This window comes from Lynx canadensis, chromosome D2 (assembly GCF_007474595.2).
Source record: "Lynx canadensis isolate LIC74 chromosome D2, mLynCan4.pri.v2, whole genome shotgun sequence".
Lineage (NCBI taxonomy): Eukaryota > Metazoa > Chordata > Mammalia > Carnivora > Felidae > Lynx > Lynx canadensis.
In genome coordinates this window covers 51,818,756-52,062,548 of record NC_044313.2, presented here as the reverse complement: position 1 = coordinate 52,062,548, position 243,793 = coordinate 51,818,756, and the positions used below count along the sequence as shown (strand labels likewise).

General features: G+C 43.7%; 6 protein-coding genes and 1 long non-coding RNA gene across 20 annotated transcripts; 3 read left to right on the top strand and 4 right to left on the bottom strand.

Annotated features, from left to right (window-relative positions):
* Nucleotides 1–17,596: 17,596 nt before the first annotated feature.
* Nucleotides 17,597–28,838, bottom strand: LOC115527719 (dual specificity protein phosphatase 13-like). The gene is given in 7 exon segments (XM_030335513.1): nt 17,597–18,042; nt 18,764–18,984; nt 21,376–21,401; nt 21,403–21,550; nt 25,134–25,228; nt 26,233–26,436; nt 28,694–28,838. Coding segments are annotated over 7 exon segments (984 nt in total). The 5' UTR covers nt 28,781–28,838; the 3' UTR covers nt 17,597–17,839.
* Nucleotides 28,839–30,488: 1,650 nt separating this feature from the next.
* Nucleotides 30,489–31,643, bottom strand: LOC115526919 (dual specificity protein phosphatase 13-like). Its single transcript, XM_030334225.1, has 2 exons — nt 31,495–31,643; nt 30,489–30,723 (listed from the first exon to the last, which is right to left on the bottom strand). Exons 1-2 carry the CDS (start codon nt 31,641–31,643, stop codon nt 30,489–30,491), a joined length of 384 nt encoding a protein of 127 aa, XP_030190085.1.
* A 2,899-nt stretch (nt 31,644–34,542) lies between these two features.
* Nucleotides 34,543–112,897, top strand: SAMD8 (sterile alpha motif domain containing 8). Of its 9 annotated transcripts, XM_030335097.2 has the most exons (9): nt 37,973–38,735; nt 39,364–39,542; nt 45,860–45,901; nt 54,788–54,957; nt 62,015–62,607; nt 75,389–75,484; nt 77,701–77,818; nt 82,057–82,207; nt 82,383–86,986. In XM_030335097.2, exons 5-9 carry the CDS (start codon nt 62,030–62,032, stop codon nt 82,685–82,687), a joined length of 1,248 nt encoding a protein of 415 aa, XP_030190957.1. In that variant the 5' UTR covers nt 37,973–38,735; nt 39,364–39,542; nt 45,860–45,901; nt 54,788–54,957; nt 62,015–62,029; the 3' UTR covers nt 82,688–86,986. The 9 variants fall into 9 exon arrangements, 6 of the variants coding, with proteins under 6 accessions (XP_030190954.1, XP_030190958.1, XP_030190955.1 ...); XR_004344252.1 differs by lacking the exons at nt 37,973–38,735; nt 39,364–39,542; nt 45,860–45,901; nt 54,788–54,957 and adding exons at nt 34,553–34,752; nt 89,484–89,638; nt 111,373–112,897 and having other exon boundaries at nt 82,383–84,763; XR_004344251.1 differs by lacking the exons at nt 37,973–38,735; nt 39,364–39,542; nt 45,860–45,901; nt 54,788–54,957 and adding exons at nt 34,553–34,752; nt 89,484–89,859; nt 111,373–112,897 and having other exon boundaries at nt 82,383–84,763.
* A 1,976-nt stretch (nt 112,898–114,873) lies between these two features.
* Nucleotides 114,874–127,159, top strand: VDAC2 (voltage dependent anion channel 2). 3 transcript variants are annotated; one of them, XM_032595143.1, is made up of 11 exons: nt 114,874–114,990; nt 115,123–115,212; nt 115,407–115,464; nt 116,568–116,636; nt 117,467–117,516; nt 120,526–120,678; nt 120,772–120,824; nt 121,428–121,655; nt 122,758–122,908; nt 125,186–125,243; nt 126,400–127,159. In XM_032595143.1, the coding sequence occupies exons 3-11, from the start codon at nt 115,434–115,436 to the stop codon at nt 126,489–126,491; spliced, it is 885 nt and encodes a 294-aa protein (XP_032451034.1). In that variant the 5' UTR covers nt 114,874–114,990; nt 115,123–115,212; nt 115,407–115,433; the 3' UTR covers nt 126,492–127,159. The 3 variants fall into 3 exon arrangements, with proteins under 3 accessions (XP_032451034.1, XP_030190960.1, XP_030190959.1); XM_030335100.1 differs by lacking the exon at nt 114,874–114,990 and having other exon boundaries at nt 115,082–115,212; nt 115,410–115,464; XM_030335099.1 differs by lacking the exon at nt 114,874–114,990 and having other exon boundaries at nt 115,082–115,212.
* A 2,581-nt stretch (nt 127,160–129,740) lies between these two features.
* On the bottom strand, nt 129,741–133,056 carry COMTD1 (catechol-O-methyltransferase domain containing 1). 4 transcript variants are annotated; one of them, XM_032595252.1, is made up of 9 exons: nt 132,562–133,056; nt 132,377–132,433; nt 131,604–131,971; nt 131,320–131,447; nt 130,957–131,062; nt 130,750–130,868; nt 130,592–130,646; nt 130,198–130,331; nt 129,841–129,993 (listed from the first exon to the last, which is right to left on the bottom strand). In XM_032595252.1, exons 3-9 carry the CDS (start codon nt 131,695–131,697, stop codon nt 129,841–129,843), a joined length of 789 nt encoding a protein of 262 aa, XP_032451143.1. In that variant the 5' UTR covers nt 131,698–131,971; nt 132,377–132,433; nt 132,562–133,056. The 4 variants fall into 4 exon arrangements, with proteins under 4 accessions (XP_030190535.1, XP_032451143.1, XP_032451142.1 ...); XM_032595251.1 differs by having other exon boundaries at nt 132,377–133,056; XM_032595250.1 differs by having other exon boundaries at nt 131,604–132,680; nt 132,785–133,056.
* Nucleotides 133,057–133,200: 144 nt separating this feature from the next.
* Nucleotides 133,201–141,916, top strand: LOC116738384. Its single transcript, XR_004344263.1, has 3 exons — nt 133,201–133,311; nt 134,160–134,244; nt 141,776–141,916. It is a non-coding gene; the product is annotated as an uncharacterized LOC116738384 (long non-coding RNA).
* Nucleotides 141,917–187,825: 45,909 nt separating this feature from the next.
* LOC115527200 (nascent polypeptide-associated complex subunit alpha-like) lies at nt 187,826–188,596 on the bottom strand. Its single transcript, XM_032595264.1, is given in 3 exon segments — nt 187,826–187,997; nt 187,999–188,089; nt 188,091–188,596. Coding segments are annotated over 3 exon segments (627 nt in total). The 5' UTR covers nt 188,567–188,596; the 3' UTR covers nt 187,826–187,937.
* Nucleotides 188,597–243,793: the final 55,197 nt, after the last annotated feature.

Sequence of the window (243,793 nt, the reverse complement as noted above, 5' to 3'; positions counted from 1 at the left end):
TCGTGAGTTCGAGCCCCATGCAGAGTGTAGTGGTTAAATAAATAAAACTTTAAAAAGTGGAAGAGAGAAGCAGCAGAGGAAGTTGACGTGATGCAGTGTGAGATAGACTCAACTCCTCTTATTGGTTTGGAAGATGGGGGGCGCCTGGGTGGCGCAGTCGGTTAAGCGTCCGACTTCAGCCAGGTCACGATCTCGCGGTCCGTGAGTTCGAGCCCCGCGTCGGGCTCTGGGCTGATGGCTCGGAGCCTGGAGCCTGTTTCCGATTCTGTGTCTCCCTCTTTCTCTGCCCCTCCCCCGTTCATGCTCTGTCTCTCTCTGTCCCAAAAATAAATAAACGTTGGAAGATGGAAGGAGGGGCCACAGCCAGGTTGGGAAAGGCAAGGAAACAGATTCTCCCCTAGAACCTGCAGAAAGAATGCTGTCCTGCCAATACCTTGATTTTAGCCCAGTGAGACTCATGTCAGAATTCTACCCTACAGAACTGTAAGATCATAAATGTGTTATTTTAAGCCACTAAGTTTGAGATAATTTGTTACAGCAGCAGTAGGAAACTAATATGTGATATTTGATTAATACATGACTTTTCTGAGTCCAAAACATCCAGAGGGATCGTAGTGCTCTGTGGACACCTGAGTTTATGTGGATGCTGAATCCAGCTAGAGTCCAGGGGTGAGGACCCCCACCCAGAGGGCAGAGGGCATGTTTCCATAGCAGATGTGTGTATTCTGATGACCATAAGTCCTCTGCTCTCCCAGAGGTCTCTCTCTTCTTTCATATTAAAAAAAACAAAACAGGGATGCTTGGGTGGCTCAGTTGGTTAAGCGTCTGACTTCTGCTCAGGTCATCATCTTACAGCTCATGAGTTCAAGCCCCGCGTCGGGCTCTTTGCTGACAGCTCAGAGCCTAGAGCCTGCTTTGGATTCTGTGTCTTCATCTCTCTCTCTGCCCCTCCCCTGTTTGTGCTCTTTCTCTCTGTCTCAAAAACAAATAAACATTAAAAAAATTAAAAAAAAAAAAAAAAAGCAGGGGCTCCTGGCTGGCTCAGTTAGTAGAGCATGCAACTCGATCTTGGGATTGTGAGTTCGAGCCCCACATTGGATGTAGAAATTACACAAAAATAAAAGCTTAAAAACAAAAACAAAAACAACAAAACAAAGCAAACAACCCACCCAATGCCATTCTGTGTGGCAGAAGGGACCATGGCACAGAACAGGAGACAACTCCAAATTCAATGTCTGGCCTCCTATTATTAAAAGGTTGTTGGCTGGGCCCCTTCCCCAGGGATTTCTCCCTGAGGACTTCTGTCCACAAACTTCTGTCCCTGTCCCTGACCTGTTCGTAAGGCTCCTCTCTATGTGCTACCACAGGTTTCCTTTTTTTCCATTCTTGGTCTCTCACCTTCCTCTCTAGAACTGACTCTTTTAGGGGAGCTCCAGATCCCTCTTCCCTTATGATCACACAGAGCAGGTGCTCCCTCTCAGTCTCAGTTTCCCAAGCAGGCTAAGCCTGGGGCCTCCCGCTGTCATCAAAAAGCCCCCTATAAGGCATTTTCCTAGATATGTCATCAGTCCAAAAGGGGAATTTTTTGACTCCTCTAGATAATAACATCCATAGACCCCAGAAACAGGAGGCCCTGCCCTAAGCTTGGTTCTTAGAGGTCCCTGCATATCGCAAACCTACAGTGGTTGGGCCACTGCTACCTACATGTTAGAATGGCTAAAAACAAATAAACAAAAACCCAACAATACCAAACTCTGGTAAGAATGTTGGGGGGTGCTGGAACTGTTCTGTATCTTGGTCATGGTGATGGTTACACACATCCATAAAAGCAAGAGGAGTGAATTTTGCTATATATAAATTTAGAAACAAAAAGGATACACGGGTACCTCTTTCACTTGGGATCTGGCTTTTGACACTGGAAGAACGTGACCCGAAGCTGTATCCACTTTTGTGACAAACACCATTCTTGCTCTGTGTCCTCAAAACAAAAGGTAACTGAGTCTGAATTCCATGCAGGTTGGTGGGTTGTGTTGCTGCTAACCTTGGAGTACAGGGAAGATTCGAGGTGTGGAAGTGCTGAGGTGAGACAGAAGATGTCTTATTCAGCTTACCCAGTTGTCCACTCTACAAAAAGCTGAGCGCCCTTGGTGTCTCTGTGTTCTGCCTCAGGGTTTTGGGTAGGATCCAGAATTCGTGTGATATTCACAACTGTTCCACAACAGCTGAAGAATAAGTATGTTGGTGTATTGATTCATAATATTCTTTCACATATACATAGGTAGGTCCAGATATAATGAGTGTGAAGCATAATGCCAATTCTTTACATTGGCTAATAGAATTGTCAATGATTTTATTTTTATAACAATAGTCTTCAAGAACCTTCAAAGAAGCCAGTTAATATTTTCAGGTTCATATAGATAATTTTGATTTAAAACCTTGATATTCAATAATTACATATCCCCTTTTATTTTTTAAAGTTTATTTATTTTGAGAGAGAGAGAGAGAGAGCACACGTGGGGGAAGAGCAGAGAGAGAGAGAATGAGAATCCCAAGCAGGATCCACACTGTCAGCATCAAGCCTGACGTGGGGTTCAAACCCAAGAATTGTGAGAACATGACCTGAGCTGAAGTTGGACACTTAACCAACTGAGCCCCCCAGGCGCCCCACCCCCCACTACCTTTTATTTTTAATAGAAACTTTGAATGCTTTAGAAATATAACTCTTCTGAAAATATGCATGGAAATCATTTTAGTTTTTTTATTGTTTTCATTTAATTTACATTTTGATTAAAATAATATTTACCTGTGTTCACTTTGAATTCGAGTACATTTTATTTTTGATCCTTCAGATCAACACTGTCCAACAGAAAGATAATGCAAGCCATGTATGCAATTCAACATTTTCTAGTAGCCACATTAAAGAGTAAAAAGAAACAGGTGAAATTAATTTTAATAAAATAATTTAGTTAACTGACTCTACCCCAAATATTATCATTTCAGCATGTAACCGATATGAAAAATTATTGAGATATTTGACATTCTTTTCTTCCAGATGAAGTCTTTGAAATCTGTGAGTACTTTACACTTAACAGCACACCTCAACTCGGACTAGCCACGTTTAAAGTGGTCAATAGCCCCACGGTGCTGATAGCTTGCATACTGGACAGCCTGGGTCTAGGTCACTGAGGATGAGACAAGTGAGTGTCGGGATGGGAATATAGAATGGGGACTTGCATTTGTCCTTCTGCCCAGGCCTGGCCTGCCTCATGACCATAGACCATCCCTCCTCCCAGCCTGAGTTGTCCCCAGTCCCTGAAACCTGTTGTGTAGGTGCCTTAGGAGTTTCTGTGCCCCCACCCCACCCCCCAGGAATTTGCTGGCAGCTGGCTGTGCCATGTCTGTTGTGAAGCTGTCACTCTTGACTCTGATAGCCAAGCAACGTGAGGACATTGTGTTTGGAGAGAAGGTCTAAGGGCCAAGGATGTTTCTCTGAAATCGATACCTCTGTTTATCTCTCTGGCTATCAAAATACTGGGAGTGCCTGCTGCCAGCCTCCTGCTGGGGGGCTCTGGAGCCCTTAGGACTGAGGGCATGGGCAGTGGGGCAGTGGCCCCCTGCACTCCTCCCTTTCCCAGGAGGTTAAATGCCACTTGAGCCCTGTTCAAGTCTGTCAGTGATCTTGGCAAATGGGTAAATTGTGTCTCTATTAGCACCTCTGTCTTCATGCCAGAACTAGTTTATTTTACAGATAGATGGCTGTTTCCTCTTCACGGCCTGTTAGTGCATCAAAGTGACATTGATGAGCCTTGACAGTGTGTGATTATTTGTGTGTGGGAGGCAGGAAAGCAGAGGAGTGAAGGGCATGTGCTTTTGAAACATAAGGACTTGGGTTCAAATCCTGTCGCTGCCACTTGGCCCTGAGCTAGTGCAAGTCCCTTAACTTCTCTGAGCCTGTCCATTGGAAATAATAACAGGATCTTACCTATAGGGTTATTTTGCAGATTAAATAAGATAATGCATGTGAAGCTCTTGGCTTGGAAGAAGCAACCAATACATGCTAGTCATTGCTATTCTTTTTCTCATTCTCCTTTGACTCTGGTTAATTGTGTTAGTGCTCACTGGATGGATTAAGAAGTCCCTATAAAGATTTAAATTAACAAACTATTTGTTAGGAACCAAAATCTCCCTGTGGATTTAACAGACATTTACTGAGGTAACACCCTATTCTGTGTCCAGGTTTTGTTCTGGAAGCAGGTGGCAGAACAGGGAGGCTGGAAATCAGGCCCTGTCTTGGGTGAACTCACTGTCCAATAGGGAAGCAGAGCTCCCAGTGAACACTAGCAGCTCAGCAAGTGAGGGCTGTGATGGGGTGCACAAGGGCCAAGGGTCAGAAGAGCCGAGAGACTCAGTAAAAATGCTCAGAGAAGGCCAACTTTAGCACTGGGAGAAGAAGGCTGGATGGAAGTGTCATATGATGATATGTTGGTCATCCATGAACCCAGTAGGCACTCAGTCAATACTTGTTGCCATGAGAGTGATATTACCTCAAACTGTCATGGACATTCTTGTTCAATGATAGGCATTAGCTAACCTATAATAGTTTAGTCATGACAGGTACCTTGAGCTAATCCTACCAGCCAGAGTGAGTTCAACTTTTTAAAAAAATGTTTTAATTTAAATCCAACTTAGTTAACATATAGTGTAGTAATGGTTTCAGGAGTAGAACCCAGTGATTCATCACTTACATACACAAGCCAGTGCTCATCCCAACAAGTGCCCTCCTTAATGCCCATCACCCATTTATCCCATCCCCCCATCCAACTCTTCCAGCAACCCTCAGTTTGTTCTCTGTATTTAAGAATCTCATACTTTGCTTCTCTCTCCGTTTTTATTTTTCCTTCCCTTCCCCTATGTTCATCTGTTTTGTTTCTTAAAGTCCACATATGAGTGAAATCATGATATCTGTCTTTCTCTGACTGACGTATTTCACTTAGCATGATACAATCTAGTTCCATCCATGTTGTTGCAAATGGCAAGAGTTTATTCTTTTTGATCACTGAGTAATATTCCATTGTGTGTGTGTGTGTGTGTGTGTGTGTGTGTGTGTGTGTATTATATATATACCACATCTTCTTTATCCGTTCATCAGTCAGTGGACATTTGGCCTCTTTCCATAATTTGGCTATTGTCTATAGTGCTGCTATAAACATTGGGGTGCATTGCCTCTTCAAATCATCATTTTTTTATCCTATGGATAAATACCTAGTAGTGCAATTGCTGGGTTGTAGGGTAGTTCTATTTTTAATTTTTTTAGGAACCTTCATACTGTTTTCCAGAGTTGCTGCACCAGTTTGCATTCCCACCAGAAAGTGTTCCCCTTTCTCTGCATCCTCTCCAACATCTGTTGTTTCCTGAGTTGTTAATTTTAGCCATTCTAACAGGTGTGAGGTGATATCTCATTGTGGTTTTGATTTGTATTTCCCCTATGATGAGTGATGTTGAGCATCTTTTCATGAATCTGTTAGCCATCTGGATGTCTTCTATGGAAAAGTGTCTGTTCATGTCTTTTGCCCACTTCTTCACTGGATTATTTGATTTTGAGGTATTGAGTTTGATAAGTTCTTTATAGATTTTGGATACTAACCCTTTATCTGATATGTCATTGCAAATATCTTCTCCCATTTTGTAGGCTGCCCTTTCATTTTCTTGATTGTTTCCTTCACTGTGCATAAGGTTTTTATCTTGATGAGGTCCCAATAGTTCATTTTTGCTTTTGTTTCCCTTGCCTCCGGAGACATATCAAGTAAGAAGTTGCTGCAGCTGAGGTCAGAGAGGTTGTTTCCTGTTTTCTCTTATAGGATTTTAATGGTTTCTTACATTTAGGTCTTACATCCATTTTGAATTTTTGTGTATGGTATAAGAAAGTGATTCAGGTTCATTCTTCTGCATGTCATTGTCCAATTTTTGGAATGTGCTCAATATTAGGAAGGGATTGACTTTGACACATTGCACCTGATCAGTCAGGGTCAAGCAAAGGACAGAATTCACCAGAGATGGTTTACATGAAAAGATGTTAGGGGCATCTCAGTGGCTCATTCAGTTAAGTGTCTGGCTTTGGCCCACGTCATGATCTCACGGTCTGTTGGTTCAAACCACACACTGGGCTCTCTGCTGTCAACTTCGGATTCTCTATCCTCTTCTCTGTCTGCCCCTTCCCCACTTATGTGTACACACTCTCTCTCTCTCAAAAATAATAAAAAATAAAAAATAAGTTAAAAAAAGAAAATATGTTAATGAAGGGATTACATACAGAGTATGAGCAGAGTTAAGGGAACAAATAAGTAATGCTGAAGCACCTAAGAGGTAGCAACAGTGGAAAGCCATAGAATACAGATGTGTTCAACCCAGCAGATGAGGACAACACTCTCAGGGATGGCAGAACAATGAGGTGGAAGAAACGTGGGTTCCTACATGATCTCTTGAAGCCAAGTCCCCTTGCCTATCTGGACTGCCCATCTATCTCTGTACAGCAATGTGAGAGAGAAATAAACATTTGTCCATTTAAGCCATTGTATTTTTAAGTGTCTGTTATAGTAACCTAATCTAATGCATTCAAAGGCCAGTGTGGTTGCAATACAGAGAGTGAGGGAGAGAACATTAGCAGATGAGAACCTATAACCACAGGGCCTTGTAGCCTTGGGAAGGAGTTTGGATTTTATTCTATGGAGGATGCTTACATGATCTAATTTGGATTTTTAACATTTTTAAGTTTATTTATTTGAGAGAGAGCATGGCGCACATACACGAGAGGGGGAGGAGCAGAGAGGAAGAGATAGAATCCCAAGCAGGCTCAGTACTGTTAGTGAAGAACCCAATACAGGGCTTGATCCCACGAACTGTGTGAGACCATGATCTGAGCCAAAGTCAAGAGTCAGATGCTTAACTGACTGAACCACCCAGCACCCCCTTCACATTTGTAAGAACATTTCCACTGGTATGTGGAGAATGGAATGTGGTAAACAAAAGATGAGTCAGTGAGGGGATTATTCTGGTTGTTCAGGAAAGAGATGCTAGTGGCTTCGTCAAGGATAGTAGTGGCAGTTTGTGAGAAGTGGCTTCGATTCTGAGTATGTTTTGGTGGTAGATGATAAAGAATCACCTGATAACTTTGACTTGAGGGGTTTGCATGTTCAGGAATAAAATGAACAACATAACAATAGAACTATATTGTTATTGTTTTAATAAAGTCTTTCTGACCCTGATGATATAACTTTTCCCTGCACAAGGTGCTGATGGATTGAGTTAGGAAGAAATTCATGTTTATTAAGCAACTTACTACTTGGTATCTGTGCTCACGGTCTCAGATTGCCCCTGAGGCCAGTCTTGGGGAGAGAGTACAGCCCAGACCCAAAGAGGCCCTCATCACTGCGATCAGTTTGGCTTGCAGTGGGTTGAAAATTCACTCAGTCTGTATATCCCCATATAACACCTACTATGTATGAGGCAGTATTCTAGAAACTGAGGGAAAAGTCACAGCAAGACATATTATGTCACTCCCCTTATGTTGTTGCTCTTCTTTTCACTGAGATGTATAAAGAAAGTGAGGCATCTTTGTTTTCCTTTAGCTCATCTATCTTCCCCACAATCCTGCTGGGAATTCAGGACACTTAATTTGCTAAATAATAATACCACTATCTCTTCCCAGTTAAAAGCTCAAGCTCTCAGAATTCTGCCTTCCCAAGATGGATTATGGATGTACCTCCTGGTTTACTGCAAGAGGCAAGGTGGGGAGGAGGTATTGATGTTATGGGGTCCCTTGAGCCTGGCTGCTGCTGCTCTTGGACAAAATGATTTCCCTCCAGATGCCTAAGTGGGGAAAGAGTAAAGTGCCCCACTTTTCACTTTGTCTTTGGGACACTGTCCTAGACAATGGAGGTCACCATCTGTAGACCTCTCTGCCAGCTCTCCTTCCTCCTTCCTCAACCATCCATTTGCTTTTCCTTTCTTACCAGAACATCCTCTGGGCCTCCTCCTTTCCCATTTCTCTGGGGCCATAAGGGAAGAATGACTTCCAGGTAGGTGTGACTGATGTACAAGTAAATTTTTAGTGTAAGTATGTTCTCTGTAATATTTAGGACATGTTTATACTAAAAAATCATTTGTTGCTTACCTGAAATTCAAATCTAATTTCTCCAGTAAATCTACTTCTAGGGAACTAAGTTATGGCAAAGAGCAATGAAAAAACACCGCTGTACAATATTTTCAAAGTACTCTATTATGCCCCAAATAAGGCTTACCCCCTGCTGGCCTCTTGGCTGGACAGACTTAGAGGAGCTTCAGAAAGGTTTTCCTCTACCTCCTCCCTAGCAAAGGCTGTTCCAGTTCCTTAGAGGAACTCATCATGTGTGTGTATGGCATGTGTGTATGAGATGGAGGGTGGAGGGATGGTGAAGGAAACCACCTTTGGCTTCCTGCCCTTCACCCCTCAATCTCACCAGGCAGCCCTCCTTGGGATGTGGGTAGCCCTATTCTGCTAGCAAAGTGATTGCTTACCTAGAATTTTTATGAGGACATTTTTATTGAGCTGTAATTGAAAAGAAAAAAATTCCAAGACATTCCAGATTTTTCTCATAAGCCTCCTTCAGAAATGTGTGTGTGTGCATGCATGTGTGTGCATGTGTGTGTGTGGTGTGTGAGTGAGTGTGTGTGTGTGTGTGTGTGTGTGTGTGTGTGTGACATTTAATTTTTCTCTCTTCTTCTCTAAATTATGGACCAGAATGAAGATGAGCTGGGAGTCTGGAGAGCCTGTAAAACTCTTTTCATTAAGCAAATATTCTACTGTTTGGAGAATTGGGGTTTTATGTAAGAGGGCTGCATTTGTCATTACAGTCTAATATCCTAATGTAAGTTTACAACCCTACTTAAGAAACCTGTAATAGAATGCAGAGCCTGTTATGTATGTAAAACTGCTCGGTAAAAGTTTATAAATCATACAGATTTATTTTAAAGAATGCGAAACTAAATCCAGATGATGGCCTTTTAGAAACAGACTGGTTTTGAATACCACATTGTGCCCCACTGCTGTCCTGAGAAGCTGCAGGAAAAGACTACATCTGTCCTGGGGTCTCTGTGACCAGCCCTCTCACCCTCCCCATTCAGGAAAGATAGAGATCCAGATCTTCTTTCCCAACACCCTGGTTGTTTCAGCAGGAAGGAAAGAAACTCAAGCTTTTGTTGAGCAACTAATATGTGCTAAGTGCTGGGCTCCTTCTCTGTCTTCATCCTCACAACAGACCTATGCAATGCTATTATCCTCTCCATTTTTACTCTTGGGGAATGTAAGGTTCAGAGGGGTCAGCTATCTGTTCAGGCTCACACAGGTTGTTAAAGGATGGAGTCTGAGTGAAAACCTAAGTCCACGTATATCCAAGGCTCCTGTTCTTCCCATCTGTTCTTCCCATTATTCCACTCCTACCCCAGGCAGCTCCACATGGTGGTGGTCATGGTGTATGTTATAGTCTCCTTGGCTAGACACATATTGCCACTTCTCAGGAGGGACAAAGCTGGATTGGGGGTGAGAGAGGGCAGGCCGGGCACCTCTGTGCAGTGGCCATTTCTGGAACAGTCCTGAATTCACTGACCCACTGTCCTGCCAGATGGACTCATTCTTGTCAGACCATGGCTGTGGTCTTATTGAAGTTCATGAAATGAATAGATGAGGTTCTTTGGGGCCAAAAGGTAGACTCAGAATCAAGTGACCTCAGAGATTCATTGGAAGAACACACTTGAAAACAAGGATCTCCTGGAGAATGGGAATGTCTCCCAGGATATACCGTGACTCTGGTGCCCAGGTTAACATGGGGTCTCCTCAAGTTTAGGCTGCTCCTCACCCCGTGGCTCTGGCTTTCTTTAGACTTGGCTCTTCTCTGCTTGGCTTCTGCCTTCTGACTCCGTCTGCTCCTCTACCATCTGACTTCCTCTCTTCCTCTGCCATCTGACTCCCTCTGTTTCTCTACTTCGAGACTTCCGCTGCCTTACAGCTCCTGCTTCCCGACTTCTCTCGGGGTACCTCTCCACTCATCCTGCTACCGTCTCCCACTCAAATTCTCCAAAAGAGAGGACCTTATTGGGTCAGCAGTCTTGTCTGGGAAAGAGCACCCATCAGTGGCAGCCTCTCATATCAGACCACCCCACAGGCCTCTCACTACCTGTGGTCAGGAGACTTAACAGTTAAGGCCTGATTTGGCTGCAGGTAACAGAGACTTGAAAAATAGTGGCCTAAACAGGATAAGCCTTTCTTTCTTTAGTAAAGGAAGTGTGGAGGCAGAGGCAGTCAGGACGAGCAGGGAACCCAGCCAGTGCTATTCACATTTAAGGCAGCACTGTGGAGAGGAGAAATCCAAGGACACTCTCCTTCACCTGTTAAGAGACGTATAGAAGTTCCACACAATAATTCCACTTATATCTTATTGGCCAGAATGTAGTCATTTGGCCACCTTACCAGCAAGGGAAGTTGGGAGAGGTTCTATGTTAGCTGGTACATTTCCAGCCAGTAATAACTGAGGTTCTTTACCAAAAGGGGAGGATATTAGAAGCAAGTAGAAGTCTGTGCCCAGGTGCCCATCCTGATGTAACTACCTATAGCTAGGACAGCAGAGCCTTATTGTAGAGAGTATATGATGCCAGGAATACCTGAGAAGGACTACGTGCCAGTATTGGCATTGATGGGGCCCTTGCAGGCTGGTACAGGGTGCATATCTTTATTTGTGTGGTTTGTGGTCTAAACGGAACTAGAAGCATCCCCTCATTTCTTCTCCCAAGTTTCCCCTTAGTTGTCCTGTCTGCAAGTTCACCATTCAAGTAAAACAATGGCTTCCCCCAACATCCCTTTTAAAGCCTGCACATGATCCTGGGAAAATCAACCTGTACTCAATTATTTATGTATTTTTTTCATGTCTGCCTAAGCAGCAACCCTCATCCCCGGTCACTGCCAAAGTCAGGATAGCCCTAGGAGGCAACAGCACTAAGCCAGAATCCTGGAAAGCTTGATAGCTAGTCTTTTGGGGTCCCACTTGTAGGTCCCAAGAGTCCCATTTTAGGCCCAGAGGATATAGGTAGCAAAGCCCAAATACCTGTAAAGGGATGTGAAAAGGGAAGGGTGTGGAGAGAGGCACACATATGGGCTTATGAAGGTTCTGAAGTGGCAGCTGAGGTGCAGGAAATCTACAGAGTAGGGGAAATTCTAACGCCCTCAAGGAGAGAGACCAGGCGACCAGATATCAAATGGCTCAGGAAGCATGGATAAGGGAAGTTAATGCAGAAGTCTGGGGGAAATGAGCTGGGAAGAACAGAGTGATCTGAGGAAAGTGAGAACTGATAGCTGGTTCCTCTTGCCTGCCAGAGAGGGCAGTACCTGTGGAGGTGGGGGTGGGGTATTATTTTCCTTGAGTTTTCCTCAAACCAGGTTTCCCCAAGACCCAATGGCTGCAGAGTCCATACTGTGGCTGCCCCCCCTTACCCTCCGTGGGGTTGGAAATGGAGGAGGCAGCTGTCTAGATGAGGCTGAGAGGTAGAGGCCAGTTAGATCCACAGGGATCCCTGTTAGCCTGGAAATCCTGGGCTCCTCAGCAGGAGTCTGTTGGCCTGGTAGGTAGGGTGAGTGGAGCTTAGGACAGAGCTTGGGAGGAGAGGGTGCCACCCGTGCCCATCTCAAGGCCTTTGCCACCAGTATTCCCCTTGAGCCCCTAACTATCTTCCAATCTTGAGCGGGGCTCTGAGCAGATGTAAGACAGAACTCTCTTGTCCTCTGTCTTCCCCTGTAGATATGGGAGCTCATCTTCATGAACTCTGCAGCAGTGGAATGGAATAATGTGGCTGTTCTGTCCCTCCTTCATTCACCCCATTCCTCCAGAGGCTAATTTGGTGTTCAAAAGCCAGGGCTTTTGGTCATAGGTTCTGCTGCTGTGCCGGTTATGTGTTCATGCATAATCAACTATCCCAAAACTTAGTGACTTAAAACAAGAGCATTTTCTTATATCTCATGATTTTATGGGTCCTTAATTCGGGCAGGCTTGGATAGACTACTCTTCTGTTCCATGTGACATTGATGGAGGCCACTCAGTGGTATATAATAGCTGACAGACATGCTGGTCTGGAGAGTCCAAGATGGATTCATTTAAATATCTAGTGCCTTGAAAGGGAGGCTGGAAGGCTAGACTCAACTGAGACTGTTGACCTGTTTGACTACACATGGACTCTCTAGCATGGTGGTCTTAGAGCAGTATGACTTCTTGTATAGTGATTCAGGGCTCCTAGGGTGTTCTCAGAGACCCAGGCAGAGATTATAAGGCATCTTATGACCCAGCTTCAGAAGTCCCAGAATGCTACTTCTCAAAATTCTATTGGCAGGCGAGTCACTAAGGCCAACCCAGAATAAAAGTTCAGGAAGTATAGTATGACCACTGTCAGCTGAGTGACCTTGAGAAAGGTTACTTAAACCCTTTGAGCCTCAGTTTTCACATCTATAAGATAGGAATACTGTAATAGTATCTACCTCTTATGGCCTATGAGAATTAAATAATTATATGTCTAATCAACAACTGCTGTCTAAAAGCCGGCTTATGATCACCAGCATCTGCAGTTTCCTCTTCTTGGGCACCCTGCTAGACTACATTTCTCAGCCTTCCTTGTAGCTGGATGTGACCATGTGACTGAGTTCTGCTCATGGAACTAGAGGGGACAAGATATATCTGGCCTCTACATCCTCCATGCTTGCTCCCCCTACCCTCCATGCCCCCATCAGCCTGTGTTGCAAGGAAGAAATAAAGTTTTGCTTGTCAGAGCCATTAGCCTACCCTGACTAGTGCAATGATACATACTAAGCTCTCAATTAAAATTAGGGGTCCTCCTGGGGCACCTGGTGACTCAGTAGGTTAAGCATCCTACTCTTGATTTCAGCTCAGGTCATGATCTCATGGTTCATGAGATAGAGCCCCACGTCCAGCTCTGCGCTGATAGCCCAGAGCCTGCTGGAGATTCTCTCTCTCCTTATCTCTCTGCCCCTTGCCCACTCACTCGTGTGTGCTTGTGCATGCACTCTCTCTCTCTCAAAATAAATAAATAAACATTGAAAAAAAATAAAGTTAGGGACTCACAGGCCTAACCTCTATACACCTGTGTTCTCATCTGTACAATGGGGGTGATGTTAGGAACCTACCCCATAGGGTGGTGAGGATTGGATGAAATAATATATAGTTTGACTTAATGGCTTAGCTCCTCTTTGATCACAATGAAACGTCATCATTACCTTTCTCTTGAAACAAAATTATGTGAGTTTGCAGTATTTTAGGTCAGAAGCCAATAAAAATGATACCATTTTAATTCAGAATACGTCCTAAAATCCATTTGATATGGGTTTCAGAACCTAAATATATAGAATAGGATGTTTCTAAGTTTAAAAGTTAATTTATTTTTGATGTTTTAAATTAGGAAATATTTTAAGAATACAAAAGAAAAGATGTAATAAGCACCTACATTCCCACAACTCAATATGGTCAAATCTTAACATTTTGTTATATTTGATATGTGTTTTTTTTTTCATAAAGAAATAAAACCCTATGGATGAAACTGGGAAAATAAATGATGTCTCATTTATTTAGCATAGTGCTTGACATATGCAAAGCAGTCCGTAACAGTCAGCAAGTTTTTTTTAACTTTTTATTTTGAAATAATTTTACATGTATACAGTTATAAAGATAATGGAGACGTTTCTTGTATACCCACCACCCAGCTTCCTCTGTTAACCTCTTACATAACCATGACATATTTATCAAAAAGATTAAAATTGTCGTAACACTATTAACTGCAAACTTTTCCCAGATTCTACCAGTTTTCTTACTTATGTCCTTTTGTTCCAAAATACTATGTGGCATTTAGGTTAGCTAATTTTTATTTTTCATTTAAGTTTATTTATTTATTTATTTTGAGAGAGTGTATGTGTGCACGAGTGGGAGAGGGGCAGAGAGAGAAGGAGAGAGAGAGAATCCCAAGCAAGCTTTGCACTGTGAGTGCAGAGCCCAACGCGGGGCTCGATCCCACAATCTGTGAGATCACAACCTGAGCCAAGATCAAGAGCTTAACCAGCTAAGCCACCCAGGCGTCCCTGTTAGCTAATTTTTAATCGTTCATTCAACACTGAGAGCACTGCCAACTTTTAGTCCAACATGCTGTACTGTGTAGCAGATGATGCCAGGGGCCCATGTACTATGTGCTGTGGCTCTCATTTTGGGGAGCTATCATTTTGGGGAGCATTCCACCTGTTGCACAAAGCACTTTCTATATTCCCCATGTGATCCTTACAATAATCCTATATGTTGGCTATTATTACTCTTACATCACAGGTGAGGAAAATGAGGTATGGAGAGATTAACTGAGGTCAGACACCTCAGGTAAAGGGCAAAGTAGGATTTGAACCCAGCTCCAAAGTCATGCTGTTATCAAGACCCCCACTGCCCTAGAGAAGAAGGGGAGCAGATGCATCATCATAGACTTCCCAGGGCAAGTGTGGCAGGCAGGAAGTCTTCCTGATGGAGGTGCCAGTCTGGAGCTCTGCCTCTGTTTCCTCAGATGCTCTGGGGAATGTTTGGCCTTCCTACCACATGCCTCATCAGGGCTTCCCTCCCTCTTTTCCCTGCAGCCCCATTTTCTGAGCCCAAGCCTCAGAGCTCTAAGATGACCTGCTGTAACTCAAGCCCCAGGGTGTGGTTCTGTCCTAGATTCTGGGCACCCCAGCCTAGTTAGCAGGGACAGGCTGCCCACACTCATAGACCCGGATGTTGATTTAGAGACTGACTTCTGGAACCACTATTTTGGGTCCCGCTGACAGTGCATTAGCAAGAAATAGCAACAAGGGCTGAGTTGTCAGGCAGAGGGGGGATCCACGGGAATTGGGGGTGGGCAGGCTGGTCTACTGAGCAGGGACTAGCTTTGTCTACTCTGGAGAATTATAGGCCCCACCAACCTGAGAATGAATCGAGAACAGTTTTCCATCCCCAGATTGGAGAGGTGCCCTGCCTGGTTGGGCACAGCAGCAGCAGCCCTTCTGCAATCCTCCAGCTGGGATGTATGTTTACCCTTTGGAAAAGGCTCAGAGAGCACCTGAGGTAGCCAACCACCAGCGATTAATGGGACCAAGTGCTGTAGGGAGGAGAGCAGGGAGCTGGCAGGGCAGTTCCTGCCCTTTGAGGCCAGAGCCCAGAGGTCCCACATCCCTGCAGCAACATTCCAACCGCGTTTCATCTTCTCTGAGCCTTGGGTTGTTCAATTTTAAAATGGGGGTGTTAATCCCTATGTCTCAGACAAGGCAGCATAGGTTTGCTCAGTGTTATGATTTGCAGGAGGAGGAGCAGGGGCTAAAACACAGCCTGTGCTCAGCTCACTCAGACGGGCACCCTGACCTGGAGCTACGTCTGCTTGGGAGAAAGGGACACCTTTTCCTCAACCAAGCCCAGGAGCAATTATGCCTGAAAGGTTGGTTTGCTCCCAAGGGGGGACCTTGTCTGATTTGTACAGAGGAAAAGCACTTGCCATCTGGAAATAGGCAAGATGGCAGAGAAGGGCAAGGACCCCTCTGCCCAGAAGGCAGAGCTGGCCCCAGAGAGTGTTGGTAGGGAGTGAGGAGGCAGGGTCAAGGTGACCAAAGAAGAACAAGATGTGCTGGGAAGAAGGCGTCAGGGTGCCCAAGTGGTGAGCATGCGGGCGAGCTGGGGGAAGCAAAGGTACCCTCTGGAGGCAGGCCTGCTCCTGGGGCTGGCTGGGACCCACTCCCCCTGGTGACCTCCATAGAGGAGACCTGGTGCCAGCAGTGCCAACCTGTAGTTGTGGTCCACACAAGCACAGAGCTATGCCTGAGGGCAGGGTCATAACCAGGGTGTGGGAGCCATGGGAGCTTTGAGACCATGGGAAGAAGCCTGGTCAGAAACAGCCAGTTGGAAGAGAATGATAAGGCACCAGTAAATTATGATTCAGAGTGACAGGTGATGTCATAGAAGGTGGGTGGACATTTTGGTGGTTCGAAGAGGAGCACTTCTCTCAGGTTTGGAGGGTCCAGGAGGGCTTCCCAAAAGTAACTGCTAAACTGAGACCTTATAGAGACCCCAGTGAAAGTGGGGGAGGGTGGTACACTCAGGTGGTACAACCTGAAGCATGTTTCAAAGTGCCAGAAGTAAGAGAATGTGGTGCATTCTGGAAACTGCAAGTGGATCTACCATTTCTTAACTACACAGTGTGTATAGAAACAGAATTACAAGAGATAAGGCTAGAGATACAAGAAGTTTCTCAGATAATGAAGCATCTTTACACTTTGTCAAGGTGTTTGTACTTAGGGGGTTGTAAGCAGAGTGGCGATGTGATCAGATTTCCATTTTAGTAAGATTGTGTATGGAGATTGGAGGGGCAGGGCTTGAGGCAGAGAGACCAATAGTAGGCTGCTGCAAGGATCCAGTGAGAGGTGAGGGTGGCTTGAACTTGGGTCCTCACAACAAAGATGAAGCTAAGTGAGCGGGTCCCAAAGGTATTGAGGAAGTAGAATCAATAGGCTAATTGTAGGAGGGGACATGATACCCATCACTGACTTGAGCAATGGTGGCTGTCAGAACTCTTCATGAAAATGAAGAACTAGGAAGAGTTCAGCTGGTGGGGTGAGGCTGCGGAAAAGCTCAGCTGAGTTTGAAATTCAAGTGCAGTATTCACATAGAGGTGGGCAGTGGGATACAGAGGTTTGAAGCTCAGGAGAGCAAACCGGGCTGCCTCAGAGGAGTCATCAGCCTAGAGATGTGAACTGAGGCTGGAGTAGGGGCAAAGGGTCCCCCCCCAGCAGAGTGAGAACTGTGAGGAAGAGAAGAGGCAGTGGCCAGAACCATGAGAAACCTTGAGGCTTAAGGGTCAGCTGGAAGAGACAAGGGCTAAAATAGGAGCAGCCTGAGAGGTGGGAGGAGAGCAGCCCATGACACTTTGCTCCAGTTGAGGAACCTGGGGCTTTTCATATTGTGCTATTAGGGCACAAAACGAAGAATCTTGGAACTAAATGTTTTGCTGCTTCATAAAACCATTCTTCACCCAGGACTCTTGGGCTGTCTCTTCCCTAGACCCTCTTCTCTCAGTTGGTGCTTGTTTTAGTCTGTCCTTTTGAAAGTACGCATAAGTGAAAAGATTCAAGAGATGTTATTTGTACAGCAAGTTTTGATGATCGCTTTTTGATGGGGTGGGCATGGAGGAGGATGGTGACGGACTGAACCTTGGTCTTTATTCAGACAACCTTGCTCTTGGGTGATGATATGAGGAGGACAAGATGAGGAAAAGGCCAGCTAATTCTCAGCGCTGGTACTCCCAGTCCTCCCTTTTGTACCCAAGGCAGATACTACTAATTGATCCTCATGTGCCCTCTTTCTTCACAAAGACTCAACATGGACTCAGACTCTCTCTGTAGGCTGCCAACATGCTGACTCAGAGCTGGCAAGCCTTCTGGACTCTCGCGGCCATCCTGAAAGTAAGCCACCACCCCCACAAACCACCAGAAGATCTCCTGTCTTTATTATGATGAACATTTATTATAGAGACAGACTGAACTCTCTTTTGTATAAAGAATCTTTGGATTGGGTCAGGGAAATCCACCTGCTAAAGGTCACCACTCAATTCTCCCTGCTTCTGCCTCAGCTAAGCCCCCACTTGCTATTTATACCTCAAGGTCACTGGAAACAGCAGAGGCTGCTGTCCCCAGGGCCAGGCTGGTTGGATTGGGCCATGCTGGCCAGAAGGTCAGGGCTTCTGGCTGCTCACCAAGTCAGAGCCGCCCCGTCTCCCGCCCCAGTCGGTTGTCCAGAACCTGGAGCTGCTGGAGGAAGCCCGAGTTGGGGCAGATATCACGGTGGGCCTGCACCGTCTGGATGGCCTCCACCAGCGTCATGTTCTCGCAGATCATGAGGAAGGCCAGGACAACTGTAGCAGAGCGGCTCACCCCCATAGCACAGTGTACCAGCACACGGCCTGTTGGAAAGACCCAACCTAGCGTCAGCTACCTGCCCTCACACTGACCACCCACCCCAGCAGGAATTGGAGATGCTTCTGGCCATCCTTCAGCCCACCTATCACAGCACCCTGGAATACTGACAATGTTCTTACAGTCAGATGGGGCAGCTGAGGCCCAGAGAGGGAAAGGGACTGGCTTAAGGTCACGGAGCAAGTTAGTGGCCCAGCTAAGGTTAACAGCTGGGATTCCCTTCTCCAGGTCCAAGGTGCTTCTTCTGGCATCCTTTCCAACTCTGCCATCCTGTTGTAAAGGGTGGGAGAGGGGACAGTATTCCTGGAGTCCCCTGGATTTGTGGTTGATTAGAGGGAGTGTCCCTTACCCCCTTAGTTCTGCTCTCTCCTCTATCCCTGCAGCCCTATGCCAAGGCCTCATCTTAGAGGGGTCTGTTTAGCCTTTGCTAGGTTGTGTACCTTCTGCCCAACGCCAGACCTCTTACTGAGGGATGGTTACCCTGAACCACATCAGGCCTTAGCTATGTCTGTGATTGTTGGTCCCCTGAAGGGGACACTCGCTAAATGGTAGTAGCTATTTGCTCCATGGGGTGGGAGGGTTGTTGAAAATGTTTGTAACTCTGGACACCCCACCCACCAGTGCTACTGGGAAAAGTGCCCCAGATCCCACCCCCTCACCACCATCCCTACCCCTACCTCCACCCCAGTGTCTTCCCCAGCAGTTCACCTTTAGGAACACTGAGGGCAGTCCGGATGTATCGAGCAACAGGCAGAAAGTAGACACTGAGGTCGAAGAAGGGGTTGTCATCAGCCTCAATGCCATAGTACTCCAAGGGCATTCCGCGGTAAAACTTGGCACCTGTGTCCACTTGAAACTTGCCTGCAGCAACATTCACGACATGGGTGATGCCCAGCTGGGTCAGCTTGTTCTTGTCCCGGGCTGCATACCTGCAGGGAGGGCATGGGGACGTTGAGAGGTGGGGCAGGTCTCATTGGGTCACCTCTGGCTGGGCTGGAACTTGTCCCCTTCCCTCCTCTGCCACCCCTCCTCCAAGTGTGAGACTGGAAACAGTGAACAGGCCCAGATGATCAAGACTCCGTTTCATGCAGCCCAACTTTTCTAGAGGGCAGTTTGGCCACATGCATCAGAAGCCTTAAAATATGCATATATATTGGGACACCTGGGTGCCTCAGTCGGTTGGGCGGCCGACTACGGCTCAGGTCATGATCTCGCGGTCTGTGAGTTAGAGCCCTGCATCAGGCTCTGTCCTGAGCGCTCAGAGTCTGGAGCCTGCTTCCGATTCTGTGTCTCCCTCTCTCTCTGCCCCTTCCCTGCTTGCTCTCAGTCTCTCTCTCTCTCTCTCTCTCTCTCTCTCTCTCAAAAATAATAAACAACAAAAAAAGTAAAAAATATATGCATAATATATACATCCTTTGCCTCAGCAAGTCCCCTTCTAGGAACTTGAAAAAAAACCCAAAATGTGCCCACAGACATATATAAATTGGACCTAATGATATTCAAGATAGTGAAAAATTGGAAAAAATCACTATCTTGTAATAGGAGACTGAGTATGGTATATCTAAATGAAATACTATGCAACTACTAAAATGTTGTAGATTGTTGCAGGTAAACAAGGAAAGGTGTTTGTGCTATATTGAGCACCTGTGAAAAATGCAGGCTACATTGGGGCGCCTGGATGGCTCAGTCAGTTAAGCGTCTGACCCTTGGTTTCAGCTCAGGTCATGATCTCACAGTTTGGTGAGTTCTGGCCCTACATTGGGCTCTTCCCTGGCAGCTCAGAGCTTGCTTAGGATTCTCTCTCTCTCCCTGTCTCTCTGCTCTTCCCTCACTAGCACTGTCTCTGTCTTTCTCAAATAAATAAATAAACTTAAAAAGAATGCAGGATACAGAACTTTGTTTAAAAATGTTTTCAAAGGATGTGTGGTTCCATTCAAAAAGCTTTAAAAAAAAATCTTTCTACATAAAGTAGATTACAAAATGGGACTAGAAAGAGGTATCATTTCTGTAAAAAAAAAAAATGTGACAAAGCGTTTATGTCTGATATTTTTATTTTTAATGTTATTTATTTTTGAGAGAGAGAGAGACAGAGCACAAGCGGAGGAGGGGCAGAGAGAGAGGAAGACACAGAATCTGAAGCAGGCTCCAGGCTCTGAGCGCTCAGCACAGAGCCCGATGCGGGGCTTGAAATCACAGACTGCAAGATCATGACCTGAGCAAGTAGGATGCTTAACCGACTGAGCCACCTACATGCCCCATGTGTGTGTATTTTTAAAAAGTCAACAAGGATTTTATAACTGGTTATCTGGTGCGGGGAAAGCATATTTGCCATATTATTATAAGATATTGAACCATATTTTCTAATATTAGGGAAAATGTCTGAAATCCACAATATATTCATCCATAGATTCCAAATTTTAGGAAAACTTTTGGGGAAATGACTCACAATTCTACTTTCTTATACATATACACCCTATAGAAACTTGGTGTGTGTATTCCCAGGAACCATGTACTAGACTGTTCCTAGGATCACTGTTCATAATAGCCAAAAAGTGAAAACAACTCAAATGCCCACGTACAATAGAATGGATAAACTATGGGATAGTCATACAAACAAATAGTATGCAGCAATGCAAAATGACTGAGCTTCAGCTGCATATAATGCAAGTGAATTTTACAACACTGAGCAAAGGATGCCAGGCACAAAGGATCCACAATAGGATTCCATTCATATGACTTAAAAGACAAACAAAACTAACTACATTGTCAGGTATATAGGTGTTAAAACCATAAAGAAAAAGCAAGGAAATAATTATTTCAATACTTAGTAGTTATCTACAAGGAAAGGGATTATGATGAGTGGGACTTCTAGGGCATAAGTAATGTCCTATTTCTTGTCCTGGATGGCAAAACAGTTCATATGTGCTCTACACACTTTTCTTTTTTTCTTTTTCTTTTCTTTCTCTCTCTTTTTTTTTTTTTTAATTTTAGAGGGGGAGAGAGAGAGTGCATGTGTGTGAGTGGGGGGGGGGGCAGAAGGAGAGAGAGAGCAGAGCCAGATATAGGGCTCAATCCGAAGACTCTGAGATCGTGATCTGAGCTGAAATCAAGAGTTGGACACTCAACTGAATGACCCCCTCTATGCACTTTTCTTATGTGTATTCTGTTTCCACAGCTAAAATTAATAGTAATACAGAAGGAAAGGAACATGTGGAAAGAAATAGTGGGAGGCAAAGAGGGTGCCACCTCTGCTCTTGGAGGACTCTCGGAGAGGCTCTCCTTCTGTACCCCTCTACCTCACCACCGTGGGTAGTACTTACGCATCTCCTAGGAAGAGGTTGGGCCAGAACCTCATCAATGTGGCTCAGCATGGCAGCCCGACGGACCCACAGCAAGCGCTGTAGGGAGGCCAGTGTGGGTGGCTGGTAGGGGGACAGCCGGACTGCCCCATGGATCTTGGGCCTCCGGAGGTCCTGCTTCTGCAGCGAGTTCATTCTGAAACACAGTGGACACTGTGGTGGTTGGGGGCAGGATCCCTACCTGTGGGTCAAGCTGATGGAAAGGCCCAGGCATGGTGCAGTGCCCAGGTGCCACTGGATGCTGCAAAAGGGCCTCAGTTATTTTGGATGAGGTTATTAACCAGCTCAGGTGGGGCTGAGGCCTAGACCCTTTCCCCAGGGAACAAGGGAATCAATCCCTTGTCACCCCCTGTGAAGCTGAGAAGCTCTCTCCCTGCACTTCCCAGAGGTCCCTGATGGTGGAAGCTTTGGCCAAGGGGCCCTCGGAGTTCCCTGTTTGTAACAACTAGTCAGTGAAGACCCTGTCCCTTAAGTCACAGGTACTTGGGACTTTATAGGGATGAGGACTTCAGATGACTGTGGCTCTCAGAGGGCACCTACGAAGGCCCCCACAACCTGGCAGCTCATCTCAAGCTCCCTCCTCTGCTACTTCCCCAGGTCCCCATTCCCTCCCAGTTTCAGGTGCTTGAAGGGCAGAGCCCATCTCAGGAATAAGGGGGCCTGGGCCATGAACTGACATTTGTTGGTATTTCTGTGCTAAGTAAACTGATGCTCTTATAGGCCTGAGGCCTCACTTGGGTTAGTTCCCTATTTTACATAGGAGGAAGCTGAAGGTCAGAGAGAATTTTTAAGTGATGCCCAAAGCCATATGGGTGATAAGTAGCAAGGCTGGGTTTTCTATCCAGTTGTGTTCCTTCCGTTCTGTCTCTAAGCCTTCCACTTGCCATCGTTGGGGACTCCAGAGAATGGTCACTACTAATCCGTCTGTCTCTACATGAGAGCCTAGTGTTGGGGTCACACATCTGCCTATAGGCCCTGGGATTTTCCTCCTTACCCCCATGACTCAGGCCAGTGCTGAAGATCAGGCCTCACCCAGGGAGGGTGAGTTGTGTCAGGAGTCATCTGGCTGAGGGTATCCGGGACCCTGCAGAGCTGGGTTATCTGTGGCACCAGAACCTGGGTCTGGTGCTGTGCTGGGAGGAGTGCCTATCTTGGCTAATTGTCCCTGGGCCCCTTCACCAGTACTAGGGAAGGGTACAAACTGGAAGAACATCTTTTCTCTTTGGTAGGCAGTTCCAGGACCAGGAAGAGAAATGGGCACCCAGGATGCCATTGCTTGGCCAAGCTCACCCAGCGGTAGCCGGTGGTCAGGGTGGAAGTGAAGACCCAGCTTTCCCCCTTCATCCCCCACTGGACCTCTCAGGGCAGGCTGAATGTCCTGCCACCTACCTAGTGCATGGTCGGGGCCAGGAATGGGGGAGTGGGTACAGGGACAGGATCAGCACATGAGCGGAACTGGGCTAGGCAGGTTCCGCCCAGAACACAAACGCTGTGAAGCGGCTAGAATTCCAGGTCCTTCCCTTGGAGCCTGTGGGGGTGGGGGTCTGAGAGCAGACCTAGGCTGCTATAAGACTGAAGCACAGTCCTTTCAAACCCTCTCTGCTTGCATTCTCTTTGGGATGAAAGGCTTTTGGCCCTGAGCTTCCCATGTCCAATGGAAGCTACCTGAAGTGGGTGGAAAGAGAACTTTGGAGGGAGGGAGACAGCATGGCCATAACTCATTTGGTGGCCTCCAGCAAGTCTTTGCTCCTGTCTGCCGATGGTCTGTCTAATGTTTAAGATCCTGGCCTTGCCCTGACTTTAGGATTCCCTGGGGGGTGTGACCTGAGAATGAGAGCAGTGGCTGGGTTTGCGGTAGCTACAGGGTAGGGAGTGGCATAGTGTGTTGAGGTGGAGGAAAGCCCCAGGCCCCAGGGTTGTCCAACAGCCACACTGGTCTGCCGCAGCAGCTCCAGCTGCAGGAGCTGGAGCTCTGGGAAGCCTGGCAGACCCACGCTGGCCTCTGAGCTTGGCGTGGGGTACTTCCGCCACCCTGTGGCATTGGGTGCATCGCAGTCCAGCTGTGCCAGGGAGTAGGCAGCCAGGCTCTGGCTGACAAGAGCTGGTCCCAAGGGGGCTCCTGGGAAGAGGAGGAACTAGCAGGGGATCAGGAAATTGGGGGCTGTTAGACCACAGCCCATGTTTCAATCTCCTAGGGGCCTTAGACCCAAGTCTGAAGAATGGGGGCCTTTTCCTTGGACTTTGGGGTACTCCTTGTCTGGTCCCACCTAGGTTCTCATACCTGATGCTCACAGATGTACCCCACATTTGTCTACTCTGTCCTACTGGGGTCCAGCCCCTGCGCAAGAACTCATCCTTCAAGCTCCAGGCACATCCAAGGAAGGGAAGTCAGTGGCTACAGCAGCTCCTCTGGTTTCTGCTGCCCCCGGACCTGGACTGACTCCTCCTCCCACATCTCCTTGGCCACCACAGAGTGAAGCATGCGCCCAACATTTAGTAGGGACAGGTCAGGCCTGGCTCTTCTCCTCATTCACTCTGGCCCTCATTCTGCCTCCTTCTTGTGTCTTCTCCCTAAGCTGAATACCTGCCTCTGTGGGCAGTGGTTTCTCTGCTCTTGTGCTGCCACTGTTGACAAGTTTAGGTATTTGTTTTCTGTCTTTGTGTGTGTCCCTCCTCCTGTCTATGCTGCTCTCCCCAGCCTCTCGTAGGAGCTCATGCTCCTCCACAGCCCCTGACACACCACTCTGCCTGCTGGCAGGCCAAGGCACAGGCCTCCTCCGGGCGGGGGGCAGCTCTTGCCATCCACCTCCTCAGCTGAAGCTCCAGACGTCCCCCTGGCCTTCCCTCCTCCCCAGGCTCTCTGCTTCCCCCTCCTCCTCCCCAAGCAGACCAGATGGGACTGTGGCCACAGGAGAGTTGAGGCCAGAGATCTCAGGGCAAGACGAGTGAGGAGTCTGGTAAAGGAAGCCTCGGGGAGGGTGGCAGGCGGGCAGCCAACATGAGCTGCCAGTGGGGCTCTGCACTCAGCACGCAGGCCCTGGAGGAGGACAGATCTGGGCAGTTCTCAGGTCAGGTGTTTGTATGGTCTTCTTCGAGCCAGTTTTTTTCATGGGGCTGCTGTGAGAATTTCATGAAATACGAAATGTAAGGCACCTCCCACAGGGTCTGCCTTATGGTAATGCCTCAGAATGGTGCATCTTACTATTATTATCATTACTACTATTATTACTCTTACCCTTTCAAGCCTCAGCCATATCCTGGGTAGAGAGTAACCTCCCCCAGGACAGTGAGGCTTAGTCTCTGTTTCTTTGTGTCTCTTAAGGTTTTTTTTTCTCCGTCCAGCAATAATTGTTATTATATTCACCACCTACTAAGGATAGACTGTGTACCAGACAGAGCTAAATGCTTACATTTTCTCATTGGATCATCACGGTACCCTTATAAAGCAGATAACGTTATCATCCCCATTTTACAGATGAGGAAACTGAGGCTCAGAGAGATTAAGTGATGTGTTCAAGGTCACGCGGCCAGTAAGCATGGGATCCAGGATTTGAGCCCACATCTTTCTGACTATTCTGCTCTTGTCTGTGCCTGTATCTCTAGCCCACTCTGTCCTCCAGTCTAACCCAGTCCCTCCACAACACACATAGACACAGGTGCCCTGACCCTCATGACTCAGCATGCTCTGTGGCCCCCCTGAAATAGGGGCACTCACCCACCTGTGGGGATATCTGGCCCAGGCTGTGGTCTTCTCTGACGGCCACTTTGTGCTGCCGGCTTCCAGCTGCCTGTCTCCGCACACTTGATGCTGTTTCTATTTTTTGATTTGAGTTTAATTATAAAGCATGATGTGCTGCTCCCCTCTTCTGGCCTCCCCCTGACACTCCCAACTCACCCACTGGGTCCCTGGCATGGTCAGTGCCAAGCCCAGCCAGGCATCTGGCCTTGCTGGGAGTGGAGGCAGCTCGCAGGGGTCTGCTATGGTGTGTATGCATATGTGGAGCAGGGAGAAAGAAGATCCAATAAGCCATTTTAAAAGCTCCCTTGGCCTTCGAGGGTGGTATGAAGGATGGGAAGAAAGTTAGAGCTAGAAGGATCTTCCATGGAGGAGGACAGAAAAGAGACTAGCCAAAACCAGACACAAACTGGCAGTGATGTCAACATCAGAACCCAGGTCCAGGGGTGCTTAGTTGGGAGCTGAGGATTATAGGACTGGCCCAGGATTAAGATCTAGAAGACCCAGGCTGAGGGAAGTGTGGGTACACTTAACAAAGCTGTAAGTGGGGTTCAGAGCAGGCCTTTAGACCTGCGTTGGCCTGCCATCAGAGGCTGTGTGTCCAGAAGCCACTCTGCCCTCTGCCAGGCTCCTCTTTCCTCCAGAAAGTATTCCTAACCCAGGTCTCCTGTCCCTTGAGGTCAGCAAGATGGTGTTTTGGGGTCCTTCCAAGGCCACTGTGGTCAGTTAAGGACCTTGGATTTAGGCCTGTTAGAATCCTTCCTGCTCTCCAGATACCTTCTCATATAGACTTCAGGGCTCCTCCACACACACTCCCAGATGACAGACACACACAGAGACATATGCACACCTGCGGCCACACCTACAGGGTGACTCTGAAGTCTGAACTCCAGGTGAGCTAGGGCTCAGCCCCTGCTGGGGTCCCCTGAGCCCTGGGAGAGCTGGTGGAGGCAGCTATGGCTAAGGGCAATCATGAACACTTAGAGTCCCCTCCCGCTCTCCTCCCATCCTCCCACCCCAGGAAACTTGGAGCCCCTGCCTAAGGAGCCTCAGGATTGGCTGAGAAGGCAGACCATTCCCACCTGCAGGGACTGAAGATAGTGGCTGGCAGGGAGTGCAGGCAGCGGGAGGAAGCAGATGGAGTAGCAGGCTCTAGGGCAGACTCCACACTGGGTTCTTACCATCTTCTTGGAATCCACCTGGGCCAGAGCCTCCAGCAGCACCAACAGGACCAGTGCCAGGGCAGCAAAGTGGCACAGCCCTGCGGCTGGGAGTAATGACCAGCTCTGGGGAAGAGATGAGCTCCATGTTACAGGCAGGCAACCCAAGTCCCAGAATGGCTGGGACTTGTCAGGGCAGAGGCAAGAACTGCCATCTAAACCTGCCTCTGCCTTGAGTCCTCTATGTAAGGTCAAGTGGGTACAGGTGCTGGGAGAAATAAGGCAGGTCCTGGGGCCTAGGCTCATGGAGAGAAATGACCTCTCCCCAAGGCCCCCTCATCTTTCGGAGTCCCTAGGTCTGCTGTGTATGGCCATATAGGCTGCACACTGCACAACTCCTGGGGACTCCAGTAGCACAGGCTGTCTGGTGGGTGGCACCTCAAGGAAGTGTGCAGTGCTGCAGCCCAACTGATTTCCCCCAAGCCGCCTGATGGAGAGATACTGAAGTTGGAGGTCAGGGCATTTAAGGGTTCCAAGCCAAGGAAGTGGGGCAGTTGGGCATAACCAGAGATCTGCTTTCCACCAGTTTCCTGAAACCTGTTTAGAGGAGACAGCAGGATGGGAACATGCCATTCTTGTCTCCCTCTTGGCTCCGCATACCCACAGAGCTCCGCACAGTGGTTTCCCACCCAGCTCAGCCCTAGGCCTAATCCCAACCACGGCTATAACCCTAATTTTCTTCCATTACACTCACCCCCAAACTCTAAACCTATCTCTCCGTCCTGCTCTGATCCCCATCCCCAAGATGCTCATCCTTCTGAAAGTATCAGGAAGGGGTCAGTGTTGCTACATGGCTCCCTGGCAGTGGTGCCAGTTACCAATTCAGAAACAAGAACAGCTTTTAGTGGGGGGCAGGGCAGAGGGAAATTCAGTCCACATCCTGGGAAGCTCTTGGTAGGAAAAAGCTACCACTTTTCCAACTCCCAAGAGAGCCCAGGCCCATCACCCACCCCTAGCTGGCAACCCCTCTGAGCCAGTGGGCACTGAGGCACAGAGCCCAAGTCAGGGTTGAGGAGAGATGAGGGAAGGCACAGCATGGGTAGGAGGCTTAGCTCCCTGGCTGATGGCCCTCAAGGGGGATGTGAATGTGAGGCAGGTGGGCTACTGGGGACAGACAAAACAGACCCAGCCTCAGCATGGTGAGAGAAGAAGGGCAGGTGACACCGCAGCTCCCTCACAATGCTGGTGCCAGCACAGCCACTCCACCACAGGAAGAGACGTCCCTGTGGCCTCCCAGCTGAGCTGGAGGAAAACAGGGCTGATGCCAAAGAAATTGAAGTAGCACCTCGGTGACCGTTTGTGGGCCAGGAGCCTGAGAAGCAGTGTTGCTGTTGGGAGCAGCCAACTCCTTCTACTAGGCAGCTGGGGATACAGGAGGCCCCCATCAGGAGTGGGGAGACCTGGGGGAGGAAGTGTTGAGGATCTGTTCCTCTTCTGTAACTTAAGGACCATCTGCTAATGCTCTGAATGCACTGCACATGGGGCCGCAGGACGGAGGGTAAACGGAAGTAGAAAGGAGCTGGATAGACCTTTAATGTCCTACAGGGGTCCTCAGAACCTGAGAGGGAATGAAGTTAGGGAGGCTGCTTCTGTGGATCTCTGAGATCAGACTGATTGGGGGAGGACAGGTAGGGAGTGGGGTACTGGGTCTGAGGCAAGGAATGGAATGGCATGATGGCAGGAGAACTTTATATCAAGCTGGGCTCAGGTAAGGAGGCCATGGCTGGTGGCAGGAGTACCTGTACTCCTTCTCCATTGTGAGAAGGGTGAGGCAGGGCTGATGTGAAAATTAGCTAAGCCTGGAGTGACAGCTGTAGCCCCACTTTCCCCCCAGAGCTGGAGCTGGGGTCTGGACCTGGGAAGGAGGTATGCAGAGGTGTGGGAATGTCCAGACAGCCCACAGGTGTCAGGACTGGCGGTGTTGCTGCCTTAGTGGGGTTCAGGTGAGCCCCCACTGGCTTTTGGCCAAGGAAACAGGGCAGCCCACATCAGAACCAGGTAAGAAGGCCTCACCTCTTCCATTATATACTTTCCACCTCTTTCCTTCCTAACATTTCCATCCTCTCAGGGGTCTGAAGAACATGAGTAGGCTTCAGGAGAAAGGCTCCTTCTGGAAGGTTGCCTTAGCCAGGCCCCTTCAACCCTCCCTCTGGCTACACATAGTCCTGACAACCCACTTCTGAACTGGTCCCATTCCATGTCCCCCACCAACCCTCACAGGCCTTCCCTTTCCTGGTTCCCCATCCAGCCCTGACCTGACCTCTCACTTCTTAACTGCACCCAGTCTTGCCCCTCACCTCCTCATTCCCTGCCCAGCCCTCACCTGGCCCCTCAGCTCCGGCCTGCACCCCGCAGCTGCTGGTCCAGCTGGCAGAGCTGGTGGAGGAAGCCTCGGTTGGGAAAGACCCATCGGTGTTGCCTCACGGTGATCACTGCCTCGCGCAGGGACAGCTGCTGGTGTAGCATGAGGTAGGCCAGCACCAGTGTGGCAGAGCGGCTCACCCCTACCACACAGTGCACCAGGACCTTGGCTGAGGAAGACATCCCGGTGAAAGACCCTTTCCCACCAGCTGGCCCACTCAAGGGCAGGGGTAGGGACCCAAGTTCCTTTCCCCGCTCTGCCTTGGGTGTACTATGTAACCCTGGGCAAACCATTCAGCCTTTAGGGTTCCCAGTTTCCTGATCAGTCAAATGGGTATATCGACACCCTTTGCCTCCCCTTGGGATAGGGTTCAAACTCCTTAACACACGGCTTACAAGACCCTCCGTGAGCTGGCCCCTGCTAACCTTACAGCTTCATCTCAGGCTGTCTCACCCCAACCTTCAGATCTAAGAACACTGGGTAACTTTCAGTTCCTTAAAGCTATTATGGTCTCTGGCCTCCAGCCCTAGAACATGCTATTCCAACTACCTATAGCTTCTCTAACTCATGGTCTGACTAATGTTTAGTACTCATCTGTCAGGTTTCAGCTAAGACATGATTTCCTTGTACAGGCTTTCCTGACCACTCATGGTATCACTTGAATCACAGAGCAGCTCATCCTTTTTGCATGTGGCCCAGTGAATACTGCTGTAGAGGGAAGTCTCCTCACCTCCTGGTCCTCTGGACTGAGCACCCTTGCCCTGTCCCTGGTCTCCCACGTCTCTTCACATTTACCCATTCAAAGGAATAGTACCCACAATACTCCACATTCTGACCATCTTTCCACAAAACATATAATGGCAAGTTCCATTAGAGCAGGGATCCTGCCTCGTCTAAGTGTGGATTTAGTACCTAGCTCAGTGCCTGGCACAGAAAAAACAATAAATAGCTGGTAAATGAATGCTTGTAAAACGAATGTCAAAGTGCTCTGGATGTTAAAGAGTGCTGTGAGCCATAGTCTTGTCTTTCCTGTCACATAGATGAGAAACTGAAGTCCAGAGAGGGACACTGGCTTGCCCAGGGTCAGGTAAGAAGGGGCATGGCCCTTACCCAGGATGAACACAGAGTGCGGGCTCCAGCTTCCCTAGCCTCCTTTGTTCTACCCTGGGTATTAGAAGTTTGTTGGTTTTTTAGGGGCATATGGGTGGCTTAGTCAGTTAAGTGTCTGACTTCAGCTCAGGTCATGATCTCACAGTTTGTGGATTTGAACCCCGCATTGGGCTCTGTGCTGACAGCTCAGAGCCTGGAGCCTGCCTTGGGTTCTGTGTCTCCTTCTCTCTATGCCCCTCCCCCACTCATGCTCTGTCTCTGTCTCTCATAAATGAATAAACGTTAAAAAAAAATTTTTTTTTAAAGTTTGCTTTCTTTTCCATTTGAAAATACTTTAGAAACCAGACATCTAGTTACTAAATGGCAATTTCTCAAAGCTGAATGATGCAGAGAAAGAACTGTTCTGCTATTTGTGAAACTTGGCTTTCAGTCCCAGGACTGCTCCTAACTCGTGACATGACCTTGTATTCTAGGCCTCAGTTTCCCTCACTATGAAGCAATGAAGTTGGATAAATTGTAGTAGCACTGAGCAGAAGATTTTTAAAAACCTGAAGGCTTTTGAAAAACTAGAAATGGGAGGGCACCGATATTTGAGGGGAAACTTGATATCTCGCCCCCCAATGACTGAGCAGGTTGGAATATGAGTTCAGACCCAACTCCTACCCCCGGGTGTGCTGAGGGCACGGTGGATGAAGTCAGCTGCTGAGGAGAAGTAGGCACTGATGTCGAAATTGGGGAGGTCGTGGGCTGGCACGCCCAGGTAGCTCACACTGCTGCCGTAGAAGTCAGGGCTGCCCTGACAGTAGAGTCCGCCGTGGGCTGCATTCAGCACATGGGTGATGCCCAGCTTCCATAGCTCAAAGCGGTTATTTGCCGTGGCCCTAGGAAGGGGAGGAATGGGGCTGGTTGCTGGCTAAGCCATGGGGTCCAGAAGAGAGGTTTGGTCTGGCCCCCTGCTTCAGAGGGACAGAGCTATCAATATCCAAAGGGAGCCAAGAAGGAACCCAGTAAACTTGAGCCCCACCCTCAGAGCTTTCTGGTGGAAGGGTTGTTGGTGGTATAGGGAGTTATCTTCAGACCCTCTTTGCTACCTGAGGTGATCTACTCCTGCCTTAGCCAAGACAGGAAGGAAAGAATTGCTTCAGTTCTGGAATCCAGCTGCCCCTCCTTTCCTGCCCCATGCCCTCCCACGGACATCTGGCCTCTTGTGGCCACCACCTCGTACCTGTTTCTAATTTGCAAATGTTTAATGACACCTTCCCTGATTCACCTTCCTCACCCACTCTGTGTCCAGAGGAGGCTGGACTCAGGAAGGGGAGCTCTCTGTCCATCCCATGTCATACCAGAAAGCACCATTCCCCAGGTCTCTATCCCTGAGACTCGCCAATTGTCCAGGATATATCAGAAGATTTCAGAATCCTCTGGGAGCGCCAATCATCCAGGCAGGCAAAAGCTTCCTCCCCCTGGTGGTCACATCTGATCACTGCACTCACCCCAGCACACCGGAGTCCTAGAGTCAGTCCCTGGCCTGAGATGTGCAGAACAGAACTATTTCTCCTTGTGCCACCTAACCCCTCATCTCTGATAAAGAGCCCAAGAACTGTCTCTCCTTGTCCCCTTCCCCACACCCTTTCCGACGAGCTATCACTCACGCATCTCCTATGTAAAGGTTGGGCCAAACTTCGTCCACGTGGCTGCAAGAAACTTTCCCTGCCCTCAGGAGCTCCTCCAGTTCCAGAACGCTGGGGCAAGGCGTGGCTTCGGCATCTCCCCTCAGCACTGGGACTGAGGCTTCAGCCATGGGCCAGCCCACCCAGCCCTCTGTCTCCGCGGTCACTCCTCTTCTGCCTCTCCAGTGTCATTTCTCCTTCCTGGAGATTGGCAGGGACAGGTGGGACAGAAGCAAGTGACTCAGCAAGTCGTGGGGCCTCCAGAGAGAACAGGACATTTTTCCCCCCAAGTTACTCCCCTAACCCCAAACTCCATGACAACATAGAATCCATCATATCTCTGCAAGTTATTTTACTTCTCCACCTGGGTTTCTTCATCTGTAAAGTAAGGATAATTGCAATTACTTCAAAGAATTGTGAGGATTAAATGAAACAAAGGATATTCTGTATCTAACACATCGTAATGCCTAACATTTGTTGAACTAAGAGGCTTTGGGCCCTAAGGAAGGCTATTTAGTTCTGAGGACTGAGTTAAAATAGAGATCCAGGGTGGAGAGGGGTGATTGATTCCAAGGATGAGTCATAAAAAAAGCTCCGCAGGTCTGGGTGGGCTACCAATTGGGTGGGAACCATATGGCTGCTGAGTGAGCCTCTGGATTATGCAGCCCAGGGAAAGTTTCGAGGGTTGTGGAGTCATAGAAATGTGGAGAGGAGGTAAGGAGGACTTCATCTCAAGGATGCCATGGGGTTTGTGGGGGAAGGTTTGAACAATGGTTCTGTACTGAAGATGGCTTTCTCAAAAGAGAAAGCTGAAATGGGCTGTGTATATCAAAGTGGGGAGAAGGGAAGTGAATGTTGCCCTAGACTTCTGAAGAGCCAAAAGGACTGTCATCAGAAACATTTTGGGGGCACCTGGGTGGCTCAGTCGGTTGAGCGTCCGACTCCGGCTCAGGGCGCGATCTCGTGGTCTGTGAGTTCGAGCCCTGCGTCAGGCTCTGTGCTGACATCTCAGAGCCTGGAGCCTGCTTCAGATTCCGTGTCTCCCTCTCTCTCTGCCCTCCCCTGCTCATACTCTGTCTCTCTGTCAAAAATAAATAAACATTAAAAAAAAATTAGAAACATTTTGGGGATGGGAGGGAGATTCCCCTGCTTACAAGGGCGTTTGTCCCCACAACAGAAACTAAGAAAGCTCTATATCTGCCCTCCTGTCAGAGGCAGTTATGGGCAAAAGAGGTAAGAGGACTTGCCCGCTCTCAGGTGAGTTCGTGAAGGCTCTGATGGGTTGGGAGGAATATGATTTGCTGTGGTGATGGGGTTTTGAGGTGGTGGGAGTTTAGAGCTGACGGCCAAGAAAGAATCCTTGAAGACATCTTTGGTGCAAAAAGGTGATTTTATTAAAGCCTGGGGACAGGACCCTGGGCAGAAAGAGCTATGAAGAGTGACTGGTTATATACAATGGAGTTGGGGGAGGTAAAGTCCAGAGGAAGTTTCTTAAAGAGATTTCCATACGCTAAGACTCACAGATTACTGAAGGCCTAGCTATTGTCAAACTAAAGTTGTTTTTCCCTCTAGCAAAGCATTATCTTTAAGACAGTAGGGAGTTCCTGGAGATAAAACTATTGATAAGATTGCCTTTTTCTTGTAATTTGTAAAATGATGGAGAGTCTCAGTTTAACCATTTGTTTTCTTTTTTTTTTTTTTAATTTTTTTTTTCAACGTTTATTTATTTTTGGGACAGAGAGAGACACAGCACGAACGGGGGAGGGGCAGAGAGAGAGGGAGACACAGAATCGGAAACAGGCTCCAGGCTCTGAGCCATCAGCCCAGAGCCCGACGCGGGGCTCGAACTCCCGGACCGCGAGATCGTGACCTGGCTGAAGTCGGACGCTTAACCAAATGCGCCACCCAGGCGCCCCTGTTTTCTTTTTTTTTTAAATGTTTATTTATTTTTGAGAGAGAGAAACAGAGAGTAAGTGGGGGAGGGGCAGAAAGAGAGGGAGACACACAATCCGAAGCAGGCTCCAGGCTCTGAGCTGTCAGCAGAGAGCCCGTGGTGGGGCTCAAACCTACGAACCATGAGATCATGACCTGAGTTGAAGTCAGAAACTCAAGTGACTGAGCCACCTAGGTGCCCCTTGACCATTTGTTTACTGTCCTTTATTTTGTTCTCAGACAGCCTGAAAGTGCCTGAGGAATGTCACATATATCCCACGGGGGTGGGGGTGGGGGATGTTGTTAGCTTGTGCTTTGCCCTCAGCTTGCCTTATGCTTCCTCATCAGTGGGAAGGCTCCCAACTGCCTCTGGCCTTGAATCCAGCCTGAGGGTAAAGGCTACAGCAGGGCATCCCACCGGAGCAGTAGGCACTCTTGTCCCCTCCCCCCCCCCAACCTGTCTCCATCCCATCAGAGCCTCCGAAGTCTGCCCTGCACTTGATGGGGAAGCAAGATCAAGGAGGGTTTGGAGCTCAGGTCACAGGTGGCTTTGGAGTTGGTTTCTGCCAATTCTAGGCCAGGTTAGGTACTTTCGGGTAATGGAATAAGAAGAGTACAGAATCTTGTTAGATTTAAGAATACTGGCTTCGGCATGTATTAACTGCAGTACCTCAGGTAGGTTTCTTGGCAGTTCTGTGTTATAACACCCTGAGAGTTGGCACAAGGATTAAGTGAGATATTTATATAACATTTGGCATAAGCGCTGTCAGAAAGTAAAGGCAATAAATGGTAACAATGATCCCTGGATATTGGCTCTTGCAGAGGAGCTGGCTCCCTCCAAAGGAATTAGGTAATTTCTTGTTCCCAAACCCCACTTACTAATCCCATAGGCCCCACCCCAACTTCACCAGCCCTTTATTTTCTCCCCCTTTGGCGTTGGGCCTGACGCATGCGCTCTCAGACTTCCTTGCTGCGGTTTTCCTTCCCCCAGCCCAGCTTGAGTCCCGCGAACCTTCCGGTTTGGGCCCCACCCCCGCCCGTAGGCTCCGCCTCCCTCCGGTACGGCCCCTCCTCCCGAAGCAGTTCCGGTTCGGATTCAAGTGGCTCCCGGCGCGGCAGAGACAGGCCGAAGCGATGCCTGCGCGCAGCCGCCACCGCCCTCGTCTCCACTCGGGCTCTCCTCCCCGGGCTCCGCCCCCGCCGCTCGAGGAGCTTCACTCCGGCGAGGCCCGGAGGGCCCGGGATTCCGACAGCGGCTCGGACGCCGACTCGGAGTTGGGTCGGGGGAGACCGACCCGGACTGCAGAGGTGAGCGGCAGCTGAGCCTGACGAGAGGGGGGTTTGGGGTCGCCTGCAGCCGAGGGTGAGTTGGGAGTCAGGGGCGGAGCCGGGGCTCCCAAGGACTGGGGTCTGGAGGGGCCACAGGAGACGGTTGAGGGAGCCTGGAGAGTCGGCTCTAGAATGGAATCTGTGGGAAATGGAGGCTGTTGAGCCGAGAGCCTGAGGTGAGGTGGGAGAGTGGGAGACTGAGGGAGAGATGGCTTTGAAGAGACAAGGGCTTGGAAGGTTTTGAGAGCCGAATAGAGAGGGAAGCAGATCGAAGGGGTCCCGCGTGAATGCGGGACTGGAGAAAGAGATGCTCCAGGATTTGGCAGTGGGGGCGAGGCACCGTAGGAGCCAGGAACACGGTCAGTGTTGCTGCCTGGCGAGCGACGGAACCCGGGTGTGAATGATGAGGTAGCTGACCAGACTCGGGGGTGGGGGGGTGGGGGGTGATAATTAGGGGAAGGATTTAGGTTTGATTGGAAAAGGGAGGGGCTGTCCGCTAGGAAGTCGTCTGACCTAAAGGGCCTTAAAAAGAGAAACGGGGTCAAGAAAGAAAAAGAGCCCTGGGGGATCTAATTTAGGGTTTGGCATTTTCACAGGTGTCTTTGAAAACGTCGAAGATCACTAGGGTAATGTGCTTGGATAATGGGGCTTTCTCATTTGTGAATAGGGGATCGTTTTAATCATCTGGGGCGGTGTTGAACATTGATTTGCCGTAAAGACTGGGGGGAAGTAGTAAAAAGGAAGTGATGTTTGGAAAAGATAGTGAAGGGGGTGATTCTGAACATAAAGGTATCATTTTGGGTTTTTTACTAACAGTAATAGCGTGTTTTTGTCTTTGTATTTTTTCTTCAAGTTTACTTTAAATACCAGACAAGTTTAGATCTTTAAAAAAGAAGAGACTTAATACGTTACCATTAAATTAAAAAAAAAAACAAACCTCAAAACAAGAATTTGGACGCTTAGGTTTTACAGAGACTCAGTATTGACTGGTTCCGCTTTGACAATTTGAGTTGACACATTATTTTGACCACAGGGTAAAAATATGATCAATGCAGGTTAAAAGGGTTATAAAACTGCAGTTCACCCTTGCCCACCAGGAGGTTGGAAGCATGCAGTCATAATCCCCTATAACTCTAGACTCTACAAAAACTTAGCTAATAGCCTGTTGACCAGGAGCCTTACTGATAACATAAACGATTAACACATTTTGTATGTTATGTGTGTTATATACTGTATCCTTATAGTAAAGTAAGCTAGAGAAAAGAAAATGTTAAAATCATAAGGAAGAGAAAATAAATACATTTACAGTACCGTATTTATCGGGAAGCAAGTGTGCATATAAGTGGACCTGTGCAATTCAAACCCATGTTGTTCAAGGGCCAGCTGTCTACGTGAAATCACTGCAGCCCAGGAGTACCAGCTCTTTCTCTCACCCCTAACTCCAGGATTGGAGTCACCTCTTGAAAATCGGAGAAGTTCTTTTGATACATTTGCAGGACCAGTATTAATGCAATTTTGTATATATTGTATAAATAATATTTTTAGGAGAGTAATCTAGAAGAATGAATAAGAAATAGAGGATGCTTGTAGTTGTCAGTAAACAGAACTGGGATAGGTGGGTACACAAATGCTTTTTATAGAAGACAGTACCAAAACAATAATTGTGCCAGAAAAATAATGATTGCAATACTTATGTTCACTTTAGTATAAGTAAGTTAATTTCCTTTTGTAATTGTTAAATTATAACATGGCTTCAAGAAGTCTTTGACTTCAGCTATGTTTCATATGTTGTTTTACTTTTGCAACTTTTTATTTGACTGTATGTTTTGCACATTTGGCCATTTCAAAACAAACTTTTGATCAAGTGTTTCTTCTCTAAACAGGTATCTACTATTTAATCTTCATGCAGTGAAAATGTACTTTATTGCAAAAACTTTTCAATTAGCTTATGTATATAGACTGTCATCTTCAAATGCTTAGTGGACTAGTAATTATTTCTTCAAAGGAGAGATGAATTCTTTGCTTTAACTGTTGTCAAAAGATTAACTCCCTTTTAACTTAATACAAAAGATATTTAGTTGGAAGTTACGGAGTATTACTATTGCTTATATCTCTGTTTACCCTCACCAGACAGATTTCTCTAAAGACCTTGCCTTTATACTTAGCTCTAAATAAAAGTCTTGGCATTTAAAAATTTACTGAATGGAACTGAAATAGAACTCTCTATTAAGGTTACATCTTAATATTACTATAACGTTAAAGAAACTATTAAATGGAATTGTATAATTTTTAATGTTTATTTATCTTTGGGGGGGGGGAGGGGCAGAGAGGGAGGGGAAACAAAGAATCCAAAGTAGGCTCCAGGCTCTGAACTGTCAGCACAGAGCCCGATGTGGGGCTCCAACTCACAAACTGTGAGATCAGGACCCCTGCCAAAGTCAGACTAACTGCCTGAGCCACCCAGGCACCCCTGGAGTTGTATAATTAACATATTAAATGCCTAATGGTTACTTTTGTTTACCTTTGACAGTTCTCACTGTCCCTTAGTTGTAAAGAAAATCAGTTTTGTGGTAGAGCATTTTCCCTAAAACAAGAAGAAGCCATCATGACCACAGTGGCAGAACTTGCAGATATACTTAGATAAATCCATTTTTGTTTATTTTTTAAAACTTATTTTATTTTTACTATTTATTTGTTTATCACAGATAAATCAGTTTTGATTTCAGTAGTACTCTCTGCATTCTGTAAAAACTCTCACATTGCACAACTACTTGTAAAAATGTATTTTGCTAACCACTAAATCCTCAATGCGTTTTTAAAACTTTGCCATAGTTGATTTGGAAACATTTTCATGGCTTTTCTGAGAATTGAAATTTAAACACTGTTTTTGAGAAATTGTTGAATCACAGATGTTCTAATGAATATTATTATTTTGTCTTATAAGAATGACCATATTAGGGGCGCCTGGGTGGCGCAGTCGGTTAAGCGTCCGACTTCAGCCAGGTCACGATCTCGCGGTCCGTGAGTTCGAGCCCCGCATCGGGCTCTGGGCTGATGGCTCAGGGCCTGGAGCCTGTTTCCGATTCTGTGTCTCCCTCTCTCTCTGCCCCTCCCCTGTTCATGCTCTGGCTCTCTCTGTCCCAAAAATAAATAAATGTTGAAAAAAAAAAAAATTAAAAAAAAAAAAAAAAGAATGACCATATTAAGTGGATATTCTTTGAAAATTCTTACCTTCTGGCCTGATGTAATATATGGTGTTACGTAGTGTGAATCTAACACAGCCATTAATCATGACAGTAATTCTTACTTTAGGTTTTACTGTCCTCTTACCTTTGAGAAATCCAGAAGTTAACAAAAATTGGAGAGCATGGACCAGGCACGCTTGGAGAACAATTCAGTGTTTACATGCTGCCTCTGTCACTGGTTGGTAATTTGTCACATGAGTATTGGATATGAATTTGTGACAGACTTGTGTGAATATTCCTCGGCTTTCCCTCCCCCCCCCCATATACACAGCACTGTCATCACTGGATCTTAAGCTTAACCTTCTAGTTGAGTCTAGACTTCATGTCTCCATATTGAAGTGTTCTGTTACTTCCCTACACATTGGGTCTTCCTGATAATAAAATCACTTCAGTACAGAATGTAACATAATATGAGTTTATCTTTGCTCTTGCTTAGGAATGTAGAAACTAGGAAAACTTGGTTACAATAGTTTCATCACAGTCTTTCACCATAAAATAGTTTTTATCATGTGTACCTCAAAAGAGTGTTGTGGAGTCAGTGACCTATATTTATATTTGTCTTAAATTTTTATTGTGGGCTTAGGTGAGTAATTGTCGCAGTGGACAAGAGAGGTAGTATCTAATATCTTGATCCTTTGTTCTCTTAAAATTCTTGACAGGTAAGACATTCTATCTAGTAGGAGGTGAGAACCACGAATTCTGCTAATTTCAAATCTTGTAAGTTACGCCGTATCACTGAGTTATTGAAAATGTCTGCAAATTGGTTTTACTTTGGAACTTCGAGACTAAATTAAATCAATGTCAGTTTTATCAGTGTAATATTGTCATGAAAGTCAAAGATTGCCAAAACTACACATTAAATTTTGAGTCCAAATTCAGTATATTTTCACAATATTGTGATGGGTTTTGAAATCTTGAGCCAGTTTCTCATTTTCCATCATGTTGATTTGATTTGGAGGTGTAGCATATTTAGAAATAAAGATTTTACCAATCAATATATCAAACTACTAGTCTTTCCAAATATCATTTTAGTGATTAGAATAAGAATTAGAATTTATATACTTCTTTGCTGGTATATTTCTTTGTACTGGCATGTAGCCAGATCAAGAACCCCTCATCAAATTTACTACTAAATTATCATCATTGTGTAAAACATTTTACTGCAACTGAGGGTTTAAACTGAGCAATATTGTCTAATTAGATTCTTACTCATTGAGCTGTGATGGTTCTGGATGTGGTATAGAATTAGATGCATCCTGCCAGTGGGAGTCTTAGTTTAAAGGCAAGTTGGAGCCAGAAAAAGTGTGGGTTCTTTGGTGTACATGACAATTTTTTTTTTTAATAGCATATGAGATTGCATGATCTGGACAGCAAAAAACGTCCCTGAACTGAAGTGCAGCCAAAAGAATGATGATGTAACTAAGAAGGCAATTTAATTTCTTCAAATGTGCTGCATCAAACTCTACTGCTCAGAAGTAGGACATAACAAAATAGTAAAGAATCACTGCTGGAGTTTCAAAAATGGTTGGTAGAAATTGGTTCAGGGTCTTTGTAACTTTTGAAATTATACCAGATTTCATAGATGTTTTGGAAACAATGCTCTGTGCTTAAGAAGGTAAACGGGGCATCTGGATGGCTCAGGCGGTTAAGTATCCGATTCTTGATCTCAAGCATGATCTCACTGTGAGTTTGAGCCCCACATGGGGCTCTCTGCTGTCAGCACAAAGCCTGCTTCAGATCCTTTGTCCCCCTCTCTCTCTGCCCCTCCTCCACTCATGCTCTTTCTAAACAATAAATAAACAAACATTTAGAAAAAGAAAGAAAATTTGATGAAAGAATTTAAAAATAGGATTAAAAAATAAAAATGGGATTAGAAAAAAGGCTGCATAGTTCTAAATACTACAAACTGCGGAGCTAAATGCCCAAAGTAAACTTCGTTCTTCTACATTATAGTTTAGTCTTCTTACTTTCATAAAAGTTAATTTTATGCTCTGGCTTATGGATCTGCAAACTGATAGAATTTGTCTGTATTAAATGTATAATAAGTAAGCTTTATTAGGTAAAATTGGATTTAATGTTATTTTAGCTTGAGTTCAACTATAATGTTTAATTGTTTTAAGGAGAATATATTTACTATATAATTTTTAAAAATCTCTTCCCCTCTTTTGTAAAACAATTTTTTAATGATTTGTTTATTTTTGAGAGAGAGCATGCACAAGCTGGGGAGGAGCGTGGGCAGAGAGAGGGAGACACAAAAACCGAAGCAAGCTTCAGATTCCATGCTGTCAGCACAGAGCCTGACACAGGGCTCAAACGCACGAACTGGGAGATTGATGACCTGAGCTGATGAAGTCCAACGTTTAACCAACTGAGCCACCCAGTCACCCTTCTTCCCCCTCTTTTTTGTCTTGGGATATGGTCACTTGGAAATTATAATTTAAAAAAATTTTATTGTATGCCAAATCAGTAATAACTTTCAAAAACAGCACATTTTGTGTTCATGAATCAAGTTTAATCAGTTCTAAATTCCTTTAGAGGCATTCGAATGTATGGTTTTTGAAGACAATATATGGTTTTTAAATAAGACAATTACTTCAGGTTATACCCTAGTATTTTAGATTACACATGATCGAGTGAAACTACAAGAAAAATCCAGCATATTTAAATTACTATCATCATATGAACCTCAACATTCGTTCTGAAAACACACAGAAAGTAAAGTTTTTGGGGCACCTGGGTAGCTCAGTCAGTTAAGCATCAGACTCTTGGTCTCAGCTTAGGTCTTGACATTAGGGTCGTGAGTTTGAGCCCTGCATTGGGTTCTGTGCTGGGCACGAAGCCCACTTAAAAAAAAAAAAGTAAAGTTTTCATTTTGTTCATATATCCTTTGTATTCTAAAGATTGCATAATGATAACTTGAAAGTCATTTTGGTCTCTTATGTGTTTGTATAATTAAGACCACCAGGATGGTTTGTCTATTTCCAGTTATTGGTACCTCTCACTTTTTTTTTTTAAGTTTATTTATTTTTTTAGAGAGAGAAAAGGAGAGAGAGAATCCCAAGTAGGAGATTCTCAGGGATTCTCCATGCCGACAGCAGAGAGCCTGACTTGGGGCTCAATCTCACAAACTTTAAGATCATGACCTGAGCCGACATCAAGTGTCAGAAGCTTAACCAACTGAGCCACCCAGGCGCCCTGTGCCTGTCACTTTAGCAAAATTTCCCAAGTTAATTGTTAAGGTATAGAAGTACTTTTTTTTTTTTTTTAAGATTTTATTTTTAAGTAACCTCTACAGCCAGCATGGGACTTGAACCTACATTCCTGGGATGAAGATTCTCATGCTCCACCAACCAACCAGGCACCCCTAGAAGTACTTTTAGATGTCAACAATAATCAATTATCAACCTATAACATATTTTTTAAAATATTCATATGCTCCTGTTGAAATATTTTTATTTAGTTAAACTTGATATTAAGGAAGTCTTTATATGAGAAACTCAGGTTGAGTTGAAGTCTACACCGATTAATTGGAATCAATACTATTGTTATTTTACTTTTCAGTTTGTTCTTTGATTACATTGTTGTTTCCCTGAAAGGTAATTCCATCTTGAGCAAAACCTTAATAAGATTTTACAGCTGTTTTCAAATATTCATAATTATTTCATATTAACCCAAAGGTTGAGTTAAGAGTGGGTTTGGGGGTACCTGGGTGGCTCAGTCAGTTAAATGTCTGATTCTTGATTTCAGCTCAGGTCACCATCTCACAGTTTGTGAGATCCAGTCTCATGTCAAGCTGAGCTCTGCACTGAGCATGGAGTCTGGTTTGGATACTCTCTCTCCCTGCCTTTCCCCTGCTCGCTTGCTCTCTCTCTCTCAAAATAAATAAATATACATTAAAAAAAAAAAAAAAAGAGTGGGTTTAACTATTAGTTGATAGGTGACTATCCTAATGATTTAATTTCAGGCCTAGCGCAATACTGGCAGAAAGAGGAGTTAGGATGGCAGTATTAGCTTATATTTACTGAGCAGTTTGTATTGGCCAAGCATTATTACAAAAGCATTACATGTTTTAGTCCATGTAATCTTAATAAGCCTGTGGAGTAAGAGCTAATATTCTCTCCATTTTGCAGATAAAAATAATGAGGCCCAAGGAGGTTAAGTAACTAATGCAGGGTCACATAGCTGTGAGTTGTAAATCCCTGATTTGAATCTAGGCAGTTTGATTCCAGAGCCAGCATTCTTAACTGCTATGCATTCTGGGTTATTTGTTGAATTCTGTTGCAGAATAGCTTTCTGAAATTTATTTAACTCTCAAGCCTTTGTTTCTTAAGCTGTCAGTTGAGGAATTGTACTAAATCTTCCATTCAAGTCATTTCCAATTCTACCATTTTAAGAATTCTGTCATCCTGATTTACAAAACATTGTATGTTTAATATTTCTGATTAGGTTCTGTTCTTAATCTCTTGATCTCTTAAAGTACAAAGGTTAAGTCATTTTCCAAAGTCACACTGGTAATGGGTGATGGTGCTGGATCTGCAATTAGATATTTTTTTGGACCTCTTGGGCTTGTTAGTTGCCTCACTGTTTCTTTTATTTAGTGTATATATGCATACGTAGATTAATAATTGAGTTTAATTGATTTTCTTAATTTTCTATTCATATCTTATTTGTGTGATATGCTTCAAACAGGGAGAGATAATATTGTTTTCATTTTCTTTAAAGAGTCTTTTCTCTTTGGTTATCAACTATTATATGCTTATTGTATAAAATTTAGAAATTTTAGAAATGTTTAATGTAGATAGTGAAGGAGTCCACTGGAGGAGAACTCTTAATAGTTTGACATTTTACTTATTTAAAGATACATACATATGATGCATCTGCTATTTTTTAGGACATTTTGCTCCTTTAAATTTTTTTTTAACTTTTATTTTGAAATAATTAAAGATTCAAAGTATGTTGTGTAGATAGTACAGAGAGACCCCACATACCTTTAACTGGTTATATCTTACATATTTATAGTACAATATCAAGGCCAGGAAATTGACATTGGTTCAAAAGATGTGTGTAGTCGTGTGTTACTTTAGCATGAGTAGATTTGTATAACCATTGCACTGATTAAGATATAGAGGGGCACCTGGCTGGCTCAGAAGAGTATGCAACTCTTAATATCTGGGTCGTGAGTTCAAGCCCCACATTGGGCATAGTAGCGATTACTTAAATAAATAAATTTTAAAAGTTAAAAAAAAATTTTTTTTAAATATAGAATTATTCCATCACTATAAGGATCTCCCTTGGGTTACCCTCCACCCTCAATACGTACTCTTTCCTGTGTTCCACCTGTATAATTTTGATATTTTGAGGATATTACAGAGGGAATCATACTGTATATGACCATTTGAGATTGGATTTTTTCCAAATAGCACAATGCCCTTGAGATCCATCTACTTATTGTATGTATCCATAGTTTATTAATTTTTATTGCTAAATAGTATTCCATGGTATAGATGTACCACAGTTAAACTGTTCACATATTATGGGATATTTTGTTTTTATACACCTTTCAGCTATTAAAAGTAATAAAGCTGGGGATATTTGTATACAGGTTTTTGTGTGAACCTTAGTTTTCATTTTTCTTGGATAAATGCCCAGAAGTACAGTTGCTCGGTTGTATGGTAAGCGTATGCTCAGATTTTAAAGAAATTGGCCAAACTATCATCCAGCATGGCTGTACAATTTTACTTTCCCCCAGCAGTGTGTGAGAGGTCCAGTTTCTCTGCATCCTTGACAGCATTCCATATTGTAACAATTTATACCTCATCATGGTCTTAATTTGCATTTCCCTAGCAGCTGGTGATGTTGAACATTTTTTCATGTGCTTTTTTGCCATTCATACATCTTTTTTGATGACATGCCTGTTCATGTCTTTCACCGATTTTAATTAGATTTTTAGTTTCTTATTGTTGAATTTTAGGAATTCTTTGTATGTTCTAGATTTGAGTTCATCCAGGGAGTAATAGTGAAAAGTATGTCTACTCCATCTTCCCACAAGCAGAAGTCCACATATGCTCTTTTTAAAAATGTACTTGTCAGGGGCGCTTGGGTGGCTCAGTCAGTTAAGCGTCCGACTTCAGCTCAGGTCACGATCTAGCGGTCCGCGAGTTCCAGCCCCGCGTCGGGCTCTGGGCTGATGGCTCAGAGCCTGGAGCCCGCTTCCGATTCTGTGTCTCCCTCTCTCTCTGCCCCTCCCCCGTTCGTGCTGTGTCTCTCTCTGTCTCAAAAATAAATAAACGTTAAAAAAAATTTTAAAAATAAGTAAATAAAAATGTACTTGTCAGAGGGGCGCCTGGGTGGCTCAGTTAGTTAAGCGTCCGACTTTGGCTCAGGTGGTGGATTCGAGTCCTGTGTCTGACTCTGCACTGCTGGTGCAGAGCTTGCTTGGAATTCTTTCTCTCTCTCTCTCTTTCTCTTTCTCTCTCTCTCTCTCTCTCTCTCTCTCTGTCTTTGCCCTTTCCCCGCTTGCACTCTGTCTCTTTCAAAATAAACTTAAAAAAAAAGTATTTATCAGAAAGAATGCTGTTACCGCCATTTTTCCATCTGCTGTCGTATTTCCTTCATCTCTTGCCTCTATTTTTAAAATTTTCTTTCAATTTTTTTAATGTTTATTTATTTCTGAGAGAGACACACAGTGTGAGTGGAGGAGGGGCAGAGTGAGAGTGAGACACAGAATCTGAAGCAGGCTCCAGGCTCAGAGCTGTCAGCACAGAGCCCGACACAGGGCTCAAACCCATCAACTGTGAAGCCTCTATTTTTAGAAGCTATTTCCTTCATTTAGTCTGTTAAATACTTTTATGCTAGCTTCATCCCTCACAGTCTGTTTTACACTTTCTGACAGCTATTCTCCTTAAAGCACACTTATTATGTCATCCTCTTATTCAGAAATCTCTAGTGGTTCCCCATTGTCTATAGAATACCCTTAACTTGGTGGGGCACCTGGGTGGCTCAGTCAGTTAAAGCCTCTGACTTTCGCTCAGGTCATGATCTCACGGTTTGTTGAGTTCAAGCCCCACACTCTCTGCTGTCCGTGGAGCCCGCTTCAGATTCTCTGTCCCCCTTTCTTTCTGCCTCTCTCTTTCTTTTTCTTTCTCTCTCTCTCAAAAGTAAATAAACATTAAATAATTTTTTAAAAGAATATCATTAACTTGACAAAGGTTTCCATGATCTAGCCCCAATTTATATTTTCAGCTTAATATCCCAGTAGTCCTTTGTGCCCTGTGAACACTAATAGCTCTCCGTTGTTTTCTGTCTTCATACCTTTGCTCATACAATTTTCCTCTATTACTGTACTTTTTTTTAACTTTTTTTTTTTTTTAACGTTTATTTTTGAGAGACTGAGAGAGACAGAGCACAAGCAAGGGAAGGGCAGAGAGAAAGGGAGACACAGAATCTGAAGCAGGCTCCAGGCTCTGAGCTGTCAGCACAGAGCCCAACGCGGGGCTTGAACCCACGAACCATGAGATCATGACCTCAGCTGAAGTCAGACGCTTAACCGACTGAGCCACTCAGCTGCCCCTTTGTTAGTGTACTTTTATTTTTCCGTCTCTGTTCACAGCTTCACCCTTCCTTAAAGGCTCAGCTCAGATGTCACTTCCAAGAACTCTTCTGATCTCACCAACTGGAAATAACCTCTCTTTCCCTTAACTTCCTAATTTTTTAAACAAGTTTCATAAGTAACCACTTTATTAGTGTTGTTTTAAGGATTAAGTGAGCTAATGTATATAAATAGCAGCTGTAATTTGTTTTACCTTTTTTTCATAATGACTTTCTTTAATATCCCTTTCTAGACTAAAAATCATTGAGGCCAGGATCTGTTTCATATTTATTAGGTAAGTGCTACATTGCCTAGTGAGATACTCTTCACGTAGTATGTGCACAGTAAATATTTAATAGGTGAACAAATATAACATGAGGGCATTTTAATACTGTCTATATCCCCAGTGCCTTATTACCTGACATCTGGATATAGCAGACAGTAAATGTTTGAGCCTGTACGGTGCAAATTTGTGATTCAAAAAGCTTCCATCATTAAGCAGTCTCATTGATGTAATCTTTATGTAATGTAACTGAAAACCTTTGATAAATTCCTCTGCTGATAACTAGAAAATATTTAATGTTTATGAGATTCAATCCCTACAGAAGTACAAGAACCCTCAGCTTATGTGAGGTGGTGTGGTGTAGTGAGAAAGAACATGGACTTTGAAATGAGATTGCCTGGGTTGGAAACCTGTCTGTACTAGTTACTAGTACAAGTTTATCTTGGGCAAGTTATTTAACCCATCTGTTTCAGTTATCTCATCTGTAAACTGAGGAAGATGATAATGCCTACTTTATGTGGTTGTGAGAATTATATGAACATACAAGTAAAACACTTAGAGCACTTTCTGGCCCTTCATAAATGTCTTAAGGTGGTAGCTAATCTAATTATTGCCTGTTGTTACTTCCTAAAAATGTACTGAACTCAGTTCAGAAATCAAAGAGTGTGTGAGTTAGGACATACATTCTTTTAAAGAACAACACTCTGCAGAGATGGAATATCTTGTACCTGCACATCCTGCCCACTGTATTCCTCTTCCAGTAGGTGTTGATTGGGTAACTGATAATCCTGTTCACCTCATTGTACTAATCATACAAAAGTCAAAGAAACAAGTCTTCCAGGGACTTTTTACTGAAAAAGGATTATGAGTTCATATCAAGGAACAGTACATACTTTTGTCTTCTTCCTTTGAAGAATATGATAACTGAGTTTTTTTGGTTCTGGTTGAATATGCTTCCCTATTTTGTGCAGTTAATTCTTCTGAGGTGATATACCATTAATTTTGTCTTCATGGACAAATTAAAATGGCTATTTAACATTTCCTATATTACTTTGAATCTTGAGTCTGTTTTTATCAATTTAGCAGTCCTCTAAACTTTTTCCAAAATTACTGTCATTCAAATTTTTTTAAAACAAGTGAATGCTACAATCTACTTTTGTATAATACTTGAAGAATGCATACAGTGTGATTCGATTCATATAAAAGAGAAAAACAAGCAAAACTAAACTATATTGTTTATCAATATATGCTTAGGTACTGAAACTATAAAGAAAAACAAGGGATTATCACAAAGATAGGTTTGTAGTTCCCCTGGGGGAAAGAACAGAGTTATTCATTGGGATACTGGGCTGGTGACATGGTGGTTATAAAATAAGGGAAATTAATAGTTGCCTGAAATGAAAAGATTTTTTGAAATCCAGCTATTTGTTTGTATTATTAATATGTGTATGTACCTGATTTTGGTCCCTAAATAGTTAGCCTAGATTTCCCAACAAATAATGAGGAAAATGTATTATTTCTATCTGTAAAAGGGTCTCTTAACAAAAGTTGAAAGTTTTATAATGAAGAAGCTGTATTACAAATCACCTACAAATCATCTGGATCTTATTTCTAGTATGTATTTTTTTATTCTGAAGATATTTTGGTCTTGAGAGTGATTAGCTAGTCTCATTTGACATCTTCAGTTTTTGGGGGTTTTATTAAGTTTTATTTTGAGAGAGAGAATCCCAAGCAGGCTCCACATTATCAGCACAGCTTGATGCGGGGCTTGAACCCACCAACTGCCAGATCATGATGTGATCTGAATGAATTTGGACACTTAACCAGTTGAGCCACCCAGGCGCCCCTTGGGATTTTAAATTCAAGCCCTACGTTGGGTGTAGAGATTACTTAAAAATAAAATCCTAGGGGCTCCTGGGTGGCCAGTCTGTTGAATGACTGACCTCAGCTCAAGTCATAATCTCACAGTCCGTGGGTTCAAGCCCTACATCAGGCTCTGTGCTGACAGCTCGGAGCCTGGAGCCTGCTTTGGATTCTGTGTCTCCCTCTCTCTGCCCCTTCCCTGATATCACTCTGTCTCTCTCTCTCTCAAAAATAAATAAACATAAAAAAGGAGGAGAAATAATATATACTCTTAAAAATAAATATAAAAATTAAAATAAAATCTTAAAAAAATAATGAATAAAATAAAACATAAAACAGGTCCAGTCAGACAGAGTCCCCAAAGCAACTAGGCAAAGATGAAGCAGGAATTATTATTACAATTATTGCTATTAATATTATTATTATTAAATCACATGTGAAATCATCCTGGACAGTGTCTGATCTATAATAGATGTTCATAAATATTAGTTTCCTTCTATTAGCTCTTTCTTTGCCTCCTGATTTTATAGATAAGGCATTGAGATGCCAAGAAGTTTAGATTGTTTTAAATCACCTAAAAGGTTAATTAATGTTGTTGAAATTGAGCTCCAAGAATTTTGACAACCAATTCACTGCTCTTCACCATATCATGCTACTTTTCTTTTAAGTTAAAGGACAGGTTGAAAATAAAGCTCTTAAATCCTACCAGGGATTTATAGACTTAATATTTATTATAGATTTTTTTTTTTTAGCTTTCTTACTATGTTTTGAAGACTTTTTTCCTTATAATTATCAGAAATATATAAATTGTGGGGGCACCTGGGTAGCGCATTCAGTTAAGTGTCCGACTTCAACTCAGGTCATGATCTCATGGTCTGGGAGTTCGAGTCCTGCGTCAAGCCCTGTGCTGACAGCTCAGAGCCTAGAGCCTGCTTCAGATTCTGTGTCTCCCTCTCTCTCTGCCCCTCCCCCACTCATGCTCTATCAAAAACATGAATAAACATTAAAAAAATTTTTTTAATATATAGATTGTGGGTAAATTTATTTAAGTTTATTTATTTTTGAGAGAGAGAGAAAGTGTGCACATGTGTGAGCACATGTGGAGGAGGGGCATAGAGAATTCCAAGCAGTCTCCACACTGTCAAGCAGATTGCAACACAGCTCTGAACCCACGGAACATAAGATCATGCCTGAGCCAAAATCAAGAGTCAGATGCTCAACCGACTGAGCCACCCAGGCACCCCAGATTGTGGGTACATTTGATCAGTTATTTAAAATAATAAAAAGTTTCTGTTTCCTGGGTGCTAGGGTATTATAAACAGACTCTGAAGGATTATTTTTAGTATAAACTAAATGCAGTTTTTCTTAATATGTATCAGTAGTCAACCCTAGAGTGTGATATGTCTTTACCTGCAGTTCTGTGTATAGGTATAGTTTATTCAGTTGTATCATGTAGATTTTTATATAGGAGAAACAGCTGCTCAACACAGAATCAACATATAATGGATGAAATAAGATATGTGTGAAGGAACTTGAAAGATTAAATGTTAGCCAAGCCAGAAGTAGAAGAACAAGCAGAGTTAGATTGGATGGTCTGGTGTAGTGCTTCAGAATCACTTGGGGAGCTTTTAAAAAATGCAGATGTCAAGCTTCTCAGATTCTGATCCAGTAAGAAAGTTAAAAAAAAAAAGCATGGGAAGTAGAACAGGCATGTTTTTTTTTTTTTGTTTTTGTTTTTGTTTTCAGATTATTCTAATGTGTAGCCAGGTTGAAAACCATTGTTTATATTGATTCCATGGAGCATAGGCAAAGGAGGAGTCAAAGGTTTTTTATATCTACTCTGTGTGGAAAAGAGAGATAAACTGAGAGGTGTAAACAACTTTTTCTAGACAGATACTCTGTGAGGCACAGACATTATACATTAAGTCTCATAAAAATGTTGCTTAAAATCATCTGCTTTTCTGTGCTCTGATTACTTACTCTATAAGTAACATTCTGCTTATTAAGTCAGCCTTCTAGATACTTCAGAGTTGTGAACAAATCTGCCTGGGACAAGATTCTTGAGTATTCTTTCTAGACACTTATGTGCCTAGTATTGGCATTCTAGCTTATCTATCAGTACCTTATATAAGTTCGCTTGTAGTCTCACTCAATTTGATCAACTCTGGGGTAATGACAAAAGATCGAGTTTTCAATCATTGAGGCTGATTACCAGATCCTGATTCCTATGGGTTTATCAAATTAGTGACCAGGGGTTGTCTCTTGGCAGTTAGACATTCTAAATTTGTTGATGTAAAACTGAAGCCCTGAAGAATTTGTAATAAAATTTTATTATTAAAAATGTGCATAAAGGGAAAATGTAAAATCTTTTTAAGACTATACTCTTAAGAATGAAATAGCCAGTATAAAACAAGGCATTTTGTTTTTAATAATCCTGTTTGGAAGGGCATTGGGGCAGTTATTTTGATGGCTACTTTGTTTTTGCACATTTATTTAATAATGCTTGTTGAGAACCTATTATGTGCTCATCATACAGGTCTTTGTAATATTCTTAGTAATCCCTACTATAGTCTCTAAAAATAAAAATAATCTAACGTAAAAAATCTCTTAAGCTCTCCTGCTGCCCTAGGTGCTAGATAACTTTTTTTACTAGATATATTCATGTTTTACTTTTTCTTCCCCTTTCTTTAATTTGTCGTGCTATTTGCCTCCTTTATTTTCTCCCCTGTGGGCTTCACAGTAGGCAGTCTGGTGCACCCAAGCCCACAGCCTCCTCACTTATCCTGTACTCCCAGGAGACCTATGGCTGGCTAGAAGCCGTGGGGCACCTGTCTACTTTCTTATTCTTAATAGATAGAGTTGAACCTATTTAATAGATGAAATGACCAGATCAGAGCCTTTGTTGTGTTTAAATTATCAATGGGACATTTTACTGCTTCATCTTTTTCCATTGGCACAGTGTGCTTGGTTAAAAAAAAAATATGTTGTACAGCTTATTGAAATAAAACAAGTCATTCATTCCAAAGATAATGCAAGAGTATGTGCATTTAATGGGGGGGAAAAACAGATGAAACCGTATCCTGCTTAATTAATTTCCCAGGAAGTTGAAATAGCATAAATTTATTTGCCTTACCTAGAATTGAACTAGAATGTGGACCTTGTGAGCAAGCTTGAAGCCTTTAACCTTAGGTACTTCACTTGCTTTGAAAGATGACAGTTTGGAGTACCTGGGTGGCTCAGTTGGTTGAGTGTCCCAACTCTTGATTTCGGCTCAGGTCATGATCTCATGGTTGGTGGGATCAGGCCCCATGTCAGGCCTCTGTGCTAAGAGTGCAGAGCCTGCTTGGGATTCTCTCTTTCTTTCTGTTTCTGCCCCTCCCCTGCTCCCACATGCCTGCCCTTTCTCAAAATAAATAAGTAAACATTTAAAGAAGGAAAGAAAAGAAAGTTAACAACTGGGAAGATTGAATGGCCTGGCCTGTACTGACATATTCAGGCGAGTTCAATTACAAGAGATAGAAACTACTCTAGGCTCTGGGCTGGGCTGCTAGGAATGACTTCTATAACAAGATTTGAACTTGTGTGCCAAAAAAGTGCTACCTTTGCCACAGTCATCAAAGGTATTAGAAGGCCGGCGTGGAACGATTTTAAGAATGTACCATTTCAGAGCACCTGGGTGGCTCAGTCAGTTAAGCATCCGACTTCAGCTCAGGTCATGGTCTTGTGGTCCGTGATTTCAAGTTCCACATCGGGCTCCGTACTGACAGCTCAGAGCCTGGAGCCCGCTTCAGACTCTGTGTCTCCCTCTGTCTCTTGCCCCTCCCCGCTCATGCTCTGTCTCTCTCTCACAAAGAAATAAAAACATTAAAAAAATTAAAAAGAATATACCATTTCAACAACAAAACCAACTTGATTCAAAAATAGGCAAAGGACTTGAACAAACATTTCCCTAAAGAAAATATACAAATGTCCAGTAAGCACATGAAAAGATTCTCAACATCACTAATCATTATGGAAATCAAATAAAAACTACTTTATACTTTACATCCACTAGGATGACTATTGTTAAAAAAAAAAAACATAAAATAACAAGTGTTGGCAAGAGTATGGAAAAATTGGAACACTTGTACATTGCTGGTGGAAATGTAAAATAGTATAGCTACTTTGAAAAATGGTATGTGGGCTCTTGGGTGGCTCAGTTGGTTAAGCAGCTGGCTTTGACTCGGTCATGATCTCACAGTTTGTGAGTTTGAGTCCTGCTTTGGGTGAGCCCTGCTTCTCTCTCCCCCCACAGTACTCTCTCAGTCCCTCATGAGATTTTCTTTTTCTCTCTTTCTTTCTCTGCCCCTTCTCACTTGCGCCATCTCTCTCTCTCTCTCTAAAAAAAAAAAAAAAGAAAGAAAGAAAAAGAAAAATGGTGTGGTGATTCCTGAAAATAAAAAAAATTACCAAAGACTCAGCTACTTCTGAGTTTATACACCAAAGAAGCGAAAATAGGACTTGAACAGTTATTGTACAGCCGTGTTTATAGGAGCATTATTCACAATAGCCAAAAGTTGAAAGCAACTCATGTCTGTTGATGGATGAATGGGTAAACAAAATGTGATATATGTATATAATGAAATATTTTTTAAATGTTTTTTTTTTAATTTTTTTTCAACGTTTATTTATTTTTGGGACAGAGAGAGACAGAGCATGAACGGGGGAGGGGCAGAGAAAGAGGGAGACACAGAATCGGAAACAGGCTCCAGGCTCTGAGCCATCAGCCCAGAGCCTGACGTGGGGCTCGAACTCATGGACCGTGAGATCGTGACCTGGCTGAAGTCGGACGCTTAACCGACTGCGCCACCCAGGTGCCCCGAATGTTTGTTTATTTTTGAGATAGGCAGAGAGAGAGAATTCCAAGCAGGTTCTATGCTGTCAGCAGAGAGCCCGATGTGGGGCTCAAACTCATGAACCATGATGTGATCTGAAATCAAGGTTCAGGTTCAACCCACTGAGCCACCCAGGCGCCCCCATGCAACAAAATATTATTCAGCCTTAAAAAGGAAGGAAATTCTGATAACATGCTACAACATGGACTAACTTTGAAGACATTATGCTAAGGAAAATAAGCCAGACACAGAAAGACAAATATTGTCTCACTTATATGAGGTACCTAGTGTCCAATTTATAGAGACAGAAAGTAGAATGTTGGTTGTGGGGTGAGGAAGTAGGGGATAATGGGGGGGGTTATTGTTTAATGGATACAAAGTTTTCAATTGGGATGAAGAAAAAGTTCTGAAAGTGGATGGTGGTGATGGTTGCACATCCATGTGAATGTACTTAATACTACTGTTCTGTACACTTAAAAAATTGTTAAAATAGTAAGTTTTATGTATGGTTTAACAAACATAAAACAAAGAACGTATCATCGTGTCTGATGCAGACATTAGAAAGGCAGCATTGCTGTTCCACAATTGCAACTTCTTCCTTATACTCAACACTTAGTGACTGAAAACTGGAGAATTTTGCGTGCATGCACACACACACACACACACATACAACACACACCCAACATTTACATAGTCTGTCTTGTGGACAGCCAGAACTTCAGGAAAATGGCCCCTACTTCACTTACTGTTTTCCGTATCTCTTGTCAGAGAATCCACTTGACCGAACCTAATTCACATTTAGAACTCTAGTTGCAAGGGATCCTGGGGAATAATTTTTTAGCTTTCAACCTCTGTAGTAGCAGAAAACAACTAGAGGGAGATTGGAAAAGATGCCAATTCATCAGTGCCAAATTCATCGTATCTGTCACAGACACTGAGTCAGTGTGATTCACGAAGGTAATGCTCCTTTCAGTTCAGTCATTTTCAGTGGGGGCCAGATTGTTCTGCAACTGGTCATACAGAGGTAGGGTGGAGCACACAAATAGTTTCAACAAGGAGGAGTAGGGAAAGAGTTCATTGATAATCATTATCTGCTTTTGCAGTTCTAGACTGGTTGTACTTTGTCAAGCCTAACATACAGTACTTGCAGTTTTAATAGAGAAGAACACAACTGAGTTATTTATATTATTGTGAAGAGATTTGGGTCATTCTAATGGGATGCATTAAAGGCTTGTTGATTGAGGAATAGCTATGCTACTGTTAAGAAATACCAAACTAAAGTTCTTATGATAAGGTTTTTTCATTTTATTAAGTATGGAGATAAAGTCATCTTTACAGTATATAGGCAATATACTGTAAGCTCTTTTGCTCTCAGGCTGGTGAAATCTCTAATTAGTATGAACTAAATTTGGAAAGAAAAGAAATATGCTTGTAAATAAAAGAGTTGATGTGCCGAAAATTGCATTTTTTATAGTTTTCAAAAATTTCTAACTGGAGTCCATCCATAAGATACTTTTGTTCCCCTTTGTACAGAACAGTCAGCTCCTTTTGTTTATCTGTTATCTAGGACTTGGAACTCTGACTAATGCCTGTTGATAATGAGATTCTGCAGGAGTTGAATATTCTCTCAGTGCCTTTGATAATTAAATTCTTAATTGTTCATGATTTCAGAGTAAACCTCTTTAGAATTTTATCTCAAATGGGGATGTTTCCTTTATACATACCAATTAATGTTTTAGACAAGTACAAGCTTTTCATGCAGTGTTTTTTAATTGTGAATTAAGCTTTAATGACGTTAGTGGGGAAACACTTGAGTTTTTTTTGATAGTTACTTGACTCCTAGAAATCTTAAGTAAGGCACTACAGTACTATTTGTAATAGTAATAATATTGTGAACAATTGCCAACAATGGAGAGATGGACAAACTATTGTATAACCATTAATGGACTGTCCTTTTCAAAGGATAATTTAATAATATTAGACAAGATTCATGTAATAATGTTAAGGAAAAATGAGACAGAATTATCTGTGGTATGATTTCTTTTCGTAGAAAATTCTGTGAGAGTTATAACAAATTACAAGCAGTAGTCTCAAAGGTAATTTTAAAATTTTATTTCTTCAATGAATATATATTACTTTTATGTATTTTCTGTCTTTTTAGTATAGAAATACATTGCTGTAAAAGATTCAAACAATGCAGAAATTTACAGACTAAAAACTATAAAGGTCCTTCAGTCTCCTACCTAGACAAATGAAATCCAGTTTATCAGTTTATTCTTTTATGGATTTTGCTTTTGGTGTCATATCTAAGAAATCTTGACCTAACCTAAGGTAAGAAAGATTTTCTCTTGTGTTTTCTTCTAGATGATTTATAGTTTTAGACTTCACATTTGGTCTGTGATGCATTTGGGGTTAATTTTTATATGTGGTGAGAGATATCGATTGATTTTTTTGCATATGGATATCCATTTGTTCCAATACTATTTGATGAAGACTATCCTTTCTTCATTAAATTGCCTTTACATGTTTGTAGAAAAACAGGTATCTATCGATCTGTCTATCTATCTAGGTCTATTTCCAGATTCCCTGTTCTGTTCCATTGCTTTATTTATCATCATGCCACTACCACTTTGTCTTGATTTGGGGTAGATGATAGAATTCTAAAATGGTCTCCAGTGACTGTTGTATAATAATAGAAGGGACCTGTAAATATGATGGGCGATCACTCCTGTGATTTTGTTGTGTTAATGTGGCACAGTTGACTAAGAAACTAAGATTATTCTTAGTGGACCTGACTTAATCAGGCAAGTCCTTGAGAAGGAATGTGCTTTTCCAGGAGAGATTCTAGGTACAAGGGGAGTTCAACACAGGTGAAGCTGCTGCTTTTCAGAATAAGAAGAGGCAAGAACTGAGGGTGGTCACTAAGTTTATAGTAATTAGCTACATAGCGGTAGAAAATAATTGCTGTATGATAAGTCTTGAAATCAGCTAATTTGTTCTTTTTCAGAGTTGTTTTTGGTTATTTTGGATCTTCTACATTTCCATATGAGCTTTTGTGAGTTAAGTTTATCAACATCTACAAAAAAGCCTGCCAGGATTTTGATTAGAATTGCACTGAATCTGTAGTTCAAATTTGGGGGAGAATTGACATCTTAACAATATTGAATCTTCTGACCCACCCATCTCTCATTGTTTATTTAGATCTTTAATTTCTCTTACAGTGTTTTATAGGTTTTAGTGTACAGGTCTTTTCCGGGTTTGGTCAGATTTATCCTTGAGTATTTGATATTTTTTGATGCTATTGTAAATGGTAGTGTTTTATAAATTTCTATTTTTTTAAGTTTATTTAATTATTTTGAGAGAGAGAGCATGAACAAGGGAGGGTCAGAGAGAGTGAGAGAGGGGATTCAAAGCAGGCTCCACACTGTCAGCACAGAGCCAGTGTTCTGGAACTCAGGAACCACCAGGTCATGACCTGAGCTGAAACCAAGAGTCAGATGCTTAACCAACTGAGCCTCCCCGGTGCCCCTATAAATTTCAGTTTTTGAATTTTTATTATTAGTATATAGAAATACAATTGATTTTTGTATATTGATCTTATATCTAGCAATCTTGCTAAACTAACTTACTAGTTGTGGTAGGTTTTTGTGTGTACGTATAGATTCCACTGAATTTCCTAAATAATTATATTGCTTGCAAATTCTGCAGATTGTGAGTTTTATTTCTTACTATCTAATCTGTATAGCTTTATTCCCTTTTCTTGCCTTATTCTACTGGCCAGAATGTCCAATGTATATAAATTGGTGAGAATGGATAGTTTTGGCTTGTTCCTGATATTATAAGAAAGTGTATAGACTTCTGTCATTAAGTATGATATTAGCTACAGGTTTTTCAAAAAGCCCTTTATAAAGTTGATGACGCTTCTGTTTTTGGTTTGCCGAGAGGTTTTATCAGGAATAAATATTGGATTTTTTCAAATGCTTTTTTTTGAGTGTCTTTTTAAAAAACTTTTTTCTTAACAGTTATTTATTTTTAAGAGACAGAGAGAGACAGAGCATGAGTGGGGGAGGGGCAGAGAGAGAGGGAGACACAGAATCCAAAGCAGGCTCTAGGCTCTGAGCTGTCAGCACAGAGCCCGACGCGGGGCTCCCACTCAGGAACCATGAGATCATGACCTGAGCCGAAGTCAGACACTTAACAGGCTGAGCCACCCAGGTGCCCCTACAAGGTAACTTTCAAAGGAAAAAAAAACTTATCTTTTCTTGTGTTTCATTTTGAGTAATTCCTGTTGTTGTGTCTTCAAGTTTATTGTTCTTATCTTTTGTAATGTCTAATCAGCTGTTAATCCAATTCAGTGTATTTTTCATTCTGTGTATTGTAATTTCATCTTTAGAAGTTTCCATTGGAGCTTGTTTAAGGCCCATGTCTATAACTTCTTGAATATGTAATAGAGTTATAACTTCATTGATTTTCTTGTCTGCTAATTCTATTTATTTATTTATTTATTTTAATTTTTTTTTCAACGTTTATTTATTTTTTGAGGGGACAGAGAGAGACAGAGCATGAACGGGGGAGGGGCAGAGAGAGAGGGAGACACAGAATCGGAAACAGGCTCCAGGCTCTGAGCCATCAGCCCAGAGCCTGACGCGGGGCTCGAACTCATGGACCGTGAGATCGTGACCTGGCTGAAGTCGGACACTTAACCGACTGCGCCACCCTGGCGCCCCAAGCTAATTCTATTTAATCTGTATTAGTTCTGGGTCAATTTTGATTGATTTGTTTTCTACTAATTATAGGTAATTTTTCCTACTCTGGATAGAGAGTAGGTATCTTTGATTGGATGCCAGACATAATGGATTTTATCTGTTGAGTGCTAAATACTCCTAGTAATCTTGAACTTTGTTGTAGGATGTAGTTAAGTTACTGGAAAATAATTTGATTCTTTTGGATCTTGATTTTAACATTTTTTGGCTGGGGGTGCCTGTGTGGCTCAGTCGGCTAAGTGTCCGATTCTTGATTGCAGCTCAAGTCATGATCTCACAATTCATGAGATTGAGCCCCACGTTGGACTCTGTGATGACAGTATGGAGCCTGGGGATAATCTCTCTCTCTTTCTCTGTCTCTGTCTCTCTCTGTTTATCTCGCTTGCTGTCTCTCTCAAAAATAAATAAACTTCAAAAAAAAAAAAGATTTATTTGACTGGACCAGAGACCTGTTCATTGTAGGGCAGGGTTTTTCAATATCAGCACTCAATATCAACATCTTGAATCAGTTATTTCTTTGTTGTGAAGGGCTATGCTGTGCTTTGTAGAATGTTTAACAGCATCTGTAGCCTCTGCCCTTTAAGTGACTCCCTACTTGTAACAACCAAAAATGACTCCAGAAATTGCCAAATGTTGGGGAGGGGGTAGCAAATTGCCCCCAGTCAAACAACTACTAATTTAGGATTAATTTTGTCTTACTACTATGCAAGATCTTCCTATGCACTTTGCCTAATGCCCCATGAATTGTGAGATTCTTTTGGTTTTTTTCAGTGTGTTTGGGGTAGGCATTTGTATTGGTCTTGTGTGTGTACTGAGTGTTGTTCCCTCTAATCTTTCTGGGTGGTGCTTTTTTCAGTCCTGTTTTGTTTCCTCGTGTGTATGTGATGATCAGCATTTTAGCTGCATATTCAAAGGACAGTCTCTGCAGATCTCTGGGGTTCTGTCTTAGTCTTTTCAGGCTACTATAACAAAAATACTGTAGACTGGGTGGCTTAAACAAAGCACACTTATTTCTCACAGTTCTGGAGACTGAGGAGTCCAAGATCAAAGCCCAGCAGATTTGGTATCTGGTGAGAGCCTGACTCTTGCTTCATAGTCAGTCATCTTCTAGTTATGTCTTTAGGTGGTGGAAGGGGTGATAAAATTCTCTGGAGTATCTCTTAAAAGGCAACTAATCCCATTTATGAGGGCCCTGCCCTCATGACTAGTCACCTCCTAATTGGGGGGTTAGGATTTCAATATATGAATTTTGGGGAGACAAAGCATTCAGTCTATAACAAGTTCTCTGTCTGTGCATCTTTCTCTTCTCCAGTAATCTATTTCATGAACACTAGCCACCTGGATCTCCCCAGACCCTCAGCTCTATCTCCTCAACTCAGCAAGTCCGCCAGCCCTCACCCATTTTGTGTCCTGTGTCACACATGACTTGGAACCTCTCAGGGCAGTAAGCTGGGGCAGTAGGGTTCACTTTGTATTCTGTTTGGCAGCGATCTTTTTTGTCTGATACCCAGTGTCTTGATGCTGGTTTTTCTCTCCCATGTATTTTATCTATCATTTGGTTATTTGTGGTGGGAGGGTAAATTTGGTCCCTCTCATTAAATCTTGGTCAAAAATGGAGTCCCTTTAAACCTTAATTGATTCATATTAATTGTTGATTAAAGCTGAAAGTGTTCTTAAACACTAACTTAATTTCATTTTTTTGGATTTATATGAAACTCATAGCCGTCATATCTTTGTTCAAAATTTCCTGTTCCATGTAGTTTCTATGGCACAACATAAATACTAAATTGGCCCTAAAGCCTTTTATCATCTTTTTAATATACCTCTTTAGTGCAGGTGTTCACGGTGTTACATAAATATGGGCCTCTAACTATATGTAGTAGCATACAATTAAAGGACATGTCCTGACTTGATGAAGCACATTAGTGGAGTGTGTCATGTTTTTAGGACATTGCCACAGCAGGCTCAGAGACTTCCAGAAGGCTTCCTTGTGTTACTCGTTCTGTAGCAGCTAAAACACCAGCATCAAACTCTGATTGTTGGCCCAATTGAGAGTATAGAGAACTGGTGATCTAAGACAGGGGAAAAAAAAGAAAAAAACAAAGAGAAGATCATTTTGAACAGTGTATGAGACAAAACCGTACTGAAGGATAATGCTATAAGGATGGGAGTGACTTGGAACCCATTGGTGGTAAGCTGTTTGAGAAAGGAGAAAGGTAGCAGAATAGAAAATAAAATGACAGAAGAATCCAGCCTTGTTTTGTGGGAGATGAACTTTGCAGATTTGCTACATCGTAACTGCTGCAGAGTTTGTATGTAACAGGTGTGGTTGGATATTCAAAGATGAAGAAATTTATTCAGAGCATATCTTTGGGGAAGAGATATGTATGTAGTGGGTGGGATGAAACCATCTGGATATATATATGAACTAAAACATACCAAAGTCATTTTAATGGAATTTTGTATATATGTGATAACTTACATAAAATGATATACATCAGTGTGTATAAATTCAATGTGGTAAATTGCATAAAACATGTTTGGGATGGCAATGATATACTGTAGCTAAAAAGAGCTGAGTAAGAGTTTATGTAGCTCTTTAGTACATAAGAATTAGGCAGCTTTTTAAAGCATACAGATCCTTATAGGCAGATGTGCTGTTAATGTTCTAAGACTGAAAAGCTATTGTGGATTGATAATATGAAAAACTCTGTTTGGAAACAAAATCTGATTAAAGGCTTCCAAAAATTAGGATTGCTTTTTAGTAATTAAGAAATAAATATTTAATAAGCATTTCTTGTTGCCTGAATATTTTTGATGGTGTAAGTGGTGGTGCTCATGTAGTTAATTAAGTATCTGCCTTTTTCAAGTATTTATAAGTCTTCATGGCAAGAGTTTGTGTGGGTAGGGGAAGAATGTAGAACAGTAGCAGTTTTTTTACTTTTCTCAACATAAGTAAGCATAGAAGATTTATCATAGCCAAAAGTGCATATTATAAGAAAATGATAAACACCAAAATCAAGAATTATTTCATCTGGGAAGGGGAGGAAGGGGACAGTATCAGGGAGGGACATTCAATTGTATTGATGTTTTGTTTTTGGCCTTTTAAAAAAAAATTTTTTTTTTCAACGTTTATTTTATTTTTGGGACAGAGAGAGACAGAGCATGAATGGGGGAGGGGCAGAGAGAGAGGGAGACACAGAATCGGAAACAGGCTCCAGGCTCTGAGCCATTGTTTTTGGCCTTTTAAAGCAAACTTTTAAAATATAGTTTAACATACGTAAAGTGTAGATCATAAGCATATAGCTTCTTGAATTTTTATAAAATGAACATAACCTATGACTAATACCCAGATTAAGAAACAGAACATATATTGGAATTATTTGATATTTTTTCAAACTGGGTAGTGGACATTTGGGTATTTCTTATGTCATTCTTTATTTTTTTGTTGTTGTTATGCTTTAAAGTTTGCCTACTGTGTTTTTTTTAAAAAAAATTGTCTCCTCTCTCTCTCTCTCTCTCTCTCTCTCTCTCTCTCTCTTTACCACTTGTGGGATTCTCTCTTTCTCTGCTCCCTCGCTCACTTGCACCTTCTCTCTCAAAAAAATTAATTAAAAAATCATCTCAGAAGGAAATAGGATCTTTAAAAATATGGAAGATGTCAGAAAACCCACATGCTTTAGTAACTGAGGAAAGTACTTCAGGGAAATAAGTTTTTTCCATGTAGGCCTTTGTCTCCTGTGTTATCTTATAAACCTGATAGAGGCCCAAGTTACTGAAAGTTTTAGAATGGAAAAAGAACATAAACAGAACTATGTGGATCAAAGTAGTAAAAATAATTAGTACATTTTCAGATAGTACATTATTGGCCTTTTACAATCACAATATAAAGTTTGGGTCCTCAAATATGAGTACATTGAAATGACAGTTTTCTTTTAAAAATTTTATCACTGAAATCTCAGTGATAGTTTAAGAAGGAAATTTCTTATTTAGTTCTATAATGGTATATTCAAAGTATGGAAAGAAATGAGCTAATAAGATACTTATATCTGGTTTATAGGCTTTATATCTGTTTAGAAATCATTTGTGTAGTGGGTAGAAATATTCTTAATCTAAGGGGTTTCCTAAAACTAGTTCTCTATCTACCTTGGTGGTGTTTCTTGTTTTTGTTTTCTCATTTTAGAGAAGTGGGAGATACTTATTCCATCAAACATGAAGATTTCTAAAATTTAATTAATTTTTATGTATTAGGTATCTTTCTGTATCTCATTTTAAGAGAAGCATTAAAATGAGATTTTTCTCAATTCTCAGCAGTAGGCTTTTTCTAATGAAGTTACACTTGCTATGGTGTGGAAAGGCCATTTGTAGAGTAATTTTTTGTAAAAATGTTTAGTCATTAGCCTTCCTTCTTCTGTGGGGGCCATATCATAAAATTATTAGAATGTTAATCTACTGAAAACCAATCATTTGGGTTTTTTTTTTTTTCCTTGTTACTCTCTTCTAGAAGCCAATAGATCAGAGTAGAAAAATTATTGTTTCTGGTATGTTTACGTGTATTTGGTCTTTAAAGGAGTTGTTAGGACACACTGAAGTTTTTGTTTTGTTTTCCTGATTTCCCTGGACAGGCAGTGGAAAAGGAAATGGCTGTTCCTAATCACCTCTGCATTCGCCGCTGGACTACCAAGCATGTAGCTGTTTGGCTGAAGGATGAAGGCTTTTTTGAATATGTGGACATTTTATGTAATAAGCACCGACTTGATGGAATCACATTGCTAACATTGACTGAATATGATCTCCGGTCTCCTCCTCTGGAAATCAAAATCTTAGGGGACATTAAAAGGTTAATGCTCTCAGTCCGAAAATTGCAGAAAATACATATTGATGTTTTAGAAGAAATGGGATACAACAGTGACAGTCCCATGGGTTCCATGACACCTTTCATCAGTGCTCTTCACAGCGCAGAGTGGCTCTGTAATGGAGAGCCTTCACATGACTGTGATGGACCGATCACTGATTTGAATTCTGATCAGTACCAGTACATGAATGGTAAAAACAAACATTCTATTCGAAGATTGGACCCAGAGTATTGGAAGACCATATTGAGTTGTATATATGTTTTTATAGTATTTGGGTTTACATCTTTCATTATGGTTATAGTCCACGAGCGAGTGCCTGATATGCAGACCTATCCACCACTCCCAGATATATTCTTAGACAGGTAAGTTTTGTTTCTAGTTGCCAAGTTTGCAGAAGGTTGCAATAACAGCAATGATAATATAGTTATGATAATTATGTTGTTTGTTATTATTTTGGTTGATACATACTTTCTATTTATCTGGTAGCATATGAAGATATGCTTTGAAGTCGCTTTTTTTTTTTAAGTTTATTTATTTTTGACAGAGATAGAGTATGAGCATGAGCTGGGGGAGGGGCAGAGAGAGAAAGAGGGAGACTCAGAATCTAAAGCAGGCTCCAGGCTCCAAGCTGTCAGCACAGAGCCTGATGCGGTGCTCGAACTCACAAACTGTGAGATCATGACCTGGGCCAAAGTCAGACGCTTAACCGACTGAGCCACCCAGGTTCCTCTGTCTTAAAGTAAATTAGACCTTAAGCCTGTGTGAGTGGGAAAAGCCACTGGTTAATTTATTTTTTTTATAGCTATATTATAGCTCCTTGGGCAGTTCACATTTTAAAAGGGTTTCCTGGAATGGTGTCTATAATAAATGGAATTTGGTTACCTTTTCTTGATGAATGGGGTTTAAAAGCTTTTCCAAAAATATAGGGAAGGCTCCTGTATCACCAAATAAATTGGAATTATCACAAATAATACAAATTGATTCATTGATAGTATCCTCTATCCTCTATGTTTTTATGAAGTGTTGCATGCATAAAAAAGAATATAGTATATGCATATGAAAAATAAGAATAGAACAAAACTCAAAACTATTAGTTTTTATATTTGATTTTAAAAATCTGTTTCAAGTTTGTAGAACTTTCCTGATTGTTTTTATAAAATATTTACCCTTCTGAAAGTGCCTTGTAGAATGTTTTTTTTGTTTAGAATGTGTTTTCTTTTTTTGTGAAGTGAATTAAAGTATTCGTGTTGAGATGGCAAAATGATGTACATATCACATTTTTGTCCTCACAAACCCCGATTTAAAGTGTAGTAAAGAGGTTTTTGTTTAATTTGTAAGCCTACAAGGATGCAGCAGATAAGAGAGGAGAGAGTAGCCATACATTTTTGGAAGTTTGAAAGTAGGTGGATGAGGGGCGCCTGGGTGGCGCAGTCGGTTGAGCGTCCCACTTCAGCCAGGTCACGATCTCGCGGTCCATGAGTTCGAGCCCCGCTTCAGGCTCTGGGCTGATGGCTCAGAGCCTGGAGCCTGTTTCCGATTCTGTGTCTCCCTCTCTCTCTGCCCCTCCCCCGTTCATGCTCTGTCTCTTTCTGTCCCAAAAATAAATAAAATGTTGAAAAAAATTTAGAAAAATAAAAAAAAAGAAAGTAGGTGGATGAGTGGCAACAAACAGACCTAAAATAATCAAATTCTAAAACAGCAATTAGGAAAAATGAGAACCAACCCAGTCTATATTGCAGATTTCTCAAAACTCTGGATATTGCAGGTGAAAGGGTGGTGCTAAAAGAAGAATCTAATGAAAGCTGTTGAAGAAACTGTTAGATCCCTATATCTCCTCCCCTATTCTATACAGTTTTCCCAATTATAAACAGAAGACCCCAAGGAAATAAGGAAGAAAGCATATGGATATCTAAGGAAAGAGTATTGGAGGCAGAGGAAACAAGTTGTTTCTTGCTCCTTGTTCTTTGTTCCAAGTTGTTTCCTTATTCCAAGTTGCAACACAAATTGCAGAAATCCTGAATTGGTAGGGTACTTAGCAGGTTTAAAGAACAGCAAATCAGAGCTGGGAAGAACAGTTGGAGATGAAGTTTGAGAGGAAACAGGAATCCAGATTGTATAGTGACTTGTAGATTATTGTGTGGATTTTAGCTTTCATTCTGAATGAAAAGGGAAGCCATTGGAAAGTATTTTAGAGAAGGAGTGATCTAACTTCCATTTTAAAAGGTAACTCTAGTTGTTGTACTGAGAATAGCCTGAGTGTGGACTTGAGTGTAGCCAAATAGGGATTAAATTATTGAATTCACCTTGACAAAAATGAGGTGCATTGGATGAGGATAGTAGTGGTAGAGATGGTGTGAAAGAGTCAAGTTCTATTTATATATTTAGAAAGCGCAGCCAACAAGATTGCTGATGGATTTGCATGTAAGGCATAAGAAAAAGAAAAGTCAAGGATTACTCCAAGATTTTTGACCTGACCCTTTGCAAGGATGGAGTTGCCCTTCACAGAGATGGGAAGACAGCTGACTTGGAAAGAAATGTAAGGATTTGGTTTTGGACATGTCAGATTGAGATATCTTTTACACCAAATCATTATGTCAAGTAAGAGATGGAAGGATGAGTTGGAGTTCAGAAAGATGTAGGCTGAAATTTGGAAGTTACCAGCACAGGTAAAGCTGTGATGTTAGATAAGGTCTTCTAGTGAGTGAGTTAAAAAGTGGGAAGATTAAAGATTGAACCCAAGAACATTCTTTTCTTTTTTTTTTCTTTTTTTAAATGAGTGGCCTGTTTTATATTTCCTTATTATTTTTTTTAATCTTTTACATGTTTATTTTTGAGAGAGAGAGAGGGAGACGGAGCATGAGCATGAGAGGAGCAGAGAGAAGGAGAAACAGAATCCGAAGCTGTCAGCACAGAGCCCAATGTGGGGCTCCAACTCACAAACCATGAGATCGTGACCTGAGCCAAAGTCAGACAGTTAACCAACTGAGCCACCCAGATGCCCCCAAGCCCAAGAACATTCTAACAGAAATCAGAGAAGTAAGGCAAAACCAGTAAAGAAGACTGAGAATGTCAGGGCAGAGAGAGAAAGTAGTATCCTGGAAGCCAAGTTAAAAAAAAGTATTGTAAGAGGGCAGGAATAATTAATAATTAGCTGTTTTTAAGTGCTATTCAGGCATCAAGTAAAATGTGGATAATTAACCATCAGATATAGCAACATTGACCTTCACAAGAGTTAGTAAAAGCAGAAGCTGATTGTAATGGGTTCAAAAGAGAATATGAGACTTACTGAAATTTACCTAATGGGATATAATCCACAAATAGGAAACATATGCTCATTGTGACAGTTGCTCATTGTGACATTATTTGTAGTAATTGCAAATATTGGAAATAATATAAATGCCTATCCTTGGAAAACTGGTTGAATATAATACTCTGCATAGCAGAGTACTACTAAATCACAAAGAAGAGTGAGGAAGATTTTTAAGAACTGATATGAACTAGTTTTAAGTGTGAAGCAAGGAAAATATAAAATGAGCGAAACAGCTCTTGTTCCATAAATCAAGGAAGTGCATAAAACCAATGAAAGCATGTCAGAAGAACATATGAGCTGGTTTGAAGGGACTTGCACTGATCAAACTAGGGCAATTAAAACATCCAAAAGCATAGTGATGGTAATGGATTCTAATATATTGAGTAAAAGAAAGAATTTGTGAATCCATAGTGATAAAACAAACAAAAAATGGTCTGGCAAGAGGGGAAATTCTTCAAGAATGATACCAGCAAATAAACATGGATGGCCTATTTTGCAACATCCAGCATAGTAATTGATTCAGGCAAGTCATCAGTGGATGCTAAAATCATTAGGTGAAAGATCAAGGATGTTCACATGATTTGAAAATAATCATCTCACATACTACTTAATTATAGGAAGAATAAGGTAGCTTTCCAGTGTCATGATTGTTTTAACCAAATGATCAAATGTAGCATTTCAAACTGACATGTGCATTGGATGTGATGTTCACAGTATCAACTATATAATAATCTTGCCCCTCCAAATGTAACTTAAGTCTAATCATGAGGAAATTATCAGACAAATCCAGAACAAGGAACAGTCTAATAAGACAGCTGATCTGGACTCTCCAAAAATGTAGATATTATAGCAAACGGAAGTCAGGCAAAGAGAATTGTAGGGATATTGAAGAGCTGTAACCAAGAGCAATATATGAACTTTAATTGGAACCTATATCAAGAAAAAATATATGCTGTTGATATTTTGGGGACATTTAGGAAATTTTGGGTATGGACTTCATATTAAACAATGTTGTCTAACAATCAGTGTTACAATTTCCTGGGTATAATAGTGTATTGTGTTATGAAAAGGATATCCTTTTTCCCAGGAGAATCATGTTGTAGTATTTAGGAAAGAAGTGTCATAATGTCTGCAACTTACTTTGCAGGGGGTGGGTTAAGGTTCTTCCAAAACAGTATGTGTGTGTGTGTATGTAGGTATGCATAGAAAGAGTGAAAAAAAATAAATTTGGAAAAAATGGTAATTATTGTACGGTGGATTTAAGTGAAGACCTTAAAGTATTTATTTGTTCAATTTTTCATAGCCAAGAAAAGTTAAAAAAAAATTGGTTAGAGTTGATAAGAGAGAAAAAGAATAGGAAGAGAGAAATTGGAAACAATCAAATCTTAAAAGGTTTCCTGTAAAGGTGGTAGAGAAATGGAGCTGTATCTTGGACAGAGAAGGAAAGGATAGAGAGTCACCAGGATTTTAGTTTGGGATGGGCTATATTATAGTATGTTTGTTGTATTGATGATAGGAATGACCCAATTTAGGCGGAGGGGAATGATGTTAGGAGGAAAGAGATGGACATGATCAGAGTCATGTCCTTGAGTAAATGAAAAGTGATGGGATCTAATGGGTAGGAGAGGTTGGTTTAGGCACATGGACTGTTTATACATAACAGAGAAGATAGAAAATACAGAAGCACATTGTTAGATGTGATGGTAGAGCATGAGGAAGTGCTCTCCTGATTGTTTTTATTTTCTCTGCAAATAGTTACAATGGAGAGAAAGATGGCAGTTTGAGGAAAATGAATGGGGTGTAAAATAGTCATCTAGGAGAGTGAGTAGACTTGTGTGATGTAGTAGCAGCACTGATGGCCTCCTTGAAGTTAGTAGTCATGTTGGCATGATGTATTTTTACTACCTCACTCAAATAGGTGGATGGAATAGGTGCATAACTGGATTTAATAAGCAGGTTTGAAGGTTTGCTAGGCAGCATGATGAAGGAAGACCAGGCAAGGGAGTGATTACAATGACTGACCATGGACTCAGGTGGATAAGAAGGGACATGAGGAAATGAGATAGGTGAAGGACAGTGAAAATGTTGTAAGATCAATGGATTTTAGGTCTCAAAATTATTGAGGTTGGGAGTACTAGAAGGAATAAGCTGGAAAGCAAAGAGGTGTTGGTTTATATAGGATTCTTGAAATTAAGATTATGAAAAATAATCTTAGTAATGACAAGATCCAGGTTATAACCATGGGTGCAGGTCACTGAAGCAGAGTAAAAGACAAGGCCAAAGGAGAAGTAAAAAGATAAGTGAGAAGAACCCAAGTTACAATAGAAGTTTTAGAGAAAGTGACAGTGAACCAGAAGCTGAAGTCTTCGAGAAATGAGAGAATGGATGCTGAGGTTCGATAGATGCCTATAACCAAGGTGTAGTGGGAGAAAGGTGGAAAAATGACCTGAGAGAGAAATGAGGATTTTATTTTAAAGTGTACAATTCAGTGGGTTTTATTATATTTACAAAATTGTGCAACTATCACCACTAATTCCAGAATATTTTCATTACCCCAGAAAGAAACTCCTATCCATTATCAGTCTCATTCCATTCCCTCCTCCTTCCATTCCCTGGAAACCACTAATTTACTTTCTACACCTGTGAATTTGTCTGTTCTGGACATTTCATATAAATGGAATCATGCAATATGTGGCCTTTTTTGCGTGTGATTGGCTTCTTTCATTTAGCATAATTTTTCAAGATTCATCCATATAGTAATATGTATCAGTGCTTCATTCCTTTTTATTACAGAATAATACTCCATTGTATGTATATATACTACATTTTGTTTATCATTGATCAGTTAATGAATGTTTGGGTGTGTCCACTTTTTGGCTGCCATTAATGCTGCTTATGAACATTTGTGTACAAAATTTTGTGTAAACATGTATGTAATTTTCAGTTTGTAATGGGGATATGAAGCCAAATTTTGCCTAACTCCCTATAGTGCCACCCACTACAAATCTTCATGCTCTTAAGCATTGAAGCTTTATTCATAGGAGAATGGTAACAGGTGCTATCAGTGTTTTTCCTGTGTACTCTCAGATCTCTTTTTCATTTTCTTGCATGTGGACGCCCCAACATCCAGTAAATGTATCTGTGTTGGAGAGCTGCATCTGGGCTGCTTGGAAAGAGAGGCATTTTGCCTGCTTGGAAAGAGAGGCAAACATGCTTAGGAATTTACATCCCTCCAGCAACGGCCTTTAACTAATGACTGATGAGATAGGGTATAAATATTTTATTTCTCTTCACCCTAATTGGGACAACTTTTAGGTCGGACCTACACTGTCTCCCAAAGTCCCCATAGGATTGAGCCATAATTACCCTTGCCATAGTTAACCCCACAAGCCTTTATTTGATGTCTCACTTTTACCCTGCTTCCTTGCCTTCCTAATTTCATTTTCTTACTACCCTAAGGTTTTCCCTTGGGAACACTCCTAATCACTTTCACACTGATCTTTGTTTCAAAGTCTGTTTCTGAAGCTTATGTTACACAATTTCAAGACCTTCAGTACATCTTAAACAAAATTGGGAGATAGGGATGCCTCTATAGGCAGGCCCACTTAAAACAGTGAGAAAGGATAGCTGATAGCCATACTAGTAACAGAAGAACCAGAAGCACTATAAAAAGCAAACATAAATAATGGAAAAACTACTCTAGCCTGGAGCTTAACCTTCATTTCTCAGTAATCCTGAGGTCATTATCATATTCAGTGTAATAATCAGTGTTCATAATCATGATTATTACCAAGTAATGGTAATAATTACCAAAGTTAAATTTTTATCTAGAAAAAAAAGAGGCATGTACACGTATAATGCATTTTAGATAACTTTGTATCAAAATAAATAATGAGATCTTGAAAAAACATTTCCTCACAACATGCCACTAAAATAACAGTAAAAAGGAGGGGCGCCTGGGTGGTGCAGTCGGTTAAGCGTCCGACTTCAGCCAGGTCACGATCTCGCGGTCCGGGAGTTCGAGCCCCGCGTCAGGCTCTGGGCTGATGGCTCAGAGCCTGGAGCCTGCTTCCATTCTGTGTCTCCCCCTCTCTCTGCCCCTCCCCCGTTCATGCTCTGTCTCTCTCTGTCTCAAAAATAAATAAAACGTTAAAAAAAAATTTAAAAAAAAAATAAAATAAAATAACAGTAAAAAGGAGATGAAGGGGAACCCTATAATCCTATGAAGGCAAAAGTAGTGATAATGATGAATATTTGGAAAGTAGGAAGTTGAGGGCCTATTATAAGATTAGGAACCGGAGCTAGCAATGTCCAAAAGGGGAGTTTGTGTTGCAGAGCTCCAGAAAAACTCTCTAAACAGATGGCACCAGGTATCTGTCACAACCAGGTACAAATAGGAGCCAAATATGGGAGAATTGGTTGAAAAGCTTTTAGACTTGCTCTATTCCAACAGAAGATAGATGGTATAGTCTCCAGAGTAGTTAAATGTGAGGGACTCTGGACTCATGAGAACAAAGGTACCTAGATGTGTTCAAGGTGATTATTATAAATTTACATACTGATCACTGAAACTTCTAGCTCCCTTCCTTAAGTAGCCAGACTTCTTATCCCCATTCCCTCCCAGCACCAGTCATCTAAACAGGAGAACAGATCCCTCTCCTTGGAAAACCTACACAAGAGAAAAGGACTATAGATACAATGGTAGGGGAGATATCCCTATCTCATCAACCAGACCCCTTTATCACTCTACCATGAAACCCACAACGTGAGAAGCTCAATCTATGCGCACAGAGCTTCAAATTATTTTTTTAGTGCTTCACTGTCAAATATGAATGGTCAAGAACGATCAGACATTTAAGGACAAAAGACCAATGCAAACAGAAAAAAGCAACATGGGAAACACAAAATAGCATAAGAACACTTCAAAAAATAAACCATATTCTCACAGATGAGATGTTATGTTGCATTTTATGAGACAGTAACAGTAGGCTATAAAAAAGGAAAATTCAGAAGAAAAAAGCTTTTGGAAAATTAAAAATGAAAGTAGAAATTTAAAATCCAGCAGAATGGGATATAGATTTGATAAATTGCCCTGTACGTAGAACAAAAATGAAAAGTAGAGGAGAAAAAGTAAGATCAATCCATTTGGCCCAACAGTGAACAAATAAGGGTATTAGAAAGAATACATAGAGAAAATGAAAGGGAAGATATTATTTAGGATATAATAAAGGAAATTTCCTGAATTCAAAGGATGTGACTTTCCAGATTGAAAGGGCCCACTGAATAAGAAATGGAAAATTTTATAACACTGGATTTTAGGCTGAAGATCCTAAAATTTAGCTGCTTTTTATTTATTTATTTTTTTTAATCTTTATTTTTGAGAGAGAGAGACAGAGTGCAAGTAGGAGAGGGACACAGAGAGAGGGAGGCACAGAATCTGAAGCAGGCTCCAGGCTCCGAGCTGTCAGCACAGAGCCCGATGCAGGGCTTGAACTCACAAGCTGTGAGATCATGACCTGAGCTGAAGTCAGAAGCCCAACCTACTGAGCAACCCAGGTGCCCCCTAAAATTTAGCTTCTTAAGAGACAGAACAAGTAACATAGAAAAGATTGGAAATCTAAATAGCATCAAATTCTTTGCAACAGTGGAAGCTAGAGGACAAGACCTTTAACTTTCTGAGACAAAATAACATCTAACTTAGAATTCTCAGTCCAAGCAAACTACCAATTAGTTATAAGGTTAGACCGAAGGATAGTTTTTAAAATTTTTTTTAATTTAAATTCAAGTTAGTTAACATATAGTGTAGTATTGGTTTCAGAGTAGAATTTAGTGATTCATCACTTACATGTAACACCCAGTGCTGATCCCAACAAGTGCCCTCCTAATTAATGAGCATCACCCATTTAGCCCATCCCCCCACCTACTCCTCTCCAGCAACCCTCACTTTGTTCTCTATAGTCTCTTATGCTTTGCCTCCCTGTTTTTATCTTATTTTCCCTTTCTTCCCCAATGTTCATCTGTTTTGTTTCTTAAATTCCACATGAGTGAAATCATGCTATTTGTCTTTCTCTGACCTATTTGGTTTAGTATAATATACTCTAGTTCCATCCACATTGTTGCAAATGGCAAGATTTCATTCTTTTTGGTCACGGAGTAATATTCCATCTCACGCACACACACACACACACACACACACACACACACACACACACACCACATCATTATCCATTCATCAGTCAGTGGACATTTGGGCTCTTTCCATAATTTGACTATTGATAGCGCTGCTGTAAACATTGGGGTGCATATGCCCCTTTGAATTAGCATTTTTGTATCCTTTGGAAATACCTAGTAGTGCAATTGCTGATAGACCCAAGGATATTTTTAAGTTTTCAAGTCTCAAAATATTTACTTTCCAATCCCACAGCTACTAGAATTGCTAAAATGAAAAAAATTTATGATAACGCCTGATGAGGATTCAGAGGAACTGATAATCTCATACATTGCTGGTAGAGATGCAAAATGACAGAACTGCTTTGAAAACAGCTTGATAGTTGTGTTTTTTTAATAATTTGTTTTTTATTTTAGAGAATGCAAACAGGGGAGAGGAGCAAAAGAGAGAGAGAGAGAGAGAGAGAGTATCCTAAGCAGGCTCCATGCTCAGCATGGAACCTGACACAGGGCTTGATCCCATGACCTTGGGATCATGACCTGAGCCGAAATCAAGAGTCAGACACTAAACCGACTGAGCCACCTAGGCGCCCCCTGTTTGATAGTTTCTTAAAAAGTTAAACATATCCTTAACATAACCCATAACAGTTTCACTTCTAAGTATTTACCTAAGAGAAATGAAAACATATATCCATGCAAAGACTTGTATGTGGTCTTTATTCAAAACCACCAAAACTGAATATATTCAAATATCCATTACATATCCGAAATACCCATCAACCAGTGAATGGAAAGGAAATTGTAAGTAAAGAAAGGGTAAAGAATTATACATGCAGTATATATGGGTAGATCTGAAATATATTATACTAAGTGAAAATAGGCAGATACAAAAGGTATCTAGATAAATACTGTGTGATTCCATTTATATGCCATTCTGAGAAAGGCAAACCTATATAGGACAGAAATCAGTTGACTTGTTGCCCCAGAGCTAGAAGTGAGAGAAGGGGTTGACTACAGAGGGGCACAAGGGAACTTTTTGGGGTAATGAAAATATTCTATATCTTTATAGTGGCGGTGGTTACATGACTGACAAATATGTTTGTCAACCTCATTGAACTACACAGCTAAAAGGGATGAATTTTTTGGGTTGTAAATTAAACCTCAATAAATCTAACATTAAAAACAAGTTTGTCCTTCAGCCTGTCTTTCTCAGAAAATGAATGGAGGAAACAATCAAAACTAAAGAGTAAACTGAAAAAGACGAGTACTTGGATTCAGGAAACAAAGAATCTAATATAGAAAAGAGGAGTTTACAAGGTGAAAGTCGAGTTTTACTTCAAAAAAAGAGCCATACGGGCAGACTAGAAAATGCAACCGTACTGTGTGATTCCATTTATATGCCATTCTGGGAAAGGCAAACCTTGGGATCATGACCAAACCTACTAAATTTGAAAAAAAAAAAAAAAAAAAAAGAAGAGCTCTAAGAGAGATTTCCCCAAAAGGAAAAATTGAATTGGTAGAATAGTTTGAAGCTGAATTGATGATAGGCACATAAGAAACAGAGCAAACTAAAAAGAAAAGAAAAGAAAGAAAGAAAGATTTTTTAGCTCTAGAGAATTATAAGAATTTCTACAAGAAAGGGATTTAATTATTGTTCTCTACTGACTCAGCTGCAAATGGTATTTAGAAACTTAAGTAAAAGCCAAAAATTATTTTTTAAAAAATTGTGAAACTGTAGAGAATAGGGGAGAGAAAATGGACTGTGGGAGCTGACTAAGAGATATAATGCTAAATAAAACACAAGAGTGAAAGTGATTGCCTCTGGGAAGCAAGAATTAGGTAGAGGGTGGGGCAGAAATGTATTTTCATCCTAAACATTGTAAAATTGTTTTATATATATATATATATATATATATATATATATATGTGTGTGTGTGTATATATATGTGTGTGTGTATATATATATATATATACACGTACACACACACACACATACACACACACACACATATATATACATACACACATATATACATATGTATTATTTTTAAATGTTCATTTAAAAATTTATATAGTTAAAAGTCTTTTGGGGCGCCTGGGTGGCGCAGTCAGTTAAGCGTCCGACTTCAGCCAGGTCACGATCTCGCGGTCCGTGAGTTCGAGCCCCGCGTCGGGCTCTGGGCTGATGGCTCAGAGCCTGGAGCCTGTTTCCGATTCTGTGTCTCCCTCTCTCTCTGCCCCTCCCCCGTTCATGCTCTCTCTGTCCCAAAAATAAAAAAAATTAAAAAAAAAAGTTGAAAAAAAAAATTAAAAAAAAAAAAATCTTTTAAAGGAATTTTTCTTTTATTTAAAAATTTCTGATATGTGATAACCTTTTCCCCTAGTAATGCGAGGTAAATAAGGCAGCAATAGATTAAAAATACATAAGAGGAATCTTTTGAGGTAATAAATGACAAGTCCCTGACTAAAGATGATGTATTCTCTTCACTTACTCTGAATAAGGTTTGGTTGGATAAAACTATTAATACCTTTCTTTCAGATTTCATGTTTTATTTTTAAAGATACGTTTATTTCCTTAGTTATAAAATTAATACATTGTACAAAAAATTTTAGTGGAAATGTACAAAGAATAAAAATAAGACAATCAGGGGTGCCTGGGTGGCTTAGTTGGTTAAGCGCCTGACTCGATTTCAGTTCAGGTCATGATCTCACAATTTGTGAGTTCAAGCCCTGCATCAGGCTCCATGCTGGCAGTGTTGAGTCTGCTTGGGATTTTATGTCTCTCTCCCGCTCCCTCTCTCCCCACCCTACCCCCTACCCCGCCATAGCTCAGGCTCTCTGAATCTCTCAAAGTAAATAAATGGAAAAAAAAAAAAAAAAAAAAGACGATCACCTGGAGATGATATATTTGCACTAATTCATTTCCACCTTTACCTCCTTTCCCCCTCTGTCTTCTCTTTCTCCTCCTTCACTCTTTTTATTTATTTATTTTTTAAGATTGTAAGTAATCTCTATACCCAACATGGGGATCAAACTTAAACCTCAAGATCAAGAGTCACATGCTCTACTAACTGAGCCAGCCAGGTGCCCCTTTCTCTTTCTTTTTAAATTAGGAAATGTGACATGTATTTTACTAGTGAATAACCGCAGGAGCTGTGGATTTCGTGAGGAAAGAGGGGTCAATGGAAACAATAGAAGAAAACAAGGATATAAAACAAAGGAGGGCAGAAAAAGGAGTAAAAACAATTTACTGCCTCTAAAACAAAACCAAATTAAAAAAAAAATTACTATAGGGAGAAAAGAGTCAAGTTCAAGCCCCAATTATCTGGATTCTGCAGTTAGCACATCATGCAGGAGGTGAACCCTTTCCCATTGATTTTTGTGGGCAGTTTCGTATCCAGGTCTACCATTCTACGGGGGGGCGGGGAGGAAGAAAAGGATTGTCACCTCTTCACAGAGAACCATTAATTGGGAATCAAAAACAGCAAAGAAGTTTTGATAAATGAGATATTTGATGAAACAGATCTTTCCCCCAGGTTCTTTAAATATCCTCTCCTAAAAGAGGTAAAAGTTATAGAAATAAATTTTGAAGAGTATCATGTTGCAAAAGGTGTCACATACATGCACTTCTTGTCAGTATGAAATGTAATTTTTTTCTCTTTCAGTGTTCCTAGAATCCCATGGGCCTTTGCCATGACAGAAGTATGTGGCATGATTTTGTGCTATATTTGGCTCCTGGTTCTTCTTCTCCACAAACACAGGTACCTCAGTTATTCCATTAAAAGACAAAATGTTTTTACTGTCTTGGATAAAGTTCATCAAACCTTGTTTCTCCCTTTGTTGTTCCTTGTTAATTTCCTTTAGCCATTATGGAAAATGTTTTGGGTTTGATCAACAAGAAAGTCACCGTGAGGTAATACCTCCATATTTAGTTACATTCTGAATGTATTCTGAACACAAAGATCAGAGTTGGCAATGTTCGGCCATTAGCCAATCGCTAACAGTCTAGCTTTAACTTTCTTTGGAAACAAACGGGAAATATCACTTTTTGTGGAAGGATAGAAACTCCTCCAAAGACAGTCTTTGGACAAGGATAGTGCTTGAATGGAAGACATTGTTATCTGCTTGCAGGAGGCTCATTAGAAAAGGGATTATTTTGCACATCATGCACATCAGTCTAGCCAGTGTGGTTTGCTTAAGATGGTGTAGGAAATTGATGAATAGGGAAAGTGCTTCTTTGGCACTTCCACTAAGAAATATAAAGGAAAAAAAATTTTTTATTAAAAAAAGTATAAGGGAGGCTTCTTTCCTACTTTAGTGAGAGGAAATTATTTGATTTAAGTAAAAAGGCATAGTGAAGAAAAATTTTAAAGAACTCTAAAGTCTGTGGATCTGCTATCTGTTGTCTTTGGACACTGATGAGAAATAGGGACAGTTTCTTGAATTTTTGATTGGTTCTCCTCACCAGGAAGTGCTTGAGTCCACTGATGGGCTTCAGTTCCTAAGCAGCAGTTATTGCATCGCTTTGAAGGTGAAAAGAAAGGTTGATGATTGCTATTGTTGTCACACTCTCAGGCTGTATTGTGCTTCATTCTTTCCCATTTTCCAGCAATATTTTTAACTCTGAATTGCTTAAAACCAGAGGTGATTTAAGAACATGTGTATCACTGGTGCTCTCTGATTTAACTTTGACTCACAAGACCCAGTGAATTTGAATTTATCCACTCTTCAAAACAGGAAACTGTGGTAGGTTTAGCAAAGCATAGCAGTGGCCAGTTAAATGCAAGTTTTGATGTTTAATTTGTCAAAGAAAGTGTTTCTCAAAATGTGGTCTTTGTACTACTTTCATTAGACTCACCAGGCTTCTTGTTAAGATGTAGATTCCTAAGCTCCATCCCAGGTGTACACACTAAAATTTGAGATGTCTTAACCTGTGTTCAATGCTTTTTTGAGGGTGGGAAGAGCATTTCAAAAACGTGTAAAGCATAATTCCTGTTTTTAAGAATCTTATAGTCTGTTTTGGTTTAAGGCATTTAAAAAAATAATATGACAGTACAAGTGATATTACAGTGCAGTTCAAAATTTTAGGTTTACTTAGTATAAAACTTGGTATTAAAAAAACAGTATTTAAAAAAATTTTATTTTTATTTTTGAGAGAGAGAGACAGAGCACAAGTGGGGGACAGGCAGAGAGAGAGGGAGCCACAGATCTGAAGCAGGCTTTACGCTCTGAGCTGTCAGCACAGAGCCGGAGGCGGGGCTTGAACTCATGAACTATGAGATCATGACCTGAGCCAAAATCAGACACTTAACCAACTGAGCCACCCAGGCACCCCAAAAGACTTAGTATTTTATACCTTACGTTTAACTTAGGAGAAGTTAGAGAATGTTTATTAGATAGCTACTATCGGTAACCAATTTACGGTGTTATTAATCAGCAAAAAATTCCCCAGAATCATGTGTTTAGTTTTACCTCTTATAAAATAAATAATTTATGAGCAATAGATGAATAACAGGGCTAACATTAAGCTAAGAATCAGGCTAGGTACTAGTCTTACTTCTTTCTCACTAGCTCCTTTACCTTCTCTTAGCCATATTTTCTTATCAATGAAATGATGCTCTTAGGTCTGCACTGTCTAACATGGCAGGTACTAGCCACATCTGGCTATTTAAATTAATGAAAATGAAATAAAATTAAAATTCAGTTCCTTGGTTGTACTAGTCACATTTCAAGTACTCAGGAGCCACATGTAGATACCTTATTAGTGCAGTTATAGAGCATTTCCATCATTGCGGAAAGTTCTATTAGACAATGATGCTTTAGATTGAAGAATTCTCTAAAATTTCTGTCCTCTTCAAAGAGTCTAGTTCTAGTGGTTTTCCTGTCTGTTCTTCCTTTAAGTAAACACTTGATGCCTGGAGTTTTTTGGTTTGCTTTCTTCTGATCTTTCTCTCTTTTTTGGTCACTCTGTTCACAGGTCAATACTTCTTCGAAGGCTCTGTAGTCTGATGGGTACTGTGTTCTTGCTTCGCTGCTTTACCATGTTTGTGACCTCCCTCTCCGTGCCAGGACAGCACCTGCAGTGTACTGGAAAGGTAGCCTGCTACCTCTTCATCATTCTTTCCTTTTGTTCTTGGTGGGTTGTTGGCACCATATATGTAATAGGGCTAAGATTTTGCTTTTAATAGTAAAATGTGCTTTTAAGTATTTTCAATATCTGTAAGAAATCTCTATAGATTTCTAGATCTATAGATCTCTGTAGATTTCTAGAAATAATTTGGTAGTAATCTTAAGCCAAAATCTACCTCCCTGTTACATCAGTCCATTGAAACTGGTTCTGTGCCGTGAAGCTATAGCAAGCAAGTTCCTTTTGGGGCGCCTGGGTGGCTCAGTCGGTTGAGTGTCCGACTTTGGCTCAGGTCATGATCTCACTGCTCGTGGGTTCAAGCCCCACATTGAGCTCTGTGCTGACAGCTCAGAGCCTGGGGCCTGCTTCGGATTCTGTGTCTCCCTCTCTCTTTGCCTCTCCTCCCCTGCTCGTACTCTCTCTCTCTCTTTCTCTCAAAAATAAACACAGAAAGAAAAGAAAACAAGTTTCTTTCAATTGTCATTTTCCCTTTCCCACTATCCTGAACATCGTTAGTTCCTCATACGACATGACTCTGGTCCCTTCAGTGTCCTTATCACTCCTTTTTTAAAAGTTTTGCAGTTTGACCGTATTCCATTTAAAGCATTCTAAACTCTATTCTAAACTTTACTCTTTCCTGGGGTATACTATACTAAATAATGGCTGATTTATTGTTTTTGTTTTAAACTTTGTAGCTTGTTTTGCTATATTGTAGACATATCTTCTCTTTTGATTAAATTGAGAGAGGAGAGATTATGCAGATGGGAACAACAACAAAACCCAGATAACAAAAAATTTTAAAAACCTGAAAACCACCTATACTATACAAAATTGGCCTTTGAGACTCATTAAATTTGGACAAAAGAATTTATTATCCTACTATTATAAACTTCCATGCTTTAGTTATGTATTCCCTAATATTCAAATGTATGCGTTAACAGCTTTGTTGTTATTTTAATATTCTTTGTAAAGTGTAAAACATAATTGTCAGGTCTTCTATTGCAATGTAAATAGCTGAAATGCCAGCAAGGGAAGATTAAGCAGCCAAAGGAGATCAAGAACTAAAAATACAGCCCTGAGCTGAAGGGTAACAAAACTTTCTCTAGGTATTAGGACACTGACCAGTAAGCAAGGGGGAAAGGTTAATATGACACTTAGGATTTCGTGTAAAGGAAATGTTTTATTTTTCTAAAAATATATAAATTGAAAAGTGAAAGCTCACATGGGGCTCAATTGGTTAAAAAGACTTCAGCTCAGATCTTGGTCTCACGATTCATGAGTTAAAGCCCTGCATTGGGCTCGCTCTCTCTCTCTCAAAAATAAACATTAAAAAAAAAAAAAGTAAAAGCTCACGTAATTCCCTCTTTCACCCATCCCATAAATAATACTATTAACAGTTGGGTATATAGCCACATAGACTATTTTTAAGCATGCTTACACATTCACATAAGTTTATATAATAGATACTTTTTAAATAAAAGATGAGATTATATTGCAGATATTGTTCTTTTAACTTATGTTTTATTTAATGTTAATTACTTTTTTCAAAAGAAATGCATATGGTTATACCTCATTTTTTTAATAGCTGCAGTGTCCCATTATATGATTTACCAGTTTCCAAATGATACACATTTATGTTGTTTCCAAATCTTACTCTTTATAAACAGTGCCTTTGTAAACATCCTGGTGCATTTATTTATTTTCACTTATTTAAACATCTACTTAAGATAAATTCCTGGAAGTGGAATTATGACCTCAAAGAACATGAGCATTAAAAATAGTGATGATATTGCTCAAATGTTTACCAGAAAAGACAAATTTTTCACTACTACCTACACTGTATGCATATCAGTTTTCCCACTCTCATGCCAGCACTACTTATTATCAATTTTTAGAGTCATTGTCATTCTGATTAATGAAAGATAATGATATGAGACTTCTACGGTCTTATGTTTTCTATTTAAATCTTTACTCTTCTGAATTTGTTTCTGTACATGGTGTGAAATAGGGATAGAACAATTTCCCCCAAATAGTATGGCAATTGATTAGAAGAGATTTTTTTTTTCAACGTTTATTTATTTTTGAGACAGAGAGAGACAGAGCATGAATGGGGGAGGGGCAGAGAGAGAGGGAGACACAGAATGGGAAGCGGGCTCCAGGCTCTGAGCCATCAGCCCAGAGCCTGACGTGGGGCTCGAACTCACAGACCGCGAGATCGTGACCTGGCTGAAGTCGGACGCTTAACCGACTGCGCCACCCAGGCGCCCCTAGAAGAGATTTTTAAAAAGAAATATATAAGCTTATTACACTGAAAAGAGAATTTCCTGTAGCTGAGGGATTTAATTGTTGGGTCAGCCACTAAAGAGAATAATATACATACGTAGCACTACAACATGTACTACAAAAATAAATTAGGTACCATTCCTCTATAGTATGGATAACCCTTTTTCTGTCTCTAATGACTGTTTTTCATTATCAGTTAGTTATATGTGGACATTTCTATTCAAATTTGCCCTAAATACTGTTAATTGCTTTAAATTATAATATAACCTACTTATTGACCTGTATTATTTATTGCAGTTGTTAAAAATAGAAGGTTAAGGTGATAGTAACTAGCAATCAAGTCCCTTACAGTGAACTCCATAGGGCATTTTCATTGAAATAAAGTAATTGCTTGAAATCTCATTCCCAGAAGTAGGAGGTTTAAGGACAGAACCAAGAACCTGCCTGTTTTTGAAACGTAGCAATGGACCCACCCTAAGGAAAGAACTACTTAAAGCAGATTTCTGTACCTTGTCTTATCAAGGCATCTTAGTCTGTTATGTTTTAATTTTTATTTTTCTGGAAGAATATTTGGGACATTTAAAATTGGAAGGGATAGGGAGACTTGAGTAACTGAGAAATGATTGCTTTCTTTTGACTGGCATCATTTTTTTCCTGTCCCTGGCTGAGAGATACATTTTCCTAGCAGTCTCTGTGCTTCACTGCCTAATTTCTTACTCTTACAAGAGTACTATCTCCAACGCTGTTCTTCTTAGAGGGCTTAGAGGAACCAAACCGTGTGTATTTTAGTAACTTCTCTTTCCTTTTGTCTAATAATAAATTCCTCTTCTTGTCCTGCCCTGCTTTTTTTTTTTTTTTTTTTTTTTTAAATCTAACTGGCTTTATTAAATGATTGATGAATTGGGCAGCACCCCATCTAGCAAGTAGAGTGGCATTCTAAGACTTAGGACTTTAGAATTGGTCTTCCTGGATTCACATGTGAACAAAGATTCACATCCTCGTTGTGTTACTTACTAACTGTGTGACCTCTCTAAGCCAGTTTCTTCATCTGCACAATTGAATCATTTCATAGGATTGTTGTGGAAATTAAATACAGTAACACATAAGGCACTTAGCAGTATACCTTACACATAGTAAATGCACACTAATTCTAGCAATTTTTTGTACTGTTATTATGTGTTAAATGCCTTTAAAAAAAAGTGACCTTTACTCAAACTCTTCCTCAAAATGGATTGCTTTTTTAAGCTTATGTGTGGGAGTTGGGATTAGATTTGGCTTTAAATAACAGGAAATTCAAGGTGGCATGGTTTAATAAACAAATGGTTTATTCTCTCTCATAAGAGAAATCTGAAAGTAGGTCATGTGTAATTGTATGGACCTAATTAACCACAACTCATGATTCTTCTGTCTTTCTGCTCTCCTGTATAGTTGTTGTCTCCTTCCTTTATAATTAGCCTTCCCAGAAATCTTTTACAATTCCACTTACATCTTATTTGTATAAAACTTAGTCACATAACCACACCAAACCTGTAAGGGAGGATAGGAAATGCAGTGTTTGAAATTCTGTTACCAGTTAAGAAGGGGAAAATGAATAGACATTGAATGGTAGCCATTGTCACTGTCATAGCCTATTTCTTGTTGACAAGAACAGCCAGCAAATACTACTGTATTATTGGATTAAAACTTGGAAACATTTTGTGTAATGGTGACCTTTTCACTGTAAAGGAACTTCTAGTAGAGAAACTTGAATTACATTGATTTCATGTAATTACCAGAATATTTCTGACCACTCTTTCTTGATGTCTGGAATTAGACTGGGAGTCTGGTTGCTTTCGTTTAGATCTTATTTCTAAAGCATTTGAATTTCAATGGGAGTAGATGTTCAGAAGCCCCTACCTCTCTAATCTGTAGCTTTCTTTATAGGTATATGGCAGTGTATGGGAGAAACTGCGCCGGGCCTTTGCCATTTGGAGTGGCTTTGGTATGACCCTAACTGGTGTTCACACTTGCGGAGATTACATGTTCAGTGGTCACACAGTCGTCCTAACTATGCTGAATTTCTTTGTCACTGAATGTAAGTATCTCTTTAATGCTTCCATGCATATTAGATAACTGGCTGCAGAGGAGGCTGTGGGAAGGGTGTCAAGTTCTGTGAAGAATGAAAAGGAACAGACTGATCTAAGAAACACATGACTTAGGAGCACTGGAAGGAATGTGGTTTTGAAACGATGTTTCTGTCCTTTTCCCAGATACACCAAGAAGCTGGAATTTCTTGCACACTTTATCCTGGGTTCTCAACCTCTTTGGAATCTTCTTCATTTTGGCTGCCCATGAACATTATTCCATTGATGTGTTTATTGCCTTTTATATCACGACAAGACTCTTTTTGTACTACCATACTCTAGCCAATACCAGAGCATATCAGCAGAGTAGGAGAGCAAGAATTTGGTTTCCCATGTTTTCTTTTTTTGAATGCAATGTTAATGGTACAGTACCTAATGAATATTGTTGGCCATTTTCAAAACCAGCAATAATGAAAAGATTAATTGGATAAAGACTACCTTTGTAATGGGTTCTTGATTAAATATATAGTAGTTGTCGAAAGTGAGTAACTTTGCTTTCTCCCCCTAGGTTGTTCCTGGATGCCTTGCTTTTGGGCTTATATGTTGACAAAGTAAAGTTCATATTCTGAGCAAGGCTATGATTATAGAAATCAAGAAAGAACAATCAAGAGTCCTTACATATCTGTTTGAATAGGAAGCTTAAGTTTAAGTAGATGTTTCCTGACCCTTCTTTTTCAACAAACTTAATGTTGTGATTGAAGTCAGATTGTTACCTTTACCTGTTGAGTACTGGCTTGTTGAACTTAAGCAATTTGCTGGTTGAAAGTGGTTCTGTTTGTTTGTTTGTTTGTTTGTTTGTAATTTCATTAGGACTCTAGTCAAGAAATAATTTTTTTTAAGCTCCTTAATATCTTCAAGGGAAAAACCCCTACCAAGTGAGCAGTATTTGTTCTTTGAACTGATCTCTGTATTCTTGAAAATTGCAACTCTAGAAAGTAATCTGTATTACTAACAAATAATTTTTGCCTCCTGAACCATCTTTAAGAAAAGTATCCTGAACATACTAGGATGCCTGAAACCAGAAGAAAATGAAAGGGGCTATCCACGAAGTAACTGACTACAAATATGGTACTGGCATTTTTCACCAAAGATAAAACACAAGATGCAGTTCCTATTTTGTTCTGAGGGCTCAGTATGACCATCAGTCAGTATTTTTGAGGGAAAAGTGGCTGCATCCATAAAAATCAAATTGGCTTAATTTTAGTGAGGTAGGTACCTGGAACAACTTTGTGCTGTAGTTGTTAGTTAGACTTATGACAACCCAATTTTATGATATTTAATGATGTTATTTAATGAGTAAAATAGTGGAGTGTTTTACCAAATGTTAGATAAAGTTCTGATGTCTTTAAGTAGGGAGGTTTGCATGCAAAGAATATTTTTTCTATTTCTGAAAAGAAACGATAACAGGTTGCAGGCATTATACAATTATTTGGTTTAATATTTGTCATTCTTGGCCATCAGAAGTAAACAGTCTCAAATATATTTGGATATAAAAAGGTTTTGTTGTTTTTCATTTTTAAATACAATTGTGTACATACATTCTTTCTATTTTGTCTTAATTTGGCAGTCAGGAAGTGATATAACTTAGTTACTGTTTACACTAGAAATTTAGTACCGTAAGTAATCTGACCCCTGTGATAACATTTGTCACTTTGCTTTTAATGATTTTAATAGTTATGACAGTAGAATGGTTATGGAATTGGAATTTGAGCCCCAACTGATTGAGCTTAGCCACTTGGAAAACTAAGTGTGTAGTTTTTACATTCCATTTTAAAACAAGGAGTTAGAAAAAGTGCTGACATACTGAGGTCTAAAATTAGGCCACTTAGCTGAAATCTGCTTGTCATGTGGGTGAAATATTTTGTTTTTGCATTTTGAGTCCTATTCCCACCCTTGTATAAGGTACAGAGGAGCTTGAAGGGAGTGAGCAGGAAAGGAATATTACGCAAACAAGTTTCAGCCAGTGCTGAATTACCCCAATTTGAGTCTACTCTGAACATTATATCTTATTTCTCACCTGAGAAATGACACAAGGCAATTCAAATTTTATTATGATTTTAAAACTCACACTTTAGAATCTTATATCTTAAATTGTTGATTGTTTTACCTGCTAGGGACAAAAATGCCAACATTTCATGTAAGGAAACTGCATAATCATGAAAGGTGAAGGATGTTTCCTATGGCTCTTGAGGTCAAATTATGTGTAACTAGCATTCTTTCCAACTGACAGAGCAAGACAGTATTTTAGCTAGGGAGGGACTTAATGTTAGCTTTTGGAAAAATGTTTGAAGAAAATCTGTGGCAACATTAATTCAAGAATGTTAGATAGCTACTTAATGATAAATTTCCTAACGTCAGTCTTCTTTCCTTTATATGGATTCTATTCTAGAACAAAATAGAAAAAAAAAATTGTAACTAACTTTGCAGAGTGCCTAACAGCAGACTGCAATGAGGATTGTAAAATAAGTTTTCAACCTTGCATTTATCGTATCTGATTTGAGGAAAAGGTAAGCCAAATTTATAATTTATAACTAATACAAGGCAGTGTTTACATAAATTCATCATCTCCAAGTCTCTTTCTTGGAAAACTTGGACACAAAATTCTTTTCCATTTCTTTTTTTAATATGAAACCTATATTACAGTTGTGTTTTGTTTTGTTTTGTCCAGAAACTCTCCAGATTTTGTCTTTGTATTTTTTTTCTTGTTAAAATCTAAACCATTGGAAAGGTGGTATTTATATTCACATTTTGGGTATGAATGTGGCTAGGTGGAGAAGCTACATGCCTTAGATCTATATATTTTTTTGCCCTGTCTTCAGTTGCACGCTTGTGAAAGCTTATAAAATACTGAAAGTTCAGTATAGAAGGAACCAAGAAGGTTTTGGTTTGGGGAATGCAAACTGGAGGTTATATTGAAAGTCCTCAATGCATTTCTCTATGTTCCTGAGGACAGTGTAGCCTTTTTTGTCTTTTTTTCTTTTTTTAAGTCCATGCAGGACATTGTTAACTGAAGGGTAATTGAAGTTAGTAGAGAGTAGGAGATTTTGAAGAAGGCACATTTATTGTTATTACTGAATAATTTGGGAGAAACCTTTTTTGGCTTTGCTGCAAAATTCTCAAATGCCTATCCTTTCCATAACTCTCTGTGGTCAGAATTGCTGGGGTAAAAATACAACTTCCATATCTGATTAAGTATTTTTTTCGTAATCAGAAAGCAATGAAGGTGATCTTAGAACCAGTCAGCTGAAGAAATGTGGACTGTTCACAACAAAACATCTGTTGACTAAAAGACCTGCTGATTGTGTAATGATTTACACACACCACAAGTGGCTCTTTCTTACCCTGTACCTGCCTGAGTGTTGTTACTTAGAATTTCAAAAATCTTACAATTTGTAAATGGAGAACTGAGGAACCAAATCCTCTTATAGCTTATATGAAAGTCTGTTTTAGAGACATCTGTTTGGAAAGTGTTATTTATATTTCAAAGTCATATTCATAACACTAACCTGCTTTCAGTGTATTCAGCAAAAGGCAATTTCATCATTAGTTTTATAGTAAACATTTTTTAAGGATTCTTGTTCTAAAATGCTTGAGAACGTTAACCATATTCTTGTTTTAAACTCTGTGATCTAATAAATTTACTTCTTTGATAGTCTTTGTAGACCTAAGTTATCCCTTAAAAAAAGTAATTATAGTAATAGTCATGTGTCAGTTCTTTAAGGTATTCAGGCATTTGAGACAAGAAAGTTCTCTTTTAGAATAGTCCAATAGCTTTCTTAAGCAGGATTGGTTTCATTTAGATAGTTTCAAAGCCAACAAAGCATGTCAGTTTTAATGCCATCTTTACTTGGTGGTTAAGATGGTGTGCACTTGTAAAAGTGTAGCCTGAATTACCCCCTTACCTTTGTAGAGGTGACTTGTTAGTAACATCAAAAGTCAGACTGCTTCACATGACAAGTGAGAAAGGAAAGAGGTTGAGGATTTTTCCCTCTCTGTGTTTGAGAAGCTCTGAATGACTGAAATTACGATGAAAGTAGGTTTTGGTCTCCCCTCTCACCTACCCCTCACACCCAGTGAATGCCACCAATTTCAAGTAACTTAAATGTGGCCTATTATTTTGCATCAAGTTCAATAAGAATATCTATGAAATCTATAAGCCATAATTCAGCTACTGGTAAGGTTGGTTTTTAGAATATGTTCTACCCTAAATTAGCCAATGGACTTTTTATTCAGTGTACTCCATGTTTAAGCATAAGGATGCTTTGTGCCTGATGTGGAGGGAGAAGGAATACTATGATAATTTTGTTGTTATTTCAGGTCTGTTTCAGTATAAACTACTGGCTTATTAGTTAGTCATCTTAAAAATGCTTTATTTTAATAATTTTTTTTGAGAGAATCTATGGATTATTAGGACAATTGAAGTATTCCTGATATGGAACAAAGGAAGTGGAAACTGGTACTGAGCGGGGGAAGCAAAATTAGTTTGCTAAACTAAAGTGGGCATGTTTTGTTTTAAGAACACTACCTAAATGTCACTCTGTCCACAGAGGAAACTAGTATTACTTGAAGATGTGAACGTTCCTGTGGTAGCCATACCTTGAAGCACAGTATTGTATATAAGTAAATATCTTGATTCTAAATTAAATCCAGATTTAACTAATATATATTATTTTATATCTTTGTTGTATTAAAATGTTTAAAAACACTAAAAATAAAACATTTGAAAGTTGGATTGCAGTCATTTCTTTGAGCGTCTTGCATTCCTAATGCAGCTGGTCTATTTTTTATACAGTAAGTTTTTATTTTTGTGAATGATTGGGCCCAGCAACTTTAAATCTTAATATGGTATCTAGTCCCGGGCATTTACTGATTCCTAATTGTCTTTTAGATAAGCCATTTGCTCTTTCCCCTTTCTTTTGTGTAAACTAGAGAAGAAAAGTGATCTTCCTGAAGGTATAGAATAATTGTAGGTTAAGTTGAGAGGGAGAAAAGAGAAGCAAATTGCTAATTATTCTTGGACAGATTAAAGCTTTTGTCGGTTGGTTTTGGTTTAATTGTAGATTATGTTAGGAAGATGCCATCATCTTGGCAGGTCAGCTTTGGAAATAATGATGAACAGGAAAAGAAGGGAAAACAGCTGTTGGGGGTAGCTCAGTAGCTTAGAACCATGGTGTCATTGGAACACTAAGCATTGTCATAGACCATATGAACTTGATCCATGACTGAACTTGTCTTCATGATCACTACTAATTGTAGCCTCTCTAGTGGTGGCCCCAGCTGGTCTCTCTTGAGAACTCTGGGAAGGAATAATCCAGGACAGACCCTAGAGGCTGCTTGATGGAATAGAAAAGGTACTGGATTTAGACTCTGAGGGCCTGGGCATGAGTTGCATCTCTGCTGCTGTTTAAATTAGGTCTTTTCTTCCAGCTCCTCTTAACTTTATGTGTAAAATGGAGACCAAAAAAATGCCTATCTCCTAGGTTGTATCAAAGGCCAGATATGAAAGTATTCTACCCTTGCTGGTTCAGTAGCTGGTACATAATGCTGAAACACTAGTTGAATTTAGGTCAATAAAACAGGATCTGTGCCCATAGGAAATTAATAATCTATCTGGGAAGTTGACATGAAAAGGTAGCCAACAACATTTGTTAGTGGAATAAACCTGTAGTTTTGAAACTGGCAGGTTGAACTTCTTCAGGGGTAGGGGAAAGGGAATTGGAGTTTGTACCATTCTTTTCCTTTTTTTTTCTTTTAAAGAAAAAACCCAGCACATTCTATTGGGACGCCTGGGTGGCTCAGTCGGTTAAGCAGCAACTCTTGATTTTGGCTCAAGTCATGATCTCTCGGTTCATGAGTTCCAGCCCCACGTGAAGCTCTGCACTGATGGTGTGGAGCCTGCGTGGGATTCTCTCTTCCTCTCTTTCTGCCCCTCCCCTGCTCTCTCTCTCTCTCATATATATAAACCTAAAAAAAAAAAAATTATTTATTAAAGAGAGAGCACAAGTGGGGAAGAGGGGCAGAGAGGGTAAGAGAATCTTAAACAGGCTCCATGCTGAGCATGGAGCCCGTCTCAGCGCTCAATCCCATGACCCTGGGATCATGACCTGAGCTGAAATCAAGACTCGGGTGCTCAACCAACTGAGCCACCCAGGCACCCCAGTTATTTTTAAGTTTATTTATTTATTTTGAGAGAGAGAGAGTGGGGGACAGAGGGAGAGAGAATCCCAAGCAGGCTCCATGCTCACCTCATTGTGGAGCCTGACGTGAGGATGCATCCTATGACCATGAGCTCATGACCTGAGCCAAAATCATCAGTCAGTCACTTAACTGACTGAGCCGCCCAGGCACCCTGAGTTTGTGCTGTTGTCATCCAGAGCTGGTATTTCACAGATTTGGCTTTCCCTTTGAAAAAAGAGTTGAGGATAGGGGAAGGAAATGTTTAGAAACCCCTGAGTCAACAGACAAATTTACTGTCTTCATTTGGTAACTTGAGAGAGGAAGGGCTCACTGGGGTCTGAGGGTCCAAGCAGAATTTACTAAGCATGTGAAACTTGAACTGACCCCTCCCTGAAGGAAAAATTCATAAAGATATGATGAAAGGTTTACAGGACTCTAATTCTCATGCAAAAAAAAAAGGGGGGGATTTATTTGTGTATGTATTAGAGAGCTGTTGACAGAGTATGTGTTTTTAATGGAAGCACTGGGATGCCTATTGCCAGGGTCTATATTGTTGGGACAGATATAAGTAGCTTTATAAAACAGGAGTTAATCGAGGGCAAAGAGAGAGAGGGTAGGATGGTGGAAAGTACACAACAGGTCAAACTAGAGATGAAGGAAATGCTACAGACCCCAAGATAGTAGGTCAAGGAACCAGGCCTGGGCACAGCTATAGGAAGCTTTTGCCCCCCGCCAAGGAAGATCAAGACACCCCAAAAATGAGCTGTCAACTGCTACTGGCTTGTGAAATATGACTGTAGAATATAATATACCCTGTATCCAAAATTGTCTGTTTTATGGTCAACAGCTCATCCACCCATTGGAGTGCTAGACTGCCGGCTACCATGTGGAGTGGGAGCCGGCTCTAGCAGAGGCTTGAGAAAAGTGCCGGGTCAAGAGAATGCCTCAGAGACGCTCGGTTACCACCGTCAGCTGTAACTGTGAAGACTACTTGATGGCTGTAAGGCATCTGCTAGAGGAGCATAATATTTAAATGCTGTATGTTCTCAGCTCACAGGGCCCCCTATGAGAACTGGAAGTATAAAACCACCACGACCTGTTCATATCCCAGCCTTAAGAGTCTTGGATCCCACTCTAAACACCTATACCTGATGGTTTTTCATTAGAGATCATCGATCAGCAGCCTTCATCAATACGATGGCCAAGTACATGAAATTTGATCCTGTTTTTCCCCAAAGCTCATTTTGGAGGCTTAGCTGGAGAGTAGTTGGCAGTGGTGATGCGATTTTTGAAGGACTGCAACATGGTGGAAATCATACCTGCAGAAATTTGATAATCCTAACTGTCCAGGCAAGATTCTGAATTTTCTTCACGATTGCATGCCACAGTGGTACCTGTGATTTTGCTATCTTTTTAAAAAGTTATTGTGAGTAAGTAATGAACTTGGTAACAAACTGTATATACTGAAAACTTTTCCTCCGACTCCTGTGCCCCAGCGTTTAGTTCCCTTTCCAAGAGGCAACCATTTTTTTAATGTTTATTTATGTTTAAGGGCGAGAGCGTGAGCAGGGAGGTGCAGAGAGAGAGGGGAACAGAGAATCCGAAGCGGGCTCCATGCTGACAGCAGACAGCCCAGTGTGGGGCTCGAACTCACAAACTGAGAGATCATAACCTGAGCCAAAGTGGAACGCTCAACTGACCGAGCCACCTAGGCGACTCGAGGCAACCATTTTTTTTAATTTAATTTATTTTTTTAATTTACATCCAAGTTAGTTAGCATATAGTTCAACAATGATTTCAGGAGTAGATTCCTTAATGCCCCCTAATCCATGTAGCCCACAACCCCTCCAGTAACCCTGTGTTTGTTCTCCATATTTAAAAGTCTCTTACATTTTGTCCCCCCTCCCTGTTTTTATATTATTTTTGCTTCCCTTCCCTTGTGTTCATCTGTTCTGTGTCTTAAAGTCCTCATGTGAGTGAAGTCATGTGATATTTGTCTTTCTCTAATTTCACTTAGCATAATACCCTCTAGTTCTATCCACGTAGTTGCCAATGGCAAGATTTCGTTCTTTTTGATTGCCGAGTAATACTCCATTGTATATATATACCACATCGTCTTTATCCATTCATCCATTGATGGACATTTGGGTTCTTTCCATACTTTGGCCATTGTTGATAGTGCTGCTATAAACGTTGGGGTGCATGTGCCCCTTTGAAACAGCATACTTGTATCCCTTGGATAAATACCTAGTAGTGCAATCGGTGCGTTGTAGGGTAGTTCTATTTTTAATTTTTTGAGGAACCTCCATACTGTTTTCCAGAGTGGCTGCACCAGTTTGTATTCCTACCAGCAGTGCAAAAGAGATCCTTTTTCTCCACATCCTCACCAACATCTGTTGTTGCCTGAGTTGTTAATGTTAGCCATTCTGACATGTGAGGTGGTATCTCGTGGTTTTGATTTGTATTTCCCTGATGATGAGTGATGTTGAGCATCTTTTCATGTGTTGGTTGGCCATCTGGATGTCTTCTTTGGAGAAGTGTCTATTCATGTCTTCTGTCCATTTCTTCACTGGATTATTTGTTTTTTGAACATGTGTTCATATGTGTTTTTGGGTGTTTTTTTAACATATGTGTTCATATGTGGTTTTGGGTGTTGAGTTTGATAAGTTCCTTATAGATTTTGGATACTAACCCTTTATCTGATATGTCATTTGCAAATATCTTCTCCCATTCTGTCGGTTGCCTTTTAGTTTTGCTGATTGTTTCCTTCGCTATGCAGAAGCTTTTTATTTTGATGAGGTCCCAGTCGTTCATTTTTGCTTTTGTTTCTCTTGCCTCCAGAGATGTGTTGAGTAAGAAGTTGCTGCGGCCAAGATCAAAGAGGTTTTTGCCTGCTTTCTCCTCGGGGATTTTGATGGCTTCCTGCCTTACATTTAGGTCTTTCATCCATTTTGAGTTTATTTTTGTGTATAGTGTAAGAAAGTGGTCCAGGTTCATTCTTCTGCATGTCGCTGTCCAGTTTTCCCAGCACCCTTGCTGAAGAGACTGTCTTTATTCCATTGGGTATTCTTTCCTGCTTTGTCAAAGATTAGTTGGCCATGTTTTTGGGTCCATTTCTGAGTTCTCTATTCTGTTCCATCGATCTGAGTGTCTGTTCTTATGCCGGTACCATACTGTCTTGGTGATTACAGCTTTGTAATACAGCTTGAAGTCCATCAGGACAACCATTTTTATTTTTATTTTTTTTTTTTTTTTAATTTTTTTTTTTCAACGTTTATTTATTTTTGGGACAGAGAGAGACAGAGCATGAACAGGGGAGGGGCAGAGAGAGAGGGAGACACAGAATCGGAAACAGGCTCCAGGCTCCGAGCCATCAGCCCAGAGCCTGACGCGGGGCTCGAACTCACAGACCGCGAGATCGTGACCTGGCTGAAGTCGGACGCTTAACCGACTGCGCCACCCAGGCGCCCAGGACAACCATTTTTAACTAGTATGTTTTCCCAGAGGCATTCCATGCATATTCAAACAAATACATATTTTTTCATTTATTTTTATATTATTTTAAACAAACTGTAGCATATACATGTATATGCACATGCATACCTGGTTTCATACCTTATTTATTTCACTTAACATATGCCAATGCCTTCCCCTCCAAGGACACACCTTAGCTGAATAAGGTTTATTGCTCATTACAATGAGGAAGAACATATAACATGGGAAATTATAGGGCATCTCAGCTGGAGGGTGTTGGAAAGGACTTATTTTAGGATTTGGGTGGTTATTTAGGTGGTTTAGGGGGAAAGTTTTAAGGAAGCATGGATTTGCTCTGGATTGGATGCTTTCGGGATGTTGGGGCAATCCAATGATTGAGTATCTTAATAAATCTTAAGACAGGAAGAATGGATCGAAGCTAATGTTACAATTGGTAAGGAAGCAATAGTCACATATTAGGATAGAGGGATATTTGGTCATTTTTGTGGTTTCAGTAATATTTATGTTTTTATCTGTGTTCAGACATAATTATTGACTAGTCTTGTTTTTATCTTTTTTTTTTTTTTTTTGAGAGAGACAGAGTGCAAGCAGAGGAGGGGCAGAGAGAGAGGGAGATACAGAATCTGAAGCAGGCTCCAGGCTCCTAACTGTCAGCACAGAGCCCAGCATGGGGCTCGAACTCTTGAACCACGAGATCATGACCTGAACTGAAGTCAGCCACTTAACCAACTGAGCCACCCAGAGCCCCTGTTTTTATCTTGATCTATCATGGTCACTGGTCTCCTTGTCATACGATGGTGTTTGGTGAAATTTTTTTTTATGTTCAACAGGAAAACAATAAGGCCTAGCTATGGGTCCTGGGCCAGCTTCTGGCAACACTCAAGTTCTAGCTGATGGTACCAGGCCAGCTCCCCAGTGTCAAGAGCTGCTTTTCTCTTTCCCACATGATATATTGGTGTTCTTTCCATATAAGTACATAAAGAATGCAATTTGCTTCATTTTTTTTTTCTAATGCTTATTTATTTTGAGAGAGAGAGAGAGAGAAAGAACAAGAGTAAGGGGAGGAGGAGCAGAGAGAGAGGCAGAGAGAGAATCTGAAACAGGCTCCACACTGTCAGCGCAGAGCCCAGTGTAGGGCTCAATTCCACAACCATGAGATCATGACCTGAGTTGAAATCAAGAGTCAGAAGCTTAACCAACTGAGCCACCCAGGCTGCCCTGTTTCATTCTTGTTAATGGCAACATGATACTCCATTGAGTATAGATGTCATTTATTACTCATTCCCTGAAAGATGGACATTTAGATTATTTACTATTCAAACAGTGCTATAGTAAATAATATATTACTTTGCATGTGTGCAAGTTCATCTGTAGAATAAATTGCTAAAACTGATGGTATTTGGTCAAAGGGTTTGTGCATTTTAAATTTTGTTAGATATTGTCACATGATTGACCTTAATAGAAGTTGTACAGTTTTTTCTTCCACTAGCAGTGTATGAGTTTGCCAGTTAATCCATACCATTGCCAAAATAATGTATTACTGAACTTTATCATTTTTGGCAATCTGATAGGTTTAAAAATGATATCTTAATTCCCTTTCACTTAAGTAAGTGCAGAAGTATTTTTTAAATTATTTTTAACGTTTATTTATTATTGAGAGACAGAGAGACACAGAGTGTGAGCAGGGGAGGGGTAGACACAGAATCCAAAGTAGGATCCAGGCTCTGAGCTGTCAGCACAGAGCCCGATGCGGGGCTCGAACTCACAAACCGCGAGATCATGAATGACCCGAGCCAAAGTCGGTCACCCAACCAACTGAGCCACCCAGGCACCCCTGCAGAATTATTTTTTTAAATAAAAATTTTTAAATGTTTATTTTTGAGAGACAGAGTGAGCGGGGGAGGGGCAGAGAGAGAAGGAGACACAGAATCTGTGCTATCGGCACAGAGCCCAATGTGGGGCTCAACTCATGAACCATGACCTCATGACTGAGTCGAAGTTGGATGCTTAACCAACTGAGCCACCCAGGCACCCCAGAAGTATTTTTAAATAGTAATATAGTAAGGGAAGGTGACAGCTTTATTGGAATACAAATCTTTATGGAGGACTAACTGCATTGCAGACTATGTCATATATTGTGTTAAAAATCCATATGACTATAAAATATTGAATGGGGAGGGACACCTGGATGGCTCCCTTGGTTAGGCTTCCAGCTTGATTTTAGCTCAGGTCATGATCTCAGGGTCAGGAGATGGAGCCCTGCATTGAGCTTTGCGCTGTCAGTGCAGAGCCTGCTTGTGATTCTCTCTCTCTCTCCCTCTCTCTCTCTCTCAAAATAGACATTAAAAAAAAAAAAAAACTCTGCTCCATTTAAAATATATAAAACAGGGAAACGAAGATGATTTAACAGACTGAGGTGTGTTTCTCCCATTTTATTTATAGCATAGTCTTTAACTTGGCCATGTCTTGCCAATGCAGAGTAGTGGGGGTTTTGGATAATTGTCTTCCTAAGCACCTGAAGGAAGCTAAGTGCTCCCTGGTCTAAGGGAGAGTCTGGAAGACTCAGTTGCTTTCCATTTTAAAGTTCTATAAAGGGTAAACAGGGTGCCTGTGTTACATAGTTGAGCATCTGACTCTTGACCTCAGCTCAGGTCATGAGCTCGTGGTTAGTGAGATTGAGCCCCACATCGGGTTCTGCCTTGATGGTGCAGAGCCTGCTTGGGATTGTCTCTCCTTGTCTCTGCTGCTCCCCTGCTTGTGCTCTCTCTCTCTCAAAATAAGCTTTAAAAAAATTTAAAAATTAAAAAAAATTAATAAAGGGTAAACATTAATACCTGTTTGCCCAGCAGCAACTACTGCTGACTCTGCCTCTACCTATGAGACATTCTAAGGATCTGAATTTACCCTGTCCCAGATATAGGGCTCCATTGTAGATGTATAGGACTTGAATAATGGAAGATATTTTGAAAGAATATTTATCAAGCATTTATTGAGCATATACTATATGCCAGTTACTATTTAAGCACCGGTGCTTCAGTGGTAAATAAAACAACTTCCTTGCCCTCAGGAAGCTTACTTTATAGACAATAAACTAATATATGAGAAAGAAAAAGGCATCCCTAACAGTTGTCAACTAGTAACTGACAGTGGTGTTTCCTTACTGAACATGAACAATGTTATAGAATATCAACATCAACATGCATGACTGATAGACCATCTTCACTTGTAATCAGGCTAGGACAGACACCATGCAACATAAAAGTAACCATACACCCCTCTCCCGATTAATACGTACAACTAAGATCCTGAATTGCCCCAGGTTTCTGAAAACACTCAATTCAGAATAGCATCCCACCTCCTTGTTTTCATGAACCCTCTGTAATATCACCAAACACAAGCCCAAATCCTGTACAAGCCCCTCCTAACACCCTCCTACTGAGCTTGCCCATTCCTTTCAATAGTGTTTAGTTTCTCTTGCTACATGAAGTTTAATTTTAAAAACTTTGACTCATGCATGGCCCCAGCGATCTTTGGTTGGTGGGAATTGACCCTTTTGGTAGTCAAAAGTGGCCACACACACACACACACACAGTAGAAAACAGATAAAAGGATAGTGAGTGCTAGGGAGCACTTTCTGTCTGACTGCAGAGGTGACATTTGAGCAGAGGTCTGAATGAAATGAGGGAGGAACCACATGGATATCTAGAGGTTGAGGGAATAGTGAGTACACTGACCTCTAGAATAGGCTTGGCATGTTGTACAAATAAGAGGCCAAATCAGCTTAAGAGTAAGCAAGAGAGGGGCACCTGGGTGGATCAGTTGGTTGAGTGCCCAACTTCAGCTCAGGTTGTGATCTCATGGTTTGTGAGTTCAAGCCCTGAATCAGGCTCTGTGCTGACAGCTCAGAGCCTGGAACCTGCTTCAGATTCTCTTTTTCCCTCTCTGTCTGCCCCTCCCCCCCTCACACTCTGTGTGTGTGTGTGTGTGTGTGTGTGTGTGTGTGTGTGTGTGTGTCTCAAAAATAAACAATTTTTTTTTCTTTTAAAAAGTGAACAAGGGAAAGAATGATTGGAAGTGAACTTATAAAAAAGTAGCCAGCCTCCCAATCATGCAGGCCTCAGAGTTCCTGGTGAAGACTAGATTTTGCTTCAAGTTTCTGGAAGCCATTGAGAGACTTTGTGTTTGTGTAGGGGAGTGACTCACATCTCCATTATAGCTAGAGTGACACAGACCTGAGGGTAAGGCAGAGAAGGCCTCATCCACCCACCTCCTGTGTGGCCTTGGAGGCCTCCAGGCCTTGCCTGCCCTTGGAGACCATTGTCTCTGAAAATTTCACCAAGTGCTTCTGGGTCCTTTATTAGGAGCCTGGAAAAAGGAAGGATGCACAAGGAAATGAAAGCGGCAGCAGAACCAGAGGAGAATACGCCATGATCTCAGAAATTCTGTGATAAAATGAGGAGGCATCAGTGTATGTAATAGGAAAGAGGATTTTTCTTAACATTCCTTCAGTTGAGTAAAAAATTCACAGGCCAGCAAATTAATTTTGAGAGCTTTGTTTTGGTTCAGAGGTCGGGCTTTGCAAGTGGTCACCAGCAGAGGGTGCTATAAACCTCCAGCAACCTGGATGCCTTGGTCTTAGGCACAGAATGAGGTAGGAAGTTGCTGTTTGGAACAAAGCATGTGCCTCAAGATCACCTGTCTTCCTCCCCTCCCTCTCCCCTCCCCCCACCGGCCATTTCTAACAGGTTCCTAGGTTAGATGCAAGTGCCAACCGTGTTGAATGCTGATGTTCCCGGTCAAACTGTTTCTCTTTCTGGAGGTGATAAGAATCCCTTGAAGAGCCTTTCAGCCAACTGTCTGAGGCGCCCTCCCCTAAGGGCATTTCAGAATGGGGTGGAGTGAGAATGCAGGTGTTTGCCAAGCTCCCTAGTTCCCTCCTCTGTCCTCTTTGGTGGTTTTAAAAGTACTCTGTCCACTGAAGCTCTATACAAATAGCTACTCTAAGCTACACTTAGCTTTTTTATTCACTCATTCCATCTTTTTTTTTTTTTTTTAATTTTTAATGTTTATTTTTGAGAGAGAGAGACAGAGTGCCAGCAGGGGAGGGACAGAGAAAGAGGGTGACATAGAATCTGAAGCAGGCTCCAGGCTCTGAGCTGTCCACTACAGAGCCTGATGAGGGGTTTGAACCCATGAACCAGAAGATCATGACCTGAGCCGAAGTCAGACACTCAACTGACTGAGCCACCCAGGTGCCCCTTTTAATTTTGGTTTCCAATTATACATTTCTAGTATACAGAAATACAGCTGACTTTTGGATGTTTACCTTTTCCCCTGTGATATTGCCAAACTCATGTACTATATTCTAGAAGTTCTTTTCTAGATTTCTTAGGATTTTGCACATAGTTGTAGTCCATCTGTGAATAGGGACCATTTTATCCTTCCCTCATTCCAGCTTAAATTCTTGTTTCTCTGGTGGCCAGAACTAGAGAATCTGCTGACCCCATTCTGTCATGATATTCAGTAGCAGATAACACACACACCAACTCACAAAGCAACTGACAGCATTCTGAATTCTAAGCAACCACTGAGGACGCTTAGGGGAAAAATATTTGAAATAACGATAATGGTGTTGGCCCTGAGATGAGAGAGACCTAGCCTTGAAATAGTTCTCATTGGCCAGAGCTAAAGAGTAGAACCCCACCTGTATAGAGTGGAGAGGTTAGGCTCCTGCCAGGAGTGGAAAGAGTGGCCTTCAATCCTACCACTCTGAGCCGGGGGTCCTGAGTAGGTCAGGTATCTGAGTTGTAGGACACAAGGGGACTCTTGGTTAAGCCTTGGGATGGACCAGGGCTTGGCAGAGGTGAAAGGAATATATTCACCGATTTGATTCATCATGGGAATTGGTAGCTGCATTCTCATGGAGGGCTCCAAAAGGAAAGCAACAGATTGGGCTTCTAATCTAGGCGCAGGCTAGAGGAAGTTTGTCCTTTCTTGGGTAGTAGTTGAGTGGGGATAAATATCATCTGAGAGCAATGTAATTTTGTATTCTCTCTCCCTGCACACTGCCTGGTGCCTTCATACATTGGCACTGAGAGCATGACCTTCCTTGACCCTCCTTCCCTTTGTCAAGCTCCTTTTCCTAGGGACTAGCTTCTAGGGTCAGTTCACTGAGCAGCTCCCATTTTCACAATTTCATCCTTCCTCTGCTTCTGAACTTAAAGGTAGCCATTGTCTTCTTAAGGAAAATAGCATGTCTAAACTGCATTATGTTTTCATTTCCCTAGCCTTGGGTAGCATGTTTAGGAATAGATTCAAAATTGGTGTGGTATTCAAATTTGGCCTCCCACTCTGGACTCCACCTCCCAACCCTTATAATCCTTCCTATTAGGAAAACCACTCGAAATAGAAATGGCTGATAACCTCAACTATTACCTGTAAGAGGGCTTGGCTTACAGGGGGAGAGCCTGGCTTCTGTGTCCTACATGTGATGTAATGGCACTGTGCCTAAGTTTGGTCAGGTCACCAAATCACTGCCTCAGTTTCCTTATTTGATATGATGGGATGATAGTATTCGGAAGGCAGTATAGTATGGCAGTTTAAGGGCATGAACTCTGAAGCCAGGTGCCTAGACTTAAATCTTGGCTCCTTTACATACTAGCTCTGTAACTTTGTAAAGTTATGGAGACTTTTTGTCTCTCAGTTTTGAGTTGCTAATAGTACTTAAGTTCATAGAGTTACTATGAGGGTTAATGAATTAATACATGCAAGGATGTAAAATAGTACCTGGAACATCGTAAGTGTAAGATATCATCATCATCATCACATTATAAGGATCTGCTGAGTTCATAGTGTGAAAGTACTTTGAAACTAAAAAGTGATATCCACCCTTTGATCATTACCTTACCGCAGCTCTTTAAAAAAAATTTTTTTTATTATTTTTTTTTTAACATTTATTTATTTTTGAGACAGAGAGAGACAGAGCATGAATGGGGGAGGGGCAGAGAGAGAGGGAGACACAGAATCGGAAGCAGGCTCCAGGCTCTGGGCCATCAGCCCAGAGCCTGACGCGGGGCTCGAACTCCCGGACCGCAAGATCGTGACCTGAGCGGAAGTCGGACGCTCAACCGACTGAGCCACCCAGGCGCCCCTAAAAATTTTTTTTTAAATGTTTATTTATTTTTGAGACAGAGAGAGACAGAGCATGAACGGGGGAGGGTCAGAGAGAGAGGGAGACACAGAATCTGAAACAGGCTCCAGGCTCTGAGCTGTCAGCACAGAGCCCGACGCGGGGCTCGAACTCACAAACCACGAGATCATGACCTGAGCCGAAGTCGACCGCTTAACCGACTGAGCCACCCAGGCACCCCACTGCAGCTCTTTAATTAGTTGTATTTAGCCTGCGGGCTGAGGAGGACTGTTATTTGTTTTGTTTGTTTGTTTTATTGAAATATAGTTGACACATAATGTTACATAATGACTCATACGTTTCAGGTGTACAACATAGTGATTCCACAACTCTATGTGTTATGCTATACTCCCCACCAGTGTAGCTACCATCTGTCACCATACATCGCATTATAATACCATTGGCTATATTCCCTATGCTGTACCTTTCATCTCTGTACCATTCATCTCCTAACTGGAAGCCTGTACCTCCCACTCCCCTTCACCCATTTTTCCCATCCTCCCACCCACCCTCTTCTGGCCACCATCAATTTGTTTTCTGTATTTATGGGTCTGCTTCTGATTCTTGTTTATTCCTTTGTCTTGTTGTTTAGATTTCACGTGTAAGTGAAGCCATATGGTATTTGCCTGTCTTTGTCTATATTATTTCACTTAGCATAATACCCTTTAGAACCAACCATGCTGTCACAAATGGTAAGATCTCATCTTTTTTTTTATGGCCGATTGATATTCAGTTGTGTGTGTGTTTATTTATTCCCCTATCAATGGACACTTGAGTTGCCTCCATATCTTGGCTATTGTAAATAATGCTACAATAAACATAGAAGTGCATACTTCTTGGGGTGCCTGGGTGGCTCAGTCAATTGAGTGTCCGACTTCAGCTCAGGTCATGATCTCACAGTTCATGGGTTCGAGCCCTGTGTTGGGCTCTGTGCTGACAGCTCAGAGCCTGGAGTCTGCTTTGGATTCTGTGTCTCCCTCTCTCTCTGCCCCTCCCCTGCTCACGTTCTCTCTCTCAGTCAAAAATAAATAAAATGTTTTTTTTTTAATTTTTTAAAAAGAAGTGCATTATATCGTTTTGAATTTGAGTTTTTGTTTTCTTTGCATAAATGCGGGCTGGTTTTGCACATCACTTTCCAAAAGCCCCAGTAAGCTGCCCTTGTCTGGGCAGTTCTTCTGCCCGCAAACTGGCAATGGAGGACTTGGGTCCTAATTATTTATACAGAGCCTTAGATGCTAGTGAATTAAAAACTGAAGATATTACACCACCAGGGAAGGACTTAGCTACCCCTGCAGGAAGGAATTGAGGACGGACGCCTCGGTAGGCATCAGGGACAAGAACAATCCATGCCCTGGCATAAGACAGAGACCCGAGAGGGGATTTTGAGAAGCCTGGCTCTCGTGTCAACCTTCTGAGGGATTGGAGGATGGTCCCTCCTGGTCCTAGTTTCCTTGTCTCTAGAAGAAGAAGACAAGTCCTGTTCTCACTTTACAAGGTGCTTGAAAGAAGACAGGGAGGAAATAGTCCCAGATATAAAAACAAAAGGTATTATTGGAGTAAAAGTATCACTTGGCAAATTACCATACTTGAACCAAACCTCCCTAAAATCTGAGAGTCCAGTGTGAGGGAGAGCAGCATGCCCTCTTTGGATACAGGGCTCTCTTGCTAACTTTTATGTTTGCCCTAACTAGGCTTTGCTACCGGGTGGCTCTGGAAATTGTACTCAGTGAAGACTTTGGCTGAAGTTTGGCTACTCTGCCACTCAGCTTTTCCAGCGTTCTGTCCCTGCCATGGTCAACGAACTGGGGGAAGGATTTCTTTGCTTTTCAGCCCTTCTATACTCCCCCACATCATACAGGTGTTTCTGCAGTAGGAATCAAATCCTCTGTGGTAGACTCCTACTCTTCCGTAATATGACTTTACCACTCCCTCAATCAAGAGACAAAGTCTATTTCCCCACCCCTTACAGGAGCTGTCTTTGTGACTAATAAAATGTGATGGAAGTGCTGATACATGACTCATGAGGCTACCACTTTCACCCTCTTGGGACGCTGGCCTGAAACAGCCATGCCATAAAGGAGCCTGGGATGAAAGATCTTGTAAGGAGAGCGAGGCCCAGCTGACCAAGCTATCCCAGCTGAGCCTAGCCTTTAGCTGACCCACCAGCTGAGACAGCTGCATGAGGAAGCCCAATGGAGACCAAGAGAAGAATTGTCCAGCCAATATGCAGAATCACAGACATAAATTGTTTTAAACCATGAAGTTTTGGTATATTTGTTAGTTTGCAACAGATAACTGATATACCTAACATTTCTTTAAAAAAATTTTTTTTAATGTTTATTATTGAGAGACAGAGAGACACAGAGCGTGAGCAGGGGAGGGGTAGAGAGAGGGGGAGACACAGAATCTGAAGCAGGCTCCAGGCTCTGAGCTGTCAGCACAGAGCCCGACACGGGGCTCAAACTCACAAACTGCGATATCATGACCTGAGCCGAAGTCGGTCGCTTAACTGACTGAGCCACCCAGGCGCCCCTCTAACATTTTATTTCTAAACCCCCTTCCCACTGTTCTGTATTTTGAAAGGCCTGGCTTTCTTTAAGAGGTCAGAGTGTGTTTTTCCAGTCTTCTTGGCCAATATCCAGTTCCATATTGTCCTGAAGTCTGTTTTCACAAGGCTGGTCTTGGCTCTGAGGCTGTATATCTTAAATGCAATCTCATTGTAGGACACATTCTTACTTGGCTTTGCCTCGAATTAAATGGGCAAACACATATACTTACAAAATTTTTCTGTTAAGAAATCACAAATTTAGACTTTTGCCTGTAGCCAAGATGGAGTATAGAGACCAGATTCACCCTCTCACTTCATTATTGCCCTCCAGTGTGTCACCATTGTCCTAAATAAGATACTCCAGATGTGATGTTGGCCCAGTACTGAGGAGAGCCAGTGCATGCTCCCCTTGATCTGGCCCCCAGTGACCTCTCCAGCCTGCCCTTGTTAAGTAACCCCTCTTTCTTCTGTTTCCTCTGCTAACATCCCATCTGTTGTCCCTTTCCTGCCATATTATTTACAGTTTGTCAAACATGCCATGCTCTATCATGCCTAGGCATCTTTCTTTTGGGGCTCCCCTTTCCCTCCTAGCTGGTCACATGAACATGTCCTCCATTTCCAAGAATCCATTTAAATCTAAGGTCTCCCTGATACTCTCAAGGTGAACTGACTACTTCATAATCCCTGGTCCTCTGTTCATGTAGCAATCCTTGCGGCTATAACACCTTACAATACTTGTTCATGTTTGTCTCCCTTTCTAGTCTGTGAGATTGCTGATTTTTAATTAGTATCTGACACACACTAGTTGCTTAACAAACATTTATAGAAGGAAGTGTGAGAGGAAGGAATGTGTGTCACAAAATTTGAAAGACTAGGGTGGCCCCAGGGCAGGAAGAATAAAAGCTGACTGATACATACAGTAGCTTGATTTCATGCTTATAGAGCCATTGCAGCATTAATTGTTTCGAAGGAATAGAAAATTGGATGGTTTATTTTATACTATTTATCAAGGAGGTTATTCAACTAAAATACTGTGATATAAACAAGAGCGAGCATTTCAGGTAACGCTTTCCATATAAACAATTGATGGACATAATTAGAAAATATTCTCATCTGTTCATTAACGCAAATTTCCCTTAAGATCTATACTGAAGAGCAATTTATTAGCTAGTTCCACTAGATTCCTGAAGGCAATAAAACTGAATTTCTTTTAATACGCTCTATGATTCAGTCAAACCAACGTTTGTCAGAGGGACCTAGTTCATCTGAATTAACTATATTTGTAGTCTTGGCATTGCAGACTGAGCAGAGTGATTCATTCAAATGTTGTGTCATTGTAGCTCATCTCATAAAACTGCTGGAAACACAGAGAAAACTGATACTGTTTTGGAGGAGATGAAGGAGATGTCCCGGGTACACTTTGGCTTCTAGATTTGAACTTCATGAGCTTGGTAGCTTTCTACTTGTAGGGGAGATGTAGCAGTAGCCTTGACTCTTAAGAGGCAATCCCTCCCAACTTTCCCCTCCTCCTCTTTCAAACACTTCTTGTATACACATATATACATGTATCCATAGAGCTTTTCTGTGGCATAAGGGATTTAAATGAAGAGAAGGTAGGCTGTCATGGAAGGTCATTCTGTTAGAACAGAAGGGTGTTCCCTGGGGAGGGAATCTTGCTACACATGAACACCTGTTGATTGGGAGGGCAAACAGGCCATTAATGCTGGGCTGTGCTCCACAAACAGGGCCTTAAGCATTTCTTCCAGTATGATATTTGTACTCTACTAAAAATGTCCTGGAGCTGGGGTTTCAAGGAATTAATGAGGCTTTGGGAAAAGCTGAGGTGAGTGTGAATTCCTTCCTCCCATCAGAGAGCAATGGCTCCCAAAACAGACGATGTCCTTTCCTGAGCTTCCCCAGAGGTGGAGCCACAGCTGGGCATACAGGCAGAAGATCTATGAATTCCAGTAGCTTCCTCCTACAAAGGCCCAGGACAGGTTATTCTGGGGGCCACCACTGCTGTGGTTTCCCCCTCCAAGCCAGGCTAAAATCATGGTGACTGGATACCCTGAATTGAACAAAAAAACAGTACTCTGAACTTGGATGGAAACTCCTGGTTCTGTATATTCTAATTGTGTCCCTTCATTGACACATTGTTTCCCATCCATCTTTGCAATTTCCTTCCTTTGGTTTCCTGCCACTTTTTTCTTAGTTGCATTGAGCTTAGGAAATAAGGATTTCACTGGTAAAATCGCCCTTCCAGGTTGTGCTTACAGGCCTTAGAGTACAAACCTCTGCAAAGGGACCAGGGAGCACAACTTTGGTCTCCTGGCCCTCTTCTCAGCAGTTATTTCTGAAACCATGGTTCTCTTATATATTTAAATATAAATATACATATAACATGTATATATGTATGCACATATATAACATAAATATTTTCTATTTTATACATGTATTATATATTTTGAATATTTATATTTCTTATGTCATTGGCTAACACTCCTGATTGGCTCTTCTGCCCCTCTTGTCTGAGATGCCCCTTTCCTTCTGCATTTTTCCCCCACTTAATTTAACAGCTATTTGTTGACCCACTATGAATAACACCTGTATCTCAGGCCCTTCAGGAGAGTTAGATGAAAATCAAACTATCCACCCTCAAGTCTTTATAATCTGATAGTGGAAAGGAGAAAAAATACAAATGACTATAAATGACCATTATTCTATTTTTTGAGTACCTGCTTTATGTCTGGTGCTTTTTTTTTTTTTTTTTGAAGAGATAAAGGCTATTTATTTATTTTTTTATTTTTGAGACAGAGGGGGAGAGAGAGAGAGAGAGAGAGAGAAGGAGCAGGGGAGGGGCAGAGAAAGAGACACACACAGAATCTGAAGCAGGCTCCAGGCTCCGAGCTGTGAGCACAGAGCCTGATGTGGGGTTCAAAATCGTGAACCACAAGATCATAACCTGAGCTGAAGTCAGATGCTTAACCAACTGAGCCACCCAGGCGCCCCTATGTTTGGTGCTTTAAATAGAACATTTCATTTAATCCTTGGAAGCCTTGCAAAAGAGTGGTGTCACCCCCACTTACTGCTTGCTGAGGAATTTCCTTAAGGTTTTACTGCTGGTAAGTGCAGAGTTGGGATTCAGACCTGGGTCACTGTCTCCAAGAGTGTCTTCCATGTGCTGCTCTACTGTATCAGGAGGCCTCTCAGTGCAGACCACAAAGGCAAATGCCATAAAAGTGACGTGTAGTTGCAAGGAGGAGCTAAATCTGGAAAGGCTTTAGAAAACATTTGAGATAGGAGTGCTAGTTTACATCTTCTGAGCAGGAGATGCTGAGGTAGAATTAAACATGCAAGAGGGGTGCATGGGTGGCTCATTTGGTTACGCGTCTGACTCTTGGTTTTGGCTCAGGTCATGATCTCATGGTTGGTGGGATCAAGCCCCATGTCAGGCTCTGTGTTGGCACAGAGCCTGCTTGGGATTCTCTCTCTCTCCCTCTCTCTCTGCCCCTCCCCTGCTTGCTCTTGCTCTCAAAATAAATAAATAAACTTTAAAACAATGTGCAAGAGATTTGCTGAGGGATATACCTGTGACAAAGGAGAAAATGTAGAAGAAGCTTCAGATTTCAGCACAGGAAGGAAGATTGAGTAGGAAGAGTTTCAGATGGCAACGCAGTTCTAAGAAAGCTTCGGCCAGGCCAAAGGGACATCCTTAAGCCAAAGCCATTTGTGAGAGGAGTCTCACATTGTGCGGCAATGGACCTGCACGAGGACCCCTGTTCATCATTATGCTTGGTTCCAGGCTAGAAATACCTTGTGTGACTTCACTGGATCTAGAAGGGCAGCAACTGGACCAGTGAGTTGGCTGTGCTCTGCATAGCAGCAGATCTGAACAGTGCATTTTCATGGCTGCCATGATAGGCTTAGAAGAACTGGTTACATTTCAGGGATAGCTATGTTGAGAATGATATTTGAAATAACACATTTTCTTTTCTTTTTTTTTCCAAAGTTTATTTTTGACAGAGAAAGAGAAAGAGAGAGAGAGAGAGAGCATGAATGGGAGGGAGCAGGGAGAGAAGGGAACAGAGGATATGAAGCAGGCCCTGCACTGACAGCAAAGAGCCCCATGCAGGGCTTGAACTCATGAACCATGAGATTGAGCCAAAGTCAGATGCTTAAGCACCTGAGCCACCCAGGCGCCCCAGAGATAGCACACTTTCTATGGAACACTAGTCTCTTGAGATCCTTCTTGAAAAAACTGGGAACATATTGCATTCTCCTTGCAGAGACTCATCATGCACATCATTTCAAGGCTCTCAGAAGTTCCACTTAAAGAATGGGTTAACTAATCCAACAGTTCCTGAATCTATTTGATCACAGAGCTCTTTCTATATATATAAATTCTGTTAATGCCCTGTGTAAATAGTGGCTAACAAAACTCTATGCTTGCTTAGAAGCTTAGGTTAGACCATATTTCAGAGGGCTGTAGCCTATGTTTAACCTGGTGCATTCATGGCTTTATGGAGGGCTCTGAAGAGGGGAGTCATGCACTCCGTTGTATTACCTGGAGGCGGTGTGTAGTGGGGATTGTAGCAAGAGGGAGGTCTTCAAAGTGAATGCCTGATTACTTACAGCCATAATGAGCTTTGGTATTTCCCCCAATCTCCAGACATAGCCTGTGAATCACTTGAAATATAATTGCTTTACTTCCAACCAAAGGTCTAAGGGAACTCAAACTGGTAGGAGGGATGTTGGGTCACCCAGTAGCAAACCGACCAAACTCCTGCAGCCAGAAATAATGGCCTATTGTGCCTCTGGCTTCCTCATCAGCTTCTCTCTGTACTGAGTGTCCAGGCGGCTGCCAGCCAAGCTGTCCTTGTGACTCTCCCAGGCCTCAGAACTCTCCCTCACCCTCCTTCCATTGCCTCCCACACTAGGCCCAGAAATACAGGGCAGCCATACAGTAGATGCAGGCAGCCGTGGGATGTGAGTCATGAGACTCACAGCAATGACCCAGTGGCAAGTCTGTGGAGAAGCCAGCTTTCCTCTCCCTTAGGTTATGGATTCATGCCCCTACTACAAATTTAACGGGGAAATTTTGAAGCCAACTGTCTCTGTTAATGTGTCATGACAAGGATGGTCCAGAGCAGTGGACTCTTTGAATGTTCCATAAATAAAATTACTCTCCCTCAATGGGTAAGGCTTTGACAATGGGGAAGCAATGTGAATGGTGGTTAAGAACCTATGCCCTGGACTCAGAGCTGGGTTTAAATTTTGTCTCCACCCACTGGAAGAACTATGCAACCTGGGCCAGTTACCTAACCTCTCTTTATCTACAACAGATATCTTTATACTACCTGTTTCATGGGGTTGTTATAAGAATTTTAAAAAAACATATGAAGTGTTTAGAACAGTGCCTGGCACAAACAAAGTGCTCAGTATGTGTTAGCCATGATTATTTTGATTATGTTTATCATTACTAGTGTCATCATTATTAGATATTGGGTGTGTGGGGATAGAATTGAGTAATAAATGATTCTCACCATTAAAAAGTTTCATAAGGAAGGTAGGGGTGCCTGGGTGGCTCATTAGGTTAAGCTTCTGACTTCGGCTTAGGCCATGATCTCATGGTTTATGAGTTTGAGCCCCACATCAGGCTCTGTGCTGACAGCTCAGAGTCTGGAACCTGCTTCAGATTCTGTCTCCCTCTCTCTCTGCCCCTTCCTACTCTCTCTCTCTCTCTCTCAAAAATAAATAAACATTGAAAAATTAAAAAAAAAAAGAGTCATAAGGAAGGCAGAGTATTTTTTTTAATGTTTGTTTATTTTTGAGAGAGAGAGAGACAGAGAGAGAGAGCAGGGGAGGGGCAGAGCGAGAGGGAGACACATAATCCAAAGCAAGCTCCAGGCTCTGAGCTGTCAGCACAGAGCCTGATGCAGGGCTTGAACTCACAAACCATGAGATCATGACCTGAGCCGAAGCCAGATGCTTAACCTAATGAGCCACCCAGGTGCGTCAGAGTATTTAAAAACAAACAAACAAAGCAAACAAACAAACAGAAAAACTCCATGATACATGTGAGTAAATTTCACTTTAAAAAGCACAAATAAATATTGAACTCTAGTTAATGGTATGCATGCTGAAGTATTTACAGGTGAAGTGTACTCATGTCTGCAACTAACCCTGAAATGCATCAAAAAGGTAAGATGGATTGATGAATGGATAGATGGATAGATATGGGATAAAAATAAATGTAACAAAATGGCAATTGTAGAATCTAGATAGTAGCATATGGCATCCTTTATCCAATTCTTTCAACTTTCCTGTATGTTTGGAAATTTTCATAATAAAATACTAGAAACTATGTAATAAATGCCATAAGGTCACAAATGCCCTAGAAATTCAGAGAAGGTAAATGAATGCACAGTTGGTAAGTCAGCCAACACTGTGGTGGGAGTACATTGGAGTAGGGCTGTAAAAGGATTCAGAGGGGGCAACTGGGTGGCTCAGTCGGTTAAGCGTCTGATACTGATTTCGACTCAGGTCATGATCTCATGGTTCCTGAGATCCAGCCCTGCATCCAGCTCCATGCTGATGGTGTGAAGTCTCTCTCTCTCTCTTTTTTTCTCTCTCTCTCTCTCTCTGCCCCTCCCCTGCTTGTGACTCTCTCTCTCTCTCTCAAGATAAATAAATAAACTTAAAAGAAAATAAAAGGAGGGGCGCCTGGGTGGCGCAGTCGGTTGAGCATCCGACTTCAGCCAGGTCACGATCTCGCGGTCCGTGAGTTCGAGCCCCGCGTCGGGCTCTGGGCTGATGGCTCGGAGCCTGGAGCCTGTTTCCGATTCTGTGTCTCCCTCTCACTCTGCCCCTCCCCCGTTCATGCTCTGTCTCTCTCTGTCCCAAAAATAAATAAACATTGAAAAAAAAAATTTAAAAGAAAATAAAAGGATTCTTAATTCAAAACAGTGGGGATGGGGAAGCCTTCCCGGTGGGATAACCAGCATACAGCAAAGGCAGTGAGACTGAATGAAAACACCGTGATCTGGGAATAGTCCATGACCTGAATTAGCACAGGTGGTAGGTAGGAAACATGTCTGTGAAGGAAGGCAGAGTGGAATCATGATCCATCTTCCTTATACCAGGGACCTTATGCTCTGGGCAAACGGGAGCCACTGAAGTTTCTTGGTCAGGAGCCTCTCTTCATTTTCCCTGTTGCTTTGGGCTAAGCTTTCCCATAAGGAAGGTGTGAGTTTTTCAAGGAAAAAAAACAATGTTTCACCAGTGTTCTAATTGGAACTCCGAGCAAGACCCCAGGTTGCTGACTGCATGATAAGTAGCAAAGTCCTTTTATATCAGTCTCTGCATCAACCCAGAATCATTCCACCAGAAAATCAACGGGGAGGAACTGCATGAAACTTACACTTATTTTGTGTTCTACCTATTAAGCTGTAACTCCACTATCTTCTTTAATCATCACATCTTATATTAAATAGTAAATTGAAATACAGTCCCCCCTGCCTGTGATCTGGAGAGCTGTAGAATGCTTCTCCTTTCCCCTGGTCACTGCTGGGCTTTGACAGGCAGTCTAGATCAGTGATGAAAATGATATCTGAGTATCTGAGAATGATAGCCCAAAGTTATGTGCACAAAACCAGGCACACTGTTCTTTATGCACAATTTCAGGGATTTTTCATAGGTACTGGCTTGGCTTTTGAGCCCTGTTAATCCTAGGAATGACATCACCTCAAGCCATGGGTCCTAATTTCCCCAAATATTTTAAGTCCCCCTATTTCCTTGCACTCTCCTTAGTTTTCACCACAGTTCTGTCTGTGCTTCCTTCTTTCTCGTTTGTCCTCTCACTGCTGCCCCCTCCCTTGATCCCCTCCAGAGCCTTGTTCTATTATAAATAAACTACCCTAAGTCTTCAGTTGCACCAGTGAATGCTCTTTCATTCTCCTCACCTTGGCAAAAAAAGGACCTTTTCCCACAGATGTTCCTTCTTCCCAGAGAGAAGCCTGATCATTCCCCCACACCCTTCCATACTCAAGGGCTGGACCTGGGGATGGGAAGGGTGGTCATTTTTTTTTTTTTTTCTCCTCCACCCTCCTATAAAATCACCTCCACCATCAGTTCTATCATCCTCTACTCGTTATCCTTTATGACTAACTTCCTGGCTACTCCCCTGTGTTCCCTGAGGACTTTGGCACTTGACTCCCCAGTTTTCCTCTCTACCTTTTATCCTAGCAACATCCTGGTGGCTTCAGTATCCCTGCCACAACCTGTGCCTATCTCACCATTGCATGTTGAGTGTGTGTGGGGTGGTTAGTTTCAAAAACCTAGCCTCACCTGTCATCTTTGACCTCAACTCCAGTGAACTTCACTTCCACTCCACCTTCTTCCCTGGTTCCTCACCACCCAGAATGCTCCACTGCTAAACCTTACACCTCAACGTCCCACATTCTAACCATAACCACAGCTTACCATCCTGGCTCTCCTTCTCTCTCATCACAATAAATGTCTGTTTCAGTCATATGAAGATTCCCAGTCCTTAGCCCCAGTGCTGTCCTTAGACCTGGGCAAAAGGGCCCTCCCACCCTGGGCCTCATACTTTAGAAAGCCCCCCTCAAACCCTCCTCAGATTGTACCTATTTCTATGGGGTGAGGAGTCTGCAGGGCCAAGGAAACATGCCTACCATGCTCACCTTCTCCATAGCTGGACCAAACTCTGGATACAGAAGATCTGTCTTCCCCATTGAAACAGTTCTCAGCCTGCTTCTGGGGACTGTAAGGATTTCTTCCCCAGAGTCCTTTCTCTTGAGCATGGATTGAACTGCCAGTGACATACCCCTGAGCCCACAGAAGTGGTCAAGGAGTGTGTGTATGTGAAGGGGGATGGAGTAGAAGTGTGAGCTGGGGTGTACCCTTCACATAATGGGACAGAGCTTGGGACAGGAAAAGAAGACATGTGAATCTAGGGCTGTCTCTCCCTATGTGATCTCATCTGGCACAGGCAACAATAGGACTGAGTCCTAATAGAGAAACAGTCAAAATTTGCCTGGCTGGATTTCAGAACTGCTATGGACTCCTGTATATGTCCTATTTCTCCCTTTTTGACCACGGGTGTCTTTAGCAGTTAGATATCCTGTGCCTATCCTACCCCATGTGTACTGAAAGTGTGTATGTGTTGGGGGGTAGACAGCTTGTCTCTTTGGTTCATAAGTCTTCAGATCAAGAGGAACTGTACTGGAGTTGCTGTACTTAAGGAAATATACTTTGGAAGATTTCTGCTAATGCTACAAAGGCTGGAGGTTTGGGGGAGATCTTCAGAGGGAGTTAATATATTTTCCATGTAGGAGAAATGTAAATAATGTGACAAGAGCATTGATTGTAGTAATTTAAAATATATCCACAAATTCTTTGACACTCATTTCAAAACATGGAGTCTAATTTCTTTCCCCTTGAGCATGGACTGGTCTTAATAACTCACTTCTAATAAACAGAATAAGGCAGAAATGACAGCATGATTTCGGAATCCATTTTTTTTTTTTTTTTTTTAAGTAGGCTCTGTGCCCAATGTGGGGCTTGAACTTACAACCCTGAGATCAAGAGTCACATGCTCTATCTACTGAGCCGGCCAGGTGCCCCAACAGTGTGATTTTTGAGGCTGGATCATCTAAGACATTGTGGCTTTGGCCTCTCTCTCTTAGATCACCTGCTCTGGGAGAAGCCAGCTGCCATGTCATGAGGACACTCAAGCAACCCTATGGAGAGATGCACATAGTGAAGAACTGAGGCCTCTTGCCAAGAGCCATATGAGGCAGCCATCTTGGAAGCAGATCCTATAGCAGTCAACCCTTCAGATGACTGCAGCCCTAGCAAGTATCTTGACTGCAGCCTCAGTGGGAGGCCTTGGGCCAGAACTACCCGGCTAAGCCAATTTTTGACCCACAGAAACTTTCAGGTAATAAAATGTTTGTTGTTTTAAAATATTAAGTTTTGAGGTAATTTGTAGCTAAGAGAAGCTAATACTCTTTGCCTCACTTGACCACTCCTCAGGATGTGACACCGTCCAGCACTCTCCCCGTCAGTCACTGCTCTTGCAGAGCACCGTCCAGTCACTGCTCTTGCCCTTTGGCTTCCAGGAAGTATTCCCTCCTAGGTTTTCTTTTAGCCTCCTGGCCAGTCTGTTCACCCCTGGAATACCAATACTGCTAAGGCTTCTACTATCTTTATTGCTATCCCATCACTTATTGACTTTAATCACACCCAAGGATAGTCCTAATTAAAACCAAAATTTTCATTCCAGTATCTCCTACCTATACCTTTCTCCTAGGCTTCATAATTGCCTACTGGATAACTCTATTCAGATGTGGCCCCTGGTTCCTCATACTTATCTGAAACAGAATCATCTTTCCTCTCTCTTCCTCATCCTCCATCCTCACACCTGACCCTCCTCCTGTAGCCCTCAAAACACTGAGTGGAACCTTTGTTCTCCCAGTTGCTCAGGTCAGAAATGTTGCTCCCAGCCATCCTAGATTCTTCTTCACTTGCTGCTTTCAGGACCTTCAGCATTTGACTCCACCCAACATCTTCAACTTTTCCTGTAGGTTTTTCCAGGTTTACTTAATTACTTGTGGTTTCCAAGTGATTCTTGCCACTTGAAGTACCTGTATGGCTTTGCACATGTCTCTTTCTAGAATTTAGCTTTCCACCCTTGACCTATTGGCTTTTTAATTTTGATAAGTTCTCCTTTCAGACTTTAGGGCAAGTGTCTTTTCAGTGTGACTATGCCCACAAATCTCTGTACTTGCATTTAGCACTGTACTTGCAATTCCTGAATTCCCTATCCTTTTTTGTGGGACAGTTCTCCATGGAGTTTCTCCAGGTCTTATGACTTCTTTTATCCCAAACTATCTTTTCAAGGATGTCTGCATAGCAAACAGCCTTGGAAGATAGAGATAGTGTCTCTGTCTGGGGCAGAGTGAAGAGGTTGGGCAGGTTTGCAGCAGCGGCTTGTGAAACAGGAGGTTTGTTTTTTCTTTCTTTCTTTTTCTTTTTTTGTAAAACAGGTTTCGTAAATTCAAGTCCTCAGCTGTGACACAAACACTGTGCACAGCTTCCACATGGGCTGTTCTGTATCACCCCTGGGGACAGAGAGGGCAAGGGGAACTAATTCAAACATGAACCTATGTTGCTTGCCATGCCACAAGTAATAAAGTCTTTTGTCTCTGACTGAGTCTCATGTCTTCTGCCAGCATTTATGAACCTATAAAACTATGGTAGACTAACTTGCTAGCTTGCGAGTGGAGTAAAATCTTGGACGCTTCACAGTTCTGGATACTTCTACACACACTTGACCATAAGTGCCCCGAGAGCAGGAAGTGCAGCTGAGTGTACTTTGCTTCCCCTGTGGGCGACACAAGGTAGTTGCTTATAGTGGTGGCTGCTACTATTGCTGCTTCTAAAGGGCTTTGAATGAAAGCACTGGAATATATTTACTGAATACAACTTTGAAATAAATTGCCATGACTCTTCTCCTGGTCATTAGGTATTCTGTACATTCCTTGGGTTCCTGGAGGTTAAACTAAAGCCTAAGGTCTGTGTTCTGTGGCACAGTGAAATTCTCTGGGGGTTAAAAATACTACAGATAGTTCACATTGTGAATAAGCCCTACTGCAGGTAATGGAGGTGGCTGAGCACAGACTAGGTTTTTCAGGACGGCGGTGTGTCAGGCTGCATTTGGGATGAGGTATCAGTCTTTGCTATTAGTTTCACAAAAGCATCAAGCACAGCCAAAGCAAACAAGTTCCCAGTAGAACCAGGCTGATTTCAGCGCAACCTGTCTGAGCTTGAATGAAGGCATTAATTAGTGTTTCTGGTGCCTGAGCAAAGACTCTTCCTTTCTTCTAACCTGTTACAGGAGTAGTTCCAACCATAACCAGGCAAGTTTTATGGCTGAGCTTACACATGGGAGGGAGTCCATCAGGATGCACCTTCAATCTGGGTTTGCCTTGTGGAAATCTCTATCTGGTTACCGTCTGGTTTAGGAGGAGGGTGGAACTTCCAGCAGCATTTGAGTTGAGCAGAGGTGGCTTTCAGAGCCAGAGGGGATGGGGGTTGGGAGGCTTTCCTCATTGTGTGCGGCTGAATGGCTACTAAAGACCACTTCGTCTCCTTTAAACTTGCCATTTTAGGGGCGCCTGGGTGGCGCAGTCGGTTAAGCGTCCGACTTCAGCCAGGTCACGATCTCGCGGTCCGTGAGTTCGAGCCCCGCGTCAGGCTCTGGGCTGATGGCTCAGAGCCTGGAGCCTGTTTCCGATTCTGTGTCTCCCTCTCTCTCTGCCCCTCCCGCATTCATGCTCTGTCTCTCTCCGTCCCAAAAATAAAATAAACGTTAAAAAAAAAAAAAAAATTTAAACTTGCCATTTTAGTGATGAGGAAACTCAGATACAGTAAGGATAAAATGCTGAGATTGCTGATGGATTCTGGGGCTTCAATTGACCCTATTTCTATCTCATTAGACGGCTCATTTTTTCTTGTTCCCTTAGCTCCCTCACTCTTCCAGCACACTCAAGGAACTTGAGCGCAACATTCTACTGCCTTGTCAGCAAGATTCCTAAATTTTCTAGCAGGCTTGACTCATCAAGACAGCTCCGGTTCGGTGCGTGTGCAAAGCAGTCCTATCCCTAAGCCAGGAGGCGGCGACAAAAGAGGAACCCTAAGGGCTAGAAGCGAGGAAAAGGGGCGGGGCACCCTGAGGCCGGCTCCACTTAGTTCTGGGCTGGCCCTCCCACCGCGGCCTCTGCGATGGGAGGTGGGCGAAGGCAGTGAGTGCGGGTGGCGTTGGAGGTGGCGCCCCAGTGTCCCATTCTTTCTTCCTGGGCCTGGAGAGAGTCTTTCAGAAGCGCACGCTGCACTTGCTCAGGTTAGGCCGGGGTAACGCTAGCTAACTCCTTCCAGACACCCTGCAAGGAGACGGTCTCTGCAGGGTATGGGAAACACACCCCTGGAAGGAAGTTGGAGAATCGTACGTGACCCCCGTGCTGCGCAGCCGCGCCCAGTGGCGCCGGGTCCCGCGCGGGTGCGCGCCTGACGCCCCACCCCATCCATGAGGAGCGCGCGCCGGGCCTCGGCCCCATTCGCCGCACGCGCAGTCCCTACAGCGCTGCCTCCGCCGTTCCCCGCCCCCTCTCCTCTGGGGTTGCCCTCGTCGCTGCCTGACCCGAGGTCCAGCAGCCTCTGCCTTTCCGGCCCCCGCCGACGGACAGAAGCAGCCCACCCCGGGGCCGGGTGTGTCTTCGGCCCTCGTGGCTGTTCTGAAGCAGGTTGGAGTGGACAGCGGGCGGCGTTGCGGGGGCCGGCGCGGCGGACAGCCTCGGGGGCATCGGCGGGGTCCTGGCGGGGGGAGGACAGGGTTGCGGCGGGCGGAACGGTGTCTCCTTCACTTCGCCCTCCAGCCGCGGTAGCTGCAGCCCAAGCCTGAGCGAGCCGAGCGGTCTCAGCTGCGAGCAGAGCGGCGGCAGCAGCCCCTCCCGGGAGAGCACCAGGTACGCCGCTGTCGCGTCACTTGGCCGCCTAGGCCCCGACGGCCAAGCAGGACGCCTTAGCCACACTCGGGGTCGGCCCTGGCTCTCTAAGATGGCCGCGCAGCCCCGCGGCTCTTCGCCTCCCTGTCTGAGACCCCCTTCTGGCCTCTTGACTTGTCCCTAACCCCCGCTGACCGCACCTCTTGTCCCTCCAGCAGATCACCTCTTTCTGTGGCTTCGCCATGGCGACCTATGGACAGAGCTGCGCGCGGCGTAAGTAGAGCAGAGATGTCTGCGGGATGGGGCGGGGTTGGCTGGAAGTCGAAGCCTGTCCACCGGAAAACCGCACCTTCTTTCCCCTAATCTTTCCAAGGGCTTGGCAACTCGCCCCTTTCGGTAGCCGCTCCACCGTCTGACTGCCTCAGCTCTGCGGAGGAGGGGCTGGGCTGTGGGATTTCAGATAGAGGGACTAGGTCAGGGGAGTTGGTCTGTGGACGCATCACCTCCACCTCTCGAACGTGCCTTTGACGAACTCGAAAGCAAAAAGTTACTAACTGCTGGATTCAGCCTTTGGAAGATTGGGTCAGTCACTTTTTTAGAGAAAGTAGTAACCCCCTTGGTGAGAGCACAAGGTCATTACACGTGCTCCTAAGGGCGTGGACGTGCTCTGTAGAATGAATGAGCTGGTATAACCACCACAGATTGCTTGTCCTTAAGCCGCATAGCATTGGCCAAGGACTTGAGTGCCATATTAATGTGCCTAAAGTGCTTTTTGATAGTTAGTTGATGTAGATACTTGAGTGAATCCCAGTTTATTGTGTTTTTGTCTGAATTCTAGTATTTAAATTAACGTGTTAATTACCTATCTCTTCCCACTCCAGAATATTGGTTTCGAACTCATGGAGGATACTAAGAGGTCTATTATGGGAGAGGGCCTTGTTTCAGGTTTTGGTTTTAGGTCACTTGGTTAAATCAGCCTATCCCAGTGAATTTTGGCAGAGATTTCTGTGTGTATAGCTATGTTTATGTGTATGTGTTTGGTTCTTTGTACTAGTTGGGTCCTAAGAGGTGAGGCTGTAGATACTGTGTAAATTTAGGAATAGAAAGTCTGTTTCTTCTGTTTTGGAAGGAATTGCCCAAGTTTATATAGCCTCTTACTGTGGTTATTCATTTTAGAAATAAACCTTTATTGGTGATATCTCTTTCACGGATCATTAGAATACATATAGTTAGTGTAGCTCCTGGTAGTATCAAAAGAAAACATCTTCAACAAGTTGGACTGCTTCAATTTAAAGATAGCAGTGGGTGATAATCTAGTTCCTGGACAGAAAGTGGGAGAACAGGAACCTTAACACTGGAATGTTTCTTCCCACCAGCAATGTGTATTCCTCCATCATATGCTGACCTTGGCAAAGCTGCCAGAGATATTTTCAACAAGGGATTTGGTAAGATTCTTTTTTTCTTTTCTTTCCTTTTTTTTTTTTTTTTTCCTTACCCGCCCCCGATCAGAAGTGAAAATGTGTTTGGATTGCTTGAGGAAGTTAATAATTTTTTCAAATTGTAAATATCTTGCTGTGTTGGTTTGTTTACTAGATACATTTTAGATAAAACTTCTGTTAAAATAGTAACAATCCACATCTTTCTCCACCCCAGTTTCCTCTAATTTTTTTCAAACTGTAGTTCATGGATTTTATTTGTAAGAAAAAAACAGCTGTGCTTTCATTTCCTTCAGATACAGCTTAGGTCTTGAGTGACTAGAATTATGATGTTTAAAGTGTTTTTGCTTTGGCAGTGGTTATTCCTAGTGGTTTATGGATTTTTTCAAATGCATTTGGGTTTTCTTCTTGAAGATTTTGTTCCACATACACCCCCTCTACTTTGGATTATTTTTCCAGTTACTTAGTTGATTAATCCTAAAGGAAGATCTCTTTGGGATAATTGTTCTAAATGTCTGTATTACAATAAACTATTGGTTATTCCAAGACTTAAAGTTAATTTTCTGATCTGATATTTAGGTTTTAAAATGGTTTGAAAACCATTTTTTGTGCCATATATACACCAGAACACTAGGCAAAGCTGCATGAGATGTTCTGTGCTGTACATGTTAGTTTACATAGAGTAATTAAAAATCTTTTCATTTAAATGTTGTATCAACCCACATTTTTATGCTCCTCTGAATATATGAAGTTTTTCTGTTTTTTATGTGATTTCAGCTATTGGTGTGCATTTTTTATACAGAATAATCATTTTGTTATCTTTTACTCTCTACTTGAAGGTTTTGGGTTGGTGAAACTGGATGTGAAAACAAAGTCATGCAGTGGTGTGGTGAGTGTTAGATATCTAATAAATCCTGATGAACTGTTAAATAATTTTCCTTTTTCTTTTTAAAAAACATTTTTAATGTTAATCCATTTGAGAGCAAGAGCGTGTGTATGAGTGGGGGAGGGTCAGAGAGAGAGAGGGAGACACAGAATCTGAAGCAGGCTCCAGGCTCTGAGCTGTCAGCACAGCCCTGTGCCGGGTTCCAACTCACAAACTGCGAGATCATGACTTCGGGATCATGACCTGAGCCAAAGTCGGCCACCCAACCCACTGAGCCACCCAGGTGTCCCCTGCCTTTTTTGTTTTTCAGTGTTCATTCATTTGTTTGTTAGAAGAGAGAGTGGGAGCGTGCACACGCCCTTGCATGAGCAACGGAGGGGTAGAGAGACAGAATCCCAAGCAAGTTCCACACTGCTCTGATGCAGGGCTTGAGCTCTGTGAGACCCTAACCTGAACTGAAACCGAGAGTCAGATGCTTAATTGACTAAACCACCCAGGCGCTGCCCTGTTTTGAGATTGCTTTGGGGATGGTTATATGTGTGAATACTGACTATTAACTGGTTATTTTGATAAATTCTTGCTGTAATTGTTAGCTCCCTTAGTGCATATAACTGATATTTATTAAAATTGATCATATTGTAGTTTCTTAATGCACAGACTTGGATTTCAGGGGTATTATATTGGTCACATCTGTCATTTGGCTTCTTTGGTCTGTAAGGAAGCCCAAGTGTTCACTGGTTGTGCAGCTTACCTGCTCAGAGTAATAGTACAGAGCAGTGACTTAGTGTTTGTTTTTGTGTTCCCACTCTTTAACCTCTTGAAGTCCTATATAAGCACCTGCTGTGCACTTTTGGCATCACAAAAGCCTTCTGAGAAAAATGAAGACTCAATCCTTGTTTAAAGAGCTTGTTTATTGCTGGTTGGAGAGACAAAATAAACTTTAATCTGGAGAACAATCAGAGAAGTGTATCTAATACTAGATTGATTAATCAAAATCTTTGTTGGAGAGAAAAGGCTTTTTGTGGACAGTGGTTAAGGAACGCTTTACAGAATTAGGTTTAAGATCAAGAAGGATGTATACGGGTTGGATTCCATACAGTATGTTTTGTTTCCATTAATGTGTAACTCAATGTGGTACTGCTCTTGTAGTATGTACCTGGCCCCAGATAAGTCCCTTTAACAGCTCGTTCTGTTTTCTCACCTAAACTGCAGAGGTGTCCAGTTTGCTCCAGAATGTAGAAGCCTTAAGTGTTTGGTGATGGAGTGAAAGGTGTAAGCTGTTCCAGTGATGTCATCTGGTCCAATTCCAGTCCCACATGATGATCTTGATTTTGTGTCTTGAGGATTCCTTGGAGATATAGATAGAGATATAGATACATATATACACACACACATATATATATATAGGCTGGCTCATAACCTATAGGCTGATGGATGGCAGTGGGTGGAGCCTCAAGAGTCATTGGTCTTTGTCACTCAGGATTAAAAATAGCTACTTCCACATTCAGCATTCCAAGGATTTGCTAGAAGAACATGCTCCATATATATTGTTTTAGTAATGCTTTCCTTTTGTGTAGAGCACAGGAAAATGTGCAGAGCTTTCACAGTGCCAGTCCAATTTAATCCTCCAAAGGTAGATCTTGTTAATACAATACAGGAAATTGAGACCCAGAAAAGTGTCTTCTTCAGTGTTACTCATTTACTAAATGACAGCCAGAACTGGATGCCAGGACTCTTAAATTTTACATCCAGTGTTTTTTCCTGACAATCCAGTGCTTTTTAGTATGGGCACTGAGTGCCAAGCCTTGACTTGAAATTCCTGTTAAAGCATTTTACATCAGGAGATTGAGTCCATCTCAATGCAGAGCAATAGTTATACAAATGTTCTGTTTTCTAAGTGAGGGATGATTGGCCTTTTCTTCCACTGATATATTTTTGATATTTCCTCACTCTTGCAGGCATCACAATTTCAGGTTGAGTTCTATTAGTTAGATTAGCTGTCTTCTTTAGACTTGGCTTTCCATTGGCCAAAGTGTGTAGCCATCATTAGCAAATTGTGAATCAGAACACTCAGTAGGTATTTTAATATTTTAACTTGGAAGTTTGCCTGTCTGTATAATAAACTTTGAAAGATTATTAGGTTTTTGGATTTTCTATAGCAGATTGTAAATTTCAGTAAGCCCTCCATATTATGCCTTCCTTTCCAGTTGGTGTGCAATTAGGGATTGGCAAGTTACTTATATTTGCTGCAAACATAAGATTATGTGGTGTACTTCAAATTAATACCTGTATTAGATTGTTTTCTCTACTGATATTATCTATCATACATAATATAGTTTACATCATGTATGATAAAACCAGTTGTAGAGCAAATCTTTTCCTACTTTGTTTCGTTTTTAATGAGAATGTGAAAGATGTTTGGGAAGGTATGAAATCTTAGAAAAATAGAATATTGGGGTTACCAAAGATTTTAAATTTTTTCTCATGGCATGAATTCTTCCTACATTGGAGTGCTTTCTGTTGTAGGAATTTTCAGGAAACATTTCCTAATAGTGTGTCAGTTATTATAAATGCTCATTTTAGTGATGGGGGGGCATCTATGATTAACCATACTAACCTTCGTGGTGTTTTATTTAATATCAGGCAGAAAGGAAACAGTGCCAAAACATTCATTCCTCCCCGCCACCTTCCCTGATTTTTAAATTCCAAATAAAATCACCTTAGTGGAAGTTTCCTTAAAAGGTCTACAGTTTGTTGTTCATTTGAGAATTAGATACAGGTTAACTTGTGATTGACTGGTTGGAAATGTCCAGTGTATGTTAGGTGGCAGTTAGTAACTGACAGGCTAATTTGTTCTTGTATGTACTCACAGTAGCAGAGGATAGGAATATTTGGGAAACTAGAAAAAAGGATTAGTGAAATTCCTGTATTTTAGTGGGTTTTTATGTAAGTTAGGCAGTGATTCTTCTAGGCTTACAAGAAAGTTCATGAAGTCATTTATTGTCTTACTAGGAATTCTCAACATCTGGTTCATCTAACACAGACACTGGTAAAGTTACTGGAACCTTGGAGACCAAATATAAATGGTGTGAGTATGGTCTGACTTTCACAGAAAAATGGAACACTGATAACACTCTGGGAACAGAAATAGCAATTGAAGACCAGGTAACATTTTGAACATGTGTTTTAGTATTAATTTATTTTTGTAATTCAAAAAGGAAATAATGATGAAAACAAATTCTTTTTCTCTCAAAATAGATTTGTCAAGGTTTGAAACTGACATTTGATACTACCTTTTCACCAAACACGGGGTAAGCATGTACAGACATTTTTATCTGCTTTAAATTTCGGTTTTATTTTTAAGTAATCTCTGTATCCAGTGTGGAGCTTTAGCTCAACCCTGAGATCAAGAGTCGTATGCTCTAGCAACTGAGCCAGCCAGGCACCCCTTTATCTGCTTTAAATTTAAAAGCATTTCTGTATATTTAGGAAAGGTGCACGTTTACTGTTTGATAGCTTCCTTAACTTCCTTGTGGTGGTGAATTTCTGTTTTTGCCTTTGGAAGATGATGAGTACTACAGTCGCTATTGTTGGCTTCCCTTCAAATATATGCCTCTTCCCATTGTGGCACTAACTTGGGTAATTAACATGTTTCTAATAGGCTTTTGTGACTGATTGCCAGTCGTGCAAAAAGCAATATTCTGATGGTGGTAGAAGTCCAGTAACTCCATGTTCCCTTGTTTTTTTAGCTCACTGAGCTGTATCTTCTTTACCTCTTAGGGTTATCCTGCTACTGCTTTTACTCCCCATTTGTGCTGCAGTTCATAAATCCCTCTTGTGCTGTCTGTGCAGAGGTTGAGTGTGTAAGGCTTTCCCACTGGCATCAGTTTTAAGTCAGCTTGTTCTTTTTCCAGAAAGAAAAGTGGTAAAATCAAGTCTTCTTACAAGAGGGAGTGTATAAACCTCGGTTGTGATGTTGACTTTGATTTTGCTGGACCTGCAATCCATGGTTCAGCTGTCTTTGGTTATGAGGGCTGGCTTGCTGGGTACCAGATGACCTTTGACAGTGCCAAATCAAAGCTGACAAGAAACAACTTTGCAGTGGGCTACAGGACTGGGGATTTCCAGCTACACACTAATGTGTGAGTATTTCCTTTGTGGGTTATGGGGACATAGGACCTGGGAGTGGTATTGATGTCACCTGTCATTTCTTATGAACCCAGGTACAATCTAAAGGATTTCTCTTAAAAAAAAAAAAAAAGAATTTCTGCCTTTTTAAAAGAAAATTTCTTTATTTATTTTGAGAGTGTGTGTGCATGCATGTGTGGGAGAGGCAGAGAGAGAGAGAGAATATTCCAGGCAGGCTCCACACTGTCAGCGCAGAGCCCGACTAGGGGCTCAAACTCACAGACTGTCAGATCGTGACCTGAGCTAAAATCAAGAGTTGGATGCTTAACCAACTTAGCCACCCAGTATCCCTAAAGGATCTCTCTTAACACAAAAAGATCATCATCCTTAGGCATTTCCGGGTGCTCTTAGAAGTGTATAGTAAAAAACGTTAGCCTGACTTTTGGTGCTGAGAGAGTAAATGTTTAATTTATGTGAGGCTTGATGTGCTCTGGAGTTTTAGAAAAGGCTAAGATTTGCCAAATTACCAGTATGTTTGACTTGTCTGTGATATCTGAGGTGCTGAGTTGGTAGGATTGCCTAAAATGTATGGTGTTTTTACCTAACCCAAATTAGGTATGTATGTTGAAAGGATTTAAGAATTTTTCTCCCTTATAAAAACAACGGATTATTAAATAGCAGAAGTACAAAGAAGAAGACCAAAATTTCTCATAATCCTAATCCTACCATCTAGATGTATAATCTTTGTTACCTGGTAATGTTTGGGAGTTTTCTCTTCTTATATGTAAATATAGAAAATACATATTACAAAGCCTGGTTTATAATCCCTCCCGTACTACCTTAATACATTTTGATAATTTTATTGTAGCATTCTACAGCATGATTATTAATGGCTGGGTGGTAATTCTACTGAATGATTTATCATGATTTGTATGACCTTACTTTGGGGCATACATTGGAATAAAGACCTTTTAAAACACGTTTTCAGTGGAATACTAGAGACCCATGTGAGCAGTATAACTATAGCATTGTTTAACTATAATTCTACAATATCAGCTTAGTGCTGTAGACATTACAGTGTCTGTTTTAGATTTACTAATTTAAAGTATCTTACAGCAATGATGGGACAGAATTTGGAGGATCAATTTATCAGAAAGTATGTGAAGATCTTGACACTTCAGTAAACCTTGCTTGGACATCAGGTACCAACTGCACTCGCTTTGGCATTGCAGCCAAATATCAGTTGGACCCCACTGCTTCCATTTCTGTGAGTACTGCTGTGGGCTTGGAGTGGGCTCTTTGCTTGTGGGAATTCATCTTTGGGTGGATTGAATTGTATTGAAAGTTTGAACCGTGGTTCACAGGATCCCTAGTTTACTCCTAGATTGGAATTAGAATTTGTAATGCTGCATTTTCTGTGGAGACAGTGTTAGAAGTTTGTTACCAGGTCATAGGAGTTTGTTTAACCTCAAAAGCTGCTCAGTTAGTGTGGATAATAACCCTGAGCTCCAAGCCTGTCTAAGCTCAGGTAAGCCAGTGTTTTGGCCCCAGGCCAGGAGTAATAGCATTTTGATTGTTACTTTGTCTTTCTATAGGAAATAGTAGTACTATGTTAGTTGGACTCTGTCTTTATGGTTAACAAAATATCTTTAGATTTGATCTTCAGGGTCTGTGGTACAAATGCCGTTTTGCAGGTGGAGATCCCAAAGCTTAGAGAAAGGACTTTCCTTACTGCTAGGCCCAGAGCAGAAGGGGTAGAACCAGGATTGGACTTGTACATCTTTTGATTTCCCTCCTGGCTAGGGTGACCACTAGCTCATTCTGCTTTGCCTGGGACTATTCCAGCTTTAGCATTAAGAGTCCTGCATCCCAGGGGCACATGGGTGGCTCAGTCGGCAAAGTGTTCCACTTTGGCTCAGGTCATAATTTCACGGTTTGTGAGTTTGAGCCCAGTGTCAGGCTCTGTGCTGACAACTCAGAACCTAGAGCCTGCTTCGGATTCTGTGTCTCCCTCTCTCTCTGCCTCTCCCTGCCTGCGCTTTCTCTCAAAATAATAAACATTAAAAAAAAAAAAGTCTTGCATCCCAAGGACTCCCTTCCACCTGTTCTTGGTTAGTTGGGGTGGATAGCCACCCTAGTCCTTTTCTTAGGCTTTTTTTGTTTGTTTGTTTTTGAGAGAGAGAGAGACAGCTTGAGCAGGAGGAGGGGCAGAGAGAGAGAGGGAGACACAGAATCGAAAGCAGACTCCAGGCTCTGCACTGTCCGCACGGAGCCTGACTGGGGGCTCGAACCCGTGAACCATGAGATCATGACCTGAGCCAAAGTTGGACACTCAACTGACTGAACTACCCAGTCGCTTTGCTTCTTTGCTATTTCATCCTTCAGTCATAGTGGGTTTAGGGTAGAAGGGCGTGCGGTGTCTGAGAGTGTAGAGGCAAGGCACTGGCTCTATTTGAGGCACATTAGCAGCTGTTCCTGTGTGTCAGTTGCTTACAGGTCAGGCATTGCCTATACTGTATGTACTGGGAATGAAAGGAAGTTAAACCTTCCCCGAGAGTTATTTCTGTTACGTAAAGTGATCTTCATTCCTGAGAACAATGTTTTGATAATTTGGGCAGTTAAGCTTTAGCTTCACTCTTATTTTATGATAGCAGTTGTAAGCAGAAAGAATGAGAAGCACCCAGAATGCTTTTCCCATTGGCAAAGACGGTGATTCATTTATTTTTCCCGTCTGTTTCCATTTACACTGTAGCAGTAAAAACCTTAGGATTCACACATTATCCTCTGGTAGCTACGCTGCTGTTCTTTTCAAATGTATGTCCATGGCACCATCACAGATTTAATGCCAGCTGATGTAGCTCTCTCATAGTCTAAAATGGGAAGGCAACTTTGGCCTGTGTGCCATTGAGTGACTCCTGGGGATTAGTTTGGAAATACATCTAACATTTCTAGTGCCCCTGTGCCCCCAGTCAAGCATCACCCTGAAGTATTGCCCATCACAATTTGATGGTTTACTTCTATTCTGAAATAGTAGAAACTTGTATCCAGTTTTGTCTGAGGCTCTTAGCTTGTTGGGCACAAGATGGTCACTAGTGGGGCATTTCTTTCTTAAGACCAATAGCTCACTTGGCCATTGGTGGCTAGTGAAGGCTTGGCTGTGTGCCGAGTGAATGTAAGTGCCGTTTATGTGACTTTTGCTTGTAGGTACATCATTTCTGTCTCTGGACTGGACTGTTTTGATGTTACACATTACAAGAGTGTAGACATCAAATAATTTCCAAATCTGTTTTGATCCTAGAGGTTGTTTGTCACCTTTTTACAATGAAGAAAATTGGGTCCTACTGATAATCTGACTTTGAGTTTAATGGATAAGAATTAAGTGGCACCTGGCTGCTGTTTGGCTTAATAACAATATTGAATTTTAGTATTTCACATGTGAATAAAAAAGCAGAACACTTCATAATTGCATGATAGGGAAACCTGGAGGGCCTTTGTCTCTCCAGAGATTCAAAAAGTTTACAGCTGTTTTTGTATTTTATTTTAGGCAAAAGTCAACAACTCTAGTTTAATTGGAGTGGGCTATACTCAGACTCTGAGGCCTGGTAAGTGTTCTTGATACGTAGGATTTTTTTGATGGTGTTTCAAAAATTATTTTTTATTTCTCAGCTTCTTTGTAAACCTTTCAAAAAAAGTACAATGAACATGTTTATCTTTTGCCACAATTTTTTTTATTCCTTTTTTTTTTTTCTTTTTTTTTGCTGGGCTGTTTGGAAGTTGGAGCTGTCATGACACTTCCCTAAATGCTTTAGCATGCATCTACTCAGAACAGGAGTGTTGTGCTCTCTGACATAACTCATTGCTTTCATTGTTTGGTCTCTGTAGTCTCGTTTACTTTATGTACTATTTTGAGCCTTGCTATGTTTTCTAGAGCAGTACTTACCAAATTTTAGTGTGCATGAATCACCCGGGGACTCATCAAAATGCAGATTCTGAGCCCATAGATCTGGATGAAGGGTTCTGTCTTTCTAACAAGCTCTTGTGTGATGCCAGTGTTACTGGTTCTTGGACCACATTTGAATAGCAGGTTCTAAAGCCTTGGAACTCCCCACCCCCACCCTCCCCCCCTTTCAAATAGGGATTTTCCCCCAGACTTTATTTTGGCCTTTTGGAAACCTAAAGGAAAGAATGGTATGAAGAACACCCATATGCCCTTAGCCACATTTACCAGTTAACATTTACCACATGTGTTTTCTCTGTCCATGTCTGCATACATAATCCTTTTTTTCTCTATATGCCTTTAAGAATTATTTGTTTTGTAGACATGTGGATACACCAGCCCTAACATGCATATCCTGAGATTAAGACATTTTTCTTCCTAACTACAATACCACTGTCACAGCTAAGGAAATTAACATTAATTTAGCAATACATAATAGTCTATACATGTAGTCTATATTCTGTTTCCCCCACTTCTCTATTGTAGTTTTCCTTTCCTGAGTCCAATTATGATTTTCCTTTGTAGCATATTGAATATTACTATATTTTCTAGAGCACTTTGAACTTTAGTAACATTTTTATGCTCTGTGACTTTATCTCTTTACTTTCTGAATTCTCTTGTATCTCTGATACTCCTAAGTGCCCTCTGGTGGCTGGCACTAGTAGGTCATCTGACAGGCTGAGGAGGGACAGGCAGGCTATTAAAGGTTGCAGACTTTCGAGGTGTTCAGACAAATCATAGTTGCCTGCTTTTGTTTACAGGTGTCAAGCTTACACTGTCTGCTCTGGTAGATGGGAAGAGCATTAATGCTGGAGGCCACAAACTTGGGCTTGCCCTGGAGTTGGAGGCTTAATCTAGCTGAAAGAAACCTCTGGGAATGGATATCAGAAGATTTGGCCTTAATATATTTCCAGTGTGACCGACCAGCAGGCTTTTTCCCCCCAAGAAGGTGATCAAAACAAAGGATGATCTAAACAAGAGCTGTATTTTAAATACTTAGACAGTTACTTGTTAGCTGGTTTCTAGTTGAATCGGTTATCTATCTAGTTACCAATGCTGCAGTCGTGCAGTCACCTATACATTATTTAAATGTATTTAACTGTTAAATGCGCTACCCACCAATAATGAAATAGACCTTTATGAAAACTGTGCAGTTGTGTGCATGTTTGTTTTTATGTTCTTATTAACATTGAAAATTGCCATTGAATGAGATGGATCAGTGGAAGTTTTAAGATGAGGTTAAAAAATTTTGTTAAATTCAACTATTAGAGTTACTTTTGGTATCCCAAAACATTACAGATTATGAATAAAACAAGTATACATAACTAATGACTCCCAAGTATTTGCAGAGTTAAACATTTGCCAGCTAGGGTCAAATCTCCCTTGTATCTAGTTAGTACTTTATTTTTCAGGTGAGCATTTTGCTTTTTACCTAAATCTGTGCCATTAAGTCCTCTGTGTCCCTAAAGTAACTCCATGAGCTTTTTGGACTACAATAAAATAAGAGGATATATGCCTTTATATCTTCAGTTTGTAAGTTTGTCCAAAATTCTATTGGATCACTGTTGACCCCAGGAGGGAGTGGAGAGTAAGTGATGAAGAAAGGAAGAACAGATTGTGCTGAAGGTTAGCCACATACACCACACCCCTGCAAGCTATCGCTATGGAAAATGAGCTAGGCCATAGGTGGGATGGGACAAGGTGTAGGCAAGTGGAGTGGGGTGTCTGTAACCAGAGGAACTGAGAAGGGACTATGTGGGCCTCGGTCAGATGTCAGTCATTTCATTCTAGGCAGACACTGACTGAAAGGGTCGGGCTTAAGTGTGTGAGACCAGAAGCTGTGCCTTCAGGTTTTGTGGCCACTGGCCCTTAATCTGCACTTGGACTGAATGATAGAAATTAATAGGTGATTCTGGTTGGAATAGTAGGAAAGAGCAAGTGTTCTGATGGGAGGAGATAGTTTGAAGAATGTGATCAGAGTTTAAGAGAAGGGAGAGATTTGTTCACATTGAAACTACTAGACCCAGTGTACCATTTGAAGTCAGAACAGATAAGGAAATGTAAGTACTTTCAGACTCACTGCCCAAAAAATGATACATGCTGAATATTTCTAGGTCAGAAAGAATCTGATGAGCGATTAGAAACCCAAGCAAACTTTCCACACTGGGGTGATAAAAAGGCTCCTTCTGGGGCGCCTGGGTAGCTCAGTCAGGCATCTGACTCGATTTCAGCTCAGATCATGATCTCACGGTTATAGATTAAGCCCTGCCTTGGGCTCTGCTCAGTGTGGAGCCTGGTTAGGATTCTCAATCTCTGCCCCTTCCCCCCATTCGTGCTCTCCTCTAAAAACAACAAAAAAGGGGTCTTTCTGATCTTACTGTGTTTGTCTTGACGGACTGGCAGAAATGGCCTGTATGAATAAGACAGGACTTAATGGCAGAAAGTTGGAATTTGAGCCATTTGAGAGACACTGTTGCTAGGTTAAAAAAGATGTCTGCAAGTTAGGTGTGAAAACACCTCATGCTTTTGGGATACACAGGAGAGGTGTGAAGTAGCTCAGCAGACCGCTGAGAAACTGCTGGCGGTGCTTGGTGGGAAGGAACTGGTCACAGGCCTGGCGACCCCTGAAGCCTCCTGGAGGACCTGCTGCCCCTTAGTTAACCAGTGGCCTTCCCTCATGTTGTGTTTACCTGGTCCAGTACTCAGGACTGGGTGTGGCACAAGTGAGCTACCAGTTTGTCAAAGATCTATTTAAGAGTAAATTGGGCCTGTTCACCCATGTGCATCCTTTTTTTTTAAACATTTATTTTTGAGACAAAGCATGAACGGGGAAGGGGCAGAGAGAGAGAGGGAGACACAGAATCTGAAACAGGCTCCAGACTCTGAGCTGTCAGCACAGAGCCCGACACAGGGCTCGAACCCACAGACCGTGAGATCATGACCTGGGCCGAAGTCAGACGCTTAACCGACTGAGCCACCCAGGCGCCCCTTCCCCATGTGCAACCTTAATAGGCTTTAATGTGTGGAGAGACAAGGGTTGGTTCACACCCAGAGCCCTGTGGGTTAAAATGTAAGGTACGTACCAAGAAGTTTAGGATTATGAAAGTTGCCTGTTATGGTCTCCTGTGGCCTTGTTTCTAGTAGCCTCCAGCCTCATAGCAGCACCCAGGCCTAACCAAGTGGTGGCAAAACCTGATTGTCTTCTAGGCTGATGCCATTTCTGCCTGAGGCAGTGTTAGTGGGAAGAACACTTCATCTGTGGCCTGGAGATATCTTCCTAGGGGATTAGGATTAGGGAGGTTTAGATGAGAGAAGTGAAGCACCTGGCTTCCCTCCACCTCAGCTCGTAGATGTTGGTGCCGGACAGCCTAACCATATCTTCATCTTCCTCTGGGGAACTTATTTAAAACCGCAGTACTGATGGTCTCCTCCTACCTGTTGGCCTGTCTGCTTCACACCTTTCTGGTCAGTGATCCCACTCAGTCCCTCACCTTTCTCCAGGACTTCAGGGGGAGGACAGGATATATACTCCAACCTCGTGGTCCTCAGGTCTAAGTCAAGTGGCCTGGTTTCAGAAGTGATGTCCACTGACCAGAGCCTCCACTGTAGAGGTGAGATCGAGCTGACAGTGCTGTGAAAACATGGGCAGATAGCAGAACCAGCATAACCTGTGAAAAGTACCCAGCCACAAACCTGGTCAGCTGTAGGGTCTGTTTCCTGTTGTCAGACTCCAGCTATGGTCTCCCAACCAGTCCCAGCTGTGCCAAACAAGAGCTTCATTCACTTGACCCTCCTAGGAAGCTAAGTAGGAGGGAGACCAAGGCGGGGCTCTAGCCAGCATCCTGTGGAGTGGAGGCAAATCCGAAGAGCTGGGATCTCTGAGCAACTGTATGTGGCCAGGTCAATCAAAACTTTGTATCTTGCCTCCCGTCAGCTGGAGGCTCCTACTCAGGCTTTAGCCCTGGTGCCACGTGGTCCTCAGGACAGTGCCACGGAGGGGATGACGCCTATGACCTCAAGGCTCCCTTTTGCTGAAGAACCTGCCAGTGCTGGGCCCTCCCTCCCTACCCCACGTTAGAGCCACGTACGGAGGCTGAGAAGATCTTGTCCCAGGCCCCACTTTATTGTCGAATTTAGAACTCAGGGTTGATGTCTGGGGTACCCAGGTCCCCTCACTTGAGGCCACTCTCGGGGGGCCAGCCCTAGATCTTGAAGGCTAAGGTGAGGCCGTCGCCCAGAGGCAGAAGGCTGATGTGGACCCTGGCGTCCCGCAGGATGCGCTCGTTCAGGTTCCGCACGCACTGGGCCTCGGTGTCCCGCGGTTGAGGCTGTAACACCTCTCCGCGCCACAGGACCTGCGGGGGGGGCGGGGCATCATGGAGGGACAGGGCCGAGGAGGAGGTGCCTAAGCAGGAGGCGGGGTGAGAGCTGGAGACAGGACCCCAGGGGGAGAAAGCACTGGGCGGGGCTTTGTGGCATGGGGGCGGGGCACAGGGAGGAGCCAAGGGAAAAGACCGAGACCCAGCCCAGGAGGGCTCTCCCTCTAGTCTATCCCTTACACTGAGTACGGCGAGGACTCCTCCAGGGCGCAGCAGCTGCAGGCACCGCTCATAGTAGGCGGCACAGTTCTCCTTGTCCGCGTCCACCACGGCCACGTCGAAGGTGCCAGCTTCGCCCGCGGCCAGGAGCTCGTCTTGAGGGGGGGGGCGGGGGGTAAGATAGGTCTTGAGTCCGCAGCCCAGGTGGTCAGAAGCCCCTGCCCAGGTGCTGTGACCATTCAGGGACTCTGGTCTGGAGGGGCGCCCTGCCACCCAGCATGTGGCCGCATAGGTGAGGCCAGGAAGCAGAGGACTGTCACTACCTCAAGCCCGCCCAGCAGACCTGGTCACTAGCTCACGCCCAGTCGTCCCACTTAGAAAATGGTGCCAAGGCCCCTTCTACTCCGTTGCTCACCCAGGGTCTCCAGGGCGGGCTTCAACCGAAGGTCGATCTTGTGTTCCTCCTCAGCCTGCGGAAGGAGTGGGTCACAGCCAGCAGGTCCCTTCTCCTAGGGCTGGGAGTGGTCAGGCTCCAAGGGCCTGATGAGGGCCTCAAATGTGCGGGACACTCACCTGCCTCCACAGGGGCCGCCCCAGCTCCGGAGGCTCTGGGTTCACCTCGCAGGTTATTACGCGCCCGGCCGGGGGCAGCGCCAAGGCCAACGCTAGGGCTGAGTAGCCTGTGAAAGTGCCTGTGGGCAGGGACATGGACAGGCTCAGGCCAGAATGGGGGACATCCTGGTGACTTAGGCTCCCAGTGGTCCCAGCCGTGTGCCCTACCCAGGTCCAGCGCCTTCTTCGCCTTGATGAGTCGTGCCAGGTTGGCCAGAAGCTGGGCCTGCTCACAGGTCATCATGGAATCTCCCTGCGGCTGCTCCAGGGTCAGCTGTGTCGCGGTGGTGGAGGGGAGAGGGTCGCACCACCACTGCCAGTCACCCAGCTCCGCCCCGTGTTCACACCCCCTCCAGGTGCGCGGCTGTGGGCGTGGCCTAGGGGGACTGGCCCTCAGGGAACGCCCACCGCGCCCCGCCTGCGGTGTCCCGGAAGCCCGGGGAGCTCCAAGGCCCAGCCCAAGGTCACACAAGCACGTGGGGCCCGCTGGGTCCGAAGTGGGCGCCTGTTCCCGCCCCTGGCCCTGCTGACCAGCCGTAGGCTCCGCAGCACCGGATGCTCCCGCATGGAGCGGCTCAGCAGATACTGCCAGAGGGGGCTGTCTTCAGGGGGCAGCAGGCGCTTCTCTCGCCGGGATCGCTCCGAATGGCACCGTCTCCCTGACGGGGAGGGGTCCTGGGTCAGGGTCTGGGACTCCGGGGCGCCAGGGCTGAGCTTCAGCCTCAGCCAGCCTCGCGGAGTCACGGGCTCCGCTCCCGCACCTGCCCCGCCTGCGGGGGCTCTGCGGGAGGTGCCGCAGGCCCCGCCTTACTCACCCAGGAAGAGGCCGGTGGCGAAGGCGGCGCCCAGCGCGGCGGAGCCCAGGACCAACGCGGCGGGCACAGACAGCCGGGGTGCGGGCTGGATCATGGTGCGGCCAGGAGGGAGCGACGTCCAGGTCACTTGGCTTGGGCTTCTGCGCCCGCACTGGGACCCGCCTGCCTTCTAGTCTCCGCCTTGTCCCGGTACTGCCCGCAGAACTGCGGTCTCGAACGCCATCTGGCGGCCGCACAGCTTTACTGCAAGCCCCGCTAGAGCGAGCCGGGCGCCATCTGGTGGCTGCGCTTGGAACTGCGCCCGGGAAGGGGAGCAAGCCTGCATCTGGGGTCTGGGCTTTCCGTGCGGGTCCTCGAGGTCTACGGTCCTGGGTCAGGGAGGTAGAAATTTGATGCCCCTTCTGGGTGCTTCTTATTATCGCTGCTGCTTCTGCTGGGACCCTGGGGCATATGTGGGTGGGTGGCTGGGCCGCTGGCGTAACAGGATAGTAATTTGCACGAAGTGATAGAAATTACAGGAGTTCCGAGAGGGACTGAGAGAATTAGGGGAGGCTTCCTGTGGGAGGTGAGTGAGGGTATCCGGTTGAAGGACCCGGTTTGGGGACAAAAACTACAGGAGGGGAGGCTTGAGAGTCCAGAGGCAGGTCTTGTTGATGGGGCTCTGAGACAAGGTTCTTAGAAACACGCCGTTGGGTGCCAGACAGACGTATGAGCTCTTGGGTCCCTCTTTCTCAGCCTGTTTATTTTGTGTGAAGTAGGAACCACGGTCTTACCGTAAACAGCACCAGATCCCACAACCTGGCACACAGTAGGTGTCCAGTAAATGGCAGCTGTGGAGACATGTGGAGGCAGGAGTAGAGACATTTGGGGGAGGGGGAGTGATTGGAGGGCAGGTGAGGTCCCCTTGCAGGGCTGTTCTGCAGGGTCACTCTCCAGTGAGCATTGATGGAACACTTACTGTAACACAAAGTGGGGAAGGCGAAAGAAGCCTGTGGCTTGTATTCCTAGTGACGCTGCATTCAGAGACCACAGCACACACTAGAATGGGGAGCAGCTCTGCTTTCACAATTTCCTCTTCTGCAAAATGGGGTTATTCACAGTCGCCACCTCCCAGGGGATGAAACGAGAAAATCCACGTGAAGGATTTACACAGGGCCGGCACTTGGTGGGCTGTAACTTACATTTAAAAGGAGTCCAGGGCCAAAGGGCAGCGGGTCATCCGGCCGCTCAAGGTCACCTCCCCCCCGGGCTGGGTGCTCCAACAGCCCATTTAGTATCCACTCTGGCCAGTCAGGAACTCCACCGGGGGGCTTCCCAGAGGAGGCTTAGCGGGTGCGAGGCCCCTGGACCCCGAGGCCCGGAGGCAGGTTTGTTGAGGTTTAGGGGGTGGTCCGTGAGATTGGCTAAGCCGAGGAAGATCGGAGCGAGCTGGAGAGACTTGGAGCACAGCCCTGACCCCAGCTGGGAGGCGGTGCAGGAGGAGGGCTCAGTTCCGGGTCAAGTCTCCAGGAGCCGCTGACGTGACCTCCAGTCAGACGCAGAGGGCGGGACTGACCCCAGGCGCGGGGTGGAGCCTGCTGTCTGTGGCTGGGCTGGGCGGGGGTGCGGCTGGCTGGGAAGCACCTGCCCCTTTGCCTTCGAATCCTCTGCATCCTGGTTGGCCCCCAGTAAATGTTTCTCTGACCAGACTCTGAGCCTCATCCCCAGGGTAAGGGCTGCTGGTCTCTCCTCTCCCAGGGCTGAGCACACAGCAAATGATACATAAGTGCGGCCTGAGCAGTGTGCTGGAGCGGCGGGTCTAGACAGTCAACACAGTAACCGTAGGGGCCTTCCACTGAGTACCAGGCCTTCTAAATGCAGCCTACCTATGAGGCTGGCATACTATTCCCATTTTCCCGAGGAGGAAACCAAAGCTCAGAGAGGTGCCCTCACTGACTCCATGCGCTGAGACCCAGCAAGATCCAGACACCCAAGAAGTGCTTTCCTGGCAGCCGTGCTGGGCTCTCTCCACCAGGCCACCGGCCTGGGGGCCCTGGGCTCAGCTCTACCTTGTCTGGGAGTCCGGATTTGGGCAGGCCCCCAGCTCACACCCGAGCCTCCCTCCCCAAGCCTGGCTTCCGGCGGGAGCCCCGGAGAGGGGGGGGGGGGCGGGGAGCCGGCAGGGAGGGGAGGCATGTCACCATATATCCCCGTCAGATTAAAAAACTAATTTGAAAAGATTAATGTATTCCATTCTTGTTACGCTGGCTCTGATACCTCTGGGCCCGCGGCCGCTCTGCCTCCTGATTATTGAATTTTTATGGCCTGGTAATTAATTGCAGATTCCCTGTTTTGTTCTATTTCTTTTTCTCTGACATTTTAATTTCAACAAAAAGCAGTGGTCTCCATGCAGGCTCTCTCTGGAGATCCTAATGGTCTATAAAACAGAATGACTTATAGACGTGGCACCCACTTCAGTTGGCGAGCGATTGTTTGAAACCTTGCTGATCACGCAAAATTTAATTTTTCCACCTCCCTCCCCCGTTTGCTACTCATTTCTTGTCTCTTGCATTGCAGCACCGGGGCGTCTCAGCTCACAATGAAGGGAGCAAAGTGTCGCCTTGGAATCCTACAGAGCCTTTTCCAGGAGGCTGAAAACAAAGTCAGTGTTGCTTCTTTTCCTCAGAGGTGCCCCTGCGGTGGGGAGGAGGGAGCTGGGCCTCCCCAAAGGGCCATCTGGATGTGGGCAGCTGCTCCCAGGGCCATGAGGGGCTGGGCAGGGGGAACACCATTTCTACCTCTCTGGGTTGCCCTTTTGGTCCCATGCAGGTCAAATGCCCCACTAGGCACCCAGGAACTCTCAGGCTGGTAAGGGCAGAGAAAGTGGGTGCCTCTTCATGCCTTTAGGTCCATACCAGGAAGTGAGAATTGACCCCTGACAAATTCTTAGCCAAATCAGGGCCCTGGAAACAGCTTTCCACAACAATGGGTCTGGAAGAGGCCCCTGAATTTCTATCATGACACCCCCAGCTTCTACTTCTGAACTGCTGACATCACATGGGTTGGATCCTCTCTCCCAGGGGCTCCCCAGGACTGTGCAGGGCAGGGTAGGGGCAGAAAAGTAGGGTTGTGGAGTCAGGTCAGGCCTAAGCAATTGGAAGATGGAAGTGTTCAGGGGCTGCACAGGTAGGTGAGGGGAAGCAGTAGGGGGCAGTGCGGACTGGGGCACTGCAGAGCTCATGTCCCGTCCAAAGGCCTGGCAGCCACTTGGCCGCCTATGCCGCCATGTGGGAAGATGGATGCAGTGTGGCCAGAGCTTGTGAGTTCTCAAGAAGGGTTGAAATCTGGCTTGTAATGTGAAACCTCACCATTTTAAGCATTTGGATTAGACTTTTGTTTTTTTTTAAGCATTGCTTCAGCCGAACTGAATACATCTTTGATGTCTGGGTTTGATCTGGCCCCTGGGACCACCGTTTCCTCTGATTGGGAGCATGTATCGGAGGAGCTGAGACGTGGAGGTGGAGTCTGGTGGGGCCAGCTGACGCCTCTGCCCTGCCCCCACCTCAGGAATCCTTTTCCTACCTTTGGGCTCTCCATCCCCTTCCCACGCTCAGTGGGCTCTTCCCCAGCAGCTGTGGGCTGCCAGGGGCACCTTGGAGCCTCTGTCCAGGTCTTGCCTTCTGTAGGCCTCTCCATACAGAAATTTGCAGCCTGAAGTCTGACCGCATCTGGGTGAGGTTTGCCAAGCTCCCCAGGGAGGATGGCACCTGTTCACCTAAGACTTTGGGGGTGTGGGCGGGGGCAATGCCCTGACTCCAAGGCTCTAGGGGTGTTTCAGGCCGAGCGGATGGAATCAGAGAGACCATGAGTTAGGGGCTTCTGGGGCTTCTCAGATGAGGTGGGGACGATGGAGCCCCACTGCCTGCTCCTGCCTCCTCTGTGCTGAGATGCTACAGACCTGGCAATGCCCCGGCCTCCTGTGCCCCGGCTTCCTTATCTGGACAGGCCCAGTGGGAAAGCGACAGCACGGTCTCTAGAATCAGATGGACTTGGGGTCTGTCATTGGTCCCATAGCTCCGTGGCTGTGAGTTCAGAGTTTCTCAGCTAGAAAATGAGGGTGATACTTCTCTACCTCTCTCGCTGTGTACTGAGCACCCACAAACGTGCGGGCTTTAAACAGCCCCCATTTACCATTTCACAGTCCTGTAGGGCAGAAGCTGTCAAGGTATGGCTGCATTCTCTGCTTGGGGTCTCGCCAGACTGACGTCACAGTGTTGCTGGGGCTGCGGTTCTGCCGGGCCCCCCGGCTCTTTTCTCAGCCCACTGGTTGTTGGTGGATTTCAGTTCCTTCTCGTGAAGCTCCTATGTCAAGGCCAGCAAAGACGTCTTGGATCTTTTTGGTGCTTCAAATCACTTTGCCTTTCTCTTCTGCCTTTAAGTGCTCCTGTGCTTACGTTGGGCCCACCCAGATAATCTCAGGGAATGTCCTTATTTTAACGTGACCTGGTTAGTAACCTTAGTTACATCTGCAAAGTCCCCTTGCCATTTAAGATAAGAACCACAGGATTCGCACTGATGGTGGATGTCATAGAGATCATGGGGGCAAAACTCTGTCTGCCACAATCCCTGATGACCTTGGTGTGTGTCTCATGATGTCATCTGCTTCTTTCCTCCTGTTTTTTTTAAATGTTAAAAAAATTTTTTTTTTTTTTAATGTTTGTTTTTGAGAGAGAGAGACAGACACGAACGGGGGAGGGGCAGAGAGAATCTGAAACAGGCTCCAGGCTCCAAGCTGTCAGCACAGAGGCTGACGTGGGACCCGAACTCGGGAACGGGGAGATCATGACCTGAGCCACACTCAGATGCCTAACTGACTGAGCCACCCAGGTGCCCCACTTTCCTCCTTTTTTGACGGGATGGCCAGGGCTGCCATGGTGACTCCTGGGCGTCACTGCTTCTGTGGGGCATCTTGGCTGATCCTCAGGAGGCTTCAAATGGCCAAGACTTCATGGGGCCCTTCCGAGAACGGGTGGAGAGCGTCTCCTTGCAGCTCTTACCTCTCCACGTTGAGACACTGGCCTATGTTGTGGGTCCTTCCTTCCCCAAAAGAAGACAAGCATACAGACTTCTCAGATGCCTTTGCAAGCATGTGACCTTGCTTCCACCTCTCAGAGGTGCTGCACGGGTCCCGAATGCCAGTGTGGGCGGCGTGCGTTGGCTGTGTGGAGATTGATGCCCTGGCAAGCAAGTGTGACAGATGTGGATGTTCCCGCTCTGCTGGGTGGTTTCGTGGAGCCCCTTCCCACAGGTGGGCTGTGGCGGGAGCTGTGTTCTAAGTAGAAGAGTCCCAGGAAGTGAGTGGGTGGAGCTTCCGGAGGTGGAGTTCCTGGCTGTGTAGCACCCAAGCCCGGTTCTCTGGTCCCGCCAGTCTGCTGTTTGCAACACAATGGAGTTTATCTGCAGCCAAGTGGATTCTGTTGTTTGCAACAAAGTGAAATCTGCTGTTTGTCACAGAGCAGCTTGTGAGATTTGCAGTTAAGAGTCCTGCCTGGTACACTCTCTTCTGTGGGGAAGATTCTTCCACCTCCAACAGACACTGTTAATGTCAACCTAGGCTACTGTCTGCTTTCTTTGTTGCTTGCAGGAGCTCATGTTGTTCAGGCAACATGCCCAACTCTGGGGGATGAACCGTGATGGGTCTCAGACTGGCATGACCATCCCAGTCCTTTTTTGAAGATACCTGCTGTCTCATCCTCACCTGTAGCTCTTTTCCAGCCAGAGATAAAGGGGTGCTTCTCAGGACTTTTTCCTCCTTTTTTTTTTGTTTAGCTTCTTCTTACCTTGAATGGGGTTGTGTAAAAATGAAATGCTTGGAACCATAGCAGCCCTCTTGTGGTTGTGAGGCAATAATGTTCGGGATTAAAAAACCCAAACAAACAGTAAAGATGGCAAGAGGAATGATGGTTGGTCCTTGAAGACCTTATCTAGCCATTGAACCAACACCAGCAACTGTTTTCCTTCAGACTCCTTGTTACATAAGAAAGTGGAACGCTTTGTATTTAAGCAATGATTAGGGGGCGCCTGGGTGGCTCAATCGGTTGAGAGTCCGACTTCGGCTCAGGTCATGATCTCGCAGTTCGTGAGTTCGAGCCCCACATCGGGCTCTGTGCTGACAGCTCAGAGCCTGGAGCCTGCTTCAGATTCTGTGTCTCCTTCTCTCTCTGCCCCTTCCCCACTCATGCTCTGTTTCTCTCTGTCTCTCAAAAATAAATAAATGTTAAAAAAAGTTAAAAAAAAAGCAACGATTAGTTGCATATTTTTTTACTGGAAGCTCGAAAGCATTCCTGATACAAACAATGTGGCCTGTTCCCACAGGAGTGGTTTGGAGTGGGTCCTGAGATAACCCTGTTTGCTTTTTTCTTCAGGCTAGAGTGTCAGATTCCCCACTGTACTCAAAATCACACCCTGCAAAAGTGAGGCCCCATTTACCTCAGGGGTGAGCTTTCTCACAGGAGACGCCCCATCCCTTGAGGCAGGCCAAGTTCCTCCCCTTCCTGACAAGTCCAAATAGCAGCCCTGGGTACTTCCTCCCACCCCTGTGCCCCTCAGACCCGAGGCATCCCATGGACACCTCCCAATCCCTGGTGAGGTAGGCATGTCACCCACACCCTACAGGTGACTCTTAGGGGAAGTAGCTCATCCAAGGTCTCACAGCCCACAACTTGGGGGACTTCCCCCTCCAGAGGGAGTCTCTGTATTTGCCTCGGAGGGAGGGGCACAGGGACTTCTGTGACGATGACCAGACAGGGCGAGAGATTTTGTGCAGTGAGCTGGGGATGGGTGGGGGAAGCCCCTGTCTTCCCAACATAATAGTCAGGCTTCTGCTGCAAAAGTGCTGTGTAACAGTCCCAAGTGTCAGTGGCTTCCAAAATAACCATGCACTTTTCTCTCCTGGGTCGGCAGGTCAGCTGGGGTGCTTCATTCAGGTGGTGGGTTCAGATCATTCTGAGACCAGCGCACAGGAGCAAGAGGCCAAGCACCCAAGTGGTTCTAAAGCCTCTGCCTCAGTCAGGGCTGCTGATGTTGCAGTGTCCACAGCAAGCCACTTGGCCAGGCTGAGTACAGGCGCATGCGTAGTCTACCCCCTCAGTGGAGAAGTCATGTGGAGAAGGGTGTGGGCGTGCAACCCCATTACGGATGGCAGACTGAAGAGGCAGGATCAGCAGTCCAAGCTAACACAGGCCCCGAGGGGGTCCCCAAAGTTGTGGGTGCAGAGGCTGTGGATTGGGCAGGGCCTCAGCAGGGCAGGTGGGCCAGGGTTGCTCCAGGGGCCGAAACTGGACTCCCTAATCTGTTTCTTAGAGGAAGGACGTGAAGCTCTGGGGACCAGAGTGTTACCTGAGGTAGTAGGCGTGAGCCTCTGCCCGCGCTCCCTGCCATCCTGAACCCCGGTCCAGCCCACGGCACCTGCTTCCCTGGGAGGGAAAACTCCCAGCATCTGTCTTTCCTCCATGCTGCCCGCCCAGGCTCAACACAAGCTGATCCCTCACATACGCCGTGAAATATATCCGGGGACTCCAGAATTCAGACTGTGTCGCATAGCACCCCTCTCAGCACTTGTTTTACATCTGGTGGCCTGAAGCTGGCCCGGGGACATATTTTGTTTGCCTTTATCAGTGTTTTGTTTGTTTGAATGGAGCTAACAGTAAAGGATCAGAAAATTTCACAAAGAACTCAGATTTGATTTCCATTCCTTTTGAAAAGGAAGATTTTGGTGTCTGGGTGGCACAATCAGTTAAGTGTCCGACTCTTGCTTTCAGCTCAGGTCATGATCTCAGAGTTCACGGGTTCGAGTGAGCCCTGCATTGGGCTCCGTGCTGATGGTGCAGAGCCTGCTTGGGATTCTCTCTCTCCCTCTCTCTCTGCCCCTCCCCTGCTTGCTCTCTTTCTCTGTCTCTCTCAAAATAAACTTTAAAAAAAAAAAAAAAAAGGAAAGGAAGATTTGACAGCAGCAGGCCCATTGTGCAGCCTGGCAGGTTAGCTGGCTCTGTGTGATGCCTGCCCCCCTGGGTCATGTGCTCTTGTCCTGGTCTCCACTGCTCCCTGCTGCCTCAGACCTGACATATTTCACTCATATTTCATATTGGTCTTCTGTCCTGCTGGCACATGAGCTGTGACCTCTGATTTAATACACTCCCCGGAGGCCCAGAAGGAAGGGATATCTGTGCAGGATACATAGCCAGTAAGGGGTCTTTATTTCTCTTTCTCTCTTCCTGAGTACTTCATAGGCATCCTGGAGAGAAAACCCTCTTTTGGGATCCACACCAGGAGCCCAGTCTCTGCCACCCACTTCTACTGGCTCAGACCGGGGTCCTCTCCCTTGAGGCAAAGCTATTCGTGTCATGGCTGAAACTCAGAATGCCATTGGCATCGTTGCCCTGAGAGCACAGTCACCTTCAGGGGAAAAACCAAACTGAGATGAAGCTTTGGGAGATGTTATGGGAACGTAGGTCCCTGAGCTATGTATGGAATCCCCCTAGATAGGTAAAAACGGGATACTAACTGCCGATTCTTATATAGCACTTGCTGTGTGTCAGCTACTTTTTGTAACTTCATATTGACTCACTTAGTCCACATTAACCCTGTGAGGGGGAAGGTGTAATTTTTATCTCTGTCTTACAGATGAGGAAACTGAAGCACAGAGAGGTTAAGCAACTTGCCCAAAGTTGCACAGCTTATAAGCGATAGAGTTGGGATTTGATTCTAAGGTTTCAGGGCTTACAGTTCTTAATCACTGAAGTGTCCTAGAGGAAATGCCTAGTGACGTGGCTGCTTTTCCTGTAACGTCTCATTTCACCCTCAGACTTGCCCAACAAGGTAGGGTTGGGTTTGGCTGGGAGTGACAGAAAAATCCAAAAGAATAGCAACGTAAGCAAGAGAGAGTTTGATCTCTATTTTATGGAGATGGAGGTGATAAGGAGGCTCCAGGGCCAACATGGACTTAGGCTTGTACTATGTTGTGCTGCTATCTTCATCATGTGTCTTCTCCTCCCTGAGCAAGATGGCTGCGTGAGCTCCAGCCATCACACCTTCATCCTAGTTTTCAGCAAAACGAAAGAGACAAAACAGGACTCTCCCCTTTCCTTTGAGGACACCTCCTGAAAGTTTCACTGGATCCTTCTACTTGCATTCCTTTGATCAGCACTTAGTCATATGGCCACACTTCAGTCTAGAAATAGCCTTTATTCTAGAGCATTATATGCTCAGAGAAAAATCAGTTCTATAGTTAAACTTAAGTGGGAGAATGGATACTGGGAACATTTAGCTGCATTTTACAGATAAAGAAACTGAGACTCAGAGAGGCAAACAGCCTCCTGGAGGTCACACAGCCAGGAAAAGGTGAAGTCTGGATCTTCTGTCCCTGGGCCCTGTGGAGCAGATGGGGCTCCAAAAACACACTCTGCCAATTTCCTGGGGGATGAGGGGAGTGGTGGATGTGTGCATTATCCACTTCCTAGGCCCCAGAAACACCCAGGGCCCAGGGCCTGCTAGTCAGACACTCCCTTGTGCCTGGCAGCTTCTCTGGGCCCAGATCCATCATCCTGGTACCAACCATGCCCCGGGCCTGACTCCATCCATCCCACTAATGCCGGCATCGACTGCACTCGGGCACGTTCCTGAGGCGGCCTCAAGAGCGCTGAATAATTCAGGTCTGCATAATGGGATAATGAATTTACTGACAACCCAGTGTGGTCTCGGTACTTACATTTCAAGAAATACTGACTCCCCAGGCCTGCTCAGCAGGCTGGAGACGTACACATGCCAAGAAACTGTTGCCTCTGCCAGCCTCGTGGGGTTCAAGACTGATTGAGTGGAGACCCTGCTTTGCTCTCACTGATCCTTCCACTGCCCGGGCAAGTGGCCAGTCTGGGAGCTGGGGTTGCCTGGTTGGAACTTTGGGGTGAGGAGGAAGTAGAATCAAAGAAGCTGGGAAGGAAGAGCTGGAAAGGAGTCTGGCAGTCCCTTGGTCCTGCATGCCCATTTTATGAACAGGGAAACTGACGTTGCAGAGGGGACAGGCCTGTTCTCTGGTACACCGTGCTCTGTGGCTGGGATTGCCAGGAATGGCTTAGGGCTCTGGGAGGACACTTGCTTGTTTACCTTCTAACCTGCTGGTGTGTGCATTCCCCCAGCTGCCGGAGAGTTGCTGCTAGTGGCTCACAGCTGCCCCTTCACCGGAGGGAGGAGAGCTGCCCCACCCCGAAGGCCGCACCAGCTGGGCGAGCTGCGGCCAGTGGCTGGCGGATGTGGTGGTACAACAGGCACCCCTAGACCTCAAGGTAGGACTAACTCTGTGATGCTGATCATGCTCCAGGACCCTCAGTGGGAACAGGCTGCGGCTAGACTTAGCGTTTACCTTCCCCTGTTATGCGTGCCCTCACTCCCTTTCTCAGAGCCTCTCCCAGTGAACCATCTGAATAGGGATCCCCGATTCAGGCTCTGCTTCTGGGGAGCCCACCTAAGACACCTGCGTTTCCTGGTCTAAGCCCTCCTTTCTGAGGACTTGCCCCAGAATGCTAAGAGGGGATCAGAGCCAGGAATCCTTATTCCTGATCCTGGCTCTGCTGTGTGACCATGAGGAAATCACCTCTCTGCCCTGGGCCTCAGTTTCCCCATTTGTTTTTTTTTTTTTTTAATTTTTTTTTCAACGTTTATTTTTGAGACAGAGAGAGACAGAGCATGAACGGGGGAGGGGCAGAGAGAGAGGGAGACACAGAATCGGAAGCAGGCTCCAGGCTCTGAGCCATCAGCCCAGAGCCTGACGCGGGGCTCGAACTCACGGACCGCGAGATCGTGACCTGGCTGAAGTCGGACGCTTAACCGACTGCGCCACCCAGGCGCCCCTCAGTTTCCCCATTTGTATGGTTGGGGTTGGGGGAGACTATCTCTGGTCCCTTCCAGCTCTGAAGGTCTATGATATGACCTGAGACGCCAAGAAGCCTTCTCCTGCCCTACCTAGCCTCACATGTGCGTGGAGCCCTACCATTGGGGTGTCACCATTTTTCTCTGAACCTTTAAGATGCAAAAGTATCTTGAGAATGAGTTTCTCATTGGGAGATCATGCTGTAGGGCAGAATCTTTTAAGGTGGGATCCTTGATCATCTGCACTAGGATCCATTGTCTGAAGGGGTGTTGTATTATTAATATCCTCCCTCCCGCCCCACTTTTTAAATGTGGTGCATGATGTCTGGAGTGGCAGCAGCTAACTTTCAACCATGAGGAGCAGTATGAAATGCCAACAACAAGGTAAGGACAGTGAACAGAAATGTAGAAAGAAACTTGTTTTTGATGGAATTTCTGAATCATTGCACAAAACCTGAAAACACCTACTTCTCAGATCTCAGTGTTTGAAAGAATTAACTATCTTTATTGCTCAAGGAAGTCTTTTTTTTAAAAAAATGTTTAATGTTTATTTATTTTTGAGAGGGGGTTGAGGAGGGGCAGAGAGAGAGGGAGACACAGAATCTGAAGCAGGCTCCAGGCTCTGAGCTGTCAGCACAGAGCCCAATGAGGGGCTTGAACTTATGAGCCATGAGATCAGGACCTGAGTCGAAGTCAGACGCTCAACTGACTGAGCCACCCAGGCGCCCCACTCAAGGAAGTCTTGGTTGACTTTTCTGTTATTTGTAGCCCAAAGCATTCTAAAGAAATCAACACTAAATCGTTATAACAGTCCTTTAAATTAGGGGTTACTATTAGCTCAGAGAGGTTAAGTGACATAACAGAGGTCACATAGGTTTCAAGTGGTAGCACTCTTTTGGGCTGGAGCTTTCAGGTTGGGAGGAACTTTGATTATTGATAAACACTTAATTCCTGTCTCCTCGGCTGTATGTGTCCTACTGTAGCCTGACCACTGGGAATGATCTATCTCCCTTACCATTCTGGTCTTTAGTCGTTCCTTCCCCCACCCAACCCACCTTGGGTCTCAGCTTAAAGACCTGAGAAAGGTCCCTTGGCGGATGGGGGAAGGAGGCAGCAGATAGCCCACTGTTCATTCCTCCCTGCAGTTTTCCTAACAAGTGTGGCCAGATTCTGGTACAAAAGACTGAATAGAAGGTCAAATCCATCTTGGAGATAATTCTAGCTTCTAAACAGCCCTAGACCCTTGTGGGGGATTACAGCAGAGGAGAGAGAGAAGGAGCCTAGAGACAGATAGACAGATGGACAGAGGTAGGGAAGAAGAGGAAGAGAGAGGGAGAGGTAAAGAGGAGGAGGGTAGGAGGAAGCGAGAAGTGAAGGATCTAGTTTTAGAGAACGATGTTCAGACAAACATGACAATGAATCTCAGCTCAGGCACAGACCCAGCTTCGGCTTCTTCATCGTGTGATTGAGTAGACTAGTAAGGGGGTTGACAGGGACAGAGGGGTCAGGGCTGAACTGTAGCAGATACTCAACAAATGGGCACTCCTGCCCTGCACACACTGGTCTGATGGTCTTGGTTGCTGCTCTGAGGGTGGAGGCAGGATCGGAGAGGAGGAGGATGTGACCTTGGACAAACCTTTGTTCAGCCTCCTCCGGAGATCTGAGGCCTGGTGAGAAAAAGGGAGTGCGCGCATGTGTGTGTGTGTGTGTTTGTCTGTGTGCGTTGTGTACCCCCCCCCCCCGCCCCCTCACTGTCCCAGATTAGGCGCTTCCAGGTAATGAGACACCTGGATGTTGCCCTTCACAGAAAAGTGGCCTTGGCAGACTAACAACATAGCCAGAGATGCTTTCATCTCCTGATCAGTGGGATGGGCTGGGGGAGGGGGAGGGAGCAGATTTGTAAAGACTCAGTACAAAGGAGAGAATTGGGGAGCCACAGGAGGGGTTTCATGGGGGGAGTAGCTGCACCAGACCCTAAGGCTGCGATGCCAAACCTTGGGGCTTATAGTATGTGTGGGTGTCTCTCGGAGGGGCCTGCTGTCTGCCCCAGAGCAGTGGGGAAGGAGGGACAGAAATGAACAGAAAGGGAAGGGTCTCTGGCAGGCACGTAAGGTCCTAAGTTTGCCCTCCACCTCTTTGGTTGGTGGGAGAGAGGAGCCCGGACTGACCTTTGGCTTGGGTGGTTATCTGGGCAGAGTCTGGATGTGCAGGACCTGGCTCAATTGAGTGAGTGAGTTGAGTGAGTGAGCCTAGGGTTTCATTGGGCTTGGGGGCTGTAGTGAGAATGGAAGGGGGACAGGATTCCCGCATCAGCTGGGAGGCTCAGGGCAGGGGGAGGAGGGAAGTGGCTCCTCTCCTTGCTCCCTGGCTAACTCCTCATGCCTAGGAATTCAGGCAGGTAGACGTTACTGTCTCTAGGGAGCCTTCCCCCATCCCTCAGGTCAGATGTCCCCTGACCGAGCTGGTGTGCAGATTTGAAAACGTGTCCATGAATACTTACACGCTCCTCTCATCAGGATGTAGAGTTCATGCCCCTTGCTTGGACATAGGGGGGGCTCTATGAATAGAACATAGCAGAAGTGATGCTCTATGACTTCCAAGTCTGGTTAGAAAAGGCCTGCTAGCTTCTCCCAGATTCTCTCTTGGAAACTTGCTCTGGGAACTGTCAGCTGCCCTGTAAGAAGTCCATCTCCCCGAGGCTGCCAGGTGAGAGAAATGGGAGAGAGAAATGCCCGGGGGCCCCAATGCATCCAGCCCCAGCTGTTCAAGTCTTCCCAGCCCAGGTGTCAGACATGTGCCTGAGGAGCCTTTGAGATGAGCGAGCACAGCCCCAGCCACCAATGCAGGACAGACCCAGAGTGGGAGCGGCCTGGGGTCCAGGCAGCCTTTAGATTCATGCTCAGAATAAAGGATCATGTATGAATTTCCTAGGGCTGCCTAGGTTACAAATGACCACAAACTAGGTACAAAGCCAGAAATTTACTCTCTCACAGTTTTGGAGGCTAGAGTCCCAAATCAAGGTGTTGGCAGCATTGGTTCCCAGTGCTCTGAGGGAGAATCTGTTCCATGCCTCTCTCCTAGCTCTGGTGATTGTAAGCAAAGCTTGGCATTCCTTGGCTTATAGATACATCACTCCAATCTCTGCCTCCATCTTTGTGTTGGGTTCTCCCTGTGTCTCTGTGTCCAGATTTCCCACTTTCTATAAGGACACCAGTTATATTGGATTAGTGACCCACCTTATCTCAGTACGATGTCATCTTAACTAGTTACATGTGCAATGATGCTATTTCTCAAAGAAGATCACATGCTGAAATATTGAGGGTTAGGACTTCAACATATCTTTGTTGGGGACATAATTCAACCAATAGCATGTAGTTGTTTTAAGCCACTGTTTTGGAGTGATATGTTATACAGCAGTAGTTACTCAGAACACCAGAATTAAGGGATGACTAGGGAAGCAATTGAAACATCAGTAGAAATGCAAGGAGATGGAAAAATTTACCAGACCATCCCTCCAAGAGGTATATGGTTAGAGTAATTGATTTTCTAAGTAGATTGGGGTTGGGGTGGGGCTAGATCCTCTCCCCAAAAGATGCATGTCCCAGTAACAATATGGGCTTGAATAATAATAGCTTCCTTCATGCCTTCTAATGCAGGAAAAGAGCTTTTTTTTTTTTTTTAAAAAAAAGTTTATTTATTTTTGAAAGAAAGAGAGAGAGAGAGAGAGCGCACACCCAAGTGGGGGAGGGACAGAGAGAGAGGGAGACAGAGGATCTGGAAGAGGGCTTTGTGCTGACAGTAGAGAGCCCATTGTGGGCGTCAAACTCATGAGCCATGAGATCATGACCTGAGCCAAAGTAGAACACTTAACGAACTTAGCCACCAGGAGCCCCAAAGAGCTTGAGTTTTTATTTAAGCTAGCCCGTTAAATAAGTATTGAATATTTACATAAAGAGATCAACTTGATTATTAGAGCATTTCTGCACTTTATGTATCTCATCATGGTCTTGCTTACGAATGCCTCCCCTATCAGAGCACACTGATTAATGGGGGGTGGGGTGGGTGCAGATGTCTGGTTAAGTGTCTGGTTTCTCAACAGACCATAAGAAACTCTGAGGGCAGGGACAATCTCTGTCTCATTCTCCCAGTCCCCAGCATAGTTCTAGGCACATAATAGGTGCTTAATAGCTATGTTCTGAAAACATGGGTATTGGAAAAGGAACAAAGGTATTTAAAAATCTAGAAGATGATGATGATTAAAGGCATACAAATATGTCAGCTACAAAATATCTAATGATGGGGCTCCTGGGTGGCTCAGTTGGTGAGGTGCCTGACTCCTGATTTTGGCTCAGGTCATGATCTCACGGTTCATGAGATTGAGCCCCAAGTTGGGCTCTGTGTGGATGGGGCAGAGCCTGCTTGATTTTCCCTCTTTCTCTGCCCCTCCCCCACTCACACTCCCTCTGTCTCTCTCAGAAATAAATAAAGAAGCTTAAAAAATTTTTAATGATGCTAGAAATATGTTTTTGAAATTTTCTTCAGTTAACAAAAAGACCTCTAAGAAAATAATGGAATTTTGGGGCTCCTGGGTGGCTCAGTTGGGTAGGTGTCAGACTTCAGCTCAGGTCATTTTCTCACGGCTGATGGGTTCAAACCCTACATCAGGCTCTGTGCTGACAGCTCAGATCCTGGAGCCTCCTTTGGATTCTGTATCTCCCTCTCTCTCTCTGCCCCTTCCCCACTCACGCTCTGTCTCTCCATCTCTTAAAAAATAAATAAACATTTAAAAAATTTTAAAAAATGTAAAATAAGGGAATTTTGAGAGGCCAGGAACAAATTGGGAACATGAGCCCAGGGAAGAGAGTGAGTGCTGAAACTTCTATGTCCCCAGGGATACCTACCTTGCTGGGCAGCTGACAACTCCACACCCTGAGCTTCTGTGGCACAAAAAAGAAGCAAGGGATTATGAAAATGACCAGAAATGTTTGCAAAACAGAGGTTCTAGAAATGTAAGTGTATCACATTTGAAATGAGAAACTCAGTGGATCAGATAAATGGAATAGACACAGCTGGAGAGAGGATTAGTACACTGGAAGACAAGTCTGAAAGCACTACACATAATTCAGCACAGAAAGAAAAATGAAAAATTTGGAGAAGAGACATGGAAGACAAAATAAGAAGCTCTAATATATGTCTAATCAGACTTTTGGAAAGCAATTATAGGAATAATGGGAGAGAGGCACTGTTCAAAGAGATAGTAGCTGAGAATTTTCCATGATATTAAAAAAACAGGAACTTTCAAATTCAAGAATTCCAGTGAATCCAAAACATGGTAAATAAAAATAAGTCCATACATAGATACATGATAGTCAAACTGAGGAATGCCAAGGAGAAGATCTTTAAAATAACAGAAAAGTTTTTATTGTTCACAACTTCTATAATTAGAAGAACTTAGACTGTAATGGCTGATCAGTTTACAATAGTATCAATAGTAACAGTGAAAGAAGACTAGTAGCTTTAAAGAGGTTTAAAGAAGTCATACTGGGGCACCTGGGTGGCTCAGTTAGTTAATCATCCAACTTCAGCTCAGGTCATGATCTCATGGTTCATGAGTTTGAGCCCCACATGGGTGAGTTTGAGCCCTGCCTTGGGTGAGCACAAGCCCCGCTTTGGGTGAGCTGGAGCCACACTTGGGGTGAGCCCCACTTCTCTCTCTCACCCTCTCTCTCTGCCCCTCATGGGATTCCCCCTCTCTTCTTTTCTTTGCCCTTCACTCACTTGCATCCTCTTTCTCTCACAAATAAAAAATATATATATAAAAAATAAAAAAGTCATACCATCCCAAGACTCATCCTCAATAAGACTGAAATAATTTTATTTTTAATTTTATTTGAGAGAGAGAGAGAGAGAGAGAGAGAGAGAGAGAGAGAGAACATGAGTGGGGAAGTGGGAGAGGGAGAGAGAATCCTAAGCAGGCTCCATGCACAGCATGAGCCCAACACAGGGCTTGATCCCATGACCCTGGGATCATGACCTGAGCTGAAATCAAGAGTCAGATGCTCAACTGACTGAGCCACCCAGGCATCTCCTGAAATAATTTTTTGAAAGATAACTTATCTTGAATGCCTGAGTGGCTCAGTTGCTCCAACTCTTGATTTCAGCTCAGGTCATGATCTCAAGTTTCATCAGCCCAGTATTGGGCTCTGCACTGACAGCATGGAGCCTGCTTGGCATTGTCTCTCTCTGCCCCTTCCCCCGCTTGCATTTTCTTTCTCTCTCTCAAAAATAAATTAACATTTGTATTTATTAAACATTTAAAAATGTTTATTTATTTATTTTGAGAGAGAGAGAGAGAGAGAGCGAGAGAGGGGCGGAGAGAGAGAGGGCGACACAGAATCTGAAGCAGGCTCCAGGCTCTGAGCTGTCAGCACAGAGCCTGATGCAGGGCTCAAACTCACAAACTGTGAGATCATGACCTGAGCCGAAGTCTGACACCCAGCTGAGCCACCCAGGCACCCCATATAAATAAATAAACATTTTTTTTAAAAAAGGTATCATATCTTTTAAGAATAAGTGTATATCCTAAGTATGTACTCATACACTAAAGAGAATTGAAAAAATACTGTTTTGGGTGATGAAATGTTCAGGAATTAGATTGTATGATGTTTGTAAGACTGTATAAGTATAGTAAAACTGTTGAATTGTATACTTTCAAAGGGCCAATTTTATAGTATGTGAATCATCTCAATAAGAATGCAAAAAATAGGAATAAGGGTGGAAGACATTTTCATTTATACTAAAACAGAGAATTTGTAAATAACAGATCCCTCCCCTCCATTAGAGGGATTTCTGAAGGAGGAACTTGAGAAGAAAAATGATCTCAGGAAGAAGGTCTGAGATACAAGAAGAAACAATGAATTAAGAAAATAATAAAAATAGGGGTAAATTTAAACAAACACACTGATTGTCCAAAACAATGTCTATTCTATGGGGTTAAACAAGAGAAGGAGTTAAAGCCCAGGACTCAATAAATGGAATTAAAACTTTTAAAGTATTTTTTGTTGTTTGGGAGAAGGGTAAATATTGATTCACTTTAGATTATGTTAAGTTAGGTAATCATTTCAAAATGCCAAATCACCAGTAAAGAAATAAGCCAGCAGCTGGCTGGCTCAGTCAGTGGAGAATGTGACTCTTGATCTTGGGGTTGTAAGTTCAAGTCCCACATTGGGTGGAGAGATTACTTAAAACTAAAATCTTGAAAAAAAAAGAAAGAAGAAGTAGAATGCCTATCTTCCACACTACTAGGTGGAAAAAAACTGGGATGAGTAAAAAAAACCTCAGTCAATTCAAAGCATTGCAACAAAGAAGAAAAGAAATCCTTAGGAAGCAGGACAAATTAAAACACACACACACACACACACACACACGCACACACACACACACACACGCACACACACAAAAAGATCATAGAAATAAAGTCAAATATATTTTTAATCTTTATAAATATATATAAATCTTTATAAATAAATATAATTGCAATATTACATAAATCTTTATATATATAAATAGACTGAACTCTTCAGTTAATATGCATGGACTATCAGATTGGATTTTTTTTTTTTCTTATTTTTTTCTTATTTTTTATTTTTAAAGATAATTTTATTTTATTAAAAAAATTTTTAATGTTTATTTATTTTTGAGAGAGAGACAGAGTGTGAGCAGAGGAGGGGCAGAGAGAGAGAGGGAGACACAGAATCCTAAGCAGGCTCCAGGCTCTGAACTGTCAGCACAGCACCCAATGTGGGGCTTGAACTCATGAACTGTGAGACCATGACCTGAGCTAAAGTCGGATGCTCAACTGACTGAGCCACCCAGGTGCCCCCTGTTATTTTATTTTATTTTTTTGAGAGAGAGACAGAGTGTGTGCACAAGTGGCAGAAGGAGAGGGAGAGAGAGAATCTTAAGCAAGCTCCATGTTCAGCATGGAGCCTGATGCAGGACTCGGTCTCACGACTGTGAGATCATGACCTGAGCCAAAATCAAGAGTCAGATGCTTGCCCAACTGAGCCACCCAGGTGTCCCTCAGACTGGATTTTAAAAAGAATAGCCAAGGGGCGCCTGGGTGGCTCAGTCGGTTAAGCATCTGACTTCAGCTCAGGTCATGATCTCAAGGTTTGTGAGTTCGGCCCTGCGTTGGGCTCTGTACTGACAGCTCGGAGACTGTAGCCTGCTTTGAATTCTGTGTCTCCCTCTCTCTCTGCCCCTCCCCTGCTCATACTCTGTCTCTATCTTTCAAAAATAAATAAATGTTAAAAAAATTTTAAAAAGAAAAAATAGCCAAATTCTGCTTCTATGAGACACAGCTAAAACATGAGGACAGATTTTTTAAAAAATTGTAAGTAAAACAGGGAAAGAAAACCAGAAAAATACTAACCAAAAGAAAATTAGCATAATTGTATTACTATCAGACACAATAGATTTAAGGAAAAAAGGCTATGGAAGATATAGTGGTATTAAAGGTCAATATGTAGGGTTTAAATTCATCAGGAGAAAATAGTAGTTCCAAATTCATAGATACCTAATAATATAAATCCCTTTTCAGATACTAATTTGCAAACATTTTCTCCCATTCTGTGTTGTCTTTTCACTTTATTGATGGTGTTCTTAGAAGCACAAATATTGCAGTTTTGATGAAGTCCAGTTTAACTACTTTTTCTTTTACTATTCATGCTTTTGGGGTAATATCTAAAAATACTTTACCAAATGCAAGATAATGAAGATTTACCCCTATATTTTCTTCTAGGGGTTTTATAGTTTTAGCTCTTAAATTTAAATCTTTGATCCATCTTGAGTTAATATTTGTATATGGTGTGAGGTAAGGATTCAATTTAATTCTTTTTTTAAAGTGATTTATTTATTTGTTTGTTTATTTATTTATTTATTTATTTTGATAGAGAGACAGAGACAGAGAGTGAGAATGCGAGCAGGGAAGGGGCAGAGAAAGAGAGGGAGAGAGAGGGGGAGAGAGAGAGAGAGAGAGAGAGAGAGAAAGAGAGAAAGAGAGAGAGAGAATACCAAGCAGGCTCTATACTGCCAGCATGGAGCCCGATATAGGGCTTGAACTCATGAACTGTTGAGATCATGATCTGAGCCAAAATCAAGAGTTGGATGCTTAACTGACTGAGCCACCAAGACGCCCCTCAGTTTCATTCTTTTGCATGTGGATATCCAGTTGTCCTGATATCACTTGTTGAAAAGACTATCCACTGAATGATTTTGACACTCTTATTGAAAGTCAGTTGGCCACAGATATATGGGTATTTATGTACTCTCAATTCTAGTTTATTGATCTATATATCTATCTTTGTCTCAGTACTGTACTATCTTGATTACTGTTGCTTTGTGGCAAGTTTTGAAATCAGGAAGTACGAGTCCTCCTACTCTGTTCTTTTTTTTCAATATTGTTTTGGCTATTCCTGGTCACTTGTAATTCCATATGAATTTTAGAATTGGCTCATCCATTTCTATAAAGAAATCAGCTGAGATTCTGGTAGGGATTGCATTGAATCAGCACTCAAGTCTTCTGTCACTTTTCAGGGTGAGCACAGTTCCAATCAGCTGGTCCACTAGAGTAGGACCAAAGAACCTCCTAGCCAGGCTGGCTGGTGTGCCCTCACATATGTGTGTCCTTAATCACCCACATCAGTTTGGGTGTCACTGGACTTCATGTGTATGGTAAGAGTGTAGGTGACTGAAACAGGAACCCAAACCTTTGAGAATCTTCCAAGGTTGTTGTTATGACTGTAGTAATGGATAATCTTAGGTTGGGTCCCCTAAGAAGCAGACCTTGACATGAAGATTTCAGTAAAAGTAGTTATGTGAGAGGTGGTCCTAGGAGGTGCTGAAAGGAGAGTGGGGAAGTGAGGCAGGGAGGGGAAAGAAGTCAGGAGAATGTGCCTAAATGAGCAGGTTATTGATTTGGGCATCTGAGGCTCAATCTCTTTGGGAACCTCTGGGAGAGGATATAGAATAGGGTTTCCCAGCCTCCACACTAATGACATTTTAGACTGGATTACTATTGGTTGGGGAGTGGGGGGGGGGTGCTGTCCTGTGCATTGTAGGATGTTTGGTGGCCTCCTGGCCTCTACCAACTAGATGCAGATAGCAACCATTCAACCAAGATATCTGCAGACATTGCCAAATGTCTCCTGGGGCAAGATCATGTCTGGTTGAGAACCATGGCTTTAGAACATGTCTCAGAATTGTTTTCCTCCCATCCAAGAGGGGAGGGAGCTGGGATATTTGCACACCAACTCCCATTCATCATTGTTTTAGGCTTGCTCTTGGGGCCATCAAGTCCCTGGCACCTCTGGCCTGTCCTGAGGTTCTACTGAACATAATCTCAGGCCAGAGAAAGCTCTTGGGCAGTATTTCAGGTGCCCATAGTAAGAAGCCACTAGCATGCATGGATTTAATGAGAGTTGAGGGGATGTGGGCACCCAGAGAGCAACAACATAGTTCCTACAATGTGTGTCTTTGGAGACCCTGATTCCTCCCCAGATCTGCTGCTTGGCCTGGAAGTCCATGTTCCCGGGCTTTGCAGTTCCCAGTGGTATGTACACAGTGTTGAAACTAACCCACCATGGAGCAAAGGCTTTAGCCCCTCACCCCACTTCCTGCAGGCCTGGCCCAACTCCTCCAGGATGAGGAAAGATATAGAAGAGTTTTAGACTGAAAAGCCCCTCAGTGATCTTGTTTTCCCAGGTAGAAGGCACTTGGTGTGTGTGTGTGGGGGGGGGGTGGGGGGGGGAGGGGAAGGTGTGCTCACAGAATGCTCTCCCCTCTGTATCTCAGCTCCACAAAAGGAGTCTCACCTCACTTGTAAGGTCTTCTGAACATTGGGGTCTGCAGCCTAAAAGGATGTTGTCCTTTTTCAGGATGCTGTGTGGCTTTGGGCAAGGCTTATTTCTTCTCTGGGCCGCAGTGTCCCTTATGTAAAAAACGGGTGTGGAGGGATAGACCAGGTGACCTTGAGATGTCCTTCTATCTTGAGTGGCTGCTAAGAGTCCAGGGAGGCAGTGAGGAGTCTCCCGACAGCCAGAGCCTGGGGGCAGCCAGAAAATGTGACTTCATGACAGCTCTGGCCCCCAGTGATATTTCTGGCCTCTGATCTCTGAGCATTTCCACTGTGTGCCCGACACTCTGGGCCTGGTCACAGCCCAGTGCGGCCCCTTGCTCACTCAGGAACATCTGCTACAGCATTTACCACGTTAATAGATTAGCTTTGAGAATCGGGCAGGTGTTTTCCACCCAAGCCAAAAAACATCAAAATCAGATTGCTCTCCAAACCTTTCCACACAGGCAATGGAGTTAGAATGACTCATACAGTCTAACAGATAATAAAACACACATAACATTTGCTTTAAGGTACAGGCGGGGGTATTTTGTCCCGCGCTTAGGAGAAACAAAAACTCACTCTATTTGGGAATAGGGTAATTGAATACAGATGGGAGGAGGTAAATGAAAGAATTTAGCAAATATCTCAGTGGAATAGCTAATGGGAATGAGACAGAATAGGAAATTAAAAATTATTCGAAGCAGATGGACCATTCTTTGAGTTTTTAAAAATTTATTAGGGCCGCGAAAAAATGTGTCTGTTTATTTTCTACGGCCATGAAATTAATGACTTGGTGAGTTTTGCTTGTGCAATTTTATGACTGCCATGTCATCTGTCATAATTTGGGGACTGTTTGATATGGATTTATGAATGTCCCCACCCCCCCTACCCCTCCCTGATTTATTGGTGTGGGTCATGCGTGAATTAGGCTGTCCCCTAATAGAAGGCGCAACACCAACGGCAGCGTAACCCTGCAGGCCCTGGGCGGGGGACCTTGGGAGATTCTCAGCCCAGAGGTGAGTGGAAAAGCTGTGGAGGGTCACTCTGGGGCTGTGGGAAAGGGGCAGGTCTGACCTAGCTGAACTTCCTCTGCGGGGGTGAGCCCAGCCTGATCCCAGCTGGGGAGGTGTTGGGGAAGGAGCTTCCTGCAACCCTCTGGAAGCTTGAAGCCAGCCCAGGCTGCTAGTACGTGGCCGGGGGTGGGGTGGGGGCTGTTGCTGCAGCCTCAACTCAGTGGATAAGGGCCACCTGGCTCCCTGTACCTTCAGCCCCTGTAGCGGGGCTCACCTGCCCCCCAGACCTGAAGCTCAGGAAAGAAAATTCACCTTGACTGGGAATCTATTAGTGCCTGGCCAGGTACTGGGGGCTTAAGTGCATCCTGTAGATGGTAGTTAATACAGGGCTTTACTATCAGCAGACTTGTGTCCAGTTTTGCTCTGATTCTTCCTAGCTGTGTGGTTTTGGGCTGGTCACTAAGCTCTCTGAACCTCAGTTTCTTCCTCTGTAAAGTAGGGATAGAAATTCCTAACATTAGGGATGTTTTAAGGATCAAAGGAGATAACGTAACACCCCCAGCATATAGCAAAGTGCTAGTAAATGCTGACTATTATTATTCTTAATAATAATCATCCTGTCAACATCTTGAAGTGGATATTATTATTTCTACCTGACATATGGGGAAACTGAGGCTCAGAGAGATTAAGTGATTTGCCTGAGATCACACAAAGTGATGGAGCTGGTCTTTCTGTGCAGATTTGCTCTTTCCTCTGTAACTCTGGGGTCCAGCTTCTTCTGAATTTGGAAGCCCCGGATTTCTGGAGGTACATCTCAGGGTGATAGACTCATGATCCTGTTCTCTGGTTCCTCTGGCTGGGCCTGGCCTAATGCCCTACCTGGCCTGGGGGGGGGGCGTCAATCACAAATTTGGTCCTAGTGACCAGTCCCTTCTGATGCTTGGCTTCCCTGTGGGGACAAAGAGCCTCTTATTAACCCTATTGCTGGGGCTAGCTGAGCACCCATCCAGGTGTGGGTGGGAGGTGTCCAGCCTCAGGTCATTGCAGTCCCCTACCTACCCAGGACCAAGCTCCCAGAGCACAGGGGGAAGGGCTTGCTGTGGGTGGAGCTTGAGGTCCCTCTTAGGCCAGGGAATTTTCTGAGTTCTTCTCTTTAGTCCCTACCCATTTTGAGAAATCCATCCCCTGCTTGGGACATTCTTAGCATCTCCAAATTAGTAGCAATAATAATTCTTATTTACTGAGCACCTGTGATGGTCACCGTACTGTGTAATATGTTCATGCAATCCACCATTTATTCTTCCATTGGTTAAGTATTTGTTGAGTGCTTTCTGTGTGCCTGGCATTGTCCCAGCACTGGGGATAAAACAGAGAACAAAATATGCATGGTTTCTGTCTTCACTGAACTTCCATTCCAGTGAGGAAGACAGGCAGTCAATAAACACCTTATTCTCTAATGACTTAGGTAGTATTAAGGGCTTTGAAGAAAATTAAAGTGGGGTAAAGGACAGAGAGGGGTGGAGGTGGTGGGGTGGGAGCAGTGTCTATTTTAGATAGTCCAGTCAAGGAAGGCCTCCCTGACAAGATAACATTTTGAGCAAAGACCTACAGGCAGTGGGCCATGCGTATGGCTATCCAGAGAAAGAGCTTTCAAGTATAGGGAACAAATGCAAAGGCCCTGAGTTGGGAAGATGGTTGGCACAATTCAAGGGATGGCAAGCAGGCTCGAGCAGAATAAATGAAGAGAAGAATAATTCTCAAGTACATTATCTATTTGATCTTTACCATAATTTTACTGATGAGGAGGACACTGAGGCTCAGAGGTCACACAGCAGAGAAAAGTTCCAGTCCTGGGTCTATGTGAATTCTTCTCTATCACACTATTTCTCTGAATATTATAATTGGGTGACACAGCAGAGCAGGACCAAGGGTCTAGCAATAGGGCAAGGGCTGGAGAAGACTGCAAGGCAGTTTGCAGACCTGAGATGTCTGGAAGGTGAGGCTCCCTGAGCGCAGGAGGCCCATGGTGGCCCCAGCTGTAAGGATTCTTTAAGGCCAAAATATGGGCTCTGACAGGGCAAGATAGATGAGAGCTCTAAGCTTAGTACCCAGCCGAGTTTCCTGAATGGTTTTCATCCAGATGGTCTCTGGGAGGATAAAATTTAAGAAGATTGATTCCTTGGGAAGAAAGGACGGGGAGGAGAAGGGGCTCTTGCCCACATTGGAAATGTCTCTTGTCCTCTCATAAAGGTAACCACTGCTTTGAAAGGTGTGGCTGCGCAGGCTTAGTGGCCTGCGTGATTCGTGGGCCTCAGGAGTGGGGTGGGAGGGCAGGAAAGGGGCAGTGAGGACACAGAGCTTTCCTATCTGGGAGGAGGGCAGAGGAGAGCAGCTCCCACCCTTCTGGGAAGGGGCACCTGCAGCCGCTAATGGCTAGGGCCCCACCAGAGTCTCCTCCACCCAGCCAGGATTTCTCCATCTGCTTCTTTCACCTCTGAATGACCTAAGGGTTCCCGTCAACCCCTGTGCTCACAGCTTCATGCCTCCTGGCCTCTGTTGGAGCTGAGCCTGGCCTTGGAAGACCATTATTCTGTGATGTGGTGGCCAGGCAGGTGACACTGTGTGTGTGTGCGTGTGTGTGTATGTAACATAAATGATACGTGGGACTTGTATCAGTGCAGGAAGACTGGCATAAATGCAGCAGACTTCTGGGAGAGAAAGGACCAAGACTCCAACTCTTTTTGTGTAAGATGTGCAGGTATTAAGAACTTTTGGAATGTATATATGATAAAGACTCAGTGGCAATGTTGTGAAATTGACTGTGGTGATGGTTGCACATTTCTGTGGCTATAGCAAAAACCACTGAATTGTACATTTTAAGTGGGTGAATTGTGCAATATGTGAACTATATTTCAGTAAAGCTGTTACTAGAACCATAATAAAAGAGACCTGGTAGGAGGGAAGGTTATTGAGGTCCCTGAGATAAAATCACCATGAGACAGTCTTGGGACCAGTAGGTTGGCTGATAGGGAGGTGGCTGTGGGTGGAGTGGGGAAGGCAGCAGAAACCAAATTCTACCTTGGTCCAGTCATCTTAATTTATGCCTTGAGATTTAGTGTGTGGAGAATTATTTAAGAATATATATATATTTAGAAAATTTCAAACAAATAAAGATACCAAAGGGTTCTTTAAGAAAATGTCAAACAGAAATTTTCATATCCAAGTAGAAAGAGAAGAATATAATGAACCACTTGTACCCATCACCCAACTTCCACAATTATCAACTCATGGCCATTTTCCCCCATCCACATCCCCATTTACTTCTGTCCTTTTCAGATTATACTGAAGGAAATCCTTCATATCACATCACTTCAACTGATAACACCATTATTACACCTAGAAGAATTAACAGTAATTCCTTAAGATTATCAAATATCTCTTCATATTCAACTTCCAAGTGTCTCACTAATGCCACATTTAAAAAAAAATTTAGTTTGTCAGAGTCAGGACCTAAATGAGGTCTGTGCGTTGTGATTAGTTGATGTATCTCAAAAGTCGTTTTCAATCCATAAGTGCCTCCTCTATTTTTTTCCCCCTAAAGTTGATGTGTTGAAGAAACTAGAATGTTGTTCAGAGGAGTTTCCCATAGCCTGAATTTTCTTTTTTTAAGAAATTTTCTTTCTTTTTTTAAGAAATTTTTTTAAAAATTAATTTATTTTGAGAGAGAGGGAGGGAGGGGAAGAGAGAGAGGGAGAGAGAGAATTCCAAGCAAGCTCCACATTGTCAGCGCAGAGCCCAACACAGGGCTCGAACTCATGAACAATGAGATCATAACCTGAGCTGAAATCAAGAGTTGGATGCTTAACTGACTGAGCCACCTGGATGCCCCATAGCCTGAATTTTCTAATTATATGTTTAGTAAGCCTCCTCTGGACTCTGAATTTCCCAAAATTGTAAGTTGGATCTAAAGGTTTGATTCGATTTAGATTTTTTGTTGTTTTGTGGGTGTTTTTTTCTGTTTTTGGTAAGGCTACTCTGTGGTAGTGTATTATTCCATCAGGAGACACATAATGTCTGGTTGTCTCTCTTTTTGTGGTATTAGGGACCGCTGATACTCAATACCTAGATCCATAAAGATGTCATAAGAGACTGCAAAAACTATCGTTCCTTCTTCATTTGCTAGCAGAGAGAAATTTCTCTTCCATCTACTACTTGGTTACCGAGTACAATTGATATAGGAAAGGCAGGCTAAGGCTGGATTTGTTCTATTACTTACTAGTCTTCAAAAGAACAAGTTAATTCCTTATCATCTTCTTGCGTTTGTTTGCTTTTAGTATCATTATGAATGTATAGATTTAAACATATTGATGCGTTTCAATCCACTGCAGTTAGTTTTATTATCAATGCCCAGCTTGTCCCATCTTTGTCCAATGGAAGGACTTCAGTTGTCTCCTGAGTCGTTTTGACAGTACCCTAGAGGTCTTTGGAGAGTCCTTGTTAACTGACTGGTATAGCATGGCTCATCTTGTACATTTTCTGCCTCAGAACTGGGATCTTCTGTTTAAATCTAGGTCCCTCTGCGGGGAGGGACATCCTCTCTCACATTGTGTGTCTCACTTTGGCCTGGGCACTATAGGACCCAAAGAGCTAAACCCAGTTTCATTGCTGTGGACAGGGCAAATGGCAAAGGTCTTGGCATAAACAGCATTTCCCCAAGAAAGTCCTCACTGCTCCCTCAGGCCACATCAGCAACCCCCCTTTTTCCTTTTTTGTTTTACATGTAGTAGTTGCAGGCAACAGAAATTGCCTCTGGTAACTTAAATGATTTTTTAAAGTATTTATTAGGATATAAATCTGGCTGAATTGACAGATACATGAAGACAAGTTTTTTTCTCTCTTGTAAAAATATAATGTTATGGGCAGTCAGGGGAGGGGAGGCTGTAGGGTGACTCTGCTCCTTAAAGTGGTCCAAGGACCCAGGCTCCTTCTGTCTTGTTGCTCCACATCCTCCAGGACAGTGCTGTCCAGTAGAGCTTTTGGTGATGATGAAGGTATTCTCAATGTGTGCAAGTAGAGTAGCCACTAGCCTCATGTGTCTGCTGAGCACTGGAAAGGTGGCTAGAGTGACTGAGGACCTGGGTTTTAAATTTTATTTAATTTTAATGAATTTAGGTAGGCATATGTGGCTAATGGCTGCAGTGTTGAACAGCATACCTCTAGACTCTTGCCCTTCCTGCCTAGCTGAAAAGGACTCTACCAATCCCACTTGTGGATTTCAGGAAGTGTGGGAGGTGGGGGAGGAATGGGAAGGCAGGCAATTTCCTTCTCAGGACACACATCACTTCCTCTCACACCCCATTGGTTGGAACTTAGGGGACCACGCCGGCTGCAAGGGAGTCTGGGAAATGAAGTCTCTACCTGGAAAGCACGTGTTCAGCTGACACTCAGCAGGTGCTGCTACTAAAAGGAAGAAGGGGGAGAATAGCTAATGGGAGACAATTAGTGATAAGGAAACTGCAGAGCTCTAGACTGTTTCTGGGAGTCAGGAGGTGAGGAAGGCAGAGAATCAGGCTGTGAGGCCTCCAAAGCAGACATAAAACTCAAAATTCTCATTGCAGTACAGATCCCTTATCTTGTTCACCATGTATCCCCAGCAATAAGTGCTCTGGGACACACCTGAGGGGTTAATATTGCCAACCCAAATCTTAAAGCAGGATCCCTGAGTTCTACAACTAACTGTATGTTCATTTCATTTTTTAATCCTCAAAAAAAGTCCACCCATCTTGGTCTCTGTCTTCACATCACTTTCTCCTCTGTGTGTCTGTGTCTTCTCTCTTATCTGTCTCAAATCTCCCTCTGCCTCTCTAGATTTAGGATTTAGGGTTCATCTAGATAATACAGGATAAGCTCCTCCTCCCAAGATCCTTTGCTTATTCACATCTTTTACCATATAAGGTAACATTTACAGGTCCTGGGATAGGACATAGACATATCCTTTTGGGGTCACCCTTCATCTCACTTCAGCCCAATTCATGTACCTGGAAAATGGGCCCCCACGTGGCACAATTCCAGGGATGTGGTGTTTAATATTGCGGTCCTGCGGGTGACAGCAGAGCTGGAACTTGAATCCAGGCCAGCTTGATTCCGAAGCCCCCTATTTGCACCTAGAATTTAACTTCTGAAGGCTTGAGAGTTAGAGCACTTCAAGAACAGAAGCGGTGGTTAACCTGCATGAACACTGAAGGATGGACCTGAGGTTCACACCCGGATGAACCCCTCAGTTCCAAACCACAGATTTCTCCTTGGTCTTCTTTTCCTCTCTTCCTAGGCCCGCCCTAGTGGGCTGCACTGTGCCTCTCAAAGAGAAGACTTCCTCACATCTGTAAAGTGCTTTATCCTTTATAAAGCAATTTCACATAATATGAAATTGAGGACTTTTTTTTAGAATTGGCGCCACTTACTGTTCTTGATTTAAAAAGCAGAGGAGTTGAGTTCCTTTGTTATTTTTCAAGAAAAACAGTTCCCAGATTAAGTTGATTTTTGTACATGATCCTTGCTTGATTTCTTTTTGGGGTCAGTGGCCTTTGGGAGAAAAAAATACCCAGGATCCTCCAGCCTGAGGAAATGGAAAGACAACAAGGGGCATGAATAGCCCAAGGCAGGAAGAAGCCAGCGTTGTGTAAGGCCTGCTCCCCAGGGTTCAGGGCTGTGGAGAAGGAAGCTGCCCAAAGGCCTTCCTTGCCTCCACAGGGAGGCTGGGCCTGGGTTGTCAAGGGCTGGATGCCAGGGAAAGCACCGTGGGGGCTGGCACCTGGCTGGTTACGGCTCCCTTCCCCGAATCCCGGCACATGAGCCCTCCAGAGCATTCATGCTCTTTCACTGCAAAGCTGCTCACATTTCCACCCTCAGGACCCATGCAGACACACACTCGTGTGCACACACATGCACATGGGCACACTTATGAATAATAACTGCTGGGCACTTACTATGTGCTGGCCCCTTTTCATCAAGTGCTTTTTATTCATGGATTCATTTCAGTCCTTTCCACAACCCCGTGAATATAGGTACTGTTATTTTTCCCATTTAGCAGGTATAAAGACTGAGGCAGAGAGAGGTTAAGTAACTTGCCTGAGTTTGGATTCAAACCCAGTCCATCTGGGGCTAGAGTCTACGTTGCCTCACCCAGGCCTCCACCTACTCCGTCTGGGGTGACACACATGCATGCATGCGCGCACACACACACACACACACACACACACACACACTGACATGTATCAGCCTTCACATGTACACACAGACCTACTCATGCACGTGGGCAAACACACTCATACACACATCTTTTGTCACAATGCTGCCAGACCTGCTTGTGTGCAAATGCATTCTGACACAAACACTCACCCACCAACCCCGTGTGCCGCCCCGCCTGCCTGCCTTCTCTTCCCGGGGACCCGTTTTTTTTCTGAAGCCAATGACTGAGGCCAGGCCGGGCCAGGTGTCAGGGTCAGAATAGGGGCAGGGTGGCTGCTGACAGGGTGATGGAAAGCAGGAAAGTCACAAATAAGCAAACAGCCCCGCCTGGACACAGCCTTGCTGAGCGTTTCCTGAATGTCCAGGGACGTGTTTATTTTTCCACAACTGTCCAGAGCTGATCCCAAGTCTTTCCCTTCCCGAATGGCTGTCTTGATGGAGCCATGGTGCTGTGAGTCTGGCTCTCTCAGGGCTGATGTTTACAAATGTCTCTTCTTTAACAGAGGCTGAGAGGCCCTTGTGGGTTTGGGTCCAGTCTACTTCTCAGCCTTGTTCCCCCCAGCCCTAGGTGCCCCGCTGCCAGCTCTCTGACCTCACGCCCTGCAACCCATTCCAGCCTTCCTGCCTTTGCTCAAGCTGTCCCCTGCCTGTGATGCCCAATTCCTGTTCTCTAGGTAAATCCTGCTCTCCTTCTTGGATCTCACTCAATTGACACCTCCTCCAGGAAGGTGTCTAGGATACTTTCAAGGAATCTCTTTCCCTGGCATTAAAAAGAAAGTTAAAAAATTTTTAATTGTGATAAAATACACATGCCATAAACTCAACCATCTTAACTATTTTTAAGTGCACACGGTTCAGTCGCGTTAAGTACATTCACAATAATGTGTGCTGTCACCACCATCCATTCACAGAACTCTTTGCATCTTGCAAACCTAAAATTTTGTACCCACTAAACAATAACTCCTTATCCCCCACTCCCCAACCCCCAGCAGCCACCCTTCTACTATCTGTCTCTATGAATGTGACAACTTTAGATGCGTCATAAGAAGAGGAATTATACTGTATTTGTCTTCTGATGTCTGGCTTATTTCACTGAGCACAATGTCCTCAAGATTCATCCATGTTGTAGCAAATGTCAGAATTTCCTTCCTTTTAAAGGCTGAATAATATTCCATCACACCTATAGACCATGTAAACATATCCATTCATCCATCAGTGGACACTTGGATTGCTTCCACCTTCTGGCTATTGTGAGAGATACTGCTGTGGAGATGGGTGTACAAGTATCTCCTTAGCACTTTGTCCTTTTCATACAGCACTTGTTTGTCCGTTCCTTTGTGGATGGATATTTGGGTTGTTTCCAGTTTTGGGCTATTACAAATAGAGCTGCTAAAAGATTTGTCTACATGTCTTCATGTGGGCCTATGTTTTCATTTCTTCTGGGCACATATCTGGGAACAGGCTGGCTCATCATATGCTAGGTGTATGTTTAACTTCCTTTTTCTTTTTTTATAATTTAAATTTTAGTTAGTTAACATGTTTAAGTTTCTGAAGAGACTGTCAAACTGTTTTCCAAAGTGATTGAACCATGTTATGTTCCTAGCAACAGTGTATGCAAGTTCCCATTCTTCCACATCCTTACCAACACGTGGTATGGTCAGTCTTTTAAATTTGAACTATTTATTCTAGTAGGTGTGTAGAGGGATCCTAATGTGGCTTTAATTTGTATTTCCCTATTGACTGTTATTGCCATATATATATCTTCCTTGGGAAAGTGTTCAAATATTTTGCTGATTATTTTTATATTGAATTCTTTTTTTTTGTTACTGAATTTTGAGAGTTCTTCATGTATTCTAGTCCTCTCTCAGATGTGTGATTTGCACATATTTTCCAAATGTATGACTTGTCTTTTCATTCTCTTAACAGCTTTTTGAAGAGTAGAAAACTTTAATTTTGATCAAGTCCAATTTATCATTTTTCCCTTTATGCATCATGCTTTTGATGTCATATCTAAGAAATTTTTGCTTAACAGGTACAAAGATTTCTAGAAATTTTAGAGTTTTAGGTTTTACATGGTAAGTCTATGATCCATTTTGAGCTAATGTTTTGCATATGGTATGAGGTCTAGCTTGAACTACATTTTTTTTTTTTTACATATACATGTCCTATTGCTTCAGCGCTCTTTCTTAAAAAGACTAGCCCTTCTTCACTGAATTGACTTTGCATCTCTGTTGAAAATGTATTGTCCACATATGTGTGGGTCTCTTTCTGTTCCCTTGATCTGTCTGTCTCTTTCGATGCCAGGACTACACCATCTTGCTAGCTGCAGCTTTCTAACAGGTTCTGAAATCAGGTAGTGCTAGACCTCCACTTTTGTTCTTTTTCAAAGTTGTTTTGGTTATTTTTAAGTTTTTTTTTAATTTCCATATGAATTTTAGAATTTTTCAGTTTCTGCCAAAAGCCTTCTATGATTCTGATTAGGATTGCTTTGATGCTGTACATCAGTTTGGGAAGAAGTCACCTCATAACCATCTCCTGACCTGTGAACTGGGTATATGTCTCCATTTATTTAGATCTGCTTAATTTTCTCTCGGGAATGGTTTGTAGTTTTCTCTCGGGAAAATGCATTAGGTCTATCATCATTAAGAATTGTACTAGCTGTGAACTAGCTGCTTTGGATTCGGGAATGTACAAGTCTTACACATCTTTTGTCAGATTTATCCCTAAATAGTTCATATTATGAACTAATTCATACTATATGAATATTATAGTATATTATGTGGTATTATATGATTTTTAAAAAAACATTTTAAAGCTTTATTGAGGTATAATTGACAAATAAAATCGTAAGATATTTAAAGTGGACATCACAGTGATTTGATATATGTATATGCTGTGAAAGGAGTGCCTTCCCATCTAGTTAACTGACATCCATCCCTTCATGCTCCTCCCTTCCTCCCTCCCTCCCTCCCTTCCTCCCTTCCTCTCTCCCTTCCTCCCTTCCTCCTTTCTTTCTTTTCTTTTCTTTCTTTCTTTCTTTCTTTCTTTCTTTCTTTTGAAAATATTTAACCTCTTAGCAAATTTCAATTATGCAATACAGTGTTATCAGTCATAGTCTCCATGTTTTATATTAGATCCTCAGACCTTATCATCTTATGGCTGAAAATTTGTACCCTTTTACCAACCTCTCCCTATGTTTCCAACCCTTGCCCTGACAATCACTTTACTATTTCTATGAGTTTGACTTTTTTAGTTTCCACATGTAAGTGATGCCATGCAGTATTTTTCTTTGTCTGCCTGGCTTATTTCACTTAGCAAAATGCCTTCAAGTTCCATCCATGTTGTTGCAAATGGCAAGATCTCCTCCTTTCTCATGGCTGAGTAATATTCCATTACTTATATATATCCCACATCTTTATTCATTCATCCATTGATGGACACTTAAGTTGTTTCCAGATTTTAGCTACTGTGAACAATGCTGCAGTAAACATGGGAATACAGATATTTCCTGTTTTCATTTACTTTGGTGATATACCCAGAAGCCGGGTTCTATTTTTAATGTTTTGAGGGTCCTCCATACTGTTTTCCATAGTGGCTATACCAAATTACGTTCCTACCAACAGTGCACTTTCTCTACATTTTTGCCAACACTTGTTTTCTCTTATCTTTTTGATATTAGTCATTCTAATTTCTACTATAATGGAATTTGAATTTCTATTTAAATTTCCATTTGTTCAGTGCTAGTTTATAGAAATACAATAGATTTTTGGACATTGATCTTGTATTCTGAAATCTTGCTATACTCATTTATTAGTTTTAATAGGTTTTTGTAGATACCAATGGATTTTCTACGTAGATGATCATTTCATATGCAAATAAAGACAATTTGTTTCTTCTTTTCCAAACTGGATGCCTTCTTAAAAATCTTTTCTTGGGGTACCTGGGTGGCTCAGTTGGTTAAGTGTCCTACTTCAGCTCAGATCATGATCTCACAGCTCATGAGTTTGAGCCCTGCATCCGGTTCTGTGCTGACAGCTCAGAGCCTGGAGGCTGCTTTGGATTCTGTGTCTCTCTCTCTGCCCCTCCCCTGAAAATTAAAAAATTAAAAACAAATCTTTTCTTGCCTTATTGGATTGTCTAGAACTTCTACTACAGTGTTGAATGGGAGTGACAAGAGTGATATTATTATCTTGTTCCTGATCTTAAGGAAAATGCATTAGGTCTATCATCATTAAGAATTGTACTAGCTGTGAACTTTCCATGGTGCTCTTTATCAGGTCAAGGATGTTTCCTTCTATTTCTTTCTTTCTTTCCTTTTTTTTTTTTTTTTTAACATTTATTCATGTTTGAGAGACAGAGAGAGAGAGACAGAATGTGAGCGGAGAGGGGGCAGAGAGAGACACACACACACAGAATCTGAAGCAGGCTCCAGGCTCTGAGCTGTCAGCACAGAGCCCACTGAGGGTCTCAAACCCAAAAACTGTGAGATCATGACCTAAGCTGAAGTCGGCCACTTAACTGACTGAACTGCCCAGGCACCCCCTTCTATTTCTAATTTCTTAGCATTCTCATCATGAATGGGTGCTGGATTTTGTCAAGTTCTTTTTTTTTTTTTTTTTTTGCATTTATTGAGATAATCAATTGGCTTTTATCCCCTTCACTCTATTAATAAGGTGTATCATATTAATTGATTTTTGGATGTTAAATCAATCTTACAGTCTTGGGATAAACCCTACCTAGTCATAATGTATTACTCTTTTTATATATTGTTGGATTCAGTTTGCTAAAATTTTGTTAAGAATTTTTATATCAAGGGATATTGGTCAGTAGTTTTCTTTTTTAGTAGTATCTTTGTCTAGTTTTGATAAAGTGATATTAGCCTCACAGAATGGTTCAGAACTATTCTGTCCTCTTCAACTTCCTGAAAGAGTGTGTAGAATTGGTGTTATTTCTTACTTAAATATTTGATAGAATTTACCAGTAAAGTCATCTGGGACTGGGAAGGTTTATGACTATAAATTTGATTTCCATAATAGATACAGGGGTATTCAGGATATCTATTTATTCTTAAATTTTTTTTAAACATTTTTATTCATTTTTTTGATAGAGAGAGACAGAACGTGAGTGGGGGAGCGGCAGAGAGAGAGGGAGACATAGAATCTGAAGCAAGCTCCAGGCTCTGAGCTGTCAGCACAGAGCCTGATGTGGGGCTTGAACTCACAGACTGTAAGATCATGACCTGAGCTGAAGTCAGGCGCTCAACCAACCGAGCCACCCAGGCACCCAGCATATCTATTTATTCTTGTGTGAGCTTTAGTAGAATTGGCTGAAAAATTGTGAGGGGTGCTTGAGTGGCTTAGTTGGTTAAGTGTCTGACTTCGGCTCAGATCATGATCTCATGGTTTGTGAGTTCAAGCCCCACATCAGGCTCCCTGCTATCAGCGCAGAGCCTGCTTTGGATCCTCTGTCCCACCCTCCCCCTCTGCCCCTCCCCTGCTTCTTCTCTCTTTCTTTCTCTCAAAATAAATAAATTAACTTAAAAAAATTGTGGCCATTATTTCTTCTTGACCTCCTCTCCTTTCTTTTGGGGATTCACGTTTTGTGTGTGTGTGTGTGTGTGTGTGTGTGTGTGTGTGTGTGTATTATATAAAATATATATTACATAATATTGTGTAATTATATAATTATATATTAGGCTGGTTGAGTTGTTCTACAGTTTGCTGATGATGTGTTCAATTTTATTTCTCTGGAAGTTGATATGGATCTTTTTTTATGTCTTCCATATCTCTACTTAACATGTTTGCTTTCTCCTCCAGCTTTTGGAAATATGGATACAGTTGCATGAATGGTTTTACTGTTCTTTGCTAATTCTAATGTCTGTGCCAGTTCTAGGTTTTTATTGATTGATTCTTCTCCTCTTTATGAGTTGCATTTTCTACTTCTTTTAATGGGTGGTAATTTTTGATGAATGCCAGACATTTTGAATTTTACTTTGTTGAGTACTTTGTATTTTTATTTATTTTTTAAAATATTTATTTATTCTTGAGAGAGAGAGACAGAGCATGAGCAGGGGAGGGGCAGAGAGAGAGAGGGAGATACAGAAATGGAAGCAGGCTCCAGGCTCTGAGCTGTTAGCACAGAGCCTGACACTGGCTTGAACCCACAAACCGTGAGGTCATGACCTGAGCTGAAGTCTGGCACTTAACCGACTGAGCCACCCAGCTGCTCTAGTACTTTGTATTTTTATAAATCTCTTAAAGCTTTCCTCTGGATGCTATTGGAACAGTTTGATCCTTTTGGGTCTTGCTTTTAAAATTTGCTAGGTGGAAACAGAGTAGTGTTTGTCTAGGGCTAATTTTGCCCCACTACTGATGCAAGACCCTTCCAAGTACTCTACCCAATACCCATTAAAAAAATGAGCATTTCCAGTCTGACTGGTGGAAACAGCCAAATATTCTTGGCCCTTTAATCTTTTCTGATAGTTCTTTCAGTGGCCTCGGGTAGCATCCTCATACACCATGCACTGGCCAGTACTTGAGTATTTAAGGAAGAACTGCACGTCTCTGAGGTTGCCTGTCTGTGCAGCTCTCTCCTCTCCAGGAATCTATCCTGCAAATGCCACCAGATAACTTGATTTACTCAGAGATCATCTTAGCTCCATCTCCTTAACTCATCTCCTTAACTAAGCTCTGCCTGGGATTCTTCCTCTCTTTGCTGCATCCTGGAAACTCTCAAAGCAGTAAGTTAGGAAAAGTATGTGGCTCACCTTGTTGATTTCCTATCTCTGTTGCTTCATTTTCAGTGTCTCAAAAATTGTCTCATGTATTTTGTGCTATGTTTTAATTGTTTCAGGTGGGAGAATAAATCCCGTCCCTGTTACTCCATCTTGGCTGGAAGTGGAAAGTGCTCAGTGCTCTTTTGCTTTCAAAACAGTGCCATTAAAGTGGGAGGCCAGCAGTTCTGGAGGAGACTGAGGGGGTTATGGGATTGGCTGGAAGGAGAGGAGTGAGTTTAAATGAGAGGGTGTGCATCTCTGTGCCCATAGCTGTATATCTGTCATCCCTGATTGCACATCTGTCTGAATGTCTGTCTGCATGCCTGAATGCGTTCTACCAGAGTTCGGAAAGCTGTCTGTGGCTGCCCCCCAGGACAGGGTTCTTCCTTCTGTCTGCTCAGGTGAAATTCCAGGCTGCTCATACAGTCATCCTGCCAAATTTCTGGATGTCCTATGCCAGAGTTCATCAGGCCTGGGCCGGCCTGTGGACAGACTGCAGATGAGCCAAGCAGACATTTGCCTTATGTAATTCTGATTGGGAAGACAGGGTGGGAGCAGAATGGCCTTTCTGTTTTGAGTCTGCTGGGGCTAGTCTGAGGGCTCTGCCTCTCCTTTCCCTTCCCACAGGCCCCAGGCTGACCCTTCTGTGGTTTGTAGCTTGCATGCTGGTCTCTCTGGGCATAGGAGGGCTCTGGGTGTTGCCATTGGCCCAGCCCAGGTCTTGGAGGAACACAACCTAGTGTGTGCCAGCCTTTAGCAGAGATTTCTCTTCTTCTCCACTTGCTCCCCTCACCCATGCTAGGGGCTGGGCAAGGGTTCATGTTGCCCAGGCCACCCCCATAGCAACCAGCTCATTCTGATGCCTTTTTTCCTAAGAGTGGGCAATAGGACATAAAGCTGTGTCTATAGCAAGAAGCAAATTTCCCATGATAATTGGAATAGATGAACAGTGTATATTTACTTATCAAATTTGATGTTTAATTATCAAATTAAATTTGGTTCAAGGCCCCACTTGTCAAGATGGGTAATCGGCCCAAGAATTCTAGAACTTATGCAGACTAAAAAAAAAAAAAAAAAAAAAAAAAAAAAAAAAAGTGAGGCTTTAATCCAATTAAATATCTAAAGTGTGTATATCTCTAGTAGTCTATTGATTTAGCTCCCTGGGAAATCTAGATTTGGGGGAGATGTTCTCACAGGTCCATAAGGGGACATGTATATGTTCACTATGGCATTGTATATGGTGATGTGGATTTGGAGGCAAATTGGCCGATGTCCTGCTTGGAGTAAGATGAGAACCAGGTGCAGGAAAGGCCTGACGGTGCAATGTCTCTCATTCCATAATGCCTTTGTTGAACTCCTGTGATGGGCTGCTCAGAGTGATGTGTTACGTTGCTGGGAAGCTCAGACTATGCTAGAATCACATCTCCTTGCAGATGATTATAGTGACTTTGCTAATTTGGGAGTGGGTGTATGCATTTGGGAGTAACATCATGTATTCATGTATTCATTCGTTCAGTCATTCATTCATCCTTTCATTCACAAAACAGTTATAGGGCAACAGCCTCTGTTAGGTTTTGGAGATACAGGGGTCTCTGCTGACAAGCCAGTGGGGGAGGCAGATATTAAACAAATAAACATGTCATCATATTGATGATTCTGGCAATAAAGGAAAATAACATCATTTGTATGACACAACTAAGGTTCATAAGGGATAGATAAAGGAAGACCTCTCTGAAAAAGGAACATTGAAATGAGACCTGAGAGCTGAATAGAGCTAAGTGTATTCTAGGTGGGATAATGCAGACACGAGGGTCCTGAGGCCTTCAAAAATGGCTCTTCCTGGCTTGAGTGAGGCATGTGAGCTGGAGTGAGCAGAGGAGAGGAGCCTGGGGGCAGAGGCAGGGCTAGGAACATGCAGAGCCTACTGCTTGATAAGATGGCCACATAATTTATCATCCAGACTAGGGCACATTTGAGACTGAGAGGCGTGATACTAATAATAACGTCGGGATAACAGGTCACCCTACTTGTAGGTCAAGGTAAAGAGTTTCATTCTCAACGATGTGAGAAGCCACTGGGGTCTTGAGGAAAGAGAGATGTGACCTGGTTTGCTCCTGGTGGAGCCTGAAATAGGGCCGTAGCACTGAGAAACCTTCCATCATGTTTCCTATATGCATGTAGGAGCCTCTTGAAAAAGGTTTGGGCAATATCAGAAATCTGGGCGTGAGAGTGGCAGATAAGAGCACCTGTTGAGTCTTGTAGGCTGGGCGGAGAGCTGGCGTGTAGCAGCACCTCCCCCCAAGCCCCCCACCCAATGGCCCTGTTTGAGTGTGCCACCTGTCTCTAGCCTGCTTCTAGGCAGATGCTTCTCCCAGCAAGTGAATCTGTCCCCATTTGGAAACAGTGATGAGAACTTTCCCCATGGGTGCTATAGACTTGGTGGGGAGGGAATGCTCAGTTCTGCCCCAGCAGCAGGTAGAGGTAGGAAGAGAACAACCCTCTTATAACAACCTAATGCAACTTGACTCTCAATGACTTTACAAAGCAAGAGTGTGACATTTATCACTAAAGTGACAGGGTCTCTGGCATCCTGATCTTTACCTTCCTGTGGGAATTATCCACCCCCCCACCCCCACCGCCACTTCACTCACTCATTCCATTGTCTGCCCAAGCAGAGTCCACAGCTGGCTCTGGGGCTCACACATGGGAGAGTGATCATGGTGTCACCCCTCCCCATGCACAAACAGATCCACAGACCCAGGTCCAGAGGACAAAACACAAACTCCTACCATCAGGGAGCTTGGGGGTAAACAGAACGCAGAAGAGATGGTAGCTTTGGAGGGAACCAAATTTCCCAAACTCCTCAAAGTTGTCTGTGCACATAGCCAGCATATCAGTCTTTCTCCAGCTGGGCCCCAGGTCTCTTCCATGAGAGTAAGAGACAGCCAAGGGTAAGAACTACATGTGGCAGGCACTGTCCATTGCACACCCAGCAGCCATCCTCTCTCCTTCCCTGTTGATAGTGTGACTTTTACATCTAGCAACTGGAGGGTCTTGGTCTTTGGGAAGCTGGGACCCTGGGCCCGCTCCCAGCCCCAGGGGATGAGTTGTGATTGGTTTAAATGAACTACGGCAACTCTTTCTCCTGGCTTCTGATTGGTCTCGATGGGGGAAGGTGGCGGATAGGGATCCAGTTCTGGCAAATGACATACAAGAGGAAGTCTCCTCTTCCCAAATAAAAAGACAAAGGGTTGGCTGGAGAATTCTTTCTCACCCTTGTCTCTAACCTCTTTTCCCTCTCTGGACTGCAACATAATGCTTGGTGGTACAGCAGCCACTTGGTCACCGGAATGCAAGAAGCTGGAATGTAAGGGGGATAGAGTGGAAAGATAGAGATTGTTTGAAGTCCTCGTTGAGCTGCGCCAGTCCTGGATGACGTGTCTCTGGCCTTCTTGTTATGTGAGACAAATAACGTCTACTTGTTTAAGGGGCTGTACCCAGGCGTCCACAATCCACAGCCTAAGTGTGGCCCTTATTCTCACCCCTGTAAAGCAGCTGGGGTTTCCGGTTTGGGGACCCCTACCCCCATCGTTAAAGGAAGAATTGAATGACACAGAGAAGTAAGAGGCTCCTAAGATCATGAACACCAGCTTGTCTTCTTTCCTAGCAGGATGACCTTGGGTGAATCAACCTCACTGGGTCTTAGTCTCCTCATCTGCACAGTGGAACCAATAACGAACACTTGCCTCAGGATTGTTGGGAAGGAAGTGAGAAAATAAATGGGATAATGAAAAAGAAAGCAGGAAATCCCTGGATGTAAAGTAAAGTAGCTGTTCAATAAAAGTCAGCTTGCTTCCCTCTTTGGGAGTTACATGGAGCCACCCCTCCAACTCTGGCTGTCAAGTCACACACACACACACACACACACACACACACACACACACACTGTGCATGTCACCCTTATTACCAGGAGAGGGTTTTGCATTATGGAACCTTGAGTTTTAAATTAAGTGTCAAATATAATTTGGCCACACTAAGAATTAATTATATGACTGCCCTTAGAAAAGCCAGGTAGCTCTGCTCTGAGTGTGAAATTGGTGTCTGCCCACAAGGGAGGGAACCTCCTTCCCAACCAGTAAGAGTGAATGGAAGGGGACAAGGATGGTGTTTGCATGGTCGGGGCGTTTCCCACCTTGGACCCTCCGGAGCAGGGCTCCTTGAGGAGTGGCCAAGGGGTAGGGCTGAGAGGGCAGAGATGAAAACATTGCTGGGAGGTGTCCTCCCTGTCACAGCCACAGCTAGCTCCGCCCCCCACGGCTTGTGCCCATCTGTCAGCTGCAGACACACATGTGGCTGGTGTCAGTCCTTCTCCTTTAAGGGAAGGGAAACATTTCCTGAAGGGGGGTGGGGGAAGAGGGAGACATGTGGCCAGAAGGGAGGCCACATTTGTCTCGATGACAAACCAAGGACAAAAGCTCAGTCTGGAGCATTCCAGGAGGGGCCTGCCTCCTCCTGAGGGTGGAGAGAGCCTTCCTCCCCCGGCCTCAGGGCCCAGGGCATGTTTTGAGTGGGGGAGACATGTGCAGGGCATGAGCAACTGGGCATGGGCATCCAGAACCCAACCCCAGTCGACAGCTGCCACCCCCCAGCCAGCCTCCCTGCTCTGAGGAGTCTGGGTTTAATTTTCTGGTCAGTGCTAAAAGGAGGAGGAAGAGGACGACGAGGAGGAGAAGAAAGGAGCGAGCTGAGGCTCTAATGCAGTCGGCTGGGATCTGTCACTCAGCGCACAGCCCGCTGACGACTCAGGGCAGCCCCAGCTGTAAGCAGCCCATGATTTATGGACACCGAGTGAACTCCTGCGGCAGAAACCAGCCTTGAGATCAGAGCGGCAATAGGGCCCTTTTTTTTGGCAGGAGACAGGGCCTGCATTTTTCTCATTCATGCCAAACTGCTTTGCACGGCAATTAGCTCTGTCCTCATTTAGTCTCTGGTCCCAAAGGGTAATGAAAGTCATATATCATCTTCAAGACTGCTAATTATTGAGCTCGCTTACAGGTAGGCTTTGTAACTGTGAGAAGGGCCTGTCGGCCCAATATTTATTACTCTTCCAATAAGTAAGCAAAGTGGGGTGGGGGCACTGGAGGGAGAGGGGAAAGGAGGAGGGGGGAAAATAGGGGGAACAAACAACTTTCTTGAGAGACCGCCCAACCCCAGCCCTGGGATCTCTGACATACCTTCTGCAAATGTGCTCATCAGAGGGGAAACATCTTTATTCCGCGGAGCCATTTTTCATGCCCTAACAGACCAGTCTAGGAGAGCAGAGTGGTGAGGAGAAGCCAGTGGAGGGATGGACTGAGGTCTGCAGGGAAGGGGATGGAGGGGCAATGGGGAGGAGAGCACAGAAAGAGAGCAGGGTGGAAACAGAAGACAGAATCCCCCCAGCCCCAGGTTCAGAACATTCCCCTGTTGTTCTTGGGGCTGCTGCGTGGATGGTGGGGTAAGCGTCAGGATTAACTCTGTCATGTCAGGGCATGGAGTATGTAAGGCTAATGCTGGAAAGGTTTTTTGTCTGAGCCCTTTGCCTTTATTTGGTTGTCTTGCTACCACACAGATGTACCATCTGGATTATAATTTACAGATTTCCATGGGTGTGGTTAACTCAGGGGAAGGTAGACTCTTACTTCCATGCAAACGGACTTTAAAAATATAATGACTTTGAGGCGCCTGGGTGGCTCAGTCGATTGGGCCTCTGACGTCGGCTCAGGTCATGATCTCGTGGTTTATGGGTTCGAGCCCCGCGTCAGGCTCTGTGCTGACAGCTCAGAGCCTGGAGCCTGCTTCGGATTCTGTGTCTCCCTCTCTCTCTGCCCCTCCCCCCTCCCTCTCTGTCTCTCTCTCTCCTTCAAAAATAAATAAACATTAAAAAATATATATAATGACTTTTTAGAAAAACTACGTGTGAATATTAGCCAGGTTACTGATTTTTAAACAGAGGATGCAATTAAAGCCAGAGCTAAAGAAATATAACTAAGTACTGTTAGATCCCATATTCAACACGAAACCAATACTTACCAAGTGATTATTGTGTGCCAGGAACTGTGCTGACAGCTTTGGGTTCACATTTCTTATCTGAGTCCTCATAACCCCCATGGCCCTGATGCCATCCCATTTTACAGGTAGGTTAAGTTACATGTCCAAGGTCACACAGCTAGTTAGGATTGGGCCCAATATCATCTGGCTCCAGAGTCCGTTCTCTAAACCACAACACTATATTTTCCTCAATTTATCCTGAACCATTTACATTTCTAGTTAACGACATTGGTTGATACTGGTCTCTTTTGGCTTCAAGAGCCATCATAGACAGATTTTCTTCTGCCATTGGCAATCCTCCCACTCTGAGCCTCTGTGGATGGTGGACTCATTGATAAACTGGAAGAGGACTATTAGATTGACTTGCAAGTCCTTGCACTTAGCATCATTTGCTCTGGAATCTTCCCTTGTCTGTGGGGGGAATAGTGGTGTGCTGGAGTGCCCCCCAACTCCATTGAGGGACATGATGTTGGAGGCTTGAAATTGACCACGGTAGGAATACTAGGAAAATGGCAAATGCTACAAGTTAGGGTTTTTTGTTGTTGTTGTTGGTTTGTTGGTTGGTTTCCTGAAGAGCTGGCTATTAAATATTCACCAGCACACGGCTGGGAAGGACCCATGCTGTAGCTCATGGTAATTTCTCTCCATCAGAGGGAAGTGCAGAGAGCACTGGTGAGTGAGTCTAGAGACCTGAGTTCTAGACCTGGCTTTGCCAATAAGGGATCATGACCTGAGCTCTTTGTCCTCATTTGTATCAGGTGGTCTCTTAGGTGCCACCATAGCCACAGGATTAGGTATAAAAGTATTTTCATAAAGAGCTTGAAGCCACAAAATGAAGCTTAATTGAATTTACATTTTTGCTCACAAATGTAAAGTGTCTCCCCCATACCCATGTAGAATAGGGCTAAGGCTGTGGGTATTTGTGCAAAGCACATGTTGCTGTATGAACTGTATAGGTGTAGAAGACATTCTGCTTGCTCATTCTTCACTATTTTTGGAGCAAGACAGACTAGGGTAGAAAGCCATCACTTCCTTCCTCTGTGACCTTAGGTTGGTTAGCTTCTCTGTGTTTCTATTTGCTCCACTGGGAAATGAGCATACTCAATAGTGTCTATTCACAAGGTGCTGTGAAGAGTGAATGAGATCATGCCCATTGAATGTTGGGCACTGACTTGGTGCATGGCAAGTGCTGGGTACCTCCTTGGTGTTGCTGCATTTCTTCCCTGCAGTGTTTCTTTCCCTGGGTAGGGGGGAAGGTGCCCCACACCCACCTCACAGCTGCCAGAGCCCCTGTATGGGCAGCCAGGGATGAGAAAGAGGGACTGCTGTCACCTGCCTCCTCCGCTGGAACCTCCCAGCACCCCAGCAGTTATGCAAACTTTTTTGTGTTTGTTAAGCTCCTACTGCTGGGAGGAAGGTGTGATCCCAGAGTCTCACGTTCTCAGGTGTGGAGGCACTGGCCCTAGGGGCACGACCCTGGATTCTACAGACAGGTCAGCTAGAAGGACACCAAATAGGCTGTGGAACTCTGAGTCCACTCACCCTGAGCCAGTGTGCCCTCTGCCTACGTGGTTCAGAAATGCCCTTCCACACGAGTCGCTTCTGGTCCTTGCAGGGGGTTGGGGGGTGGAGGGCGTGGTCCTCTCCTTGTCCTCTGGTGGTGAGCATCTGTGGCATGGCCTCCACCTGCCTGCTGTGCACTGGCCTTGGCTCTGGGAGACTCTGGTTCTCTAATGTCACGCCTCTGCATGCTCCAGGTGACTCCCCCACAGTGTCTGAACATGGGCACAGGGTGTTCTCTGTTTTCATCTTTCTGCAGTCCCTGTCTCCCAGTCCTGGGGGACAGATGGATCTACTGGCTTGGATGCATGCCCCACCTCCCTCATCCTCTCTCCCAATGCTCTGTCTACAGCTCATCTTGCAATGCACCTTCCACTCCTCCCTGTCCTGGGTTTGTTTCCGTTTACTTTCTTGGCCCCCATCCCAGTTACCTACCGTCCTATGTGCCTTGTAATACTACCTACCTACCTTGCAATACTTTCTGGACCTTTGATTTAAGATTTTCTGAGGCTTGATCAGGGTAGTGATGAGTGGACCCAGGACCTCCAACAAAGTCAGGACCCAAGGCTCCATCCCTAGGTTCTGCTCCTCCTGGTAATGTCATCTTCTTCCCACTGCTTCTCCTCACAGCAGAGTCATGGCTGCTGAAGCTGTGGCCTCACATCAGTGCCCATAGAGGACGAAGATACCTATCCCTGGTCTAGTTATAAAACCCTGGGAAGGACTCAATTATCCAAGCTTGGGACATGTGCTCAACTCTGGATGCATCACTGTGCAGGCAGTCAGCAGATGGGGTACTAGGATGGGCCAGGCATGGGCCACCTGCTGGCTCTTGTGCATGGTCAGATGAAGTGTTGTCCAGAAGAAGGGAGATGCTATGCTGAGCAGGGAAGCATGACTCCACTGCAGGTGGAGATGGTCGGCCCCAATATTCCAGCATTAGCAACAACATGCCTAAGCCAAGTTGTGTGCGGGCACTAGGTTCAGACACAGACGATGCTGCTCCATCAAGGATTTGTCTCAGGAGAGCCACATTCATGTTTGGAGCTAGAGGACAATATTTTACTTTTATTTTTATTTTTTATGAACCAGAAGTGGTTATTGCAGAAATTTGGCCAAGGTTGCAGTTGGGTGACTCCAGCTGAGGTTGGGCCAGGGCTCCCTTCCAGGACTGGGCAGGTGGGACGAAGAGAAAGCAGACAGAGTGTGTCTGGGCCTGGGGTCTCAGAGCTGTAGGTGATGTTGGGAGATGGGCTGCAGGAGAGGCCTGTGCTATTGGGCTCCACGTTCAGGGCCTTTACACACCATCCTCCATCACCATGAAGAACCTTTTGAATTGTTAATTCCCAAGCAGTGACACTGACAATTCATCTAGTAACAAATGTGTTCCCTTCCCAAAGGCCCCAGTGGGGTCAGTCAGGAGCTGAACCTTGCCTTCTTCATTGTGGGCTCTCCCCGCCTCACCAGTCACAGACATCATGGACATTCAGACATGCCACCACCTGGCTCCCCTTGGCCTGCAGAGCCCTGGTCTGCTTTATAACCCTGGCAGGTAAGCCTTAGGACAGCCCAGGAAAAAGGAGGGATTCAAGACCTGTGATAAGGTAGAACGCTGCCCAGAGAAAGTGGGGTCAGGATAAAGAGGGGGTATTCACTCAAAGTTTGAATTCATTGGTGGAGGTCTAACTGGGAGTCATAAGAGAAAGCACTTTGCCCTAAACTTTGCTGCCCCAGGGCTGTGAAAGGACAGCACAGGTACAGGGCCTGTGGGGGTGGGTCTTCTCTGTGGGCAAAACTCCCACACTCTTTTTTTAAGTTTATTTATTTATTTTGAGAGAGAGAGAGAGAGAGAGAGAGCATGAGTGGGGGAAGGGGCAGAGAGACAGAGACAGAAAATCCCAAGGGGGGATCTGACATGGGGCTCAATCCCACGAACCATTTGACCATGACCTGAGCCAAAACCAAGAGTGAGACTCTTAACTGACTGAGCCACCCAGACACCCCCAAATCCCACACTTTTAATACTTCTTGCTACCTGGTGGGCCAGAGTGGCCGGGATGGGTGGAAACAAGGACTGTTTCTGTTAGGGGCAAGGCCTAGGTTTTGAACTGGGATAAAACCTGGCTGGAGAGAGGGCTTGTTTGGGGAGGCAGTCAAGGTACAATAGACGATAATAGCCGAGTCAGCACTGGGTCCCCGCCCGAGATTTGTCTCCTGTCCACAGGCCTCCTGGCCATCTTACCCCTACTGTTTGGGTACAATTGCTACATAATAAAGCACCCAAACTGTTTTATTATATCACAGATTCTGTGGGCCAGGAATTTGGATAGGGCACAGTGAGAATGGTTTGCCTCTGAGGACCTCGGCTGGGCTGACTCAAAGGCTGAGGGAATCATCTGGAAAAGTCTGGAGTTTCCACATGAACGTTCTGCAGAGGCTACTTTGGGCTTCCTCACAGCATGGCAGCTGGATTCAAGGAACAGTCACCCTCAGAGAGCCGACAGAAGTTGCGTGGCCTTTTCTAGTATAGCCATAGAAGTCATGCAGTGCCACTTCTGCCACATTCTATTCATGGCAGCAGTAACAAGCCAGCACAGATTGAACGGGAAAGGAATTACTTCTTCTTCCTGGGGAGAGGCAAGGTGATACTGTAAGAAGGGTTTATGGGACAGGAGATGTCATTGAGGCCATTATACAACCAGCCCCACTTTTGCAAAATCCAACTGCCACACCCATAAATTTGGAAAGATGAGGAAGTCCAGTGGTGAACAGAGGCTCATCCTTACTTCACAGAGGGAACAGATGAGGCTATAGAAGTCATCAAATTGAGAAAGGGCCCTAAAAGCCCAACTCATACTCAATTTAGGGATTCTTTCTGTGGCATCCCATGGAGGTAACCATCTAGGTGCTTCTTGAATACTTGTAGGGATGGGGAGATCATTACCTTACAAAGGGGCCCATTCCAATTGTTGCACAACTGGAATTGTCAGAATGTTCTCAGACTGTGACAAAATCTGCTTCCCTGTAAGGTCCACTCATTGGCTCTGGTTCTGACCCTGGTGGATGAGGACTGGACAAGAAAGGAGGAAGCTAACAGTCCTGAGTGCCACCTGTGCACCTGGCCTGTGCCTGGGGCTTTCACAGCCATTTGCTGAAGAAGCAGCATGTGCCAACTCACACTCTCTGCTGATGGAGATGTCACTTTTCCATCCTGAGGTCCTTCCCCTGTTCCTCAATGACCAGGTTTCCTGATTGCTCATTACCTTTGCCTGTGTTACAGTTTTTCCTGGCTCATCTTTTTTTTTTTTTTTTTTTTTTTTTTAAGTAGTCACATCACACAAGATTGTCCTATCTTAAGCTTGCCGTCAAGTAAACGCCTCCCGTCATTTTTCACTTTAACTGCTGCTGCACCCGGTCTCTCCCATGCCACTTTTCATCCAGGAATCTTCCCATCAGACCAGGATCAGAATGAGGATGAATATCCAGAGGCCCATTGTTGGCCCCAAAGGACCTCGGAGATCAAAGCGTGTCTGGAGAGTGGGATCTGGGACCCGTCTCAGGTGGACCAGGGGTCAGCTTGAGCTCTGGCTTCCTGCTGGGCTGGCAGGGAGGACAGGCCAAACAGGTTTATTCAGAGGCTGGGAGGACCACCACTCACTGAATGCCTGTCCCCTTCTTGCTTGGAGGTGGGGACAAACGATAGGCTCAGCATGCAAGTCACCTGGGCCTGGTCTGGGAACACTGCGTACTACGTGGCATGAGGGTGAGGTCACAGGGAAGACTGTCAGGAAAGGACCAAAGAAGGCTCACTGCAGCCCTCCTTCATATGGGCCTCAGCAGATTCTTAGTCATGTACATATATGTAAACAAAGAATAGGAGCATTTATTGATTTTAGGTGAATCCTCCTAAATTGAGATGTCCCCTGAACACCAGTATGACATGTCCCCTGAACATCCCTGAGGACTCTCTGGATTGCAAGTGGCAAAAACAAAACGAAAACAAGTTGCAGCAAGACAGGGAATGTATTGGCTTACCTGCTGTGAAGGCTGACGGTAACAAGGCTTCAGGCTTGACTGGATCCAGGGACCTGAAGATGCCATCAGACTTGTCATTAGCGGGCTGCATTGCCCTGTTTGTCATCATTTGCTCCTCCAGTAAGTTGTTTTTTCAGGTAGCAGCCACCAAGTCACTAGGAGCTCTGGGGTCCTAGCCTTATAATTCTCAATCTGAAAGGAATGGACACTATCTCTCTTTCAGAATAAATACATAAAATCCCGGGGAAGGACTCTGATTGTCTAGGTCACATGCCTGTCCTGAGCCAATCTTTATAGGCAGAAAGAGTGGGTAGAATGATCAGCCAGGCCTGGGTCAGGTTCTAGTGGCCAGCTACCTCCCAGGCATCCATGGGCAGAAAGCAGTATAACAAGGCCTTAAAGGATGGGAATGAGCAAGTCAGGAATTGAAGGCATGCTGTCTTCTGGGTCTGTCTGGTATTTCGTATCTGCTTCTTTTTGCCCACTTCCTCATTTCTCTGCTTTTCTTGGAGGATCAGCTTCCCCACCCCCCCTCTATCTCTTCAGCATCTACAATGGCACAAAATGGCTGTCTCAACCCCAAATATTAGTAACTTTTAGAAGTCTGAAACCACCTGTGGCTGAGTTCAAATTTTCAAGGAAGAGAGAATCTGATTTGTTGCAGGGATAGGTGTTCACTACTGGACCATTCAGCTGGTCCATACACACATGGCCTCTGAGGTCTTCCCCTTGAGCAGGCCTGGTAGGAGCAGTAACTCAGAGAAGAGAGCTGTGGGTGTAGCAGGCGTTTCAGAACAAGGTGATGTGCTCATCCCAGGTGATCCAAAGAAGGGCAGAGCATGGCACCATCCCTGCCCTCAAGTAGCTTTAAGGATAGCTGGGCAGGCAAGATGTTCACTTGGGCCAGGGGTCCTAGGACCTTGGAGAAGGGCAAGGGCATTGTGGGCCAGGACAATCAGAACAAACTTGTCCTAGAGGTGGCGGGAACAGAGCTGGCCTCTCCAGGTGGGCAGAAAGGAAAGGACAAGATACTCCAGGGCATGGAGCAGATGTTCTCTTCCTCACACCTGAACTGGCTCACATAAACCAATATGCAAATGCGCTTCAAGTGTCATGTTCACGATTGAGCCTTTCCTCAAAGCGTGGGCTCTACAGAGTAGGTTTCTATGTGCCTCTCCACCTCCTCCCCCCAGGTTCCAGCCGGGGTCCTTATAACACCCTTGGTCCCTGGATGCCCAGGAAGTGACCCTCCCTCTATGCCACTCACCATCTCTGGACCTGTGTGTGGAAGTTGCAGGGAGTTAGTTTTTCATGACTTTTTGGAAAGTCAAGGAAATTGTCTCTCCCCAAAAGACAAGAAAGAGAGGAAGGGGGGGAAGGGAGGAAAGAAAGGAAGAAAGGAAGCAAGCAAGCAAGCAAGCAAGCTGCAAGAATAAAAGGAAAATAACGGTTTGCATCTGGAGAAGGTAAAGAGACCTGCAAGAGGCCTGAGGTAGGGACTTCTCTTTTGTTGTGGATGAAGAAATAGAAGTACAGGGAAATTCTGGCCTTGCTCAGGTTCTCATGGTAGGACTGGAACCCTGCCTTCTCACTGCCCCTGGCCCAGGGCTCTTTCCATGAGCCCTTGGTGGCCAGTGGCGGTGGGGTGGGGGCCCTGACAGGGGTAATCTGGTGGGGGAGGGGGGACATGCAGAACTGCCTCACCTTTACAAGGTGGGAGTAGAGGCTCAGCCCAGGAAAGTGCGGCCAAAACCAAGTTCTCTTGGGAGCCCTGCGGGATCCAAAAAGTGGCTAAGAGGTCACAGGTTGCTCCTCAGGGAACTGGGCCAAGGTCCATCCAATAGGCGTTATCTGGGCAGATGCCATTTCCTGTTGGAGGAAAAGGAAGAGATCTTTGTGTTTTTCTGCTGTTTTTCCCCTTTCAGGCAGATCAGAAACCAGATCGAGTCAGATAAACCCAGTAGAGAAGAAAGAGGCAGTGGCTGGCACGTAGAGAAAGGTCCCTTGCCAAAGTGACACAGGAAGACACCCAGAGAAACCCTCCCCTGGCGGAGGAGGGAGAAGGGCTTCGTGTGGGTCTCACGGTAGACTTTTAATACTATTTCCAAATGAAGTTTTACATGCAGTGACTGTGTTACTGTTTTGCATCTGGTTGAGAGCGACAGATTGTTAACCGTGAACTTAAAGACTTCACACTTCTTCATTGTTTCAGCAGGGGCGGCCTCACCAAATGGAAGTGGCCCCAACCTCACTTGACCTCTGCGAGGCCCCAAAGGCAGTCTCGGAGGGCCTGGGACGGAGAGGAGGCGGCAGAGGAGGGGGAGGGGAGCTGGGGAAGGCAGCTAGGGGAGAGAAGCTGGGAGAAGCGGGGAGGAGGGGTGCGGGGAGTCCGGAGGGAGGACGCCGAGGGAGACCGGCGGGAGCGCGCGAGGGGAGAGGGCAAGGTGACCGCGGGTATCAGTGAGGGGCCAGTTGTCAGGGTTCTATCTGCGCCGTGATTGATGGGAGCCTGGGTTTTTCTGTCAGCCTGTCACGGCGCAGGAATGTTTAATGTTCTCATTATTGGTTACGCTGTTGTGTATATTTCTCTGTCAGCACCGCGGACCCAGCTGAACTGGCAGAGCACTTCAAAGGCCTGCGGGTCATTCATCATCCCCATGACGCTCCGGCAAATGCTCAGCTTCAGCTCCGCGCCAGGGATTTGTTATGACTTGCGAGCCGGCTGACAGACAGGACGGTGGCGGCCGCGGGAGGGGGACGCGCGGGAGGGAGGCGCGCAGCCCTTTTGTCACTCTGGGCGAGCGGCAGCGCCCAGCGCCCGGACTCGGGCTGGGGCGGGGGGGAGGGAGGGGGGAGGCCGGGCTGCCCCGCGGGGGTGGGGACGGGGGTGCGCCCGGGCTGGGGTCCCGGGACCCCTCCACGCCCCCCCCAGACTCTCCCCAGCAGGCCCAGCGGGCCCAGCCGGCGCCCTCGCCCTCCCGTCCCACCCTCCTCCTCTCGGCTGGCGGTGGCGTCTCCGAAAGTTGTGCTGAAAACCCAGAGGTTGGGGAAAAAAGCGAAACTTGCAACCGTCCAGGGCCCGAGGAGGGGCGGGCCGGGGGGGAGGGGAGAGCCGCAGAATATCGGAGCTTTGTTTCCTTTCCCAGGCCGTGACATGATTAATCGTTTTCTTCTGATCTAATTTTGGAACATGAAAAACAGCACATTTGTCTTGAAGAAAAATGATGTGCCGAACTGCGCAGATGGAAATTTCGAGCAATGAGAAAGATTAAAGTGAAACCCCACTCCTTAGACCTAATCATGAGTTGTAGATTATTCTGTCGGCCCAGCCAGATGGTAGCTCTGATTCCACAGCCCCTTCTTATATTAATGAATACTAGACTGTTATATTTGACTTAGGTAAGTGAAATGTCTATCAGAGCTAATGGACTGCCAGCCAGCATAACACATGTTGTACCGCTAAGGGTCCTTGCTGCATTTTTCATGTTTTATACTAATGTAGAACATTTTGTTTCCTACTGTTTTTCATCATTGTCACTGTTTGCTAAATATTTTCACATGGAAGGGGGGGGAGGGAGACAAAGTCATGAGGAAAAAGAACCCCCCTCCAAACTTGTGTCCAAAGCTAATTTCCTCCCGTTGGGCTTGGCTATAACTCTACAAGTAAAACAGTCACCCCAAGCAATGCGTACAGGAACTCAATAGTAACGTGATTAAGTTCCTAGTCAACAAGACTACACTGGACTGTATGTTAACAAACCTAATTATAGCCCTGTGGTGATAAATTGGGCCCGGGCCCTTGCTGCACATCTCTGAGGTCATGTCTAGAAGAGCAGCTTGACCCTTGTCTCAGGGGAGAGAACTGTCCTGGAGAGGAGTCCCACGCTCAGCTTGGAGGAGGGGCTGTACTGACGCAGTAGTCTAGTGACTCAGGAGGGTGGGCACATGCCAGGACACATTGCAGAGCAGAAGGTCAGAGGTATAAGCAACCAGGCATTAGGCTGTCCTGGATGAGGCTGGAAGGGTGGTGGCTTCAGAGCCATTGGTGCCATCTGTGTTGTGAGCAGTATCAGGATGCCTGAGAGGAGAGTGTGCTGTTCCCAGTTCACTGGTTCCATGTAGGCCTCAGGAACTGGTGGCTCACTTTCTCTGTGCCCAGTAGAGGGTGGCTCAGACCCTCTTCCTTTTTCCAGATGGCTGGTCTGTGCACTGGTGAGGTCCCAAACAGCTTGTTGTTCAAGAGGAAATCCTGAGCTACTTGTTTGTGAAGGACCCAAGCCTGGGTGGGAGTCGTGTCCTGGAGAAAATGAGTCCTAGAGATGGAATCTGAAAGCTGTTTGGGACAGATAAGATGGAGGCGGTTGAGAGATATCTTCAAAGGGTAGTGTTTTGGGAAAAAATAAAAAGGAAAGAAATAGAGAAGAGAGAGCTATACAAGAAAACACATGAGAGACAGGCGGGGGAAGAGAAAGGGGGAGGGAGGAAGGGAGAGAGGGAAAGAAGGAAGAGAGGAATGCAGAGAAAGCGAGAGACATTGAGGCAAGGAAGTGTAAATACCAACAGAGAAGAGAGCCCACGAATTCAGATTCTTCTTGCTCTAGCCAAAATGAACTCCCTAAAAAGCAAATTTAACCCCTGCTTAAAATTCTGTTGGCTGTGATTCCTGCAGGAGTCAGTTCAAATGTCTTGGCTGTGAATGGGTGACCCTTTTCCATCGACTCCAAGCTTACCTCTGTGGCCTCATCTCTCACCTGTCTCTAACTATGAACCCTGCACTTCTGCCACATGAGCCTTCTCAGGCTTCCAAAGAATGCTAGGCTCTTTCACAACAATGTACTTTGTCCCACTTCCTTCCATTCCTTCTCTGGCAAACTTCTACTCATCCTTCAAGACCCAGCTCCCAGTTGTCCTCCTCTGCCATACTTTCTTCACATTCCCCAGGGAATCGTTTCGTAGTAGGGCCCCCATCGCTTTTTATCCAGACCCCTATGAAAAGGTGGGCCGAGCTGCGTTGAAAAATGTCTGTGTTTGCAAACCTGTCCCTCTGCACCTTCTTTCCTCTACAACTATTCCTCTGTTCGTTCATTTGTTCACACATTCAAGCAATACATATTGAGGACCTACTCTATTACCACGTATTGTTCCAGGCACTCGGGATTCAGCCATATACAAAATTCCCAGCCTTCTTGGAGCTGCTATTTTGGTACTACGTGTGTGGGTGTATTAGTGAGTCTTCTTCATAGTAAGAAACACATTTGTTTAGGCCAGCTCTAATAGTGGAGGTTATTATAAAACAGAGGCAATAAAGGGGCAGAAATCTCATGGGGACCCAAGAATAACTGTACAACTTCTGAACAACCTCTCAGCTTCTGTAACTCATAATTGGGTCATGTGTGGCCCTTCCCAGGTGCTAATGTCTTTTTTTAAACTTTTTATTGTGATATACAAGCAGAAACCTGCACGTCATAATATAGCTCAATGAATTTTCACAAACTGTAACCCACAGTGAGATCAAGAAACAGAACATTTAGCCCTCCAGTGCCCCTCTTGTCATCCTTCTTTATTTCATTTTTTTTTTTCAACGTTTATTTTATTTTTGGGACAGAGAGAGACAGAGCATGAACGGGGGAGGGGCAGAGAGAGAGGGAGACACAGAATCGGAAACAGGCTCCAGGCTCTGAGCCATCAGCCCAGAGCCTGACGCGGGGCTCGAACTCACGGACCGCGAGATCGTGACCTGGCTGAAGTCGGACGCTTAACCGACTGCGCCACCCAGGCGCCCCTATTTCATTTTTAAGTTAACTTCCCACCCCAACTTTCCCCCAGTATTTACTATGACATTTTGGTTTCTGTTTTCAGTGGGTTTGTTTTTCTGAACAGCTTTACCAAAGTCAAGTTTACATACCATAAAATCATCCATTGTATGGAATATTACTCAGCCATAAAAAGAATGAAATCTTGCCATCTTCAATAACATGGATGGACCTTGAAGTAGTGTACTATGTGAAAGAAGGTAGACTGAGAAAGACAAATACCATATGATTTCACCTGTATGTGGAATCTAACAAACAAACAAAACAAAGAAACAGATTCATAAATACAGAGAACAAACTGGTGGTTGCCAAAGGGGAGGGGAGGAAACGGTGAAATAGGTGAAGGGGATTAAGAGGTACAAACTTCCAGTTACAAAATAAGTCACGGAGAGAAAAGTACAGCATAGGGAATACAGTCAATAATATTACAATAACTTTGTATAGTGACAGATGGTGACTACACTTTTTGTGGTATCGAGTAATGTACAGAATTGTCAAACCAATATGCTGTACACCTGAAACTAATATAACATTGTATGTCAACTATACTTTAATAAAATATCACCCATTATAAGTGAACAAGCCAATAATTTTTAGTAAACTTACAGCGTTGTGCAATCATTACTGCAATCCAGTTTTAGAACATTTCCTGCATCCCCCCAAATTCTCTTGGGCCCATTTTCAGTCAAAACTAAGTTCCAGCCCCAACCCTCAGTAACCAGCTTTTACATTTAGGTTCTATGATCTATTTGAAAAATATATATATAATAACTTTTTTGAGATATAATTCACATGCCATAAATTCCCCATCCTTTACAAAGGTAAAATTCAGTGGCTTTAACATATTACAAACTTGTGTAAATATCGCCACTGTCTAATTCCAGAATATATCATCACCCAAAAAAGAAACCCACACTCATAAACAATCACTGCCCATTCCTCTCTCCCCCAGTGCCTAGCAATCATGAATCTACTTTCTCTCTCTACAGATTTGCCTATGCTAAACATTCCATAGGAATGGAATCATACAATATGAGGCCCTTTGTACCTGACTCGTTTCACAGATTTAGTGTTTTCGAGAATAATCCATGTTGTAGCACATGTGAGAACCTCATTTCTTTTTTACGGCCTAATAATATTCCTATATTACTCTATGGGTTTATAGCATCTTGTTTACCCATTCCCCGCTGATAGAGATTTGGGTTGTTTCCGGTATGAATATTTATGTGGGTTGTTTCCACTTTTCGGCAATTATGCTGGTATGAATATTTATGTACAAGGTCTTGTGTGCATGTATGTTCTCAATTCTCTTGGATATATATCTAGGAGTAAGTAGCATTGCTAAGTCATATGCTAACTCTACATTTAACTTTTTGACTGTGATCCATTTGAAGTTAATTTTTGTTTATGGTATGAGGTAAGAGTCTAAGTTCATATGGATATCCAATTGTCCCAGGATACATTTTTTTAACTTTATTTTTTTTTAAGTTTATTTATTTATTTTTTAAGTTTGTTTGTTTGTTTGTTTATTATTTACTGTTAGCACAGAGCCCAATGCAGGGCTTGAACTCACGAACCATGAGATCATGACCTGAGCCGAAGTTGGCTGCTTAACCAACTGAGCCACCCAGGTGCCCCTCAGCATTAACTTTTTTTAAAAATATAAATTAGCACTGGATGGGTCAAAAGCTTTTCCTGCAACTACTGAGGTATTAAAATCTCTATTATTGTTGGGTACCTGGGTGGCCTAGTTGGTTAAGTGTCTGACTTTGGCTCAGGTCATGATCTCATGGTTTGTGTGTTCAAGCCCCACGTCAGGCTCTGTGCTGACAGCTCAGAGCCTGGAGCCCACTTTGTTTTTGTTTGTTTGTTTGTTTGTTTGTTTTTTGTTTTTTCCAACAAGAAGCCATAACTTTATTAATGATAGAAACAGTACAAATTTCAAACCAAGCTGCAGTTATTCTTTTGAAACACCAAAAAAGGGTCCTCCTTTTCAGACAGTTACATTGTTAATTCCCTAATAGCATTTACAATATCATTACTGTTGTTCTTCAGGGCTCGGAACTGCCTTTGCTCTTGATACATTTGCTTGTGACGTGACCAGTTCTATGTCCTTAACCTCTACACCTGTTTCATCAACCTCTTCCTCTTCACTCTTCTTGTACAGTTGGAGTCTGTGTCTTTTCTTGAATGTTTGAGACAGCTTCACCTTGAACTTTGAATTTCTCAGCAGCTGCTAGTTGCGCCTGCTGAGATGAATCCTCCATCTTGGCTTCCCCAAAAACTATGTAGGTATCTGAAGCTGGGCTCTTGTAGACATCTGGTTTTGTGATGACAAAGAGGATAGTGACTCTTATAACCCCTGTAACCTGTCGAAGACCTAGTTTGGACATAGCCTTCCGTGCCTTCTTTTCACTCCGGCTCTGTTTTGCTTTACTGACTGGTTTTTCATCGATTTCAGCTGCTGCTGCCAGCTGGGCTTGTTGGGTGGTTGCCTGTGTGGAATCCTGTTCCTCAAGCTCTGGTACTGATTCATCACTGTCGGATTCTGTTCCAGACCCTGTCTCAGCCTGGGGCTGTGGCAACTCCTGCTCTGTAGCAGGAATGGTTTCTGTGGCTTCACCAGGCATTTTGTGGGGGGAACGTGGAACCAAAATGGTGGCAGAAAGAGAGCCAGCGAGAGCGTGGCCCACGACTGTTGCAGAAGGAAGCCTGGTGGAGGGGCGCCTGGAGCCCACTTTGGATTCTGTGTCTCCCTCTCTCTCTGCCCCTCCCATGCTTGCTCTCTGTCTCTCAAAAATAAATAAACATTAAAAAAATTTTTTAAATCTCTATTACTGTTTGTCTATTTCTCTTTGAAATTATCATGTGAGTTGTCCTTTATTCTTTTAGTATGGTGGACTATATTAATTTTTCTTCAAATACTAAACCAACCTTACATTTTTAGGATAAATACACTTAGTCATAGTGTGTAATCCTTTTTATATGTTGCCGAATTTGGGTTGCTAATATTTTGTTAAGGATTCTTGCATCTATTTTCATGAGGGATATTGGTTTTCTTTGTGTGTGTGTGTGTGTGTGTGTGTGTGTGTGTGTGTGGCATCTTTGTTTGGCTTTGATTTCTGGCTAAATCTGTCATCATAGAATGATTTGCAAGTATTCCCTCTTTCCACTATTTCTTGAGTTTGTGAAGGATTGGTTTTATTTCTTCTTTAAATATTTAATATTTGATTCACCAGTAAATCCATCTGGGCTTAGGCTTTTCTTTGTGGGAAAAAATTTAATTACTCATTCAACTTCATTTTTTGTCAGTTTATTCAGATTTTCAATTCTTTTTGAGTCAATTTTGGTAATTTGTGTACTTCCAGGAATTTTTTCCACTTTATCTTAGTTGTCTAATTTGATGGCATAAAGTTGTTCATGTATTCTCTTATAATCCTCTTAATTTCTGTAGTGTCAGTAATGATATACTTTCTTTATTCTTAATTTTGGTTATTTGTATTTTCTCTTTCACTTTCTAGATGGTAAGGCTAAGAGTTTTCCAATTTAGTTGACTTATTCAAATAACCAACTTTTGGGTCTATTGATTTTCTATACTTTCTATTACATTGATTAATGTCCTAAGAATGTTATTTAGTTTGCAAAATTTTGGCATTCTTCCTATTTCTTTGTTATGGATCTCTAATTTTGTCTTTTTGTGGTCAGGGAATATACTTTGTATTATTTCAATCTTTTTAAAGTTATAGACACCTGTTTTGTGCTCCAGGATATGATTTATCCTGGAGAATGCTCCATGTGCTTGAAAATAATGTTTATTCTGCAGTCTTTGGGTAGAGTGTTGTGTAAATGTCAGTTAAGTCAAGTTGGTTGATAGCGTTATTCACACCTTATGTGTCCTTTCTGACTTTCTAACTAGTTATTTGATCAATTATTAAGAGTGGAATGTTGAAATCTCCAATTATTATTGGGATTGTCTGTTTTTCCTTTCAATTACATCAGTTTTTTCTTTATGTATTCTGGGGTCTCTCTTGTTAAGGGCACAGACAAAAAATGTTACTTCCTGAGATATTAATATATTCCTGATATAGATATATATAGATATAGATAGATACCTTTGTCATTATAAAAAATTTCCTCTTTATTTCTAGTACTTTTTCTTGTCTTAAAGTCTATTTTGTCTGATATTAATAATGTAGGCTCCCATTTAGTAAATTTGGTTGTTAGTGAAAATTATCATGATATTTAAATATATAGAAGCTCTGCTAATTGACCTCCATTTAAAAATATTTTATATTCTCTCTGTAAAGCATATGAACTGATGCCTTCAGTACAATAAACACTTGTAACTGGTATGCTACTTTCCAATACCAATTGTATCGTCTGCTTACTACAGATCAGTTGTGTATGTTCCTAAGTCTCTGTATGTTAGTTTTACTTTTATTTTTAATTACCTACTTTATTTAAATATAACATAAACTAATAAGATCTGACTATAACAAGAAATAAATTGGTTTTTCTATATTAAATAACTTGAATGTTTTGGACAAAAGTACCAAAAAAAACTGTGTTGAGTGAGTGTGCATATGACAACTTAAAAATTTAAGGAAAAAATCACAAATATTCAGAAGGAATTTCCATATGTAAAGATGTAAAGAGTTCTGCTTAAATTCTCACTGTGTTCACAGTGTAGAATAGGCAGAGATGCTAAAACTTATCTGAAAAATTTTAAAGTAACCATGGCAAAAATGCTTCAACAGGTTACTACAAACATATTTGAAACAAAGAAAGGTAGAAAGACGTAGCAAAGACATAGATGTAAAGAAGAACCAAATGGAAATATCAGAAGTAAAGAATACAGTAACCAAAATAAAAAGCTCAGGGAGTGGGATCATCAGTGGAATGGAAGACAAAGCAAAGAATTAGTGGACAGACAGAGATTAGAACTTTAGATATCTTCAGATATGTAGGACTATAACAAAAGAGCTAACATTTGGGACATCAGAGTTCAGAAAGGAGAGGAGAAAGAGGGTTGGACTGAAAAAGTATGAAAAGGAGTAATGGTGAAAACCTTTCCAAATTTATCAAAAAACATAAACCTATAATTCAAGAAACTGGATGATTCTCAAACGGGATAAACCCAGAGACATCTATACTGAGGTGCATCATAACTGAACTACTGAAAACTAAATGTAAGGAAAACTCTTGAAAGCAGGCAGATAAAAATGACGCCTTACCTGAAGGGAAAAAGAATCTGAATTATGGTGTATTCCTCATCAGAAAACATAAAGGCCCAGAAAAGCAAGTGGCACAACATTTTCAACTGTTGAAAGTAAATAACTGCAATTAGTGTCCTATAGCCAGCAAAAATACCCTTCAGAAATAAAGAAAAAATGAAAACATTCTCTGATGAAGGAAAAATATGAGAATTTGTCACCAGAACTATCCTAAAGGAATGACAAAAGGAAATTCTCTAAACAGAAAGTAAATAATAAAATGAGGACCTTTAGAACAGGAAGAAGTAACAGTATGAACAAATATGAGTAAGTATAATAGGTTTCTCTTCTTAATTTTTGTAAAATAATGTTTTAATGATTCAAGCAATATTATAACACTGTCTTTTTTTTAAAGTCCCAACTTTTATTTTATTTATTTTTTTAATGTTTACTTTTGAGAGAGAGACTGCATGCACACACATGTGGAACCAGCACAGAGAAAGGGAGACAGAGGATCTGAAGTGGGCTCTGCTGACAGCAGAAAGCCTAATACAGGGCTCGAACTCACAAACCATGAGATCATGACCTGAGCTAAAGTTGGACACTTAAAACTGACTGAGCCACCCAGGTGCCCCTGTAATACTATCTTAGTGGTTCTGAATGAATATAGGGGGAATATTTAAAACAATTATATTATAAATGGGAGAGAATAAAGGAACATAAAGGGAGATAAAGCCTCTATTCTTCACTTGACCTGGGAAGGTGACATAGCTTATGACAAGTTAAGTTTATATAATGTAATACCTACAGCAACCACAAAAAAAAAAGCTGTGCAAAGAGATATACTGAAAAATGCTATAGGTAAATCAAAAAGGAATTTTTAAAAAGTCAGGTAACCCACAGGAAGGCATAAGAGAGAAAAGAGAAATGAAAAACAGAATGAAAAAACAGAAAAAAAAATGGTAGCCTTAAGCCCTAGCATATCAACAATTACACTAAATGCAAACAATCTAAATACAATAATTAAAAAACAGAGATTTGCAGCATGGATTAAAAGTCATCACTCTAGTATATGCTGCCTACACACACACTCACACACACACACACACACACACACACACACACGTCCCTTTAAATGCAATGATATAGCCAGATTGAAAATAACAGGCTGGAAAAAGTATTATATAAATATTAATCAAGAGAAAGCAGGAGTGACTAACATGAAATAGACCAACACCAATTACAACACCAATTACCACAATTTACTCAATATGAAACAGATATTTTTTTAAATTTTTTTTTTAACGTTTATTTATTTTTGAGACAGAGAGAGACAGAGCATGAACGGGGGAGGGGCAGAGAGAGAGGGAGACACAGAATTGGAAGCAGGCTCCAGGCTCTGAGCCATGAGCCCAGAGCCTGACGCGGGGCTCGAACTCGCGGGGCTCGAACTCGCGGACCGCGAGATCGTGACCTGAGCCGAAGTCGGACGCCCAACCGACTGAGCCACCCAGGCGCCCCATGAAACAGATATTTTGAATAGTCCTATAACTATTAAGGACATTGAATTAGTAATTTTAAAACTCCCAAGTAAGAAATCTCCAGGCTCAGATGGTTTTACTGGAGAATTTTACAAAATGTTTAAAGAAGAATTAACACTAATTTTATATAATATTTTCTAGAAAATACATGAGGAGGGCACACTTCCCAACTCATTTTGTGAAGCTAATTTTACCCTATTACTCAAACTCTACTAGGAACACTACAGATCAATATCCCTCATGAATATAGATTTTAAAAATTCTTGAAAAAATTAGCATATAGAATCCAGCAATATGTTACAAGAATTATACACTATAACTATGTGGGGTTAATTGCAGGGATGCAAACCTGATTCAATATTTAAAAATCTGTCAATGTAATCTATCATATTAACAGAGTAAAGAAAAAAATCACATGATCCTATCAGTTGCTACAGCAAAAGCTTTGACAAAATTCAACACCCATTCATGATTTAAAAAAAAAGCTTTCAGAAAATAGGAATATATAACTTCCTCAACTTGATAAAGAGCAGCTACAAAACAAAATCTACAACTGACATTATCATTAAGACTTCATTTTTTCCCTCGTAAATTAACAAGGCAAAGACGTTTGATTTATTTATTCAACATAGTCCTGGAAGTTCTATCCAGTGCAATAAGACAAGTAAAGGAAACAAAAGGCTTACAGATTGGAAAATATTTTGGTACTACTGAGAAATAAAAACTTATATTCACACAAAAACCTTTATGTGAAATTTTACTCATAATAGCCAAACAAGGGGAAACAACCTAGATGTACTTCGCTGGGAGAATAAACAACAATATCCTGTTATGGTATTGTGGTATAGTTTTGCAAGCTGTTACTAGTCAAAGAAACTGAGTAAAGTGTATGTAGGATCATGATGTATTATCTAAAGCAGAGTTTAATCTTTTTCTTAATGCTTATTATTTATTTTTGAGAGAGAGAGAGAGAGAGAGTGAGAGCATGAGTTGGGGAGGGGCAGAGAGAAAATAGAATCCCAAGCAAGCTCCGCACTGTCAGTGCAGAGCCTGACACAGGAGTCAAACTCACGAACTGAACCATGAGATCATGACCTGAGCCAAAATCAAGAGCTGGACCCTTAATCGACTGAGCCACCTAGCAGAGTTTCATCTTAAAAAACTGGATTCTCTTAATCATCTCTATAAGTGTCAAATGTGATACTTAAGAAATTAATAAAACATTTATTCTCCACTTAAAAATCTATATCATTACTTATATATTCTACCAATTACTAAGGGAGATGTGTTAGAAATAATTCATTATGATTGGGAAGTGTGTGTTTTTCCTTTTAGGTCTGTCAATTTTTGATTTCTGTATTTTGAGTCTATATTGTTGCATGCAATAGACTTATTCAACCCTCTTGGTTGATTGAGCCTTTAATCACCATGGAGTGTCACTGTTTATATCTTATGATGCTTTTTGCCTTAAAGTCTACTTTGTCTGATTTTAGCATAGTGATGCTTTCTCTCTTTTGCTTGGTATTTGCATAGGATTTCCCTCTTATTCTTTTGCTTTAACATTTTCTGTATCCTAATTTTTAAAGGATATCTTATAAACACATATATGTTTCTATTTAATATAATATGAAAAATTTAATATTTTTATTGGAGTATCTTGTTCACTTACATTTAATGTAACCACAAATATATTTGAGTTTATACCTGCCATTTTATTTGTTCTATTTTCACACACTCTGTATTCTTTTTTCTCTTGTTTCTTGCCATCTTTTAGATTAAACAAATATTTTCATTATTCAATTTTCTCTCTCTTTATCTTGTTAATTATAAATTTATTTTGCTATTATTTTTAGTAGTTGTCTTAGACCATTCAACATACATCTTTGATTTATCAAAGTATAATATTAAACAGTACTTTTACCACTTTCCATACCATGCAAGGACTTTAGAATACTTTAACTCCATTTACCACATCCAATTTTTATGCTATTATTTTCACATGTTTTAATTCTACATGTATTTTACACCTCACATGATATTATAATTTTTCTCTTGGATAAGTACATAGGAGTAGGATTGGTGGGTCATGTGGTATGTGTATGTTTACTTCTTTAAGAAACTGCCAAATTGTTTTCCAAAGCGACTCTACCATTTTGTGTCTCCACCAGCAATATTTGAAGGTTCCAATTACGCCACATCTTCATCAGCACTTGGTATTGACGGTCTTTTAAATTTTAGCCTTTCCAATAGGTATAGAGTAGTATGGTGGGGTTTTAATTGGCTTATCCTTACTGACCAATTATCTGTTCATGCACTTCTTAGCCATTCTTCCATCTTCTCTGGTGAAGTGTGTGTTCAGAATTTTTGGTACTTTAGAAATTGGTTGCTTGCTTTTTTTTGTTGTTGAATTCTAAGGTTATGTATATATTCTGTAATAGGACTTTGTCAGAAATATGATTTGCAATTTTTTTCCAGTCCATGGCTCACTTTTGGATTCTCTTAACAATGTCTTTTGCAAAGCAAGATTTTTTAATTTTAATAAAGTTCAAATAAACATTATTTTCTTTGTGGATCATGCTTTTGTAGATAGTGCTTTTGGTATCTAGAATCTCTTTGCCTAACGAAGGGTCGTGAAGATTTTCTCCTGTATTTCTACTAGAAGTTTAGTAGTTTCACATGATATATTTAGGTTTATGATCCATTTTGAGTTAATTTAGAAAAAAACATTTTGTTTTATTGAGATATAAGTCACATACCATAAAATTAACTTTTTAAAAGGTATAATTAATTGGATTTTAGAATATTCACAAGGTTATGCAACGATCTCCACTAGCTAATTCCACTAGCTAATTCCAGAGCATGTCATCATCTGAAAAGGAAACACTGGAGCCTGTTAGCAGTCTTGGACCATCGCCCCTCATCCAGCCTTAGGCAACTACTAATCTACTTTTTGTCCATATAGATTCCTTGGCTTAGTGTAATATTTTCCAGGTTCATCCATTTTGTAGCAGGTATTAGTACTGCATTCCTTTTTATGGATTAATAATGTTTAATTATATGAATATATATACATTTTATTTATCCATTCATCATTCTGTGGATATTTGGATTGTTTTCACTTGTTGGCTCTCATGAGTAATACTACTGTGAACACTGAACATTCATGTACAAGTGTTTGTGTGAACATATACATTCAGTTATCTTGGGTATGTAGCTAGGAGTAGTTGAATTAATTTTTATATAAGGTGGGAGGCATGGGTTGGGATTTTTGTTTTGTTTTGTTCTGTTTTTGTATACGGACGTCTAATTAATCTAGCACCATTTACTGAAATAGCTATCCTTTCTCCATTGGATTGTCTTTGACTTTTGTCAAAAATCCGTTGATTTTTAGATTCTGTTTTGTTCCATTTGTCTGTCTCTTTTTGCTAATACCACATTGTCTTTTTTTTTTTTTTACTATTTATTCTTTTTTGAGAGAGAGAGAGACAGAGCACGAGTGGGGGAGTGGCAGAGAGAGAGGGAGACACAGAATCTGAAGCAGGCTCCAGGCTCTGAGCTGTCAGCATAGAGCCCAATGCGGGACTCCAACTCACTGACCATGAGATCATGACCTGAGCCGAAGTTGGACACTTAACTGACTGAACCCCCAGGCACCCCCAGTCTGTATTTTTTTTACTGACCTATCAGTAGATAGGTTTCTAGTCCTCTCTTTAGCTGTGTCGTTTTTGCTGTCAAACTCATCTATCCAGTTCTTAATTTCAATTATTATATTTTTGCTTTAAAATTTCTACTTCAGGAGCACCTGAGTGGCTCAGCTGGTTAAGTATCCAACTGTTCATTTCAGCTCAGGTCATGATCTCATGGTCGTGAGATAGAGCTCTGCATAAGGCTCTGTGCTGAGGGTGGAGGCTGCTTGGGATTCTCTCTCTCCCTGCCCCTTCCCCATCTTTCTCTTAAAGTAAATAAACATTAAAAAGAAATAAAATTTATACTTGATTTTTTTCTACTTGATTTTTTTTTTTTTTGGATGGATTCCAGTTTTTCACTCACTTTTAGGCTATAACTTATCAGGCATCCCAACTGAGAGCTGGGGGTGTTTGCTAAGGTTCTTGACTTGTGACAACCCAGAATTCTTTTTTTTTTTTAATCCTCAGTCCCAGGAGACTCCTGAATATCTACTCAGCTTCTGGGTCCCTCAGATATTTGCTTACAAATCTACAAATGCCTGAAAAGAAAAATGTGGCCAGCTGTTAGGTTCACACGAGTATACTTCTTTTCTCTTGATATTCTTGGCCTCTCAAGTCTTCATTGTCCTGGAAACTTTTCTTTCTGTTGAAACTTGCTTTCCTAGCTGGGTGAAGATGTTGATATGATACAAGCTAATCCACCACATCCAGAAGCAAAATGGAGAGCATGGACCTTGGAACCCAAACTGTAGTATTCAAATCTCACTTCCATCTTTTATGTGCCTGGTGATCATGAACAAGGTGTTAACTTTTTTGAGCCTTACTTTTCTTATCTCTAAAGTAGTAATGATAACAGTAGTTACCTTATAGGGGTATTGTAATGATTAACAAATGCACATAATATATTTTTAAAATATATAATCTAATAAAATAAATATCTTAGAAAGGTGTCTGGAATCCAAAAAATGCTGTAATTGTTATTTGCTATTATTATTTTTACTTGGTCTCCTTTACAATTACTGTTATTTTCCCTTGTATTATGTCATTCACACATCCTTAATAGTTGGCACTGGCTAGTAGATGAAGTCCAAATTCTATATATGCAGTTCTCAGCCTCGGAGAAGTATTAGAATAACCTGTGGTACTTTTTAAACTCTTAAGCCCCAAGTTGAACCAGGCCAATTACATTAAAATTTTTGAGGTGGGATACAGATATCAATCAGTATTTTTAGAAGAGCCCCAGGTTATTCTAATGTTCAGTGAAGACTGAAAACCTCTATTTTACTTCCTAGCTTTCAAGGTCCCTTAGAGTAGGGCCCCAACCTATCTTTTTTAAGAATTGTATGTATGTATTTATTTATTTATTTTTTTATTATTTTAAAAAAAAATTTTTTTTTCAACGTTTTTATTTATTTTGGGGACAGAGAGAGACAGAGCATGAACGGGGGAGGGGCAGAGAGAGAGGGAGACACAGAATCGGAAACAGGCTCCAGGCTCCGAGCCATCCGCCCAGAGCCGGACGCGGGGCCCGAACTCACGGACCGCGAGATCGTGACCTGGCTGAAGTCCGACGCTTAACCGACTGCGCCACCCAGGCGCCCCTGTATGTATTTATTTTTATAAATTTTTAAATGTTGATTTATTTTTGAGAGAGAGAGACAGAGTGCGAGTGGGAGAGGGGCAAAGAGAGATGGAGACACAGAATCTGATGCAGGCTCCAGGCCTCTGAGCTGTTAGCACAGAGCCTGACACAGGGCTCGAACCCATGACTGCGAGATCAGGACCTGCGCTAAGTTGGACACTTAACTGACCACTTATTTATTTTTTTTGAGAGAGAGAGAGAGTGTGTGTGTGTGTGCACGAGCAGGGATGAGAAGCAGAGGGAGAGAGAGAAAACCTTAAGCAAGTTCCATACTTAGAGTGGAGCTGACCTGGGGGCCCTTCCCTGCTTCCCAACATGGGCAATCTCTTGTAGCATGCCACTCTATTCAAGGTACGGACTTTCACCTGCATAATCTCTTATATAAAGCATGAGGCTCAAAGGCTGATGTTTTTTCTCCTCCGCCTCCCTTCGTAGTGGAAGTGGACACCCAAGAATGTGCTTATGTCCTTGTGTCCTCCCTCTTGGCTTTTATCTCTTTACTGTAACTTGGATCTGTTTCATGGCAAGTTTTGATTTTTTTTGTTGTTGTTGTTCTTTCCGCTTCTCCTTCCCAGACCTTCCTTTCACCTTTCCTTGTCCAAGACTAAGCCAGCCTCCACTTCTGCTTAGAAACACACTATTTATTTAACTGGCCTTGTCAACTGGTAGCATGGCACAGTAGCTAATTTCCAGTGATAGGGCTTGAGAAACCTTTCTGCCCTCAGGAGCCAACATTGATCAACATCGTGCTCATTCTTACCTCTACTCCTTTGTTTGTGCTTTGCTCTCTACCCAGAGTATCTCTCACCCTTCCCCTTTCTCTGCCAATTTTAAATCTCTCCAGTATTCATGTTTTACTTAGTCCATGAAGCCCACTCAACATCTCCAATGCACACTATTCTGCCATCTATGTCACACTCCTCCTGCTCACCTTGTCTATTCTACACTATTGTACCTCAAAATTACATACTGCCCTCCAATAGAGGACCTAGGGACACAGCAGGAATTTAATACTTAATATTTGCTTGTTAGACTCACGTGAAATTGATGGAAAGAAGCCTTAGCTCAAAATTCCCTAAATCGATTTCTCCTTTCCCCAAAATAATAATAACGACAACATCAAGAGTTGGTAGGAATAAGGTAGAGAATCCCATTCATTCTCTGTTCCTGCATAACAAATTCTCACAGTTGTAGCAGCTTAAAACCACACCGTTTATTGTCTCACAGTTCCAGACGTCATTAGGTCCAGGTGGCTTGGCTGGGTTCTCTGCTCAGGATCTCACAAGGTCAAAATCAAGATATTGGCCAGGCTGAGCTCTTATTGGAGGCTCTGGGGAAGAATCAAGCTCATTCAGGTTGTTGGCTATTTCAGGTCCTGGGAGCTTTAGGACTGAGGTCCCCTTCTTCTTGGGGGCTGGGATGGGATGGGGTGTCTCTCTCAGGTCCTTCCATGTGGCTCCCTCTATCTTAGCAGCAGAGAAATTCCTCTAGGTTCAATTCCCCTCACACTTTGAATCTCTCTGATTTCTTTTTCTGCTACCAGTGGGAAAAAACTCATTGCTTTCATGTTTTTAAATTTCTTTTAAGTTTAGAGAGAGAGCAAGAAAGTATAAGCAGAGGAGGGGCGGGGGTGGGGTGTGGAGAGAATCCCAAGCAGGCTCCACACTGCTGGTGCAGAGCCAGACTTGGGGCTCGAACTCACGAACTGTGAGATCATGACCTGAGCCAAAATCAAGAGTCAGACGCTTAACTGACCGAGCCACCCAGGTGCCCCTGAAAACTCATTGCTTTAAAAAAAAATCTCATCTGATTGGGTTAAGCCTACGAGATTATCTCTGTATCTTAAGGTCAGCTAATTTGGTCTTTAATTATATCTGTAAAAGCCCTTCATAGCAGCAGCACCTGGATTGGTGTTTGAATAACCAGGGGATGGAAATCTTGGAGAGCTATCTTTAGAGTTCTGCAGCAGTGATGGAGCAGGAAGCCAACCAGTAAGAAAGCAGCCACTGAAATCCAATGGACCAATGCTTTGCAGAGTGAAAAGCACCTTAAGGATCAGCTAGTCCAGCTACTAAGACCCAGAGAGGAGAAAGGAATTCATAATTCATCTTCCACAAATCCACCCTCGGCCAGACACTGTATTAAATGTTTATGGAGAATATAGAGATAAATAAGATTCAGCATCTGCCTTTAGGATTTTACTACCCTCATGCCCACGGCCTGTGGAATCTAGTTTTCCTTTAGAAAATAGCCTGTTTTTAGGGGCACCTGAGGGGCTTAGTCGGCTAAGCGCTGACATCAGCTCAGGTCATGATCTCGCAGTTCCTGGGTTTGAGCCCCATGTTGGGCTCTGTGCTGACAGCTCAGAGCCTGGAGCCTTCTTTGGATTCTGTGTCTCCCTATCTCTCTTTCCCTCCCCTACTCACATTCTGTCTCTGTCTCTCGCTCAAAAATAAATAAACATTACAAACATTTTTTTTAATAAAAAAGAAAATAGCCTATTTAACCCTTGGAGACTCTAGAACTATGTACTAGAAAGGGAACTCAGAGATAAAATATTCCAATGTTTTCCCAAGTAGAACTGATAACTTTAGGTGACATGTAGACCAACATTTTAATTGTGTTTCTGGCAAATGACACTGTTTCCCCTGCATTACAGCGATGTAAAGGTTTTTTTTCTTCCTCCCTCTTTTCCTCTCTTTTTTCCTATCTTTACCTTGTGTGAAGACACCTACTGTGTGGAGACAATAGAATATGATGCTTAAAACATTTGGGCTGTGGAAATTAGAGAAAGCTGGATGTTGAGCCTGGGTTCTCCTACTTGGCAACGCTTGACTTAAACTCTGAGTCTCCTATTCTCATTAGTTAAGTAAAGATAAATATGTCCTTACGGGGCGCCTGGGTGGCTCAGTCGGTTAAGCGGCCTACTTCGGCTCAGGTCATGATCTCGTGGTCCGTGAGTTCAAGCCCCGTGTCGGGCTCTGTGCTGACAGCTCAGAGTCTGGAGCCTGTTTCAGATTCTGTGTCTCCCTCTTTCTCTGACCCTCCCCTGTTCATGCTTGCTCTCTCTCTCTCTCTCTGTCTCAAAAATAAATAAATGTTAAAAAAAAGAAAAAAAAAGATAAATATGTCATTTAAGTGATATCACGTGTGTAAAGTGCTTAACAGAGTGCTATCACTGTGTGAGGATTCAATAGGTTAGCTATTATTAAAATGAGCTCTATTCTGGTTTACAGGGAAGGGGGGGGGGATTTCTGCTAAGGGCAGCCAGGCCTGGTTTTCCTTGATCTCTCTGGGAAGTGGGGAGCAGTGTTGGAGGGGGTTCTTGCACCTCTTCCTCTCCTCTTTTGAGGGCATGGAGAGGTGCCTGAAATGTGACACTTTTTAGGGGGAGAGAGGAAATGGATACAGAGAATAAAGGAGAATAATGCAGGGTGCCTGTGGGAATTATTCATTCTTTGGAGAAACAACAAACATGGATTGAGCACCAGCTCTTCCCTTCTGGGAAGGAGCAACTTCAGTAACCCCCACCCCCACCCCCACCCCCACCCCTTGTGTCTCCACACCAAGCCTTCTCTCAAGTCATTCTTGACTCTCTCCCCCAGGAATTTGTCTCCCTCTCTTTATTCAGAGACTTGTTGAATCCTCTCCTCTAGGAAGGTTTTTTTGGTTTTTGGTACTAAAAATTATTCAAGGTGGCTCTGTCAGAGGAGGGGAATGGAGCTAAGGATGGAGACTTTGGATGGTCAAAGGCGCCAGGTGACTTGGCAGTGGGTGAGGGAGGAGCATCAGAAAGAAGATGGGAGAGACTCAGAAAAACTTACTAGATCATGCCACCCAGGCTAGCCTCTGAATGTGCTGGAAACTGCTTAGTGTATGCCACCAGTGGAAGAAGTTTTAGGCATTGCAACATCCTGGTGGCGGAGGTATTTTGTCAAGAGCTAAAGAGAGAACCTACAGATAGGTGCCTATTCTGCCAGTACATGGGGCGGGCATCTGCCAGCAGTGAGACAAGCCCCCTGAAGGGATACAGAGTTGGAAAGGAGACTGGGTGGGGGTGGGGTAAGGAAGGGGACTGGCATGGTAGGGAACAGTTTTAAACATTTGGTGCTACTTAAGTTATGAGGACACAGAATGTAGGTCTTTCATTTTTTTTTGGATTTATTTATTTTGGGAGAGACAGAGATAGAGTGAGTGGGGGAGGGGTGAGAGAGAGAATCCCAAGCAGGCTCTGTGCTGTCAGCACAGAGCCCCACGTGGGGCTTGAACTCACAAAACTGTGAGATCCTGATCTGAGTGGAAAGCAACAGTCAGAGGCTTAACCAACTGAGCCCCCCAGGAGCCCTAGTCTTGATGAGCCAACTGACCATGTTTCTCCTGAGCCAATGCAGAAGCGGTTTGTGAGACTCTGTGATTCGGAATGCCTCTGAGCCACTTCCTTGCTTAGACAGGGAGCAAGAACAAATGACATGAGATTTAAAATAATAATAATTTTACACAACGCAGGAAAATAGGTCTTTCAACTCTACTGGTGGGAGTACAAATTTGCCCAGTCTTTTTTAAGGTGCTTGGACAGTATGAATCAAAAGTCTTAAAAATGTTTATGCACTTTGATGCAGAAATTCTACTTCTAGGAACATATTCTAAAGAAATAGTTGGACAGTTGTACAAAGCTCTGTGAATAACGGCATTCATTATAGTTTTGTTCACAATAGTGGACAACTGAAAACAACCCAAATTTTCAGCAATCATGGAGTAGATGTTAAATGGGGTTACCTTCATGGAATACTATGCAGCTATGAAAAAGACACTGCTGCTCCTCCATATTTATTCATATAGGAAGATGTTTATAACATTTCAAGTGTGAAAAGCAGGTCCCCAGAACTATATTCACTAATCTTATTTTTATAGATAAAAGTATAGCCATTTATTTCAGTAATTTTTTTTCTCCCAGACCATTATTTTATTGAAGATGACTTTATGCTGAGACTACACCATGAGGAGGCCCAGTTTTACACAAGGTCACTGCCACAGAGCCATTCATTACTAAGGTGTTGAGATAGAGGCAGAGTACATAAATTACTTTGCATAGTGTCTGACACATAGTAGGTGCTTAGAGGTAGAAAGTCTCTTAAACTGTTCAAGAGAATCTTTGTCTAACATCTGACTTTGGTTCAGGTCATGATCTCTTGGTCCATGGGTTAGAGCACCGCCATCAGGCTCTGTGCTGACAGCTCAGGGCCTGGAGCCTGCTTTGGATTCTGTGTCTCCCTCTCTCTCTGCCCCTCCCCTGCTCACACTCTGTCTCCCTCTCTTTCTCAAAAATAAATAAACATGAAAAAATTTTTTAAAAAACTGGCAGAGTTCTGTGGCCAGAAAGTATATAGTTGTTATCTCAATTTTGAAAAAAAAAAACAAAACAAAAAACATCCACCCATACAAAAACTCTCTTAAGATATAAACAAACAAATAAAAACCCCAAAATGGTAACAGTGTTTAAGTAATGTTGGATTAAGGGGGTGATTTTTATGTCTGTTTTTGCTTTAATACACCCAACCCCGCGTGATAGAACAGACTGTCTTTATTACTGTCTTTCTCTTCACTCAAAGTTAAAAAAAAAAAAGACTTTAATTACTGATATAAAGTAAAACAATTACTTGTTGGTTGGCTGAGAATTGTTAGAAATTAATAAATAGTTTGGAAATTATTTAGTAAATTCTAATTACTTAGCAAAAGTAATTAAAATATTTATAAGTGAACACCCATAAAACACAACCAAGAAAATACATTACTCAATAAATGGTTTAATTAGTATTTCATTACTAGAAATTAATCTCAGTAACCAAATATTACTACAAATTACATGTAGGATGGACAACTTATTTTACTGCTATTAATGATTTCAATTACGAAGTTTGTGCTAGTCTAATTCCCTCCTGCTTCTCCCACCCCCCTTCTGCACCCACCCAGGAGAGTTCTCACTTCCCACACACTGGGCCTGAGTTAGGGTGTTCGGGGCTGGTCTGACACCTTCCACATTGTTGGGAATCCCTAGATTAACAATTTCTCTTAGCTTATTTCCCAGTTGTCTTGCTGAAATACTGGCCCTGGGTGCTTCTTAATCAGCTAGAATCAGACTCCAGGGGCTGGTGGGCTTCTTCTCACAGATATACATTCCTCTAGGGTCTTCTAAATCACTCGGCTACAAGGCTCGACTCCCTCCCCATGCCTGTGCCAAGGCCACTCTGGTGCTGGCTTGTGTTCTCCGTTAGGTGCTCAAGTTGGTGGTGGGCAGGGGGGGGGGGGGTGGTGGTGGTGGTGGTGGACCCGGCTACTGCTAAGTCATAAAAGGACAACTACATGCAGATTAGAAACAGGAGCCTTTCTTCCAGACAGATGCAGTCACACACTGGGGTGGATTTCAGGTTCCCCAGGAGCAAACTATGAGACTCAAGATTTGTGTATACTAGTCTTATTGGGGAGTGTTCTCAGGAACAACCGCTTAAGTGGAGGGAGGTAGGACTGGGCAGACATCACTCAGCAGCCCCATGGGAAGCTCTGAAGCTGGGATGATTCTTCAAAAATGTCCTGCATTGAGGCAAGGATGGGGGTGCAGGCCTTTGTCATTTCAAATGACCAGACATCAGGTCAGACATCACTCTGGGTAATGACGTGCCTCTCTTTGGCTGAGGTCAAGTCCTGGAGAGGGACTCCAGCTCTTAACAGCCAATGCTCTCAGCAGCTGGAGGAAGGAGTGCCTCCATTGGGAAGGAGGAGTTTAGGCAGCTTGGGTCCTGCACACCCACACCTGGAGGCCCTTCTGGGGTGGCTTGAGGCCAGGAGTTGAATGGGCCTGAGCTGTCCCATTGTTCTTCTGGGGCTGCGAGGAGTCTTACCTCTGGAGTTGGGGTGGACCCCTACTTAGCTATCAGCTGATGTTTATGCTTAACCTATAAGCTTCATGAGGGCTCGTCCATGTCTCACGGTATTCTCTGAATTTAACAGTTTGTGGCAAAATTTTTGTGGCAAAAATTAGTATTTGCTGATTGAATCTACAGTAGTAAAGACAAACTGTCACCCAAATGCATTAATATATAAGCTGTGATGCACTTGACAAAGGGAAATACAGAGAATCTGATATAGGAGGGGTCAGGGAAGCTTCCCCAAAGAAATGACACTTGAGCTGAGAACCAAGGAATGGGTAAGAGTGACCCAGGCAAAGTTAGGTGGGGTGGGCTGCTTCCCAAGCCCTCCCCTGGAAAGGCATTCACTCTGCCTGCTGCTAAGCCTGTCTCTTGGGTGTAGACAAAGAGGACCTGAGAGGTCACACTCACTGAATTTCTCCTGTTATCTGCTGCGGAAATGTATCCTTTGTCCTTATCACAGCCTTATCTTGTGTAACATTCTTGTGTCAGAGAGCTTTTTTGCCAGACCTCAGCTCAGCCACAGCGGGATGAATTTGCCTGTACCTGACAGGTGCTCTCTGGAGTGCGAGATATAGACGAGATGTCCCAGCTGGAGGTGGTGATCACCCTGTACTGCCCACAGGGCGTCACACACGTGGATGCCACGTGTTGTATTGGACCCAAGACTGGTAGCAACTGTCCTACACACATCTAAACCCCTGTTTCCTATTTGTCCTTCTCCCCATCCTGCCCGCGCCTTCGCCCCTGTCTCGTGTAGTCTCCAGATTGCTCACTGCGCAGGATTGTACGCAGCGTGTTTGTCCTTCACGCATGCGCACGTGTCCGCCTTTCTCTCCTGAGGACCACTCCACCCATAAAATCCGCCGAAGGCCCCTCCCTGGAACTCTGCCTGGTAACTCCAGATCATACTAGGCTTACCCCTGTGTGGATTTCTACAGCCCTCAGCTGTAGATTCTTTAGGGCAGAGACTGTTTTAGAAACCCTGGGCATGATAGCATGCCTCCGTGCTAGTGAGCCAGGAGGTTGGGGAAAGGCTGGAGAAGTCAAACCCTGAAAGAAGATCCGGTATGTGCGTCCCTGCCACAGTGGTCTGGTTGGTGTCCGGCAGTGTCGACGGTGGGCTGGATGATATCTGGTGGTGTCTTGGCTAGGCACACTGTGAGGGTTGCCACAGGCCTGGCTTCTGCTGGTGGTGGCAGGACATGGAGGGAGGGAGGGAAGGGGGGAGGAAGATGGAAAGTTCCTCATCGCCTGGAACTTTGCCTGCCTTGTCCTTAATCAGTCCACAGCTAATTAGCCACCTCCTTCCAGCTCACCAGAGCACCATTAATCACCTCGTACAAAGCAGAGTCAGCTGGGCTTTCTGCTCGGGGGAATCCCGGGTGGGCCCTTCTTGCCTGGGGTACTGAGAGGGCCGAAGGAAGGCAGGGGCTCCTCTGGGAGGGTTCCTGGGGTTGTCGGGCAGGGGCCCTGGGGCCCAGTACCTCCTGGGAAGATTGTAGGAGGAAGCTTCAACATTCCAATTTTGTTCGAGGAGATAATGTCTGAGCTGCAGACCAGAGGCTCACTTCCCCAGACTCCCTTGCAAGGAGGGAAGGCATATGACACAGTTCAGACTAACAAGGCATAAGCTGAAACCTTCTAGGGCTCTAGGAAGGCTTTTGCTTTCCTGATAAAAGCCATTGGATGCTGCTTATGCTGTCCTTTCTTGCTCTTTCTCCTTTCTGCTTTGAATGCAGACTTGAAAGGCTGGAGCCGCAGCAGCCATCAGCCTTCACAAGGGAAAGACCAAGAGAACTGTAATAATATCAGCTATGAGCTGGCAAACCAAGGCCAGTAACCATCCAACGTCTGGAGTTCTGTCAGGTGAGAATGATGAAGCTCTAGCCCACTGTTGGTTGGTATTGTTACTTGCAGACTTGCAGCTGAACACCATTCTAACCAGGGGAACTCCGAGGATGGAGGCCTGATTGCAGAGATGCCCATGGTACCGGGAGGAATCCAGACATTTCTGGGCCTCACTAGCCAGTGGGCATGAGTGAGGTTATAGTACCTAATGTCACTAGCTCCGTCCCACCTCCAGTCCTTCATCCTTGAAAGCCTCATTCTCTAACCCCTTTTAGTCACCTGTGTTATTAAGAAAGTATCTGGGTGTGACATTGATATATCAGTCATGTTAACTTTGTGTAATGGAGTTCCTAGTAAGGCAAAATTAGATTTTCTAGCAAATAAGTAATGCCTTTTTTCCTAGTTAAGGAACTCTGAGGTAAATAGGCAAACATATTGCTTTGGACGGGTGCCTGACTGGCTCAGTCAGAAGAGCATGTGGCTCTTGATCTTGGGGTCATGAGTTCGAGCCCCATGTTGGGTGTAGCGATTACTTGAATCAATACATGTAAAAAAATTGCTTTGGAAAAAGGGCGCAACAAGGAATACTGTGATTCTAAGAAGGTTTTGGTGTACAAAGGTGGGAGTATTTGTATATGGGCCAAATAGCCTCTTGGGAGGACTCGAGTAAAGACTCTGACTGACCCTTCCCTTTTGGGTTTCAGATTACTAGATTAGTTTCTGATGACCTGAGTTGGGCTCCTCTGAGATCCTTTAGCAGGAAAAGATAGAAAGGACCTCCGGGGGAAACTCACCATGAGGAAATGGGGTATGTGAAGAGGTGAATCAAGCTAATATCAGAGCCTAGATGTTTGTTAGGGGGCGTGCTGGTGTCCACCTAGTAGGTGGCCAGGCAGAAACCCTTCTGACCCAGACACGCCTGCAGTGGTCATGCTGTGGGAACACAATGGCTGCAAATATGAGTGTGAAGTAAAAGAATTGCACCTTGGAGCCCAAGTGTGGGGCCCATGTGTGCTGTGCGTGTCCAGGGGTTGGAGGAGCAAGGGCAGCACTGAGTTGTGGGTATGGTGTCAAAAACTGTACAGGACCTGTTTTCAACAGTGACCCCTTGTGGCAGCAGACTGCTATGACTCTTCAGTTCTGTCTGCCTGGCTTTTAGAGACCGGTGCTGATGTACTAAGGATCTCCAGTTCTTGGACAGTTACCAAAAGGTGAGAGGAGGAACACTCCGAGCTAGAGAGGTAGGGTAGCATAGTGGTTAGGAGGATGGACTCTGGCATCAGACAGCTGGGGGTCAAGTTTCTACTCTGCTTCTTGCTGGTTTATCTTGTGCACAAGTCTGGTTTCAAGTGCTGCTGACCTGTGCAGTCTCACAGGAGCCTTAAATAAGCCCCACACTTGACTTAATGCTTAGTGCCTTGAACGTCTTAATAATTTTGAATAAGCCTCCCCACCCCCTGCCACCGTGTTTTCATTTTGCACTGGGCCCTGCAAATATGTAGCCAGACCTGCTTGGGCAAATTACTTTACTTCCCTATGCCTCAGTTCCCCCATCTGTAAAATGGCTAAAAAAATTACCTGCCTCAGCTTTGTAAGCATTGAGTTATATACATAAAGTACTTAGAAAAGGATCTGGCATTGTAGTAAGCTCTATGTGTTAGCCATTTTTTTATTCCTATTAATTCAGGCAGATGAAGACTTGAGCAATCAATCTGCAAAATGCAGAGATGTGAGTATGTGTGGGCATCCAGGTAGTGAAGCATATCAGATCGAGCACATGGGGGAACAATGCAAAGAGAGGAAAATGTGACCCCTGGACTTACTTCTTTCACAAGATGAGATGCCTCATCAAGCCCACATCCATCTGGGTCCACAGGGCTCACAGGGGAGGAGGATACCGAGGTCTGAGAAGGGTGGAGTCAAGGCTAAGCTCCCACTGCAAGGATGGCAGCAGAAGTTGGGCATGGCTCAGAGGGGCAGGCTGGGACACCTTCTGGATGGTGCCTGCTATCTCCCCACAGGGTCAGGCTGCGAGGCAGGCTGTCATCAATGCAGGCCCCATTTCCTGTCCTCTCAGATGTGACACACCATTAGGGAAGGGTGACCCGGTTCCAGCCTTCCCTCCAGCCTGGGGCCCATCATTGCATTTACAGGACCAGGTCAGAGGATATGAGGTTGTGGGGTGCTTTATTATTATGATTATTCTAAAGAAACTTACCTATTGACAAGTAACATATACACAAAAAGAAGAGCAATCATAAGTGCCGAGCTCAATGGATCCTCTCAAAGTGAACATACCCACTTCAAGAAATAGGGCATCCCAGAAGTCCAGAAACCAGTCAGTCACCCCCTCCTTCCCCAGTCAGCTAGGTAGCTACCCTGCATCGAAGTTTTTAAAACCATTAGGTTGCACTTTTCAGGGCACCTGGGTGGCTCAGTTGGTTAAAAGTCTGACTGTTGCTTTTGGCTGAGGTCATGATCTCCCAGTTGGTGAGTTCAAGCCCCATATTAGGCTCTGTGCTGACAGCATGAAGCCTGCTTGGGATTCTCTCTCTGCCTGCCTCTCTGCCCCTCCCCTGTGTGCATTCTATCTCTCTCTCTCTCTCAAAAATAAACTTTAAAAGAGGACATTAAAAAAAGCTTTCACTTTTCAAATTTTTTTTTATTTTGAGAAATTTCCAATCTACAAAATAAATTGGAAAAATAGAATAGGAAAACATGTATACTTACCTAGATATACTGATTGTTAACATTTTGCCTCATATTCTCTTGTCTTTCTGTCTTTTGTCCTCAGAATCTACATGTGTGATTTTCAGAACTATTTGAGAGTTATTTTCAAACATCTTGACACTTTATCCCTAAATATTTAAGCACATGTCTCTTAAAAACTAGGACATTTATACAGTGTAATTATCACACTCAAGAAATTTAAATTACTATACTACTATTATATAGTATATAGCTGATATCCATATCTCCCTAATTGTCCTAATAATGGTCCTTATAGATATATGTTTTTAAATCTATAATCTAAACCTGGAAAACATTTTGCATTTAGCTATATGTCTCTTTAGTTTTCTTTAATCTAGAACAGTTCCTTTATCTATCTATCTATCTATCAATCAATCTATATCTATCTTTTGGTCTTTCATGATTGACGTTTTTGAAGAGTACAGGCAAGTTTTCTAGAATGTCTCTGAATTTGGATTTGTCTGATTGTTTCCTCATGACTGAATATTGTTTGAACATTCTTGGCAAGAATGCTACATGAGTTTTATTATTGTGTATTTATTCTTTACAATTAATTTATTATTAATAATAGTGGCTGTAATTTATTGGGTGCCCATCATGTGATGTGGGGATTACTATGTCCATTTTATAGGCCAGGTCACTGAGGCAGAGAGTGGCCAAGTACTTTTCCCAAGGTCACATAGTGAGGGGAAGTGCCAGGATTTGGTCTGTCTCTACTGCCCATGCTCAAAATCATTTTTTTTTTTAAAAACAACAACAACTGATACTCAGTTTAATAAAAAGTTTGACTTAAGCATCTGCAATGGTGACTTCAATCTTGACTTCTAGCTCAATACTGATAGAAGTAATCTGCTTAACAATCTCAGAAGGACTGTGTAAATTAATGAGTCGCTTGTGGATCCTCATCTAAAAACGATCTGAAGTCTTTACCATGAGTTTTTCTTGTGGTGATTCTCAGAGGCTTGGTGGACATTTGAACTTGTCCTTTCCCTTTAGATTCTTTCCTTTTGCACCTCTGATCAAGTCAGTACATACCTTCTCTAAAGATTTTATGTTGTGGCTGGTTAGAGTAATTTTCACTGGTGAATCCCCACCTCTGGTTCCATGATGTCTTCTGGATGTCTTTAAAAGCCATGGCTGCAGCGGGGCTTCCTGACTGACTTGTTCCTGGGAGAGAACAAACAGTGAACAGTCAGGAGCAGAAGTGGGGCGCCCAGAGCTCCGCTTTAGCTGTGACCATGTCTTCCTCAAAAAGAGCACTCAGAATCGGTTCTGGCCACTGACTTGAGGCTGTGCCCTGGCTGTGCCAGAGGAGCCTGTCTGTGGCATCTCAGAGGAGCACGCACAGGGCCTCTCCCTTCATGGGAGCTGGTGCTGAGGTGGGCACCTCTGTCTGTGCAGGAGAGGTGAAAACATGTCAGACCCAGAGCTGATGGGCAAGTCAAAACTGCTAGTTAAATGGCTTTAAAGTAGTGGCCATTTATAAGTTAATGAAAGAGAAAATAGGCACATTATACATACAGATTTGTCCTTAATGAGGGGAAAAGGCATTGTTTACTGATGTTCAGTTCTAATTATCCATGCACAAGGCTAGCTTTTTTCCAGCAGTGCAGCGTGCCCCCGCTCTCCTATCTTCTACCATGTTCCTTTAACCCCTTCAGTGCCCAGCTGGGTAGTGACTCATCCCTCAAAGCACCAGTTTCCAGTGCTGGCTGAGTAGCCAATTTCTGACTCAGTCTGCTGGGACCTTTGACCCTGAGACAGGCCCGGCAGCTGTTTATGTCCTCTGCTGTCCTCAGCTGGGTGCCAGATGGGGGACAAGGCTGCCAGGGCCCTCAGGGCAACCACCCTTGGAAGAGGCAGAGCTCAGGGATGGCTGCTTTTCTGGGGTGGAGGCTTCTGGGCAGCAGGAAGGACCCAACAGATGAGGGAGATGGAAGGAAGGAGTTGCAAGCTGGGCACTCCCCAGGAGGTAAGGGCTTAGGAGCATCAGCCACCGATACCATCCTATATAGTTTCTCTGAAACTGTCAAGAAGGAAGGGGCTCCCTTGGGAAAGGTGAACAGTGGGGTATACCCCAAACACACCTCTCACCATCGCTGAGGTCATGCCTGTTCGTTTCTCACTTAGCATAAACACACCTGAGGTCACATGGATAAACAGATAACGCCTCATCACCCTATAAGCTTCCCCCTGCGTCTCCATGTCCCAGCTGCTAGATGTTGCTTGTCCTCCGTGGGGACATAAACTAGCAACACGGATGAGTGGGACACGCCTGACTGTTGTCAAAGTGAGGTCACACAGCCTGTTCAGCTTGGGAAATCAGTGAGGAGAGAAGAAGGTGCAGGGGCTATACACTGGAGGCAGGGTGGAGGAGATGGCTAAATGGACCCCAACCACAATCCTCCAGGGGCACATTTGAGCTGTCTTTAGGAGCCTAGGCTGGGAAGGAATTTGGCTTTCCCTTGAACTTTCTGGGTGAGTTAAAGGTAGCAGTTCTAATTTGCTAACGCTCAGAGTACCTTCACCACTCTGCACTGGGCGGGGCGTGTCCAGGAAAATGTGCCTGGGGACTCCCCACAGGTTGTTGTATGGGTGATGGCAAAAACATTACCTCCATGGGGCGCGTGGGTACCTCAGTTGGTTAAGAGTCCACCTTCGGCCCAGGTCACGATCTTGCGGTCTGTGGGTTCAAGCCTTACGTTGGGCTCTGTGCGGACAGCTCAGAGCCTGGAGCCTGCTTCAGATTCTGTGTCTCCTCTCTTTGCCCCTCTCACACTTGCACTCTGTCTCTGTCTCTCAATAATAAATAAACATTAAAAAAAAACAAAACAGGGACGCCTGGGTGGCGCAGTCGGTTAAGTGTCCGACTTCAGCCAGGTCACAATCTCGCGGTCCGTGAGTTTGAGCCCCACGTCGGGCTCTGGGCTGATGGCTCAGAGCCTGGAGCCTGTTTCCGATTCTGTGTCTCCCTCTCTCTCTGCCCCTCCCCTGTTCATGCTCTGTCTCTCTCTGTCCCAAAAATAAATAAACGTTGAAAACAAAACAAAACAAAACAAAACAAAAACCATTACCTCCATGACCACTAGACAAGAGTCCATGGAGTGACCCCACAACCTAATTTTGAGGGTTTGAGAAAAGGAGGTGCTTCATGATTGATTAAAAAGGAAGCTGAACAAAGCCAATAAATTTGAAAATTTAGATAAAATGGACAAAGTCCTAGAAAAAACACAAGGTATCAAAATTGACAAAAGAATAGAAAGCCCAAGTAATCTTATAACTATTAAAGAATATGAATGCTTCATTAAAGATCTCCTTACAGAGAAAATGCCAGGCTACAACTGCACTTCTTCCTTTGGCAGTTATTGGGCATTTGCTGCTATTAAAGCCACACATTTGATCTGTGTTCACCTTCTTATGCCTATTTCCAGCACTCTGCTGAGATAAGGAGTTATGCTGGAATCCTCTTTCCCATCCTTAACCCAGAAGAGATGTCATGCAGCATCCTTTCCATAAATACCTCCTATTTTTTTGATGCTTTGAGTGGGAAGCCAGAAGAAATTTTATGAGAACATTAAGGGTCTCTGTGCTAAGCAAGTCACCTGTATTGATCTTATTTAATGTGCGTAAACATAATGCAAGAGAAACATTATTATTCCCATCTGAGGTTCAGAGAAGTGGCCTGACTTTTCCAAGTCACAGAGTTAGTGAGAAGGGAGAAAGGAAAGCTGGAGCCTAGGGTCATCTGACTCCAAAGTCTATTCCTGTCCTGCTGTGCCACACTGCTGCCCAGAACAAACCTGCTCCTTCGTCAAGGAAAAGAAGATCATGACTAAACCCTCTCCCTACCCAGACTCCATCTCCAGCTGTCAACATTAAGGTCAGAATTCCATGTCCCTCCCATCCTGATTATATAATGCTCAGGAATTTCTTCAGTTGGTGAATGACCCTCTTACATAGCAGCCCCCAGAACCGAACCTGGCATTGAAAGGCATGGTTGGCTATTCTGTTTGTCTATCGCTAAGTTAAAAATTATCCCAAACTTAGTGGTATAAAACAGCCATATATTATGCTTATAGACTCTTGGAGTCAGCAATTTGAATAGGGTACAGCATGGATGCCTTGTCTCTGCTCCCAATGTATGGTCTCATCTGGATGATCTGAAGGCTGCTGGTGACTCAGTAGCTGGGGACTCCTTTGCTCATATGTCTGGTTGCTGGTGCTGGCTGTTAGCTTTTGGCTGTGACCTTAGCTGGGACTCTTGGCCAGAATATCTATATGTGACTTCTCTGTATAGCTTTGGCTTCCTCACAATATAGTAGCTAGATTCCTGTGTGAGAGAGCCAGGTGAAAGCCACATTGCCTTTTATGACTTAGTTTTGCTACTTGTACATTATCACATTGGTGACATATCATTTGTTGAGGTAGCCACAAAGTCCTACCAACTTCAAGAGAGGAGAAGTAGACTCACCTTCTGGATGGGTGAGTGTTAAGGTTCTAGAAGAGCAGGTGGGACTGGAAATATTACTGTGGCCATTTTTGGAAAATACAGCATGCCTCATGGGCCTAGCTCAGAGGAAGCTTTCCACACAAGAGGACTTGAGAGTAACACAACACCCTTCATTCAGTCAACACACAGTGGTTAAAGTATCTTCCACATGCCACACACCGCCTCCCTGATGCGGTAGCTGCACACATTTTTAGCTCCATCCTCACTTAGGTCCTCCCCCTGAGGCCCTGAGACATTTGGTCAAGATGAGGGAACTTTGGGCTTAAATTCTCTCCAACCTTCTGGGAAACATTGCTCTGAGTCACTGTGTCTAGTGTTCAGAGAATAATTTCTTTCTCTGGGGGCAGCTATTAAATTGAAGTTTTATACTCCCATTCCTGAAAGAGCAGGTATATTGAGCAACTGAACAGTTTCTGTTTAAAAAAATTGTTTTAATGTTTATATTTGAGAGAGAGCATGCGCAGGGGAGGGGCAGAGAGAGAGACACAGAATTCGAAGCAGGCTCCAGGTTTTGGGCTGTCAGCACAGAGCTCTACAGGGGGCTCGAACACGAGACCATGACCTGAACCGAAGTTGGATGCTTAACCAACTGAGCCACCCAGATGCCCCAGTTTCTGTTTTTTGAAGAAAAAAAAAAACACCCAATTTGTTTTTTTACTTATCTGTCAGCAGGAAAGAGGTTCCTGTCCTTTGATGAGACTAAGAAGTAGGGTAATCTATTTGTGAATTGGCTCTCTGTGGTGTAGAGGAGGAAGCTGGGAGGGCTCCTCTGTCCCTTTAGCACAGGAGCGTGGCTAGTGTAACTGGCTCACTTGCTGTCACCCTGGCTAATGTAATGAGCTGGTCATGACAAGTTGAAGGATAGCTTGCATAATAATCACGATAATAACCAGTATGCATCATACTGTACAGTATGTATCAGCTGTGGGCTGAGCATTTTACACACCATCCCATTTAATCCTCTTTTTTAAAAAGTGTATTTATTTATTTTGAGAGAGAGCGGGAGGGGAAGAGAGAGAGGGAGGGAGGGAGGGGGAGAGAGAGAGAGAGAGAGAGAGAGAGAGAGAATCCCAAGCAGGCTTCACATTGTCAGTGCAGAGCCCAGTGCAGGGCTTGAACTTACAAATCGTGAGATCATGACCTGGGCTGAAATCAAGAGTCAGATGCTCAACCAACTGAGCCATCCAGTTGCCCCTCCCCCCATTTAATCCTCAATGCTGTGAGGAAGGTACTAAAATTGTTTTCAAGGATGAGGAGACTACTTACTAAGGTTCAGAGAAGTTAAATAATTTGTCCAAAGGCACACAGCTAGGAAGTGATTGAATCCAGGGGTTCACATGGACTCCAGGGACTGTTCTCTTAACATTGGGCTATGTTGTACAGATACAGGCCTGGTAGCTTAAAGGGAGGGGCAAGAATCAGAGTATAACAGGCTCTGGATTTTGGGTCTCTCTTGGTTGGGTAACGTAGACTCATTCTGCTTAGTCTTCTCATCTGTAAATGGGGATAATACCTACCAGAACAGGTTAAGTAAGGTGCCAGCATAGTATTCCAGACTCAGTGGGAACTCAGTGTATGGTTAGGGAGTCCTTTTCCCTTTCTCCTTCCTCCATAATTTGCCTTGGCCTCCCTTCCCAGAAGTAGGGGGATGGACAAGATGATTTTCTTAACTATAGCTGCTCTAAAATCCCTGGTTCTCTAAGCTCTTGCTGGATTTCAGGATTCCAGTCCCTCTCCACTGTGCTTTTCATTGGGAGAACTTTAAATGATTTTATAAAAACTGCAAATGTACAAGGTAATTGAGTCTTCTGTTTTATTACCCTGAGCTGCCTGGACCTTGCCTGGCCTCCTCCTCACTCACTGAGCCGCCAGAATAAAGTTGGAAGTGTTTGTGCTGGTAATATATAGGACTTAATTAACCTGGCCTTTTATAGCATTTCCAATGGAGGGTTGGAACAAACTTGAGGCAGCTTGAGAAAAGGGAAGGGGGGTGCCTGGGGTGGGAGTGTGTATGTGTGTACAACATTCGATGTTGTGTTTTTTTTCCCCCTCCTGTTCTTTTCCCTAGTACTTTAATCAGCACTTAATGACCCAGTCGAAAATCCATCATTCAGTCCCAGACACTGGTGGGAAGGGCTAGAGGGGAGGTGTGCCTTCTTTCCTTGTCTACAGTAGGCCATGGAGTGGTCAGTGAGTCCAACCATACCAACTCCATTCCCAGAGACTCCCAGCAGAGGCTAATCCTGGTAGGAGACAGTGAATGGAATTAACTCTGGGTTGGCTAATACCATTCCCTACTCAAATGCAAACAAACCTCAGAAGACTCCAGTGGGGTCAGGTCCGCATTCCTGGGAGCCAGTCTGAGTTCATCTCTTATTCTGTCTACCCATTCCTCCCTCTACTCCTGAATATTCCCACTCCCTTCCCTTTCCTGCATGAAGCCATGCCTGAACCGGACACCCTTCTAAACCAGCCCAGGAAAAAGTGACTCAACTCAGATCCACTCTGGCTACAGGGGGAGGGGTTTATAAGTGCCAAAGTACCTTGCAGCCATTATTTTAGGGAGACTTCCAAGTGAGGGCAGTCGGGGTAAATGCCTCTCACCAGCTGCCTATTCAAACCATTGCTCCACATGCCATGGCTCATAAATCCTACCCCGACACTGCCGAGTGGTTACATCATCTCTAAACCTCATGCAACAATTCGATTTGGAAATAAAAAGGCAGGTGTTAATTGACTCACTCCCTCTGCCCCTTTGTGGTGCCCCTGACCCTCGATAGCTTTTAACCTCACAGTTAATAAAAGTTTGGGGCCCAGCCCTAGCACGGTTCCTCATTCATTCTTTCATAACGTCAGCAAATTCTTACTGAGAAACTGTAATGTAAGTCACTGGCCAGTCCCTTAGGGGAGAGTGTTAGGTGGCCAAAGGTGAGTAAGAAGCATTTCGTCCCTGAGGAAAGCTTCCAGAGGAGGATCACACATTATGCACATTTGGGCAGCAGGTGCCTTGTGTCCCCAGAGAAGGCCTGGTGCAGCCACCGTTTTAGTGGGTGCCGCCACTCAACTCTTGAGTTTGCCTGCCCAGCATCCATTCCTCCTCTCAGAGCACCCAGATTCTCCAGAGAATTCATATCTCTTTCCCTGAGTATACATAGTTTCAAATGGGGTTGAATGTCTAGGGTCCCCAGGGATCAGCCCAAGACTAGATCTAGCCAGTCAGAGCAGGTCAGCCCCCTGGCCACGGGGATTAGGTCAGTGATGGGCATGGAACTGAAGCTGGGCTAATGAACAGTGTTGCTTCAACTACTGTGGAGGGGAAGCTCTTTTTTCCATTGGGGTTTGCCGGAAATAGGCCTGGGGCTGTTTGTGGCTCTCTTGCCCTAACTCCAGAGCTGCTTCCTGAGCCGTAGAGTGAAGCCATCACTTCATTCCTTCCTGTAGGAGAGCCTTTGGCTTCAGGTCATGCTGTCTCCTGCACCACTACGAACAGCTCTTGCTTTTTCTGTGTGTGTATTATCCCAGGTCCAAGTGATCCCCTGTCTACCTTCAATTAGTCTGTGTCCAGGAAGAATTTCAAGGAAAGCAGAGCTGTGAGGTGGAAAGAAAAAGATTGCTGAGGGTGTTGGATAACTAGATCCAGCCCTGCTTAAGTCTTGAACCCCTGAATTTTCACTTAAGTGGGCTAATGAACAGCTTGAGGTTCCCTCTGTTTACATTTGCAAGAGTCAGTTTCCTTAGAATTTCTGTTGCTGATCCAGTCCCCAAGTCCCAAGCTATCTAGGTACAGCGACCACTTGGAAGTCACCATTACCTTCCCCCAACTCAACAGTGGGCCAAAGAGACATGGGCTCCTTTCCTCTTTCTCATTTTGATAGAGTTAGGCCCTGGCAAGAGAGGTGCCTAGAGCATGTAATTTCAGTGGCAGTTGTTTTTAAGGTCTGTGATAGTGTGATTCTGGGAGTGAGTGCCTCCTTAAATTTGTGCCCTAGGCTCCTCTTGTCACACCCTAGTCTGGCCCCGTTCAGGTTGTTGGGCATCCATGCCCATGTGTCTCTAGGCCCAGCCTGAAGAATTCAGAGTAGATTACTACTGTCTTTCTTCCCCCAGATAGGGCTTGACTCATTCTCTGGGCCTTGGAGGATAATGGTCTATAAAGGGCTGCTCTGGGGATTTAAGCAGATCAAACCAGAGCAGAACTAAGCACAACTCATTCCAGCTCAAGTATCCTTCAAAAGGGCAATCAACCTATAGCATCCATGTTTGGCACAGGTAAATCAATGGGGAATCTTCAAATTAGGGTGAGTTCAGAATTATTTGGAACACCAGATTTGCTTTTATTTTATTTGTGTTCATCCATGATTTGACTTATCTTAGGATGAGATAATAGTTTTTCTTGGCACAGACTCATTGAATGTAGACAGAGCATCAGCCACTTGGACCTAGGGAGACTGTGCCTGAGATAATACACACATGAAAACCGAGAGCTGCTCACTGTGGTGCAGGAGTTAGCAAGGCCTGCAACCAGAGGCCTTCCCTTGATCACACCAACTGGGTGTGTATCCTTCAACACAGTTCTTTACTCCTCTGACCTCTGTTACCTTGGATTTAGAGGGGCAGACCATACAGGATGAGCTCTGGAGGCAAAGAGATCTACTTATAGTCCCAGCTCTTGCTCACTTGGACAAGCCTCGCTCTGAGACATGTTTCCTCATTATTATTCCTCAGGGGGAATCATAAAGGTACTTCTCTCTTAGGATCGTTTTAAGATTCAATGAGATAATGAAGTTCTCAGCACAGGGCCTGATATAATTTCTCAATTAATTATTATTGGTGTTAATATTATTCTATAAAACAAGAAGGCATATTAGAAGATCAAAAGTATTGTCAAGCATCAAAGTGCTAATACTAGATCTAGTCCCAGCCCTCAGAGGATAACCACTGTTTTCAGAGCATTCCAAAGCCAGTATGAACTGACCACCTACTGTGAGCTCTCTGGGGAAAGAGCCAAGTCTCACCTTTCCAATTTTAAGAGGTCTTCACCACCTCCAGCCATAGCAACATCACCACCAGGATTCCTCTTAGTCAGTGGTGGACACTCTCCTCTTTTTCTCAATGGATGCCTTTTCTATTTCTTAGAAATCTTATAAGGAAACATGGACTCCTCAGATATGCCACTGAGGTGACCCTTAAACCTCATACCTCTATATGCGTGTCCTTTTCCTTAGACCATCAGTACCTTGAAGGCAGGGACAGGTCCTGAACTTCTTTGTGCCCCCATAAATCTAGGTACAGAACAGGTCCTTAGATGTCAGTATTTGGCTCATGAGGCCCTGCCCAGCTGGGTCCTGTGTGCCTGGGCCTGGGCTGGACAAGAGAGGACACTAAGGAGATTCTTGGGAATGAAGAGGGCCTCTGATTGTCGAAGGCATCACATGCTCTTTTTGGGACAGCTGGAATAATCAGAGAGTTCTTTCTGAAGCAGCAGCAATCAGCAAGACCTGGGGGGCTCAATTACCCGAAGCCCTTCCCAAAGCCACAGCCACCCCGGGTAGCCTGCCTGGTTTCTCCACCAGCTGCAGGGCTGCAACTGAACAGTGTTGGCCTCTTAATAAAAACAGCACCAATGCCAAGTCCTAACTCCACGGGAGAAATAACCCTGTGCCCCCTCGATCCCATTAACATTTCACACCTTAATGTGGCCATATTTTTGGAAAGCCAATATGAGCTGAATAGCTTATTGGTATGCAGCTCCAGGTGGGGGTGGGGGCTCCAGGGAGGGGGAGAACTCTGCAAAGGGGATGTAATTAAGCCTCAGAATGTTCGATATATGCCCCAAAAGGAGGGCATTTGGGGGTACGAGAGCAAGAGCAATGGCCTTGTCCAGGAGGTTTGTGTGCATGAAAGCTTGACCGTTGCTGGGAAGTCCCAATGCGTCTCCCACCCTTGCTCACCCCAAGCCCCCACCCTAGCAGGGCCACCCACTCACCCTTTGGGTCCCTAACTTTGCATTTCCCAAGCAGACCCTATCGGCAGCTCTTCTGAGATAAAATACATCATCATTTGCTCCATTAGAAAATAAATGTATGGCTATATTATGGGATTTGCATTCCATTACCTTGGTTTGCATGCCATAAAACATTTATTACACCCTTGGGCTAAAGTCTTAATAATGACTGGGTGCGAGGCACTAATGTGGTGCTGGTCTTGCTCGGGAACCAGAGATTAATGCCTTTTGATGTCACCCAGCTAATAGTCGTGCTCACCAATTTGTCCCATCAGAAGACATTAGAGTCAGGCCCTGTGTGGGGGTGGGGGACCACCGCTCAGCTTCAGCTGGGAGGTGGGGCTCCCTGCCCTTCTACCTGGTCTTGTTCAAAATGACCAGAATGAAATCTCAAAGTCCTCCCTCTTCCATCCCCACCCCTACCCCCACCTCTAGCCTTGGGCAGGTCCCCACCCCTGGGTGTGATGAAGCTACAACAGGGGTTGAACAGGCTGCTTTCCTGCCAGAGGGCAGCAGCAGCAGCAGCAGCAATAAGAGTGTGTGAAAATGCATGTACATACACACACACACACACACACACACACACACACACGCTCCTCCCTTCTTTGTCAAGGAATTTGCCAGGCCTGCCCCATTCAGCCTCTCATGGCAGCCTAGCAGCCCACTGGAGGCTCAGGTCCACCTTCTTTCCACAGTGAGGCCCAATCACAGCCTCTGGCAGGGAGAACAGGCCCTTTGGGGATGGTATTGTGGGTCCTTTATCTCCTCCGCTACCTTAGTTGGAGCAGAGCTAGGGCCAGGCCTTGGGTGATATACTGGTTTGTGGGTTTTTGACTCTCTGTGGGGCATCCCTCCTCTCAAGAGACCAAGCCATAAGGCCAGAGATGCCCCTCACCTCTTTTGCCCAAAGCCTTGCCTGGGACGTGACATTCTTGTCTGCAGAAGGCAAGGCTCTCTCTTGATTCTGTGTAGAGTCCCCTCAGAGATTAAAAAAGAAACAAACAAGTAAAAAAACTCCACCCATGTTTGCAAATCAAAATTTCTAGATTGGGGCCTGGGCATCTGATTTTTGGGTGACGCTGATATGTATTCAGCCTCAGGTTGGAACTTGTCAGGGCACCAGAGAAAGTTAAACCTTGGGATCTGTATCCTGACAGCTTCTTCTGTACCACAGGGAAGGCCGGACAAAGGTCAAAGATCACTGGTTACAGAGAAGCTCAAGCAGTGAGGAAGCTGCAAGAAAGCCCAGGGTGTGATAACAAAATCCTCTTCTGTCTTCCCTAGGAAGCCCACCACGCCCTGGCTTCCTCGAGGGTCCCAGACTACAAAACCCATCAGTGTGAACTCCACAGGGGAGCTCTTATTCCTATTTGAGGTCACCAATGTGCCTGCTCATTCTTCTCTGGGTCAAGCTGCTCTAGAAGCAGGCTTGCTCATGGTCACATCCTTGCTCATGGCACACTGGAAACTCTGAGGTTGTAGGAGAGGTGGGGGTCCCTAGAATGATTAGGGACCTGAGGGCCCAGTGCAAGGTGAATAGGGGGGCACCTTCTCTATCCTATAATAATGAATCTTTCTCTAATAACAAAATGCAGGGTGAGCTGTGTTGTGAAGCCTTATTTAAATTCGAAGGGAGTGCAGATGATGTTTAATGAGATTGATGACTTAAAAATGAGGCCAAATAGTAATCACGTGGATTTAATTTTTTTATATTATATTAAGTTTTTTATTTTACTTCCAGTAGAGGTAACATACAATGTTACACTAGTTTCATGTGTACAATATAGTGATTCAACAACTCTGTACATTACTCAGTTGCTCCTCATAAGTGTACTCTTAATCCCCTTCACCTATTTCACCCATCCCCCACCCCATCCCCTCTGGTAGCTATTGGTTTATTCTCTATAGTTAAGAGTCTTTTTCTTGGTTTGTTTCTCTCTCTCTTTTCCCTCATGTTCATCTGTTTCATTTCTTAAATTTCACATATGAGTAAAATCATATGGAGTTTGTCTTTCTCTGATTTATTTTGCTTAGCATTATATTCTGTAGCTCCATCCACATCATTGCAAATGACAAGATTTCATTCTTTTTAAAGGGTGAATAATATTCTGTTGTATATATATATATACCACATCTTCTTTATCCATTCATCTGTCAATGGACACTTGGGCTACTTCCCTAATTTGGCTATTGTAAGTGATGCTGCAGTAAACGTGGATTTACTTTTTTTTTTTTTTTTTTTTAATTTTTTTTTTTCAACGTTTATTTATTTTTGGGACAGAGAGAGACAGAGCATGAACGGGGGAGGGGCAGAGAGAGAGGGAGACACAGAATCGGAAGCAGGCTCCAGGCTCTGAGCCATCAGCCCAGAGCCCGATGCGGGGCTCGAACTCACGGACAGCGAGATCGTGACCTGGCTGAAGTCGGACGCTTAACCGACTGCGCCACCCAGGCGCCCCAAACGTGGATTTACTTTAACGAAGGATAAGTTAGTGAGATTCTTTCTCACTTGAACCTCCTGGCATGGTGGGCCACTGGGCACCATGTTACTGTAAGTGTGGAAGCAAGGCTAGGTGACTCGAATCCAGGCCTTTAGACTTCTAGGCCAGTGCTCTCTGCACAACTCGTGACCACTCTCCTACTTCACCCTAGATAGAATGTATTCAGGCCTTCTTCTGATTTCCTCTTCCACCTGAGAGACCAAACCATCATCCTTCCTTGCTGTAGGAAGGCAGAAGCCTTCACTCTTTGCCACAATACTATGTGCCCCACCTCACTAGAGCAATCTGTTGAAGCCACCACTTTCAGTCAGTCCCTACTCAGGAAGCCACATGGCTCCCAGCAGCCCATTGATTAGATCCATGCTCTTCTGGGGCTAGCCCTACCTTATACACAATCTCAAGTGCTGGGACCAATGCTGGAGATCTCCAGTGCTGGAGCCCTGAGAGCAATAAGTCCTGGTCCTTGCTCTGAAGGATATTCTAATTCATATATAGAGAAGAACACTCTACAGAGGTGTTATGGGTATACAGGAAGTACAGATGAAACACCATGGGAGCATGTTGCTTCTGACCATGGACATGCAGGGCAGCTGGTGAATGAGGTAGCACCTAAGGTCAGAGATGGAGGAGGAAGTAGGATGGGTGACAGGGTTGGCCAAGAAAGGGAAGGGTGGGAGCAAATGTACAGAGGCAGGAATGCTTTGAGAATGGGAGAGAGTGGGAAGAAAGATTACTATGAAAAGATAGGGTCAGAGCAAGAAGCACTGTCAATGTGGGGCTCAATCCTAAATGTAGGGGAGAAAAAGGTCTTTGTACCACAGTGCTGGGCAGGTTCTCTGCCTGAATTGGAGCTGCTGAGGCCAGAACAGGGAGCCCAGGTGGATGCCTCTGCTGGCCCAAGAATGAGCCCATTAGGGCTGGACTGGGAGCCCATTAGGGCTGGAGCCTACAAGGGCAGGAGTGGAAAGGAAAAGATGGATGAAGGAGGCAATAGAGAGGAATTGAGTAGAAGCTGAGGACCACCTGTTGTGGAAGAGGCTGGAGCCACACGTGGCTCTGAGATAGTGGTTCTCAATGGGGCGGTGCTGCCCAGGGGTTAATTTGGACATTGACGGGAGTATTTTGTTGTGACAATGCTGGCATCAAGTGTGTGTGGGGGGTGGGGGCAGGAGTGCTCTCCGCATACTGCAGTGTGCAGGATAGTCCCATGCAATGACGAGTTCTCCCACATCCCGTGCAACTAAAGCAAATTGCAAGTACTTTGCTGTATACTCCACAACCCAAGGGAGCACCATTCACTTATGTGATGAAGTAAATGGCTGTGCAGTGCCCAATCTGCACAACCATAACAGAGGTCCAAGGCTTGACCATAATTCTGGTAGAAAAATCTATTTACAATGACCCAAGTCTAAACCTTGCTCAGTTTTACATATAGGCACAGAGCACTTTTGCATGGTTTTGATATATACTGAATTTTCTGGGAATGCAGCTGTTGTGATGTTGAGGGAGAAATTATCCTCTGTTCTGTACAGAACTTTATCAAGAGTTGTTCACCATTTCAGAAACCACCCTTCATGTGGGCACATCAGTCAGGGACCTTAATTCACCAGCACACCCCCTAAAGCAGGAGGTACTGACAAGCTGTCCCATCATGTGGTTTTATGTTTAGGTGCAAGTATTTGACTTCTTCATTGTTGCTGAGCGTTTACATATTGAAATACATATTATTTTATTATAACTTACTTTCCTTTGATTTTTCCTTTATGTAATAGTTGGGTCAATATATTGATTTTTTTTGTGTGTGTGTGTGAAATTATGTGGATAGGTTGGTTATACTATTATCTCTGCTCTCCATCCTGGGATAGTAAATGGGGCATGACAAACCTGGTAATAAAGGAGGCTGTGGGGTCCGATGGGCCAAGAACTATGGTTTTGAGAATTCCAGCCTCAACAGCTTCTCCTGGAAGCCTCGTCTGGCCACTTTAACTTCACAAAAAAAGAGTTTTTTTTTTTTTTTTTTTGTTTTTTATTTAATTGTTTTTGAGAGAGAGAGAGAGAGAGAGAGAGAGAGAGAGAGAGAGAGAGAGAAAGTGCACACAGTGGGGGAGGGCAGAGAAAATCCCAAGCAACCTCCATATATCAGCACAGAGCCAGATGTGGGGCTTGAACTCACGAACCGAACTGTGAGATCGTGATCTGAGCCCAAATCAAGAGTCAGTTGCTTAACCGAATGAGCCACTCAGGCGGCCCATCACCCTAAGACTTCTTTTGTTCCTCCCTAAATGAAGCCCTTTGTTATACCTCTTTTCCACTTTTTTTTTTTTCATGATCATCTCACAGACAGTTTTGTCAGTTGTGTCCCAATAAACACATAAGCTCCCAAAGACAGCCTTGAGGTGATGGCCTTTTATGGCCCTGAGCAGGCCCTGCAGAAAAGGGTGGGAACTTGGCTCACTGACCTGAAATGCACAAGTCAGGTGGTGACAAGGCTCCTGTGGGTAAACAAGAGAGAAGCGCAGGCCCAGCAAAGTAATGCAAAATCCAGAAAATCCCATCCCTCAGCCTGAAAGAGCTGGGGCAAAATGGAGACACTCCAGACTCTAGAAAAGAAATTTTAAAATAAGTCTCATTCAAAGAAAATTAGTGGGAAATTGCTGAAAAATCAAATCAGCCACACAAAGTCTGGTACTGTTGAGAAACAACTTATTGGAAGTCCAAAGTCAAGACGTGTTGAGGACTGAAAAAAAACAAAAACAAAAACCTCTGATGTGAAGAGATGGTGCTTTCAAAGGGACTTCTGTGGGCAAAGAGGTATCCTTCATAAATGGGAAGACTGGCCAAGCCCGGAGACAGAGTTTAGATAAATTAATGGATGAGAGTGCCATAAAGGGTGATGAAGGGGATCTTGGCTCCTCCCGAGGTAAGTGCCATACTAGAGATATATGGAGGACAACCACACATTCCTGTTGTGGGGCCTGGTGTCCTTACCTGAGGCAGACAACGAGCTTGGGCCCCAGAAGGCAGGAGGCAATGCTGGGGTCTCCAGTTATCTCTGGAGATTCCCCAAGTGGACGCAATAATCCACTTCTTTAAAAAATTAAAGAGAGAAAAAAAGAGGTTAGGTCAGACATACTCAGTGTTTTTGGAAAGGTTTTTTAGTATTGTGTATCTCAGTTCAGGGGAAGCATAAAACAAAAGTCAGTGAGGGTACAGTGGGTGTCACAATTCCTCAGGTAGTTGACCTCATCACTGGGGTTCCAGGCCTCAGATGCCCGAGTTCATATCCTAGTTCCATCACAGAGAAGCTGAGTGACCTTAGGTAAGTTACTTAGCTTCTCTGTTCTTTAGTATTCTCCCCTCTAAAACGGGCATAATATTTCACTGGACTGTGAAATTTTAAGAAGTTAATGTGGTATAGGAAGGTTCTTAGCACAGTGTGTGGCGTATGTAAGTGTTCAATATGTGTGTGTAATAGTTGTTGTTCTTACTCTTGAGAAAAGGCCCAAGTTTTGTTAGCTTCTACCCCCTCCGTACTGATTAACCAATGAAGGAAGCCTTTGGGAACATAAAGGAGGAGCTGGAAGGGGTGTGTATATGCCACTTCACCTTTCCAGAGAATCCAGGGCGTGGAGGTCAAGTGCCTTGGTCCTGGTTCTAAATCTGCTGTTAGAGTAGTCAAGTGCATGCGGAGTGCAGACTAGCCCCTTGGCCCAAAAGATTTAGCTAGGTAGGGGACAAGGGTGACTGTCACTATGAGATCTGTGCCCCCCCAAAACCTTTTGATTGGTGAACATGGTGCCTGGGAGGGGTGCTTTCTCAGTTTTATGTCTTACACATGTACCATTGCTCAGTAGCAATTCTCCCGAGAAGGACTCTGAACCCTGGATGTAGGGGAAGGGTGCCAAGATGCTTGGAGGAAATGAAACCCAGTCAGTCACAAAGCCTGGCCTGAGAGAGCCTGGGTTCCCCAGGAGTGTTACCCCGCTCACCCTCTCTGTCGGCTTCTCCCATATAAATGCCTTGGAAGGATATCCAAGGGGTACTGGTTGGGAGTGGGGGGCATTGTAGGGCTTTAGAACTGGAGGTTACAGCAGACGCTGTCAGTATCCATCCTATCCCATTACCCTTACCATGTCTATGCTCCAAGCCTGACTTTCAGCTGCCAGCATCTGCCATGCTTTGCCTGACAGCTTTCTCCAGGCACTAGTGTGCCTTTACATAACAATTGGGAAGCAGTCTTCCACTAATGACCAACAGGACCACTGTGTGTAATGTCCAAGGTCCCTTCGGATGGGATAGCTCTGAGATGTATGTTCTAGGTTGTCTTCCAGAGTTCCCCAATGGGAGTGAGCTCCAGGTACACACAGGGCTAATTTGCTTAACAACACACCCCTTATTGGTTTCCTTCCCTTTGCTGATTCACTTCCCCACTCCTGGGTTCACTCCCAAATAAACTACCTGCCCAAAGCCTCATCTCAGGGTTGCTTCCACTACACTAAGACAGAAGTTATTTGGCTGAACCACTTGGTGTTACCGAAGCAAGATAATTGTCAGAACACACATGCCCACGTGTACAGGGTGTAGTAAGTGCCCACCTTGCAGGGCCTACACACGACTCAGAAAGATTCAGAACATTTGCATCATTAGGAAGGAGCTCCCTCCACCAGCTCAGGAAATGATCGGTCCTCCATCCCCCACACTGGGAATCTTGTTGGAGGTGAAAGCCCTGTAAAGAGACCCCCCTCTGGCTTTTCTCTCACCAGCCGTCTGTTCCTAATAACCCCACCCACGCACCCGAGCCTCCCTGACTTGATATTGCAGGACGCTGTCACTTGAAATTAATTGCAACTAATTAAAAATGATCCGGTTAGGACAATTGCACAATGGCGCTCTGGAGACCGCTTCATTCCCAAAGGTTTGGTGGCGTTTGTGGCTGCCGCAGCCCCAGTCGGCCGGACGGGGCCATACATCATCATGTCATTTTACATTGTTATTTCTCTGAAAGCAGCAATTTAAAAGAGTCTCAGATGAACCTTGAGCAACTTTGCACTAAAAAGAAAAATGTTACTGTCCAAGATCTGTAAAATATAACATATAGGCTCAAAGAAGCCACTTGACATGAAAAGAGGCCTTAAGTTTGTGCTGCTATTTGCATATAATATATAACGTTGTAGTGGAAGGACCCACAAAGCAGGTAGTGGCTGTGGAGCATCGATCCTCAGCTTCTTTGTTCAAACTGGGTCACCTGCTGTTCCCAGTTATTATTTTATCACAGCTATTCCTCATGTCAGGTGACAGGACAGCATCTAACTGCTGGGTTCTAGGGACAGCCACCCCCTCCGCCTCACTTAGTGGAAGACCTAGGGTCCTTCCTGACTCCTGACTCTGGGGGCATTGCAAATCCCAGTTTGGCCCTGCCAGTTTCCAAGTGGATCCCAGGCCTGGCAGTCCTGTTAGGACAAGAGGCACTCCTTGGGCTTAGGAAAGGCCTGGTAAACTGGGAGTTGAGGTAATGAGCCCTGCCAAGCAGCCTAGCAGCCTCCATACCTCATTTCAAAGGAGCCCAGGCAGCTCGAATGAAATTTTGAATGAATTTTGGCCCTACGTCCTTGAGCTACAAGTCTCTCTTATCAGGTCACCTGCTGTCCCACCTCACTTCTGTGGTCTCCATCTCACCCTCCAAATCTCTGCACATCAGCAGGGCAGGGGAGAAGCAGGCATTTTGAACAGAAAGGGATATGTCAGAAAAGCATCTTCCAAAATTATTTTTCTAATGCTCTGGCTTTTTCTGCAAGTAAAAAAAAAAAAAAAGGGAGATGACTTTAAAGGTACCAACGGGGCGCCCGGGTGGCTTAGTCGGTTAAGCATCCGACTTCGGCTCAGGTCATGATCTCATATTTTGTGGGTTCGAGCCCCGTGTTGGGCTCTGTGCTGACAGCTTGGAGTCTGGAGCCTGCTGTGGATTCTGTGTCTCCCTCTCTCTCTGTCCCTACCCCATTCATGCTCTGTCTCTGTCTCTTAAAATTAAGTAAAATTTAAAAAAATAAATAAAAATTAAAAAAAAAGGTACCAACAAAAACAAGAAACCTCTGCAAAAATTGAAAGTTCAAAAATTAAAAGCCAAGATCTTTAAAGGCCTAGGGGAAATGGAAAAGACTACACAGATAAGATGAAAGGAGAAAAAACAGCAAGAAGGTTTGCACAAAAATGTATGTGATTACTAAAATTTGGTTCTGTGCTTCCCAGAGGCCAAAGCAAGGAAGGAAAATAAGAAAAATGATTAATTACAAATATTATGTGGTCCTTAAAGAAAAAGCAGACCAACTCCTTAGAAGAAATAATGCTCCCCCCCCCCCCCCCCCTGGAGTTCATGTGGGTCATGCAGTGGTGTACATCCTCCACAGCATCCTTACTGTTAAGGCAGGGGTGAGGCTTGTGAAGGCACCTGCATTGGAAATCAGGGCCTAGACCTGGTGAAGGCACCTTTCTGGGAGATCCAGGAGATGTGGATCAAATGTGCAATCCACCAGGGAATGGCTTCATTCAGGAGTGACGCCCAGATACTGGCTGTACTCAGGGACAAACTCTAGTCTCTTCTCCAGATCAGTCTCTGTCGCATCGTGTTTCTTTCAGCTCTACTTTTGTTAGAGACTGAGCAGCACACAGCTTGAGGTTCTTGTTCCTAACAAAGATGTGGAATGCGGGTGTTGCACGTGTCTGAGAAATAGATCTTGATATATAAATCACAGCACATCTGTGTAGTGGGACACTGTGCAGCCACCAACAGGAATAAGGAGATGACATGTGCTGTTAGGAAAAGTTGCATAAGATACATTATCAGGTGAGAAAGGCAAGCTGCACCATAGTAGGTAGTGTGGTATTGTATGATTCTGTCCCTATTAAAAATTAAATAATCAGGGGCGCCTGGGTAGCTCAGTTGGTTAAGTGTCCAACTTCAGCTCAGGTCATGATCTCACGGTTCATGGGTTCAAGCCCCGCAGTGGGCTCTGTGCTGACAGCTCGGAGCCTGGAGCCTGCTTGGGATTCTGTGTCTCCCTCTCTCTGTGCCCCTCCTCAGCTCTCTCTCTCTCAAAAATAACTAAATATTAAAAAAATTAAATAATCACATAATATATGGACATAGAAAATTTCTGGAAGGATACATAAGAAATTGGTGACAGTATGTCATGTTGGGGGAGAGGGAATTTTATAGTTTAGCTAAACCCTGCTTACTACAGTTATGTATTACTTTTGGATGTAAAAAATAATTTAAAAAAAAGCAAATCAAGAAACAATGCAGTTTTGTTAGGAAGAATGAAGCAGATCAGTTTTACGGAAAAAGTAAGATAGGAAGGAAAAGTCTGGATAAATATAGATCAAATGTCTAAGAGGGGCTGCCTTTGGAAGGTAAGATTACAGCAGACTTTCACTTTCAAGTTAATCATTTTTGCAACATTTTTGTAATAAGTAGGTATTTCTTTTATAATAATAATTAAAAAAACCCAACATTTTAAGTCAATCTAGGGGACTGTCTGGTTGACTGCCTTTTATGAAAATTAAGAGGCCTAATCAAGACTTATCCAAATGAATGGCCACCCTACCTCTGTTGGGCAGTGGGCCAGAAAAGAATCTGCAAGCAAGACAAGCATTTTTCTCGAGGAAGCAGTTGGCTGTCTATTCTGGCACACAAATGAATGAATGATCTTGACATTAACATTCCAGCCTCACAGAGCACTCACTGATGCTTGCCTGGGAAGGTGCTTATAGCACAGTCCAGGGGCCGCTCTGCTTCTGAAAAAAGCACATTTAAAAATTGCTGTTGTTTCATGGTATGATAATATGTTTGAACTATTAATTTTTAACAGTTCTGGCTATGTCCTTCTCTTTGTCTCTCCCCACCCCACCTCTCCCTTTGAGCTATTCTGTTCTATGCTGGGGGCCTCAGGGAAGAGATGGGACAGCTGAAAGAAACAAAGGCTCATCCTGGCTTTTGGCTTTCAAAAGCTTAGGGAAAAGGACCCAGGGAAAGAAAAGATAACCATCAGAGAGAATATCCCACTCCCAGGATTAGAAAATGGGCAAGTGGGAGGGTCAGAGGTGGGTATGGCAAGAGGATTGGGGCCAGCTGGGAGGAGCAGAGGTGGTATCCACAGAACTCTAAGCTTCCTCTTGGAGAAGCTGAATCAGCAACCCTGGTCCACAGTCTCCATCTAAGGGCTGGGATGTGGATCAACAAAGGCCTGGAGCTCTGCAGGGCTTCAGGAAGGGGCTACCTCCGTCTACTCTCTCTGCACCTGCCTAGGTCTTTTATCTCATCGCCAAACATCTTTTCCAGCTCCTCAGTCTGGATGGCTGGACACCACTGCTTCTGGATTAGTTGGCCTTGATTTGACACCCAGAGCCAGACTGACTTCTTTCTCAGTACTCCGCCCCTTGTTTCTGGGGCCAACTGCAGTTGGCCCCACTTGGATCACTTGTCCATCCCTGTGTCTCCAGGAGCCTCTGCACCAGTCTGCTGTTCTTGGGGGCTGAGGTCTCTAGTGCAACCACATTTGAGGCCAATTTTCCACTCATCCCATCCCTGTTTTCCTGGTTTCCTTACAGGTGTATCTCCTGAGAGCACTCCCCAGTAAACCTTCCACATGCAACTGTCCATGACCTCAGTATCTATTTCCAATCTAAGACACTCACCTTGCAGACTCTGGGTACCTACAGGATATCTGGAGTGAGCTTCAAGGGCTGTGGTTGCTCACCTGTTAGGAAAGTGCTACCTTGGAGAGCGATGGAGCTCCAGACACCATTCCCAACACTAGACACTGTGAGGCTGAGGAAAGAGCACTGGAAAGAAGCTTGGGAAGCCCTGGGTTCTGCCACTGGTGAGCTGTGTGGCTGGGCAAGCCTGTTAACTCCTCTGACTCAGAGTTTTCAAATGCAGATCAAGGAATTTCCTGCCCAATAAGGTTAGTTAAAAGTTCACAAAGATGGAGCACTTGGGTGGCTCAGTTGGTTAAGTGAAGGACTCTTGGTTTCAGCTCAGGTCATGGTCTCACAGTTTGGTGAGTTCAAACCCCGTGTCAGGCTCTGCATTGCAGGTGTGGAACCTGGTTGAGATTTTCTCTCTCCTCTCTCTGCCCCTCCTCTGCTTGTGCTGTCCCTGTTTCTCTCAAAATAAATAAACTAAAAAAAAAAAAAAAAGTTCACAAAGAGGATCTAAGTAAATGGGCCTCCAGCAGTGTTTGGCACAACATAGAAATGTTATACATATGTAAAACAGTTTGGGTTTCAGAGCTTCCTGCCCCTCACCATCTATCCCACACCCTTTCTACCCTTTCATATCAGGCTTGGTGAGGCCATCAGCAGAAGGGCGACATGACCTGCCCACCTCCGCCAACCAGGAAAGTAGCTTTGTGAACTCATATTGCCTTCTTTGGCTCTCCACAGGGACTTTGTATATGCTGAATTCTAAGTCATATTAAGTCCTATTAAAAGATAAATCATATTATATCTTGTTTTCTGCTCAAAAGATTTCCCATCCCACTCAGTGCCTAACACTATGACCCCTATTATCTTTTTTGACCCTTTTCTACTACTCATCTTCTCTCATTTTCTCCAGCCATATTGGTCTCCTAGCACTAGGCATACCCCTACCCCAGGGCCTTTGCACTTGCTGCTCTCTCTTTAGATATTCTTCCATCTGACTCATTCTCTCACATTTTCAGGTTGTTACACAAAGATGAATGAAATATCCCCATCCTCATTTAAAATAGCAGAAGTCCCTCACCACTGTCTATCCCTCTCCACTTTAGCACTTGTTACCATCTGACATGCCATGTATTTCATTAATTCACTGCCTATCTTACTCTTTTGAAATATAGACTCCACAAGGACAGGGATTTTTGCCTGTTTTGTTCTCAGCTATATCCCACAATGGTACCTAGCATGAAATAGATTCTTGATATAGTTTTGTTAAATGAATGAGTGAACATGTTTGTATGCTTTACAGGCAGGTGAGACTAAACAGAGCAAGCCCACTAATGAAACCAATGACAGATTGATGTCAGTCATGGAAAAGGAGGGGCAAAAGGTCCCTAGCATGGCTAGAATCTCTGAAGTTCCCTGCCAGGCCAAAGAAGTATCTAGGCTCTCCCCTGCTATCCCAGCCAGGCAGCTCCTTGAGGGCAGGAGCTGTCCCTTAGCTAAGTGTCCAGCTCAGTCCCTGGCATGTGGCAGGTACTCAATTGATGTTTGCTGAATGTAGCAAGGCACCAAGGTGCCGGGAGCCGAGGGGAAGTGGCCTGCACCTTCGGGCACCTTCAGGGAAAAGACATCTTCAGATGCTGACATATTTATTTGCCTCTCACCTCAGCCCTTGGCATTGGCCAATGTTTCTCAGAGTGTGTTCTGTAGTGCTAATAGGCGTTAAGGGTGCTAATGGGTGTTAAGTGGAAAGTGGGTTCTGTTGTTAAATAAATTTGGGACATGCTGGATTAAACAAAGTTAAATAGGTTTCCTGACTTCCTGAAGAGCCTTTAATATGCAAGTATAAATTATAAATCCAAGAGGGGCTTATGTTTTGAAAAGTTTTTCAAACTGACCTGATCATGGAACTCATTTTTCAAGGAGAGCAAGGATTGAACAGACGACTGTTTGGGAAACACTGGCATAACCTCACATCTATCAGAAATTGTGAAGATTTGGGAGGAAATCTAGTGCAATACTTTCTCTTCACAGAGGTGGCAAGAGAGGGGAAGACCAGAGAGGGAAAGGGATGGACTGTGGGCAACAGAGTATGTCAGACAATCAAGCTATCTCTCCCCTTTAGGACACTTGCTACTTTCAGTTTTGACCTCTGGCCTTCTGAACTCTGACCTGTCAGAGTTGACCTGTCTGCTTTGCTCATTTGTACTCTCAGGTTCACAGAAATGTAGAACAGGAAAGCCCTCAGAGATGTGAAAGTCCCATTTCTGACTTCACCTCCTGTTTCTGGCCCCAGCTGCCTGCCATGACCCAACTCTGGGCTTCTAACCCACTCCTGGGAGCCTAAAGCTCCCCACCTCCACCTCTACCCCTGCCCCCTCTGCCCCTCCTAGCATAGGTGTTTCTGCCCCAAAGCTCTGTTTTTCAAACTGTGGTCCCAGGACCAGCAACATCAGTACCCCATGAGAAATGGCTAGATATGCAAATTCTCTGGCCCTACCTCAGACCTACTGAATAAGAAACTCGGCAGGGTGGTGGGGGCAGCAATCTGTGTTTTAACAAGCCCCCAGGTACTTGTGACTCATGCTAAAGTTTATGAACCACTGCTCTAAACCATGCTCACTCAGACCAGACCGCTGTAGGGAAAGGCCTGTTGTTGGCCTGCCTGGCCCCCAGAAAGCAGAGCACAACATCCAGAGCCCTCAGCAGGGATCCTGGAAAACTCTGGACACAAAATCTTTAGAGATTCTTATAGCTCAGCGGGTTCCAATCACTTGAACTTGGTACCACCTAAACCCTGAAGTTAATTTACACTGCATCATTTCATTAGTGGTCTAATCGATACATACAATTTTATAAAACAGACCTGGGCTGAGCAGTTTTTCAGGCTCCTATTGTATCTATCAAATACCACCTCCCTCCTCTGAAATAAACCACAGTAGGAGGAGATCTATGTGATACATGCTTTGGGGGATCTGGAAATGTCTGAGTCTTACCTCAGTGCACTTAAGTTGAGGTGGGGTCTTTTCAATGCATCAAAAGAAGTGCTCTAATTGAGTTGAATAGCTTGATTCTAGTACATTTTCTTCCAAAATCCTTCTATTTTTTGGATTTCTTATCCAGGGTGATGTGGGCAGGCTCATGGTGGCCTCATAGTTGCTGCACTGAATAATTCCCAAGAATCCCCTTGTGCAATGCATGGCTAAAAGTGGTGGTCCTAGGACCCCCCTCCCCTCAGGAGAATAACACCCTCTTTCCCACCTGCCACCTACAGGTGGACAAGAAGGCCCTCAAATGTGCCCCTTGGAAGGTTGGCTGGGATAAGGTGGGTTGCTATCTGCCTGCCACTGAGAAATGCAGGCCTGCAAGGTCTCCCTGTTGCATTTCCTGTCACAGTCCTGGCTGCCACTGCTTCTGTGCTCCTCGGCAAGGGTGTAGATAATTCGGGCACCCACTCACTCACCCACTCACCCACTCAGCCCGGGCGGCGATGTCAGCTACTCTGGCAGCACTCCATCCATCCTTGTCATTCAGAGACCTCTGAAAGTATGCCTGTCAATATAATGCACGGCCTGTTGAGGGGAAGTGACATTTTGAATAGTGGACACTTCTCCAGGAGCATTCATCCCAGGTCAGCCTCATGATAAATAAATACATTTGGTGTCTGAAGTCAGCAGGCAGGATACAATGACCGAAACGCAGGCACAGATGCATGTACCATGAGGCTGAGTTGATGGGGTGGAGGCAGGATGTGAGAGATGGGGGGAGAGGGAAGGCTCTGTGAGCAGATCTGGGGGAGAATTTATTCCCCCTCTTCCTGACACCTCTAGGGAAAACGAGAAGCAAATAATGCTGCGATTTCCATTTGTCCCTGAACCACAAGAGGGTCCTTTCTTTCTCTCACCCTTCTGCTCCTCACCTGTCCCTCCTCCCCGCAAAAAAAAAAAAAACAACCCAGTCCCCATCTTAATTACCCCTAACAGTGCCCTAAACAAAGTATTTATAAGGCTTACTGCGTTTGTCTTCCCGTTCCTATTAATAAAGTCTGGGAATGTAGGGAAGAAATATGGGTGGGTGACAGGGTTTTTAATGGTGCCTCACCTTAAATGCATTTTAAAATATGTAAATCAATAAAAAAATTATTTGTAATAGCAGCCTAAGAGTGCTGGTTAGCCTGGCACGGAGTGAAATGCATGCTACAAGCCCTATTACCATACATCCTGGGAGCTGTAGTTAGGATTAATCTGTCAAAGGGGATGGTTTAGTGTTGATGAATATGACATGTGACCATTAACGATGTTGATTTTATCTCCCGAGATTAGCATGATTTACTTCGGATGGATAATAATGTCATTTGCTTGATGCAGTAGATCTGTTTACGAGCTGATTAAATTGTAAGGCCTTGCCTCATTTCATGCTATTTGGTTTACAGCTTCATTACCACAATCACAAAAGCTGGGGAAATGTCCCACATTCCATGTCACAATAAATCACTGCTTCACGTTGCTGGGATGGATTTTAGCAGTTCTGCCCAGCAAGGACCATTCTTGGGTCCCCACTAATCTGTGATCCAGAATACATTAGGGGGATCTTCAGGAACACTGGAATGAGAGGGGGCAGGAATCCTCTCGGATCTTTTAATTGAGATTAAGGAAGTCCTTGAGTAATTAGCTGTAACAAATTGCCTTATTATTTAGACAGTGAAGTCACTGTTTTTGTTGCAGGGATGATTACCATAAATACGCAGAAAAGTGACACTCCAGTAACCAGAGGGAAGCTTGGAAGCAAATTTCATTTTCACCCCTTTATCCTTTGCTCTGGGAGAGGGGCGATCTGAATGCAAGGTGTGTAGGAGGTCCTCAACCCCACCATGCTTCTTCGAAGTGGAGTTGGGAGGAGGTGGGCACAACACACCCACAACACAGCACTGGCCACCTCGGCACCTCTGGGTGGGTTGCGGCCAAAGTGGAAGGAAGAAAGGAGAATGCCGGCCCCTGGGTCAGAAAAGTGTGTAAACCACAGACCTGTTCTCTCCATACCAACTCCATGCCAGACTGAACTGGCCGTAGGATCCTCTGTGCCTAGGAAAGAGAGAGGAGGCACATGAGATGGAAAAGACAGGGTTGTTTCCTGCTAAAAAGCTAGGGAGGCAGCACACATGGGCCTGAAATGATTGTCTACATTTCTAATAACACCCAAGAGATTCTGAGTTCTTAACTACTGCCGGGTCCTGTTCTCACCACTAACACAATTCTGTGGTTGAGGTTGGCATTATTATTCTTATCCTATGTTATAGATGAGGAAACCAAGGCTCGGGGAGGTTTAGTGATGTGCCCAAGGTCACACAGCCAGCTGGTGACAGGGCTAGAATTTGAACCCAGGCAAGGGAGCCCAGAGCTTGGCACAGTACCTATACACTGAGCTTGCCATTTGGCTCAGGGTGAGGCCATTTCGGCAAAGAGGCAAGAAGGGAGAATTTTTAGGCCTTAGGTCTCTTAGTCCTGAATTGAAGCCTGTGACTGTGAATAGGTGTTTCCTGCAAATAATTTAGGATGAATAGTAATCAGGAGCACTGAGGCCAGGTCTCAAATGGGTACTTTAGTAAGATTTTGTGATGAGCACAATCAAAGAACATATAAGACGGTATACACTTCCTCAAGAGCAGGGTTTGAAAACAGAAAGCAGTAATTTCAAAGAGCAAAGGTAACCTCTCTCTGCTTCTCAGCTCAGCACCTCCCTAGGACAGTAAAGAATACAGGGGAGAAATTGTGGCCCTCTAAAAGTTCTGTACAAGAGGTAACTCCAGAATTCCAAAGCTCCATGCAATTTCACTTCTGAACTGGATACGTGGCCCTCAAGTATCTGCATCCCTTAACCAGACTCATTAATGTGTCCTCATAGCAGAGGTCACTAGTGGCCCTCCAGTCTCCATTCCTGTTTTTCCTGTACTGGAACCCTGATTTGTAACTGATTTTAATAAAATAAAGACTACATTTCCCAGCATCACTTGATGCTTGTGAGCCATATGACTAATATAGCAGCCATTTATTGAGCCTCTACTCTGAGCCAGGCCTTGTGCTAAGTGTTGGTTGGGATAAAGATATGTAGGAGGCAAACCCTGTCCTTAGCCAGCCAAGCTGCTATTCTGTCCTTCAATCGCTAATAAAGCAACCTGTCAGGTGTTAATTGATGTATCAGTCAATCACATGTTGGCTATTTGATCAATGGCCAGACCCTTGCCTTGCAGGCATTGGTCCTAGTACTGAACTCTCAGGGTGCACAGATGACGATACTTTGGCCACAGTCTCAGGATGTATAGAATTTAATGTCAGGCATAGGGATAAACCCCCAAGAAATAGACATACCCTTATCTTACACTATACACAAAAATTAAAGACTTAAGCATAAAGTCTGATACCGTAAAACTCCTAGGAGAAAAGGTAAGGAAAAATCTCCTTGACATTAGTATTGGCAATGATTTTTGGGGATTTGACACCAAAAGCAATAAAAGGGAAGAAATGCAAAAATAGACAAGTAAGATTACATAAACTAGAAATTTCTGTACAGCAAAGGAAACAATCAGTAAAATGAAAAGGCAACTTACAGAATGGGAGAAAATATTTGCAAACCATATGTCTGATAAGAGGTTAGTATGCAAAATATGTAAGGAAATCATACCACTAAGTAGCAGAAAAACAAATAACCCATTTAAAAATGGGAAGGGGACCTGAATAGACATTTTTCCAGAGAAGACTTTACAGATGGCCAACAGGTACATGAAAAGTGCTCCACATCACTCATCATGAGGGAAATGCAAATCAAAACCACAGTGAAATATCACCTCCCACCTGTTAGAATGGCTAGTATCAAAAAGAGAAGAGAACAAGTATTGGTGAGGCTGTGGAGAAAAAAAGAACCCTTGTGCACTCTTGCTGGCAATGGAAATTGGTAGTCATTAGGGAAGACAATGTGGAGTTTCCTCAAAAAATTACAAATAGAACCACCATATGATCCAGCAATCTTACGTCTGGGTTGAAGGAAATGAAATCAGTATCTCTAAAAGATGTCTATACACCCAGCTTCATTGCAGCATTACTCACAGTAGCCAAGATGTGGAATCAATTTACATGGATCCATGTGTCCATGGATGGATGAAGGGATAAAGAAACACACACACACACACACACACACACACACACATACACACACACACACACACAGAGGAATAACATTCAGCCATAAAAAAGAAGGAAATCCTGTCATCTCACCATTTGCAACAATATGGACAAACCTGGAGGCCATTATGCTAAGTGAAATAAGTCAGAGAGAGGAACAAATATTACATTATATGACATATATAATGCACTTAAAATAGTCACACTCATAGAAGCAAAGAGTAGAATGATGGTTATGGTGGTTGCCTGGGGCTGGGGTTGTGGGGCAATGGGGGAGATGTTGGTGTCAAAAGGTATAAGGTTATAAAATGAGTAAGGTCTGGGAATCTAATGTACAGCATGGTGATTGTGGTTAATAATACTGTATTGTATACTTGCAGTTTGCCATAAGAGTATATCTTTGATGTTTTCAACACACACACACACACACACACACACGCACGATAACCATGTGAGGTGAAGGATGTGTTAATTAGCCTGATTATGGTAACCATTTCACAGTGTATCCCAATAATGCTCTGGCTGTGCAGCCATATCCACCCCCTACCAAAGACCACTCCCTACTGCTTTTTTGGGGGCTCCTGGCACTGGAGCCATGCCCCCTCTGAGGTATCTTGTCCTCCAAGATGTTGTGTGTCTGACCATCTCCCCATCCCTGGTCTCCTGTGTCTGCCTCTTGGTCACAGAGTCTTCCTCTGTGATCCTCATCTCTCTGTCTCTTCTAGTTTGACACTTGTTCCCTGTGCAGGGAAGTCATATGGCATCACTTCTGCTCTAATTCAGGGGAAGTGAATATATAAATGAGCCTGAGCCTGGGTGGTTCAGTTGGTTCAGTGTCTGACCTTGGCTCAGGTCATGATTACGCAGTTCGTGGGTTCAAGCCCCACCTCTGGCTCCATGCTGACAGCATAGAGCCTGCTTTGGATTCTCTGTCTCCCTCTCTCTCTGCCCCTCCCCTGCTCTCTCGAAAGTAAATAAAAACATGTAAAGAATAAAAATAAATAAAAGGGAACACAGAAACTTTTCTGTCCCCTATGTTTGGAGACTCCATCTTTGTTTCAACTTCTCTGCCACACTGACCTCGTGGCCCTCTGGGGATGGAGACAGAGAAGGGATGCTGCCTGGGAATGTCCTTTGTGGGGTGGACTGTGAGTCCAAGTCAAGGGCTCAGCCTGAGGGGGTCAGAGAGGCAACCATCCTGAGGGGTCCACAGCCTGGTCAAAGCTTTGAGCTAGGGGCTAGGAACCCAGATAAAGGATTGTGTTCTGTATGGTTTGGGGCATTCTCCAGGGAAGGTAAAAGGGATTCTGGCCTGTATCGGTTACCTATTGTTATAAAGAAAAGGACTCCAAAATTTAGTGGCTTAATAATGATATTTATTTTGTTCATGTATCGGCAATTTGGGCAGGGCTGTGTGGGGAGGGCTTGCCTCTACTCCACTCATGGTCGGCTGGGACAGCCCAAAAGCTGGCGGCCTGAATCTTTGGAGTCTTGTCACTCCATGCTGCAGTTGGTGCTACCTTTGGCTGTGACTTCAGCTGGGGCTGTCACTGGAACACCTGAGCATGCCTGTCTGTGTGACCGTGTGGCTTCCTCAGAGCATGGGGTTTCGAGGGTGAGCATTCCTAGGGGAGGCAGTGTTGCCCATCCCGATAGCCTTGGAAGTCATATGGCATCACTTCTGCTCTGATCACAGGCCTGCCCAGATTCAAGCGGAAGGCACGTGAACCCCACCTGCTGATGGAAAAGTGCCAACTTCATAATATAAGAGGAGTCCATGGGATGGGATATATTGATGCAACTAACTTTGGAAAATATTAGAGACAAAATGACTGTTCCTCATAAGCCTTCCTCGAGAGTTTCCACCCTCAGTCCAGTTTTGTTCTTTGATTTTCTCTCCATGGGTACATATCCCTCACCCCCCAAGTTTTGACTCTCTTTTCTGTGCTTCCAACTCACAGATTTACATCTCCAGCCCTGATCTGCTGCAAGTATTGGAAACTCAACTTGTACAAAATCCACACTGTGTATTTCTCTGCAAAAGCCTACTGTCCCTCAGAATTCCTCCCAGGTGCCCAGATGTGGCAGACTCTTGGTTATCCTTCTGTGGCCACTGGAGCAGAAACTACATGTTACAGCCTCCCTTGCAGCTGCATGTGGCCAGGTCACTATGAGTGACTTCTTCCTTACTTATTCAGAAGGACATCACTTGCCCTGGACTTCGTCCCTTTCCCCTTTTCCATGGATGGGAGTAGTGCCCATATTTGATCACCCTGATGAGCACAATACCCTAGGGGATGAAGGAGCACCAAGATGGAAGGAACTCGGGTCCCTAAATGACATCACACAGCAGAGCAGTCTCAGCAGCATAGACAACAGAGACCTGAGAGAAACTTCTGTCGGATTGAAGTCACTGTATTTGGGGGTTTCTTGGCTCCAGCAGTGTAGCTAAGGACCATAGGCTGAGGACCTCAGGGCTATATCTGCCTTCCCTCTCTCCTTCCTAGTCCCTGCCCATCACTGAGTCCAGTCCATTCTACTTCCTCACTATCCCCTGAAACTGCTCTTGCTTTGCCTGTCTTGTAGCCTCTCCTCTGCTTCCAGCTCTCACCTTCTCCTGTCTCAACTGTCTGACCTCTGAATGGTCCCTTCATCTCCAGTCACTCACTGTTCCATGCCACAATGGTATACCTCTGCTCTAAGACCTTTGATGGCTCCCCACTGCTTATCAAAGAGCAAGATACCATCTATTCCCACCATATTCTCACCCACACTCATGGGCTGTCCCCCCACCCCCGTGCCTTTGATCCTGCTGGTCCCTCCTCCTTATTTCCAAATTCCTCATTTTTTTCACCTACCGAATGCCTATGTATTACCCACGTCCAGATGAAGTGTTCCCTCCTCCCAGTGATTTCCACATCCTCTTATGGGAATTAATCCAGTGCCTCCACTATGATAGGCTTTCTCAGAGCCCACCTTAATGCAACAGTTGTTTCCATGACCTGCTAGACTAGATAGTATGTGGTTTAAAGGCAGACACCATTTCCTGGTCATCTTTCCACTGCCTTCATGCCAAAGAGAATGCCCTGTATACAGCAAGAGCTCATTATATGCTTGCCAGTGAAAACACTCACTTTCCCTGTCTGGAGCATCACAACTCTGACTGGGCAGTGGTCTTTCCATAAGTGAGCAAGGTTGTCTTCCCTCTTGCCTGGGGGACCTCTCCAGGGAACACTAAGGAGAGGGGCATGAGGGGCTGCCCTTCTCACATTTCCCTGGGAACTGGGGAAGGAGCAGCTCTGAGAGTGGTACCTGGGAATTGAAGTACATAGGTTTTATAGGCATGGGCTCTGGAGTGAAACAGCTTTGGCCTTGAATTTCAGCCCACCACTTATTAGCTGTGTGACTTCAGGTATGATACCAACTTCTCTGAATCTCAGTTTTTCTTTTATAACATAAGATTAATATAGTACTTATCTCCTAGAGACCTTGTGGGGATTAAGAAAGATTTATATAAAGATATATAAAGCTCTTGGCATAAGGAAAGTGCTTACTAAAGGATAATCATCATCATCGTCGCCATCATCATCATCATTCAGTATCTTTCCTATGGCCTGAGACTCTGCCTGGTGAGAGAGCACCAAGGCACCTGCCGCTCTAGGCCTGGCCCACTGGAATCCTTGCTGTCAGAATGGGTTTCCCTATGGACAAAAGTTAGAGAATATGCATTGTCAGGACTAGCTGGGCCCCAGCTGGGCAGTTTGCTGGGTGCTCCAAGAAGGTGGAGGAGAGGGAGCAGTGCAGAAGTCTGGTGGGGCTGGAGGGAGGGCCCAGCTCCCTGGTGGCTCACCCCTAAGAGACAGGGTCAAACGAGATTTGGCTGGCTGGCATCAATAGCCAGGGATGCAAAGTTGGGAGTTTAGAACTGAGCAGGCTGTAGAGGCTGCTAGGGGACCCAAGGCTCCCCATATCAGGCGGGCTGGCAGCATCATCCCACAGTGGTCATTCTACTTTGGTGTAGAAAAGGACCCACACTCCCAGATAACCAGGCTTTGGTGCTAGCAGATAGAAGGTACCAAGGGCCATTGAAAGATGGCCTGCATACAGTGGGGTCAGAAAGGGAGGCTATCCTCTCCCTAACTACCACACACACTATCCACATCCTCCTCCCTGCCAGTGAGGAAGCTCCCTGCTTCCCACTGATTCAGGGCCTGAGCGGCTGGATCTATCAGTTGCAGCCATCTAAGTGAGACGGGCATAGGTGGATCCAGTGGTGTGCTGGTGAATGTTTGACAAACAGCTCTCTGGGAGAAGAAGTCTTCATTTGTAGTGTTTGCCAGTTACTTTTGTGTAAATAGTCCCACCGTGGCTGATTTCAAGCAATCAACACAACACCCCAGAATGAGGAGCTGGGAAGCGATGTGCACAATTGGTTCTTGTGAGCCAGTATGAACTAATTCCAGCACACCACTCGGTGGGGCCTGACACCTGTATTGGGGGAGAAAGCAGATGTGCATGGCTTCGGTAAAGGTAAAGAGAGGGTAAAGGTCACCATGCAGTGGTAAAAAGCACAAAAATAACGGCTCTGGAGTCTAACAGCCTATAACAGAATCCCAGATCTGCCACTTGCTGGCTGTGTGATCTTGGTCAAGTCACTTTACCACTCTGTGCCTCAGTTTCCTCATCTATAAGGTGGGGGCTAATTATAATGCCAACTTCATAGAATTCTTCTGAAGGTTGCACACTGACCTGTGGTAGATTGACATAAATGTTATTTATTACAGTTAATCATGCAGGGTAGTTGGAATGTTGCCTCGGTCACAATAGTTTAGAACAGAAAACCCAGGGGCGCCTGGGTGGCGCAGTCGGTTAAGCGTCCGACTTCAGCCAGGTCACGATCTCGCGGTCCGTGAGTTCGAGCCCCGCGTCAGGCTCTGGACTGATGGCTCGGAGCCTGGAGCCTGTTTCTGATTCTGTGTCTCCCTCTCTCTCTGCCCCTCCCCCGTTCATGCTCTGTCTCTCTCTGTCCCAAAAATAAATAAACGTTGAAAAAAAATTTTTAAAAAAATAAAATAAAATAAAAAAGAACAGAAAACCCAGAATTCCTCAGGGCATTTCCCAAAGGCATGGTCTTTTTATATTTAATCTTGAATTTCCTTCAAGACTGAGGATTTTAAATCCACAGGTCCACGAACAACCTGAAATTATTTTTTCCAATGTTGAGTATGTGTACTTATTTCTATAAAGAGGGGCTGTAGCTTTTATCGGATTCTCAAAAAAAGGCTGTGGTTTCTGCATCCTTCCCTCAACCCACAAAAGGCTTAAGAAGGAGTAATGTGGAGGGTGTAGAATTCCCACACCAC

What these genes read in the sequence shown, in the direction of transcription:
- VDAC2 (XM_032595143.1), top strand. Translation starts at nt 115,434, where the DNA reads ATGGCGACCTATGGACAGAGCTGCGCGCGGC. An exon ending in ACCTTTTCACCAAACACGGG is followed by an intron (nt 120,825 to 121,427) that starts GTAAGCATGTAC and finishes TTCTTTTTCCAG; the next exon opens with AAAGAAAAGTGGTAAAATCA. An exon ending in TACTCAGACTCTGAGGCCTG is followed by an intron (nt 125,244 to 126,399) that starts GTAAGTGTTCTT and finishes TTTTGTTTACAG; the next exon opens with GTGTCAAGCTTACACTGTCT.
- LOC115526919 (XM_030334225.1), bottom strand. Translation starts at nt 31,643, where the DNA reads ATGGCTGAAGCCTCAGTCCCAGTGCTGAGGGGAGATGCCGAAGCCACG. An exon ending in AACCTTTACATAGGAGATGC is followed by an intron (nt 30,724 to 31,494) that starts GTGAGTGATAGC and finishes TCCCCTTCCTAG; the next exon opens with GGCCACGGCAAATAACCGCT.
- SAMD8 (XM_030335094.2), top strand. Translation starts at nt 34,579, where the DNA reads ATGCCTGCGCGCAGCCGCCACCGCCCTCGTCTCCACTCGGGCTCTCCT. An exon ending in ACCTGCAGTGTACTGGAAAG is followed by an intron (nt 77,819 to 82,056) that starts GTAGCCTGCTAC and finishes CTTTCTTTATAG; the next exon opens with GTATATGGCAGTGTATGGGA. An exon ending in GAATTTCTTTGTCACTGAAT is followed by an intron (nt 82,208 to 82,382) that starts GTAAGTATCTCT and finishes TCCTTTTCCCAG; the next exon opens with ATACACCAAGAAGCTGGAAT.
- COMTD1 (XM_032595251.1), bottom strand. Translation starts at nt 131,697, where the DNA reads ATGATCCAGCCCGCACCCCGGCTGTCTGTGCCCGCCGCGTTGGTCCTG. An exon ending in GAAGAAGGCGCTGGACCTGG is followed by an intron (nt 130,869 to 130,956) that starts GTAGGGCACACG and finishes CCCTGCCCACAG; the next exon opens with GCACTTTCACAGGCTACTCA. An exon ending in GAGTCCTCGCCGTACTCAGT is followed by an intron (nt 129,994 to 130,197) that starts GTAAGGGATAGA and finishes CCCCCCCCGCAG; the next exon opens with GTCCTGTGGCGCGGAGAGGT.